General features: G+C 40.1%; 1 protein-coding gene, 1 long non-coding RNA gene, 2 pseudogenes and 32 gene segments (V, D, J or C); 2 read left to right on the top strand and 34 right to left on the bottom strand.

Annotated features, from left to right (window-relative positions):
- Window positions 1-3,071: 3,071 nt before the first annotated feature.
- Window positions 3,072-3,664, bottom strand: LOC115575188 (immunoglobulin heavy variable 3-30-3-like). The segment is given in 3 exon segments: window positions 3,072-3,077; window positions 3,231-3,526; window positions 3,616-3,664. Coding segments are annotated over 3 exon segments (351 nt in total).
- A 4,464-nt stretch (window positions 3,665-8,128) lies between these two features.
- On the bottom strand, window positions 8,129-9,892 carry LOC115576145 (Ig heavy chain V region 5A-like; the record flags this gene model as incomplete). The annotated part of the segment is given in 3 exon segments: window positions 8,129-8,249; window positions 9,563-9,731; window positions 9,822-9,892. Coding segments are annotated over 3 exon segments (333 nt in total), but the record flags the coding sequence as incomplete, so codon positions are not given.
- A 5,537-nt stretch (window positions 9,893-15,429) lies between these two features.
- Window positions 15,430-15,866, bottom strand: LOC115575187 (immunoglobulin heavy variable 1-24-like). The segment is given in 2 exon segments: window positions 15,430-15,722; window positions 15,818-15,866. Coding segments are annotated over 2 exon segments (336 nt in total).
- A 3,518-nt stretch (window positions 15,867-19,384) lies between these two features.
- LOC115576131 (immunoglobulin heavy variable 3-30-3-like) lies at window positions 19,385-19,820 on the bottom strand (the record flags this gene model as incomplete). The annotated part of the segment is given in 2 exon segments: window positions 19,385-19,683; window positions 19,772-19,820. Coding segments are annotated over 2 exon segments (348 nt in total), but the record flags the coding sequence as incomplete, so codon positions are not given.
- Window positions 19,821-20,615: 795 nt separating this feature from the next.
- On the bottom strand, window positions 20,616-21,080 carry LOC115576121 (immunoglobulin heavy variable 3-23-like; the record flags this gene model as incomplete). The annotated part of the segment is given in 2 exon segments: window positions 20,616-20,908; window positions 21,010-21,080. Coding segments are annotated over 2 exon segments (336 nt in total), but the record flags the coding sequence as incomplete, so codon positions are not given.
- Window positions 21,081-21,189: 109 nt separating this feature from the next.
- LOC115575186 (Ig heavy chain V region 6.96-like) lies at window positions 21,190-22,201 on the bottom strand. The segment is given in 3 exon segments: window positions 21,190-21,198; window positions 21,765-22,060; window positions 22,153-22,201. Coding segments are annotated over 3 exon segments (354 nt in total).
- Window positions 22,202-36,475: 14,274 nt separating this feature from the next.
- On the bottom strand, window positions 36,476-37,051 carry LOC115575185 (immunoglobulin heavy variable 3-30-3-like). The segment is given in 3 exon segments: window positions 36,476-36,481; window positions 36,618-36,913; window positions 37,003-37,051. Coding segments are annotated over 3 exon segments (351 nt in total).
- A 30,394-nt stretch (window positions 37,052-67,445) lies between these two features.
- On the bottom strand, window positions 67,446-68,050 carry LOC115575184 (immunoglobulin heavy variable 1-3-like). The segment is given in 2 exon segments: window positions 67,446-67,846; window positions 67,941-68,050. Coding segments are annotated over 2 exon segments (450 nt in total).
- Window positions 68,051-80,482: 12,432 nt separating this feature from the next.
- LOC115576120 (immunoglobulin heavy variable 3-23-like) lies at window positions 80,483-80,946 on the bottom strand (the record flags this gene model as incomplete). The annotated part of the segment is given in 2 exon segments: window positions 80,483-80,775; window positions 80,877-80,946. Coding segments are annotated over 2 exon segments (336 nt in total), but the record flags the coding sequence as incomplete, so codon positions are not given.
- A 4,070-nt stretch (window positions 80,947-85,016) lies between these two features.
- On the bottom strand, window positions 85,017-85,453 carry LOC115576123 (Ig heavy chain V region 914-like; the record flags this gene model as incomplete). The annotated part of the segment is given in 2 exon segments: window positions 85,017-85,318; window positions 85,405-85,453. Coding segments are annotated over 2 exon segments (351 nt in total), but the record flags the coding sequence as incomplete, so codon positions are not given.
- Window positions 85,454-86,194: 741 nt separating this feature from the next.
- On the bottom strand, window positions 86,195-86,640 carry LOC115575183 (immunoglobulin heavy variable 1-69-2-like). The segment is given in 2 exon segments: window positions 86,195-86,499; window positions 86,592-86,640. Coding segments are annotated over 2 exon segments (348 nt in total).
- Window positions 86,641-87,771: 1,131 nt separating this feature from the next.
- On the bottom strand, window positions 87,772-88,199 carry LOC115576135 (Ig heavy chain V region 914-like; the record flags this gene model as incomplete). The annotated part of the segment is given in 2 exon segments: window positions 87,772-88,067; window positions 88,151-88,199. Coding segments are annotated over 2 exon segments (345 nt in total), but the record flags the coding sequence as incomplete, so codon positions are not given.
- Window positions 88,200-98,996: 10,797 nt separating this feature from the next.
- LOC115576150 (Ig heavy chain V region 5A-like) lies at window positions 98,997-99,418 on the bottom strand (the record flags this gene model as incomplete). The annotated part of the segment is given in 2 exon segments: window positions 98,997-99,274; window positions 99,376-99,418. Coding segments are annotated over 2 exon segments (321 nt in total), but the record flags the coding sequence as incomplete, so codon positions are not given.
- Window positions 99,419-99,932: 514 nt separating this feature from the next.
- Window positions 99,933-100,383, bottom strand: LOC115575182 (immunoglobulin heavy variable 3-30-3-like). The segment is given in 2 exon segments: window positions 99,933-100,246; window positions 100,335-100,383. Coding segments are annotated over 2 exon segments (363 nt in total).
- Window positions 100,384-115,983: 15,600 nt separating this feature from the next.
- On the top strand, window positions 115,984-117,843 carry LOC115575181 (coiled-coil domain-containing protein 106-like). The gene is made up of 5 exons (XM_030407030.1): window positions 115,984-116,047; window positions 116,464-116,673; window positions 116,819-116,941; window positions 117,329-117,445; window positions 117,533-117,843. The coding sequence occupies exons 1-5, from the start codon at window positions 115,984-115,986 to the stop codon at window positions 117,841-117,843; spliced, it is 825 nt and encodes a 274-aa protein (XP_030262890.1).
- A 3,508-nt stretch (window positions 117,844-121,351) lies between these two features.
- Window positions 121,352-123,426, bottom strand: LOC115575176 (Ig heavy chain V region 5A-like). The segment is given in 3 exon segments: window positions 121,352-121,357; window positions 122,992-123,296; window positions 123,387-123,426. Coding segments are annotated over 3 exon segments (351 nt in total).
- A 1,241-nt stretch (window positions 123,427-124,667) lies between these two features.
- On the bottom strand, window positions 124,668-125,101 carry LOC115576124 (immunoglobulin heavy variable 3-23-like; the record flags this gene model as incomplete). The annotated part of the segment is given in 2 exon segments: window positions 124,668-124,969; window positions 125,053-125,101. Coding segments are annotated over 2 exon segments (351 nt in total), but the record flags the coding sequence as incomplete, so codon positions are not given.
- Window positions 125,102-128,962: 3,861 nt separating this feature from the next.
- Window positions 128,963-129,529, bottom strand: LOC115575174 (Ig heavy chain V region MC101-like). The segment is given in 2 exon segments: window positions 128,963-129,363; window positions 129,460-129,529. Coding segments are annotated over 2 exon segments (444 nt in total).
- Window positions 129,530-130,160: 631 nt separating this feature from the next.
- On the bottom strand, window positions 130,161-130,591 carry LOC115576151 (immunoglobulin heavy variable 3-23-like; annotated as a pseudogene).
- Window positions 130,592-131,338: 747 nt separating this feature from the next.
- On the bottom strand, window positions 131,339-133,952 carry LOC115575173 (Ig heavy chain V region 5A-like). The segment is given in 4 exon segments: window positions 131,339-131,412; window positions 132,522-132,537; window positions 133,517-133,821; window positions 133,913-133,952. Coding segments are annotated over 4 exon segments (435 nt in total).
- A 1,539-nt stretch (window positions 133,953-135,491) lies between these two features.
- LOC115576132 (immunoglobulin heavy variable 3-33-like) lies at window positions 135,492-135,922 on the bottom strand (the record flags this gene model as incomplete). The annotated part of the segment is given in 2 exon segments: window positions 135,492-135,790; window positions 135,874-135,922. Coding segments are annotated over 2 exon segments (348 nt in total), but the record flags the coding sequence as incomplete, so codon positions are not given.
- Window positions 135,923-136,506: 584 nt separating this feature from the next.
- Window positions 136,507-143,186, bottom strand: LOC115575172 (immunoglobulin heavy variable 3-30-3-like). The segment is given in 3 exon segments: window positions 136,507-136,644; window positions 142,754-143,043; window positions 143,138-143,186. Coding segments are annotated over 3 exon segments (477 nt in total).
- A 10,431-nt stretch (window positions 143,187-153,617) lies between these two features.
- LOC115576139 (Ig heavy chain V region 5A-like) lies at window positions 153,618-154,055 on the bottom strand. The segment is given in 2 exon segments: window positions 153,618-153,922; window positions 154,016-154,055. Coding segments are annotated over 2 exon segments (345 nt in total).
- A 1,620-nt stretch (window positions 154,056-155,675) lies between these two features.
- LOC115575171 (immunoglobulin heavy variable 3-21-like) lies at window positions 155,676-158,127 on the bottom strand. The segment is given in 3 exon segments: window positions 155,676-155,744; window positions 157,700-157,995; window positions 158,079-158,127. Coding segments are annotated over 3 exon segments (414 nt in total).
- Window positions 158,128-160,484: 2,357 nt separating this feature from the next.
- On the bottom strand, window positions 160,485-160,904 carry LOC115576147 (immunoglobulin heavy variable 4-38-2-like; the record flags this gene model as incomplete). The annotated part of the segment is given in 2 exon segments: window positions 160,485-160,774; window positions 160,865-160,904. Coding segments are annotated over 2 exon segments (330 nt in total), but the record flags the coding sequence as incomplete, so codon positions are not given.
- An 8,244-nt stretch (window positions 160,905-169,148) lies between these two features.
- On the bottom strand, window positions 169,149-169,717 carry LOC115576113 (immunoglobulin heavy variable 3-74-like). The segment is given in 2 exon segments: window positions 169,149-169,556; window positions 169,652-169,717. Coding segments are annotated over 2 exon segments (348 nt in total).
- A 997-nt stretch (window positions 169,718-170,714) lies between these two features.
- LOC115576141 (Ig heavy chain V region 6.96-like) lies at window positions 170,715-171,138 on the bottom strand (the record flags this gene model as incomplete). The annotated part of the segment is given in 2 exon segments: window positions 170,715-171,004; window positions 171,090-171,138. Coding segments are annotated over 2 exon segments (339 nt in total), but the record flags the coding sequence as incomplete, so codon positions are not given.
- A 6,522-nt stretch (window positions 171,139-177,660) lies between these two features.
- Window positions 177,661-181,510, bottom strand: LOC115575170 (Ig heavy chain V region 3-like). The segment is given in 3 exon segments: window positions 177,661-177,687; window positions 181,028-181,329; window positions 181,465-181,510. Coding segments are annotated over 3 exon segments (375 nt in total).
- An 845-nt stretch (window positions 181,511-182,355) lies between these two features.
- LOC115576117 (immunoglobulin heavy variable 3-7-like) lies at window positions 182,356-182,822 on the bottom strand (the record flags this gene model as incomplete). The annotated part of the segment is given in 2 exon segments: window positions 182,356-182,648; window positions 182,738-182,822. Coding segments are annotated over 2 exon segments (342 nt in total), but the record flags the coding sequence as incomplete, so codon positions are not given.
- A 1,643-nt stretch (window positions 182,823-184,465) lies between these two features.
- On the bottom strand, window positions 184,466-184,890 carry LOC115576118 (Ig heavy chain V region 914-like; the record flags this gene model as incomplete). The annotated part of the segment is given in 2 exon segments: window positions 184,466-184,755; window positions 184,842-184,890. Coding segments are annotated over 2 exon segments (339 nt in total), but the record flags the coding sequence as incomplete, so codon positions are not given.
- A 3,618-nt stretch (window positions 184,891-188,508) lies between these two features.
- LOC115575169 (immunoglobulin heavy variable 3-30-3-like) lies at window positions 188,509-189,517 on the bottom strand. The segment is given in 3 exon segments: window positions 188,509-188,670; window positions 189,051-189,385; window positions 189,469-189,517. Coding segments are annotated over 3 exon segments (546 nt in total).
- Window positions 189,518-192,537: 3,020 nt separating this feature from the next.
- On the bottom strand, window positions 192,538-193,014 carry LOC115576112 (immunoglobulin heavy variable 3-23-like). The segment is given in 2 exon segments: window positions 192,538-192,842; window positions 192,944-193,014. Coding segments are annotated over 2 exon segments (348 nt in total).
- Window positions 193,015-196,419: 3,405 nt separating this feature from the next.
- On the bottom strand, window positions 196,420-196,842 carry LOC115576146 (immunoglobulin heavy variable 4-38-2-like; the record flags this gene model as incomplete). The annotated part of the segment is given in 2 exon segments: window positions 196,420-196,712; window positions 196,803-196,842. Coding segments are annotated over 2 exon segments (333 nt in total), but the record flags the coding sequence as incomplete, so codon positions are not given.
- A 5,718-nt stretch (window positions 196,843-202,560) lies between these two features.
- LOC115576158 (uncharacterized) lies at window positions 202,561-205,561 on the top strand. 5 transcript variants are annotated; one of them, XR_003982779.1, is made up of 5 exons: window positions 202,586-202,632; window positions 202,905-202,963; window positions 203,834-203,965; window positions 204,061-204,152; window positions 205,292-205,561. It is a non-coding gene; the product is annotated as an uncharacterized LOC115576158 (long non-coding RNA). The 5 variants fall into 5 exon arrangements; XR_003982778.1 differs by lacking the exon at window positions 202,905-202,963 and having other exon boundaries at window positions 202,561-202,632; XR_003982781.1 differs by lacking the exons at window positions 202,586-202,632; window positions 202,905-202,963 and adding an exon at window positions 203,148-203,321.
- Window positions 205,562-215,798: 10,237 nt separating this feature from the next.
- Window positions 215,799-222,746, bottom strand: LOC115575168 (immunoglobulin heavy variable 3-23-like). The segment is given in 4 exon segments: window positions 215,799-215,960; window positions 217,162-217,261; window positions 219,837-220,128; window positions 222,679-222,746. Coding segments are annotated over 4 exon segments (603 nt in total).
- Window positions 222,747-224,554: 1,808 nt separating this feature from the next.
- On the bottom strand, window positions 224,555-225,086 carry LOC115575167 (Ig heavy chain V region 914-like; annotated as a pseudogene).
- Window positions 225,087-231,967: the final 6,881 nt, after the last annotated feature.

Raw genomic sequence — 231,967 nt, 5'->3', positions numbered from 1 at the left:
CTGCTTCCCCAACAAACCACAGCAAAGAAAAGTACACTGGCCACCACAGACTGATAAAAGATCTCCAACATCTTGCTGCACACGTTGAAGGATCTCAGCTTCCTCAGGAAGTAAAGTCTGCTCATCCCCTTCTTGTAAACAGCTTCAGTGTTAGATCTCCAGTCCAGTCTGTGGTTGATGGTAACACCCAGGTACTTGTAATCCTCGACCACCTCCACATCCTTTCCCAGAATGCACAGAGGTTGGAAAGCCGTCTTCCTCTTCTTCCTGAAATCTATCACCATCTCTCTGGTCTTGCTGATGTTCAGCCGCAGGTGATTCTGTCCAGTCCACTCCACAAAGTTGTCTACCAGTGTCCTGTACTCCTCCTCCTGTCCCTCACTTATACACCCAACAACAGCCGAGTCGTCAGAAAACTTTTGCAGGTGACACGACCCGGTGTTGTACTGAAAGTCAGTGGTGTATAAGGTGAACAGGAAAGGAGACAGTACAGTCCCCTGTGGAGCTCCTGTATCACTAACCACCGCATCAGACAGAACACTGCCCATACGGACAAACTGTGGCCTGCCTGTCAGGTAGTCAGTAATCCAGGAGATCATTGTGTCGTCTACACCCATCACCTGCAATGGTGTTAAAAGCACTAGAGAAATCAAAGAATGTGATTCTCACAGTGCCTCCTCCACCATCCAGGTGCGAATGGGCTCGTTGCAGCAGGTAGATGACAGCGTCATCAACTCCCAAGTGCTGGTATATCGATTATATCGATTTTTATCACTTGTTTCTTTCTTCAGTTTTTATTTGGTATGATATTTTTGACTTAAAATCTTGAATACATACATACAGTTTCTGTGTGAGTGTATGAACATTGATTGTGAAATTGAGTGTGATGCAAGGGGACCCCGGCTAACATCTTGCCTAGGGCACCAAATTACTCAGGGCTGGCATTGCGGGCGGAGCTGCCAGCTCAGGTGAAGCATCACAGGTAAAGTCAATAACATATATTTATTTCATAAAATTGTACTATTTCAAATAATATACAATTCATGGACTTACAGACTTACCGCTTTAGCTTGCAAGCTAAATTGACACATAATTGTGTCAGTCGGTGTATAAATCTGTCCATTGTATAAGTTCGGTTTGTTTTCCTCTTTGCTAACCCTCCTCTCGGTCATGTGCATTTGTCTACAAGGAGGTCGGTGGGAAATCAATCAGTGGCTCGATGGATTATCATACACACATTATGACGTGTCTGCACGGGCGGTGGAGGACACGCGCCCGCACACACAGCTCACAGTCGACTGGCTCTGTGGAACTGGCTCCAGACCGGTTTCTTCAGCCGAAGCCGGAACAACGCCACTTGTGCCTGGCTATGAATGATCTGAAACATCATTTAAATAAAGAAATAAACTCTGACTGCAACCATCTAATTATTTAAACTATGAACATGGTTCAATACAAACACTTTCCAAGGTGCATTTGCAAGTTTTTCCAGCAACATGCGGCTGTGATTAATTTAAATACAGGCTAAACAGCCAAAAAGCTTGGCTATGGCATTCTTCTGACTTCCTTTGATGCCACTTTTCAGGCTGCCAAATAAAACTAATTTGTTTGATTATACATGCAATGTTATGGTCTCAATTTCAAGGTCGGAGAAGTTCCTCTTCTTGGACGTATTACGCATCTCCATGTCGTAAACTCTAGGGGTGAAGCCTCTAAACTGAGAATATTTAAGGGCGTGATATTTAAATGACGCTTGTTTTCAGCCGCCACATTTAACAACCTCATATCATTCGTACGCTGTGATCGACGAGATATGAACGCTTCTAAATCACACATGAACCCTGTCGTAGAGGATTTCTGAGCTCGGATCTGCACTGGTTTCTACGTTAGATTGGTAAATGAGGGCCAAGGTGTCTTCAAAAGGAAGTGAGCCAGATCCAAACAAAGTGAAAGCTATCCTACAGATGCCTGAGCCTACATGTATGGAGGACGTCAGGCGCCTTATAGGCATGGCAAACTACCTGTCAAAGCTTGTACCTCAGGTGGCAAAAGTGGCTCACTCAGATGAGTCACCATACGGAATAGGTGCCGTTCTCACACAGAAGCAGGCAGGCCCTGGCAAAAGGTCGGAATGGACCTGTTTGAGTGGGTTAAACAAGACCTACCTGCTCATCATTGACTACTTCTCGCGATACATAGAGGTGGCTGAGCTCAAGGTCACATCATCTGAGACTACTGTTCGTGCTGTGAAGGAGGCTTTTGCACATCACGGATATCCGGAGACTGTTGTATCCGGTAATGGGCCTCAGAGACAATCAGAACATTTGCAGAAGAGAGCTGCTTCGCACATGTCACAAGCAACCCTCGCTACTGAGAGCTACTGGGAACTCCTTTGAAGCCCCCACCAAGTCAGGCAGAGTTTTCAAGGCTCCTGAGAGACTTGACTTACAAATGTTACAAATGTTACAAATGTGATAAGAATTTGATGAGTTGATGTCATAAAAGCGTTGACAATGATTTGATAAAAGAAAAGGTTTGAAATGAGTTTAATGTTCTGATAAAAGAATACAGATGTATTCTGAAAAAAAAGATGTTGCTTAGCTAAGAGAAGAAGGTGTATCGGTAGACTACACTTCCCATAAGGCTATGCATTGGTGCATGCATTGGGTTTCGTTTTCACTAAGTAAACGAGTTGACGTGAGATGACTTCAGCGTTCAGTCTCATCATTATACATTATGTGAGTGATTGATCATTACAGTAAGATATTTCATTATTAGTTTAAATGCTTATTGTCGTTGGTTTACGGTTCACTTTGTAATTTTGGTAAATACATTTTAATGTGAAAGATCTTTTGATGAAAAATCATTGAGTACTGACCCCGCCACCTTTCTAGTTTCAAACGGTGTTCTGGGGACCTTATTTTCCTCTGAGAACAACTTGTTTATTCACTTATGGAAAAGATAAATATCTCTGAGTTTGTATTATTACCTCATTGACATTGTAAATATTACAATTCTGAGTTAAAATTTCTTCTCCTAAACTACCCAGTGTCCCTTCAATGACTCATTCATTAATACTGTTCGTGATTGTACAAAGAATGAAAGAATGAATAAAACTGTATTTTTAAAAGTATTAAAAGTATTTTTCAGGATCTATCAGCCCAGTAAAATTGAGCACTGTAGGTTTTTGTACAGCTGCTCAACAACTCCAGTCACTGTGAGTCTCGAGCACAATAATAAACAGCAGAATCTTCAGTCTTCAGACTGTTCATCTGCAGATACACCTGCTGTCTGCTGTTGTCTCTGGAGCCAGTAAACCGGCCTTTGACTGACTCAGAGTAGAATTTCCTGTCATTATCATTTTCAACCCAGGCAATCCACTCCAGTCCTTTTCCAGGAGCCTGTCTGACCCAGTTCATGTGGTGGCTGCTGAGTGTGAATCCAGAGGCTGTACAGGTCAATCTGTGAGATTCTCCAGGCCTTTTAACCACTGGTTCAGATTCTGTCAGAGTCTGACCATCAACACCTGTCAAGGCACAAAAGATACACATTTAATGAGTTATGTTCCCAACAACAATGAAAATATTTGAAATAAAAATCAGTGTAGATGTTCACCTGCCCAGCAGACAGTTAACAGCAGCAGTCCTGTCCTATAGTCCATCATGTTAAACTGTGTGTCCACTGTTCTCTGTCATCCTCTCTGCAGACAGATAAGTAGAGGAGGAAGACATCTGAGTTTTGCATTGTCTCCTCCTCACAGGGAGGAACTGGATTTGACATATATATTAGTTACTGTTTGGTCAAACTGTACAATGGATGTCTGTTGAAGTTCAAACCAGGTTCAGTATCTGGATGTCTCACTCTTTTTGGACGTCTGTGAAGGTGCAAGAAAAGCTTCCAGCCAGAACACCTTTTGGAAGTCTACAGACATCTGACTCAGGTTCAACATCTGAATTGCCATCACTGCAAAACAAACAGTCATGTAAAATACCTGTTGATAGAGAAAAATATTTAAATCATAGTGTAAATTGAAGTTATGACAAATAGCTACATCATGTAAAGTAATTTGAAAATGATATTCATGATAAGGGGTGGACTTTTGAGAAAATGTCCAGAAATGTTCCAAGGTTGGGTTGTTGTATAAAAAGAAAGTGATCGTTTGTCTCAATAATTAACAAGCAAGCACATGGCTTCATTATGGACAGTTTCATTGAATACAATGTTTTGGTTCTCTAAGTTTTGAACAGTAGTCAAACTGATGGAGGTTTGATGATCAAAACATGGTAGCCTGTGAGGTGGTCACATGGACATCAGTGAAGATCAATAAATATAATTTAGATATCAGGGGACAGAAAACTCCAGAGTAAAAAAAACATCTTTGTTTGATGGTTTATTTTATTGTAACATGAAAAACTTTTAAAAACATAGTTATGAGCTGAAAAAAATTAAATTAATGCATTCATTAATTGTGAGTCAGACAGAGAAGACACTTTTTAGATAATGTCTGCTACATTTAATAATATTGTTGTTGTGCATTCTAATGAAATGTGTTGTATTCATTTTTCTTCATCATTATTGAATTGATGTGTCTGTTTCTCTTTACTGTAACAGTGAACAGATGTTGAAATCTGGTGGCTTCATGTTACAAGTGTTCAGACACTGAGGGGTTTTTGTTCAGGTCTACTGATCAATGTTGGTCTGACTGGAGCCAATAGAAGAGTCTGTTGACTGTTATTATATCTGCAGAGTAAAAACTTGCCTGGAAATCACCTCTGCTTTACACATGATATTTTCATTTCATTACACACTCAACTGTAACATTTTGAAAATGTCCCTGTTTGTACAGAAATGAAACAACTGTAAGTGATTGTCACAACTATTCTTACTGTGAATATTACATGAACCATAGATAATGGAAAACATATTCTTTAAAATCAGCATTACAATATTAATGATGATGTGTCATGGAAACAAAAGGAGAAAACATCAAGAATGTTGCTTTCTATAAGCCATGTTTACAGTGTGTTCAGCATGTTTTCAAATCATTAAAACACTTTAAATATGATGTGAGCTGTTTTCCTGAGAGAATGTATTTACTGTCAGCACCTCCTACATCACATTTAAGATTAACTTCAAATGTAAGAACAGCTTGTTGTTATTGCAGCATTTGATCACTTAGTGTTCTTCCTGTATTTGCTGCAAAGTCTCAGCAGACAGCATCATGTAAACAGTATGAAAACTTCTGTCTGATGCTGCTGGTTGGCATGAAAGGTTTTTAATCATTTCAGTGTCAGCAGATGTTTGAAGACATACAGAGAAACTTGGAGCCTCGAGAGGAAAACAGCTGCTCAGGAACTGAAACCTGTGAGACAAGATGCAAAAACTACATCTGAGTGTTGAGAGTCAGTCAGTTAATATTAATGAGAACACAGAGTCTCCTTTAAGTAACAGAAGAGAGAAAAAATTGTGACTGACTGCCCTCTAGTGATTTAGTGAGAAACTGTAACATTATTTTTCATCTTTCATTTAGATTCCACAAAATGTAGAGACATTATCGTCTCTAAATGTTCTCTGTCATCCTCTCTGCAGTCAGATAAGTAGAGGAGGAGGACATCTGAGTTTTGCATTGACTCCTCCTCACAGGGAGGAACTGGATTTGACTTGGATCTCACTGTTTGGTGAAACTGGTGAATGATTGTTTACTGTGCATGATTAATTCCTTCAAGGGAATCTGTTTTTATATCCACATTGGCTGGTGCAACAATATGACAGTGATCAGCATTCTTCTTCTGTTCTGGAATCATTTTTCATCAGCTGAAAACCCAGAGACTGTAACGTCATACATCAGCTTCTGTGAGGACTGCATTGTACCATCACGCACCAGGGTGAGCTATAACAGTGGCTGAAGTTATAACAATAAAGGCTGAAGAAGCATTTAGGAGTGGGGACAGGGACAGTTTTAAAGAGTCAAAGTACAAGTTTAGCAAGGTGGTGAGAATAGCTAAATGACAGTACTCTGAGAAACTCCAACATCAGTTCTCAGCCAATTACTCTGCTGCTACTGTCTGGTGTAGACTCAGGAAGATCACAAACTATAAACCACCACCATCCCTGTGACACCCTTCACAGGAGCCTCGGCAGGAGCACCTTCTTTTCCACTATGGCCCACCTCTGCACCCTCTCCCCCCACCACAATGACAACTCTCTCCATCCTGAAGAGGGATGTCAACAGACTCTTTAAGAAACAGAACCCCCACAAAGAAGCCAGTCCTGATTGTGTCTCTCTATCTACTTCTGACCTCTGTGGTAATGAAGTCCTTTGAGCGCCGTGTTCTGTCTCACCTCAAAACCATCACCGACCCACTACTGGAGTCCCTACAATTCACCTACAGAGCAAAAAGGTCTGAAGACGATGCTGTGAACACAGCGCTCCACTACATCCTCCAGCATCACAACTCTCTTGTCAGATAATATTAATGAGAACACAGAGTCTCCTTTAAGTAACAGAGGAGAGACAAACTTGTCACTGACTGCCCTCTAGTGATTTTATGAAAGAGACTGTAACAATATGTGTCACCTTCATATTATAAGTCATTTAGATTCCACAAAATTCAGAGACATTATTGTCTCTTAAATTGCAGAAATGTTTAATTTTGTAGTGACCACATTGTTGTGCTGTTTTTGGGCCTTTTATCAACACATAATCTGTATTGTGTTTTGTTTCATTTCATGTTTGCTATCAATATTTCTCTGGAACAGATTTAAAATTATAATATAATTGTGGATGATATAAAATACTTAATGCTTTGGCTCTTTCAGTCCAGTAAAGATGAGTTCTGTAGGTTTTTGTACAGCTGCTCAACCAACTCCAGTCACTGTGTCTCTCGAGCACAATAATAAACAGCAGAATCTTCAGTCTTCAGACTGTTCATCTGCAGATACACCTGCTGTCTGCTGTTGTCTCTGGAGATGGTAAACCGGCCTTTGACTGACTCAGAGTAGTACTGGGTGCCACCACTGCCACTGCTGACATAAGCAATCCACTACAGGCCTTTTCCAGGAGCCTGTCTGATCCAGTCCATATAGTAGCTACTGAATGTGAATCCAGAGGCTGTACAGGTCAATCTGTGAGGTTCTCCAGGCCTTTTAACCACTGGTTCAGATTCTGTCAGAGTCTGACCACCGACACCTGACAACACACAAATGAATAAACAGTTATTGGTTTTTTAAGCTGTAACCTTTTTCAGGTAACTTTATATTAAGGTCACTGTTAATCTTCACCTGCCCAGCAGACAGTTAACAGCAGCAGTCCTGTCCTATAGTCCATCATGTTAAACTGTGTGTCCACTGTTCTCTGTCATCCTCTCTGCAGTCAGATAAGTAGAGGAGGAAGACATCTGAGTTTTGCATTGACTCCTCCTCACAGGGAGGAACTGGATTTGACTTGGATCTCAGTTACTGTTTGGTGAAACTGGAGGATGAATATTTAATGAACATGTTTTATTCATTCAACAGAAAGTCGTTCATGTTTAGCAGTTTTTGTGCAACTATTTGACAAACTCATCATTTAAATTTCTTGCCCCTCATTATAAAGAATTGTGCATCATGTCGAGAATTTGACAAGCTGATCAATTTTACAATACCACTAAATTTTTGTATTTGTAATAATATTTTAATCAGATCATCAAGAAATGACAACAGATGCTGTTCTTTGTGTTGCAATGTTGATTTTCCGTTGAAGTTTTATGAGGAATTCCTGTTAAAGGACATCAGGGAAAATTAAACTGCAGTAGCGAATACTGAACTTATTTAAGTTTCATGTTTGTTTAGATAAAGCACTTTTGAAATGCAGTTGTGAGCTGAAATAATATTGAATTATTTCACTCACATATTCTGAGTCAAAATGTCTCCATTCAATTGTATCATTATTGAATATTTTCAAAAAACAGTTCATGTTTCTTTTACTTTGTTTAATGTGTCTCTTCCTCTCTTTACTGTAACAGTGAACTGGTGTTGAAATCATTAGTGGTCTGAGGGCTCCTCCTCTGGTGGCTTCATGTTACAAGTGTTCAGGCACTGAGGGGTTTTTGTTCAGGTCTACTGATGGTTTGTGTTATTGTGGCTCTCTGGCACAGTAATACACAGCAGTGTCTTCAGACTGCACATTCTGTCCATTTAGAGTCACTGTGTTGCTGGAAGAGTCTAAATCAATACTGAACTTGTTCTTTAGTGAATCTTTGTAGTATGAGCAGGCTTGGGGAGTAACGGACTACATGTAACGGCGTTACGTAATTAGGATACAAAAAAGCAGTAACTGTATTCCGTTACAGTTACAGAAAAAAAAGACGTAATCAGATTACAGGTACATCTGGAAAAAAATGGGATTATTAGTTGGATTACAATTAAAATATATGATGATGAATGATTAATAAATGTGAATGAATTAATCTAACACTTGCCAATGCGGCAATGCCATATGCACGCGCGCACACATTACTACAGTTCACTACAAGTCAGTCACAACGACGCTCTGCTCTCAAGTGAAGCCAGGCGGCTCATTATGGACTCGAGCGCTAGAGAAAACTGCGAACGTTAGCTAGCTACACAGAAATTCTGTTAGCTAAAGTTAACATTAGTTAGCCTGCTAACCAGACTCGGGCTGTCATTGTTTCAACTACTGCTGCTGCTGCTGCTGCTGCTACTAGGTACTACTACTGGGTCTGTGGGTGGTGCTGGTGACCAGGATGGTACGTGTTTAGGTTTTTTGGTAGTTTTGAAGGCTCGTTTTGGTTCACTCCCGTTTGCCCTGTTAAAATAAAGACATTACATTGTTAATACAAACTCAACACTTCCTGTGTCCGTCCCAAATTAAAAGTCCTCTAGCATAAATAGCTCAGTAGGCTTTTATTGTGAAACATTTGCACGGACTTCATCGTGGAAAACTCGTTGACTTGCGAGGGCCCCATAGGCACTTGAGATGTAGCTACTGCCACCTTGAGAGGCTTGTACGTTATAAAATTGCCTGAAAAACCTGCAGTGACTGAAATTGGTCACTAACACTTAGATCACAACGAGGTATTTAAATAGCATGATTATATTAGGAAATTGTATGGGTAATTTTGGGGGACAAATAAGTGACACACATCCTATATGTGGGGGTGTTTTACTACTGCTATTACTAGAAATAGGCCTAGTAGTCACAATAACACTAATAATAATTACTACCATTATTATTGTTATTATTATTATTATTATTATTATTATTGTAATATGTGATGTAATTCTTGAATACCGCTGAATAGTAAGTAGGCAAGGAATAAAACTGAATAAATCTAACATACCTTACAATTAATTAAATTTTTAATTTGCTTTATGTGTTCCTCAGAGGAAGTCTTTATTTGCATGTGTATTGAGGTAATCCAAAAGTAACTTAAAGTAATCAAGTTACATTACTTTAATATTGTGGTACTTGGATTACGTTACTGACTACATTTTTTAACAGGTAATTAGTAACTGTATCGGACTACATTTTTAAAGTAACCCTCCCAACCCTGAGTATGAGGCTCCCGTGAATCTGCTTCCAATCCACTCCAGTCCTTTCCCTGCAGGCTGTCTGATCCAAGCTGTGTAGTAGCCACTAACAGAATAAGAGACCTGACAGGTGATGGTCAGACGTTGACCTGGCTGCACAGTCACAGAGGCTGGCTGTGTCAACTGTTCACACTTCACACCTGTGGAGGAAAACATGTTGAGTGTAATAAAAGTGAACAGTCAGTGTGCTGTGATCATACTGTCAGTGTCTCTGCCTCAGTGAGACTCACAGGATCCAGCAGCCAGCAGCAGCAGCAGAGCTACAGAGAACATGGTTGGTATTGAAGGTGATCTGATGGGAGCTTCTCTTCTGCTGCTGCAGCTGACAGCATGATATCAAGTCTTTAAAGTACGTCGCAAACTGTGTTCTCATTGCTGACAGGTGCTCAGACGCTGATCGAAATAGAGAGGAGAAATCGTGTGACGTGCCTGCATCAGTGATGAAGTCTGCAAGGCAGGGGAACATGTTGCAGTTCCCTCGACTTATGCGGCCATGCCAGAGGTCAAGTTTTTGAGTGAAGGCGTCCACTTTGTCTGCCAGGAGCAAAATATGAGTTTCACGGCCTTGCAAAGACAGATTGAGGCCATTCAAGCGGTCAAATATATCGACCAAATAGGACAGAGAAGCAAGCCACATAGTGTCATCCAGATGCTTCGCCAGATCTGATCTGATTTCCGTCAAAAACAACTTCACCTCCTCTCGCAGCTCATACAACCGCTGTAACACCCGCCCCCTGGAGAGCCAGCGAACTTCAGTGTGCAGAAGCAGCTGTTCGTGCCCTGACCCCATCTCCTGGCAGAGGAGTCCAAACAAGCGAGAGTTTAGCGGCCGTGATTTGATGAGATTTATGATTTTCACGGATTGGTTCAGCACGGAGTCAAAGAGAACCGGCATGTTTTTAGCAGCTAGTGCTTCGCGATGGACCATGCAATGTGTCCATTTCACAAGTGGAGCTACTTGCTGAACGCGAGCAGCTAGGCCACGCTCACGGCCCGTCATTGCCCGCGCACCATCCGTGCGACGCATCGGTCCCAAGACAAACCATTTTCACGAAGAAAAATTTCAAGGACATTGAAGATGGCTTCTCCTGTAGTGTGCGACTGAAGAGGCCGGCAAAAGAGGACATCCTCCTCAATCGCCTTGTCCCGCAGATACCTGACATACACGAGGAGCTGTGCCTGCCCAGCAATATCAGTGGATTCGTCCAGCTGCAGCGTGTAGTAAGGACTTTTTTTTATGAACTCTATCAGTTGCTCTCTGATATCACTAGACATGTCTGAAATTCTCTTAGCGACTGTGTCATTGGACAGCGGTACTGCACAGAGTTTGGCTGCTGCACTATCTCCTATCATTATTCTGCACGTCTTGCGCGGCCGGCAAAATGAGAGTCTCGGCAATTGTATGCGGTTTACCCAGCTGACCTATTCTTTTGGCCACTACATACGACGCCTCCAAACACTGTTTAGACACAGTGCTGTGCACTGACATGGTTGCCTGTTGCTGATGGAGGCCATCAAGCTTTCTTTTAAAATATTTAGCCGGTTTATCCTTAATGCCAGCATGCTTTGTTTCGAGGTGCCTTTTTAGTTTGCAGGGCTTCATGCTGTCGTTTGCCAGCACCTCTGCACACACGACACACTGAGGTCTCAGATCAGCCGTGACTGTATACCCAAACTGCAGGTATGATTCATCGTACCTTCGAAGCTTTTTTGCAGCTGGTGGTGTGTCGGTTGCTTTGTTGGTCCTCACTAGAAATCTCTCCATTTCTGTTTGGTTTTGAAATAATTTGAATGTGGATTAGTTGTGTTTCCAATAAAGTTATGCTATGATGTAACGATGTGTGCGTGTTTGTGTGTGGCTATGTTGAGAGTCTAGTATCGGGGTAATCAGTCTGGACTTAGGCACGATCTTTAATAAAACAAACAAAATAACAGGCAGGCAATGCAGATTTTATTTTAAGACTTAATGACTGTAGTCCTTTGTCAGTGTGTGTGTGTGTGTGTGTGTGTGTCTTAGTCGCGTGGGTGTTGCAACACGGTGAAAAAGGCAGAGGGGTGGTTAGCGAAATGCACTGCCTAGCGAGCAGTTAAAAAATTACTAGCTAGGGCTGAGATGGGAATAATCTTTAAAAAGACTGTGGGATTAGTCTTTAAAAAGACTGTTTGGGTGTTTAAGTATAGACCTAAGTAAATTGATATCGAGATTGATAACAGATAGACTAGCGAGAGCTGGCACAAGCGAACTTGGCAAGAGACTGGACTAGAGTGAATTGAGCTGTGTGAGTCAAATGCAGTGATTTATTTTTGTGTGAGAGTGAGTGAAGAAACTTTTTAATTTACACCCCACTCTGTAAGCCACGGCGGGAACGGCGGCGGCCAAACGCATGCGCGATTAATTTGCAGCCTGGACGCGGAGTGTGTGTGTCTCCTCTCTGCTCTGACTGCAGGCTGGACTGCTGTGCGAGGTACTGAGAGACTGACCGCCTGTGAGTGCTTTTGGACGGGGGAGGGACTCATGGCAGCACCCGCTGCTCGTTGAGCACAGTAACTGCAGAGTGATACGTGCTTTCAAGTCAGAGTATCCAAACACCACAAAAGTCTCCAATAACACCAGTAAAAGTCGCTAGATTTGTCGGTAGTCGCTTTTGACAAAACATTTCAAAATGGGGGGGGGGCGGATTTTCGTGATTTTATTTATTTATTTATTTTTTTTTTCAGATTTATTTATTTTTTCCTCCCATCCTGTTGCCTACTCGCACCCCCCCGGGGGAGTGTCCGTGCCCCACCGGTTAAGAACCACTGGTCTAAGTCGTAGCACTACAAATACACCTGATGTGAGCTCAGCTCCTTTTTACCAACTTTGGAAACGTGGAGGTTGAAAGAGGAAGAGGGAGAGTAAGAGCAGCAGCAGGACGAGGGAGAGGATGAAGAAGGAGAGCAGGCAACAGTGACACTGCATCACCTCTCCATCCTCGGGCCTACAACACAGCCCTCATTATTCGCTTTCTGGACACACTTCATGACACAGTAGTCCAGGACGGGCCAGAGCAGCCCCAGTTTGTTGTCATCTGGCATAATGTCAGTTTCCATCGGGCTGCTCTGGTCCGGGACTGGTTCAGCAACCATAATAGATTTATTGCACTCAACTTGCCACAATACAGCCCATTTTTGAATCCAATTGAGGAGTTCTTTTCAGCATGGCGCTGGAAGGTTTATGACCATCAGCAGCATGCCCGCTAGCCTCTTCAGATGAGGTCCATACAGGGTTGGATACAGCATGCATGGCGATATTTCCCCCGTTGCTTGGCAAGGGAGGACATTGCCTATGATGTTGATTCCAACAGGGAAAATTGCATCCTATTGGTGTATTTGTGAATAAATATAGCTGCTGTTTAATTTGTAGTTAAGGTACAAGATAAATTAATTAAATGTGTCACATGTATATTGTATTGAACAAAACTTAAGTTTCTCTCTTCTCTTTTGTATTGATGTCCACTGCAGGGGAAGTCAGCTTGGATCTACTATTAAACTCTGAATTCTTCTTCTGTCTGCCCGTCAGAGAAAAATCACCTTAATTATTCAGTGAATTATATAAAGATTAATTTTGTATCAACTCATCAGACAGCAATGTCTCTATTAATGTTTGCATTTAACAACATGTACGCGCTTGAGTGACATGGTCTCTGGGTATTTGTGCAGGTCTGTTGGTGGTTTGTATCACTGTGGGCTGACATACACAGTAATAAACAGCTGTGTCCTCAGGCTGCAGATTCTGTCCTGTTAGAATCACAGAGCTGGTAGAAGTGTGTGTGTGGTAAAGGAACTTGTTCTTCAGAGCATTGTTTTGGTAAAAGGCACCTCCACCATAACGACTCACTATCCAGTCCATTGGTTTTCCTTCACACTGTCTGATCCAACCTGTTGCATAGCTGTTATCAGTCAAAGTTATCAGTCACAACCTTTGAGTCTGGCTGGATGAGATCAATACTGTTCACACCTGTGGAAACACAAATCAACATTATCTCCATCATCCATCTGACTATTCAGTGTTTCTAATGTGTTTATTAGTGTGAATCCACTGAAAGCTCCTCACAGGATCCAGCAGCCAGCAGCAGCAGCAGAGCTACAGAGAACATGGTTGGTATTGAAGGTGATCTGATGGGAGCTTCTCTTCTTCTGCTGCAGCTGACAGCATGATATCAAGTCTTTATAGCAGACTGTGAGGAAGTTCACTTTGCATGGAGAAGGACACTGACAGGATATAAAAGGAGCATCAACTGTCCTGTTACAAGGAGTCACAGCTTGGAGTTGTGTTGTGGCATTAATTTTGACACACATGTAAAACAATGTTCATATGATTCTAATGATTTTTATAATTCAGTTTTTTTTATTCTTTACAAGACTTTAACAAGTCAGATGGAAACACACTGACATGAATAGAATATTAGTAGTAGAATATCTATCTGAATCAAGCAATTTTATTGAGATGATGATTCTCTGATTGTGTTGATTTTCTTGAACTGAAATTTACTTCTATAATTGTGAAAAGCAGACAGTAAAGTTTTGACTTGTTTTGACATGTTGAGTTTTTGTACAGCTGCTCAACCAACAACAGATACACCTGCTGTCTGCTGTTGTCTCTGGAGATGGTAAAGCGGCCTTTGACTGACTCAGAGTAGTAGATGTCACTACTGCCATCACTGCTGATATAGACATAAGCGACCCACTCCAGTCCTTTTCCAGGAGCCTGTCTGATCCAGCTCATCCCATAGTCGCTGAATGTGAATCCAGAGGCTGTACAGGTCAATCTGTGAGATTCTCCAGGCCTTTTAACCACTGGTTCAGATTCTGTCAGAGTCTGACCATCAACACCTGTTGAGACAAAAAAAAACATGTGTGTCATTGGCTTGGCAGCACAAATAAAAGTTATTCAAAATTAAGATCACTGAAGATGTTCACCAGCCCAGCAGACAGTTAACAGCAGCAGTCCTGTCCTATAGTCCATCATGTTAAACTGTGTGTCCACTGTTCTCTGTCATCCTCTCTGCAGTCAGATAAGTAGAGGAGGAAGACATCTGAGTTTTGCATTGACTCCTCCTCACAGGGAGGAAACAGCTGGACTGGAGATATTTATAAAAACTTGGGAATTAATGTCCAAGAGTCTAACATGTTTTAGTTTCTGTGAAATGTCAGTCAGTATTAACAACATAACCACATTTATTCCATAAACAAAGAAATGTTATTCTTTGTTCAGACATCTGACACATTAACATACAGGATTTAATAAAGCTAATGAAAAACTGATTCATCTTGTCATCAATATTTTGTTTCTTATCAGTCACGTTCAGAACAGTTGGCAGCACATTAGAATATTTACAACGATAAAAGTAATTTACAGTTTAATTCTGATCAGCAGAATGACTTTTATGAATATTGCTTCATTGTCGTCTTATACCATCGCACAATTAACAGGTGTTTTATAGATTTTACTTAATGTTTTGATCAAGACACGCTGATCAAATAATTTTCAGACTGTTTTTCTCTTTTCAAACTAAATTCAAATAATTTATGGTTGATAGATTGACATACGGTGAGTGATGCAACATCACTTGCATCTCCGTGCATAATTTGTCCAAATCAGAAAATGAAAACATGATTCTTCATTTCATTACTTGTGTTCAGCAGACAGACCAGATGAAATGTTTCATTGTTAATTGGCCTCATTCAAACGAACATTATTTGTTTTCAAAGTCCTGACATGCTTCAGTGCTTCTCATACAGAGATCAGTGTAGTTCAGTTTTTGTACAGCTCTGTAGTCTGCTGTGTCACTGTGGCTCTCATGCACAATAATAAACTGCAGAGTCTTCTTGTTTTAGACTCTTCACCTCTAAGGACACAACATTTCTGGACGTGTCTTTGGTGATGGTAAACTGGCCTTGGACACTTTGGGCAAATATTGTGCCAGTTCCACTATCAATGCGTCCGATCCATTCCAGTCCTCTCCCTGGTTTCTGACGAATCCAGTGCAGCCAAGCCAGAGCAAGTCCTTCCACTTTACAGGACAGAGTGACTGGTTGTCCAGCTCTGCTGACCACTGGCTCTGAGGAGGTGAGGGACTGACCCTGAGCAGCTGAAAGAGACAGAGTTTAGATGACGAGGAGCCAGCAGACATCCAGAGCTCTTGTTCTCCTCCTCTGCTGACACACTGACACTGACTTCACTCACCTGAAATGAGAGCCAAGAAGAAGAAACTCAGTACAGCTGTCATGGTGGAAACTTGCCTGAGTCTGCAACTGCAAAGGCTTTTATGAAGGATATATACTGTGCAGGCAGAGTGGGCGGGGACTGTTCATCAGTGTGTGAATTTGTATTTTATCAGTCAGAAATTTTGGAGAAACAGTTTCTAAACATAAACACTAAATATGAGAAAAGGAGGAGCATTGTTGAGAGTTAGAACGTGTGGTGTGAAGTTAAGAAGAGCATTAATACAGTACAAGCTGAACTATCAGCCTCATGCTTTCATTATAAAACTGATGGGTCACCTCAGTGAGGAAGAATACTACAAAGACAGGAAACATAGGGAAAGGTTCAGTCAGAGTTTGAGTTTCATTCAGTTAAGATCACTGAGATCAGCAGATATGAGAGTCTCCTCATAGTGACAGAGAGAGAGAAACTTGAAACTGACTGACATCTAGTGGTGGTGGAGCCCTCATGTTGTGACCGACTTTAGATACCAAGTCATACAAACATTATTGTGGATTCATTTATTTTATTCATACCTGGACAATGATTTCCGCATATCGTATTGCTTTCATTGCCTGTTATGTGAGTGATTGATCATTACAGTAAGATATTCAATGATTTGTTTTAATGCTTATTGTTGTTGGTTAAAGGTGCACTTTGTAATTGTGGGGAAGAAATTTTAATTAGAAGTGAAAGATCATTGACAACTGACCCTGCCACCTTTCTAGTTTCAAACGGTGTTCTGGGGACCTTATTTTCCTCTGAGAACAACTTGTTCACTTATGGAAAAGATAAATATCTCTGAGTTTGTATTATTACCTCATTGATATTGTAAGTATTACAATTCTGAGTTTAAATTTCTTCTTTCTTCTTCTTCTTCTAAATAGTGCAACTTTAATGACTTATTCATCAAAAGTGTTCATGATTTTATTATAAACAAAGTTAGAATAAATAAAACTGTAAGTATTTTTCAGGCTCCTTCAGTCCAGTAAAGTTGAGTTCTGTAGGTTTTTGTACAGCTGCTCAACAACTCCAGTCACTGTGGCTGTCGAGCACAATAATAAACAGCAGAATCTTCAGTCTTCAGACTGTTCATCTGCAGATACAACTGCTGTCTGCTGTCGTCTCTGGAGATGGTAAACCGGCCTTTGACTGACTCAGAGTAGAATTTCCTGTCATTATCATATTCAATCCAGGCAATCCACTCCAGTCCTTTTCCATGAGCCTGTCTGACCCAGTTCATATGATAGTCACTGAATGTGAATCCAGAGGCTGTACAGGTCAATCTGTGAGATTCTCCAGGCCTTTTAACCACTGGTTCAGATTCTGTCAGAGTCTGACCATCAGCACCTGTCAAGGCAAACAAGATCCACATTTAGTTACGTTCCCTACAACAATGAAAATATGTGAAAAAAAAGTCAGCGTAGATGTTCACCTGCCCAGCAGACAGTTAACAGCAGCAGTCCTGTCCTATAGTCCATCATGTTAAACTGTGTGTCCACTGTTCTCTGTCATCCTCTCTGCAGTCAGATAAGTAGAGGAGGAAGACATCTGAGTTTTGCATTGTCTCCTCCTCACAGAGAGGAACTGGATTTGACATATATATTAGTTACTGTTTGGTCAAACTGTACAATGGATGTCTGTTGAAGTTCAAACCAGGTTCAGTGTCTGGATGTCTGACTCTTTTTGGACGTCTGTGAAGGTGCAAGAAAAGCTTCCAGCCAGAACATCTTTTGGAAGTCTACAGACATCTGACTCAGGTTCAACATCTGAATTGCCATCATTGTAAAACAAACAGTCATGTAAAATACCTGAAAATGATATTCATAATAAGGGGTGGACTTTTGTGAAAATGTCCAGAAATGTTCCAAGGTTGGGTTGTTGTATAAAAAGAAAGTGCTCGTTTGTCTCAATAATTAACAAGCAAGCACATGGCTTCATTATGGACAGTTTAATTGAATACAATGTTTTGGTTCTCTAAGTTTTGAACAGTAGTCAAACTGATGGAGGTTTGATGATCAAAACATGGTAGCCTGTGAGGTGGTCACCTGGACATCAGTTAAGATTGATAAATATAATTTAGATATCAGGGGACAGAAAACTCCAGAGGACAAAAAACATATTTGTTGATGGTTTATTTTATTGTAACATGAAAAACTTTTTAAAACATAGTTATGAGCTGAAAAATATTAAATTAATGCATTCATTAATTGTGAGTCAGACAGAGAAGAAACTTTTTAGATATTATCTCTGCTACATTTAATAATATTGTTATTGTGCATTCTGATGAAATGTGTTGTATTCATTTTTCTTCATCATTATTGAATTGATGTGTCTGTTTCTCTTTACAGTAACAGTGAACTGGTGTTGAAATCATTAGTGGTCTGAGGGCTCCTCCTCTGGTGGCTTCATGTTACAAGTGTTCAGACACTGAGGGGTTTTTGTTCAGGTCTACTGATCAATGTTGGTCTGACTGGAGCCAATAGAAGAGTCTGTTGACTGTTATTATATCTGCAGAGTGAAAACATGCCTGGAAATCACCTCTGCTTTACACATGATATTTTCATTTCATTACACACTCAACTGGAACATTTTGAAAATGTCCCTGTTTTTACATAAATGAAACAACTGTAAATGATTATCACAACTATTCTTACTGTGAATATTACATGAACCATATATAATGGAAAACATAATGTTTCAAATCAGCATCATAATATTAATGATGATGTGTCATGGAAACAAAAGGAGACACCATCAAGAATGTTGCTTTCTATAAGCCATGTTTACAGTGTGTTCAGCATGTTTTCAAAGCATTAAAACACTTTAAATATGATGTGAGCTGTTTTCCTGAGAGAATGTATTTACTGTCAGCACCTCCTACATCACATTTAAGATTGACTTCAAATGTAAGAACAGCTTGTTGTTATTGCAGCATTTGATCACTTAGTGTTCTTCCTTTATTTGCAGCAAAGTGACAGCAGACAGCATCATGTAAACAGGATGAAAACTTCTGGCTGATGCTGCTGGTTGGAATGAAAGGTTTTTAATCATTTCAGTGTCAGCAGATGTTTGAAGACATACAGAGAAACTTGGAGTGTCGAGAGGAAAACAGCTGCTCAGGAACTGAAACCTGTGAGACAAAATGCAAAAACTACATCTGAGTGTTGAGAGTCAGTCAGTTAATATTAATGAGAACACAGAGTCTCCTTTAAGTAACAGACAATTTTGAGAAATTGTTGCCTCTTAATTTGTAGAATTTTGCAGTGGTTTTATTTCAGTGACCACATTGTTGTGCTGCCGTTGGGTCTTTTATCAACAAGTAACCTTTATTCTATTTGGTTAGAATTTCCCTGAGGGGATGAACAAAGTATCTATCTATCTATTTTCATTTAATGATATCTATCAATATTTCTCAGGAACAGATTTCAAATTATACCATAATTGTGCATGATTTAAAAGACTTCATGCTTGGGCTTTTCCAGCCCAGTAAAGATGAGTTCTGTAGGTTTTTGTACAGCTGCTCAACAACTCCAGTCACTGTGTCTCTCGAGCACAGTAATAAACAGCAGAATCTTCAGTTTTCAGACTGTTCATCTGCAGATACACCTGCTGTCTGCTGTTGTCTCTGGAGATGGTAAACCGGCCTTTGACTGACTCAGAGTAGTAGATGTTGCTACTGTCATAAATAGCAGCAAGCCACTCCAGTCCTTTTCCAGGGGCCTGTCTGATCCAGTGCATCCAGTAGCTGCTGAATGTGAATCCAGAGGCTGTACAGGTCAATCTGTGAGATTCTCCAGGCCTTTTAACCACTGGTTCAGATTCTGTCAGAGTCTGACCATCAACACCTGTTGAGACAAAAAAAACATGTGTGTGTCATTGGCTTGGCAGCACAAATAAAAGTTATTTAAAATGAAGATCAGTGTAGATGTTCACCTGCCCAGCAGACAGTTAACAGCAGCAGTCCTGTCCTACAGTCCATCATGTTAAACTGTGTGTCCACTGTTCTCTGTCATCCTCTCTGCATTCAGATAAGTAGAGGAGGAAGACATCTGAGTTTTGCATTGACTCCTCCTCACAGGGAGTAACTGGATTTGACTTGAATCTCAGTTACTGTTTGGTGAAAATGGTGAATTAATATGTTAACTGAACATGATTCATTCCCTCAAGAGAAACTATTGCATGTTTAGTAGTTTGTGTGCAACTATTTGACAAACACATCATCTATGTTGGTTGACCCTCATTATAAAGAACTGTGCATCATGTCAAAAACTTGACAAGCTATACCACTAAATTGAGTATTTTTAATTACATTTTAATCTGAACAACAAGAAATGACAACAGATGTTCTTCCTTGTGTTGTAATGTTGATTTTCTGATGAACTTTTTATGAGGCATACCTTTTAAAGGACATCAGGGGAAATTTAACTGCAGTAGTGAATACCTAAACTTATGTTACTTAAGTGTTATGTTTGTTTAGATGAAGAGCTTTTTAAAATGCATTTGTGAGCTAAAATCATTTTGTCATTATTTCACTTACATGATGGTAGTCATAATGTCTCCATTCAATATCATCATGGTTGAATACTTTCATAAACCAGCTCATGTTTCTTTTATTTTGATTAATGTGTCTGTTTCTCTCTCTGATGTAACAGTGAACTGGTGTTGAAATCATTAGTGGTCTGAGGGCTCCTCCTCTGGTGGCTTCATGTTACAAGTGTTCAGGCACTGAGGGGTTTTTGTTCAGGTCTACTGATGGTTTGTGTTATTGTGGCTCTCTGGCACAGTAATACACAGCAGTGTCTTCAGACTGCACATTCTGTCCATTTAGAGTCACTGTGTTGCTGGAAGAGTCTGAGTTGATACTGAATTTGTTCTTCAGTGAATCCTTGATGTATGTGCTATATCCAACACCTCCTCTTATAATCCACTCCAGTCCTTTCCCTGCAGGCTGTCTGATCCAAGCTGTAGCATAGCTGCTAACAGAATAAGAGACCTGACAGGTGATGGTCAGATGTTGACCTGGCTGCACAGTCACAGAGGCTGGCTGTGTCAACTGTTCACACTTCACACCTGTGGAGGAAAACATGTTGAATATTGAATGAGTGTAATAAGAGTGAACAGTCAGTGTGCTGTGATCATACTGTCAGTGTCTCTGCCTCAGTGAGACTCACAGGATCCAGCAGCCAGCAGCAGCAGCAGAGCTACAGAGAACATGGTTGGTATTGAAGGTGATCTGATGGGAGCTTCTCTTCTTCTGCTGCAGCTGACAGCATGATATCAAGTCTTTATAGCAGACTGTGAGGAAGTTCACTTTGCATAGAGAAGGACACTGACAGGATATGAAAGGAGCATCATCTGTCCTGTTACAGGGAGTCAGAGCTTGGAGTTGTGAACATTTATTTTAAGAATATGAAAGAAAATGTGTTTATTAATTTAAGAATAGCTCAATTATAAAGTCTGTTTTTTCCACAAATCTTCTAACAAAAGACATACAAATGAAACATTCACATTCAGATCAACAAAACATTAACTGTTCCATCTCTGAACTGAATATAATATAAAAAAAATTAAAAAAGCATCAGTATTTTATTTTGTATGTGTTATTTTTTTATGTTTTCATTCTGTGAAATGCAGAATTTCGATGCGAGTGTTTCTTTGATTAGAACTGAACAATGATTTAAGCAAATAGACTGTTGTGCTGTTCTTGACTGTTTTGTAAGAGAGTGATTGTTACCGTAAAACATTTGTTTTCTTGTGTTTTTAATGGTTATTGTAGTTTGTAAATGATTGTTCTCCTTAATTGTTCACGCTTTTAATAAAAAATGACGACAAAACAGAAATTCTGTCTCATCCCAGTCCAGTAAAGATGAGAACTGCAGGTTTGTGTACAGCTGCTCAACAACTCCAGTCACTGTGTCTCTCGAGCACAATAATAAACAGCAGAATCTTCAGTTTTCAGACTGTTCATCTGCAGATACACCTGTTGTCTGCTGTTGTCTCTGGAGATGGTAAACCGGCCCTTGACTGACTCAGAGTAGTAGATGTAGCTACTGCCACCACTGATAGCAGCAAGCCACTCCAGTCCTTTTCCAGGAGCCTGTCTGATCCAGTTCATATAGTAGCTGCTGAATGTGAATCCAGAGGCTGTACAGGTCAATCTGTGAGATTCTCCAGGCCTTTTAACCACTGGTTCAGATTCTGTCAGAGTCTGACCACCGACACCTGACAACACACAAATGAATAAACAGTTATTGGTTTTTTAAGCTGTAACCTTTTTCAGGTAACTTTATATTAAGGTCACTGTTAATCTTCACCTGCCCAGCAGACAGTTAACAGCAGCAGCCCTGTCCTATAGTCCATCATGTTAAACTGTGTGTCCACTGTTCTCTGTCATCCTCTCTGCAGTCAGATAAGTAGAGGAGGAAGACATCTGAGTTTTGCATTGACTCCTCCTCACAGGGAGAAAACAGCTGAATTTGACTTAGTTCTGATATGTTTTTAGACTGAGAATCTAAGAGATTTTTTCCAAATATATAAAAGAAATGACTTCCAAAATGTCTCGCTTTCAAAAGGAACATGTTTTATGGACACTGCACTTTTAGTTCTAAGCTGATGGGTCATCTCAGTGAGGTTGGTTACTGCTAAGAGAGAAAACTTAAAGGGAGACAGTGTTATTCCTTCAGGAGCACAGGAAATGAAGGTGTATCTTATTGCAGAATCGCTGATTCATTTAGCTTTCATCAGATCCATAAGAAGCAGCTCCTTCAGTCTTCCAGCTGTTTGTCCTGGAATCTGTTTGAGATATTAAACTACATCTGAATGAACTTCAGCTGCAGTCATTGCTTGGCCATTTTCACCTCATGTAGATGCTTTTGATGGTCATCCACACGCTTCTCGTAGTCCTCTGGCTGAATTTTTAATCACTCCTCTTGACAGAATCAGTGAAGTTCAACTACATTTGTTGGCTTCCTGGCACAGACTTGTTTCTTCAGCACAGTCCACATGTTCTTAGTGGGGTTCAAGTCAGGATTTTGGGAAGGTCATTCTAAAACCTCGGGTGTAGCCTGATTTAGCAGTTCCTTTTCCACTTTTGATGTGTGTTTGGGATTACTGTCCTATTGGAACACCCAACTGCAGCCAAGACCCAATCTCCTGGCTGATGATTTGAGGTTTTCCTCAAGAATTTGGAGACAATTTGGAGACAATCCCTGTGATCACTGAACCTCACCACTGACAGTATTTTGTACAATGATGAATTTAGTTGTGTTTCAGTGAGCATGAAGAAAGTTTTAGTCCCTGTGTCACCTCTCAGGTGTGTTGTGGAGACCAGGATCCTGCAGGACACGAGTCACAGCCCACAGGAAACATGTCACTAGGACATCTATTTGTCTGTGTGTAGGGAAACCACATTCTGGACTGACATTAGAAAAATAAAAAGTCACATTTGTAATCCAGGAAGGAGGATCATTTTCTTGATGCAGTAGTGATGACTTGGCAAACAATTTGGTTGTGTAAGATAGAATATATCCTAGAAAAACGTTTAATGAAACCCTCATGAAAATATATTGAATTTGTGGTTGTGGAGTATTTACTCAAATGTTTCAAAAGTGTTATTTTTCAGTATCAATGACTTTATACAAAAAGGTTTCAACATACAAGAAAACAGTGACAAAAAATAAATACAGTATCAAATTAGGGCTGGGACTCGATTAAAAAAATTAATCGAATTAATCAGAAGCTTTGTAATTAATTAATTGAAATTAATCGCATTTGAATCGCATATAAATATTTGACCTGAGAACAGTGAGAAGCAATTTTTTTCACATGGATTTTAGTATACCATTGAATAATGACTGAATACAGAAGCTTAAGCAACAAAACATTGTTTGGGTTTTCTTTTTAAAGACCAACAGACCAGTGCAATTTTTGCCATAAAGTGTAGCAATAGCTTATTTAGGAATACATTTCAGAGATTCAGGTAGCCTATAGGTAGGTAGACCTTCTGTAAACTATAACACTTTGTTTTTTAAGTAAAACACAATACTTTCAAGTACATTCAGAACATTGGAAACCCTGACTATTAGAAAGCATCTATCTTCAGAGGCCACAACAGACTTTACCAACAGTTGATCCAAACAAATCAATTTCAGTCCAACTCTCTGTAAATAACCTTGGCCAAAACAATAAACAGTTCAACATAAAGTGCCAGTTGCAACAACAACATAATAAATAGTTGCTTAGCATTTTGGTGATATCTGAGGCTTGATATGCTGCGGTGATACGCAAACTCCTTCTTGCATAATTTGCACACAACCGTGCTCTTATCTACGCTGCCATCCGTCCATCCGTCCGGGCCAACCAGAGCGGCTCATCTGCTTCTTCGTTCATTGTTGTTGTCTGAAGTCATGAACGCAGTGTTGGGCAAGCTACTCGAAAAAAGTAGTGAGCTAAGCTACAAGTTACTCTACATTAAATGAAGCTTCACTACACCAAAGCTACTCCCCAGAGAAATGTAGCAAGCTAAGCTACAGCAAAATGGCAAAAGTAGCTTAACTACATCAAAGCTAATTTTTTCTATATTGGAACAACTTCATTCCAAGTCAAAGCTATCTCAGTGATCAATAAAATTATCAATCAGACAGATAAGCAGGCAAAAATGTTACGTTCAATTGTTTATTAAACAATAATTTGTGCTTTCACTATTTTGTATATTTTATTATTCAACTATCAATGCACACTTAATTCTAACATCCATGGACAGACATTCACCTTGCTACCACAGCAATATCCACCTGACTTACACTGATGGACAGTGTCCTACACTGTAGCATATTAACATAATTAAACAGCAAATAGTATATTATAGTTGTAGTTTTCGTTAAGGTTCTCTTGTCTTCTAGTTTCAGCTTTATAATTTATATTTGATATTTGAGTTAGTCTATTTAGTTATTGTATATAATTCAGCCTTTAATTGTATTTGTTTCTTTTACCTACCTCATTGTTTTTTGATTTTGATTTATGTCAAGTGGCTGTAACACTTTAATTTCCCTTTGAGATTAATAAAGTACTCTATCCATCAACCAGTGTCTCATATAACTGGCAGTTTCAAAAGTGGTATTTTTATTAGGCCCACTGTGTAGTAGTAGCTATATCTACATACATTTTAAGCTAATCATTTTGACTAGTGTGTATTACTGTGTGTGTGTGGTAAAGGAACTTGTTCTTCAGAGCATTACTTTGATAAAAGTCTCCTCCACCCAACCGGTGCCAAATCCAGTCCATTGGTTTTCCTTCACACTGTCTGATCCAACCTGTTGCATAGCTGTTATCAGTCAATGAATAACCAGAGGCCTGACAGGTGATGGTCAAAGACTGTCCAGGCTGCACAACCTTTGAGTCTGGCTGGATGAGATCAATACTGTTCACACCTGTGGAAACACAAATCAACATTATCTCCATCATCCATCTGACTATTCAGTGTTTCTAATGTGTTTATTAGTGTGAATCCACTGAAAGCTCCTCACAGGATCCAGCAGCAGCAGCAGAGCTACAGAGAACATGGTTGATGTTGAAGCTGAACTGATGTGAGCTCTTCTGTCCTCTCACTGAGACAAATTTCACGTCCTTAGGAGGCGAAACACACAAGGTGGCTAATTTACATACTGATGACAGTAAATCAGCTGACTAAAGTCTATTAAAATGAATCAAAATTAAAACTAAATATTCAGGGGTTTCTCTTCATCTCACTCAAAGAGAGGATGAAACTTAATTCACTGACAAATACACTTTGGATTGTTATGAACGCACCATGTTTTGTAGTTTGTAGACTCCATGAAGTTGGCTGAAGAGTCCTGATTAACTGATGAAAGCAATTATGACTCAGATAATGATAATTGTTTAATAAAATCTCATTGAAAATATCCTAACTTTCAGCTTTTTCAATATGTACACTGAATTCATTTCATTACTTGACTTTATCATGTATAAAATTTATAAAACTGTAATTTGTTTAACAAAAGTGTATCACTCTTCATGAAGTTCAAGTATTTAAGTTGTTACTGTCAAATTGAATTAAGATCCTTTCTCTAAAATCTGCAGAATGTTTCTCCCTTTACTGTAACAGTGAACTGGTGTTGAAATCATTAGTGGTCTGAGGGCTCCTCCTCTGGTGGCTTCATGTTACAAGTGTTCAGGCACTGAGGGGTTTTTGTTCAGGTCTACTGATGGTTTGTGTTATTGTGGCTCTCTGACACAGTAATACACAGCAGTGTCTTCAGACTGCACATTCTGTCCATTTAGAGTCACTGTGTTGCTGGAAGAGTCTGAGCTGATACTGAACTTGTTCTTTAGGGAATCTTTGTAGTATGTTGTTGATCCAACTCTCATCCTAATCCACTCCAGTCCTTTCCCTGCAGGCTGTCTGATCCAAGCTGTCCAGTAGCCACTAACAGAATAAGAGACCTGACAGGTGATGGTCAGACGTTGACCTGGCTGCACAGTCACAGAGGCTGGCTGTGTCAACTGTTCACACTTCACACCTGTTAAAAAAACCAAAATGTTTTGTAACACATGATCAAGTTAAACTGCAAAAGAAGAACTGTTGACTTTGACAAATCCAGAGAGACTCACATCCAGCTGCCAACAGCAGCAGCAGAGCTACAGAAAACATGGTTGATGTTGAAAGTGACGTGCTGTGAACTCAACTGACAGCCTGATGGGAAGTTTTTATAGCTGAGTAACAAGGAAGCTCACTGAGTTTGCATACAATCAAACATATGAAGCATCAATGCTGGTCTGACTGGAGCCAATAGAAGAGTCTGTTGACTGTTATTATATCTGCAGAGTGAAAACATGCCTGGAAATCACCTCTGCTTTACACATGATATTTTCTTTCATTACGCACTTAACTGGAACATTTTGAAAATGTTCCTGTTTTTACAGAAATGAAACAACTGAAAATGATTATCTCAATTATTCTTACTGTGAATATTACATGAACCATAGATAATGGAAAACATATTCTTTAAAATCAGCATTACAATATTAATGATGATGTGTCATGGAAACAAAAAGAGAAACCACCAAGAATGTTGCTTTCTATAAGCCATGTTTACAGTGTGTTCAGCATGTTTTCAAATCATTAAAACACTTTAAATATGATGTGAGCTGTTTTCCTGAGCAGATGTTTGAAGACATACAGAGAAACTTAGAGCCTCGAGAGGAAAACAGCTGCTCAGGAACTGAAACCTGTGAGACAAAATGCAAAAACTACATCTGAGCGTTGAGAGTCAGTCAGTTAATATTAATGAGAACACAGAGTCTCCTTTTAGTAACAGAGGAGAGACAAACTTGTCACTGACTGCCCTCTAGTGATTTTATGACAGTAACAAACATTATTTTTCACATTTATGTGGCCTAGGGAAATTAGAATAACAGAGGACACAAACTATTTATGGGATCTTTATTTCTCCGAATAATCTTTTAAAGGGAGAGATTAAAATCTTATCCTTCAAAACTCAAATGACTTCACTTATCCTGGTTCATAATATCCCTGACTGAAATGCATTAACCTTTTGAATAAAGTGACCAAAATCCTCAGCTGACAAAAGCTGTATCTAATGCAGTAATTCAGCTTAGTGTATTAATGAGAATATATCTAATTAAAGAATACATGAACCCTAAATTACTTGACTGAAAGTGGCTACATTTATATCAATGACTTCAATTTAGTGACTGTTACGAGCAGGGCCTAGGGGAAACCCTGGCGCAACAGGAAAATGAGACTCCCCTCTTCCTGTTCCCCAAACACCACAAGCAGTGAGCATTTTAACAAAGTTTTATTAGCAAACATTTTTTGTCCACAATCACACAAATGCTGGTCAGCAGAGGAGGAGAGCCTGCAGGAACTGGGCGGAGCCAGCCTTTAAACTTGTGGTTCCAAGGCAGCAGCCAATCAGCTCCCTGGGGCAACCTGCAACCACTCAAACACACCTGCAACCAGTCACACACACATGCACACACAGGCTGTGTCCAAATTCAGGGGCAGCATCCTTGTGCATATATTTGAAGTGCAATTACGTCACTAATAATAATAATAATAATGATAATAATAATACATTTTATTTATACAGCGCTTTTACAGCTCTCAAAGACGCTTTACATTAAACCAAAAACAGAGGAAAAATACATAAAGAAATAAATGAAAAGTACATATAAGGACAAACAAACAATGTGCAAATAACTGTGTGTGTGTTTGCGATTACAAAAACTGATGGGGGGCACAAGAAAGATAGCTATTATTGCAGGTTAAAAGCAGATTTAAAAAGATGAGTCTTGAGTAATGATTTGAAGGTGGATGGGTTAGAACAGTCACGGATGTGTTTGGGGAGGGCGTTCCAGAGGGAGGGGGCGGCTATGGAAAAGGCTCTGTCGCCCCAGGTGCGGTGCTTGGTCCTGAGCGGGTGTGAGAGGAGGTTAGCGTCGGATGATCGGAGGTTGCAGGATGGAGTGTGGTGGTGGAGCAAGTCTGTGAGGTAGGAAGGGGCCTGGTTATGTAGGGCTTTGTGGGTGAGGAGGAGGAGCTTGAAGTTGATTCGATATGGGACAGGGAGCCAGTGTAAGTTTTGGACAACAGGGGTGATGTGTTTGTGGGAGCGGGTGTGTGTAAGGAGGCGGGCAGCTGAGTTTTGAATGTACTGAAGTTTGTTGAGAACCTTGGATGATGAGCCATAGAGGATGCTATTGCAGTAGTCGAGTCGTGAGGTGATGAATGCATGGATGAGAGTTTCGGCGGCAGAGAAGGAGAGTGAAGCCGTGTGAAGCCTGTCCAAATTCAAAGTGTGCTCCAAATGCTCCCCACAAATGCCTCCTTCTTTTGCCTGTTTCTGGAGGACACACAGCTACTATCCTTCGTGGCTACAAATTGCCCAAGATTCATTGCGCGCCTAAAGAGAAGAAATAGATAAATAAATAATGGCAACCTCAAGTGGCGCAGATCTCTCATTTAAATGTAAGTATTGGGTCTATACTCAGTTTTTACTAATTTGAGCGTCAAACGCCAGATATGTTAAACTTCAAGGGACCTTAAAATCTCAAAATATCAGTTAAAATACGTTGGTAATGCTCAACTTAATGCCTTTTACTTTCAACCAATAGACGTTTACGTTCATGAACAGATTTAGATCAGGCTGTGATCCGTGTAAAGTCTAGTTGGAATAAAGAGCTAAGTTTATGATTATTATCCTTATGATGATTATATTTTTTTGCTGTATTAGAACTCTTTTGTGTGTTTCACACTTCGTCGTGTTTTAGGGAGCAAACAGAGAGCTTCATCACTGTCCGAGGTCAGAACATAAGTTCACAGGGCGAAACATTCCGCTGGCTGGATGGGAGTAAGGCAATAATATATAATATATAATTATAAATAGCCGATTTGTCAGTACTGATGTCACTTTTTGTAAATCTTTACATCCCTGTTTTAATGTGATCTTATGTTTACCTGTTATTTAGTTAATTTATGAGTTATTTTGAAATTATTTGTTCATAATTGTTCATTTTATTGTTACACGTTGTCTATTCCATTCAGTATTTACAGCTTAAGTACAGTTTATAACAGCAAACAGCATCAAGTGCTACTTTTCAGGGACAACAAGGGATTGAATGTTTTCTTTTATTATTAAGGTCTTAACATTTACAACTATTTACAAAATTACAGCATAAATAACTATTTACAGATTATTATTAACTATTAAAAAAAACAATTATTATTAAAAACAATATTAAAACAGTAACAGATGATGGACAGTGACAGGCTGAGCAGGAGTCCCTGTGCTGCTGGGCTGGATGGTGTCAGTGGGACATCATCTGGGTCGGTACTCAGGGTGTTTGGGGGTCCAGTCTCCTCTGTCCACCACATCCTCCATCAACTGGGTCTGCAGTTCTGACTCGATCCACGGCTGCCATGTCATTAAGAATGTTTTAAGAAAGAGGCAAGAATTATAATTTCATACTCTAATTATAATAATAATAATCATAATAAATTACAGCAAACAAAACTATCTACCAAACATTTTAAATACAATGCCTTTAAAATAATAAAATCATAAGTGGCGATCAGCAGTTTACATGTCAGCATTAACGTAATGTATTGGTATGTTAATGAGCCCAAACTGTTAGCTAGCTAATAATGATAATAACATTATGTGGGTTCAATAACAGGTTTACCTCTCCACGGTCCTCTCAGCCGGAGATAAACCAGAGCCGCTTCTCCTCTTCCTCCACAAGCAGGAGGATAAAAAAGGAAATCAGGAATTCCTGAAGCTCAAACAGATCTGACAGTCAAACTTTACTCTTCTTGTCACTTTCACGGACCTTACCTCACCAGAAATAGTGAGGTGCGGGTAGGGGCGGGAACATCTGGTGATGCAACCAGGAAATGCTGCGAAGGGTAGACCGTCCAATTTCACAACAGGCTGACGCTGCCTGCAGGTCTCTCTAAAGGACCCTGCCTTTGCTGGTGGTGAAGGATGGGTCCTTGAAAGATGCTGCCCCTGAATTTGGACACAGCCACTCACTCAGGTAAAAGAGGGACATTAAAACAGACAAACATTTATGACCTTTAGGGTCGTAACAGCGACATTATTGCCTCTTAATTTGTAGTTAAGTTTTATTTCAGTGAGCCCATTGTTGTGCTGTCTTTGGGCCAAATAATCTTTATTTTCTTTTGTTTCATTTAATTTAATCAATTTTTCTCAGGAAAAGATTTAAAATTATAATATATGAAATGTATGATATAAAATACTTCATGTTTGGCTCCTTCAGCCCAGTAAAGTTGAGTTCTGTAGGTTTTTGTACAGCTGCTCAACCAACTCCAGTCACTGTGGCTCTCGAGCACAATAATAAACAGCAGAATCTTCAGTCCTCAGACTGTTCATCTGCAGATACACCTGCTGTCTGCTGTTGTCTCTGGAGATGGTAAACCGGCCTTTGACTGACTCAGAGTAGTCAGTGCTGCCACCACCACTGCTGATAGTAGAAACCCACCCCAGTCCTTTTCCAGGAGCCTGTCTGATCCAAGCAGCATGAATATTGCCACTGAAGCCTGAATATGTGCAGGTCAGTCTGTGGGATTCTCCAGGCCTTTTCACTGCTGGTTCAGACTCAGTCAGTGTTTGACCCTCAGTACCTACAGACAGTTAAACAGCTCATTAGTTACTGTAATTCAGCCATGTTGTCTTTGTAGCAGGAGGTTTGTCAGAAAAACAATCATTGTTCTTACCTGCCCAGTTAATAGACAGGATGAGAAAAACAACCAAATAATCAGGTGTGATCATTGTAAAAGCCAGTTGTCTCTGTCCAGTCTACAGTGTGTCTGTCAGTGATTCAGTCTCTGTCCTTCACTCTGCAACACATATGTAGAGATGAAGAGATCAGAGTTTTGCATCGACTCCTCCTCACAGAGAAACACACCACATCTCACACACTTCTGGACAAAACAACAATGACATCATCATATCATGTTATACATTTTAAGATTTTCATTGTGATGTTTTTAATAATAAAAAGTGTCCGATGTGATTTGATAATTATGTTTATTCACACACCAGTCAGATGTATTTATTTAGTGGTCCACATACTGGATATATCATGTAAATGTTCAAATATATTCTCATCACCTGCTGTTAAACATTAATAATGGGAACATTATAAACCATCATTGTTGTAGAAAAACACATATTAGATGTAACACTGAGAAACAGGAAGTCACAAACCACAACATCAGCTGTTGTTTTTGTATGATGCATGTATGTATGTGTGAGTGTTTAGAGTCACTGTCATACTTTCCTTAGTTAGTGTCATCTGACTTCATATGTTCTGCTGCCACCTGTAGGTCTTTGGAAACAAATGTTCTGTGGAGTTTTTGTAAAGCTTCTCTGCTTCCTTTAACCAGTGCAGTGGTGGTCCTAGCTTTCATGATGCCCTGGGTGAACCTCACCTCCAACGTCGTTTCTAGGGAATACAAAGTTATGGAGTAAGATAGCTATCAAAAAGATGTCTGCATGATTGTAACCATTTGTATTCGTAATGCTAAACATTTGTATGTAAATAAAATTGTTGTACACACAATTCTACTATCATATACGAGTCTGAGAAATTGTTTGGGTTAGGATTATTTTTATGTGAGTATGAATCTAAAAGTTGTGAGTGCAACTCTAATTTCTACGACTACAAACACTGTTAACACGAATTCAAGTTTGTGGGTACGAGTAGAAAAGTGTTGAAATGACATCATGTAGGTTACAGGCAGATCACAGGGGAAAATAATCGAACCCTGATTTCTCCAAACGTTGCACTGCACCTGTCCTCTGTGAGGGGGGCGGGTCGAGAGACGAGCTGCCTGAATCTGACCGCACAGAGAACCCAAGACCAAGAGAGAGACTTACTGATACTGTAGCAGAATTACAATGTCCCAAAGACTGAAACCATCCGGTGCCCAGTGAAGGAATAGAAGGAAAGAAGAGGAAGATAAACATGAAGAAGATACAGGTACAGTAAGGTCAATGTGATGAAGTGAAAGGAAATTAATAGTTTAATGCTTCGTAGTTACCGTTGTTGGAGCAGAGTGTTACCTTGCTAGCTTACTTCGGATTGCAGCAGCGTTTAATAATCAATAAATATCTGAGTCGAAGTGTGTTAATGTTACTCCACCTTAAATTCATCAGGGACGTTTGGAAAGTTAAGGTTAGGCCTGTTCAGGTGTTATTACAGGTGTCTTTCCTGCTTGTATGTCAGTTAAAATGCTATTAGTTTTCCATCCCCTTTGTAATAGGGTCTGTAAGCCTTTGGTTTATTGTGTCACAGTTTATGTTTGTTAAAGTGTACATCAGTGTTAAAGTGCAGTTAAAGCGTATTACTGTCAATACTCTAAACCTTAGCTTTCCCATATCATTCATAATCGAAATATATATATACACTGCACTTTACGGCTTTTTGCGCTCTGGTTAGACTGAATTGCATTGCAAGGACAATAAAGTTGAATTAATCTCATCACATGTTCATTATTAATCTATAGCCCTTTTTAGATAGAAAAGGCGGCACATTTGCTCAAAGGTAAGGACGCAATGTGCCAGCCTGTCTTTCTAAAACCGAGGCGTACTATTCCTCCTTTTCTAAAAGCCGCCTCTGAGGTAGGCATAAACATGTGACGTGATGTGAAGCTCGAAGTTCGGCTGTGAACAGTTGACAATGAATTTGTCTTCAAAATAAGAGCTTTACATTGCACCCCATTGGAGTTTAGAACTGGGATCTTAGCGGAGGGCTTTTAATTTGAAAGTAGCAACCGTCCTTAGCTTGCCGACACAACAACAAGCTAACACGACCAAAGAGACCGAGGAGAGCAAGCATCTCCTGGATCTCAGCGGTTGTCCAGTTGCTCTTCTTAAAGTCCGCGGATTAAATGATGGACTGGCTGCTGTGATCAGCTGTTTCTTGGTTTTAAAACTCCCCAGCTGTGGGTCGCACAACAGTGCAGGTCATTGACACCTCCGCCCACCTTACGCAGAGGCCGGCATATTGCTACCTCGTTTTTAGATAGCAGGCGAGGCGGAAATTAGTGTACCCTCCAAGGCGAAAAATCGGCGTACCAAAACAGACCCCCAATTTGCCGGCCTCTGTCTAAAACCGCGAACCGAGCCGCCAAAAGGACGGGCAAATTGTCTTATCTTATCTTATCTTATGTATAGCACACATCAAGCGTCTGTTTTTTTAATTAAAATCTAACATGCAGTGGTCACATATACTTCTCTTCTCTCTTCAGATGCACTTTAAACATATTTCAGCACCAGCCAGTGACACAGCATCAGGTGCTCCTGTCCCTCTACCTCAGCACAGCAGAGTGACACAGCATCAGAACTAAAGGCTGACTGGACATCTCTTCTAACTGACAAAGTGAGATGAGAGTTAGTTCACAGAGGCCCAATGCAAATAAAAAAGCAGTTACACATTTCCCAAAAACAAAGATGGGAGAGTGTCAACATGACTTTTGTAACAGATCCGTAGTCAATGAGGAAAAAATCAAAAGATGGCTGATGCACTCAAACAGAAATGATAGCTTGCACTGCTTCTGCTGCTCAATGTTTTCTCCAAAAGAATACAGACTTAATAAGGAGGGACTAAAGGACTGGAAAAATGCAAGCCACTTGCTGAAGGTTCATGAGGATAGCCAGGAGCACAATACCCACATGGCAACATGGAAGGAGTTGGAGGTCGTTTTGCAAAGCGGCTGACAAGCAAGAGGTGGCACTTGCTGAGGCTGAGTGATAATATGTTTGCACAATGCCTTATTTATATCGATTTTTATCACTTGTTTCTTTCTTCAGTTTTTATTTGGTGTGATATTTTTTACTTAAAATCTTGAATACATACATACACTTTATGTGTGAGTGTATGAACATTGATTGTAAAATTGACTGCGATGCAAGGGGACGCTGGCTAAAATCTTGCTTAGGGCACCAAATTACTCAGGGCTGGCATTGCTGGTGGAGCTGCCAGCTCAGGTGAAGCATCACAGGTAAAGTCAATAACGTATATTTATTTCATAAAATTGTACTATTTAAAATAATATACAGTTCATGGACTTACAAACTTACTGCTTTAGCTTGCAAGCTAAATTGACACATAAATTGTGTCAATCGGTGTATAAATATAAGTTCAGTTTGTTTTCCTCTTTGCTAACCCTCCTCTCGGTCATGTGGATTTGTCTACAAGGAGGTCGGTGGGAAATCAATCAGTGGCTTGATGGATTCAAATACACATTATGACGTGTCTGCACGGGCGGTGGAGGACACGCGCCTGCACACACAGCTCACAGTCGACTGGCTCTGTGGAACTGGCTCCAGACTGGTTTCTTCAGCCGAAGCCGGAACAACGCCACTTGTGCCTGGCTATGAATTATCTGAGACATCATTTAAATAAAGAAATAAACTCTGACTGCAACCGTCTAATTATTTAAACTACGAACATGGTTCAATACAAACACTTTCCAAGGTGCATTTGCAAGTTTTTCCAGCACCATGCGGCTGTGATTAATTTAAATACAGGCTAAACAGCCAAAATGCTTGGCTATGGCATTCTTCTGACTTCCTTTGATGCCACTTTCAGGCTGCCAAATAAAACTAATTTGTTTAATTGTACTTGCGATGTTATGGTCTCAATTTCAAGGTCGGAGAAGTTCCTCTTAATGGACGTATTACGCATCTCCATGTCGTAAACTCTAGGGGCAAAGCCTCTAAATTGATAATATTTAAGGGCGTGATATTTAAATGACGATTGTTTTCAGCCGCCACGTTTAACAACCTCATATCATTCTTACGCTGTGATCGATGAGATACGAACGCTTCTAAATCACACATGAACCCTGTCGTAGAGGATTTCTGAGCTCGGATCTGCACTGGTTTCTACGTTAGATTGGTAAATGAGGGCCAAGGTGTCTTCAAAAGGAAGTGAGCCAGATCCAAACAAGGTGAAAGCTATCCTACAGATGCCTGAGCCTACATGTATGGAGGACGTCAGGCGCCTTATAGGCATGGCAAACTACCTGTCAAAGCTTGTACCTCAGGTGGCAAAAGTGGCTCACTCAGATGAATCACCACACGGAATAGGTGCCGTTCTCACACAGAAGCAGGCATGCCCTGGCAAAAGGTTGGAATGGACCTGTTCGAGTGGGTTAAACAAGACCTACCTGCTCATCATTGACTACTTCTCGCGATACATGGAGGTGGCTGAGCTCAGGGTCACATCATCTGAGGCTACTGTTCGTGCTGTGAAGGAGGCTTTTGCACATCACGGATATCCAGAGACTGTTGTATCCGGCAATGGGCCTCAGAGACATTCAGAACATTTGCAGAAGAGAGCTGCTTCGCACATGTCACAAGCAACCCTCGCTACTGAGAGCTACTGGGAACTCCTTTGAAGCCACCACCAAGTCAGGCAGAGTTTCCAAGGCTCCTGAGAGACTTGACGTACAAATGTTACAAATGTGATAAGAATTTGATGAGTTAATGTCATAAAAGCGTTGACAATGATTTGATAAAAGAAAAGGTTTGAAATGAGTTTAATGTTCTGATAAAAGAATACAGATGTATTCTGAAAAAAAAGATGTTGCTTAGCTAAGAGAGGAAGGTGTATCGGTAGACTGCACTACCCATAAGGCTATGCATTGGTGCATGCATTGGGTTTCGTTTTCACTAAGTAAACAAGTTGATGTGAGATGACTTCGGCGTTCAGTCTCATCATTATACATTATGTGAGTGATTGATCATTACAGTAAGATTCATTTCATTATAAGTTTAAATGCTTATTGTCGTTGGTTTACGGTTCACTTTGTAATTTTGGGAAATACATTTTAATGTGATAGATCTTTTGATGAAAGATCATTGACTACTGACCCTGCCACCTCTCTAGTTTCAAACGGTGTTCTGGGGACCTTATTTTCCTCTGAGAACAACTTGTTTATTCACTTATGGAAAAGATAAATATCTCTGAGTTTGTATTATTACCTCATTGACATTGTAAATATTACAATTCTGAGTTAAAATGTATTCTCCTAAACTACCCAGTGTCCCTTCAATGACTCATTCGTTAATACTGTTCATGATTGTACAAAGAATGAAGGAATGAATAAAACTGTAAGTATTTTTCAGGATCTATCAGCCCAGTAAAATTGAGCACTGTAGGTTTTTGTACAGCTGCTCAACAACTCCAGTCACTGTGAGCCTCGAGCACAATAATAAACAGCAGAATCTTCAGTCTTCAGACTGTTCATCTGCAGATACACCTGCTGTCTGCTGTTGTCTCTGGAGCCAGTAAACCGGCCTTTGACTGACTCAGAGTAGAATTTCCTGTCATTATCATTTTCAACCCAGGCAATCCACTCCAGTCCTTTTCCAGGAGCCTGTCTGACCCAGTTCATGTGGTGGCTGCTGAATGTGAATCCAGAGGCTGTACAGGTCAATCTGTGAGATTCTCCAGGCCTTTTAACCACTGGTTCAGATTCTGTCAGAGTCTGACCATCAACACCTGTCAAGGCAAACAAGATACACATTTAATGAGTTACGTTCCCAACAACAATGAAAATATTTGAAATAAAAATCAGTGTAGATGTTCACCTGCCCAGCAGACAGTTAACAGCAGCAGTCCTGTCCTATAGTCCATCATGTTAAACTGTGTGTCCACTGTTCTCTGTCATCCTCTCTGCAGTCAGATAAGTAGAGGAGGAAGACATCTGAGTTTTGCATTGACTCCTCCTCACAGGGAGGAAACACTTCCCACATTTCTATGAATTAAACTTCACATTTACAAATGACATTTATTCAAATCAGTTCAAGTGTAATTTGTCTCAGCATCATGTTTTCTCATTACTCCGCACAAGCATATTGGACAGATGAGGTCAATGATCTGCTGTTCAGTATCTTTCAGTAATCAGAGAATATCCATGAGCATTTTTGAAAATGTTTTATTGTCATCTCATCATGTTAAACCATCCATCAATGATTTGAATGAACTTTTTGATCAACAGCTTTCATTGTTTGTACTTAAACACAATGACATGGGCAGTTTAATATGAAATAATGTTTTGCCAATTGAGGAGACTATTTTTGTGAGTAATCTAGTGAAATAGTGTAGCTCGTCATGCTATAACCAGATATGATACATGACATCTTCACTGTCTCTGCAGGTGTTTTCACCTCAGAGGGAGACTGGTCCAGTTTGATCTCACTCCAAACTCCTGGAAGCAAAGAAAATGTGATCATCATCCAACAAACTTGTAAATCACAGGTTTGACATTTACAAAAGAAGTAAAGCAGAATGAATTTTCTCACCATGAATACTAACTACAAATAATAAACTCCAGATGATTGTATTTTCCATTCTGTGATAAACACTGTAGTTCAGAGCTCTCTGATCTCAGTGTTTCAAATATATCTCAGTCTGTCACAGGTTTCTGTCACAAGTTACTGATGGTGTGTTTATAAGAGGAGAGTTTGCATAGACCTCCTCTACAGGTTTAAAGAGGGAACATGTGACACACACACATTTTCATAAGCAGAGTAACAGCAGACAATGTAGAAAAATGTCCTGGAAACTAATTTCTGGACTGAATGTGTCATGAAAAATAATCATCAGTGACAATCTTTAAATTACAAAATGGAAGCGTGCATCCTATTTGTGAATAGATACAGCTACTGTTTAAGTTGTAGTTGAATCACAAAATGTTTTGTCATTTTTTAAGGCATTACAATACATACGGATTATGTAGATTAATAAAACAAGTCACATGCATCTTGGATTGAGGAACATTTAAGTCTCTCTCAGTCTCTTCTGTGTTGATGTTGACTGCAGGGGAAGTCAACTTAGATCTACCATTAAAATTCTCAACTCTACTTCTGTCTGCCGGAAACACATAATTACCTAACAATTTACATAACGATTAATTAATATAAACTCCTCAGACATCCCTGTATACATTAATGTTTGCATTTAACAACATGTGTGTGCTGGAGTCCCATGGTTTCTGGCTATTTGTGACTCAGACTCATATTAAGACAGAAAGGGAATAAAAGTAGCATTTTAGAGTAAATTGTTTGTTGCATTTACTCAGACCATGTCCACTTACTTTGTGTACTGATGTATTGCTATTGTTTGTTAATCAGAGACGAAGGAAAAGTGATGGTTAGACAGCTAAGTGTTCCCAGTGCTAAATAGAGGAAGTAGTTTTTGTATGACTCTCCTGTTATTGTCTCTCACTGTGTCTCTCTGGCACAGTAATACACTGCTGTGTCCTCAGTCTTCAGACTGTTCATCTGTAGGTAGACTTTACTGCTGGAGTCATCTCTGGAGATGGTGAATCTTCCCTTGACTGTCTGGGAGTAATAGATAGGAGTACTAGCTGTGCTTATATAGGCGATCCACTCCAGTCCTTTTCCAGGGGCCTGTCTGATCCAGGCCATAGGATAGCTGCTGAATGTGAATCCAGAGGCTGTACAGGTCAGTCTGTGAGATTCTCCAGGCCTTTTAACCACTGGTTCAGATTCTGTCAGAGTCTGACCATCAACACCTGCTGAGACACAAATAAATATACAGTGGTCAGTTGCTTTAAGCTGGAACCATTTTTAAGACAAATACAACTTTAGATCAGTGTAGATGTTCAACTGCCCAGCAGACAGTTAACAGCAGCAGTCCTGTCCTAAAGTCCATCATGTTAAACTGTGTGTCCACTGATCTCTGTCATCCTCTCTGCAGTCAGATAAGTAGAGGAGGAAGACATCTGAGTTTTGCATTGACTCCTCCTCACAGTGTAGAATTGGATTTGACTTGGATCTCAGTCACTGTTTGGTGAAACTGGATGATTAATATTTACTGAACATGATTTATTCCTTAAACAGAAACTATTGCATGTTTAGTTGTTTTTGTGCAACTGTTTGACAAACACATCATTTAAGTTTGTTGCCCCTAAATATGAAGCACTGTGCATCATGTCAAGAATACAAGCTGGTCAATTTTACAATACCACTAAATTGAATATTTGAATTTATAATTTACAAGAAGAAATGATGACAAATGTTATTCCTTGTGTTGTAATATCGTTTTTTCTGATGACGTTTTGTTTAGAGAAAGAGCTTTTTAAAATGCAGTTTTGAGCTGAAATAATGTTGTCAGTATTTAAGTTACATATTGTATGTCAGAAAAACAATGTCTCCATTCAGTATAATCATTTTGGAATATGTTCAGACACCAGCTCATGTTTCTTTTATTTTGTTTAATGTGTCTCTTCCTCTTTTCACAGTAACAGTGAACTGGTGTTGAAATCATTATTGGTCTGAGGGCTCCTCCTCTGGTGGCTTCATGTTACAAGTGTTCAGGCACTGAGGGGTTTTTGTTCAGGTCTACTGATGGTTTGTGTTATTGTGGCTCTTCTGGCACAGTAATACACAGCAGTGTCTTCAGACTGCACATTCTGTCCATTTAGAGTCACTGGCCCTCATTTATCAATCTTGCGTGAAAACGGGCGCAGATCTGAGCGCAGAATTGGTCGTACGACAGGACACACGTGTGATTTATAAAACATTCGTATCTGACCAATCTCAGCGTACGAATGAGCGGGTCTTGATAAATGCGGCGGCTGAATTCGATCGTCATTAACATGTTCCGTTCCGTTTTCTTTTCCGCTTATCCGTGAGGGTCGCGGGATGTTGCCTAAGGGGTTGCGGGGCTTACTGGGGCCAAATCCAGTTTCACTCTATGGAGTCGCTGCCTTCACACAAGGTGCCAACTGCACATCAGGAGCAACTTTGGGGTTCAGTATCTTGCTCAAGGATACTTCGACATGCAGCTCAGTCCCGCCCTGGGGAGCCGGGATTTGAACCAGCGATCTTCTGATCACCAGTCAACCAGCTCTACCCACTGAGCTACAGCCGCCCCACGTCATTAACATGTTACGCCCTTAAATATTCCTGGTTCGGAGGCCTCGCCCACTGAGGTCAAACATGGAGAGAAGAAACACTGGCAAGAAAATAAACTTTTTCGAGATGGAGCTCGGCATCCTGACATCCGAGGTGGAGCAAAACAAAGATTTGCGTTTTGGCAGTCTGAAAAATGGAATTAAAGGAGGTCATAAAAACGCTGTATGGAAGAGAATAACGGAGGCAGTCAACAGCGTTGTCAGAGGAACGGACTCCGGCTGAGGTGACGCAGACGCAGTCGCGTCAGAGCCAGAGCAGAATGGTAACTAACAACCCCCTTTTGCTTGCATTGTAAAATCTATCAAACTCTGACTGTTCACATTTCCTACACATAATTAGGCTTACACATGTTACATGGGTATACATTTTTATTGTATTTTTAAATGCTTCACAGCCAGGCACCAGCATCATGTCGGCCAGGTCTCCTTCCCAGAGCGCGTGCCCTCTGGCCCCGGTGCTGCTCCCAGACCAAACATCATCACGGCAGAGGTCCTGGACAGACAAATAGAAATATGCAGTTTATTGGCCTCAGTTGTCGGCGCACATGAGGCAACAAATAACACATTAAAAGAAATTAATGAAACTCTAAAAAAGCCTTAATAAAGTCTAAAAATGACTAAATGTTGTCCATTTTCTGTGTTTATTATGCCTTTAGCCAATTCCACCAATAATTCACATTACTGATTAAATACTGCAGAGCATTTGCAAGAGTTTAAGGTATACTTTACGTTTTAAAGGTGATGAATGAGGTCCTGTCTCCTCCGTATAGCCCCCAGTGGAGGTTGTGCTGGCCACGATTCCATGGGCATTGGCTCATCTGGCTGCGCCGGCACATCCAAGGCACTCACTCCATTCACTAATACAATGTTGTGCAAAACTTGACAGGCCAAAATGATATCGCACACTTTCTCAGCGTTCCCCCTGCTGGTCCGAGACAGAGCCACCTGCCCTTCAGCAACCCGAAGCAGCTCCACTGTGACCCGTGTGCGTGTGTGCGCACTGTGTCTGCGTTCCTGCTCTGTAGCAGGGTTATTAGGTATTCCATTAATTAGTTGTCACGTAGCCTATCATATTTTATATTACAAAAAAGTGGTAGCCTTTCAGTAAGAATGCGGGCTTTTAAAAAAATGTTTTTTGTTTTATTCGTTTTAAGAACCCGTTTTGATCTGATCTAAATATGTGACTGCTTATGCTTAATGACAGCTGAGGTTTGTTATTTTCAGACTCAGCCAGATTTTGCTGTGCTGCACCGCAAATCCACAGACTCAAATTTGCGTACACGATCTCAGACCTGACGTGAGATTTGATCGTAGCTCCCGCTCACGTTCAGATTGATAAATGCCGAAGTTTGCGTGGAAATGGTCGTACGCACATTTTTCTGCCGTACGTTCGTTTGATAAATGAGGGCCACTGTGTTGCTGGAAGAGTCTGAGCTGATACTGAACTTGTTCTTTAGTGAATCTTTGTAATATGTGGTGGATCCAGCTATCCTTCCAATATACTCCAGTCCTTTCCCCGCAGGCTGTCTGATCCAAGCTGTCCAGTAGTCACTAACAGAATAAGAGACCTGACAGGTGATGGTTAGACGTTGACCTGGCTGCACAGTCACAGAGGCTGTCTGTGTCAACTGGTCGCACTTCACACCTGTTAAAAAAACAAAATGTTTTGTAACAAATGATCAAGTTAAACTGCAAAAGAAGAACTGTTGACTTTGACAAATCCAGAGAGACTCACATCCAGCTGCCTACAGCAGCAGCAGAGCTACAGAAAACATGGTTGATGTTGAAAGTGACGTGCTGTGAACTCCACTGACAGCCTGATGGGAAGTTTTTATAGCTGAGTAACAAGGAAGCTCACTGAGTTTGCATAGAATCAAACATAAGCATCAATGTTGGTCTGACTGGAGCCAATAGAAGAGTCTGTTGACTGTTATTATATCTGCAGAGTGAAAACATGCCTGGAAATCACCTCTGCTTTACACATGATATTGTAACTTTTTGAAAATGTCCCTGTTTTTACAGAAATGAAACAACTATAAATGATTATCACAACTATTTTACTGTGAATATTACATGAACCGTAGATAATGGAAAACATATTGTTTCAAATCAGCATCACAATATTAATGATGATGTGTCATGGAAACAAAAGGAGAAACCACCAAGAATGTTGCTTTCTATATGCCATGTTTACAGTGTGTTCAGCATGTTTTCAAATCATTAAAACACTTTAAATATGATGTGAGCTGTTTTCCTGAGAGAATGTATTTACTGTCAGCACCTCCTACATCACATTTAAGATTAACTTCAAATGTAAGAACAGCTTGTTGTTATTGCAGCATTTGATCACTTAGTGTTCTTCCTGTATTTGCAGCAAAGTGACAGCAGACAGCATCATGTAAACAGTATGAATACTTCTGTCTGATGCTACTGGTTGGCATGAAAGGTTTTTAATCATTTCAGTGTCAGCAGATGTTTGAAGACATACAGAGAAACTTGGAGCCTCAAGAGGAAAACAGCTGCTCAGGAACTGAAACCTGTGAGACAAAATGCAAAAACTACATCTGAGTGTTGAGAGTCAGTCAGTTAATATTAATGAGAACACAGAGTCTCCTTTAAGTAACAGAGGAGAGACAAACTTGTCAGTGACTGCCTTCTTGTGATTTTATGAAAGAAACTGTAACATTATTTTTCATCTTTATGATGATCCATTTAGATTGCACAAAGTTTAGAGACATTATTGTCTCTAAATTTTGTAGTAGTGTTATTTCAGTGACTACATTGTTGTGCTGTTCTGCAGGCTTTTTATCAACAAATATTCTTATTGTGTTTTATTTCATTTAACATTCACTATAAATGTTTCTCAGGAACAGATTTAAAATTATAATTATGTATGATATAAAATACTTCATGCTTTGGCTCCATCAGTCCAGTAAACATGAGTTCTGCAGGTTTTTGTACAGCTGCTCAACAACTCCAGTCACTGTGGCTGTCGAGCACAATAATAAACAGCAGAATCTTCATTCTTCAGACTGTTCATCTGCAGATACACCTGCTGTCTGCTGTCGTCTCTGGAGATGGTAAACCGGCCTTTGACTGACTCAGAGTAGTAAGTGCCGCCACTAGCAGTATAGATCTCAGCAAGCCATTCCAGTCCTTTTCCAGGAGCCTGTCTGATCCAGTTCATGTATTGGCTGCTGAATGTGAATCCAGAGGCTGTACAGGTCAATCTGTGAGATTCTCCAGGCCTTTTAACCACTGGTTCAGATTCTGTCAGAGTCTGACCATCAACACCTGCTGAGACAAAAAATATGTGTGTCATTGGATTGGCAGCACAAATTAAAAAGTTATCTGAAATTAAGATCAGCTGAGATGTTCACCTGCCCAGCAGACAGTTAACAGCAGCAGTCCTGTCCTATAGTCCATCATGGTAAACTGTGTGTCCACTGTTCTCTGTCATCCTCTCTGCAGTCAGATAAGTAGAGGAGGAAGACATCTGAGTTTTGCATTGACTCCTCCTCACATTGTAGAAATGGATTTGACTTGGATCTCAGTTACTGTTTGGTGAAACTGGAGAACTGAAAGTTTATTCTTCATGAGTTCCTCCAATTTGTGCAACAGGTTGACAAGCACATGTTTAAAATTGGTTAACCTTCATTATGAAGCCACAAATGAAGAATTTCACAACATTTGATCAATTTCACAGTGCCACTAAAGGGGATATTCTTAATTATATTTCAGAGGGGGAAACAAAAAATAGCAACAAATGCTATTTCTTTTGTTGTTATGTTGATTTTCTGAAACTTCTTTTGAAGTGCTCATGAGGCATACCTTTCTGAAACATTAGGGGAAAGAAAATGTAGTCCAAAATATTTGTTCTTATTCAATTCTTTATTTAGATGACTTTTAAAACACATTTGTCCCCAGTATACATTCAGTGTTATTGTAACTGAACATTTGAATGAAGTTCCAAATGAAAAAAAAGAAGATTTGAAAAAACTATGAATGAATTGAAATTAAATTAATTATATTCCTTCTATTTTTTCATTGCTGAATGTGTCTTTATCTCCCTTTATCAGTGCAAAAACTACATCTGAGTGTTGAGAGTCAGTCAGTTAATATTAATGAGAACACAGAGTCTCCTTTAAGTAACAGAGGAGAGACAAACTTGTCACTGACTGCCCTCTCGTGACTTTTTGAAAGAAACTTTAACATTATTTGCCATCTTTATATGACTACAAATTAGGATTCTGCAAAATTTAAAGACACCATTGCTTATAAATGTGTAGAAAAGTTTAATTTTGTAGTAGTAGTTTTTTCAGTGACCACATTATTGTGTTGTCTTTTGGCCTTTATTGTGTTTTGGTTCATTTAATGTTTACTATCAACATTTCTCAGGAAAATATTTAAAATTATGATATAATTATGTATGATATAAAATACTTTATGCTTGGGCTCCTTCAACTCATTAAAGATGAGTTCTGTAGGTTTTTGTACAGCTGCTCAACAACTCCAGTCACTGTGTCTCTCGAGCACAATAATAAACAGCAGAATCTTCAGTCTTCAGACTGTTCATCTGCAGATACACCTGCTGTCTGCTGTTGTCTCTGGAGATGGTAAACCGGCCTTTGACTGACTCAGAGTAGAATTGTCTGCTGTCATCAGTATAAGTCAAGGCGATCCACTCCAGTCCTTTTCCAGGAGCCTGTCTGATCCAGCTCATAGCATAGCTGCTGAATGTGAATCCAGAGGCTGTACAGGTCAATCTGTGAGATTCTCCAGGCCTTTTAACCACTGGTTCAGATTCTGTCAGAGTCTGACCATCAACACCTGTCAGGAGAATAAAAGAAAACATTGAGTGAAACTAGCTGATGACACAGTTATAAGCTATGTTAGATCAAGATCTGTGATAATCTTCACCTGCCCAGCAGACAGTTAACAGCAGCAGTCCTGTCCTATAGTCCATCATGTTAAACTGTGTGTCCACTGATCTCTGTCATCCTCTCTACAGTCAGATAAGTAGAGGAGGAAGACATCTGAGTTTTGCATTGACTCCTCCTCACAGGGAGGGGAGGGAACTGGATTTAACTTTGATCTCATTTACTGTTTGGTAAAACTGATGAATGAATATTTACTGAACAAAATTCATTCCTTCAGGAGAAACTGTTGCATGACTAGTAGTTTTTGTTCAGCTATGACGAACACATAATTTTAGCTGATTGCACCTCATTATGAAACCCCACTGTTGCACTGTGCATCATCTCAATTTCATCAACATCATCTTCAAATTTTTGCAATACCACTGAAGTGAGTATTTTGTATTATATTTTAATAGGAAAAACAAAAATGTATGACAAATGTTGTTGTTTGTATAGTTGTGTTGATTTGCTAAAAAGTGTTGATGAGACATGCCTTTTTAAGGATGTCAACTAGACAAGCAACACAAATATTTATTAAGTTTCATGTTTGTTCAGATAAAGAGATTTTTCAAAATGCAGTTGTGAGCTAGAATACATTTGTCAGTATTTAACTTATATATTGTGAGTCAGACAGACAAAATACACTTTTTGGAAAATGTTTCCATTCAATATTATAATTTTTTAAATATTTTCATACTCCAGCATGTTTCTTGTACTTTGTTTAATGTGTCTCTTCCTCTCTGTAACATTAATAATAGGAACATTATAAACCATCATTGTTGGAGAAAAACACATGTTAGATGTAACACTGAGAAACAGGAAGTCACAAACCACAACATCAGCTGTTGTTTTCACATGATGCATGTATGTATGTGTGAGTGTTTAGAGTCACTGTCATACTCTCCTTAGTTAGTGTCATCTGACTTCATATGTTCTGCTGCCACCTGTAGGTCTTTGGAAACAAATGTTCTGTGGAGTTTTTGGAAAGCTTCTCTGCTTCCTTTAACCAGTGTGTGTGTTTGGCACAGTAATACACAGCAGAGTCCTCTGGCTTTAAGTTGGACAGTCTCAGATACACCATGCTGCTACTGTTGTCTTTGCGGATTTCTGCACGTCCTCGCACACTGCTGGCATATGTGTTTTTACTGGCATCAGTCCAGCCTTCCCCGATCCATTCCAGTCCTTTTCCTGCAGGTTGTCTGATCCAGTGCATACTGCAGCAGCTGAATGTGAAGCCAGATCCCCTGCAGGACAGACTTAGAGTCTCCCCAGGCTTTTTCACTACTGAATTGGAAGGAATGGACTCCATACTCTGACCTGTACAACCTGAGGAGATGAAAGAAGAGAGGAGCCACAGAAGAAAGTGAGACAGCCATCTGGGAAGTTTTCTGCTATCACTGACTGACCATCAGTCCATGTTGTGTGATAAAAGATAAAACAGCAAGAAGCAGGAGAACTTACAGGGCAGAGAGAGAGCAACCAACAGAAGAGTGAGTCTGTTCATCATCCTGAGGCTGGAGATGTGACCTCTGATGCTCCACACAAATTACAAGAGCAGTCAGCAGGACAGAAGTACACTGCACAGACTGAAGATTTGCATCAGGACATCATGAGGACGGAGTGGCTCATCTACAGATATTTTTAATTCATAATTTTTTTCAAATTAATGATGCTTTCAATATTGGATACAAAAACATATCCGGAGACTGAAGCACCCATTTATTAATCCATATCTATTCATTGTTTTTCGATGTCTGTGTTTTTTTTTTTGTTTCTTTAGTTTTTTTGTTCTTGTCACTGCCAACAGGAGTCGAGTGAAAACAAGATAATCTAAATTAATTATTGAGTTTGCTGTGCTGGTTGAAGTCCATGATTTTTATTTATTGATGTTCTTTAACCTAACAAATGACACAACTACTGTTTATTTAAAAAACAACTGTTTTTCTTCTGAGGAATTGTGTTAAATAAGCTTTGTTTTGCAAAATCAAGATATGCATATTTAATTTTATGATTGCTACATTTATATTTTTCAGAAATATTCTCTAAATAAAAATTAGACGTTTTCACAAAGTATTTACTGTAAATGTTTTGTAACATGTTCTTGGTAGTGATGGGAACGGCAGTTCTTTACTGTACTGAATCTCTAGAATCCGTTCATTAAAATGATTCGTTCAAAAGATTCATTCACCAAATTGTTCAGTGCTCTCCAACTCCCTGAACTGATGAGCAGCCAAACGATCCGTCATTCAGTTCATTAATCAGCCCTGAGGTTCACGTTCACTTACTGAGGGACGGTGCGTTCATGGACTATAGCACACAATCATTCGCGGGAGACGCAGCGCGGCTTTCAGTGGCATACATGCACTAAAATTATTACACAGTGAAAGTGTCCTCTGTGCACAGTAAAATCAATCAACATGATGCTACACGGATGTTAGCAACACAGCGCTAGTTTTAGCAGTACGGTTAATGAACATGAATCAACTCCTCTGCCCTGTGTGAGTGACTGACTGACACAGCGCCACTTTCGGCACAGTACGTGAACGAGAATCACTTCCTCAGCGATGCGAATCATGAGTGAGTGACGGCGCGAACGTGATTCAGGTTGATCCTCAGCAGGTCGTTACGAACTACCTGCTGAGGACATGGCGTTACCTGCTGAGAATCACATTCGCGAACGTGAGTGAATTTTACTGTGCAGTAAAATCACTTAACATGATGCTACACGGATGTTAGCAACACAGCGCTCATTTTAGCAGTACTGTTACTAGACGTGAATCAGCTCCTCTGCCCTGAGTGAGTGGGTGAGTGACACAGCGCCACTTTCAGCACAGTACGTGAACGAGAATCACGTCCTCAGCGACAGTTCTCTGTATGCAGTAGGTTCGCGAATCATGAATGAATCACAGCGCGAACGTGAATTACGTCCTCACAGTTCTCTGTGTGAGTCGCGCCAGTTCTCAACTGAACTGAGAAAGGAACAAATCAGTTCTTGAAGTGATTTCGTTCATTTCGTTCACTCAAAAGATTTGTTCGTTCGAACGACACGTTCGTGACCGACACAACACAAGTTCTTGGAGACTGCTTGAAGTGAGAACAGTATTCATGTGAGATAATTGTGGTAAAGATGAGTACTGCAGGTTTTGGTACAGCAAGGTATGCAGGTTTGTTTATCTTATATGCATTACAGACGGAAAAGCCCATACAATTTGATTCATTGAACTATCACTATATTTGTGATCTAATTTGGACAGTAAATAACAGGTTAGACAAGTAATAAGACATTCGATAAGAACTGTAAAATGGGGCAGAAATGTTTTGATAATAATACAAAGGAAAGTACGGTGGCCCTGAGAGCTCAAAGCACTGCAACTTGCAAAAAGACAAAACACAAGCAAATTAAGAAAACATCTTCATCAATTTGAAAACACATGCGCAGCATTTAGAAAACAAGCTGCAAAGACCACAATACAACGGAAGTGTTCACAGAGGACACTTAAAGGTTATGCACATGTCCGGACACGCTTGTTGTTGATGCAGATTTAATATAATATAATGTGATTTTAGCCTATTGCAGTGATCTCCTGTTAATTAGCCTTTCTCCAATTACAAGCAAAAGGCTAACGATAGTTTGCCAGCAGATCACTGCAATAGGCTTATATCTGAATCATGCGATCACAATGTTAAAATGAATCAATAACACGTACTTTTTATCCCATTTTCTAACACCACTGACTAGGGGTGTAATGGTATTTGTATTCGTCCCGTGCCGTCATGGTTCGGTGCACTCAGTCACACGACGAATACGTCTGAGTGAGTTTAAAAAAAAGTCGAGTCCTCACTTGGCGGCAGGTGGCAGTAATGAGCCTAAAAGCTGCCAGAAACAGTCATTGCAGAAGAAGAAAAAGCAGGATGAGTGATGTGAAAGTGAAAGTGATGGACAGTGTGGAGTTGGAGGAGCCGCCGGCTTCATTTAAATCAGCTGTATGGGAGCACTTTGGCTTCCAAATACAATATAGTTGTGATGGCATGAGAGTGGAGGACCGGACAAAGACTGTCTGCTGGCGATGTTTCACGGAGGTGCGTATGTGGCTGGCAACACCTCAAACATGCTTATGCACATAAGATGGCATCACCATCTCATATCTGTCACTGGTGCGAGGAGAAAAAAGTCTTTGGTGCAACAACTTATTCCCGTTGCTTTTAAGCCACCTCTCGACATTTACGCTGACAGGGCCAAAAACATCACAGACGCAATTGGCATATACATAGCAACATCTGTGCGCCCATATGCCGTAGTAGAGGAGCCCAGCTTCAAGTATTTATTAAAGGTGCTTGAGCCACGTATGCTACAGTGTCTTATCCCGTGCGCACATCAGCCAGTCTGTGGTCCCCGCCATTTACAAGCGTGCACGAGCAGTGGTGGAGCATGAGCTGTCTACTGCACAAGCTTTTGCACTCACAACAGATGGGTGGACATCCCGTTCCACTGAAAGCTACCTCACGGTAGCTGCCCACCTCATCACCCCTGAGTGGGAAATTAAAAATCCAGTTTTATTAACGCGCCCAGTGAATGAACAACACACCAGCACTCAGTTAGCTGAGAAGCTACAAGAGGCAGTAACAGAGTGGAATATTGAAAAGCCCAGAACCATTGCAGTAACCACAGACAATGCAAGAAACATTGGTAATGCAGTTAATGAAGCAGGACTGGGTCCACAAATTGCATGCTTTGCTCACACTTTAAACTCGGCATCACAGAAAGCTATGGCAGTCAACCAGGTATCTCGACTCCTGGCAAAAATCCAAAGAGCTGTTTCTTATTTCCATCGGAGCATAGTAGCTGCATATATTTTGGAGCAGAAGCAGGAGATGCTGCATTTGCCAAAACATTGTCTCATCAATGATGTTCCCACACACTGGAACTCCAGCTATGAGACGGTTGAGAGGTATCTTGAACAGCAAACAGCTGTTTACTCAGCACTAACGGAGAGGTCCCTCAAGAACAAGGAAATAGCCAATCTGACTGATCAGGAGGTGAGGGTCGCAGAGTGTGTGGTTGAGATCATGAAGCCTCTGAAGACAATCACCACAATATTAAGCACTGAAACAGCACCATCAGTTTATATGATCTTACCACTGAAAACAATGATCTTGAAATCTATCGAACAAAATGATGAGGACATTCCTACTGTCAGGGAAATCAAGTAGGCGATCAGAGAAAAACTGCAAAACCGATACTCTGACCCTGGGCTTCAGGACTTCCTTCACAAGTGCACTGCTTTGGATCCAAGGTTCAAGACACTTCCCCACCTGGAGCCTGCCTGCCAACAAAAAATCTGTGAGGATCTCGTCACAGAAGTCCTTAGCAGAGCTGAACAGGTATGTATTGATTTTACACTACTGAGGATGTTTTCATATTTTTACAACAACTTTTCTCATGTCTTAACTTGAACTGTTGAAGTCGCCACTCACTTATTATTACTTTTTTTTTTTTTCTTATCATTTTGTACTGCAGGATGAGACCAGAGAGACTACAGAAGCCAGTCCATCAACTTCATCACAGGCGACTTCATTTCCAGTGGCGGCACAGTTTGAGGCAGCATCTTCCCCTCCACCAAAGAAGTCAGCCATGGCAGAACTTTTTAGCCCACTCTTTAGAACAGAGCAGAGTAACCAGCCTGATTGGAAGTAGCAGTCAAAGGATGAAGTGTATGCCTACATTGCAAAGGACTGCATTTCAACTGATTCTAACCCGCTTGCCTGGTGGAAGGCTCATGAATCTCTTTATCCTAACCTAGCCATGTTGGTAAAGCACTACCTGGCTGTATCTGTCACACCGCGGTGAGGGATGTCCTGTTTTGGGGTTTCGTCTGGCAAACTTCCTGTTTTATGTTGAAAATCTAATCCTCCTCTCGTTTCAGGCCACTTGCCCTTCCTCCTGTGTCACCGGTCTGATGTCTCCCTTGATTCCCTGATTGTGTCCACCTGTGTCACCCTCCCTCATGTGTATATAGTCCTTGTCTTCCCCTGTCTTGTTGCCAGAGTATATCGTCTCGCCGTGTACCTCCAGCCGTCTTCCACAGCCATTGTCAAGCCATTGTTGAGTATTGCCCTGCTTGGTTTTCTGTTTTCTTTGTACCCTCTGTAGAAGAGTGATTTTGTTTTCTAAAAGTTTTGGTCAGCTCGTTCCTTTTGAGACGCTAGTTTAATTTCATAGTGCTTTGCTTTTTCTCCTCTTGGAGCGTTTTCAGTTGTAGTTTTTCTAGCTCTGTGCAGCATAGTTTCCGTTCATAGCCTTTTGTCCTCTCCTCCTCGTGAGTGATTTTCCTTTGTAAAGTTTCATAATTATTGTTATTGAGATCAGTGTAGATTTGGCCTTTTGCCCCTTCCTCCCTCGGGAGCGATCTTCTGTTTATTGTTTTGTGCCCTGTGCATCTTTTGTTAGTTACCTGTTACTCGTCTGTTTAGACGAGTCTAGAATTTATACCTGTTGTGTTATCACTCCGTCTGAAGAGAGCACAAAGAAATTAAGAAATAAAGCTTGCATTAATCGTTCTCAATCTGCGTCTGAGTCCTCATCCTTGCCAAGTCATAACAGTATACTCTGGCCAGTATGGACCCAGCAGAGGCAGAACGACTGACGGAGATCCTGCGCGCCCAGGAATCACGTCTAGCCCGACAGGAGGAGTTTCAGACGGCGATGGCAGCGAACATGAGCCACCTCTCATCTCAGCTGCAAGACCTGCTTGGGCAGTTTGCTCGACCGGTCGCGGTGGCCCAGCCTCCCACGACAACCGCCGCCCCCGCTCTGCCTTCATCTCCCCCCGGAACCGGATGCAAGCTGGCGCCTCCGGCTCCATACGCTGGAGCTCCCGGTTTGTGCAAAACATTTTTAATAGACTGTTCTATTCACTATGAACTGATGCCCCATGCATTTCCCACGGACCGATCGAAGATCGCATTCATGATTTCGCATCTTACTGATAGAGCCAAGGCGTGGGCATCCGCTGAATGGGGGCGGGGCTCGCCGCTCTGCAACTCATTCACAGATTTTCAAGCTGCCCTAACTAAGACTTTTGACCCGGTGTCCTCCAGCAGAGAAAAGGCACAAGAGCTAAGCGGTTTGAAGCAGGGCAGCGGCTCCGTGTGCGACTACGCCATCCGCTTCCGCACTCTAGCAGCGGAAAGCTGGTGGGACGACATGGCGCTCTATGACGTTTTTCTGAAGGGTCTTACAGCTCCCATACAGGACCTCCTCGTCCCCCTGGACCTACCCAACCACCTAGATGACCTCATCGCACTCGCCATCAGGACAGACAACCGACTGGCTCAGCTGAAGCGACAGCGAGGTGGAGGATCGGCTGCTGCAGGGAGACCCACCCGCCCTTCCGCACCTAGCTGGGCGACCACCCAGCGTTCACCAACAGAGCCGCTACCTCACCTCCGCACGGATCGTGAGGAGGAGCCCATGCAGCTGGGGAGAGCCCGACTGACCCCAGAGGAGCGACGAAAGCGTCTGATAGAGGGGAGATGTTTTTACTGTGGGGAGGGCGGCCATCTTGTCTCTTCGTGTCCGGCCAAGGGATCCCAGGCGGTGAGTTACGTTCCGGCTGTTAGTCAGATGCCACGCACTCTCACCAAGATCACTTTAACTCATCACACGGCAACAGATCTAGAGGCGCTAATTGACTCAGGGGCGGACGAGAGTCTGATGGACTGGGGTTTAGCTAGGAAACTAGGACTTAAATCTGAACCACTAGCTAAACCCATTAGGGCCAGGTCACTGAATGGCAAAGAGCTTTTCACCATCACACACATCAGTGAACCTGTACAAATGAACATTGACTACCACCAGGAACACATTCGCCCATACTTTATCACTTCACCCTCTCACCCTCTGATCTTGGGACACCCATGGCTGTGCCAGCATAACCCCCGTGTGGACTGGAGAACAGGGAAGATCAGAGAGTGGGGAAAGGAATGTACCCAGAGCTGTGCTTTTTCTACTAACCGGGGGGGAAATGTCAAGGAGATTAATCTTTTTTCTGCCAATCCTGCCACAGACTCAGAGTTTCCGGACCTGAATACTGTTCCCTCCTGTTATCACCACCTTCGACAAGTCTTCAGCAAAACAAGGGCCCTGTCACTTCCTCCTCACCGATCCTACGACTGTGCCATAGACCTGCTCCCCGGTTCCACTATTCCCAAGGGGCGCCTGTACTCCGTCTCTGGTCCAGAAAAGGCCGCCATGACCGATTACATCTCGGCGTCGCTAGAAGCAGGCTTGATTCGACAATCATCATCCCCAGCAGGGGCGGGGTTCTTCTTTGTCAAGAAGAAAGACGGGTCTTTAAGACCCTGCATTGATTACAGCCCATTGAACGATATTACAATAAAGAACCGTTACCCTCTCCCCCTCATGTCCTCTGTGTTTGATAAACTCCAACAGGCTAAAATATTCACTAAACTGGACCTACGCAACGCATACCACCTGGTCCGAATAAGAGAGGGTGACGAGTGGAAGACCGGATTCAATACACCCAGCGGCCACTACGAATACAGGGTCATGCCTTTTGGGCTCACAAATGCCCCTGCCGTGTTTCAAGCCATGATAAATGACGTCCTAAGGGACTTCCTTGACCATTTCGTGTACGTTTACCTTGACGACATATTGATTTACTCGCCCGACAGTGACACTCACAAAGACCACGTACATCAGGTTTTAAAAAGACTCTTAGACAATGACCTGTATGTGAAGGCTGAAAAAAGTGTGTTTCATGCCGACACCGTCTCCTTCCTGGGCTTCATTGTAGCCCCTGGAAGAGTGCAGATGGACCCGGCTAAAGTTAGCGCTGTGGCATATTGGCCTACTCCTGACAGCCGCAAGAAGGTTCAGCAATTCTTGGGATTTGCTAACTTTTACAGGCGGTTTGTCAGAGGCTTCAGCGCAACAGCTGCTCCCCTCCACGCTCTTACATCCACCCAGGTGCGGTTCCACTGGTCCCCAGAGGCAGAGAAGGCCTTCCAGACGCTCAAGCACCGCTTCACCTCAGCTCCTATCCTCACCATTCCGGACCCACAGCGGCAGTTCGTGGTGGAGGTAGACGCCTCTAATGAAGGAGTAGGAGCAGTCCTGTCCCAACGCTCTCAACAGGATGGAAAGATGCATCCCTGTGCCTTTCTGTCGCGGCGGCTGTCCAAAGCCGAAAGAAACTATGATGTCGGAAATCGGGAGTTGTTGGCGGTGAAGCTCGCCTTGGAGGAATGGAGGCATTGGCTCGAGGGGGCCGAACACCCATTCATTGTTTGGACTGACCATAAAAATTTAGAGTACATTAAGAAGGCTAAGAGGCTCAACTCTCGCCAGGCCAGGTGGGCGCTTTTCTTTAACCACTTTTCCTTTTCTCTCTCCTACAGGCCGGGGTCCCGCAACGTCAAGCCAGACGCTCTGTCACGACTATTTGACCCTGAGCCTGAGGCCAAGCAACCTGAGACCATCCTTCCACTGAACTGTGTGGTAGGAGCGGTAACTTGGCCCATAGAAACAGAGGTAAAGCAAGCTAACGGTGTGGCCCCGCCACCTAGGGGGTGCCCCGATAATCGGTTGTTCGTCCCCATTGAGCTGCGTCCCCAGGTGATTCATTGGGCTCACACCTCGCTGCTTTCATGTCATCCGGGAGTTAAAAGAACGATGTTCGTGATCTCCCGGCGGTTCTGGTGGCCATCCATGGAGACGGAGGTCCGGGAGTACGTAGAGGCGTGTTCGGTCTGTGCCCGGAATAAGACGTCTTCCAGGTCCCGCATGGGCCTTCTCCAGCCGCTCCCCATCCCCTCCAGACCGTGGTCAGACATCTCTGTGGACTTCGTCACGGGGCTCCCGGTCTCACAAGGTAACACCACCGTCTTAACTGTTGTTGACAGATTCTCTAAGATGGTCAGGTTCATCGCCATGCCGAAACTACCATCCGCCAAGGAGACGGCGGAAAGCATGATGACTAATGTGTTCCGAGTTCATGGGTTCCCCAGGGACATTGTTTCAGACCGGGGACCCCAGTTCGTATCACTGTTCTGGAGGGAGTTCTGCCGACTCATAGGGGCCAAGGCCAGCCTGACATCGGGGTATCACCCGGAAGCCAACGGCCAGACCGAACGCCTTAACCAGCAGCTGGAAACCGGCCTCCGGTGCGTGGTCTGCCAGAACCCCTCCACATGGAGCAAGCACCTGGTCTGGGTAGAGTATGCGCACAACTCACTGCCTACATCGGCCACCGGCCTCTCTCCCTTTCATTGTGCCTTAGGGTACCAGCCCCCACTCTTTCCGGAGAATGAGTTGGAAGTGTCGGTTCCCTCCGCCCATGCCATGGTCCAACGTTGTCGCCGTATTTGGGCAGCCGCCCGTCAGGTATTGAGTAGACAGGGAGACCGTATGAAGAGAACGGCAGACCGCAAGAGACGACCCGCGCCCGCCTACCAGCCCGGCCAGAGAGTCTGGCTCTCAGCTAAGGACCTACGTCTCAAGGTGCCCTCTAAGAAACTGGCACCACGGTTTGTAGGTCCGTTCCCAATCACCAGGCTCGTCGGACCTGCAGCGGTTCGACTTCGTCTGCCCCGGTCCCTCCGCGTTCACCCCACCTTCCACGTGAGTCAGGTCAAACCCGCCAAGGAAAGCACCATGGTCCCGGCCACCACGTCCCCACCACCACCCGAGGTGATCGAAGGCGGTCCAGTCTACAAGGTGAAGCGCCTGCTGGCAGTACGCAACCGGGGCTGGGGCAGACAATTCCTGGTGGATTGGGAAGGATACGGACCCGAAGAGAGACAGTGGGTTCCGTCGCGCCATATCGTCGACCCCACCCTCATCGAGGATTTCTACAGAGACCACCCTGAACAGCCTGGGCCGTCGGGAGTCGGCCCTAGAGGGGGGGGGTACTGTCACACCGCGGTGAGGGATGTCCTGTTTTCGGGTTTCGTCTGGCAAACTTCCTGTTTTATGTTGAAAATCTAATCCTCCTCTCGTTTCAGGTCACTTGCCCTTGCTCCTGTGTCACCGGTCTGATGTCTCCCTTGATTCCCTGATTGTGTCCACCTGTGTCACCCTCCCTCATGTGTATATAGTCCTTGTCTTCCCCTGTCTTGTTGCCAGAGTATATCGTCTCGCCGTGTACCTCCAGCCGTCTTCCACAGCCATTGTCAAGCCATTGTTGAGTATTGCCCTGCTTGGTTTTCTGTTTTCTTTGTACCCTCTGTAGAAGAGTGATTTTGTTTTCTAAAAGTTTTGGTCAGCTCGTTCCTTTTGAGACGCTAGTTTAATTTCATAGTGCTTTGCTTTTTCTCCTCTTGGAGCGTTTTCATTTGTAGTTTTTCTAGCTCTGTGCAGCATAGTTTCCGTTCATAGCCTTTTGCCCTCTCCTCCTCGTGAGTGATTTTCCTTTGTAAAGTTTCATAATTATTGTTATTGAGATCAGTGTAGATTTGGCCTTTTGCCCCTTCCTCCCTCGGGAGCGATCTTCTGTTTATTGTTTTGTGCCCTGTGCATCTTTTGTTAGTTTACCTGTTACTCGTCTGTTTAGACGAGTCTAGAATTTATACCTGTTGTGTTATCACTCCGTCTGAAGAGAGCACAAAGAAATTAAGAAATAAAGCTTGCATTAATCGTTCTCAATCTGCGTCTGAGTCCTCATCCTTGCCAAGTCATAACAGTATCTGCCACCTCAGTCCCCAGCGAGAGGGTTTTCTCGACTGCAGGGGATATAGTTACTGCCAGCAGATCTGCCCTCACTACAGACAATGTAGATGAACTCATTTAAAAAAACAAAAACAAAAAAAACCTCAAAATTGAATGACAATGTAGTACCTTCTCAAGAGGTGCATAGTTAACCTAACAGACTCAGTTAATCACACATGTGATGCATTGCACCTAAAGGCACAGGTTTTTTTTGTGTGTGTATTTATTTTGTATTTTTAACATCAGAAGATGCTATTCAGTTCTGTTTGTAAATGTTTTGTTTGACTTGTGCCAGTATAGTTTACATTTAGCTTTGTGATAAACATTGAAAATGTTTCTTATAATGTTACCAAAGTGCTACCTGGCTACCTCAGTCTATCTTTTGAGAATGATAACACTCCTAATGCATTTGTTTTATGTTTTATTCTATTTATTTTTTATAAAAGGAGATGTTTTTTATTTTGAACTCAATTGCTGTCTGTTCAAAATAAATGAAATAAGATAGTCTTTTACATGTGATTTTTTATTTATTTTTTCTCCGTTGTACTGAACCCGTACCGAATCGTGACCCCCATACCGGGGTACGCACTGAACCGTGACTTGTGTGTACCGTTACACCCCTACCACTGACAGAAAGAGAACCTTAATGGTGCTGTGACTCAAAATTCGCTTCAACAACAAGCGTGTCCGGACGTGTGCATCACTTTTAAGTGTCCTCTGGACACCGTTCCGTTGTGTTGCAGTGCATTTGCATCGCTTTTTTCTAATGTGTTGTGTTGTCTTTGCAGCACTTTCTCTAAATGCTGCGCATGAGTCGTCAAATTGATAAGGATGTTTTCTTAACTTGCTGGTGTTTTGTCTTTTTGCATGTGTTTTCTTAAGTTGCAGTGCTGTGAGCTCTCAGGGCCACGGTAGGAAAGCTCCTTAACAGGACTTTTACTCTTCTAACATGCAGTATATATTTTGACCTGGGCGGCAGAGGCTGACTCTGGGGACGTGGAATGTCACATCTCTTGGGGGGAAGGAGCCGGAGCTGGTGCGGGAGGTTGAGCGTTACCGGTTGGATCTGGTGGGGCTTGCCTCCACGCACAGCATCGGCTCTGGATCCAAACTCCTGGAAAGGGGCTGGACACTATTCTTCTCCGGAGTTGCCAAAGGTGTGAGGCGTCGGGCGGGTGTGGGGATACTCACAAGTCCCCGGCTGAGCGCCGCCGTGTTGGAGTTTACCCCGGTGGACGAGAGGGTTGCCTCCCTTCGCCTAAGGGTTGGGGGGAAAACTCTGACTGTTGTCTGTGCGTATGCACCGAACAGCAGTTCGGAGTATGCAGCCTTCTTGTCAGTGGGGGACTCCGTAGTCTTACTGGGGGACTTCAACGCGCACGTCGGCAATGACAGAGATATCTGGAGGGGCGTGATTGGGAGGAACGGCCTCCCCGATCTGAACCCGAGTGGTGTTCTATTATTAGACTTCTGTGCTAGTCACAGTCTGTCTATAAAGAACACCATGTTCGAACACAAGGATGCTCATAAGTGTACGTGGTACCAGAGCACCCTAGGTCGAAGGTCAATGATCGATTTTGTGATCGTATCATCTGATCTTCGACCGTGTGTTTTGGACACTCGGGTGAAGAGAGGGGCAGAGCTGTCAACTGATCACCACCTGGTGGTGAGCTGGTTTCGGTGGCAGGGGAAATCCCTGGACAGACCTGGTAAGCCCAAACGAGTAGTGCGGGTAAGCTGGGAACGTCTGGGGGAGGCCCCTGTCCGAGAAGCCTTCAATTCCCACCTCTGAAGGAGCTTCTCTAGCATCCCTGTGGAGGCTGGGGATATCGAACCTGAATGGACGATGTTCAAAGCTTCCATTGTTGAAGCTGCAGCTGTGTCCTGTGGCCATAGGGTCTTAGGTGCCTCAAGGGGTGGCAACCCTAGGACACCGTGGTGGACACCGGTGGTCAGGGAAGCCGTCCGACTGAAGAAGGAGTCCTTCAGGGACATGTTGTCCCGGGGGACTCCTGAGGCAGTCTTGGGGTACCGACGGGCCCGAAGGGCAGCAGCCGCAGCTGTTGCAGAGGCAAAGCAGCAGGTGTGGGCGAGGCCATGGAGAAGGACTTTCGGGCGGCGCCAAAGCGCTTTTGGAAAACTGTCCGTCACCTCAGGAGGGGGAAACGGGGAACCATCCAAGCTGTGTACAGCAAGGATGGGACCTTGTTGACTTCGACTGAGGAGGTCATAGGACGGTGGAAGGAGTACTTTGGTGACCTCCTAAATCCCACCCAGCCACCCTCTGTAATGGAGACAGAGCTGGAGGATGATGGGGTATCATCGCCGATTTCCCTGGGTGAAGTCACTGTGGTAGTCAAACAACTCCACAGTGGCAAAGCCCCAGGGATCGATGAGATACCACCAGAAATGCTGAAGGCTCTGGGTGTTGAGGGGCTGTCTTGGTTGACACGCCTCTTCAACATTGCGTGGGGGTCGGGGTTGGTGCCGAAGGAGTGGCAAACAGGTGTGGTGGTCCCTCTCTTTAAGAAAGGGGACCAGAGGGTGTGTGCCAATTACAGAGGTATCACACTAATCAGCCTGCCTGGGAAAGTCTACTCCAAGGTGCTGGAAAGGAGGGTCCGGCCGATTGTCGAACCTCAGATTGAAGAGGAACAATGCGGATTCCGTCCTTGTCATGGAACAATGGACCAGCTCTTTACTCTGGCAGGGGTCTTGGAGGGGGCCTGGGAGTACAATCTCCCAGTCCACATGTGTTTTGTGGATCTGGAGAAGGCGTACGACCGGGTCCCCCGGGATGTTCTGTGGGAGGTGCTGCGGGAGTATGGGGTGAGGGGGTCCCTTCTCAGGGCCATCCAATCCCTATATTCTCAAAGCGAGAGCTGCGTGTGTATACTCGGAAGTAAGTCGGACTTGTTCCAAGCGGGTGTTGGCCTCCGCCAGGGCTGTGCCTTGTCCCCAATCCTGTTTGTGATATACATGGACAGGATTTCGAGGCGCAGTCGTGGTATGGAGAGGTTACAGGTCGGTGACCTTAAGATCGCATCACTGCTTTTTGCAGATGATGTGGTCTTGATGGCATCATCAGCTGTAGATCTACAACGCTCACTGGATCAGTTCGCAGCTGAGTGTGAAGCGGCAGGGATGAGGATCAGCACCTCTAAATCTGAGGCCATGGTTCTCAGTAGGAAACCGGTGGATTGCCTACTCCAGGTGGGGAATGTGTCCTTGCCCCAAGTGAAGGAGTTCAAGTACCTCGGGGTTTTGTTCACGAGTGAGGGGATGATGGGGCGTGAGATTGACAGGAGTGTCGGAGCAGCGGGTGCGGTGTTGCATGCGCTTCACCGCACGGTTGTGATGAAAAGGGAGCTGAGTCGAAAGGCAAAGCTCTCGATCTACCGGTCAATCTTCGTCCCTACCCTCACCTATGGTCATGAGCGATGGGTCATGACCGAAAGAATGAGATCGCGGGTACAAGCGGCCGAAATGGGTTTTCTTCGCAGGGTGGCTGGGGTCTCCCTTAGAGATAGGGTAAGAAGCTCAGCCATCCGGGAGGGACTCGGAGTAGAGCCGCTGCTCCTCTGCGTGGAAAGGAGCCAGTTGAGGTGGTTCGGGCATCTGATGAGGATGCCACCAGGGCGCCTTCCTAGGGAGGTGTTCCTGGCACGTCCAACTGGGAGGAGACCTAGGGGTAGACCCAGGACCAGGTGGAGGGATTATATCTCTTCTCTGACCTGGGAGCGCCTGGGGATTCCCCAGTCAGAGTTAGCCGATGTGGCCGGGGAAAGGGATGTCTGGGGCTCGCTACTGAAGCTGCTGCCCCCGCGACCCGACTTTGGATAAGCGGTTGACAATGGATGATGGATGGATGGTGTTCTTCCTGTATTTGCAGCAAAGTGACAGCAGACAGCATCATATAAACAGTATGAAAACTTCTGTCTGATGCTGCTGGTTGGCATGAAAGATTTTTATGTCAGCAGATGTTTGAAGACATACAGAGAAACTTGGAGCCTCGAGAGGAAAACAGCTGCTCAGGAACTGAAACCTGTGAGACAAAATGCAAAAACTACATCTGAGTGTTGAGAGTCAGTCAGTTAATATTAATGAGAACACAGAGTCTCCTTTAAGTAACAGAGGAGAGACAAACTTGTCACTGACTGCCCTCTAGTGATTTCATGAAAGAAATTGTAACATTATTTTTCACCTCCATATTGTGACTCATTTAGATCCCACAAAATTCAGAAACATTATTGTCTCTAAATCTGTAGAAATGTTTAATTAGGGCCCGAGCAGGTCTTGACTCGCGAGGTCCCCAAATTCACTATATGCCGCAAACCTTCTTGTTCGATCTCCCGGGCGATTTCACCGATTTGCACGAAACTTTGCACACAGCATCTGTTGACTCTCCTGACAAAAGCCTTTCAAAAGAATTTTGATATTCTAAACAATACTCAAGTTATTAAGTAACAACTTCCTGTACATTTTGCTCAAAACACAAAGTGTTGCACATCACATTGGTCTCTCCGAATGACAGAAACACAGGTGACTACTTCCCCATGAGCCACTAAGGCTCTGTGAAAAAATTATAAACTTGTTTTATTGAACTCCTCCTAGGCCATTTGATCTGCGAGGGCCTGTTCATCGCTGCTTGCAGCTTTAATTTTGTAGTAGTTTTATTTCAGTTACAACATTGTTTCGCTTTCATCGGGCCTTTTGTCAAGAAATAATTATTATGTTCTTCTGTTTCATTTCAGGTTCCCTGAAATGTATTTTTCAGGAACAGATATCAAATTATTATACAATTATGTATGATATAAAATACTTCATGCTTTGTCTCCTTCAGCACAGTAAAGATGAGCTCTGTAGGTTTTTTTACAGCTGCTCAACAACTCCAGTCACTGGTCTGCAAATTGTAGTCAAGCTATGTAGTTCAACTAAATGTACGTCTCCCCAACACTGTAGACAGCACAGTAAAATACCTGCTGGTTAATCCGTCAAATGTGGATATGCAAGTGATCTTTACGTCACAATTAAATCTTAATGAAAACAATTTGAAAACATATTTATCTACACAGATACTGTGTATTTTTCAGCAAGTTGTTTTAATGTAGCTTTTATGATGAACATTTTTTGTGAATAAAGATATGTCTGTTTATTATTAAGATTCATATCTCAGATTAGAACTATTTGCTAATTAAAACTTACAGTTCACTGTAACCAGGCATGGACTGGCCATCTAGCGTACCGGGCAATGCCCAGTGGGCCGACGCACATTTTTGGGCCGGGCTGTCATAATTTAATCAAAAAAGTATATTATAAATAAATTTTATCGACCGCAATGGCCCATTGGTTGATTTTCTTGAAGGACATTGGGCTACTCCAATGAAATCTCTCAGTCCCCCCTCTTTTTTCTAAATGCACAATTTAGAGGGGTGGCCCATTGGTCCATCTTCAATATAGACAGTGGACTGAGCCAATCAGGATATAGTACGACAGCGGCCCCACCCCTACCTGCGCTGTCTCCTGTAACTTCTGTTAGTTTCAAAGTTTTCAGCGCGAGGACTGACAACATGGAGCAACCAAAGAGAAAGAAATTGGGTGCGGAGAAGTTGCGTGCTAAGAGAAGAATCTCACTGTAGATGCTGCAAAATGTGTAAAGATCACAGACATGTTCGCTGGAGGGGCTGCTGTAGCCTCGACGTCCTCTGAGACAGCAATGATCCAGCAACAGCAGGTCGAAGGTGAAGACAGCAGCAAGCAGGAGAGGAGCAGCAGAGATGCAGACTGACTGATAGGGACAGTGTACAGCCGGTAAGCAGGTAGTAATGTTAGGATAATACAGGGACTGTGAGGTGATGGAGGTAACGTTAGCTCTATTACATGTAGAGTTATAAACGGGTCGGGTCGGCCCGACAATCCCGACCGGACGTCACGTGGGGGGGCGGCAGACAATTCATGCGGGTGGGTCGGGCTGCGTCGGGTTCGGGCTTAAAAACCCGCAGGCCGGGTATCAATATTAATTGGTATTGCATACTTCCCAAAATCTGGCAGCCACGGCACCTTATTCTGATAAAATAGCAAATGGTCAAGACTGACAAGTGTTGGATGAGCAGCAAGTGTCCATTTTAGGCTCCATCATTGCATTTTAGATATTTAGGTTAAAGGTGTGTTGAAAGGCTGCATAGTAGTTTGCATGTGTAGAAACCCCTATGCTGTGGTTAAACATGTTTTAAAAAACTGATTTTAAAATTGCTAAATGATAGTAAAAGCTTTGCAATTTAAGCATTACTAAATTAAGTGTAAAAAAAGTATTAAAATATTATTAGCAAAAGGTGCTTTTAAGACATAGTTGCTTTGCATGAGTTCATAAAGCAGCCCTGTCTTTAGCCTGATATAACAATGTTATAGCTTTAGAGCACCTTTTAACCTGAAGAATTAGAATTGAGCTGGTATATCAGGGAAATTCAGAAAATACATATCAGTGATGATTTCAGTAAAAAGGATGAAAGACTACACAGAGCAGACAAAAGTGGTGGAGTTAACAAAAGATGTTTAACTTCTGATATTTAGGATGCTGATGATACATCATGCTTGAAATAGAATATACCTAAGGAGGTAAAACTATGTGTTGAGTAAATTTACTTATTTGCTTTCCACAATGGTTATTTGATAGACTTCTAAAGAAATGACAAACTGTAAATTTCTCCTTTTTTTTTTTTTTTTTTCGGTTGTGCTCCGCTAATTATGAGGGGCCGGCCTAAGCCAAAATGCCAGGGCCGATTTTTTGTCCCAGTCCACCCATGACTGTAACTGTTTTGTATAATTTACTCTTACTGCTTTAAGTAGGACATGTCAGACAGCAAAGATGAGTTCTGTAGGTTTTTGTACAGCTGCTCAACCAACTCCAGTCACTGTGGCTGTCGAGCACAATAATAAACAGCAGAATCTTCAGTCTTCAGACTGTTCATCTGCAGATACACCTGCTGTCTGCTGTTGTCTCTGGAGATGGTAAACCGGCCTTTGACTGACTCAGAGTAGTACTTGCTGCCACCACTACTGCTATAAATCCAGGCAACCCACTCCAGTCCTTTTCCAGGAGCCTGTCTGATCCAGGCCATATAGTAGCTGCTGAATGTGAATCCAGAGGCTGTACATGTCAGTCTGTGAGATTCTCCAGGCCTTTTAACCACTGGTTCAGATTCTGTCAGAGTCTGACCATCAACACTTGTCAACCAAAAGAGATACACAATGAGTTACGTTCCCTACAAAAATGAAAATACGCTAAATAAACATCAGTGTAGATGTTCACCTGCCCAGCAGACAGTTAACAGCAGCAGTCCTGTCCTATAGTCCATCATGTTAAACTGTGTGTCCACTGTTCTCTGTCATCCTCTCTGCAGTCAGATAAGTAGAGGAGGACGACATCTGAGTTTTGCATTGACTCCTCCTCATATGGAGGAAACAGCTGGACTGGAGGTGTTTATCAAAACTTGGGAATTAGTGTCCAAGAGTCTAAAATGTTTCAGTTTCTGTAAAATGTCAGTCAGATTAACAACACAACCACATGTGTTCCATAAACACAGAAATCGTATTCTCAGTTCAGACATCTGACACATTAACATACAGGTTTTATTAGAGTTAATGAAATAATAATTAATCTTGTCATCAATATTGTGTTTCTTATCAGTCTCTTTGAGAACAGTTGGCAGCACATTAGAATGTTTACAACAATAAAAGTAATCTACAGTTTAATTCTGACCAGCAGTATCACTTTTATGAATATTGCTTGATCGTCATCTTATACGTCACACAGTTAACAGGTGTTTTGAGTATATTTTAGTTTATGTTTTGATCAAGACAAGGTGAGTGGTGATTTGTTCATTTGATGTTCAACTGAGAGTTCAAAATCAGAAATGAAAACATTATTCTTTATTTCATCACTTGTGTTCAGCAGACAGACCAGATGAAATGTGTTTCATTGTTAACTGGCCTCATTCAAAGGAACATTATTTGTTTTCAAAGTCCTGACATGCTTCAGTGCTTCTCATACAGAGATCAGTGTAGTTCAGTTTTTGTACAGCTCTGTAGTCTGCTGTGTCACTGTGGCTCTCGTGCACAATAATAAACTGCAGAGTCTTCCTGTTTTAGACTCTTCACCTCTAAGGACACAACATTTCTGGACGTGTCTTTGGTGATGCTGAACTGGCCTTGGACACTTCGGGCAAATATTGTGCCAGTTCCACCATCAATGCGTCCGATCCATTCCAGTCCTCTCCCTGGTTTCTGATGAATCCAGTGCAGCCAAGCCGGAGCAAGTCCTTCCACTTTACAGGACAGAGTGACTGGTTGTCCAGCTCTGCTGACCACTGGCTCTGAGGAGGTGAGGGACTGACCCTGAGCAGCTGAAAGAGACAGAGTTTAGATGACGAGGAGCCAGCAGACATCCAGAGCTCTTGTTCTCCTCTGCTGACACACTGACACTGACTTCACTCACCTGAAATGAGAGCCAAGAAGAAGAAACTCAGTACAGCTGTCATGGTGGAAACTTGCCTGAGTCAACTGCAAAGGCTTTCATGAAGGATATATACTGTGCAGGCACAGTGGGCGGGGACTGTTCATCAGTGTGTGAATTTGCATTTTATCAGTCAGAGATTATGGAAACACTAAATCTGAGAAAAGGAGGAGCGTTGTTGGGAGGTGGAATATGTGGTGTGAAGTTAAGAAGAATATTAATCCAGTACAAGCTGAACTGTCAGCCTCATGCTTTTATTATAAAACTGATGGTCACTTCAGTGAGAAGGAAAACTTTTAAGAGAGGAAACAAAGTATCATTCAGTAACATCAATGACATCAGCAGATATGAGTCTCTTCATAGTGACAGAGAGAGAGAAAGTTGACACTGACTGACATCTTGTGGTTTTGAAAATGGAACTGCAACATTATTTTTCGCCTTCATGTTGTGACCGACTTTAGATACAAAGTCATACAAACATTATTATGGATTCATTTATTTTATTCATATCTGGACAATGATTTCCGCATATTGTTTTGCTTTCATTGCCTGTTATGTGAGTGATTTATTATAAAAGTAAGATATTTAATGATTTGTTTTAATGCTTATTGTTGGTTAAAGGTGCACTTTGTAATTTTTTAGGAAGAAATTTTTAATTGGAAGTGAAAGTGACTACTGAACCCTCCACCAACGGTGTTCTGGAGACCTTATTTTTCTCTCAGAAGAACTTGTTATGGAAAAGATGAATATCTCTGAGTTTGTATCATTACCTCAATGATATTGTAAATATTACAATTAAATGTATTCTCCTAAACTAAATAGTTTAACTTTAATGACTTATTCATTAACAGTGTTCATGATTGTAGTACAAACAAGGTAAGAATGAATAAAACTGTAAGTATTTTTCACTCTCCTTCAGTCCAAAGTTGAGCACTGTAGGTTTTTGTACAGCTGCTCAACCAACTGTCTCGCTGTGTGGCTGTAGAGCACAATAATAAACAGCAGAATCTTCAGTCTTCAGACTGTTCATCTGCAGATACACCTGCTGTCTGCTGTCGTCTCTGGAGATGGTAAACCGGCCTTTGACTGACTCAGAGTAGAATTTCCTGTCATTATCATATTCAATCCAGGCAATCCACTCCAGTCCTTTTCCAGGAGCCTGTCTGACCCAGTTCATATTGTAGTCACTGAATGTGAATCCAGAGGCTGTACAGGTCAATCTGTGAGATTCTCCAGGCCTTTTAACCACTGGTTCAGATTCTGTCAGAGTCTGACCATCAACACCTGCTGTGACAAAAAAAAAAATGCATGTCATTGGCTTGGCAGCACAAATAGAAGTAATCTAAAATTAAGACCTTTGTATACATTCACCTGCCCAGCAGACAGTTAACAGCAGCAGTCCTGTCCTATAGTCCATCATGTTAAACTGTGTGTCCACTGTTCTCTGTCATCCTCTCTGCAGTCAGATAAGTAGAGGAGGAAGACATCTGAGTTTTGCATTGACTCCTCCTCACAGGGAGGAAACATTTCCCTAATTTATTTTAATGACTCAACATTATTTCAGGAATGTGTCAAGTCCAAACAGTAAACATTCAAACAAGTTCACATATAATTTGTCTCATTGTCATGGTTTCTCATTACTTCCTTTCGACAGCATATGTGCTAAATACTAATCTGCAGTATTCTTACGATCACCAATATCGATGAGTAATTTTTAAATTCATTGAGTTTTCATTTTATCATGTTAAACCATCTACCAATAATCAGAATGTGTTTTGGGGGATTTATGAAATTAAGAGTTTGTACTTATATAGATGTCATTAGAAATATAATTCAATGTTTTGACAACTGAATAAACTCTAATATTGTGAGTGATGTCACACAGGTAAAAGAATATTTAATCATGAGTTTACAGTAAACTCTACGGGAATCTAATGTGGATATAAAGTGCTTTTGTTTTTAGGAGATGAAGCCCACTGGGGAGGTTTTTGTGCAGCTGCTCCACTGTCTTCAGTCACTGTGTCTCTACGAGCACAGAAGTAAACAGCAGAATCTTCTGCTGTCAGGCTCCTGATCTCGAGGTACTGAGTGCTGCTGGACACGTCTTCAGTCATGAGGAAACCACTTTGAAAGGAGCTGGCATAGATAGCAGAGTTTGAACCTGTGCTCATCCACCCTATCCACTCCAGAGCTTTCCCTGACTTCTGTCGTATCCAGTGAATATTGTAGTCTGTCATGTCAAACCCAGATTTGATACATGACATCTTCACTGTCTCTCCAGGTGTTTTCACCTCAGAGGGAGACTGGTCCAGTTTGATCTCACTCCAAACTCCTGGAAGCAAAGAAAATGTGATCATTATCCAACAAACTTGTAAATCACAGGTTTGACATTTACAAAAGAAGTAAAGCCGAATGAATTTTCTCACCATGAATACTAACTACAAATAATAAACTCCAGATGATTGTATTTTCCATTCTGTGATAAACACTGTAGTTCAGAGCTCTCTGATCTCAGTGTTTCAAATATATCTCAGTCTGTCACAGGTTTCTGTCACAAGTTACTGATGGTGTGTTTATAAGAGGAGAGTTTGCATAGACCTTCTCTACAGGTTTAAAGAGGGAACATGTGACACACACACATTTTCATAAGCAAAGTCACAGCAGTTTCACTCATCTTTATATTATGACTCATTTAGATTCTACAAAGTTTAGAGATGTTATTCCCTCATAATCTGTAGAAATGTTTTATACTAGTGATGACATTGTTGTGCTGTCTTCGCGCCTTTTATCAACAAGTAACCTGTATTGTGTTTTGTTACATTTAATGTTTACTATCAATATTTCTCAGGAACAGATTTAAAATTACAGCATGATGATGTATGATATAAAATACGTAATATTTGTCTCCTTCAGTACAGTAAAGATGAGTATTGTAGGTTTTTGTACAGCTGCTCAACAACTCCAGTCACTGTGTCTCTCGAGCACAATAATAAACAGCAGAATCTTCAGTCTTCAGACTGTTCATCTGCAGATACAGCTGCTGTCTGCTGTTGTCTCTGGAGATGGTAAACCGGCCTTTGACTGACTCAGAGTAGTAGATGCAGAGCCGGCCCAAGCCTCCATGGGGCCCTAAGCAAAATTTGATTTTGGGGCCCTCTATTACTACCAATAATAATGATTATTGTCATTATTATCATTACGAATACACTTGTAAAACTAAATGTGAGAACTTTTTGCTGTAGTAAGATTGTAATCCACAGCGATTAATGCCATAGAAGCAGACACCAGATTTGCAAATTTACAGAAAAATCTTTCAATTAATATTTGGCAAAGTCAGCAACTCCCCCTACTGGCGACACAGTAGAGTAGTCAATACATAAAACCTTAAAGAGCAGCCCGACATGTTTTACCCATCTATGGTTTTTAATCTGAAATGGTAGCAAATTCAGCTACAAGAGCAGTCTGGGGTTGATAGTGATATAGTACTAAGTGGGATACCAAATGTCATCTAGGCCAATTAAAAGTAACAAAATAAACTAATCATTTACTGCAAACACAATCTGCTTTATTATTATTTTTTTAAATAAACTGCAACACCAAATGTACGAAAACAGACAGTATTAAATACAATACATTTTAAAGAATCAGACAAATACTAGGTACAAGGTAACACAAATGGTTTATAAATAAAATATTAAGATGAATTAGTTCTGAAAACTATGTAAAAATGTGCAAAATCTTTGGTAAAATGGGGGGGGAGGCTTCGGCCATCGTGTCTTTTTGGGAATATGAATGTGTCCTCTATAGGCCGTGGCCCTCTTAATACCTGTTCAGTCCTTTCTGAGTCTGACAGGAAAGAGGAACACTCAGCTGGGTCAACTGGCGGAGCTGCTGATCCCTGCTCCAAACTGGATGCTGATGACGACAAATCAATCTCGATGACCAAAGATGAAGGACCTATAGGGAAATTAAAATAATATTTTTGGACAAAATTATTCATCTCAGAATATTCTGCAGTACACTGAGCAATTATAAAGGCTGTTTTGTTGTTAACTTACAAGGTACAGCTGAGGTTGCAGAAGACACAAAGGGACAGTGGGCACAGAGGATAGAGATGGACCTAAGATGAAAAACAAGCTAGCCATGTTATAGTCATATTACACTTGAAAATGATGTAGCTTATTTTCTAAATAAAAAAGTACAGCTATAGCTTGTAATAAGAAAACAAACTGTTGAACAACTGAAAATTGTTTGAGAAGTTTTGAAATAATATGGATTTGTGTAAAATCATGTCCCTTGTCATATGATTATATCTTATATTAACAAAAATATTCATCTCAGAATGTTCTGCAGTGCACTGAGCAATTAAAGGCTGTTTTAGAGATGGACCTGAGATAAAAAACATATCCCTTGTCATATGATTATATCTTATATTAGTATATCTTAATGAGATAATTTGACTAGAACTTAAATAAATATGGTGACAGTTTTTGATCACCTGATTCATCAGCCTTGGCTGCTCCTGAGGAGGTGGATTGCCGCTGGGCTGAGTCAGTGCCTCCAAAATATTTTAACATTGCTTCTAGGGAAGTTTCATATAACGTATGAGCATATTAGGGAGAGATGTAAAAGGAATATGTTTATTTACTCACATAATTTACTGTGCTCTGCAACAAACAACTGCAAATTACATACCTCAAACTAGTTAGTTAACTAAATTAATTAATTAATGCAAAACCATATTGCTAGCAAATGTCACCGCGTTTGTAATTAACTTTAGTTATTAAACATTTGCTATCAAACACTGTTATCAAAAACGTTGTTTTGATGCCAAAGAGCGACCCAGAATAATGTATATACACTGAAAATCAACTTATTCAAAGTATTACACAAACACAAAACCGTTAGCTTGAATAGTAAGCTATCTAACCTAGTCAGATGTTTTGAACTAATGTTAGCTAGCAAATTTGCTATTATAGGCTAACGTATTTGGAACAAAATATCAACAAATGTTACATTACTAAGACATACCTTTATCTTGTAGTTTTTATATTTTTTCTTTTTTCTGCCCCTGAAGGGTAAGTCCTTTTTTGCGACATCTTTCACCTCCTCCAAGCTCCTGGATGCTCAGTGCGCAGACAGTGCACTGCATGGTTGGCTGCACTGCAAACGTCACTAGTGGAGCTCTGACATTTGGAGCAGAGGAAACTACACTCTTTGGTGTTGTTGTTTTTTTTGTTTGTTTGTTTGTTTTTTTGTACAAGTATGTACATATGATAATATATAAATCATCATTGCTCACTCATGGAAAAAATATATATTTTTTTCTCTTTTTTAAGTTAATTGCTCTTGGGGGCCCTCTAGTGGTCACGGGGCCCTAAGCAGCTGCTTAGTTCGCTTATGCCTTGGGCCGGCTCTGCATTTAAATTGTCTATAAGTGTGAGTGTAACCCTATCATTAAAACACTTTAAATATGATGTGAGCTGTTTTCCTGAGAGAATGTATTTACTGTCAGCACCTCCTACATCACATTTAAGATTAACTTCAAATGTAAGAACAGCTTGTTGTTATTGCAGCATTTGATCACTTAGTGATCAAAGTGACAGCAGACAGCATCATGTAAACAGTATGAAAACTTCTGTCTGATGCTGCTGGTTGGCATGAAAGGTTTTTAATCATTTCAGTGTCAGCAGATGTTTGAAGACATACAGAGAAACTTGGAGCCTCGAGAGGAAAACAGCTGCTCAGGAACTGAAACCTGTGAGACAAGATGCAAAAACTACATCTGAGTGTTGAGAGTCAGTCAGTTAATATTAATGAGAACACAGAGTCTCCTTTAAGTAACAGAGGAGAGACAAACTTGTCACTGACTGCCCTCTAGTGATTTTATGAAAGAAACTGTAACATTATTTTTCATCTTTCATTTAGATTCCACAAAATGTAGAGACATTATCGTCTCTAAATGTTCTCTGTCATCCTCTCTGCAGTAAGATAAGTAGAGGAGGAAGACATCTGAGTTTTGCATTGACTCCTCCTCACAGGGAGGAACTGGATTTGACTTGGATCTCACTGTTTGGTGAAACTGGTGAATGATTGTTTACTGTGCATGATTAATTCCTTCAAGGGAATCTGTTTTTATATCCACATTGGCTGGTGCAACAATATGACAGTGATCAGCATTCTTCTTCTGTTCTGGAATCATTTTTCATCAGCTGAAAACCCAGAGACTGTAACGTCATACATCAGCTTCTGTGAGGACTGCATTGTACCATCACGCACCAGGGTGAGCTATAACAGTGGCTGAAGTTATAACAATAAAGGCTGAAGAAGTATTTAGGAGTGGGGACAGGGACAGTTTTAAAGAGTCAAATACAAGTTTAGCAAGGTGGTGAGAATAGCTAAATGACAGTACTCTGAGAAACTCCAACATCCGTTCTCAGCCAATGACTCTGCTGCTACTGTCTGGAGTAGACTCAGGAAGATCACAAACTATAAACCACCACCATCCCTGTGACACCCTTCATGAGCTCCAGCCCAGGATCTCCCCCTCCCTGACCTCGGCAGGAGCACCTTCTTTTCCACTATGGCCCACCTCTGCACCCTCTCCCCCCCACCACAATGACAACTCTCTCCATCCTGAAGAGGGATGTCAACAGACTCTTTAAAAAACAGAACCCCTACAAAGAAACCAGTCCTGATTGTGTCTCTCTATCTACTTCTGACCTCTGTGGTAATGAAGTCCTTTGAGCGCCTTGTTCTGTCTCACCTCAAAACCATCACCGACCCACTACTGGAGTCCCTACAATTCACCTACAGAGCAAAAAGGTCTGAAGACAATGCTGTGAACACAGCGCTCCACTACATCCTCCAGCATCACAACTCTCTTGTCAGATAATATTAATGAGAACACAGAGTCTCCTTTAAGTAACAGAGGAGAGACAAACTTGTCACTGACTGCCCTCTAGTGATTTTATGAAAGAGACTGTAACAATATTTGTCACCTTCATATTATAAGTCATTTAGATTCCACAAAATTCAGAGACATTATTGTCTCTTAAATTGCAGAAATGTTTAATTTTTTAGTGACCACATTGTTGTGCTGTTTTTGGGCCTTTTATCAACAAATAATCTGTATATGTTTTGTTTCATTTCATGTTTGCTATCAATATTTCTCTGGAACAGATTTAAAATTATAATATAATTGTGGACGATATAAAATACTTAATGCTTTGGCTCTTCCAGCCCAGTAATGATGACTGCTGTAGGTTTTTGTACAGCTGCTCAACCAACTCCAGTCACTGTGGCTGTCGAGCACAATAATAAACAGCAGAATCTTCAGTCTTCAGACTGTTCATCTGCAGATACACCTGCTGTCTGCTGTTGTCTCTGGAGATGGTAAACCGGCCTTTGACTGACTCAGAGTAGTAGATGTTGCTACTGTCATAAATAGCAGCAAGCCACTCCAGTCCTTTTCCAGGAGCCTGTCTGATCCAGGCCATATAGTAGCTGCTGAATGTAAATCCAGAGGCTGTACAGGTCAATCTGTGAGATTCTCCAGGCCTTTCAACCACTGGTTCAGATTATGTCAGAGACTGACCATCAACACCTGTTGAGACAAAAAGTATGCGTTTCATTGGCTTGGCAGCACAATTAAAAGTTATCTAAAAGTTAATATCAGTGTAGATGTTGACCTGCCCAGCAGACAGTTAACAGCAGCAGTCCTGTCCTATAGTCCATCATGTTAAACTGTGTGTCCACTGTTCTCTGTCATCCTCTCTGCAGTCAGATAAGTAGAGGAGGAAGACATCTGAGTTTTGCATTGACTCCTCCTCACAGGGAGGAACTGGATTTGACTTGGATCTCAGTTACTGTTTGGTGAAACTGGAGAATGAATATTTAATGAAAATGTTTTATTCATTCAACAGAAAGTCGTTCATGTTTAGCAGTTTTTGTGCAACTATTTGACAAACTCATCATTTAAATTTCTTGCCCCTCATTATAAAGAATTGTGCATCATGTCGAGAATTTGACAAGCTGATCAATTTTACAATACCACTAAATTTTTGTATTTGTAATAATATTTTACTCAGATCATCAAGAAATGACAACAGATGTTGTTCTTTGTGTTGCAATGTTGATTTTCCGTTGAAGTTTTATGAGGGATTCCTGTTAAAGGACATCAGGGAAAATTTAACTGCAGTAGCGAATACTGAACTTATTTAAGTTTCATGTTTGTTTAGATAAAGCACTTTTGAAATGCAGTTGTGAGCTGAAATAATATTGAATAATTTCACTCACATATTCTGAGTCAAAATGTCTCCATTTAATTGTATCATTATTGAATATTTTCAAAAAACAGTTCATGTTTCTTTTACTTTGTTTAATATGTCTCTTCCTCTCTTTACTGTAACAGTTAACTGTTGTTGAACTCATTAGTGGTCTGAGGGCTCCTCCTCTGGTGGCTTCATGTTACAAGTGTTCAGGCACTGAGGGGTTTTTGTTCAGGTCTACTGATGGTTTGTGTTATTGTGGCTCTCTGGCACAGTAATACACAGCAGTGTCTTCAGACTGCACATTCTGTCCATTTAGAGTCACTGTGTTGCTGGAAGAGTCTGAGCTGATACTGAATTTGTTCTTCAGGGGATCTTTGTAGGATGTGCTGTATCCAACATGTGCACTTCCAATCCACTCCAGTCCTTTGTTCTGCTGTTCTCCCTCTACTGAACACATCACTCCTGCAGGAGTGATGTGTTCAGTAGAGGGAGTTCTGGTGATGATACGAGCAGCTGCATTCCGGACCAGTTGGAGTTTATGGAGTGATTTCCACGGAAGACCATGGAGGAGAGAATTACAGTAGTCCAGACGAGATGTGACCAGAGTGTTTACGAGAATGGCCGTGCAGGTTGGTGTGAGTGAGGGACGGAGACGGTTGATGTTGAGTAGATGGAAGTAAGCTGATTGGGTATCATTATTGATGTGGGCGTCGAAAGTTAAGGTGCTGTCCAGGATGACACCCAGTCTCTTTACCTGAGATGCTGGTGGGACAGTGGAATTGTCGATGGACATGGAGAAGGGGTTGTGTTTTGCTAGGGTGGATCTGGAACAAATGAGGAGGACCTCGGTTTTGTCACTCTTCATTTAAGGAAGTTGAGTGAGAACCATGATTTAATTTCCAGTATGCAGTTTGATATAGCTGTGGGTGGCAGATTGGAAGTAGGCATTGTGGAAATATAGAGCTGGGTGTCATCAGCATAACAGTAGAATTGAATATGAAATTTCCTGAGAATGTGTCCAAGGGGCAGAAGGTAAACAAGAGGGGGCCAAGGACAGAGCCCTGGGGAACACCGTTGGAGACTGGAGAGGAGGAAGATCTTATGTTCTAGAGTTGAACAAATTGTGTGCGGCCAGTGAGGTAGGATTTCAGCCAAGTGAGAGGGATGTCAGTGATTCCAATGGAGGCCAGCCTGTCCAGAAGTATGTCTTGAGAGACGGTGTCAAAGGCTGCCCAAAGATCGAGGAGAACCAGGATGGAGAGTAAACCAGAGTCAGATGCCATTAGGAGGTCATTTGTGATTTTCACCAGGGCTGTCTCAGTGCTGTGAAGGGGACTGAAATTGTTCAAAGAGGTTATAGTGGGAAAGATGGGTGTTTAGCTGAGCTGCAACAGCTGTTTCAAGTATTATGATTCATTTAGATTCCACAAAATTTAGAGACGTTATTATTGGGCTCATTCAGTCCAGTAAAGATGAGTTCTGTAGGTTTTTGTACAGCTGCTCAACCAACTCCAGTCACTGTGTCTCTCGAGCACAATAATAAACAGCAGAATCTTCAGTCTTCAGACTGTTCATCTGCAGATACACCTGCTGTCTGCTGTTGTCTCTGGAGATGGTAAACCGGCCTTTGACTGACTGAGTGTAGTAGATCTCACCACTGTCATATCTGATAGTAGTTACCCACTCCAGTCCTTTTCCAGGAGCCTGTCGGATCCAGCTCATCCAGTAGCTGCTGAATGTGAATCCAGAGGCTGTACAGGTCAATCTGTGAGATTCTCCAGGCCTTTTAACCACTGGTTCAGATTCTGTCAGAGTCTGACCATCAACACCTGTTGACACAAAAAAACAGTCATTTACTATAAGTTTGTTGCTCTAAATCAAAATAAATCTAAATCAGTGTAGATGTTCACCTGCCCAGCAGACAGTTAACAGCAGCAGTCCTGTCCTATAGTCCATCATGTTAAACTGTGTGTCCACTGTTCTCTGTCATCCTCTCTGCAGTCAGATAAGTAGAGGAGGAAGACATCTGAGTTTTGCATCAACTCCTCCTGTGGGAGTGAGTGTCTTTTTTTCAGTGGACAGGCAGGAACTTTTTCTTAGTGTTGTTCAGTCATATTTTACTATACATGGTCCTATTTGTTAGTCTGTTCTAACTTCATTTAGTCTGGTCTGTCAAGGCCATGAATGCATCCACATGAAACAGACTTCATGTAAATGACCATGATTTACTGTCTCTCAAACACCACTAAAGGCCCTCCCTTCCTTCCTAAATATAAAGTTAGAAACCATTTCTATTTGAATTGTGCTTCTCCACATAGATTGAGGGATTTAATCTCTGATGTTTGCTGTAACTAAAGAATTAATGTTCACTCTACAGGAGTCACTCCTCTATAGAGCACGTTGCTATTTGTTGTTTTTTTTTTTACTTTCTCTGTGTAGAATAATGTTTTGTTATCGTTGTCTGTCGACTGCCAGAAAAACACAATGAATTTCTGATGTGTCAAAAGAAAAATGAACTAAAGAAATCTTTTTTCTCATATAGATTGTTGAACTCTTGATGTTGTTCTAGTTAATGAAGTATTAGTTTAACTGATATCAAGACTGTGATTTTTAATTCCTGTATGCAGCAGCAGCAGATTAAAGCACAGTGAATGATCAAATGTTCCGGTTCCATGAAAATCTGCCTCAGAAGGTCAACCCTGCTGTTTGTCATCAAACTGTTAAACTCATCACGTTATGGACATCAGTGGACTGGGAGGCTGCAGCCGTCGTAATGGACCTGTTAATTGAACGTTGTGATTTTCAATAACTTCTGGCATTGCAATGAATTTTTGTAAACTATGATTACATTCATCCATCTATCTTTTATTTCAATTAAAATTTAAGTTAAACACTGAAACAATGAAGTGGATCAGAATCATTTTATAAAATAGGAAATCAGTTACATCATCTGTTGTTTCAAAGGCAGAACACACAAAAATATACACATTTACTGAAAAAGAGATGAAAACTTAATAATAATTTCTGAAACTGTAATTAACATTCAGTCAAATGAGATGAAGTAAAAGCTTATTTTTCAGTCGCAACTCATGACTCACGTTTGAATTAATTTAAACTGAAACAAGTGAATGTTTCCAGTGCTGCTAGATAGAGGAAGTAGTTTTTGTATGACTCTCCTGTTATTGTCTCTCACTGTGGCTGTCTGGCACAGTAATACACTGCTGTGTCCTCAGTCTTCAGATTGTTCATCTGTAGGTAAAGTTTACTGCTGGAGTCATCTCTGGAGATGGTGAATCTACCCTTGACTGACTGGGAGTAATCAGTCGGAGAAATGTCAGTAAGTACAGAAGCTAAATCATCACTCAGAATGGAAGCAACCCATTCCAGTCTATTTCCAGGAGCCTGTCTGATCCAACTCATGGGGAAGTCACTGAATGTGAATCCAGAGGCTGTACAGGTCAATCTGTGAGATTCTCCAGGCCTTTTAACTACTGGTTCAGATTCTGTCAGAGTCTGACCATCAACACATGTCAACCAAAAGAGATACACAATGAGTTACATTCCCTACAAAAATGAAAATATACTAAATAAAAATCAGTGTAGACGTTCACCTGCCCAGCAGACAGTTAAAAGCAGCAGTCCTGTTCTATAGTCCATCATGTTAAACTGTGTGTCCACTGTTCTCTGTCATCCTCTCTGCAGTCAGATAAGTAGAGGAGGAAGACATCTGAGTTTTGCATTGACTCCTCCTCACAGGAAGTAGAGAACTGAATTGGACTTGTTTACATATTGCTGTTCTTTGAGAGTTTTTACTCAAGCCAAAAGAATTAGATTCATGCATCTGAGATATATTTATTCATTCATTTATGAATTTACCTTGTATACATATTTCATATACATATACATATATTTCAGACTCTTGGCATAATAAAATGCATAATTGTTGGGTGTCAGAATTTAAATGAGCCAGAAGGGAAACTGAGAGACAAGAAAAACTACAGGTAGAAGATTGAGGCCAAAATAGGACAGAGGTGTGAAGTGAGATCAATCTTATACTGTTTTATACTACAGATAGTAAATATGTAATACTGTCTTATTAAATGATATATGGTGTAGTATTTCTGTTATGTTTTAAAACAGACAAATAATTGTGTCATTAATAAATCATATGAGTCTGTTTTGTACTGTTTGCTGAGTCTGCTGTTATAAATCACACCACTGTCACTTTACCTCAAACACCGCCACCGCTCCCACCGCGTGCATCACACGCTGTGCGTAGAGCACCAGGTGCTACGGGGGCACCAAAAATATCATCATGAAAAATGATCATAGTCATAATAATTATAATGATGATATTATTTCAGTATATAAATATTAGGCACATTTTAGCTATGTTTATCACAAAAGAGGCAGAACAAGAGATATATTTAATTGCTCAAGAAAGTAACGATGGTGCCCCCCCAAAGAGAAACACACACACACACATACACACACACTCAAGTTCCCAAGCTCCCCGTGGGTGCCCCCACATGTTGAATCATTCTTAAATAAGGGAAATGCGCTGCTAATGTGATGGTCAGTCCAGCATACACCTCGAACTAGCTGACGTTATTGCTAATGTTAGCAAACTCAAATATTTTACAACTTAGGTGCAAGCTTCATTGAGATTTTACTGTTAAACATTATCTATGCATTTTACAAGTAACTGACCCCAGCTAGCTAGTCTTTAGCCAGGCATTTAGCAAAGTTTACCAAGCACAGTGTCATTTGAGAACGCATATTTTGGTAGTTTGCAATGCATAACAAACTCACAACCATCTTTAGGATTGTCACTCAGTAGAATTCAGCTGAATGTAGGCTACAGTCTCTCACACAAATTAGGTGAGGTGTCAGATGTGCAGTGGGACAGAAAATGGCTCTTGATAATGTTAAGTCTGAAGAACTCAGACTTTTAATTTTACTGCTACAGCTAGCTTAGTTAACTGACAGCTGAATGTGACAGAAGCTACATGACAAAATGAACTGGGGACTTAATTGCATTTATGTGAGGATGCAAAGGCATGGACGATATCTGCCAGTGAAATAGAAAAACGTTTTGTAGTAGACAAAATACTCTCGTAACCATATTTAAGTTGTATTCAATTAAATGGTAAAATAACGTTTAAGATTCAGAAATGTAGTCCTGTGTAAGGTGTATCATTTTGCTCTTATTCCTGTAAGTAAGATAAGGATATAAAATGTCATTATGAATGATATAAAGCAAACAGTATTGTTGGATTATGTGCAATATTGCAACTCATTCTATTATGCTTTTATATTAGATTAGATTAGATTTATCAAATAGTTGATAAATAAGTAATAAAGGAGGAGAGCTCCTTGGCTGCATGCTTTCAGTTTTAAATAAAATAAAATAAATTTAATATTTTTTTTCGGTATAATATTCTTTGATTGAATATTTTGTCTATTTCTATACTGATCCTTTTTCTTTGTATTCTTAGAAAGAAACTATGCTTAGGGCACCAAAATGGCTAGCAGCAGTACTGACTTCAAAACTCTCTCTTTACGTGCTGTTGTATAGTTATTGTAATAAAAAATTCTATAACACTGAGTATTATCTTATCATTTCTCTGATTCTCTGTACTTCTATCTGTCATTTTGCAGCTGGAACAACCATATTTACTCTTGATTTGTATCACAGAAATTTATTTAAAAACAAACAAACAAACTAATAGATTTTATTAATATGTTCATGAGGTCAGTCCTGCTGGTTGCCATCAAACTGTTTAACTCAGCACAGATTTATCACATCATGCACTTCGGTCGACTTCAAGGTTGTAGCAGTCTCAATGGAGCTATTAAAGAACTTTAATATTTAAGCATTAAGTTATTTCTTGTGTAAATGCATAACAATGATAAGGATCATAATTACTGTTATTAACATGAATATTAACACAAATCATGGGTAATAGAATTTAAAACCCTTTTTTCCTTTATATTCGGATAAAGATACATTTCTTCTCTGTTTGATTGAATATCAATCTGAGAAAGTTACATTTCTCTCTAAATGTAACTTTAAAGCAAGTCATACACCAATGACATAAATCTAATGACACAAACAGAAGCTATTTTAGATTGAGATCAGTGAAGATGTTCACTTGTGTGTGCGTGCGTGCGTGCGTGTGTGCATGCGTGCGTGTGTGCGTGCGTGCGTGCATGCAAGTGTGTGTGTGTGTGTGCGTGCATGCGTGTGTGTGTGTGTGTGTGTTCTGTTCTCACATACTGTTGATTTTCTTGAAAAAAAAAGTGTTCAATAGTCAAACCAATTTCTGGATTAAAATACTCATATAAACAAAAATAATGTTTCTTGGAAGATGAAGCACCTTGAATAATGTTGTTATGAGCTGAAATAATGCTGTCAATAATTTACATAAATATTGAGAGTCAGACAGAAAACTTTTGGAAAATCACTGCAATGTTCAATATTATGTTATTAGGTCTTGTAATGATTAATGTCATGTTAATTTCACTTTTCAGTACAACTTATGTCTGTTCCTCTCTTCACAGTTACAGGGAACTGGTGTTGAAATCATTAGTGGTCTGAGGGCTCCTCCTCTGGTGGCTTCATGTTACAAGTGTTCAGGCACTGAGGGGTTTTTGTTCAGGTCTACTGATGGTTTGTGTTATTGTGGCTCTCTGGCACAGTAATACACAGCAGTGTCTTCAGACTGCACATTCTGTCCATTTAGAGTCACTGTGTTGCTGGAAGAGTCTAAACCGATACTGAACTTGTTCTTTAGTGAATCTTTGTAATATGAGCCTCCAGTTCCTTTCACTCCAATCCATTCAAGTCCATTCCCTGCAGGCTGTCTGATCCAAGCTGTAGCATAGTCACTGCTAACAGAATAAGAGACCTGACAGGTGATGGTCAGACATTGACCTGGCTGCACAGTCACAGAGGCTGGCTGTGTCAACTGTTCACACTTCACACCTGTGGAGGAAAACATGTTGAATATTGAATGAGTGTAATAACAGTGAACAGTCAGTGTGCTGTGATCATACTGTCAGTGTCTCTGCCTCAGTGAGACTCACAGGATCCAGCAGCCAGCAGCAGCAGCAGAGCTACAGAGAACATGGTTGGTATTGAAGGTGATCTGATGGGAGCTTCTCTTCTTCTGCTGCAGCTGACAGCATGATATCAAGTCTTTTTAGCAGACTGTGAGGAAGTTCACTTTGCATAGAGAAGGACACTGACAGGATATAAAAGAAGGATCAACTGTCCTGTTACAAGGAGTCAAATACTCAGAGTTGTTACATTTATTATGAAAAGTGAAAGAAGAGAGAATGATTATGAAGAAGTTTTTTTACAGATGTGCTCCTTCCTGTGTCACTGTGGCTGTCGATCACAATAATAAACAATAATTAAACTGCTGTTAAACATTAATAATGGGAACATTATAAACCATCATTGTTGTAGAAAAACACGTTAGATGTAACTGACAAACAGGAAGTCACGAACCACAACATCAGCTGTTGTTTTCATATGATGCATTTATGTGTGTGTGAGTGTTTAGAGTCACTGTCATACTCTCCTTAGTTAGTGTCATCTGACTTCATATGTTCTGCTGCCACCTGTAGGTCTTTGGAAACAAATGTTCTGTGGAGTTTCTGTAAAGCTTCTCTGCTTCCTTTAACCAGTGTGTGTCTCTGGCACAGTAATACACAGCAGAGTCCTCTGGCTTTAAGTTGGACAGTCTCAGATACACCATGCTGTTGCTATCTTCTCTACTGATTTCTGCACGTCCTCGCACACTGCTGGCATAAGTGTTACTACTGGAGCTGGAGAAGCCAACCCCGATCCATTCCAGTCCTTTCCCTGCAGGTTGTCTGATCCAGCTCATAGTGCAGCAGCTGAATGTGAAGCCAGATCCTCTGCAGGACAGACTGAGAGTCTCCCCAGGCTTTTTCACTACTGAACTGGAAGGAATGGACTCCATACTCTGACCTGTACAACCTGATGAGATGAAAGAAGAGAGGAGCCACAGAAGAAAGTGAGACAGTCATCTGGGAAGTTTTCTGCTATCACTGACTGACCATCAGTCCATGTTGTGTGATAAAAGATAAAACAGCAAGAAGCAGGAGAACTCACAAGGCAGAGAGAGAGCAACCAGCAGAAGAGTGAGTGTGTTCATCATCCTGAGGCTGGAGATGTGACCTCTGATGCTCCACACAAAGTACAAGAGCAGTCAGCAGGACAGAAGTACACTGCACAGACTGAAGATTTGCATCAGGACAACATGAGGAGGGAGTGGCTCATCTACACACACTCTGTTAGTTTCATTAATTGTGAAATTATTTTTTATTTATCTTTATTAATGCTGCTTGTCATTTCATGTTGGATACAAAAACACATCCAGAGAATGAACCACCCATTTATGTATTTACCTACCTACTATTACATTTATGTATTTATTTGTGAAGCACGTCTCAATGATTTAATGTAAAATTCTTGCTTATAACAGCTACAGAGAACATGGTTGATGTTAAAGCTGTTGAAACTCTTCTGTCCTCTCACTGACACACATGTCAGTTCCTTTTAATTATCTTTTATTTGTATATATTTTGGGTGGAGAAAATGTTTTATTATAGGAAGATATTCATAAAAAAGAGCTCATGTGGTCTTGTAATGGGGGGTTAATGTTGGGGGGGAAAGGCGAGTTCTTTTTTATTGGGTGGAGAGCAATACTGAGGAGACCAAAGAGCCAAACTTCAAGAATAAAGAAATGTTTCAAATGTATGTTACCAGAATCAACACACTTTCCTCACTAGAATGATGTGGGCAGCCAAGAAAACACAATAGGGCCGAAACAGAGCAGAGTTTCTCGCTGGCAATCTAATCTGAGCTTCTCAGTGACAAATTCAGAATGCAAGTGAGAAAATAATAATTGTCTAATAATGATATGAGAGGGATTATGGAAAATCAGACCAAACCAAAGAAAGATAATAAGTAAGTCTTAAACAATAAGACTGCTACAAATGAAGTGAACTAAACAAACAAACCCCTTTTTCTTATATACATGCTTGAAGTTTTAATCTGGACTGAGTTTTGCTGATTATCTGACTGGAATCTGTCCAAAACAAACACAAAGTTGTTTTTCATGTTTATGAATTAATGGACAAACAGCAATGACAGAAATGGCTGACAATGTAATACCTGATATAATAAAATACAACAAGGTCACGAAACTTAATTCAATAAAAGACACTGCTGCATTACTCTCTCTTTAAATTAGTTCATCTTATAGGTACTAAAGACTTCAAAGCACATGCAATTTGATTTCTTAAACTATCACTATATTTGTGATCTAATTTAGACTGTAAATTACAGGTTAAACAAGTAATAAGATATTTGTATAAGTGCATAATTTTTGATGAAAAAAAAACAAAAAAAAACTTGAATGATCCTTAAACAGAACTTTTACTTTTCTGATAACTTTTTAAAAGTTGTAAAATGTCTTAACTTCAGAAGTATATTGGGAGATCTTGGACAGCCAAACAAGATTCTTTACATTACTTCTTGTGTGACAAATTTGCAATTAAATATAATATTTTACATTACAGTTTAGATAAAACAAGAATTCAATATTTAGTCACAACTAAAAAAATGTGATAATGAGACGAGTGAATGTTTCAGTTGGTGTTAAATAGAGGAAGTAGTTTTTGTATGACTCTCCTGTTATTGTCTCTCACTGTGGCTGTCTGGCACAGTAATACACAGCAGTGTCTTCAGACTGCGCATTCTGTCCATTTAGAGTCACTGTGTTGCTGGAAGAGTCTAAATCGATACTGAACTTGTTCTTTTGGAAAATGTTTCCATTCAATATTATAATTTTTAAAATATTTTCATACTCTCTTCCTCTCTTTACTGTAACAGTGAACTGGTGTCTAAATCATTAGTGGTCTGAGGGCTCCTCCTCTGGTGGCTTCATGTTACAAGTGTTCAGGCACTGAGGGGTTTTTGTTCAGGTCTACTGATGGTTTGTGTTTCTGTGGCTCTCTGGCACAGTAATACACAGCAGTGTCTTCAGACTGCACATTCTGTCCATTTAGAGTCACTGTATTGCTGGAAGAGTCTAAATTGACACTGAACTTGTTCTTTAGTGAATCCTTGACGTTTGTATCTGAACTAATCCACTCCAGTCCTTTCCCTGCAGGCTGTCTGATCCAGTGTGTGTAGTAGTCACTAACAGAATAAGAGACCTGACAGGTGATGGTCAGACGTTGACCTGGCTGCACAGTCACAGAGGCTGGCTGTGTCAACTGTTCACACTTCACACCTGTTTAAAAAAAAACAAAATGTTTTGTAAGAAATTATCAAGTTAACCTGCAAAAGAAGAACTGTTGACTTTGACAAATCCAGAGAGACTCACATCCAGCTGTCTACAGCAGCAGCAGAGCTACAGAAAACATGGTTGATGTTGAAAGTGACGTGCTGTGAACTCCACTGACAGCCTGATGGGAAGTTTTTATAGCTGAGTAACAAGGAAGCTCACTGAGTTTGCATAGAATCAAACATATGAAGCATCAATGTTGGTCTGACTGGAGCCAATAGAAGAGTCTGTTGACTGTTATTATATCTGCAGAGTGAAAACATGCCTGGAAATCACCTCTGCTTTACACATGATATTTTCATTTCATTACACACTCAACTGGAACATTTTGAAACTGTCCCTGTTTTTACAGAAATGAAACAACTGTAAATGATGATCACAACTATTCTCACTGTGAATATTACATGAACCGTAATTGATGGAAAACTTCTGTCTGATGCTGCTGGTTGGCATGAAAGAGTTTTAATCATTTCAAACTTGTCACTGACTGCCCTCTAGTGATTTTATGAAAGAAACTGTAACATTATTTTTTTCACCTTTTATATCATGACTCATTTAGATTCTACAAAATGTACATTGTCTCTTAATTTGTAGAAATGTTTAATTTTGTAGTTTCAGTCACCACATTGTTGTCCTGTCTTCGGGCATTTGATCAACAATTGACCTTTGTTGTGTTTGTTTCATTTGATGTTTTGTATCAATATTACTCGGGGACTGATTTCAAATTATGATATAATTGTGTATGACATGAAATACTTCATGCTTGGGCTCTTATAGTCCAGTAAAGATGAGTTTTTATTGATTTTGTACAGCTGCTCAACAACTCCAGTCACTGTGTCTCTCGAGCACAATAATAAACAGCAGAATCTTCAGTCTTCAGACTGTTCATCTGCAGATACACCTGCTGTCTGCTGTTGTCTCTGGAGATGGTAAACCGGCCTTTGACTGACTCAGAGTAGTAAGTGCTGCCACCACTAGGATAGATCTCAGCAAGCCATTCCAGTCCTTTTCCAGGAGCCTGTCTGATCCAGTTCATATAGTAGCTGCTGAATGTGAATCCAGAGGCTGTACAGGTCAATCTGTGAGATTCTCCAGGCCTTTTAACCACTGGTTCAGATTCTGTCAGAGTCTGACCATCAACACCTGATGAGACAAAAATGAGGCACATGTCATGCTTGAAAATGGTCGCAAAATTAAAATGACAAATCAAGCCCTGTAAAGACCTTCACCTGCCCAGCAGACAGTTAACAGCAGCAGTCCTGTCCTATAGTCCATCATGTTAAACTGTGTGTCCACTGTTCTCTGTCATCCTCTCTGCAGTCAGATAAGTAGAGGAGGAAGACATCTGAGTTTTGCATTGACTCCTCCTCACAGGGAGGAAACAGCTGGACTGGAGGTATTTATCAAAACTTGGGAATTAATGTCCAAGAGTCTAAAATGTTTCAGTTTCTGTAAAATGTCAGTCAGTATTAACAACACAACCACATTTGCTTCATAAACACAGAAATCTTATTCTCAGTTCAGACATCTGACACATAAACATACAGGTTGTATTAGAGTTAATGAAATAATAATTAATCTTGTTATCAAAGATTTGTTTCTTATCAGTCTCTTTGAGAACAGTTGGCAGCACATTAGAATGTTTACAACAATAAAAGTAATCTACAGTTTAATTCTGACCAGCAGTATCACTTTTATGAATATTGCTTGATCGTCATCTTATACGTCACACAGTTAACAGGTGTTTTGAGTATATTTTAGTTTATGTTTTGATCAAGACACGGTGAGTGATGATTTGTTCATTTGATGTTCAACTGAGAGTTCAAAATCAGGCAATGAAAACATTATTCTTTATTTTATTACTTGTGTACAGCAGACAGAGCCGATGAAATGTGTTGCATTGTTAACTGGCCTCATTCTAAGGGACATTATTTGTTTTCAAAGTCCTGACATGCTTCAGTGCTTCTCATACAGAGATCAGTGTAGTTCAGTGTTTGTACAGCTCTGTAGTCTGCTGTGTCACTGTGGATCTCGTGCACAATAATAAACTGCAGAGTCTTCTTGTTTTAGACTCTTCACCTCTAAGGACACAACATTTCTGGACGTGTCTTTGGTGATGGTAAACTGGCCTTGGACACTTTGGGCAAATATTGTGCCAGTTCCACCATCAATGCGTCCGATCCATTCCAGTCCTCTCCCTGGTTTCTGATGAATCCAGTGCAGCCAAGCCAGAGCAAGTCCTTCCACTTTACAGGACAGAGTGACTGGTTGTCCAGCTCTGCTGACCACTGGCTCTGAGGAGGTGAGGGACTGACCCTGAGCAGCTGAAAGAGACAGAGTTTAGATGACGAGGAGCCAGCAGACATCCAGAGCTCTTGTTCTCCTCTGCTGACACACTGACACTGACTTCACTCACCTGAAATGAGAGCCAAGAAGAAGAAACTCAGTACAGCTGTCATGGTGGAAACTTGGCTGAGTCTGCAACTGCAAAGGCTTTCATGAAGGATATATACTGTGCAGGCAGAGTGGGCGGGGACTGTTCATCAGTGTGTGAATTTGCATATCATCAGTCAATGATTGGAGATACAATTACACTAAATCTGAGAAAAGGGGGAGTCTTTTTGACATTAGGAATGTGTGATCTAAAGTTAAGAATAACATTAATACAGCACAAGCTGAACTATCAGTCTCATGCTTTCATTATAAAACTGATGGGTCACCTCAGTGAGGAAGAATACTGCAAAGACAGGAAACAAAGGGAAAGGTTCAGTCAGGGTTTGAGTATCGTTCATCTAAGATCAATGAGATCAGCAGATATGAGAGTCTCCTCATAGTGACAGAGAGAAACTTGACACTGACTGACATCTAGTGGTTTTGTACGGGGAACTGCAACATTATTTCTCGCTCTCAGATTGTGTCCAACTTTAGATACCAAATAATACAAGCGTTATTGATTATTCATACCTGGAAAATTATTTCAGCAGATACTTTTGCTGTCTTTGCCTATCATGTGAGTGATTGATCATTACAGTAAGATATTTAATGATCTGTTTAAATGCTTGTTGGTTCAAGATGCACTTTGTAATTTTGGGAAATACATTTTAATCAGAAGTTAAGGTCCATTGACTGATTTCTTTTATGCCTTAAGAAGAAGCTAGAAGCCGAAATAAATTAAATAAATAATAATAACAATAATAATAAACTCTCTTCATTTATTGGCTGAATAAACAGAAAACACAGTTTCATACTGTCCATTTTGTTCATATATGGCAGACCCCCCCACACCTTCCTAGTTCCAAACAGTGTTCTGGGGACCTTATTTTCCTCAGCTTGTTTATTTATTTATGGAAAAGATCAATATTTCTGAATTTGTATTATTACCTCATTGATATTGTAAATATTAAAAGCCTGACGTTAAATTTATTCTCCAAAACTACACAGTGCCCCTTTAATGACTTATTCATCAATAGTGTTCATGATTTTATGATAAACAAATTAAGAAAAAATAAAACTAATTATTTGTCAGGCTCTATCAGCCCAGTGAGTTCTGTAGGTTTTTGTACAGCTGCTCAACAACTCAGTCACTGTGTCTGTCGAGCACAATAATAAACAGCAGAATCTTCAGTCTTCAGACTGTTCATCTGCAGATACACCTGCTGTCTGCTGTTGTCTCTGGAGATGGTAAACCGGCTTTTGACTGACTCAGAGTAGTAAGTGCTGCTACTGTCATAAATAGCAGCATTCCACTCCAGTCCTTTTCCAGGAGCCTGTCTGATCCAGCTCATCCAGTAGCTGCTGAATGTGAATCCAGAGGCTGTACAGGTCAATCTGTGAGATTCTCCAGGCCTTTTAACCGCTGGTTCAGATTCTGTCAGAGTCTGACCATCAACACCTGTCAAGGCACAAAAGATTTAATGAGTTATGTTCCCAACAACAATGAAAATATTTGAAATAAAAATCAGTGTAAATCTTCACCTGCCCAGCAGACAGTTAACAGCAGCAGTCCTGTCCTATAGTCCATCATGTTAAACTGTGTGTCCACTGTTCTCTGTCATCCTCTCTGCAGTCAGATAAGTAGAGGAGGAAGACATCTGAGTTTTGCATTGACTCATCCTCACAGTGTGGAACTGGATTTGACTTGGATCTCATTTACTGTTTGGTAAAACTGATGAATGAATATTTACTAAACAAATTCATTCCTTCAAGAGAAACTGTTGCATGAATTGTAGTTTTTGTGCAGCTAAGACAAAAACATAATTTTGGCTGATTGCACCTCATTATAAAACCCCACTGCCGCACTGTGCATCATGTCAAGAATTTTTGCAATGCCACTGAAGAGAGCAATTTGTATTATATTTTAATAGGAAAAACAAAAATGTATATGTTGTTGTTTATATAGTTATGTTGATTTGCTAAAAAGTGTTTATGGAACATGCCTTTTTAAGGACGTCAGAGTGAAGACAACTAGACAAGCAACACACATCTTTATTTAGTTTCATGTTTGTTCAGATAAAGAGATTTTTGGAAAATGTTTCCATTCAATATTATAATTTTTAAAATATTTTCATACTCTCTTCCTCTCTTTACTGTAACAGTGAACTGGTGTCTAAATCATTAGTGGTCTGAGGGCTCCTCCTCTGGTGGCTTCATGTTACAAGTGTTCAGGCACTGAGGGGTTTTTGTTCAGGTCTACTGATGGTTTGTGTTATTGTGGCTCTCTGGCACAGTAATACACAGCAGTGTCTTCATGCTGCACATTCTGTCCATTTAGAGTCACTGTATTGCTGGAAGAGTCTAAATTGACACTGAACTTGTTCTTTAGTGAATCCTTGACGTTTGTATCTGAACTAATCCACTCCAGTCATTTCCCTGCAGGCTGTCTGATCCAAGCTGTGTAGTCGCTGCCAAGAGAATAAGAGACCTGACAGGTGATGGTCAGACGTTGACCTGGCTGCACAGTCACAGAGGCTGGCTGTGTCAACTGTTCACACTTCACACCTGTGGAGGAAACAAAATGTTTTGTCAGAAATGATCAAGTTAAACTACAAAAGAAGAACTGTTGACTTTGACAAATCCAGAGAGACTCACATCCAGCTGCCAACAGCAGCAGCAGAGCTACAGAAAACATGGTTGATGTTGAAAGTGACGTGCTGTGAACTCCACTGACAGCCTGATGGGAAGTTTTTATAGCTGAGTAACAAGGAAGCTCACTGAGTTTGCATAGAATCAAACATGAAGCATCAATGTTGGTCTGACTGGAGCCAATAGAAGAGTCTGTTGACTGTTATTATATCTGCAGAGTGAAAACATGCCTGGAAATCACCTCTGCTTTACACATGATATTTTCATTTCATTATACACTCAACTGGAACATTTTGAAAATGTCCCTGTTGTTACAGAAATGAAACAACTGTAAATGATTATCACAGCTATTCTCACTGTGAATATTACATGAACCATAAATGATGTAAAACTTGTGTCTGATGCTGCTGGTTGGCATGAAAGAGTTTTATTCATTTCAGTGTCAGCAGATGTTTGAAGACATACAGAGAAACTTGGAGCCTCGAGAGGAAAACAGCTGCTCAGGAACTGAAACCTGTGAGACAAAATGCAAAAACTACATCTGAGTGTTGAGAGTCAGTCAGTTAATATTAATGAGAACACAGAGTCTCCTTTAAGTAACAGAGGAGAGACAAACTTGTCACTGACTGCCCTCTAGTGATTTTATGAAAGGAACTGTAACATTATTTTTCATCTTTATGATGATCCTTTTAGATTGCACAAAGTTTAGAGACATTATTGTCTCTAAATTTTGTAGTAGTGTTATTTCAGTGACTACATTGTTGTGCTGTTCTGCAGGAATTTTATCAACAAATATTCTTGTTGTGTTTTATTTCATTTAACATTGACTATAAATGTTTCTCAGGAAAAGATTAAAGATTATAATATAATTGTGTATGATATAAATACTTCATGCTTTGTCTCCTTCAGCCCAGTAAAGATGAGTTCTGTAGGTTTTTGTAAAGCTGCTTAACCAACTCTAGTCACTGTGAGTCTCGAGCACAATAATAAACAGCAGAATCTTCAGTCTTCAGACTGTTCATCTGCAGATACACCTGCTGTCTGCTGTTGTCTCTGGAGATGGTAAACCGGCCTTTGGCTGACTCAGAGTAGTCAGTGCCGCCACTACCAGTATAGATCCGAGCGATCCACTCCAGTCCTTTTCCAGGAGCCTGTCTGACCCAGTGCATCCCATAGCTGCTGAATGTGAATCCAGAGGCTGTAAAGGTCAGTCTGTGAGATTCTCCAGGCCTTTTAACCACTGGTTCAGATTCTGTCAGCGTCTGACCATCAACACCTGTCAAGGCAAAACAGTTACACATATAATGAGTTACGTTCCCAATGAGAATGAAAATAGGTGAAATGAAAATCAGTGTAGATGTTCACCTGCCCAGCAGACAGTTAACAGCAGCAGTCCTGTCCTATAGTCCATCATGTTAAACTGTGTGTCCACTGTTCTCTGTCATCCTCTCTGCAGTCAGATAAGTAGAGGAGGAAGACATCTGAGTTTTGCATTGACTCCTCCTCACATGGAGGAACTGGATTTGACTTGGATCTCAGTTACTGTTTGTTGAAACTGGAGAATTTATATTTACTGAACATGTTTCATTCATTCAACAGAAACTTAGCAGTTTTTGTGCAACTATTTGATAAACTCATCATTTAGGTTTGTTGCCCCTCATTATAAAGAATTGTGCATCATGTCGAGAATTTGACAAACTGATCAATTTTACACTACCACTAAATTGAGTATTTATAATAATATTTTAATCAGATCATCAAGAGATGACAACAGATGTTGTTCTTTGTGTTGTAATGTTGATTTTCCGATGAAGTTTTCATGAGGCATACCTGTTAAAGGACATCGGGGGAAATTAAACTGCAGTAGCGAATACTGAACTTATTTAGGTTTCATGTTTGTTTAGATAAAGCGCTTTTGGAATGCAGTTGTGAGCTGAAATAATATTGTCATCATTTCACTCACATATTCTGTGTCAAAATGTCTCCATTCAATTGTATCATTATTGAATATTTAAAAAAACAGTTCATGTTTCTTTTATTTTGTTTGATGTGTCTCTTCCTCTTTTTACTGTAACAGTGAACTGGTGTTGAAATCATTAGTGGTCTGAGGGCTCCTCCTCTGGTGGCTTCATGTTACAAGTGTTCAGGCACTGAGGGGTTTTTGTTCAGGTCTACTGATGGTTTGTGTTATTGTGGCTCTCTGGCACAGTAATACACAGCAGTGTCTTCAGACTGCACATTCTGTCCATTTAGAGTCACTGTGTTGCTGGAAGAGTCTAATTCAAAACTGAACTTGTTCTTTAGTGAATCCTTGAGGTATGTGCTGTATCCCACACGTGTGCCTCCAGTCCACTCCAGTCCTTTCCCTGCAGGCTATCTGATCCAAGCTGTAGAATAGCTGCTAAGAGAATAAGAGACCTGACAGGTGATGGTCAGACGTTGACCTGGCTGCACAGTCACAGAGGCTGGCTGTGTCAGCTGTTCACACTTCACACCTGTGGAGGAAAACATGTTGAATATTGAATGAGTGTAATAAGAGTGAACAGTCAGTGTGCTGTGATCATACTGTCAGTGTCTCTGCCTCAGTGAGACTCACAGGATCCAGCAGCCAGCAGCAGCAGCAGAGCTACAGAGAACATGGTTGGTATTGAAGGTGATCTGATGGGAGCTTCTCTTCTTCTGCTGCAGCTGACAGCATGATATTAAGTCTTTATGGCAGACTGTGAGGAAGTTCACTTTGCATAGAGAAGAACACTGACAGGATATAAAAGAAGAATCAACTGTCCTTTTACAAGAAGTCACGGCTAGAAGTTGTGAAAATTCATTTTGACACGCATGTAAGACAATGTTCATATGATTTTAATGATTTTAGTTATTCATTTTTTTTTATTCTTTACAAAACTTTATCAAGTCAGATGGAAACACACTGACATAAAGACAATATTTAAAGCTGTAATCTGTAACTATATATGATATTTGAGACTCGACGTACTTCAATGGTAACTCATTTAATGTCGACAGTACGTGCAGATAACTTTTGTCCTATCGGCCGAACCATCTGGCCGTGTTTTGAAAGTGAATTTGCCGTTCATAAGTCCTTTCTCCATTTCCTTTCACTTTCACTTTTCAGTCCACCGTGTTTTTCCAGAACGCCAACCTTGCTTCTTCTTCTTCTGATTCCCTTTCTTATTCTCCTGCCACCCTCTGGATCAAGACTACAGGTGCCACCGACGGCCGTAAATCCAACAATGCGCGTTTCTTTTTCTTTTTTAATACTGAACGTTAATCGCGCGTTAAAAAAATTAACGGCTTTAAGAGGATGTTGCATTATTAACGCGTTATTAAGTTAACTTTGACAGCCCTAGTAAAAATCCATTGTCTGTGGCTCCAAATCATGTTATATTCTTTTTTTTTTTTTTTCATAGCTTTCATAGTGTCTTTCTCTCTCTTATCAGTGAACTGGTGTTGAAATCATTAGTGGTCTGAGGGCTCCTCCTCTGGTGGCTTCATGTTACAAGTGTTCAGGCACTGAGGGGTTTTTGTTCAGGTCTACTGATGGTTTGTGTTATTGTGGCTGTCTGGCACAGTAATACACAGCAGCACCAGTATAAGTCCCGCAGCCTCTGCTTAGTGTGGACAACACCTTGGTGGGTCTCTCATGGGCTCAACCAGGGATGCATAATTTTGCACAAACTTTACATACCATGCTGTGAGGCCCAGGAATGAGCGTAGAGTGGTGGCGTCTCTTGGCGCCGAAGCTTCTGTGATAGCTTCAAGGTGATCCTCATTTGGCAGCAAACCTTGAGCTGAAATGACATGCCCCAGGAACTGCAGGCTTCTCTGGTTGAAATGACACTTTTCAGTATTGAGCTGGAGGCCAGCTTTTTTTAAGTGCAGCTAGCACTGCCTGCAGGTTGCAGTCATGTTCTTGCTGGTCCTTGCCATAAACTATGAGGTCATCCAGGTAATTCTGGAGGTCCTTGAGGTCTTTCAGCATCAGGGACATGAGCCTGGAGAATGCACTTGGGGCTGAACACAGTCCACATGGTACTCTGTGGAACCTGAACAGTCCTTCATGCGTTATGAATGCAGTTATGTCACGGCTCTCCTCTGCCAGTAACACCTGATGATAAGCATTCGCCAAGTGATGTTGGAAAAAACGGTGGCTCCGCGCATTTCAGTGAAAATGTCATCCATATGGGGAAGTGGGTGACTGTCCATTACTACTGCCTTAATTGGCTCACGATAGTCCACTCACATTCTCACTTTACCATGGGGAAGCGGGTGACTGTCCATTACTACTGTCTTATTTGGCTCACGATAGTCCACACACATTCTCACTTTACCATTTTTCCTTAGTGTGACCACGATGGGTGATACCCACGGAGATGCATCAATCCTCTCAATTACATCCATTTCCAGCAGCCTCTCAATTTCGGCGGAGACAGCTTGTCTGACAGAGACTGGGAGCCTTTCGAAGCTTTTGTTGGACAGGCTGAACACCCTCCCTGATTTTGACTCTGTGAATGAAACCTTTTGCAAGACCCAGTTTCTCCCCAGTCATTGATTGGGCTATGATTTCTGCTACTGGAGCTACAGGTGAGGTGAATGCTGGTGAGGAGGTAGCAGGTGAGAGCACAGCTTTATGTTCAATAGAGAGTCTCAGTGCTCTGAATCCCAGCAAAGCCGTGACTGTCTTCACAACATATAATGTAGCTGGAACTGTCGTATCTGCATGCTGCACTGTAGTTGATAGGCAGCCTAGCACTGGGACTTTGGACTTAGTGTATGTCACTAACCTTGAAAGTGGCTCGGACAGTGGTACATCACTGAAGTGCTCTCTGTAGAGGTGCTCTGGAATGATACAGCAGAGCCTGTATCCACCACTAGCTCAGCAGGGCAGGAAGTTGATTTTGCACTTATAGTCACTGCACATAATCTTGTGATCTAAATGTACAGCACACCGCTTTACATCACTGTCAGACCACCCTTTCTTTTGACTACATTTTCTCAACCGTAGAACCTCCATATCCCTACGCAGACCCCACTTCAAAAAACACAAACTATCCCTTTAATTTCTTTTCTGCTCAACTTCTTCAGCACATACAGTCAGGGGCGGGCTGGGGTTGAAATTCAGCCCGGGAGCTTGATTTGGAGAGGCCTTTTATCCGATTGCATGACGGACCGTGGAACCGTCCGGAACCGTAATTTTAACATGAATAGTTTATTTGCACTATAATAACAGCAGGAGAGGATGGGCTTATTGTTTCTGTGTGACTGGAATTGGAACATCAACATGACATCTTAATATAATTCTATGCAGAGACCTGTTGCCAACCCAGTCCTGCACACTGCACCTGCACCTGGCACTGTTTTTCTGGTGGTTCCTGCTCCACTTTCCTCCTCCTCCTCTTCCATCTCCTTCTCCTCCTTCTCCTGTCCCTCCTCATCTGTCTCTTCCTCCTCCTCACTCCTATGACTGGCATCATCCTGTCCCTCTGCATCAACTCCATGACTGACACTGGCCTTGTCAGTTAATAATAACAATAACAGCATCAAAGATAAACGTTATGGCGCTTTTGCAAATAATTCACAGTGTTAGAACACAAATACAATATAAAAATCAACATAACAAAAGTGCCACACACACACACACACACACACACAAACTGTAAATAAATTCCTTACGTTAATGTATTTTTCTCGAGCTGGTAAACATTTCTATATATTAATGTAGAAACAGAACAGAAAAACAGGATGTATAGCCTATATATTAAAATATTATCTTTTTAACTTTGAACACAGACTCCCTCCTGAAATATGTTTTCTTTTGCAATAAGGAAATTTGTGCATTTTTCTGGTCAGCCAGTATGGATTTTATTTTTAATTGATAAAACAGATTAATGATTTATGCAGGTGTAACAGGTGTTCAACAGAAAACACATTTGAACCAATGACACGTGTTTGTTTTGCTTTGTTTGTTTGTTAAAAGCAAAATAAACACGTCTCATTGGTTTAGATGTGTGTTTTATGTTTTTGTGGCGTTTATGTTTTGAGCCCTGTCACTATGTGACGGACAATAAAGTTTTTTGAATCTTGAATCATTAGCTAGCAACATCATCACTAGCAAACACACATGTCGGTGCTGTGGAACTTCTTCGGCGTAAATGAGACAGATAAAACACAAGCCATCTACAATCTATGCAACGGGAGCATCTGCAAAAAGTTTCAACGCGTCAATGACGTCATTGATCAGATCGGTGAATTAAGACTTTACGCTGATCTCACAAATCACTCAAAATGCAAAATATCGTCCGATCCGATCGGCGGAGAGACTAGTTCTGTTTGCCCTGAACACATCCAAAAACACAAACTAGAGTTCTCAACGGGCCTGAAATTGTTCTTTTATTAAACAGGAACATAACGGTTTAATGACAGACTGAGCGGCTGAGCCAATCACATTTCAATAGAAACAAGGATCAGCTCAAGTTGGGAGGGGTCGCTCATATTCCCCCTTAATATGCAAAATATTAGATTGACCCAGGCTGGCGTTCCACTCTGTGCCACCTGCGGCCGTTTTATGGGGTAAAAAAAACGTTCCAATCTGATCCATGGAGGCCCCACCCCCCAACATACAGGACCCAGAGGACCCGGAGGATCCACTATAAAACGCCCTGGTGCCAGAGATCGCGGGACACCCTCAGAGGTCTTAAGTCCATGTCTTGATAGGTCAGAGCTGTTTCGGCTGCACAAGGGGAACCTTCACAATATTAGGCAGGTGGTCATAAGGTTATGCCTGATTGGTGTTTTTAAAAAACAGTTTTTAAACATAAACACTAAATCTGAGAAGAGGGGGAGTGTTGTTGAGAGTTAGAATTTTTGATGTGAAGTTAAAAAGGTGAACTGTCAGTCTCATGCTTCCATTATAAAACTGATGGGTCACTTCATCGTGACAGAGAGAGAGAGAGAAACTACTTGACACTGACTGACATCTAGTGGTTTTGTAAAAGGAACAGCAACATTATATAATGATTTCAGCAGATTGTTTTGCTGTCATTGCCTGTTATGTGAGTCATTGATCATTATATTAAATATTATATTTAATGAATTCTTTAAATGTTTATTGTTGTTGGTTTGAGGTGCACATTGTAATGTTGGGAATGTGAATGCCTAAACAAGAAGCCAGAAGCATAAACAAACTATACATGAACAAAAACTCTATTCATTTTATTTTCTGAATGAACTGAATGAACAGAAAATACGATTTCATACTGTCTATTTTGTTTATATGTTGCGGACCCCGCCACCTTGCTAGTTTCAAACACTGTTCTGAGGGCCTTATTTTCCTCTGAGAACAGCTTGTTTATTTATTTATGGCAAACTACACAGTGCCACTTTGTTGGCATATTCATCAATAGTGTAAATAAATAAAACTAAGTATTTTTCAGGCTCTTTCAGTCCAGTACAGATGAGTTCTGTTGGTTTTTGTACAGCTGCTCAGCAACTCCAGTCACTGTGGCTGTCGAGCACAATAATAAACAGCAGAATCTTCAGTCTTCAGACTGTTCATCTGCAGATACACCTGCTGTCTGCTGTTGTCTCTGGAGATGGTAAACCGGCCTTTGACTGACTCAGAATAGTAGATGTAGCTACTGTGATAGTTGATATATGCGACCCACTCCAGTCCTTTTACAAGAGACTGTCTGACCCAGTTCATCTCATAGCCACTGATTGAAAATCCAGAGGCTGTACAGGTCAATCTGTGAGATTCTCCAGGCCTTTTAACCACTGGTTCAGATTCTGTCAGAGTCTGACCATCAACACCTGTTGAGACACAAGTAAAATATACATGAATTACATCTTCACTGTCTCTCCAGGTGTTTTCACCTCAGAGGGAGACTGGTCCAGTTTGATCTCACTCCAAACTCCTGGAAGCAAAGAAAATGTGATCATTATCCAACAAACTTGTAAATCACAGGTTTGACATTTACAAAAGAAGTAAAGCAGAATGAATTTTCTCACCATGAATACTAACTACAAATAATAAACTCCAGATGATTGTATTTTCCATTCTGTGATAAACACTGTAGTTCAGAGCTCTCTGATCTCAGTGTTTCAAATATATCTCAGTCTGTCACAGGTTTCTGTCACAAGTTACTGATGGTGTGTTTAAATCATTCTTCTAAATGACAATCTTTCACTCAAGACATACAAGTTTAGAACCTTTTTCAGCTCGGCTAAACTCCGACAGGGAAAATTGCATTCTATTTGTGTATGTATGAAGAAATACAGCGACTGTTAAAATTGTAGTTAAATTATGAAACGGTTCCCATATTTTAGATGCAATGAATTCAATGAAAATAAATTAACTAAACGAGTCATTACATTCATCTTGAATTGAGGACATTCAAGTTGATCTTAGTCTCTTCTACACTGAGAACTTAGATCAACCATCAATATTTTCACCTCTTATTCTGTCTGCCAGAAAGAAAACAATGCCTTAATAATTCAGTGAATTAAATAAAGATTCACGTCCCCATCTATATTAATGTTTGCATTTAACAATATGTGTGTGGTCGAGTCACATGGTCTCTGGGTATTTGTGCAGGTCTGTTGGTGGTTTGTATCACTGTGGGCTGACGTACACAGTAATAAACAGCTGTGTCCTCAGGCTGCAGATTCTGTACTGTCAGAGTCACCGAGCTGGTAGAAGTGTGTGTGTGGTAAAGGAACTTGTTCTTCAGAGCATTATTTTGATAAAAGTCTCCTCCACCCCACCGGTGCAAAATCCAGTCCATTGGTTTTCCTTCACACTGTCTGATCCAACCTGTTGCATAGCTGTTATCAGTCAAAGAATAACCAGAGACCTGACAGGTGATGGGCAAAGACTGTCCAGGCTGCACAACCTTTGAGTCTGGCTGGATGAGATCAATACTGTTCACACCTGTGGAAACACAAATCAACATTATCTCCATCATCCATCTGACTATTCAGTGTTTCTAATGTGTTTATTAGTGTGAATCCACTGAAAGCTCCTCACAGGATCCAGCAGCCAGCAGCAGCAGTAGAGCTACAGAGAACATGGTTGATGTTGAAGCTGAACTGATGTGAGCTCTTCTGTCGTCTCACTGACACAAACTTCACGTCCTTATGAGGCAACACACAAGAAGGCTAATTTACATACTGATGACAGTAAATCAGCTGACTCAAGTATATTTAAATGAATCAAGATGAAAACTAAATATTCAGGATTTCCTTTTCATCTCATTGAAATAGAGGATGAAACTTAAATCACTGACAAACATACTTTGGTTTGTTATGAAAGCTCCATGTTTTATAGTTTGTAGACTCAATGATATTGGCTGAAGACTCCTGATTAACTGATGGAAGCAGCTTTTTTAAATGATATCTGATTTAATAAAACTAACTTCCAGAATGTATTTCATTACTTGACTTTATTATGTATAAAAATGTATAAAAGTGTTATTTGTTTTTAACTCCGTAAAATATTGTATCACACCTTATGAAGTCCAATTATTTAAGTTGTTGCTATCACATTGAATTAAGATCCTCTGTTGTAAATCTGTGGACTCTTTCTCTCTTTACTGTAACAGTGAACTGGTGTTGAAATCATTAGTGGTCTGAGGGCTCCTCCTCTGGTGGCTTCATGTTACAAGTGTTCAGGCACTGAGGGGTTTTTGTTCAGGTCTACTGATGGTTTGTGTTATTGTGGCTCTCTGGCACAGTAATACACAGCAGTGTCTTCAGACTGCACATTCTGTCCATTTAGAGTCACTGTGTTGCTGGAAGAGTCTAAATCGATACTGAACTTGTTCTTTAGTGAATTTTTGACTTGTGTGTCATCACCCATCCACTCCATTCCTTTCCCTGCAGGCTGTCTGATCCAGGCTGTGAAGTAGCTGCTAACAGAATAAGAGACCTGACAGGTGATGGTCAGACGTTGACCTGGCTGCACAGTCACAGAGGCTGGCTGTGTCAACTGTTCACACTTCACACCTGTGGAGGAAAACATGTTGAATATTGAATGAGTGTAATAACAGTGAACAGTCAGTGTGCTGTGATCATACTGTCAGTGTCTCTGCCTCAGTGAGACTCACAGGATCCAGCAGCCAGCAGCAGCAGCAGAGCTACAGAGAACATGGTTGATATTGAAGGTGATCTGATGGGAGCTTCTCTTCTTCTGCTGCAGCTGACAGCATGATATCAAGTCTTTATAGCAGACTGTGAGGAAGTTCACTTTGCATAGAGAAGGACACTGACAGGATATAAAAGGAGAATCAACTGTCCTGTTACAAAGCGTCAGAGCTTGAGTTGCATTTTGAAAATTCATTTTGACACACATGTACGATAATGTTCATATGATTTTAATGATTTTTACGATTCAGTTTTTTAAATCTTTACAAAACTTTAACAAGTCGGATGGAAACACACTGACATAAAGAGAATATTAGTGGTAGAATATAAGTACAGATCTAAAAACACCAGAGATATAATATTTTTTTCTGAATAAAGCAGTTTTACTGAGATGATGATTCTCTGATTGGGTTGATTTTCTTGAACTGAAGTTTATTTCGGTAATTGTCAAAAAGCAGAAAGTAAAGTTTTGACTTGTTTTGACATGTTGAGTTTTTGTACAGCATTGCTCCTTCCTGTGTCACTGTGGCTGTCGAGCACAATAATAAACAGCAGAATCTTCAGTCTTCAGACTGTTCATCTGCAGATACACCTGCTGTCTGCTGTTGTCTCTGGAGATGGTAAACCGGCCTTTGACTGACTCAGAGTAGAATTGGCCACTGTCATCAGTATAAGTGAAGGCGATCCACTCCAGTCCTTTTCCAGGAGCCTGTCTGACCCAGTTCATATGGTAGCTGCTGAATGTGAATCCAGAGGCTGTACAGGTCAATCTGTGAGATTCTCCAGGTCTTTTAACCACTGGTTCAGATTCTGTCAGAGTCTGACCATCAACACCTGTTGAGACAAAAAAATATATGTGTGTCATTGGCTTGGCAGCACGAATAAAAGTTATCTAAAAATTAAGATCAGTGTAGATGTTCACCTGCCCAGCAGACAGTTAACAGCAGCAGTCCTGTCCTATAGTCCATCATGTTAAACTGTGTGTCCACTGTTCTCTGTCATCCTCTCTGCAGTCAGATAAGTAGAGGAGGAAGACATCTGAGTTTTGCATCGACTCCTCCTCACAGGGAGGAAACAGATTTGACTCATATATCAGTTACTGTTTGGTGAAACTGTAGAATGGATGTCTATTGATGTCCGTAACAGGTTCAGTATCTGAACCTCTGACTCTTTTTGTTTGTCTGTGAACGTGCAAGAAAAGCTTCTTGCCAGAACAACTTTTGGAGGTCTACAGACATCTGACACAGGTTCAACATCTGAATTACCTTCATTGTAAAATAAGTTTTTCAACAAATTGTCATGTAAAATACTTGGAAACAGAGAACGAATGTGTAAACAGTAGTTTTGAATTATGGCTTTTTGATATAAAGTAAATTGAAAATTATATTCATAATAAGGGGCAGACTTTTGGGGAAAGTTCCAGAAATGTTCAAAGGTTGGGTCATTGTGTAAAACATCATCAAATAGAAAGCGATCATGTGGCTCAGTAAATCACAAGCAAGCATGCAGCATTCACTGTTATTCGTTTTATCGAATACAACATTTTGGTCTTCTAATCATTGAACAGTAGCCGAACTGGTGGAGGTTTGATGACCAAAACATGGAATTCCACAAAGCTAAAATTACACACAATTGTCCTCAGTTAAACATTGAGGACTTTTGAATTCAGTCATTACTATTAATGGATCATTGAATGCTGAGTGGCTCATAGCTCGTCCGTATACAGAGTCCCACCAGTTGTACCTTACCAGACAGCCATTTATTTTTGACTTTCTCGTTGTAGAAAAATGTTTTGTCCCATTTGTCTGGTGATTGCCAGAAGGACACAGTGAATTCTCTATTAACTAAACTAAAGAACCCATTTTCTTATATATATGCTTGAAATCTTTATCTGGACTGAAGTTTGCTGATTATCTGACTGGAATCTGTTCATGTTTATGAATGAAAGGACAAAGAACAATGACAGAAATGGCTGATATAAAACAATACAACAAAAACATAAAACTTGATTCAGTAAAAGATACTGCTGCTTTTACTCTCTTCTTTCATTATGAAATTAGTTTATCTTATATGCATTAAAAACTTAAGAGCACATATTTGGAATGTAAATTACAGGTTAGACAAGTTATAAGATATTTTTTATTATTATTTTATTATAACATCTGTAAAATGAGGCAGAACATTTTTATTTAAAAAACTTTCATGCTCCTTAAACAGGACTTTTACTCTTCTAACATGCAGTATGTATTTTGAAAGTTGTAAAAAGTTTTCATATCAGAAGTTTCTTGGGAGATCTTGGGTGGTTAAACACAACTTTTTTTCATAACTTTTTGTGTGACAAATTTGGGATTGAAGTGTAACGTTTCAGTTTAGATAAAATAAGAATTCAATATTGAGTCACAACTCTGAACTTTAATGACTGACAGTTACTCACAAAAAAAGTGATACTAAGAGAACTGAATGTTTCCAGTGGTGGTTTTTAGAGGAAGTAGTTTTTGTATGACTCTCCTGTTATTGTATCTCACTGTGTCTCTCCTGGCACAGTAATACACAGCAGTGTCCTCAGACTGCACATTCTGTCCATTTAGAGTCACTGTGTTACTGGAAGAGTCTAAATTGACACTGAATTTGTTCTTTAGTGAATCTTTGACGCTAGTGTCATAACTCATCCACTCCAGTCCTTTCCCTGCAGGCTGTCTGATCCAAGCTGTGTAGTAGCTGCAAACAGAATAAGAGACCTGACAGGTGATGGTCAGACGTTGACCTGGCTGCACAGTCACAGAGGCTGGCTGTGTCAACCGTTCACACTTCACACCTGTTAAAAAACAAAATGTTTTGTAATAAATGATCAAGTTAAAGTGCAAAAGAAGAACTGTTGACTTTGACAAATCCAGAGAGACTCACATCCAGCTGCCAACAGCAGCAGCAGAGCTACAGAAAACATGGTTGATGTTGAAAGTGACGTGCTGTGAACTCCACTGACAGCCTGATGGGAAGTTTTTATAGCTGAGTAACAAGGAAGCTCACTTAGTTTGCATAGAATCAAACATATGAAGCATCAATGTTGGTCTGACTGGAGCCAATAGAAGAGTCTGTTGACTGTTATTATATCTGCAGAGTGAAAACATGCCTGGAAATCACCTCTGCTTTACACATGATATTTTCATGTCATTATACACTGAACTTACAGAAATGAAATAACTGTAAATGATTTTCACAACTATTCTTACTGTGATTATTACATGAACCATAGATAATGGAAAACATATTCTTTAAAATCAGCATTACAATATTAATGATGATGTGTCATGGAAACAAAAGGAGAAACCACCAAGAATGTTGCTTTCTATAAGCCATGTTTACAGTGTGTTCAGCATGTTTTCAAATCATCAAAACACTTTAAATATGATGTGAGCTGTTTTCCTGAGCAGATGTTTGAAGACATACAGAGAAACTTGGAGCCTCGAGAGGAAAACAGCTGCTCAGGAACTGAAACCTGTGAGACAAAATGCAAAAACTACATCTGAGTGTTGAGAGTCAGTCAGTTAATATTAATGAGAACACAGAGTCTCCTTTAAGTAACAGAGGAGAGACAAACTTGTCACTGACTGCCCTCTAGTGATTTTATGACAGTAACAAACATTATTTTTCACATTTATGTAGCCTAGGGAAATTAGAATAACAGAGGACACAAAATATTTGATGGGATCTTTATTTCTCTGAATAATCTTTAAAAGGGAGAGATTAATATCTTATCCCTCAAGACTCAAATGACTTCACTTATCTTGGTTCATAAGATCTCTGACTGAAATGCATTAACCTTTTGAATAAAGTGACCAAAATCCTCAGCTGACAAAAGCTGTATCTAATGCAGTAATTCAGCTTAGTGTATTAATGAGAGTACATCTGAATAAAGAATACATGAACCCTAAATTACTTAACTGAAAGTGGCTACATTTATATTAATGACTTCAATTTAGCGACTGTTACGAGCAGGGCCTAGGGGAAACCCTGGAGCAACATGAAAATGAGACTCCCCTCTTCCTGTTCCCCAAACACCACAAGCAGCGAGCATTTTAACAAAGTTTTATTAGCAAACATTTTTTTTTTCCACAATCAAACAAATGCTGGTAGTCTTGGACAGCAGAGGAGGAGAGCCCCCAGGAACTGTGCGGAGCCAGCCTTTACACTTGTGGTTCCAAGGCAGCAGCCAATCAGCTCCCTGGGGCAACCTGCACAAACACACCTGAAACCAATCACACACACATGCACACACAGGCTTTGTCCCAATTCAGGGGCAGCATCCTTCCGAGTGCGTATATTTGAAGTGCAATTACGTCACTAAACCGCGTGAAGCCTGTCCAAATTCAAAGTGTGCTCCAAATGCTCCCCACAAATGCCTCCTTCTTTTGCCTGTTTCTGGAGGACACACCGCTACTATCCTTCGTGGCTACTAATTGCCCAAGATTCATTGCGCGCCTAAAGAGAAGAAATAGATAAATAAATAATGGCAACCTCAAGTGGCGCAGAGCTCTCATTTAAATGTAAGTATTGGGTCTATACTCAGTTTTTACTCATCTGAGCGTCAAACGCCAGATATGTTAAACTTCAAGGGACCTTAAAACCTCAAAATATCAGTAAAAATACGTTGGTAATGCTCAACTTAATGCTTTTTACTTTCAACCAATAGACGTTTACGTTCATGAACAGATTTAGATCAGGCTGTGATCCGTGTAAAGTCTAGTTGGAATAAAGAGCTAAGTTTATGATTATCACATTTTTTTGCTGTATTAGAACTCTTTTGTGTGTTTCACATGTCATCGTGTTTTAGGGAGCAAACAGAGAGCTTCATCACTGTCCGAGGTCAGAACATAAGTTCACAGGGCGAAACATTCCGCTGGCTGGATGGGAGTAAGGCAATAATATATAATATATAATTATAAATAGCCGATTTGTCAGTACTGATGTCACTTTTTGTAAATCTTTGCATCCCTGTTTTAATGTGATTTTACGTTTACCTGTTATTTAGTTAATTTTAAAGTTATTTTTAAATTATTTGTTCATAATTGTTAATCTTATTGTCACACGTTGTCTATTCCATTCAGTATTTACAGCTTAAGTACAGTTTATAACAGCAAACAGCATCAAGTGCTACTTTTCAGGGACAACAAGGGATTGAATGTTTTCTTTTATTATTAAGGTCTTAACATTTACAACTATTTACAAAATTACAGCATAAATAACTATTTACAGATTATTATTAACTATTAACAAAAACAATTATTATTAAAAACAATATAAAAACAGTTACAGATGATGTACAGTAACAGGCTGAGCAGGAGTCCCTGCAGTGCTGCTGGGCTGGATGCTGTCAGTTGGACATCATCTGGATCGGTACTCAGGGTGTTTGGGGGTCCAGTCTCCTCTGTCCACCACATCCTCCATCAACTGGGTCTGCAGTTCTGACTCCATCCACGGCTGCCATGTCATTAAGAATGTTTTAAGAAAGAGGCAAGAATTATAATTTCATACTCTAATTATAATAATAATAATCATAATAAATTACAGCAAACAAAACTATCTACCAAACATTTTAAATACAATGCCTTTAAAATAATAAAATCATAAGTGGCGATCAGCAGTTTACATGTCAGCATTAACGTAATGTATTGGTATGTTAATGAGCCCAAACTGTTAGCTAGCTAATAATGATAATATTGATAACATTATGTGGGTTCAATAGCAGGTTTACCTCTCCACGGTCCCCTCAGCCGGAGATAAACCAGAGCCGCTTCTCCTCTTCCTCCACAAGCAGGAGGATTAAAAAGGAAATCAGGAATTCCTGAAGCTCAAACAGATCTGACAGTCAAACTTTACTCTTCTTGTCACTTTCGCGGACCTTACCTCACCAGAAATAGTGAGGTGCGGGTAGGGGCGGGAACATCTGGTGATGCAACCAGGAAATGCTGCGAAGGGTAGACCGTCCAATTTCACAACAGGCTGATGCTGTCTGCAGGTCTCTCTAAAGGACCCTGCCTTTGCTGGCGGTGAAGGATGGGTCCTTGATAGATGCTGCCCCTGAATTTGGACACAGCCACTCACTCAGGTAAAAGAGGGACATTAAAACAGACAAACATTTATGACCTTTAGGGTCATAACAGCAACATTATTGCCTCTTAATTTGTAGTTACGTTTTATTTCAGTGAGCCCATTGTTGTGCTGTCTTTGGGCCAAATAATCTTTATTTTCTTTTGTTTCATTTAATGTTATTATCAATATTTCTCAGGAAAAGATTAAACATTTTAATATATGAAATGTATGATATAAAATACTTCATGTTTGGCTCATTCAGCCCAGTAAAGTTGAGTTCTGCAGGTTTTTGTACAGCTGCTCAACAACTCAAGTCACTGTGGCTGTCGAGCACAATAATAAACAGCAGAATCTTCAGTCTTCAGACTGTTCATCTGCAGATACACCTGCTGTCTGCTGTTGTCTCTGGAGATGGTAAACCGGCCTTTGACTGACTCAGAGTAGTAAGTGCTGCAACCACCACTGCTGATAGTAGCAATCCACTCCAGTCCTTTTCCAGCAGCCTGTCTGATCCAAGCAGCAGCATAATGGCTGCCGCCAAACCCTGAATATGTGCAGGTCAGTCTGTGGGATTCTCCAGGTCTTTTAACTGCTGGTTCAGACTTTGACCCTCAGTACCTACAGACAGTTAAACAGCTCATTAGTTACTGTAATGCAGCCATGTTGTCTTTGTAGCAGGAGGTTTGTCAGAAAAACAATCATTGTTCTTACCTGCCCAGTTAATAGACAGGATGAGAAAAACAACCAAATAATCAGGTGTGATCATTGTAAAAGCCAATTGTCTCTGTCCAGTCTACAGTGTGTCTGTCAGTGATTCAGCCTCTGTCCTTCACTCTGCAACACATATGTAGAGATGAAGAGATCAGAGTTTTGCATCGACTCCTCCTCACAGAGAAACACAACACATCTCACACACCTCTGGACAAAACAACAATGACATCATCATATTATGTTATACATTTTAAGATTTTCATTGTGATGTTTTTAATAATGAAGTTTTGTCTTAAGTCATTTCATGATGATGTTTATTCACCTACCAGTCAGATGTATTTTTTTGTTGGTCCAACCACATACTGGATATATCATGTAAATGTTCAAATACATTCTCATCACCTGCTGTTAAACATTATAAACCATCATTGTTGTAGAAAAACACTAATTAGATGTAACACTGAGGAACAGGAAGTCACAAACCACAACATCAGCTGTATGATATGATGCATGTATGTAGGTGTGTAGTGTTTAGAGTCACTGTCATACTCTCCTTAGTGTCATCTGACTTCATATGTTCTGCTGCCACCTGTAGGTCTTTGGAAACAAATGTTCTGTGGAGTTTTTGTAAAGCTTCTCTGCTTCCTTTAACCAGTGTGTGTGTTTGGCACAGTAATACACAGCAGAGTCCTCTGGCTTTAAGTTGGACAGTCTCAGATACACCATGCTGTTGCTATCTTCTCTACTGATTTCTGCACGTCCTCGCACACTGCTGGCATAAGTGTTTCTACTGGAGGTGGAGTAGACAACCCCGATCCATTCCAGTCATTTTCCTGCAGGTTGTCTGATCCAGTGCATAGTGCAGCAGCTGAATGTGAAGCCAGATCCCCTGCAGGACAGACTGAGAGTCTCCCCAGGCTTTTTCACAACTGAACTGGAAGGAATGGACTCCATACTCTGACCTGTACAACCTGATGAGATGAAAGAAGAGAGGAGCCACAGAAGAAAGTGAGACAGTCATCTGGGAAGTTTTCTGCTATCACTGACTGACCATCAGTCCATGTTGTGTGATAAAAGATAAAACAGCAAGAAGCAGGAGAACTCACAGGGCAGAGAGAGAGCAACCAGCAGAAGAGTGAGTGTGTTCATCATCCTGAGGCTGGAGATGTGACCTCTGATGCTCCACACAAAGTACAAGAGCAGTCAGCAGGACAGAAGTACACTGCACAGACTGAAGATTTGCATCAGGACATCATGAGGAGGGAGTGGCTCATCTACACACACACTGTTAGATTCATTTCATTTCGATGTTAATTTATTTTCTTTGATTAATGATGACAAACACATCCAGAGACAGAACCACTTACCTACCTACTGTTTTATTTATTTGTGAATCTTGTGAATTTTATTCAGTCATTTGTGAAGCACGGCTCAATGATTTAATGTAAAATTCTTGCTTAGCACAGCTACAGAGAACATGGTTGATGTTAAAGCTGTTGAAGCTCTACTGTCCTCTCACTGACACAATCATCACTTCCTTTTAATTAACATTCATTTGTATATATTTTAGGTGGAAAAATGTTTTTATCATAGGAACATAAACATCTTTTTTATCCTGTGGAGAGCAATACTGAGAAGACCAAAGTGCCAAACTTTGAGAATAAAAAAGTTTGAAGTTTGAAGTTTATTTACCAGAATAAACACACTTTCCTCACTAGAATGATGTGAGCAGCCAAGAAAACACAATAGGGCCTAAACAGAGCAGACTTTCTGGCTGGCAATCTAATCTGAGGTTCTCAGTGACAGATTCAGAATGTAAGCAAGAAATAATGAGATGCAGGGTGAGAGACACCTGGGTGTCATTCCCCACCTCTTTTAAGCCTTCACAAAAGTGCATTGTTACATCATGATTGGCTGGGATGGAAATGCCCCAAACTGCTTCCACTCCTCAATCAGGAGTCAGTCCCCCACCCTGCTCACAGGGGGTTAGAATTCTCTGCAATTAGTCCAGAGGGATTCTGGAAAATCAGGCAAAAACAGGAAAGATAGCAAATCTTAAACAATAAGACTGCTACAAATAAACTGAACTAAACCTACAAACCTATTTTTCTTATATAAATATTTGAAATTTTAATCTGGACTGAGTTTTGCTGGTTATCTGACTGGAATCTGTCCAAAACAAACAAAAGGTAAATGTTGTTCATGTTTATAAATCAATGGACAAACAGCAATGACAAAAATGGGTTATACTGTAAAACCTGATGTAAAACAATACAAGAACATAAAACTCGATTCAATAAAAGATCCTTTTCATGACTTTTAGTGTGACTAAATTTAACATCTTACATTTACGTTCATCTTGAATTGAGGAAATTCAAGTTTCTCTTTGTCTCTTCTACACTGAGATCTTAGATCAACCATTTTCACCTCTTCTCCTGTCTGCCAGAAAAAAAAAATTGCCTTGACAATTCAGTGAATTGAATGAAGATTCATGTATATAAACTCCTCACACACCCCCATCTGTATTAATGTTTGCATTTAACAATGTGTGTGTGCTTGAGTCACATGGTCTCTGGGTATTTGTGCAGGTCTGTTGGTGGTTTGTATCACTGTGGGCCGACGTACACAGTAATAAACAGCTGTGTCCTCAGGCTGCAGATTCTGTCCTGTTAGAGTCACTGTTCTACACTGTAAAAACTAACATATAGAATTTACCCAATAAATCTGAGGTAACAATTTGCATCTACTTTTTTTGGGTAGATTTAATTCCATATTTTGAGTATAAAATAACTGAAATAAAAAGCTATGGAATACTAAAATAAATTGGGTTATATTTATCTAACATTTCTGTATATATTTAACAACTTCTTACTCATTAAAATTGGGTAAAATTAACTCTTGATTGCTAAGTAGGTAATACCTGATAATTACTATTCAAAGTTAATCAATATAATTTAGTTACCATTACTTGTTCAGAGAAGGTAAGATTAACTCCCCCCCAAATAAAAAGGCTTTCAGATGGTGATCATAAATGTTTTTAATCCATGAAATATTGAATTTCTCAGTTTAATAACATAAACTAAAGTAACACAAACTTAGTAAGTTGGTCTATCAAGCTTCTGGAGGACAGACGAGAGGACCTGAAGAGAGGACAGAAGAGAGGGCAAACATCAGTGAGGGTCCACATACAAAGTGACTCTGTCTGCAACAGAAAGAACAAAAATACTAAGATATTACACAAGAGAAATGATGACATGTATCTGGGAAGACAAAGATAGTACTGAGGTTGTTATGGAGGAATAATAATTTCTCCATAACAACTGACTAACTATACATTATCCCGCTTATTTCACAGCTTACAAGTTAAATACTTAATTGGAAATATAATGTTTATCAAAACACGACTTATATCGATTTATGAATTGCATCATTTAGCGATACATGTTACGATGTGTGTATTTGTGTTGTCATATCCGTCAGAGGCTCTGATCATTTGGTTTTCAGCTGCAATGTGTAAGGAGCCTCCACTCTCCCTGTAACAAGTTACAAGGCATTTATCAAACATTACCATTAGTCTGAAGCTCACATATATTGGCGGGATACAGTGATACTTATGAGTTGAGATTCATCTCACAGCTTGTACACATGTTTGTCTTTACTCTGGTCCAATACAAACCAACTTCTCTCTCAAAACTCAGCACCACTGGATAAGTGTCATGTTTCCATGACGACTGACCGGAAAAGACGTGCGCTATGTTTACATGAGTCCCGATTGTAAAAAATGAAACTCTGAGAAGCAACGCTAAACTTTAACACACACGTGAGCAGTACACAAGGTTGCAGGTAATTAGTAGGGCTGATCATTTTGTTTATAAACAGACCTGCAGAGACCGACTAGCCATGCTAACGGAGCTAACAGGTGAAAAAATACACGTTAGGCATTTCAGATGTTGGCGACATGTTGGCGTGTGAAAGAGGTAGAGTGATGCAGCACGTCGCGGAGCCCGTTTGTGTTGAGGAGGAATGCCGGGGGGTAGCCTACTAGGGCTGTCACTTTTTATTCGAATTCAAAATGTACAGTATATAAGCGCAACAGACCGTTTGGAGTAGTTTGCCTTGTGATCCAACAGAGGGCGCTCTAAATCAGCTTGACCTATTGCACGCAGTATTAACGTTAACCCTTGACCTAGTGTCCTCTGGAAATGGAGGACACTAGCGAGCGACGCCATCCTGAGCGGACAATCACGACACCAAAGCATCTAAGAAGTAGCGTATGGAAGTATTTAGGGTTCTACACCGTAGATGGAAAAGTAACTAACAAAGCTGTTTGTCAGCTTTGTACAAAGCAGCTGTCTTACTCTACAACGACAACAAATCTGCGGCTCACCTGCTAGCTTACAACCTCGTAAGCTAACGTTAGCTTACAACCTCGTAAGCTACATTCATTCGAATAAATTGCGTGTCATTTCAAATTCGTTCGAATTTGATTTTTTGAAAAAGTGACAACCCTATGGCCTACTGAGTGAGTTAGTGACTCAGTGGTGTTTCTCCAGTGATGTGTCCAGACCATATAACTGTTAGTTAGACTGTATATAAAATAGGTCCAGACGATAAAACAGCCATGGTGCCGCCAGCGACAGGTTCAAACGTTCGGTTCAAGTAATGACACGTAACACAGATGCACGCCGAATACAAGTGAAGTGGAATGTCTCATCATTTCATAAAATATAATTTGCATTCGCGCTATTATACACATCAGTAGGCTTATGCAAATAGCTTACCTTCCTTTCCGAAGTTCGATGGTAGCTGGCACTGAGAGGAAGATGTCGGTGAGGAATTCCTGTGTCCCGCTCAGTCAAACACGCCGTCTGACGCATGCGCAAGTTGGAGCACAGGACTCAAAGCTTTTGGGTATATTTTACCCTATTTTTCTATACACAGTTGTTACTGTTAATAAATGGATAGTATGTGTATAATTTACCCATTACTTTAAAGTTCCTTGGCTGACCACAATTATCAAGTAATTTTTATACGATTTACATATATTATATTGGTAACACTTTCTATGAAGACCACATCTATAGTGCATTATAAGCACATTCATAGTGAATTATAATGCGCATTATAATCAATCATAATTCATTATGACTACACACATAACACTTTATGATGCACTATATCAACAGTTATGAATAACTATAAATCTAGCTTATAATGACTTATAAATCCAAGGGTCTTATGAGTGCTCTTGACTGGTTATAATGACTGTCTGACTGATGGGGCTTATAATACATTATGACTACTTATAACCCTCTATACGCACACCTCAACAATCACCTGTTATAAGGACTCATAGGATGTTATAATACTTAATGAATAATCATTAAGTTATCAATGTATGCTTTAGGTAAAGTGAAGTTTATATGGATGCATCTATAATGCAGCATACCTCATCATAATGTTTCATTGTTGGTGTTAAGTAAAGTGTAACACATTTGCATGCATTTAAAAGAATCTATGCTGCATCATAAGTCATTATTTCAGATACCAAACTATAGAGAATTACATTAAGTGTGTCTGCTTTAGGAATATAACATTTAAGCCCGGTTTCAACCTGTAGAGGGCACTCCACATGCATATTTTGAACAAAACTGTTTGCACTAAATTGTCACAGTTTGGACCTGAATCAATCAGCAACACTACTAAATACCTAACCATAACAGTTTTCAACTGAAAACAGTGGTTTTGGAGTTTAGTTACTATTTAAGGTATGAAACACTCAAAGGGAGAAAAAGACAAAACACATTTATTCAATGTCAAGACTTTATGCAGCCACTGTAAAAGTCTCTCTATTTACATTCATGAGTGTTAAATTTCCTTATGTCATGAAAGAGCCGTCTGAGAATACCATGTCTGTGAGATCGTCCAAGCCAGTACTCCCACTCAATAACCCTTAAATGTTCTTTTAAAAGCCCTGTAGTCCGATTTCCTCTATGACGCCAAACATCGCATTTAAAGGTTTGCCAGGCTCTCTCTAAATTCTGTGTGTGACATCTGGAACCAGGATCTACAAAATGTCTCTTGTGGCAGACAGTATGATGATCATATCCTTCCTCTGACAGAGCTCTCTTGTAAGCTCTCCAGTCATCAGTCACAATGCTTGATCCTCTCTTAACATGGCGCTTTATGATAGGCAGAAGCTGGTCCGTGGAACGCCTCCTCACAATCTTGAGAATGGGTCTCCTTGTGGTATGTGACACTTCCAATATACCAAAAACCCATTTTTTATTCCGTCTCCATGCTGGTCCCATCCTCCCACGGTTATACTGCCAAACATTGTTTGGGATACACATCGAATTAATACATGCACTTTGTAATTCAATTTACATGGGTGTTCAAAAAACATGAAGTATAACTTAATTGTACACAGATGGATTATTAATGATCAAGGAATAAATCATAAGGTCTATTGTCTATTATTTGTTTTCTTATTTCAGTTTAACAGCAATAACCAACAAAAAACAGCACAAGTACAAACAACTACGGTACTGTCAATTTCAAATGGCATGATTCAATTTGTCGTTTAAAAACTGGTTCTATCACAGAAAATTACATATAAGGAGCAAATGTATCTTACCTTTCTTTTGTGTGAGAACTTGCTTTCATCAAGCATAACAAAGCAATGACGGCCGCCAACTTTCATTTTACCGTGAATGCGAACTTTGTGATTGGCTCGTCTGCAGACCTGCATATAGGAAAACACAAAGCATAATGACATCACTAGCTGCTAAATACTAACGGGAAAGTCATGGTGGGTTTCTGACATGTAAAGAATAATGTATAGCCAACCATGTTCATTTGAGCAATGAAGAATCTCTAATTATCTTGATGGGGCTTATAAGACAGTTTACCAAAGGCATTTCTCATTTTACTAAAGGAAAAATGTGGTGTGATTTACTTTTCTCAAAGACGAAGCCATCTTTGTTAAGGTTCTGCTACTCGCTGCAACACCGTCTTCGATAAGGTCAACTTGCCTCATGCGCATCCCTTGGGAAAATCTACAAAGACATGAAAACAAGAACAGATCACTAGTTCAACGGATAAAAACTGAATATAAGAATTCACACTGAATTTCTTTTTTTTTTTTTTTTTTTTTAAATTGTATGAGCCAGATGCCTATTCTAGAGAGTGGAAATGAGAGGGGAGAAACTCTGGGTTTTCACTTTTATAGCCTACCACCAACTTGATTTATAGAGCACATTTTGAAACAACAAGGCTGATCAAAGTGCTGCACAGTAATGATGCGAAGCCTGCGGCGCTAGTTTGGGCAGACAACTGAAGCTGCGCCCATCTTGATCAGCTGATCATTCACATGCAAATACGGCGGGTTATTTAAACCCCCAGCTTACCTGCTCATTCCGAGCTATGCTGCTGCTGCTACTGCCTATGGGGTTTTGCAAACCCACCCCCTCCCCAGCATCCACCTGTGGGCTCTGTCTCTATGATCCCCTAGTCTGGGGCCGTTGACTCGCTGTTTTGGTAAGCAACCAGATCCCGGGCAAGGGAGACAGGCCTTTCCATCAAAATAAAAGCACCAAGCTAATAAAATGCGGTGAAACTCTTTAATTTAGGGAATATAATTTACAAGAAAGTCCCCGAGCCATTAAGTTAACCTTTTGCTTTTATTGTATTACAAGTTAATGTCTATTTCATAAGTTTTATGTTGGTGAACACTTTTATTTTGGTGAATGTGGTGATTTCCGTCTCCCCTACAGACGGGAACCAGAATGCAGACAAAATTCGGAGTTAACAGACACCAGGCTCTTCGCCTCTCTGAAGAGCCTGGTGACGCGAGGCTAATGATCCCCCGCAGGGGTCTGCTTCATTTCCTGTAATGTCTGGCAAACCAGATTATTCAGGGAAGGAATAACTGAAACAGCCTGACGCCAAACCTGATGCAGCCATGCTCAAGGATACTTATGCTGTGCTTCAGCTTGCGATGCTTACGCTCATTAAATGATTTGTTCTCAATCCAGAGTTGTCTGACTGAAATAACATAAATGCATTAGGGTAAAAGTTAACACTTTTATGTGTTGTCACTTTCAGAAGAAAAAAAACACCTGCATGTCTTTTTTACAAGCAATATCTTTTTTTTCTACTGTGCACACATGACAGCTTTATTTAGGCTCATTGGTCCTACTTTTCCAAAGCTTCATACAATCTCTTTTTCTTTTTTTTTCATTTCAACTTAGTCCCATCAGCAACAGACAAAGCAAACCCACCTGTAAATGAATTCCAGGTGGTTCTGGAGGGATCTGCGGGACTTGTAGAACATGGATCCTTGGCGAACTGAAACACTTCTTCCTCTGTGTCGCCTGCAAATCCTGTGAAAACAAGTCATTTGATCATGTATCCATTAAAAACACAGATAGCCTAAAGATGTAGGATATTTTATATCAAAAGTAAAAAAAAAAAAAAAAAAAAAAAAACTTGAACATATTTGCTGCTCCTTGGCTATATCTAAAACAAGACAACATATTCTTACTAACACAGGCAAACCATTTCCCCTAGTCTTGAAAGTTATTTTTACTTGTTGAAAGTGGCTATGACTGAAGAGTGTGCCATTGTTTCTGTGTTCACACCGAGATCCCGCCGCCCAGCTCGTTGTGGCGAGTTTACAATGAAAGTCAATACAACTCGCGCGCCCCGCCAGCCCAACGGCGCGGTAGTCCAAACCAGGCCGCCCGCGGAAGTTGAACATTTTCAACTTTTGCGGTGAATTCACGCGGCAGACCGGAGGCAGGTAGACGAGGTAGACGCGGCGCGAGCTGGGCAGCGCGATCTGGGCAGCGCGATCTAGGTGTAAATATAGCATTAGCTTTTCTTACCAGTGGAAGCCGTCCTGTCTGGACACCTGCACAGCAGTCATCGGAGTATCACATGATTTACACATCATTTGGCGCTTCAAAATTCCCTTCTTCTGCATCCATAACACGATCTTTCTTCTATTGACAAGAGTATTTCTTGCACGCAACAGTTCGGTTAATCCTTACCTTAAATTACCCATTTTGCACCTTCCTGTAGTTAAGATGGCCGACAGGGGATTTAGTCGGCAACAATAGGAACGTCATAAAGCATGTCATATCCGGTAAGCGCCGCCGGGGAAACAAAGAAGTCGAAGAAGCGGGAGATTCTCCTCGCGCATGCGCACAATCCAGAGCATCTCACTCGAGAGTTCCTGCTTCAAGACGGTGGTGGTGTGCGTTTGCAGACACTTTGGTGTTGCTGAAAAACGTGTAAGTGTCATACTTTTTTGTTTGCCACAAACTTTACTTTGTACAATAATCCTAAAAACCCGTTTGCTATCACGAAGGAACCAAGACAATTAACTTTCGTTTTGTTTTTTCTCATAGCACGAGTTAATTGGTGAAGTCGGGCGTCCTCCCACATCACGTTTCTACTTTTCCTGCACGTGTTGAACTTCGAAAAGGGGCCTTGACTGGTTGTATAGGTAAGAGAATGAAAAAAAACAGCAGCAAGACAAATATGTATGAAGAATTTTCATATAAGTGCATCCCTCACTTTTTTGTACATTTGACTGTTGCATGTATATGCAAATTATGCAATATTTTTTCCTGAAAACAGCAGTGATTCACATGTAATGTATCTGTAATTGATATCATAATACATAAATTATTGTAACAATAATAGCATTTTCCTGAAAGTCATAACACGTGCCTTGCTTTTTATCCATCTAGCCAGCTTCAACCATGAGTCGTCGCAAGGTGAATGCCAATCCCAAGGCTAATTCATCCCCACAGGACAGCATAAAAGGTCTGGTAATATTAATTTTTTTCTGGTAGAATTGTAACATAACTGTCGACATGTAGGTCATTGATGTTGTACAATATATTGTTTCAGCATCAACATCGCAATGTACACACGCAATAGTCATATCATATGACAGTTGATATAAGACAAATTAAAACATTCTTTGTAGCTTGACACAAAAGCAGAACTTGCAGGGCAGGCAGGTGATGGACTCTTCATGCACAGCAATTACAGTGAGTGTACAGTGACGCAATGACCAAGTGCAGCCCACAATTAGTTACATCTTAGAATCTTTGAGACCTTCGTGTCAGCACACATAGACACACAATCAGGGATTCTTATATATGTCTCCTGTCATTATTCTTATTGTAAGAGAATTTCTTATTTAACGGTTACTTCATTTGAAATTATTTCAACAGCCTCACCAAATGCAGTTCAGGAGGTTGAAAAACTTCAAAAACTTCTTGAGGCAGAGAAAGAGAAGGGGCGTATTCGTGAGGAAACCATCTCCCTCCTCAAAGATGACAAGACCTACCTGCAAGGACAGGTTGGGAAAAAGGATGAGCTCATCCATCAGCTACTCTCCAAGAAGGATGATGATAATTCTACAATCATGTCTGGCAAGTCAAGTGAGTAATTATCCATTCACATTCATAAGTATTCCTTTTTCACTCTGCAATAGGTTTTCTCCAGCACACAGAAAAGTGTGTTTTCATGTTCATTACTTTCTCACAACTAGATCACTAGTCAGAAAATTTGTTTTGTTATTTGCAGATGTCAAACGCAAGCATGGGAATGATAGAAAAGCCCCTTTGAAGAAAGCCAAGCAATTAAAGAGCATTGTTAATGACGAGGAAGAGGAAGACTCCAGTTCTGTTCTTTCTGATTCATCTGAAGGTAACAAAGGCACAATTTATTACATACAGTTGAATCAAATCCCACATTTCTTCTCATTGTCTGGAAATATTTTTAATGTTAACTTCACAAATGGTAACATTGATTTTGTCTCTTTGCACACCCTGTTAATTAATACATTATACAGTATACACTATTTCTCTATATTACTATTGGCCATGTTTATCACTCTTAACCTCCTGCCTGTTTCTTTTAATTGACACATTCAGATGCATGTCATCATGATGACACTTGTTTTATCATCTGTGAGCCTGTACTGCAAAAAACAGTCTCTAGCAGCTTGTTCCATGGGTGCTATGTATTTGTTTAATATTTTGAAAGTTAACACTATCATGATCTGTTTTGATCCTCCCTTGATTTCTATTCTAGATTCATCCGTGGATAGCTACAGAATGAAGAAATCGTCAAAATCGCCAACCTCTTCATCCTCTTCCCGCCATTTAGTTAAACCGTCTAACACTGATGACCTGTCTGGAAGAAGACGAGGTAATTGCTCATTACAGTTTTGACAAGTTTACACATCTTGACAGCAAGCTTTTTAAACAAAATCTGGTTTTAATGTGCCGTTTACAGCTAGAAACACCAGGGGAATCATTGCACGCTACAAGATGGCTTTGGATGCCTTCAATCGTGGCGGTTCCATGAAAGCAGCTTTCGACTGCATCAGTGCTGATAGAAATACTGTCTCCAGGACAGCGCCAATTGCTGAACTGAGCTTAGCTGCACCTGACATCTTCCAAAACGTCGGGCCCTGGAAAGAGCGCAAGGAAAAATTGTCATCCTTCATTGACAGGTGCCGTGCTGCCATGACCCCAGAGGTCAAGGAAAAGATCGCAAAAATGAAAGAAGATGGAGGTCTGCTTCCCATCGCCACTCATATCTAAACATGTCAAGTGTTCATTTGTTAGGTTAAAGTGTTAAAGGGATAGTTCAACATTTTGGCAAATTAGCCCATTGCCATAATCGCTATAGTCACAGCAGTAGGTCAGTTACCTTTATTTGTCGGTGCAAGCTATTTTTAGAACGGCCGAGCGCAGCGGCGAGCTGCTCAGAGCTACGCTACGAAGGCTCATAGGATTTCTTGGTTTCCCTCATCAAACTCATCAAATAATTGTCTCCAATCCACGCTTTCGTGGACAAGATGTGACCTGCACATTCACCACGCTATGAGATAATAACGGAACATTTCAAGATAGAGTTGTTTTAGAGGTAAATTCATGCAAAACCGCTGATGCGCGTTGCCTTCAGGGACAGTTTTTCAGCAAGCAGTCTCTGCATTTACCTCGAAAACAAATCTGTCTGGTAACGTTCTGTTATTATCTCATGGTGTGGTGAATGTGCAGGTCACAACTAGTCCACCAGAGTGTTTTGGAGTTGTTGGATTGTGTATTTGATGAGTTTGATGAGGGAAACCAAGAAATCCCATGAGCCTCCGTAGCATAGCTCTGAGCAGCTCGCGGCTGTGCTCGGCCGTACTACAAATAGTTTGCACCGACAAATAAAGGTAACGAACCTACTGCTATGACTATAGCGACTATGGCAATGGTTCAATTTGCCAAAATGTTGAACTATCCCTTTAGGGTTAAGTTTGCACTTGATGCAGATCAGTATGTATATTATTTTATGATGAGTAAGAGATGTATTTTTATCCTTACATTAGCAGTGGCTGAAAGTTTAAAAATGTTTGCCACCATGTTAACATCTTAAAATGAATGCCACATGGTTGCACTTAAATGTTAAGGTTTATATTAAGAGATGTATTTTTATACTTACATTAGCAGTGGCTGAAAGTTTAAAATTGTTTGCCACCATGTTAACATCTTAAAATGAATGCCACATGGTTGCACTTAAATGTTAAGGTTTATATTAAGAGATGTATTTTTATACTTACATTAGCAGTGGCTGAAAGTTTAGACATGTTTGCCACCATGTTAACATCTTAAAATGAATGCCACATGGTTGCACTTGAGTGTTAAGGTTTATATTTTGAAAATAAACTTTAGAAAATTGATTTTGTCTTGTTCTTACTTTGAGTGTATCATTCATGTTTTATACCTTAATGTTATATTCCTAAAGCAGACACACTTAATGTAATTCTCTATATTTTGGTATCTGATATAATGACTTATGATGCAGCATAGATTCTTTTAAATGCATGCAAATGTGTTACACTTTACTTAACACCAACAGTGAAACATTATGATGAGGTATGCTGCATTATAGATGCATCCATATAAACTTCACTTTACCTAAAGCATACATTGATAACTTAATGATTATTCATTAAGTATTATAACATCCTATGAGTCCTTATAACAGGTGATTGTTGAGGTGTGCGTATAGAGGGTTATAAGTAGTCATAATGTATTATAAGCCCCATCAGTCAGACAGTCATTATAACCAGTCAAGAGCACTCATAAGACCCTTGGATTTATAAGTCATTATAAGCTAGATTTATAGTTATTCATAACTGTTGATATAGTGCATCATAAAGTGTTATGTGTGTAGTCATAATGAATTATGATTGATTATAATGTGCATTATAATTCACTATGAATGTGCTCATAATGCACTATAGATGTGGTCTTCATAGAAAGTGTTACCATTATATTTACCTCTCTCCAAAATCACTTCTTTCAGTGTAGCAGAAGTGTCTCTGCTGTAGCTGAATTTGTTCTTCAGAGCATTATTTTGACGAAGGCCACTTGTTCCCCACTGATGAGAAATCCAGTCCATTGGTTTTCCTTCACACTGTCTGATCCAACCTGTTGCATAGCTGTCATCAGTCAAACAATAACCAGAGACCAGGGGCCGTATTTATCAAGCTTCTTAGAATTACTCCTAAGAACCCTGCTAAGAGCTGACTTATGAGTAAAAAAATTCTTCGCTGAAAGCTGCACTTAAAAGTTAGTTATCAAGCGTCTTACTCACACTTTCAGCGAAGTGTAGGACTGAATCTTAAGTGTCACTCTCAGAGCTGAATTACGACATTACTATGTGCCGTAAACGGAATTTTAGGTGACGTCACTTCTGTGTCCATAGAAATGACCAATCACGGAAGGGAATCCCTTGTCTAAGAATAAAGAAATATTTTAGAAATATTTAAGTGGACAATGGGAGTGTATATTTTGACAATAATCTACAAAATAATACAAAACATATTGGCAATTAATCAAAAATACATGTTTCCTTTTCTTTCGTTAATTAATTAGGCAACTAACTTGAAACTGGTGTGGGTGGCTCTATATATACTAGCCTACTGCAACCACATACAGAAATCAACATGGAATCAAAAAGAAAACGCAATTGGCGAGAGGAGGAGATACTGTTCTTAGTGGAGCTAGTTGAGGAAAGGAAGCTCATCATTAAAGGCAAGTTCAGCCCAACGCTTACCAGCCACGATAAAAAACAGGCATGGGAAGACATAGGGAATCAACTATACACTTCTCAAGCCTTCAGCCATCTGTCACCAGCTGACTGCGAGAAAAAGTGGTATAACGTTCTCTCGAAAAGCAGACCTGAAATCGCAGCTTTCAAGGCTGCTCCATGCGCACTGGTATGTAGTGCTTCTTTTTCATTTGCTTGCATGCCACCCTATTCGCTCATATCTAATTAATTCATTTTTATATTCTTATGCAGGTGGAGGACCACCTGGCAAAGACTTGAGCGCAGTTGCAGAAGTTGTGCAGCGCATACTTGGAGAAGATAACCCCAGCATCTCCGTGTTGGACGGCGGCCAGGATCCAGCTGCGATGAAGCTCGAGTTGCTTTCAAAAGGGTGAGTTCACAAATTATTCCTGTTACAACTCTAGGGATATTGCTCTGCTCCTAGGTGTGTTTTGATGAGAGAGATACGTGCGTAATTGTTGTTGGATAATTGCCAGGCCACTGTTCAGTAAATGTCTAAAATGTGTGTTTGTTCAAATTTTAACCATAACAACAATAGAAGCATTTCTGATATTTCAGCCATATTCTTTATGTTTCAGTTTGGATCGAGATGCATTAAGAGAGTCTCCTGTGTCCCCGGGCATCTCTGACGCGCACTCTCCCTGTGCTTTGACGCGGTGCAGCCAGGCGCAAGCACTTCGTGTGAGGCAACGGGCATCAATCTCGCCTCAGTGCCATCCCCTGCTGGCAACTCCTAACCACTTAGGACACCTCTGGAGGTCTCTTAAATATCTGGGAGAGTAGTAGTGATTCTTAGACTTAAGAAAGTTGATAAATAGCTTTTATTCTTAAGTTTGAGAGTAGGACTAAATTTCACAAATTCTCAGGACTTAAGTGTAAAATGGCACTCTAAGACGCTTGATAAATACGGCCCCTGACAGGTGATGGTCAAAGACTGTCCAGGCTGCACAACCTTTGAGTCTGGCTGGATGAGATCAATACTGTTCACACCTGTGGAAACACAAATCAGCATTATCTCCATCATCCATCTGACTATTCAGTGTTTCTAATGTGTTTAGTGTGTTACAGAGCTACAGAGAACATGGTTGGTATTGAAGGTGATCTGATGGGAGCTTCTCTTCTTCTGCTGCAGCTGACAGCATGATATTAAGTCTTTATAGCAGACTGTGAGGAAGTTCACTTTGCATAAATAAGGACAGGCTATAAAAGAAGATGTGACTATCCCGTCACTATTTATCAAGACTCTGATTTGTGTCACCATCTACATTATTCAGGGAATGAAGATGACATTTTATATACATATGAGAACAACACTGATCTTCTGGCTCTCAGCAAGAAAGGACATTTTTGAAAAATGTTACCAAGCAGATTTTGTGATTGTGTTTATGTGGGTGTTTTTGATTTTTGTCTGAGCCTACAAGTCAAACAGTTCTGGGATAGAGATTCTTTTATTTAGTAATTCAAGATGGGTGCTGCTCCATAATTCTTCTTTGACACTCATGTTTACCTGAGAGATTTTTATTCACACATGCCCTCATTTATTTTTTCAATGCACTATTTCTTTGATGGGGCGGCTGTAGCTCAGCAGGTAGAGCCGGTCAGCTAGTGATCGGAAGGTCGCTGGTTCAAATCCCAGCTCCCCCAGGCTGAGTAGAGCTGCGTGTCAACCCCAACTTGCTCCTGAGGGTCCTGCATTGAGCTGGCAAGTTGTCCATGGTGTACTCTGCCTTTGCCCAGAGACAGCTGGGATTGGCTCCAGCAACAAACCTCGTGACCCCTTAAAAAAGGGATACATTGGTTACATGACATGACTGTTTGGACCTCAGTCAGTTGTTAATATAATTATGTAAATCTGTGACTCTTTCACTTAATTGTGTTAAGATATTTTGCTTTTCTCTATAAACTGATCTTGTGGGAGTATGTAGAAGCCCGAAACAGAACACTCAAATGTGTAATAACTGAATGACACAAAGTCCTTCACAGTTTTATATATGGTAAAAGAATGTGATTATTAGTGGAAACAATTTATGAACATTCATGTTTTTGACACAGAAAGAAAGACAAACCCATTTAGACATCAAGAGCTTCAATAAATCTGAAACAAAAAAGGTAAATGTTGTTCATCTTTATGAATAAGTGAACAAACAGCAATGACAGAAATGGGTGCAACTGTAACATCTGATGTAAAACAATACAACTGAGATAAAACTTGATTCAGTAAAAGATACGGCTGCATTTACTCACCTTTTTCATCATGAAATTAGTTCATCCTATATGCATTAAAGACTTAGGAGAGAGAGAGAATGCTCCCTAAACATGACTTTTACTTTCCTAACATGCAGAATATATTTTCAAAGTTGTAAAATGTTTTAATTTCAGATGTTTCTTGGAAGATCTTGGACAACCAAACAAGATTCTTTTCATGACTTTTTGTGTGACAAATTTGCAATTCGATTTTAAATTTTATATTTCAGTTTAGATAAAATAAGAATTCAATACTGAGACACAACTCTGAACTTTCATGATTGACAGTTACTCACAAAAATGTGAGACAAGTGGATGTTTCCAGTGGTGGTAAATAGAGGAAGTAGTTTTTGTATGACTTTCCTATTATTGTCTCTCACTGTGGCTCTTCTGGCACAGTAATACACAGCAGTGTCTTCAGACTGCACATTCTGTCCATTTAGAGTCACTGTGTTACTGGAAGAGACTGAGCTGATACTGAACTTGTTCTTTAGTGAATCTTTGTAGTATGTTGTTGATCCAGTAGCTGCTATCCCAATCCACTCCAGTCCTTTCCCTGCAGGCTGTCTGATCCAAGCTGTGTAGTAGCCACTAACAGAATAAGAGACCTGACAGGTGATGGTCAGACGTTGACCTGGCTGCACAGTCACAGAGGCTGGCTGTGTCAACTGTTCACACTTCACACCTGTTAAAAAAACAAAACGTTTTGTAACAAATGATCAAGTTAAACTGCAAAAGAAGAACTGTTGACTTTGACAAATCCAGAGAGACTCACATCCAGCTGCCAACAGCAGCAGCAGAGCTACAGAAAACATAGTCGATGTTGAAATTGACGTGCTGTGAACTCCACTGACAGTCTGATGGGAAGTTTTTATAGCTGAGTAACAAGGAAGCTCACTGAGTTTGCATAGAATCAAACATATGAAGCATCAATGTTGGTCTGACTGGAGCCAATAGAAGAGTCTGTTGACTGTTATTATATCTGCAGAGTGAAAACATGCCTGGAAATCACCTCTGCTTTACACATGATATTGTAACTTTTTGAAAATGTCCCTGTTTTTACAGAAATTAAACAACTATAAATGATTATCACAACTATTTTACTGTGAATATTACATGAACCATAGATAATGGAAAACATATTGTTTCAAATCAGCATCACAATATTAATGATGATGTGTCATGGAAACAAAAGGAGAAACCACCAAGAATGTTGCTCTCTATAAGCCATGTTTACAGTGTGTTCAGCATGTTTTCAAATCATTAAAACACTTTAAATATGATGTGAGCTGTTTTCCTGAGAGAATGTATTTACTGTCAGCACCTCCTACATCACATTTAAGATTAACTTCAAATGTAAGAACAGGTTGTTGTTATTGCAGCATTTGATCACTTAGTGTTCTTCCTGTATTTGCAGCAAAGTGACAGCAGACAGCATCATGTAAACAGTATGAAAACTTCTGTCTGATGCTGCTGGTTGGCATGAAAGATGTTTAATCATTTCAGTGTCAGCAGATGTTTGAAGACATACAGAGAAACTTGGAGCATCGAGAGGAAAACAGCTGCTCAGGAACTGAAACCTGTGAGACAAAATGCAAAAACTACATCTGAGTGTTGAGAGTCAGTCAGTTAATATTAATGAGAACACAGAGTCTCCTTTAAGTAACAGAGGAGAGACAAACTTGTCACTGACTGCCCTCTAGTGATTTTATGAAAGAAACTGAAACATTATTCTTCACATTCATATTATGACTCATTTAGATTCCACAAAATTCATTTTTGCCTTGTAATTTGCAGAAAAGTCAAATTTTGTAGTAGTTTTATTCCAGTGACCTCATTGTTGTGCTGTCGTTGGGTCTTTTATCAACAAGTAACCTTTATTGTGTTTTGTTTCATATAATATTTACTATCAATATTTCTCAGGAATAGATTTAAAATTACAGCATAATAATGTGTGATATAAAATACTTCATATTTGGCTCCTTCAGTCCAGTAAAGATGAGTTCTGCAGGTTTTTGTACAGCTGCTCAACCAACTCCAGTCACTGTGGCTCTCGAGCACAATAATAAACAGCAGAATCTTCAGTCCTCAGACTGTTCATCTGCAGATACACCTGCTGTCTGCTGTTGTCTCTGGAGATGGTAAACCGGCCTTTGACTGACTCAGAGTAGTATTTGCTGCTACCACTACCGCTGTCAATCCAGGCAACCCACTCCAGTCCTTTTCCAGGAGCCTGTCTGATCCAGGCCATCCAGTAGTTGCTGAATGTGAATCCAGAGGCTGTACAGGTCAATCTGTGAGATTCTCCAGGCCTTTTAACCACTGGTTCAGATTCTGTCAGAGTCTGACCATCAACACCTGTTGAGAAACAAATGAATATACAGTAGTCAGTTAATGAAGCTGGAACCTTTTCAGGTAACATTAAATTAAGAGATGTTCACCTGCCCAGCAGACAGTTAACAGCAGCAGTCCTGTCCTATAGTCCATCATGTTAAACTGTGTGTCCACTGTTCTCTGTCATCCTCTCTGCAGTCAGATAAGTAGAGGAGGAAGACATCTGAGTTTTGCATTGACTCCTCCTCACAGGAAGGAAACTTTTCCCTGATTTATTATAATAACACACCAAAATGCAAACTTTAGTTCAGGAATCTGTCACATTTACAAACAGCATTCATTCAAACCAATTCACATATAAATTGTATCAGCATCATTTTTTCTCATTTCTTCCTGTAGACAGCACATATGTTGAAAAATAATCTGCAGTATTCTTATAATGGTTACCACCAATAACCCTTAGTATTTTTGAAGTTTGTTGAATTGTCATTTTATTATGTTAAACCATCCACCAATCACCTGAATGTTTTTGGGGCATTTATGACATCAAGAGTTTGTACTTATGTAGAAATCTAGTGTTATTTAATGTTTTGACAAGTGAAGAAACTCTGTTACTGTGAGTTATGTAACATAAAGAGAATAAATATTTAGTCATGAGTTTACAGTAAACCCTATGTGAATCTAATGTGGATAAGTGCTGTTGCAGGTGGAGATAAAACCTAGATGTCATGAAGATCACATGGCGGCTGTGGAGGAATTTTGGCCCACTCTTCATTGCAGAATTGTTTTCGTTCAGTCACATTGAAGGGTTTTCGAGCATGAACGGTCTGTTTGAGGTCATGCCACAGTATCTCAAATTTGCATTTAAATATTGAATACCAAGTCATTGCAAATTACTTTCAACAGTTTCCGATAGTTTAGTAATGTAACATCATTAAGATAATAAGAATGACACCATATGGTATCTGTAAGGTGTATTAAATCAAGGGACTTTTTAACAAGATCATGGTGAGAATGTCATTTAGATCACATGTTTGTTGTCTGTGGAGGTTTTTGTGCAGCTGCTCCACTGTCTTCAGTTACTGTGTCTCTACGAGCACAGAAGTAAACAGCAGAATCTTCTGCTGTCAGGCTCCTGATCTCGAGGTACTGAGTGCTGCTGGACACGTCTTCAGTCATGAGGAGCTAGCATAGCTAGCAGAGTTTGAACCTGTGTTCATCCTCCCAATCCACTCCAGAGCTTTCCCTGGCTTCTGTCGTATCCAGTGAATATTGCGGCTCGTCATGCTATAACCAGATATGATACATGACATCTTCACTATCTCTCCAGGTGTTTTCACCTCAGAGGGAGACTGGTCCAGTTTGATCTCACTCCAAACTCCTGGAAGCAAAGAAAATGTGATCATTATCCAACAAACTTGTAAATCACAGGTTTGACATTTACAAAAGAAGTAAAGCAGAATTAATTTTCTCACCATGAATACTAACTACAAATAATTAACTCCAGATGATTGTATTTTCCATTCTGTGATAAACACTGTAGTTCAGAGCTCTCTGATCTCAGTGTTTCAAATATATCTCAGTCTGTCACAGGTTTCTGTCACAAGTTACTGATAGTGTGTTTATAAGAGGAGAGTTTGCATAGACCTCCTCTACAGGTTTAAAGAGGGAACATGTGACACACACATTTTCATAAGCAGAGTCACAGCAGACACTGTAGAACAAAGTCCTGCCAACTGATGGTGTCTTGAAAAAAAAAACTATTGTTCCTAATTACATCTTTAACTGAAGATGTAAAAGTTTAGAGCTTTTTTCAGCTTTTTCAAATTACAACAGTGGAAGTTGCATCCTATTTGTGTATTTATGAAAAAAATACAGCTACTGTTCAACCCTTATGTTGTGTTCCGGTCAAATCTGTCCGATTTAAAAGTTTTATCTCTGAAAAATGTACTTAATTTGATCAGACTGACCTAAGAGTCCATGACTTTGTCCACAAAGAGGATTTCAACACACAAAATAAATAGTATTTATTTGCATACAATTTTGTGTATTTTATTCAACTTTTGTACACTCTTGGTGTTCCCGGTCAAAAATGACCAGTCATTAGAAAGGAATGGGGGAGACTACAATTAGTGTAAAAACTGATCTCAGGTACATCCTCATTTGTCATATGGACACACACACACACATGCACATGCACACACACACACACACACACACACACACACCTTGGTTCCCAGGCAACCACCACGGGAACCTTAGCCCAGTAGAGTCTCTCTCCCGCAGGAGCAACACTTGTTCTCAGAAAGTTGTTGGAACATTGTTTCAATAATATTTAACTTTTCTCGCAGCTTTGGTAGCCTATAAAAATGCTTTTGTGAGGCCTTGCTCACAGTTCATTGTGTGGCAGCACCATGGCACGTCGATATACCATAAGTGAGGCTATTGATTACATATGTGATCACCACACTGGTGAGGAGGAGAGAGGCCAGGAAACTGACAGTGAGGATGGATTAGAGGAGGAAGTGTCAGAATATGAAGACGACACAGAATATAATCCAGACCAAGAATTAACTGATGGGGAGGAATCCATTGATGAAGAGGATGGCCATGCTGAGGCTGCTGTCACATTCAGGTCAAAGAATGGGAACTTATCCTGTTATTCATCCCCACCTGAGACCCACCTAACCCTTTGACTGGGAACACGACTACTTTATGTGACTGTATAAAAAAATTAAATGGTTTCAAAACAAATGTCCTTGGTAACTTTGACCCTAAGTAGTCTGTGATAAACAATATACTATGTTTCATCTGATTATTTTTTATAGTCAAAATAACCCAGAAATGATGCTTTTTAAAACTCGAATTCAAGATGTATACGCTCAGATCAGTGAGGTAAACAGGCCATAAATAACAAATAGAAGTTCAAAACTTGTAATGTTCACAAGAACTGAAGTTGATAAAAAGATCTAACATAACAAGTAGTGATAATATATGTATTATACAGTATTTATGATGAGTTTAAAATGGAACGGTCATTTTTGACCGGGAACACAAGATTGTTTAACATGAAACGAACACAACATGAGGGTTAAACTGATGTTAAGTTACGAAACGTTTTTCCATCTTTTAAAGGCAATGAGTTACATGAAAACAAATGAATTAAACATTTCACATGCATCTTGTGTTGAGGGAAATTCAAGTTTCTCTAAGTCTTGTGTAGTATCTGAGCTCTCTTCCTCAAAGGTGTCAGCGTGTAGTTTGATGATAAAAGAATTCTGCGGAGGCAAGGCTGGGTGGAATGATAGAGCAGTCTTTGTTGAAACAGATCTCAGATCTCATACAGGCCAAAATGCTTCGCTCTCTGCCCTGTCAGGAAATCCTATCGAACCTTCGATCTTAGGATATCTACCAAGTACCACCCCCTATCTCTAATTGTGTGAGCCTTCTTATAGTCCCTTGGGCTGTACCTGCCTACTTCTGATTGGTCAGTGTGGTGGGTTGAGTGTCCATCTGTCCAATCAACTAGAAAAGGAGTGTGTCTATCTCCCTGCTCATCTCCCATAAATGACTAAATCAGGACTGTCACTCCTTAGGTCTTGTATGCCAAAATTACCTAAAGGATCCCTCTATCCTTTTCTGGAGATGCACACGTTTAGATATCTTCCTCCATCTGACATAGGAGTCAGGCTCCGTTTTAGTCCCTATAGTGGCCTTGTCTCCTGCTAACCTTTGACACACACACAGCTGAATGCTTGCTCCAAGGTCCCTTGGAGCTGTAAGCACTGTTCAATCTACATTCCTTAACTCACACAAGGAGGAGGAACAGGTTAAATTTAAACTGAATTGAATTAAAGTCCAGAATGTGTTGCCGTCCAGATACCTCACGTCTTGACTGAAAACTCAGATCAACCATTAAAATTATCAACTCTTCCATCTACCAGAAACAAAACATTGGAAGAATAATTCAGTGAATTGGATACGATTCATGTATATAAACTCCTCAGACAGCACTGTCTATAATGTTAGCATTTTACAACATGTGTGTGCTTGAGTCACATGGTCTCTGGGTATTTGTGCAGGTCTGTTGGTGGTTTGTATCACTGTGGGCTGACGTACACAGTAATAAACAGCTGTGTCCTCAGGCTGCAGATTCTGTCCTGTTAGAGTCACTGTTCTAGCAGAAGTGTCTCTGCTGTAGCTGAACTTGTTCTTCAGAGCATCATTTTGACGAAGGGTACCTCCACCCCACTGATGAGAAATCCAGTCCATTGGTTTTCCTTCACACTGTCTGATCCAACCTGTTGCATAGCTGCTATCAGTCAAAGAATAACCAGAGACCTGACAGGTGATGGTCAAAGACTGTCCAGGCTGCACAACCTTTGAGTCTGGCTGGATGAGATCAATACTGTTCACACCTGTGGAAACACAAATCAACATTATCTCCATCATCCATCTGACTATTCAGTGTTTCTAATGTGTTTATTAGTGTGAATCCACTGAAAGCTCCTCACAGGATCCAGCAGCCAGCAGCAGCAGCAGAGCTACAGAGAACATGGTTGATGTTGAAGCTGAACTGATGTGAGCTCTTCTGTCCTCTCACTGACAAAAACTTCACGTCCTTATGAGGCGAAACGCACAAGGAGACTAATTTACATACTGATGACAGTAAATCACCTGACAAAAGTATATTTAAATGAATCAAGATGAAAACTAAATATTCAGGCTTTTCTTTTCATCTCATTAAAATAGAGGATGAAACTTTAATCACTGACAAACACACTTTGGTTTGTTATGAAAGCTCCATGTTTTGTAGTTTGTAGACTCAATGACATTAGCTGAAGACTCCTGATTAACTGATGGAAGCAGCTTTTTTAAATGATATTTGATTTAATCAAACTAACTTCCAGAATGTATTTCATTACTTGACTTTATTATGTATAAAAATGTATAAAAGTGTTATTTGTTTTTAACTTTGTAAAATATTGTATCACACCTTATGAAGTCCAATTTTTTAAGTTGTCGCTATCACATTGAATTAAGATCCTCTCTTGTAAATCTGTGGACTCTTTCTCTCTTTACTGTAAAAGTGAACTGGTGTTGAAATCATTAGTGGTCTGAGGGCTCCTCCTTTGGTGGCTTCATGTTACAAGTGTTCAGGCACTGAGGGGTTTTTGTTCAGGTCTACTGATGGTTTGTGTTATTGTGGCTGTCTGGCACAGTAATACACAGCAGTGTCTTCAGACTGCACATTCTGTCCATTTAGAGTCACTGTGTTGCTGGAAGAGTCTGAGCTGATACTGAATTTGTTCTTTAGTGAATCTTTGACTTGTGTGTCATCACCCATCCACTCCAGTCCTTTCCCTGCAGGCTGTCCGATCCAAGCTGTAGCATAGCTGCTAACAGAATAAGAGACCTGACAGGTGATGGTCAGACGTTGACCTGGCTGCACACAGAGGCTGGCTGTGTCAGCTGTTCACACTTCACACCTGTGGAGGAAAACATGTTGAATACTGAATGAGTGTAATAAGAGTGAACAGTCAGTGTGCTGTGATCATACTGTCAGTGTCTCTGCCTCAGTGAGACTCACAGGATCCAGCAGCCAGCAGCAGCAGCAGAGCTACAGAGAACATGGTTGGTATTGAAGGTGATCTGATGGGAGCTTCTCTTCTTCTGCTGCAGCTGACAGCATGATATCAAGTCTTTATAGCAGACTGTGAGGAAGTTCACTTTGCATAGAGAAGGACACTGACAGGATATAAAAGGAGCATCAACTGTCCTGTTAAAAAGAGTCACAGCTTGAGTTGCATTGTGAAAATTCATTTTGACACACATGTAAGACAATGTTCATATGATTTTAATGATTTTTACGATTCCGTTTTTTTAATCTTTACAGAACTTTAACAAGTCCAATGGAAACACACTGACATAAAGAGAATATTAGTAGTAGAATATAAGCAGAGATCTAAAAAGACCAGAGATATAATATTTTTTTCTAAATCAAGCAGTTTTACTGAGATGATGGTTCTTTGATTGGGTTGATTTTCTTGAACTGAAGTTTATTTCAGTAATTGTCAAAAAGCAGAAAGTAAAGTTTTGAATTGTTTTGACATGTTAAGTTTTTGTACAGTGTTGCTCCTTCCTGTGTCACTGTGGCTGTCGAGCACAATAATAAACAGCAGAATCTTCAGTCTTCAGACTGTTCATCTGCAGCTACACCTACTGTCTGCTGTTGTCTCTGGAGATGGTGAAGCGATTCTGCGCTGTGGATGTGGAATAAAGTTTAGTGCTACCACTTGGAGCAGAAATGTGAGAAACCCACTCCAGTCCTTTTTCTTCAGCTTGTCTGATCCAACTGATATCAGAAATACCATCTGACATTCCTGCATATGTTCAGGTAACTCTGTGGGATTCTCCATGCTGCTTCACCACCTGTTCAGACTCGGTCAGAGTCTGAGTCCAAACACCTGGAGAGAAAAGCAGTTTGATCAGAATGGAGCCAAACAGAAACCTTGACATAGAAAGTAAAGAGGTCAGAAGCATGTATTCACCAGAGGCCAGTGATAGTATCAGAAATGCAGTTAAAGACATAGTGAAAACATGTTGCATGTTTTGCTGGTGGTTTGGTTTGTCTTCAGTTTGCAGAGGGATAAATAAAGATGGAAGAGTTCAAGATTTGCATTGACTCCTCCTAACAATGCTGGAAAAAAAAAGATGTTTATTGACTGAAGGGAGTCATCTTATTCAGAGAATATTATGGTTTTCTTATTTAAAGGTCCCATATTATACTGTTTTTTATCAATTTCACACAGCTGTCAGAGGTCCAACAACATTGTATTCGATATGCAGGAAGACAATGCCTCTTACGCTAGCGGTAGCATGCGCTAATGTTATGGTGGATGTATATATGTATCGCTATGGCTCATGGAGATGCTTTCGTTCAACCATACCAGTTTGACCCAGAATTGGACCCAGAAGGAGAGGCTCCTGAAGAAGTACAGAGTCTGCGGCTGCAGCAGGACATTTCAGAATGGTTAGTGTGTCTGAATAATGTTAGTTTGTTTGTACGTGTTGTTACAGTAACTACCATGTAGCTAATGTCTAACAGCTAGCAAAAGCTGTGTATGTCTCCAACACAGTTTCCAAACTCTTGGACACTGTTTGCATCGTCTCTGTCTCCAGTCTGCACATGTTTCCAGACTTTTTACTGTGACAACCAAGGGCCATCATGATATTATTAAAGGGATATTCCGATGTAAATTTAATCCATGGTCAAACACACCGTGACACCGAGTAAGACCCCCCCTCCCCCCCCCGAGAGATCAAGTTTGCAGATGCTAGCTTACGTAGTTTTAGCAGCCTCAGAAAAAGACCGCACGATAACAATACACTGCAGTATATGCCTCCAAGATGAAACCGCCATCAAAAAGCCACAAATAATGCTCAGAACAACACCAAACTTCAACAACAGTACAAATAGGGTCCCAGCACATAGTTTGAGGCATCAAACCTCTGCTAGCTTGCCAGACTGCTATTGTGAAGTGAACACAACTCACCACTCTCCTGCCGCAGCTACCTCTTGTGGGGAAGCCCTGAGAGTCAATTACCGAGTGCGGTTAGAAATACTCAGTTCCGTTCTTTTCCCTGTCCGCTCTCGATAATAACTGTTATAAACTGGAACACAAGACACATATGAACTTTGATTGCATTTCCATGGAGTAATAATCATACATTTTCACCCTTGAGCTGCGGAACTCTGCTGCACTCAGTACTCAGGCACATAAAACATTCTTTATGTAGACGATCATGATCTACAATTTCTCAGTTCCTTGAGAGACCCTTTCATCCTTTTTAAATATAACATATACATAATTATACAATTTCAAATGTGTTTATCCAATATAGTCCGACTCATGTTTATTTTTGATTTCTCATTATACTATAAGGTTTGTTTCAATTTTATGCCAATTGCCAGAGAGACACAATCAATTCTCAATAAACTAAACTAAAGCAACAAACCCCTTTTTCTTGATGATTGAATGATTGAAATTTTAATCTGGACTGAGTTTTGCTGATTATCTGAATGGAATCTGTCCAACAAAAAACAAAAGTTAAATGTTGTTCATGTTTATGAATGAATGGACAAACAGCAGTGTCGGAAATGGGAGATACTGTAATACCTGATATAAAACAATACAACTGATGAGATGAAGATTTTTTCTGAATAAGTAAGTGTTTATGTCATGTTTTTCTGCATACATACATGTGCATGACCTTTATGCATGCCGTTATGAAAGATATTGACACGGTTTCACTACACTTATTCTGAGGATATATTCAGGAAATTGTCTTATAAGATCTTCTGTAAACATTGTTTGGAATTTAAAAAAAAAAAAAAAAAGATGCATCACTAGAATTTTTTATATCTGTGTAGGGTGCAACCTTATTGATGAAATGACTGACATCACAATCAGTATTGCAAGAAGCATTGTACTGAGACAAGTGAATGTTTCCAGTGGTGGTAAATAGAGGAAGTAGTTTTTGTTTGACTCTCCTATTATTGTCTCTCACTGTGTCTCTTCTGGCACAGTAATACACAGCAGTGTCTTCAGACTGCACATTCTGTCCATTAAGAGTCACTATGTTGCTGGAAGTGTCTGAGCTGATACTGAACTTGTTCTTCAGGGAATCTTTGTAGTATGTGTTTTGTCCAACACGTTCACTCCCAATCCACTCCAGTCCTTTCCCTGCAGGCTGTCTGATCCAGTGTGTGTAGTAGCTGCCAACAGAATAAGAGACCTGACAGGTGATGGTCAGACGTTGACCTGGCTGCACAGTCACAGAGGCTGGCTGTGTCAACTGTTCACACTTCACACCTGTTAAAAAAACCAAAATGTTTTGGAACAAATGATCAAGTTAAACTGCAAAAGAAGAACTGTTGACTTTGACAAATCCAGAGAGACTCACATCCAGCTGCCAACAGCAGCAGCAGAGCTACAGAAAACATGGTTGATGTTGAAAGTGACGTGCTGTGAACTCCACTGACAGCCTGATGGGAAGTTTTTATAGCTGAGTAACAAGGAAGCTCACTGAGTTTGCATATAATCAAACATATGAAGCATCAATGTTGGTCTGACTGGAGCCAATAGAAGAGTCTGTTGACTGTTATTATATCTGCAGAGTGAAAACATGCCTGGAAATCACCTCTGCTTTACACATGATATTTTCATTTCATTACACACTCAACTGGAACATTTTGAAAATGTCCCTGTTTTTACAGAAATAAAACAACTGTAAATGATTATCACAACTATTCTTACTGTGAATATTACATGAACCATAGATAATGGAAAACATATTCTTTAAAATCAGCATTACAATATTAATGATGATGTGTCATGGAAACAAAAGGAGAAACCACCAAGAATGTTGCTTTCTATAAGCCATGTTTACAGTGTGTTCAGCATGTTTTCAAATCATTAAAACACTTTAAATATGATGTGAGCTGTTTTCTTGACATTCACATTTAAGATTAACTTCAAATGTAAGAACAGCTTGTTGTTATTGCATCATTTGATCACTTAGTGTTCTTCCTGTATTTGCAGCAAAGTGACAGCAGACAGCATCATGTAAACAGTATGAAAACTTCTGTCTGATGCTGCTGGTTGGCATGAAAGATCTTTAATCATTTCAGTGTCAGCAGACAATGGAAGACATACAGAGAAACTTGGAGCCTCGAGAGCAGGGGCGGTTCTAGGGGGGGAGGCAACAGGGGCCAGTGCCCCCGTAACTCCGAGTCTGGACCCCCCCTGTGCCCCCCCCCCCCCGACAGGGAGTCTGCATCAATAATACTATGACAGATTTCTTGCAATGATTTTGTTTTGAAGGGAAAGGCAGAAATAAAGTGTCTCAGCAGTTTACTACCCAATCAAAATTGCTGAAATTGTAAACACTGTTTTATCTGAATGAGGGATTTATCTTTTTTTCTGGGTTGTATGTGCCCCCTAACAAATAGCTGGCCCCATTCTGGCCCCCCTATTAAAACTGGTCTAGAACCCCCACTGCTCGAGAGGAAATCGGCTGCTCAGGAACTGAAACCTGTGAGACAAAATGCAAAAACTACATCTGAGTGTTGAGAGTCAGTCAGTTAATATTAATGAGAACACAGAGTCTCCTTTAAGTAACAGAGGAGAGACAAACTTGTCACTGACTGCCCTCTAGAGATTTTATGAAAGAAACTGTAACATTATTTTTCATCTTTACATCATGACTCATTTAGACTCCACAAAATTTAGAGACATTATTGTCTCTAAATTTTGTAGTAGTTTTATTTCAGTGACACATTGTTGTGCTGTTCTGCAGGTCTTTTATCAACAAATATTCTTATTGTGTTTTATTTCATTTAACATTTACTATAAATGTTTCTCAGGAACAGATTTAAAATCATGATATAAATACTTAATGCTTTGGCTCTTTCAACCTAGTAAAGATGACTTCTGTAGGTTTTTGTACAGCTGCTCAACAACTCCAGTCACTGTGAGTCTCGAGCACAATAATAAACAGCAGAATCTTCAGTCTTCAGACTGTTCATCTGCAGATACACCTGCTGTCTGCTGTTGTCTCTGGAGATGGTAAACCGGCCTTTGACTGACTCAGAGTAGAATTGGCCGCTGTCATCAGAATAAGTGAAGGCAATCCACTCCAGTCCTTTTCCAGGAGCCTGTCTGATCCAGTTCACATTGTAGCTGCTGAATGTGAATCCAGAGGCTGTACAGGTCAATCTGTGAGATTCTCCAGGCCTTTTAACCACTGGTTCAGATTCTGTCAGAGCCTGACCATCAACACCTGTTGAGACAGAAAGTCATTGTCATTGGCTTGGCAGCACAAATAAAAGTTGTCTAAAAATTCAGATCAGTGTAGACGTTCACCTGCCCAGCAGACAGTTAACAGCAGCAGTCCTGTCCTATAGTCCATCATGTTAAACTGTGTGTCCACTGTTCTCTGTCATCCTCTCTGCAGTCAGATAAGTAGAGGAGGAAGACATCTGAGTTTTGCATTGACTCATCCTCACAGGGAGTAACTGGATTTGACTTGGATCGCAGTTACTGTTTGGTGAAACTGGTGAATGATTGTTTATTGTACATGACTCTTTCCTTCAAGGGAATCTGTTTTTACATCCACATTGGCTGGTGCAACAATATGACAGTGATCTTACAGCATTGTTCTTTTGTTCTGGAATCATTTTTCATCAACTGAAAACCCAGTGACTGTACATTCATACATCAGCTTCTGTGAGGGCTGTGGTGTACCATCATGCACCAGGGTGAGCTATAACAGTGGCTGAAGTTATAACAATAAAGGCTGAAGACATATTTAGGAGTGGGGACAAAGACAGTTTTAAAGAGTCAAAGTACAAGTTTAGCAAGGTGGTGAGAGAAGCTAAATGACAGTACTCTGAGAAACTCCAACATCAGTTCTCAGCCAATGACTCTGCTGCCACTGTCTGGAGTAGACTCAGGAAGATCACAAACTATAAACCACCACCATCCCTGTGACACCCTTCATGAGCTCCAGCCCAGGATCTCCCCCTCCCCGACCTCGGCAGGAGCACCTGCTTTTCCACCATGGCCCACCTCTGCACCCTTTTCCCCCACCACAATGACAACTCTCTCCATCCTGAAGAGGGATGTCAACAGACTCTTTAAGAAACAGAACCCCCACAAAGAAACCAGTCCTGATTGTGTCTCTCCATCTACTTCTGACCTCTTTGGTAATGAAGTCCTTTGAGCGCCTTGTTCTGTCTCACCTCAAAACCATCACTGACCCCCTGATGGAGTCTCTATAGTTCGCCCACAGAGCAAGAAGGTCTGAAGACAATGCTGTGAACACAGAGCTCCACTACATCCTCCAGCATCGCAACTCTACTGTCAGTTAATATCAATGACAACACAGAGTCTCCTTTAAGTAACAGAGGAGAGACAAACTTGTCACTGACTGCCCTCTAGTGATTTTATGAAAGAGACTGTAAAAATATTTGTCACCTTTATATTATGACTCATTTAAATTCCACGAATTTTAGAGACATTATTGTCTCTGAAATTGTAGAAATGTTTTATTTTCTAGTGACCACTTTACTGTGCTGTCTTTGGACGTTTTATTAACAAATGATCTTTATTGTGTTTTGTTTCATTTAATGTTTGCTGTCAATATTTCGCAGGAACAGATAAAAAATTATGATGTAATTATGCATGATATAAAGTACTTCATCCTTGGGCTCTTTCAGTCCAGTAAAGATGAGTTCTGCAGGTTTTTGTACAGCTGCTCAACAACTCCAGTCACTGTGTCTCTCGAGCACAATGATAAACAGCAGAATCTTCAGTCTTCAGACTGTTCATCTGCAGATACACCTGCTGTCTGCTGTTGTCTCTGGAGATGGTAAACCGGCCTTTGACTGACTCAGAGTAGTAGATGCTACCACTGCTATCACTGATAGTAGAAACCCACTCCAGTCCTTTTCCAGCAGCCTGTCTGATCCAAGCGTTCCAGTAATTGCCTCCAAACCCTGAATATGTGCAGGTCAGTCTGTGGGATTCTTCAGGCCTTTTAACTGCTGGTTCAGACTCAGTCAGTGTTTGACCCTCAGTAGACAGTTAAACAGCTCATTAGTTACTGCAATGCAGCCATGTTGTCTTTGTTACCATGTTACCTGCCCAGTTAATAGACAGGATGAGAAAAACAACCAAATAATCAGGTGTGATCATTGTAAAAGCCAGTTGTCTCTGTCCAGTCTACAGTGTGTCTGTCAGTGATTCAGTCTCTGTCCTTCACTCTGCAACACATATGTAGAGATGAAGAGATCAGAGTTTTGCATCGACGACTCCTCCTCACAGAGAAACACACCACATCTCACACACCTCTGGACAAAACAAGAATGACATCATCATATTATGTTATACATTTGAAGATTTTTATTGCATGTTTTTAATAATGAAGAAGTTATTTAACAGTGATGTTTATTCACACACCAGTAAGATGTATTTATGTGTTGGTCCATCCATATATTGGATATATCATGTAAATGTTCAAATATATCCTCATCACCTGCTGTTAAACATTAATAATGAGAACATTATAAACCATCATTGTTGTAGAAAAAACACATGTTAGATGAAACACTGAGAAACAGGAAGTCACAAACCACAACATCAGCTGTTGTTTTCATATTATGCATGTGTGTAGGTGTGTAGTGTTTAGAGTCACTGTCATACTCTCCTTAGTTAGTGTCAACTGACTTCATATGTTCTGCTGCCACCTGTAGGTCTTTGGAAACAAATGTTCTGTGGAGTTTTTGTAAAGCTTCTCTGCTTCCTTTAACCAGTGCAGTGGTGGTCATGACGCCCTGGGTGAACCTCACCTCCAACGTTGTTTCTAGGGAATACAAAGTTATGGAGTAAGATAGCTATCAAAAAGATGTGTGCATGATTCTAACCATTCGTATTCGTAATGTTAAATATTTGTATGTCAATAAAATTGTTGTACACAAAATTCTACTGTCATATACGAGTCTGAGAAATTGTTTGGGTTAGGATTATTTTTATGTGAGTATGAATCTAAAAGTTGTGAGTGCAACTCTAATTTCTACGACTACGAACACTGTGAACACGAATTCAAGTTTGTGGGTACGAGTAGAAAAGTGTTGAAATGACGTCATGTAGGTTACAGGCAGATCACAGGGGAAAATAATCGAACCCTGATTTCTCCAAACGTTGTACTGCACCTGCCCTCTGTGAGGGGGGCGGGTCGAGAGACGAGCTGCCTGAATCTGACCGCACAGAGAGTTATTGATACTGTAGCGGAATTACAATGTCCAAAAGACTGAAATCATCCGGCACCCAGTGAAGGAATAGAAGGAAAGAAGAGGAAGAAAAACGTGAAGAAGATACGGGTACAGTAACGTCAATGTGATGAAGCGAAAGGAAATTAATAGTTTAATGCTTCGTAGTTACCGTTGTTGGAGCAGAGTGTTAGCTTGCTAGCTTACTTTGGATTGCAGCATCGTTAAATAATCAATAAATAGCTGAGTCGACGTGTGTTAATGTTACTCCACCTTAAATTCATCAGGGACGTTTAGAAAGTTAACGTTAGGCCTGTTCAGGTGTTATTTTACAGGTGTCTTTCCTGCTTGTATGTCAGTTAAAATGCTATTAGTTTTCCATCCCCTTTGTAATAGGGTCTGTAAGCCTTTGGTTTATTGTGTCACAGTTTATGTTTGTTAAAGTGTACATCAGTGTTAAAGTGCAGTTAAAGCGTATTACTGTCAATACTCTAAACCTTAGCTTTCCCATATCATTCATAGTCGAAATATATATATATATATATATATATATATATATATATATATATACACTTAACTTTACGGCTTTTTGCACTCTGGTTAGACTGAATTGCATTGCAAGGACAATAAAGTTGAATGAATCTCATCACATGTTCATTATTAGTCTATAGCCCTTTTTAGATAGAAAAGGCGGCACATTTGCTCCAAGGTAAGGATGGCAATGTGCCGGCCTGTCTTTCTAAAACTGAGGCGTAATATTCCTCCTTTTCTAAAAGCCGCCCCTGAGGTAGGCGTAAACATGTGACGTGACGTGAAGCTCGAAGTTCGGCTGTGAAGAGTTGACAATGAATTTGTCTTCAAAATAAGAGCTTTACATTGCACCCCATTGGAGTTTAGAACTGGGATCTTAGCGGGGGGCTTTTAATTTGAAAGTAGCGAGCTTAGCTTGCCGACACAACAACAAGCTAACACAACCAAAGAGACCGAGGAGAGCAAGCATCTCCTGGATCTCAGTGGCTGTCCAGTTGCTCATCTTAAAGTCTGCGGATTAATTGATGGACTGGCTGCTGTGATCAGCTCTGTCTTGGTTTTAAAACTCCCCGGCTGTGGGTCGCACAACAGTGCAGGTCATTGACACCTCCGCCCACCTCACGCAGAGGCCGGCACATTGCTGCCTCGTTTTTAGATAGCAGGCGAGGCGGAAATGAGTGTACCCTCCGAGGTGGAAAATCGGTGTACCAAAACAGACCCCCAATTTGCCGGCCTCTGTCTAAAACCGCGGACCGAGCCGCCAAAAGGACGGGCAAATTGGCACAGCATCAGGTGCTCCTGTCCCTCTACCTCAGCACAGCAGAGTGACACAGCATCAGAACTAAAGGCTGACTGGACATCTCTTCTAACTGACAAAGTGAGATGAGAGTTAGTTCACAGAGGCCCAATGCAAATAAAAAAGCAGTTACACATTTCCCAAAAACAAAGATGGGAGAGTGTCAACATGACTTTTGTAACAGATCCGTAGTCAATCAGGAAAAAATCAAAAGATGGCTGATGCACTCAAACAGAAATGGTAGCTTGCACTGCTTCTGCTGCTCAATGTTTTCTCCAAAAGAATACAGACTTAATAAGGAAGGACTAAAGGACTGGAAAAATGCGAGCCACTTGCTGAAGGTTCATGAGTATAGCCGGGAGCACAATACCCACATGGCAACATGGAAGGAGTTGGAGGTTGTTTTGCAAAGCGGCTGACAAGCAAGAGGTGGCACTTGCTGAGGCTGAGAGATAATATGTTTGCACAATGCCTTATTTATATCGATTTTTATCACTTGTTTCTTTCTTCAGTTTTTATTTGGTGTGATAATTTTGACTTAAAATCTTGAATACATACATATAGTTTCTGTGTGAGTGTATTGACATGATTAAACCCTGATTGTAAAATTGACTGCGCTGCAAGGGGACGCCGGCTAAAATCTTGCCTAGGGCACGAAATGACTCAGGGCCGGCATTGCGGGCGGAGCTGCCAGCTCAGGTGAAGCATCACAGGTAAAGTCAATAACGTACATTTATTTCATAAAATTGTACTATTTAAAATAATATACAGTTCATGGACTTACAGACTTACTGCTTTAGCTTGCAAGCTAAATTGACACATAAATTGTGTCAATCGGTGTATAAATCTGTCCATCGTATAAGTTCGGTTTGTTTTCCTCTTTGCTAACCCTCCTCTCGGTCATGTGCATTTGTCTACAAGGAAGTCGGTGGGAAATCAATCAGTGGCTCGATGGATTATCATACACACATTATGACGTGTCTGCACGGGCGGTGGAGGACACGCGCCCGCACACACAGCTCACAGTCGACTGGCTCTGTGGAACTGGCTCCAGACCGGTTTCTTCAGCCGAAGCCGGAACAACGCCACTTGTGCCTGGCTCTGAAACATCATTTAAATAAAGAAATAAACTCTGACTGCAACCGTCTAATTATTTAAACTATTAACATGGTTCAATACAAACACTTTCCAAGGTTGCAAGTTTTTCCAGCACCATGCGGCTGTGATTAATTTAAATACAGGCTAAACAGCCAAAATGCTTGACTATGGCATTCTTCTGACTTCCTTTGATGCCACTTTTCAGGCTGCCAAATAAAACTAATTTGTTTGATTGTACGTGCGATGTTATGGTCTCAATTTCAAGGTCGGAGAAGTTCCTCTTCTTGGACGTATTACGCATCTCCATGTCGTAAACTCTAGGGGCAAACCCTCTAAATTTAGAACATTTAAGGGCGTGATATTTAAATGACGCTTGTTTTCAGCCGCCACGTTTAACAACCTCATATCATTCTGACGCTGTGATCGATGAGATACGAACGCTTCTAAATCACACATGAACCCTGTCGTAGAGGATTTCTGAGCTCGGATCTGCACTGGTTTCTATGTTAGATTGGTAAATGAGGGCCAAGGTGTCTTCAAAAGGAAGTGAGCCAGATCCAAACAAAGTGAAAGCTATCCTACAGATGCCTGAACCTACATGTATGGAGGACGTCAGGCGCCTTATAGGCATGGCAAACTACCTGTCAAAGCTTGTACCTCAGGTGGCAAAAGTGGCTATACGGAATAGGTGCCGTTCTCACACAGAAGCAGGCAGGCCCTGGCAAAAGGTCGGAATGGACCTGTTTGAGTGGGTTAAACAAGACCTACTTGCTCATCATTGACTACTTCTCGCGATACATAGAGGTGGCTGAGCTCAAGGTCACATCATTTGAGGCTACTGTTCATGCTGTGAAGGAGGCTTTTGCACATCACGGATATCCAGAGACTGTTGTATCCGGCAATGGGCCTCAGAGACAATCAGACCATTTGCAGAAGAGAGCTGCTTCGCACATGTCACAAGCAACCCTCGCTACTGAGAGCTACTGGGAACTCCTTTGAAGCCACCACCAAGTCAGGCAGAGTTTCCAAGGCTCCTGAGAGACTTGACTTACAAATGTTACAAATGTTACAAATGTGATAAGAATCTGATGAGTTGATGTCATAAAAGCGTTGACAATGATTTGATAAAAGAAAAGGTTTGAAATGAGTTTAATGTTCTGATAAAAGAATACAGATGTATTCTGAAAAAAAAGATGTTGCTTAGCTAAGAGAAGAAGGTGTATCGGTAGACTACACTACCCATAAGGCTATGCATTGGTGCATGTATTAGGTTTCGTTTTCACTAAGTAAACGAGTTGACGTGAGATGACTTCGGCGTTCAGTCTCATCATTATACATTATGTGAGTGATTGATCATTACAGTAAGATATTCCATTATTAGTTTAAATGCTTATTGTCGTTGGTTTACGGTTCACTTTGTAATTTTGGGAAATACATTTTAATGTGAAAGATCTTTTGATGAAAGATCATTAGCCCAGTAAAATTGAGCACTGTATGTTTTTGTACAGCTGCTCAACAACTCCAGTCACTGTGAGCCTCGAGCACAATAATAAACAGCAGAATCTTCAGTCTTCAGACTGTTCATCTGCAGATACACCTGCTGTCTGCTGTTGTCTCTGGAGCCAGTAAACCGGCCTTTGACTGATTCAGAGTAGAATTTCCTGTCATTATCATTTTCAACCCAGGCAATCCACTCCAGTCCTTTTCCAGAAGCCTGTCTGACCCAGTTCATGTGGTGGCTGCTGAGTGTGAATCCAGAGGCTGTACAGGTCAATCTGTGAGATTCTCCAGGCCTTTTAACCACTGGTTCAGATTCTGTCAGAGTCTGACCATCAACACCTGTCAAGGCACAAAAGATACACATTTAATGAGTTATGTTCCACTGTTGTTCAACAACAATGAAAATATTTGAAATAAAAGTGTAGATGTTCACCTGCCCAGCAGACAGTTAACAGCAGCAGTCCTGTCCTATAGTCCATCATGTTAAACTGTGTGTCCACTGATCTCTGTCATCCTCTCTGCAGTCAGATAAGTAGAGGAGGAAGACATCTGAGTTTTGCATTGACTCCTCCTCACAGGGAGGAACTGGATTTGACTTGGATCTCAGTCACTGTTTGGTGAAATTGGCAAATGATTGTTTACTGGTCAGACGCTGACAGAATCTGAACCAGTGGCTAAAAGGCCTGGAGAATCTCACAGATGGAGTAGGTTGCTGCTATTTAGGACAGTTTGACAGTAGCTACATCTACTACTCTGAGTCAGTCAAAGGTGATGAAGAAATTGATACAATTGAATGGCCCTCACGATCACCTGACTTAAACCCGATAGAACATCTCTGGGACATTATGTTTCGGTCCATCAGGCGCCGCCAGGTTGCTCCTCAGACTTTACAGGAGCTCAGGGATGCCCTTACACAGATCTGGGAGGACATCCCACAAGACACCATCCGTTGTCTCATTAGGAGCATGCCACGACATTGTCAAGCATGCATACAAGCAAGTGGGGGCCACACAAGATATTGAGAAGCATTTTGAGTTGCAGAAATTAAATGTTGGCAAAATGGACTAGCCTGCCACATCATTATTTCGCTTAGATTTTCGGGGTGTAAGCTCTCTGTAGGCTGAAAACTTTTATTTCCATGTAAAGATGTGGCATCCTTTCGTTCCTAGTGCCAAAGGAAGCCTTGCAGAAGCAGCAGCACCACCATGTAACCACTGTCTGATATCCATTTATATTTTCAGCAAATGTTCGTTGGCCAAGTTAGCTCACTGTGAGCTTTGTGCGCCCTTATTTGGACGTCGTCAAGCTTTCAGGTCACAGGTCAACAGGTCAACACCTGACCAATGAGCACACTACTAACCCAAACATGGCTGTATGCAAATGATCAACATTGTTTTTCCGATTATTTTGTTTTTATTATTTTTTACATCTAATTTTCACTGTATAGTAACGTAAATAAATCGATTAATACACAGATTAAAAAAATATAAAGTTTGGAACCAAAAGGCTAGACTGCAGGCAGGTGAGGGCAGAGGAAAGGGGCACGACCATCTTCAGGATTGTCATTCAGTAGAATTCAGCAGAATGTAGGCTATAGTCTTTCACACAAATTAGGTGAGGTGTCAGATGTGCAGTGGGACAGAAAATGGCTCTTGATAATGAGAAGTCTGAAGAGCTCAGACTTTTAGTGTTATTGCTACAGCTAGCTTAGTGACAGTAGAATGTGACAGAAGCTACATGACAAAATGAACTGGGGATTTGATTGCTTTCGTGTCAGGATGCAACAGCATGGACGATATCTGCCAGTGAAATAGAAAAACGTTTTGTAATAGACAAAATGCTCTCGTAACCATTTGTAAGTTGTATTCAATTAAATGGTAAAATAATGTTTAAGATTCAGAAATGTAGTCTTGTGTAGGGTGTATCATTTTGCTCTTATTCCCGTAGGATATAGATATAAAATATCATCATTAAGGATATAAAGCAAACATTATTGTTGAATTGTGTGCAATATTGCAACTCATTCTATTGTGCTTTTTTATTACACGGCTCTTCTGAATGCTGTAGAAGGCTCTATTCACTTGAATGGGCCTCCCTAACGTTCGGCGGTCAATTATTTTCGTATAATTGACCGCTGCTAAGCATATTTGACCGTTGTCAAGGAAAGTGGCCTTTTTGCCTCTGATTCACTTATTTCGTAGACCTCCGCACTCTAAAATCTTTGCTCCGCAAGTAGTCCGATCACTTATCACCCCAGCGTCTTCGGTCGCTAAGCGACGTCAGCTGATCTGTAGTCTACTTCATATCGGAAAAATGTACTCCTAGGCCATGTTGTGACCAGAATTGTCACCCCGAATCCTCAGGACCTCAACTCTGTAAACACTGGAGGGAGAGAAGACTGAATGATCACACAGAGTCAAAATTAGTTTCCGCCTTTGCAAAGGGAGAACCCTCCAGCCCAAAACAGATCACGTGATCTGCTCCTGCAGCTGTCCTAAGAGAGTTCTGAATTCTCAGCTTTTTGCAGGCTCATTTTATTGCAATCTTAGGGGCGTTTACATTTCATAAAGCATAACCATATATAGATACATTTTACACTTTGCATCACACTTTGTTACTCTGGTTGGGGTGTCTTAAGCCATAAATGGATATAGTTACACTTTGCTTCCCATCCTGTTGTTCTAGTTGGGGGTATTTTTCCTGTTCAAGGACGCATATTTTTGTCTCTACTCCTCTGTCTTCACTTTTGCTTTTGTAACTTTCCACTCTCTCGTATACAGGGGTTACTCTCTGTGTGCATAGTAGACTGTCTGTCATCTGAATATCATAAAGCATATCATAAACCATAGCGAATAATCAAAAATCCACAGCCACTAGTATTGATGAGTTTCACACTAACTTTAATATTCTTGGAAAATACGGTGATATCAGCTCTTGGCAAAAGGCGGAGTTGTCGCCACCGGTCAAGAAAAGAAAAAGAGAGGAAAGCACTGAAGAGGGAGAAGCGAGACGGCGTCGGTTTGGCGAACTATATTTCTCTGCTGAAAAACACTATAAATGGTAACAAATAAATTATAAAAAGACACACTGTGTCAAGTTTTTTTTCATGTTGGCAAGTTTCCGTGTAATCAGCAGGATAATGCATAGAACGGCGGTCACTATCGGGAAATTAGTCCCTTCAGGACGAATCAGACCCCGACGTGAAGGTTCGTCCTGTCGACCTATTTTCCCGATAGTGACCGCCGTTCTCTTACATATTAGATTAGATTTATCAAATAGCTAATAAATTAGTAATAAAGGGGGAGAGCTCCTTCATAAAGGAATCATGCTTTGGGCACTAAATGTTTAGATGGATCTATTCTCCATTGCTATTCACTTTGGACTTTCTCATCGTAGAATAATATTTTGTTCCATTTGTGTCACGATTACCACAAGGACACAGTAAATTCTAAATAAACTAAACTAAAGAATCCATTTTCTTATATAAAAACTTGAAATCTTGATCTGGACGGAAGTTAGCTGATAATATGACTGGAATCCGTTCAGTGTTTAATGCAGAATCTGCTAAACTGTTTTATGTTATTTCAATAAAACATCATCTCAGAAACAAACAAAAAGGTAAGTGTTGTTCAAGTTTGTGAATGAATGGACAAACATCAATGATAGTAATGGGTGATACTGTAATATCTGAAATAAAACTATACAACTGAAGACATAAAACTTGATTCAGTGAGAGTGTCAGGTTTCATAAAATGGCAGGCAAGAACCCAGTAGCACGACACAGAAAACGGTTCAGAAGCGGAGGTCAAACCAGGTGGTCAATCAGCGTAGCAAACAAATCCAGTAGGAGCAGGCAAAAGGGAAAGTCTGAAGTCCAAGAAGGCAGGTCAACACTCGAACAGGCAGGACCGGGATCAGAATCAGAATCAGAATCAGAATGACAGAATGCTGGAGAGCTAAGTGAACATACTAGACAATCTGGCAAAGAACTGAGGGAAAAGGACCGGTACATACACTGAGGGGCTGATTAGCTGATGAGGAGCAGGTGAGTATGGGGGTGGGGCAGGCCAGGTGAATATAATCAGCAGGTAATGCAGAGCAGGAGGAAGTGGCAGAGTCTGACATGACATGAGAGTTAGTGTGGAAAAACAGGGAACAGACAAATGAAAAACTAAAGCACGGCTGAAGTTGTGACAGAAACATACTGCTGCATTTACTCTCTTTTTTCATCATGAAAAGAACCTTTATGCATCAAAGACTTATAAGCACATACAATTTGATGGCTTAAACTATCACTTCATTTGTGAGCTAATTTGGACTGTAAACTACAGTTTAGACAAGTAATAACATATTTTTATAAGAGCTGTAAAATGGTAAAATTTGCATTGACTCCTCCTCACAGGGAGGAAACAGCTGGACTGGAGATATTTAATGAAACTGGGGGATTAATGTTTTAACATTTGTCTATCATATTTAGTTTCTGTAAGATTTCCCTAGGTATTAAAAACACAAGGTTCTGTCACATAAGAAAGCATATTAGGCAGCAGATGAGAGCAAATAATAATATTATATATTCAGTTGACTGTTACTGGTACAGACAGACTATTCCAGCTTCCATAAATAGAGAGCCTGAAAAAAAGCTTTGTTCCTCAGGTCACGGCAGTGACTTCTGTATGTCCTCAGCCAGATCACATTTTCCTCTGTAAATCCTTTTCCCGTGAACACATCTATATTAAATCCTCTTTTTATTTCGTTTTTTGTTCATTTTTTATTTCACTACAACAGTTTTAGTTATTGTTTGAGCGGGAGTCCAAAATGTTTGGGAGTCCATCCTTTCTTACATTTTCTTTTGTATGTGTGGTTGAGTCACATGGTCTCTGGGTATTTGTGCAGGTCTGTTGGTGGTTTGTATCACTGTGGGCTGACGTACACAGTAATAAACAGCTGTGTCCTCAGGCTGCAGATTATGTCCTGTTAGAGTCACCGAGCTGGTAGAAGTGTGTGTGTGGTAAAGGAACTTGTTCTTCAGAGCATCATTTTGGTAAAAGACACCTCCACCGAAACGACTCACTATCCAGTCCATTGGTTTTCCGTCACACTGTCTGATCCAACCTGTTGCATAGCTGTTATCAGTCAAAGAATAACCAGAGACCTGACAGGTGATGGTCAAAGACTGTCCAGGCTGCACAACCTTTGAGTCTGGCTGGATGAGATCAATACTGTTCACGACTGCGGAAAAACAAATCAACATTATCTCCATCATCCATCTGACTATTCAGTGTTTCTAATGTGTTTATTAGTGTGAATCCACTGAAAGCTCCTCACAGGATCCAGCAGCCAGCAGCAGCAGCAGAGCTACAGAGAACATGGTTGATGTTGAAGCTGAACTGATGTGAGCTCTTCTGTCCTCTCACTGACACAAACTTCACGTCCTTATGAGGCGAAACACACAAGGAGGCTAATTTACATACTGATGACAGTAAATCAGCTGACTAAAGCATATTTAAATGAATCAAAACGAAAACTTAATGTTCAGGCTTTTCTCTTCATCTCACTCAATGAGAGGGTGAAACTTAAATCACTGACAAACACACTTTGGATTATTATGAACGCACCATGTTCTGTTGTTTGTGGACTCCATGAAGCTGAAGACTTCTGATTAACTGATTAAAGCAGCTTTTTTAAATAATGTGTTAATGAAAAGACACAAACAATTTGCATCTTCAAGATGTCAATGGAATTTATATCATTATGTGACTTTATCATGTATGAAAACATTTGAAAGTGTAATTTGTTTAACAGAAACGTATCACTCTTTATGAAGTCCAAGTTGTTGCGTTTCCATTTTCATTTGCCATATTAATGAAATACAATGTATAGATATATTTCTATGTGCTTATTAATTACTTCACAGCTCCGGGAAAATCATCAGTAGCCATGGCAAGTGCTCCATTACAACAACTGACAAGAAAACCCACAATGCCTTGCACACATACTAAAAATTTAAGGTCATGTTGTCCGTGTGGCTAAAAAACTAGGGGGATAATATAAACTGGTCGTAAATAATAATATGGGAGCATATTATTCTAACAAATGAGATAATACAACTTAAATTATAACATGAGAAAACATAATTTAATACAAGTATTTAAGTTGTTGTAAACAAATCAAATTAAGATCCTTTCACTAAAGTCTGCAGACTCTTCCTCTTGTTACTGTAACAGTGAACTGGTGTTGAAACCATTAGTGGTCTGAGGGCTCCTCCTCTGGTGGCTTCATGTTACAAGTGTTCAGGCACTGAGGGGTTTTTGTTCAGGTCTACTGATGGTTTGTGTTATTGTGGCTCTCTGGCACAGTAATACACAGCAGTGTCTTCAGACTGCACATTCTGTCCATTTAGAGTCACTGTGTTGCTGGAAGAGTCTAAATCGATACTGAACTTGTTCTTTAGTGAATCTTTGTAGTATGAACTTCCAGTTCCTTTCACTCCTATCCATTCCAGTCCTTTCCCTGCAGGCTGTCTGATCCAAGCTGTCCAGTAGCTAACAGAATAAGAGACCTGACAGGTGATGGTCAGACGTTGACCTGGCTGCACAGTCACAGAGGCTGGCTGTGTCAACTGTTCACACTTCACACCTGTTAAAAAAACAAAATGTTTTGTAACAAATGATCAAGTTAAACTGCAAAAGAAGAACTGCAGAGAGACTCACATCCAGCTGCCAACAGCAGCAGCAGAGCTACAGAAAACATGGTTGATGTTGAAAGTGACGTGCTGTGAACTCCACTGACAGCCTGATGGGAAGTTTTTATAGCTGAGTAACAAGGAAGCTCACTGAGTTTGCATAGAATCAAACATATGAAGCATCAATGTTGGTCTGACTGGAGCCAATAGAAGAGTCTGTTGACTGTTATTATATCTGCAGAGTGAAAATCACCTCTGCTTTACACATGATATTTTCATTTCAAAACATTTTAATTGAAACACTTTAAATATGATTTATTTACTGTCAGCACCTCCAACATCACATTTAAGATTAACTTCAAACATATGACCGCAGCTTTATTTAAACTGCATAATTTATTTATTACTTTCATTTTTTTGCGTACTTACTCACAGCATTTACGGCAATCAGGAAAACAGTGACAGCAGCCAAGATCATGTAAATATGAAAACATTTATCTGATGTTGGTTTGCATATAAGACTGTTAATGGTTTCAGTGTTTGTAGATATTTAAAGACATACAGAGAATTCTGGAGTCTGAAGTGAAAAGCAGCTGCTCAGGAACTGAAACATGTGACAAAAAAAAAAAAACAACAAGCAAAAAAATATATATTTCCAATTCTTGATTGTCAGTCAGTTAAGATCTATGGGAACATCTCAGAGTGTCCTTTCAGAGGAGAGAGTAACATCACACTGACTGCGCTCCCGTGATTTTAGAGAATAGACTATAAACTCATTTTTCTCCTTTATATTTTGGCTTTTCATATCTTTGACTCTTTTATCAATAAGTCATCTTTATTACGTTTTTATTTTTATTTTTGAACCAGTTACAATGATGAATTTAATATTTATCAGCAACAGTATTCAGGACTTTCTGTCATCTGTGATTAACATTGTGTGTATTGTAAGTTATAGAATATAAAACCATATTTCAAGCCATTAATATAAAGAATGAAATGTAGAATTAATCATGTCATAAAAATAGGGAGAAAAAATACTTCTGGACTCTACCAGGCTGAGATCCGTTCTGTTGGTTTTTAAACAGCTGCTCAACAACTCCAGTCACTGTGGCTGTCGAGCACAATAATAAACAGCAGAATCTTCAGTCTTCAGACTGTTCATCTGCAGATACACCTGCTGTCTGCTGTTGTCTCTGGAGATGGTAAACCGGCCTTTGACTGACTCAGAGTAGTAGATGTAGCTACTGCCATCACTGCTGATAGTAGAAACCCACTCCAGTCCTTTTCCAGCAGCCTGTCTGATCCAAGCGTTCCAGTAATTGCTACTGAAGCCTGAATATGTGCAGGTCAGTCTGTGGGATTCTCCAGGTCTTTTAACAGCTGGTTCAGACTCGGTCAGTGTTTGACCCTCAGTACCTACAGACAGTTAAACAGCTCATTAGTTACTGTAATGCAGCCATGTTGTCTTTGTAGCAGGAGGTTTGTCAGAAAAACAATCATTGTTCTTACCTGCACAGTTAATAGACAGCATGAGAAAAACAACCAAATAATCAGGTGTGATCATTGTAAAAGCCAGTCGTCTCTGTCCAGTCTACAGTGTGTCTGTCAGTGATTCAGTCTCTGTCCTTCACTCTGCAACACATATGTAGAGATGAAGAGATCAGAGTTTTGCATCGACTCCTCCTCCTCACAGAGAAACACACCACAACTCACACACCTCTGGACAAAACAACAATGACATCATCATATCATGTTATAGACTTTAAGTGTTTCATTGTAATGTTTTTGATAATGAAGAAGTTATCTAACAGTGATGTTTATTCACACACCAGTAAGGTGTATTTATTTGTTGGTCCATCCATACACTGGATATATCATGTAAATGTTCAAATATATTCTCATCACCTGTTGTTAAACATTAATAATGGGAACATTATAAACCATCATTGTTGTAGAAAAACACATGTTAGATGTAACACTGAGAAACAGGAAGTCACAAACCACAACATCAGCTGTTGTTTTCATATGATGCATGTATGTATGTGTGAGTGTTTAGAGTCACTGTCATACTCTCCTTAGTTAGTGTCATCTGACTTCATATGTTCTGCTGCCACCTGTAGGTCTTTGGAAACAAATGTTCTGTGGAGTTTTTGTAAAGCTTCTCTGCTTCCTTTAACCAGTGTGTGTCTCTGGCACAGTAATACACAGCAGAGTCCTCTGGCTTTAAGTTGGACAGTCTCAGATACACCATGCTGTTGCTATCTTCTCTACTGATTTCTGCGTGTCCTTGCACACTGCTGGCATAAGTGTTTCTACTGGAGCTGGAGAAGCCAACCCCGATCCATTCCAGTCCTTTTCCTGCAGGTTGTCTGATCCAGCTCATAGTGCAGCAGCTGAATGTGAAGCCAGATCCCCTGCAGGACAGACTGAGAGTCTCCCCAGGCTTTTTCACTACTGAACTGGAAGGAATGGACTCCATACTCTGACCTGTACAACCTGATGAGATGAAAGAAGAGAGGAGCCACAGCAGAAAGTGAGACAGTCATCTGGGAAGTTTTCTGCTATCACTGACTGACCATCAGTCCATGTTGTGTGATAAAAGATAAAACAGCAAGAAGCAGGAGAACTCACAGGGCAGAGAGAGAGCAACCAGCAGAAGAGTGAGTGTGTTCATCATCCTGAGGCTGGAGATGTGACCTCTGATGCTCCACACAAAGTACAAGAGCAGTCAGCAGGACAGAAGTACACTGCACAGACTGAAGATTTGCATCAGGACATCATGAGGAGGGAGTGGCTCATCTACACACACACTGTTAGTTTCATTAATTGTGACATTATTTTTATTTATCTTCATTAATGCTGCTTGTCATTTCATGTTGGATACAAAAACACATCCAGAGAATGAGCCACCCATTTATGTATTTACTTACCTACTATTACATTTATGTATTTATTTGTGAAGCACGTCTCAATGATTTAATGTAAAATTCTTGCTTATCACAGCTACAGAGAACATGGTTGATGTTAAAGCTGTTGAAACTCTTCTGTCCTTTCACTGACACAAAGGTCAATCCTTTTAATTATCATTTATTTGTATATATTTTGGCTGTGGAAAATGTTTTATTATAGGAAGATATTCATGAAAAAGAGCTCATGTGGTCTTGTAATGGGGGGTTAATGTTGGGGGGGAAAGGTGAGTTCTTTTTTATTGGGTGGAGAGCAATACTGAGGAGACCAAAGAGCCAAAATTCAAGAATAAAGAAATGTTTCAAATGTATTTTACCAGAATAAACACAGTTTCCTCACTAGAATGATGTGGGCAGTCAAGAAAACACAACAGGGCCGAAACAGAGCAGAGTTTCTGGCTGGAAATCTAATCTGAGGTTCTCAGTGACAGATTCAGAATGCAAGTGAGAAAATAATAATTGTCTAATAATGATATGAGAGGGATTATGGAAAATTGGACAAAACCAAAGAAAGATAGTAAGTCTTAAAAAATAAGACTGCTACAAATGAGGTGAACTAAACAAACAAACCCCTTGTTCTTATATACATGCTTGAAGTTTTAATCTGGACTGAGTTTTGCTGATTATCTGACTAGAATCTGTCCAAAACAAACAAAAAGTTGTTTTTCATGTTTATGAATTAATGGACAAACAGCAATGACATAAATGGCTGACAATGTAATACCTGATATAAGAAAATACAACAAGGACATGAAACTTAATTCAATAAAAGACACTGCTGCATTACTCTCTCTTTAAATTAGTTCATCTTATAGGTACTAAAGACTTCAAAGCACATGCAATTTGATTTCTTAAACTATCACTATATTTGTCATCTAATTTAGACTGTAAATTACAGGTTAAACAAGTAATAAGATATTTGTATAAGAGCTGTAAATGGTGCAGAAGTTTTAATGAAAAAAAAAACAAAAACTTGAATGATCCTTAAACAGAACTTTTACTCTTCTGATAACTTTTTAAAAATTGTAAAATGTCTTAACTTCAGAAGTTTATTGGGAGATCTTGGACAGCCAAACAAGATTCTTTTCATGACTTTTTGTGTGACAAATTTGCAATTGAATATAATATTTAACATTTCGGTTTAGATAAAACAAGAATTCAATATTTAGTCACAGCTAAAAAAATGTGATAATGAGACGAGTGAATGTTTCAGTTGGTGTTAAATAGAGGAAGTAGTTTTTGTATGACTCTCCTGTTATTGTCTCTCACTGTGGCTCTCTGGCACAGTAATACACAGCAGTGTCTTCAGACTGCACATTCTGTCCATTTAGAGTCACTGTGTTGCTGGAAGAGTCTAAATCGATAGTGAACTTGTTCTTCAGTGAATCTTTGTAGTATGTGGTGGATCCAGCTCTCATCCCGATCCACTCCAGTCCTTTCCCTGCAGGCTGTCTGATCCAGTGTGTGTAGTAGTCACTAACAGAATAAGAGACCTGACAGGTGATGGTCAGACGTTGACCTGGCTGCACAGTCACAGAGGCTGGCTGTGTCAACTGTTCACACTTCACACCTGTTTAAAAAAAAACAAAATGTTTTGTAAGAAATGATCAAGTTAAACTGCAAAAGAAGAACTGTTGACTTTGACAAATACAGAGAAACTCACATCCAGCTGCCAACAGCAGCAGCAGAACTACAGAAAGCATGGTTGATGTTGAAAGTGACGTGCTGTGAACTCCACTGACAGCCTGATGGGAAGTTTTTATAGCTGAGTAACAAGGAAGCTCACTGAGTTTGCATAGAATCAAACATATGACGTATCAATGTTGGTCTGACTGGAGCCAATAGAAGACTCTGTTGACTGTTATTATATCTGCAGAGTGAAAACATGCCTGGAAATCACCTCTGCTTTACACATGATATTTTCATTTCATTACACACTTAACTGGAACATTTTGCAAATGTCCCTGTTTTTACAGAAATGAAACAACTGTAAATGATTATCACAACTATTCTCACTGTGAATGTTACATGAACCACAGATAATAATAATAGCTGTTTTCCTGAGAGAATGTATTTACTGTCAGCAGCTCCTACATCACATTTAAGATTAACTTCAAATGTAAGAACAGCTTGTTGTTATTGCAGCATTTGACAACTTAGTGTTCTTCCTGTATTTGCAGCAAAGTGACAGCAGACAGCATCATGTAAACAGTATGAAAACTTCTGTCTGATGCTGCTGGTTGGCATGAAAGTGTCAGCAGATGTTTGAAGACATACAGAGAAACTTGGAGCCTCGAGAGGAAAACAGCTGCTCAGGAACTGAAACCTATGAGACAAAATGCAAAAACTACATCTGAGTGTTGAGAGTCAGTCAGTTAATATTAATGAGAACACAGAGTCTCCTTTAAGTAACAGAGGAGAGACAAACTTGTCACTGACTGCCCTCTAGTGATTTCATGAAAGAAATTTAACATTATTTTTCACCTCCATATTGTGAGTCATTTAGATCCCACAAAATTCAGAAACATTATTGTCTCTAAATCTGTAGAAATGTTTAATTAGGGCCCGTGCAGGTCTTGACTCGCGAGGTCCCCAAATTCACTATATGTCGCAAACGTTCTTGTTCGATCTCCTCCCGGGCGATTTCACCGATTTGCACGAAACTTTGCACACAGCATCTGTTGACTCTCCTGACAAAAGCCTTTTAAAATAATTTTGATATTCTAAACAATACTCAAGTTATTAAGTAACAACTTCCTGAACATTTTGTTTAAAACACAAAGTGTTGCACATCTCCACATTGGTCTCTCCAAATGACAGAAACACAGGTGACTACTTCCCCATGAACCACTAAGGCTCTGTGAAAAAATTATAAACTTGCTTTATCGAACTCCTCCTAGGCCATCTGATCTGCGAGGGCCTGTTCATCGCTGCTTGCAGCTTTATTTTTGTAGTAGTTTTATTTCAGTGACAACATTGTTTCGCTTTCTTCAGGCCTTTTGTCAAGAAATAATTATGTTCTTCTGTTTCATTTCAGGTTCCCTGAAATGTATTTTTCAGGAACAGATATCAAATTATTGTACAATTATGTATGATATAAAATACATCATGCTTGGCTCCTTCAGCCCAGTAAAGATGAGTTCTGTAGGTTTTTGTACAGCTGCTCAACCAACTCCAGTCACTGTGTCTCTCGAGCACAATAATAAACAGCAGAATCTTCAGTCTTCAGACTGTTCATCTGCAGATACACCTGCTGTCTGCTGTTGTCTCTGGAGATGGTAAATCGGCCTTTGACTGACTCAGAGTAGTAAGTGCTGCCACCACTACTGATAGCAGAAACCCACTCCAGTCCTTTTCCAGGAGCCTGTCTGACCCAGTGCATCATGTAGCCACTAAATGATAATCCAGAGGCTGTACAGGTCAATCAGGTGTTCAGTTTGATTTTTACCCCAGTGTTCACACTTAAAAAATAAATAAATAAATAAATAAATACAAATATATATATGTATATGTGTTTAATTGTTTTATATTTTAATTGTTCTTATGTTTGTACATATTCACTCAGGACTAACCCTATTTTTGTAGTACAGACCAAAGAGGTGTAATTTAATTTATTGTATTTTACCACTTTGTTTTTTTCAAACTTAATTGAGGGTTATACTGCCTGCAGTTAAGAATTAGTAGCCTAGTAACTAGTATTTCTCAACTGAATCCTGGAGATTGGATTGTGATTTATTATTTTTAACAGCATGCCACCTTCTGAAATGGGACTACATTTATGCATAGAAACTAGAAGCAGTACAGTATAAAAACAATGTCTAATATGAGTTCTAATTTGACGTTGAAATGACGTCCACAAAGACCACATTTGGACTAGAAATAGCTCCTGTACGGAGGTACTGTGGATGTCGTAAATGGACGCTAAGTGTACGTCGAAAAAAAGACGTCGTCTGGAGTAACAGTCTGCACCTTGAGGTGACCAAAATTAGACGTGCAAAAATGACTTGGAAAAGACGTCGTTTGGACGTCTCTCTGCGCAGTGGGAACAGTCAGTTTAGATGCACAAAACAGAACAGAACGGAACCGAACCGCCGGCAAAATCCCAGTCCAGCTCGCGCCGCTGCAGGTATCAATCCGCTTGTTTCTTCAGGTATGTCGTGGGCTTGAGCTCTGCAGTGATTGGCTCTGGTGCGCACGTGGCCACGGTGTGCAGTGATTGGCTCTGGTGCGCACGTGACTGTGGTGGCTCCGGTGGACAATGCTCGGCGGAATTGTAAAGCATTTATGAAATAATTTAGTCACGGTATCATTGCAGTCCAAGCAAATGCTTAGATGCACACCACTGAACCACGCAGCAGCCATGTTGAAAGTCTCGGGTCAGTGTGATTCTGATCCGCAGAGATATTTGACTAACAGAAACACACACACACACACACACACACACACAGACAGACTGAGATTCCGTGCTTTTATAGAGAGATGGACAGCACATGAGAATAATAATGTAATCTACAGTTTTATTCTGATCACCAGCATCTTCTAGCATTTATGAAAACTGTGTGATTGTCATCTCACCACATCATACCATGAACCAGTGTTTTGAATAAATAATTATATTTATGTGGACGGATCACTTTCTAATCATGTTCTAATAAAGCTGTCTGATCAAATGTTTTTCAGCTTCTTTCTCTTTTAAGCTAAATTCATGTATGTAATGGTCCGTAGTTATGAATATAAAGCACTTGTCTAGTAAATCATCAAATTTACAACACGTGTCACACTCAATCATTCATACACACATTCAAACGCTGACTGCAGACGCGGCCATGCAAGGTTCCAACATGCTCATCTGGAGCGATACAGCCCTTCTTATCCAAAGTTATCCACACACACACACCAATGAAAAAGCCATCAGGAGCAGTTTGTTCAGTATTTTGCCCAAGGATCAGTCGACATGCAGATGTGGTCCAGGGATGCAACCACTGATTACTACTGTGACAGATCTAAAAAATGCAGAACTTTTCATTTTTCAATGAATACAAGCTATAAATTAACTCTAGGAAATCATATTTTCTTCTCTGACTTCAATCTTCACATTTGTCAAGGGATCAGTTTGGAAATTAAAGTTCTGTTACACATTAAAAATGATGTTTTCTTTGTGATTTAGTGCATTGTAACTGAATTAGATATATACATATAACATTTGACTTTAACATTGTAAATCTCAAGCAGTATTAGAATTGATGTGATACTGAAAAAAGTGAGTGTTCTCATTTGTGGTGGTAAATAGAGGAAGTAGTTTTTGTATGACTCTCTTGTTATTGTCTCTCACTGTGTCTCTTCTGGCACAGTAATACACTGCTGTGTCCTCAGTCTTCAGACTGTTCATCTGTAGGTAGAGTTTACTGCTGGAGTCATCTCTGGAGATGGTGAATCTACCCTTGACTGACTGGGAGTAATAGATGTGAGAACTGCCTGTGTGTATAAAAGCGATCCACTCCAGTCCTTTTCCAGGAGCCTGTCTGATCCAGTTCATAGCATAGCTGCTGAATGTGAATCCAGAGGCTGTACAGGTCAATCTGTGAGATTCTCCAGGCCTTTTAACCACTGGTTCAGATTCTGTCAGAGTCTGACCATCAACACCTGTTGAGACAAAGAAATGCATGTCATTGGCTTGGCAACACAAATAGAAGTAATCTAAAATTAAGATCAGTGTAGATGTTCACCTGCCCAGCAGACAGTTAATAGCAGCAGTCCTGTCCTATAGTCCATCATGTTAAACTGTGTGTCCACTGTTCTCTGTCATCCTCTCTGCAGTCAGATAAGTAGAGGAGGAAGACATCTGAGTTTTGCATTGACTCCTCCTCACAGTGTGGAACTGGATTTGACTTGGATCTCAGTTACTGTTTGGTAAAACTGGAGAACTGAATGTTCATGAGTCATTCCTCCAACAGAACCTTTTCATGTTTCAGTACAATTTGTGCAACAGGTTGACAAGTACATAATTAAAATTGGTTGACCTTCATCATGAAGCACAGTGTGCCACAAATGAAGAGTTTCACAACATTTGATCAATTGCACAGTGAATATTCTTAATTATATTTTAGAGGGTGAAACAAAAATGACAACAAATGTTGTTTCTTGTGTTGTTATGTTGATTTTCTGAAACTTCTTCTGAAGTCTTTATGAGGCATACCTTTCAAACACATTAGGGGAAAGAAAACCTCATTTAGTCTGAAATAATTTTTCCTGTTCCTTTTTCTATTCTCTTCACGGGCAGAGAATCTAAACTCTAGGGGACTGACTGGAGGCTGAAGGTAAAGTAACAAACATTATTTTTCACATTTATGTAGCCTAGGGAAATTAGAATAACGGAGGACACAAAATATTTTATGGGACCTTATTTCTCTGATTATCTTTAAAAGGGAGAGATTAATATCTTATCCTTCAAAACTCAAATGATTTCATTTATCTTGGTTTATAATATCCCTGACTGAAATGCATTAACCTTTTGAATAAAGTGACCAAAATCCTCAGCTGACTAAAGCTGTATCTAATGCAGTAATTCAGCTTAGTGTATTAATGAGAATACATCTGAATAAAGAACACATGAACCCTAAATTACTTGGCAACATTTATTTTGATGACTTCAATTTGGCGACATTATTGCCTCTTAATTTGTCGTTAAGTTTTATTTCAGTGAGCCTATTGTTGTGCTGTCTTTGGGCCTTTTGTTAACAATTTTGTTTCATTTAATGTTCACTATCAACTTTTCTCAAGAAACAATATAAATTTATGATATATTTATGTATGATATAAAATACTTAATACATGGCTCTTTCAGCCCAGTAAAGATGAGTTCTGAAGGTTTTTGTACAGCTGCTCAACAACTCCAGTCACTGTGTCTCTCGAGCACAATAATAAACAGCAGAATCTTCAGTCTTCAGACTGTTCATCTGCAGATACACCTGCTGTCTGCTGTCGTCTCTGGAGATGGTAAACCGGCCTTTGAATGACTCAGAGTAGTGGATGTTGCTACTGTCATAAATAGCAGCAACCCACTCCAGTCCTTTTCCAGGAGCCTGTCTGATCCAGTGCATCCAATAGCTACTAATTGACAGTCCAGAGGCTGTACAGGTCAATCTGTGAGATTCTCCAGGCCTTTTAACCACTGGTTCAGATTCTGTCAGAGTCTGACCATCAACACCTATTGAGACACAAATAAATATACAGTAGTTAGTTGCTTTAAGCTGGAACCATTTTTAAGACAAATACAACTTTAGATCAGTGTAGATGTTCACCTGCCCAGCAGACAGTTAACAGCAGCAGTCCTGTCCTATAGTCCATCATGTTAAACTGTGTTACCACTGTTCTCTGTCATCCTCTCTGCAGTCAGATAAGTAGAGGAGGAAGACATCTGAGTTTTGCATTGACTCCTCCTCGCAGGGAGGAACTGGATTTGACTTGGATCTCACTGTTTGGTGAAACTGGTGAATGAATATTTACTGAACATAATTCATTCCTTCAAGAGAAACTGTTGCATGACTAGTTGATTTTTGTGCACCTGTTTGACAAACACATCATTTAAGTGTGTTGCCCCTCAATATAAAGCACTGTGCATCATGTCAAGAATACAAGCTGGTCAATTTTACAATACCACTAAATTGAGCATTTGTAATGAAATTTTAATCACATCATAAAGAAATGACAACAGATGTTGTTCTTTGTGTTGTAATGTTGATTTTCCGATGAAGTTTTATGAGGCATACCTTTTAAAGGATATCAGGGATAATTAGACGAATACTGAACTTATTTAAGTTTCATGTTTGTTTAGATAAAACGCTTTTGAAATGCAGTTGTGAGCTGAAATAATATTGTCATCATTTCACTCACATATTCTGAGTCAAAATGTCTCCATTCCATTGTATCATTATTGAAAATTCAAAAAAACTGTTCATGTTTCTTTTATTTTGTTTAATGTGTCTCTTCCTCTCTTTACTGTAACAGTGAACTGGTGTCTAAATCATTAGTGGTCTGAGGGCTCCTCCTCTGGTGGCTTCATGTTACAAGTGTTCAGGCACTGAGGGGTTTTTGTTCAGGTCTACTGATGGTTTGTGTTATTGTGGCTCTCTGGCACAGTAATACACAGCAGTGTCTTCAGACTGCACATTCTGTCCATTTAGAGTCACTGTTTTACTGGAAGTGTCTAAGTCGATACTGAACTTGTTCTTTAGTGAATCTTTGTAGTATGTTGTGTATCCAGTAGCTGCCATCCCAATCCACTCCAGTCCTTTCCCTGCAGGCTGTCTGATCCAAGCTGTGTAGTAGCCAAGAGAATAAGAGACCTGACAGGTGATGGTCAGACGTTGACCTGGCTGCACAGTCACAGAGGCTGGCTGTGTCAACTGTTCACACTTCACACCTGTTAAAAAAACAAAATGTTTTGTAACAAATGATCAAGTTAAACTGTAAAAGAAGTACTGTTGACTTTGACAAATCCAGAGAGACTCACATCCAGCTGCCAACAGTAGCAGCAGAGCTACAGAAAACATGGTTGATGTTGAAAGTGACGTGCTGTGAACTCCGCTGACAGCCTGATGGGAAGTTTTTATAGCTGAGTAACAAGGAAGCTCACTGAGTTTGCATAGAATCAAACATATGAAGCATCAATGTTGGTCTGACTGGAGCCAATAGAAGAGTCTGTTGACTGTTATTATATCTGCAGAGTGAAAACATGCCTGGAAATCACCTCTGCTTTACACATGATATTTTCATTTCATTACACACTCAACTGGAACATTTTCAAAATGTCCCTGTTTTTACAGAAATGAAACAACTGTAAATGATTATCACAACTATTCTTACTGTGAATATTACATGAACCATAGATAATGAAAAACATATTCTTTAAAATCAGCATTACAATATTAATGATGATGTGTCATGGAAACAAAAGGAGAAACCATCAAGAATGTTGCTTTCTATAAGCCATGTTTACAGTGTGTTCAGCATGTTTTCAAATCATTAAAACACTTTAAATATGATGTGAGCTGTTTTCCTGAGAGAATGTATTTACTGTCAGCACCTCCTACATCACATTTAAGATGAACTTCAAATGTAAGAACAGCTTGTTGTTATTGCAGCATTTGATCACTTGGTGTTCTTCCTGTATTTGTAGCAAAGTAACAGCAGACAGCATCATGTAAACAGTATGAAAACTTCTGTCTGATGCTGCTGGTTGGCATGAAAGAGTTTTAATTATTTCAGTGTCAGCAGACATTTGAAGACATAAAGAGACACTTGGAGCCTCGAGAGGAAATCAGCTGCTCAGGAACTGAAACCTGTGAGACAAAATGCAAAAACTACATCTGAGTGTTGAGAGTCAGTCAGTTAATATTAATGAGAACACAGAGTCTCCTTTAAGTAACAGAGGAGAGACAGACTTGTCACTGACTGCCCTCTAGTGATTTTATGAAAGAAACTGTAATGTATGTGTATTAATGACATACATCTGAATAAAGAATACATGATCCCTTAATTACTTGACTGAAAGTGGCTACATTTATATTAATGACATACATTTAGCAACATTATTGCCTCTTAATTTGTAGTTAAATTTTACTTCAGTGACCACATTGTTTTGCTGCCTTTCGGCCTATTATGAACAATTGACCGTTATTATGTTTTGTTTCATTTGATGTTTTCTATCAATAGTTCTCATGGACTGATTTAAAATTATGATATTATAATACTTCATGCTTTGGCTCCTTTGGCCCAGCAGAGATGAGTTGTGTAGGTTTTTGTACAGCTGCTCAACAACTCCAGTCACTGTGTCTCTCGAGCACAATAATAAACAGCAGAATCTTCAGTCTTCAGACTGTTCATCTGCAGATACACCTGCTGTCTGCTGTCGTCTCTGGAGATGGTAAACCGGCCTTTGACTGACTCAGAGTAGTACTTGCTGCTACCACTGCTATAAATCCAGGCAACCCACGCCAGTCCTTTTCCAGGAGCCTGTCTGATCCATGCCATATAGTAGCTGCTGAATGTGAATCCAGAGGCTGTACAGGTCAATCTGTGAGATTCTCCAGGCCTTTTAACCACTGGTTCAGATTCTGTCAGAGTCTGACCATCAACACCTGTCAAGAGAAAAAGGGATATGCTGTTGTTAGTTGCTTGAAGCTGGAAGCTTTTTGAAGTAAACTCTGAATCTAGATCAGTGTAGATGTTCACCTGCCCAGCAGACAGTTAACAGCAGCAGTCCTGTCCTATAATCCATCATGTTAAACTGTGCGTCCACTGTTCTCTGTCATCCTCTCTGCAGTCAGATAAGTAGAGGAGGAAGACATTTGAGTTTTGCATTGACTCCTCCTCACAGGGAGGAAACAGCTGGACTAGTGATATTTAATGAAACTGGAGGATCAACGTCCAAGAGTCTACTCTTCTAGTCCACTGCTTTGATATTCGTCTGACATGTGTTACATTTAAATTGTCTATGAGCGTGAACACTAGAACAACTCCAAACATGAGAAAATGTTCTGACAACCGAAACATTGACATCATGAAGATGTCTTCAAATGTTCAGAATTATCACTCCTACATCAAGGCGATGTCAGTATTTCCTTTATTGTACTATAATGGGCAGCACATGAGAATAATAATGTAGATAATCTACAGTTTTATTCTGATCACCAGCATCTTTTAGCATTTGTGAAAATCATGTTATTGTCATCTCACCACATCATACCATGAACCAGTGTTTAGAATATATATACTTATATTTTTGTGGACGGATCACTTTCTAATCATGTTCTAATAAAGCTGTCTGATCAAATGTTTTTCAGCGTCTTTCTCTTTTAAGCTAAATTCATGTATGTAATGATCTGTAGTTATGAATATAAAGCCCTTGTCTAGTAAATCATCAAATTTACAACACTTGTCACATTCACTCGTTCATACACATATTCAAACGCTGACTGCAGATGCGGCCATGCAAGGTTCCAACATGCTCATCTGGAGTGATACAGCCCTTCTTATCCAAAGTCATTCACACACACACACACACACACACACACACCGATGAAAAAGTCATCAGGAGCAGTTTGTTCAGTATTTTGCCCAAGGATAGATCGACATGCAGATGTGGTCCAGGGATCCAACCACTGATTATTACGGTCAGGGATCTAAAATTGTGTGGAAAATCAATATTTTTTTTCATAAGCTTAATTATTTACCAAAAAAGTATTTTGTGTTTTCAAGCAGACTTATTTCCTTTCAATGAATACAAACTATAACTTAACTCTAGGAAATCATATTTTCCACTCTGACCTACATCTACAGGTTTGTCAAGGGACAAAGCAGTATTACAATTGATGTGATACTGAAAAAAGTGAGTGCTTCCATTTGTGGTGCTAAATAGAGGAAGTAGTTTTTGTATGACTCTCCTGTTATTGTCTCTCACTGTGTCTCTCTGGCACAGTAATACACTGCTGTGTCCTCAGTCTTCAGACTGTTCATCTGTAGGTAGAGTTTACTGCTGGAGTCATCTCTGGAGATGGTGAATCTTCCCTTGACTGACTCAGAATAATAGATAGGAGTACTAGCTGTGCTTATATAAGCGATCCACTCCAGTCCTTTTCCAGGAGCCTGTCTGATCCAGTTCATGTATTGGCTGCTGAATGTGAATCCAGATGCTGTACAGGTCAATCTGTGAGATTCTCCAGGCTTTTTAACCACTGGTTCGGATTCTGTCAGAGTCTGACCATCAACACCTGTTGGGACAAAAAAATATGTGTGTGTCATTGCTTTGGCAGCACAAATAAAAGTTATCTAACATTAAGATCAGTGTAGATGTTCACCTGCCCAGCAGACAGTTAACAGCAGCAGTCCTGTCCTATAGTCCATCATGTTAAACTGTGTGTCCACTGTTCTCTGTCATCCTCTCTGCAGTCAGATAAGTAGAGGAGGAAGACATCTGAGTTTTGCATTGACTCCTCCTCACAGTGTGGAACTGGATTTGACTTGGATCTCACTGTTTGGTGAAACTGGTGAATGATTGTTTACTGTACATGATTCATTCTTTCACCAGAAACTGTTGCATGTTTATTAGTTTTTGTGCAACTGTTTGACAAACACCCCTATATTGCCCCTCAATATAAATCACTCTGCACAATTTCAAGAAATTGACCGGCTGATCAATTTTATAATACCACTAAATTGAGTATTTTCAACATTTTTTAATAGAAAAAACATACAATTAATGACAAATGTGGTTGTTTGTTTGTAATGTTGATTTTCTAACAAAGTGTTTATGAGGCATACTTTTTTAAGGACATAGATAAAGGTACTACACAAGTATAATAAATAATTATTGAAGTTTCATGTTTGTTTAGATTGAGATTGTTTTTCAAAATGCTTTGAGCTGAAATAATGTGTCAGTATTTAACTTACATACTGAGAGTCAAAGACACAAAATAAAGTTTTAGGAAAATGTGTCCATTCAATGTTATCATTTTTGAAGATTTTCATTTACCAGCTTGTGTTTCTTTTACTTTGTTTAAAGCCCCTGTACAGACTTTTCATTTAGTGTTGATTTTGGCGGCCCCGCTGGACGAAAGCGGTAGTGTTTTGCCGGAATGAAGACTGCATTTCCCATGAGCTCTAGTGCCCACTGTCGTGAAGACGTTTGTCTGGCCGGCGCGTGTAGATTTGTTTTGGAAACGTCAGAAAGACGATGGGACTTGCTTTGAAAACGTTTTTTTTTTTTTACAGCAGCTATCTGCAGTGTGCATATGGACGAGGTAATGTGTCTATTTGTATTTCTACTTAATATAATATGCTGCCGGTGAAACAAAGTAATGCTGCTGTTGCGGTGCAATTTCCCAGCTATATATATTACCCAGGGTGCTACAGAGCTAGCGTTACAGCAAAGTCACAGTGATTGTGATGGATGTTTTGTTCTAAGTAAGAAACTGAATCATTTGTAATGACAGAGGATATTACCGATGCATCGTTGCAGGTCGGCTGGGCTGAAGCATACACACAGCTGAAATGGATGCGTGATCTAAGATGTTGTCGTTTTCACGAGTGTAGTATCTAGAGCTAATCTAGTGGTAACGTTAGCCAGCTTTGTTGTAACAACATAAATTCATGTATTGCTGTAAACTAAGTCCCGCATTACATTTCATAAATGAAATAAAATTTACAAACCTGTCTAGGAGGAATCGGGTGAATTCTGGATCCGACCTGAATCCCTTCAAGCCCTGCAACTCTCTCCATCTCTGGAAGGAATCGCCAATGTTTATCCGTGTTTTAGCCCTAGCTCGATCGGATTCCCTCTTGGCCTTTTGTTGGTCTTCGGTTCGAATTCTTTTTCTTTTCTTTGTCTCATTATCAGCCATGACAAAAGTTTTAGCTCGGTTAGCACTGGCTAGCGTAGCAACAAAACAGCTATGCCGTATCCTGAATGTTGTCAGTTCCGGTCTGACTGCCGTAAATCGTTTCGTCAGTGGTCCGACCCGACCAAGGCCTTTCAGAGGTATAGAATTAGACTACTTAGAAAAAGCGTATCTTCACGCTGATGGGCTCATTTGCTGTTGTAGGTAACAGAGACACATCAGCAGAAACCAGAGACTTTTGCATATCCAGTTAAAAACTCCGTACAGGGGCTTTAATGTGTCTCTTCCTCTTTGCTGTAACAGTGAACTGGTGTTGAAACCATTAGTGGTCTGAGGGCTCCTCTGGTGGCTTCATGTTACAAGTGTTCAGGCACTGAGGGGTTTTTGTTCAGGTCTACTGATGGTTTGTGTTATTGTGGCTCTCTGGCACAGTAATACACAGCAGTGCCTTCAGACTGCACATTCTGTCCATTTAGAGTCACTGTGTTGCTGGAAGAGTCTAAATCGATACTGAACTTGTTCTTTAGTGAATCTTTGTAGTATGAACTTCCAGTTCCTTTCACTCCTATCCATTCCAGTCCTTTCCCTGCAGGCTGTCTGATCCAAGCTGTCCAGTAGCTAAGAGAATAAGAGACCTGACAGGTGATGGTCAGACGTTGACCTGGCTGCACAGTCACAGAGGCTGGCTGTGTCAACTGTTCACACTTCACACCTGTTAAAAAAACAAAATGTTTTGATCAAAATCATCAAGTTAAACTGCAAAAGAAGAAGTGTTGACTTTGACAAATCCAGAGAGACTCACATCCAGCTGCCAACAGCAGCAGCAGAGCTACAGAAAACATGGTTGATGTTGAAAGTGACGTGCTGTGAACTCCACTGACAGCCTGATGGGAAGTTTTTATAGCTGAGTAACAAGGAAGCTCACTGAGTTTGCATAGAATCAAACATATGAAGCATCAATGTTGGTCTTACTGGAGCCAATAGAAGAGTCTGTTGACTGTTATTATATCTGCAGAGTGAAAACTTGCCTGGAAATCACCTCTGCTTTACACATGATATTTTCATTTCATTACACACTCAACTAACATTTTGAAAATGTCCTTGTTTTTACAGAAATGAAACAACTGTAAATGATTATCACAACTATTCTTACTGTGAATATTACATGAACCATAGATAATGGAAGACATATTGTTTAAAATCAGCATTACAATATTAATGATGATGTGTCATGGAAACAAAAGGAGAAACCATCAAGAATGTTGCTTTCTATAAGCCATGTTTACAGTGTGTTCAGCATGTTTTAAATCATTAAAACACTTTAAATATGATGTGAGCTGGCGCGCAGGTAGTCCAGTGGTTAGAGCGATGCCACAAACGCAGTGGACCCTGGTTCAAATCTGGCCAGAGAACCTGTACTGCATGTCACACCCCCCATCTCTCTCCCCTTTCTGATCTGTCTACTGTCAAAGGTGGCTATGCCTAAAATAAATATGATGTGAGCTGTTTTCCTGAGAGAATGTATTTACTGTCAGCACCTCCTACATCACATTTAAGATTAACTCCGAATGTAAGAACAGCTTGTTATTGCAGCATTTGATCACTTAGTGTTCTTCCTGTATTTGCAGCAAAGTCTCAGCAGACAGCATCATGTAAACAGTATGAAAACTTCTGTCTGATGCTGCTGGTTGGCATGAAAGTTTTTGAATCATTTTTAGTGTCAGCAGATGTTTGAAGACATACAGAGAAACTTGGAGCCTCGAGAGGAAAACAGCTGCTCAGGAACTGAAACCTGTGAGACAAAATGCAAAAACTACATCTGAGCGTTGAGAGTCAGTCAGTTAATATTAATGAGAACACAGAGTCTCCTTTTAACCAATAGAGGAGAGACAAACTTGTCACTGACTGCCCTCTAGTGATTTATGAAGGACTCTATGACATTATTGTTCTCCTTTATATTATAAGTCATTTAGATTCCACAAAATTTAGAGACATTATTGCCTATAAAATGTAGAAATGTTCATTTCAGTGACCACATTATTGTGCTGTTTTTGGGCCTTTTATCAACAAGAAACCTTTATTGTTTTGTTTCATTTAATGCTTACTATCAATATTTCTTAGGAACAGATTTAAAAATATAATATAATCATGAATTATGTAAAATACTTCATGCTTTTCCAGCCTAGTAAATATGAGTTCTGTAGGTTTTTGTACAGCTGCTCAACCAACTCCAGTCACTGTGGCTGTCGAGCACAATAATAAACAGCAGAATCTTCAGTCTTCAGACTGTTCATCTGCAGATACACCTGCTGTCTGCTGTTGTCTCAGGAGATGGTAAACCGGCCTTTGACTGATTCAGAATAGTAAGTGGTGCCACCAGGATAGATCTCAGCAAGCCATTCCAGTCCTTTTCCAGGACCCTGTCTTATCCAGTTCATAGCATAGCTGCTGAATGTGAATCCAGAGGCTGTACAGGTCAATCTGTGAGATTCTCCAGGCCTTTTAACCACTAGTTCAGATTCTGTCAGAGTCTGACCATCAACACCTGTTGAGACATACATGAGACACATGTCATGCTTAAAAATGGTCGCAAAATTAAAATGACAAATCAAGCCCTGTAAAGATGTTCACCTGCCCAGCAGACAGTTAACAGCAGCAGTCCTGTCCTATAGTCCATCATGTTAAACTGTGTGTCCACTGATCTCTGTCATCCTCTCTGCAGTCAGATAAGTAGAGGAGGAAGACATCTGAATTTTGCATTGACTCCTCCTCAGAGGGAGGAAACAGCTGGACTGGAGATATTTATCAAAACTTGTGAATTAATGTCAGAGAGTCTAACACATGTTACTTTCTGGAAAATGTCAGTATGAACAACACAATCACATTTATTCTATTTAAATCTTATTCTTAGTTCAGACATCTGACACATTAACATACAGGTTTTATTCAAGCTAATTAGATAATAATTAATCTTGTTATCAGTGCTTTGTTTCTTATCAGCCAACAGTTGGCATCACATTAGAAGATTTACAACAATAAAAGTAATCTACAGTTTAAATCTGATCAGCAGTATCACTTTTATGAATATTGCTTCATTGTCACCTTATACCATCACACATTTAACAGGTATTTTAAATAGATTTGTGATTGTGTTTTAGCCAAGACATGCAGACAAAATCTTTTTCAACCTGTTTTTCTCTTTTCAAACTACATTTAAATACTTTATGGTTGAAACACTGACACATGGTGAGTGATGCAACATGATGCACATGCATCATTTGTTCATTTGATGTTCAATTGAGAGTCCAAAATCTGAAAATGAAAACATTATTCTTTATTTCATTACTTGGGTAGAGCAGACAGACCAGATGAAATGTGTTTCATAGTTAACTGGCCTCATTCAAACGAACATTATTTGTTTTCAAAGTCCTGACATGCTTCAGTGCTTCTCATACAGAGATCAGGGTAGTTCAGTTTTTGTACAGCTCTGTAGTCTGCTGTGTCACTGTGGCTCTCGTGCACAATAATAAACTGCAGAGTCTTCTTGTTTTAGACTCTTCACCTCTAAGGACACAACATTTCTGGACGTGTCTTTGGTGATGGTAAACTGGCCTTGGACACTTTGGGCAAATATTGTACCAGTTCCATCATCAATGCGTCCGATCCATTCCAGTCCTCTCCCTGGTTTCTGACGAATCCAGTGCAGCCAAGCCAGAGCAAGTCCTTCCACTTTACAGGACAGAGTGCCTGGTTGTCCAGCTCTGCTGACCACTGGCTCTGAGGAGGTGAGGGACTGACCCTGAGCAGCTGAAAGAGACAGAGTTTAGATGACGAGGAGCCAGCAGACATCCAGAGCTCTTGTTCTCCTCCTCTGCTGACACACTGACACTGACTTCACTCACCTGAAATGAGAGCCAAGAAGAAGAAACTCAGTACAGCTGTCATGGTGGAAACTTGCCTGAGTCTGCAACTGTCAAGACTTTTGTAAAGGATATATACTGTGCAGGCAGAGTGGGCGGAGACTGTTCATCAGTGTGTGAATTTGTATTTTATCAGTCAGAAATTTTGGAGAAACAGTTTCTAAACATAAACACTAAATCTGAGAAAAGGAGGAGCGTTGTTGAGTTAGAATGTGTGGTGTGAAGTTAAGAAGAGCATTAATACAGTACAAGCTGAACTATCAGCCTCATGTTTTCATTATAAACTGATGGGTCACTTCGGTGAGGAAGAATACTGCAAAGACAGGAAACAAAGGGAAAGGTTCAGTCAGTGTTTGAGTTTCATTAAGTTAAGATCACTGAGATCAGCAGATATGAGAGTCTCCTCATAGTGACAGAGAGAGAGAAACTTGACACTTACTGACATCTAGTGGGGGTGGAGCCCTCATGTTGTGACCAGCTTTAGATACCAAGTCATACAAACATTATTGTTGATTCATTTATTTTATTCATACCTGGACGATGATTTCCGCATATCGTATATATTTCATTGCCTGTTATGTGAGTGATTGATCATTACAGTAAGATATTTAATGATTTGTTTTAATGCTTATTGTTGTTGGTTAAAGGTGCACTTTGTAATTTTGGGGAAGAAATTTTAATTAGAAGTGAAAGATCATTGACAAATGACCCTGCCACCTTTCTAGTTTCAAACGGTGTTCTGGAGACCTTATTTTCCTCTGAGAACAGCTTGTTCACTTATGGAAAAGATAAATGAGTTTCTATTATTACCTCATTGATATTGTAAGTTTTACAATTCTGAGTTTAAATTTCTTCTCCTAAACTAAATAGTGCAACTTTAATGATTTATTCATCAATAGTGTTCATGATTTAATTATAAACAAAGAAAGAATAAATAAAACTGTAAGTATTTTTCAGGCTCTTTCAGTCCAGTACAGATGAGTTCTGTAGGTTTTTGTACAGCTGCTCAACCAACTGTGTCACTGTGTGGCTGTCGAGCACAATAATAAACAGCCGAATCTTCAGTCTTCAGACTGTTCATCTGCAGATACACCTGCTGTCTGCTGTCGTCTCTGGAGATGGTAAACCGGCCTTTGACTGACTCAGAGTAGAATTTCCTGTCATTATCACGTTCAATCCAGGCAATCCACTCCAGTTCTTTTCCAGGAGCCTGTCTGACCCAGTTCATATGATAGTCAGTGAATGTGAATCCAGAGGCTGTACAGGTCAATCTGTGAGATTCTCCAGGCCTTTTAACCACTGGTTCAGATTCTGTCAGAGTCTGACCATCAACACCTGTCAAGGCAAAAAAGATCCACATTTAGTTACGTTCCCAACAACAATGAAACTATTTGAAATACAAATCAACGTAGATGTTCACCTGCCCAGCAGACAGTTAACAGCAGCAGTCCTGTCCTATAGTCCATCATGTTAAACTGTGTGTCCACTGTTCTCTGTCATCCTCTCTGCAGTCAGATAAGTAGAGGAGGAAGACATCTGAGTTTTGCATTGTCTCCTCCTTACAGGGAGTAACTGGATTTGACATATATATTAGTTACTGTTTGGTCAAACTGTACAATGGATGTCTGTTGAAGTTCAAACCAGGTTCAGTATCTGGATGTCTCACTCTTTTTGGACGTCTGTGAAGGTGCAAGAAAATCTTCCAGCCAGAACACCTTTTGGAAGTCTACAGACATCTGACTCAGGTTCAACATCTGAATTGCCATCATTGTAAAACAAACAGTCATGTAAAATACCTGTTGATAGAGAAGAATATTTAAATCATAGTGTAAATTGAAGTTATGACAAATAGCTACATCATGTAAAGTAATTTGAAAATGATATTCATAATAAGGGGTGGACTTTTGTGAAAATGTCCAAAAATGTTCCAAGGTTGGGTTGTTGTATAAAAAGAAAGTGATCGTTTGTCTCAATAATTAACAAGCAAGCACATGGCTTCATTATGGACAGTTTCATTGAATACAATGTTTTGGTTCTCTAAGTTTTGAACTGTAGTCAAACTGATGGAGGTTTGATGATCAAAACATGGTAGCCTGTGACATGGTCACATGGACATCAGTGAAGATCAATAAATATAATTTAGATATCAGGGGACAGAAAACTCCAGAGGAAAAAAAACATATTTGTTTGATGGTTTATTTTATTGAAACATGAAAAACTTTTAACATAGTTATGAGCTGAAAAATAAATTAATGCATTCATTAATTGTGAGTCAGACAGAGAAGACACTTTTTAGATATTATCTCTGCTACATTCAATAATATTGTTATTGTGCATTCTAATGAAATGTGTTGTATTCATTTTTCTTCATCATTATTGAATTGATGTGTCTGTTTCTCTTTACTGTAACAGTGAACAGGTGTTGAAATCATTAGTGGTCTGAGGGCTCCTCCTCTGGTGGCTTCATGTTACAAGTGTTCAGACACTGAGGGGTTTTTGTTCAGGTCTACTGATCAATGTTGGTCTGACTGGAGCCAATAGAAGAGTCTGTTGACTGTTATTATATCTGCAGAGTGAAAACATGCCTGGAAATCACCTCTGCTTTACACATGATATTTTCATTTCATTACGCACTCAACTGGAACATTTTGAAAAATGTCCCTGTTTTCACAGAAATGAAACTGTAAATGATTATTACAACTATTCTTACTGTGAATATTACATGAACCATAGATAATGGAAAACATATTCTTTAAAATCAGCATTACAATATTAATGATGTGTCATGGAAACAAAAGGAGAAACCATCAAGAATGTTGCTTTCTATAAGCCATGTTTACAGTGTGTTCAGCATGTTTTTGTCAGGTCGGGGTTTTAGGGAAGACTATGGAAAGGGGAAGGTGGACCCAAATGCAGTAACACACGAGAGGCAAGGCGTGGGGAAACAAAAGGCGAGCTTTTATTTAACAAAAGCTGAATACCAAACAGACAAAACGGGGGCAAGAGGCAAAGTAGCAACTAAAAACAGTAATACAAAGTAACAACTAAAAGGCAGGACAAAGTACAAAGAAAAAATCAAAGTTCAAATCAAACATGGAACAATACAAAACTCAAATCCAAAAACACATACCGTGGGGGAACAAGGAACAGACTGGAGCATGGACAAAGACGGACGCTGACAAGAACAATGACCAGACAAGGAGTGAAGGGAAACACACAGACTAAGTACACAGACACTGATGACAAGACGAGGAACAGGTGAGGTGGACCAACAGGTGAGGTAACGAAGGGGAGGAGCACATGAGAACATGAAGGGACCAGGGCAATGGACAGAGGGAGCCAGAGGGAACATAGGAAAAAACACAGGAGAACTTAAAGGACACATGAGGGCATGGGAAAAACAAGACACAAGACAAGATACATAGACATGGAAATCAAATACAAGAAGCCACAAGACAAAACCAGACAAGAACACAACAGACAGATTTACAGACATGACAGTACCCCCCCCTCAAGGGACAGCTTCAAGATGTCCCTCAAAACATAAGTCCAAGTGAGCCTGGGAGGGTGGAGGGGGTCTGGAGGAGGGCCAAGGTCCAAACAAACAGGAGGATGGAGGCAAGGACTGGAACCCACTGGAGGCCGGGGACGTGGACTGGGACCCCCTAGAGGCCGGCGACGAAGGCGTAGGCGTTCTGGAGGCCGGCGACGAAGTCGAAGGCGAAGGCGCTCTGGAGGCCGGCGACGAAGTCGAAGGCGAAGGCGCTCTGGAGGCCGGCGACGAAGTCGAAGGCGAAGGCGCTCTGGAGGCCGGCGACGAAGTCGAAGGCGAAGGCGCTCTGGAGGCCGGCGACGAAGTCGAAGGCGAAGGCGCTCTGGAGGCCGGCGACGAAGTCGAAGGCGAAGGCGCTCTGGAGGCCGGCGACGAAGGCGAAGGCGCTCTGGAGGCCGGCGACGAAGGCGAAGGCGCTCTGGAGGCCGGCGACGAAGTCGAAGGCGAAGGCGCTCTGGAGGCCGGCGACGAAGTCGAAGGCGAAGGCGCTCTGGAGGCCGGCGACGAAGTCGAAGGCGAAGGCGCTCTGGAGGCCGGCGACGAAGTCGAAGGCGCTCTGGAGGCCGGCGATGAAGACGAAGGCGTAGGCGCTCTGGAGGCCGGCGATGAAGACGAAGGCGTAGGCGTTCTGGAGGCCGGCGACGAAGGCGAAGGCGCTCTGGAAGCCGGCGACGAAGGCGAAGGCGTGGGCTGGGACCCACTGGAGGCCGGCGGCGAAGACGTGGGCTGGGACCCACTGGAGGCCGGCGGCGAAGACGTGGGCTGGGACCCACTGGAGGCCGGCGGCGAAGACGTGGGCTGGGACCCACTGGAGGCCGGCGGCGAAGACGTGGGCTGGGACCCACTGGAGGCCGGCGGCGAAGACGTGGGCTGGGACCCACTGGAGGCCGGCGGCGAAGGCGAAGGCTGAAGCCCTCTTGAGGCCGGATCGCTGACTGGGAAACCCTCCTGGGCCTTGGCCGGACCACCAACAGAGGTTCGCAGGGAGCTGGTGGCCTGTGAGCCAATAAAGGGTCGCTGGTGGCAGACGACCTCGGCCTGGCCTCCGACCAAGGAGCTGGCACTGGACTTGGCATGGGCCTCGGCCGGTCCTCCGACCGAGGTGCAGGGACGGGCCTCGGCCGGGCCGCCGACCGAGGTGCCGGGACGGGCCTCGGCCGGGCCTCCGACCGAGGAGCAGGGACAGGCGCCATCAGGTCCGCCGACTGACGGCCACAGGCAGGAACAGGCGCCATCAGGTCCGCCGACTGACGGCCACAGGCAGGAACAGCAGACAGCTGTCTGCTGTCAAAGTGACAGCAGACAGCATCATGTAAACAGCATGAAAACTTCTGTCTGATGCTGCTGGTTGGCATGAAAGAGTTTTAATCATTTCAGTGTCAGCAGATGTTTGAAGACATACAGAGAAACTTGGAGCCTCGAGAGGAAAACAGCTGCTCAGGAACTGAAACCTGTGAGACAAAATGCAAAAACTACATCTGAGTGTTGAGAGTCAGTCAGTTAATATTAATGAGAACACAGAGTCTTCTTTAAGTAACAGGAGAGACAAACTTGTCACTGACTGCCCTCTAGTGATTTTATGAAAGAAACTGTAACATTATTTTTCATCTTTATGATGATCCATTTAGATTGCACAAAGTTTAGAGACATTATTGTCTCTACATTTTGTAGTAGTGTTATTTCAGTGACTACATTGTTGTGCTGTTAACAGCAGCAGTCCTGTCCTATAGTCCATCATGTTAAACTGTGTGTCCACTGTTCTCTGTCATCCTCTCTGCAGTCAGATAAGTAGAGGAGGAAGACATCTGAGTTTTGCATTGACTCCTCCTCACAGCGAGGAAACAGCTGGACTGGAGATATTTATCGAAACTTGGGAGTTAATGTCCAAGAGTCTAACATGTTTTAGTTTCTGTGAAATGTCAGTCAGTATTAACAACAAAACCACATTTGTTCCATAACACATAAATGTTACTCTTAGTTTAGACATCTGACACATTAACATACAAGTTAATGAAATAATAATTCATCTTGTTATCAATGCTTTTTTTCTTATCAGTCACGTTGAGAACAGTTGGCAGCACATTAGAATATTTACAACAATATAACAGTCTACAGTTTAATTCTGATCAGCAGAATGACTTATGAATATTGCTTGATTATCGTCTGATACCATCACACATTTAACAGGTGTTTTGAATAGATTTTTCTTCATGTTTTGATCAAGACACACTGATCAACCTGTTTTTCTCTTTTCAAACTAAATTAGAATAACTTATGGTTGATACACTGACATACAGTGAGTGATGCAACATGATGCACATGCATCATTTGATGTTCAATTGAGAGTCCAGATCAGAAAATGTGAACATTATTCTTTATTTCATTACTTGTGTTCAGCAGACAGACCAGATGAAATGTGTTTCATTGTTAACTGGCCTCATTCAAAGGAACATTATTTGTTTTCAAGTCCTGACATGCTTCAGTGCTCCTCGGTCCCTCCCACAACTTCCTGTTCCTCAACAACCAAACTTGCTGCTTGGACACTTTCGTGACAAAAGCCCGTTTTTACCATTTCTTCCTGCACCAGACACAAAGCAAACGTGACGACAATGTTCGCGAAAAAGCGTGGCGGACATTATTTACCCTAGGTTCGGTTTTGGACGTGCCGATGCGGCCGGTCCGTCGCCTCGGGAGGTGGGCCGTGTAGCTAGCGGCTAGCGGCTAGCAGCTAGCTAGCCGCTAGCTACACATGAACATCCACAGATTCCGATTCCACTTTGTTGTCTGCGCATCTCCGGATCTCCTCAGACCCGAACAGACTCGGTCCGGACTCGTTTAATCTCATTAATCCACAACAGTCAGTTTAGATGCACAGAACAGAACGGACCGAACCGCCGGCAAAATCCCGGTCCAGCTCGCGCCGCTGCAGGTATAAATTTGCTTGTTTCTTCAGGTATGTCGTGGGCTTGAGCTCTGCAGTAATTGGCTCTGGTGCACACGTGGCCATGGTGTGCAGTGATTGGCTCTTGTGCGCACGTGACTGTGGCGGCTCTGGTGGACAATGCTCGGCGGAATTTGTAAAGCATTTATGAAATAATGTATTCACGGTATCATTGCAGTCCAAACAAATGCTTAGATGCACACCACTGAACCACGCAGCAGCCATTTTGAAAGTCTCGGGTCAGTGTGATCCTTATCCGCAGAGATATTTGACCAACAGACACATACACACACACACACACACACACACACACACACACAGACAGACAGAGATTCCGTGCATTTATAGATAGATGAGATCAGCAGATATGAGAGTCTCCTCATAGTGACAGAGAGAGAAACTTGACACTGACTGACATCTAGTGGTTTTGTACGGGGAACTGCAACATCATTTCTCGCTCTCAGATTGTGTCCAACTTTAGATACCAAATAATACAAACGTTATTGATTATTCATACCTGGACAATTATTTCAGCAGATTGTTTTGCTGTCTTTGCCTATTATGTGAGTAATTGATCATTACAGTAAGATATTTAATGATCTTTTAAAATGTTTGTTATTTCAAGATGCACTTTGTCATTTTGGGTAATACATTTTAATCAGAAGTTAAAATCCATTGACTGATTTCTTTTATGCCTTAAGGAGAAGCTAGAAACCGAAATAAACTAAATAAAATACATTTTAAAAAAAAACCTCTCTTCATATGTTGGTTGAATAAACAGAAAACACAATTTCATATTGTCTATTTTGTTCATATATGGCAAACCCCCCAACCTTCCTAGTTCCAAACAGTGTTCTGGGGACCTTATTTTCCTCAACTTGTTTATTTATTTATGGAAAAGATCAATATTTCTGAATTTGTATCATTACCTCATTATTATTGTAAAGATTAAAAGTCTGACATTAAATTTCTTCTCCAAAACTATACAGTGCCCCTTTAATGACTTATTCATCAATGATTTCATCATGAACAAAATAAGAACAAATAAAGACTGTTCATCTGCAGATACACCTGCTGTCTGCTGTTGTCTCTGGAGATGGTAAACCGGCCTTCGACTGACTCAGAGTAGTAGAGGCTGCTACTGCCACCACTGATATAGGCGATCCACTCCAGTCCTTTTCCAGCAGCCTGTCTGATCCAAGCAGTATCAATATTGACACCAAACCCTGAATATGTGCAGGTCGGTCTGTGGGATTCTCCAGGCCTTTTCACTGCTGGTTCAGACTCAGTTAGTGTTTGACCCTCAGTACCTACAGACAGTTAAACAGCTCATTAGTTACTGTAATGCAGCCATGTTGTCTTTGTAGCAGGAGGTTTGTCAGAAAAACAATCATTGTTCTTACCTGCCCAGTTAATAGACAGGATGAGAAAAACAACCAAATAATCAGGTGTGATCATTGTAAAAGCCAGTTGTCTCTGTCCAGTTTACAGTGTCTGTCAGTGATTCAGTCTCTGTCCTTCACTCTGCAACACATATGTAGAAATAAAGAGATCAGAGTTTTTTAAAGTGGCTCTGCTGTAATCTGCATCGGTCAACCTACCCTCAAGAGATTCGCTCTGATTGGATCTCTTCTCCATTCGTCCCGCCCTAACATTTTCATCTCGTTTTTATTTGTTGACTAAAGTGTCAGTTATATTTCGTCACAGTCTTCGTCATCATATCTGACTTTTTATTTAGTTTTCATTTAGATTTCGTCCGTGAAAAAGGTTCGTTGACGAATATTTTTCGTCATAGTCTTCGTCAACGAAATTAACACCACAAGTCACACACCTCTGGACAGAACAACAATGACATCATCATATTATGTTATACACCTTAAGATTTTTATTGTAATGTTTTTAATAATGAAGAAGTAATTTAACAGTGATGTTTATTCACACACCAGTAAGATGTATTTATGTGTTGGTCCATCAATATACTGGATATATATCATGTAAATGTTCAAATATATATCACCTGCTGTTAAACATTAATAATGTAGTGGGGCAGCTTAGCTAGAAATTATATAAGGATTGTGCATTTTATGATAAAAGCGTCAAATTTGGTACACTTGTAGCCAAAGACATATAGAACAAAATTAGATGTGGAGGCATGACAAATTTTCAATATGGTAGCCATTTTCAAGGTGACCGCCTGTTTTGAGATTAAATTTCACATTAACAATGGATAACAGGTGTTAGAAACATGAAATTTGGTACAATTATAGCCAGAGAAATGGGGAACATGTAGAGGGATCAAGACTTTTCAATATGGTGGCCATTTTTCAAAATGACAACTGTTTTTAGATAAAATGTCATATTAACAATGGATAATAAGAGATAGAAGCAGCATAGTTATGCTCAAAGACACAAAGGAAAAACAATACAGATATGGACCCATCATACATTTTTAATATGGCGACCATTTTGCAAAATGGCTGCCAGTGACAACTCTTTTTAGATCAATTTTCATAATAATCATTTGAATTACTCCTTTTTCAATATGGTGGCAAAGATGGCAGCCAACTACCAAAAATGTTCAAGATGGCAGGCATGATTGGTCGCCGAGGAAAACAGTGCTTTCAATACAATTGCATTGATCTTATTTGGATATCAGTTAGGGTTAGAGTTAGGTTTAGAGTTAGGGTAGTCTGTGTAGATTTGTGTACATTCACATTTCCACGAAATACAATTGGCCTAAATAGAGTGGATGTCAAAGCACAACCAGGGCACACTGGTGACACCACTGCTGTGAAACTCAGCATGGGGTTCAGTGACAGCTAATACACTCTGCTTTATAAAGCTTCACTTATTTGTGGTAGTTTAGTGATAGTTTAGTGGTAGTGTAGTTTAGTTTCCTAAATGCTATCTAATGTTAGCCCCACAGTCTAGTTGTTGATGACATGATGTAGTTAGATAGCCGCACCTGAATAGACAGGAAGTGCCAGCATGGGAGAGCCGAATCAAGGGTAACGGGGCTTTAAATGACTTTCATTTAGTTACCCGGAAGGTGTACAGATCGCACAGGAATTAAATGTCACTGGATGAACAATCGGACTAGGTGTAGGGTAGTTATCACATCTGAACCTAGTTGTATCCCATATGTTAATGTGCTTTGATAAAATGTATCTTCTGCCCCAGATAACATACCACAAGATGTTATAGCTACAGTCGAGAGGTTTCTTATACTGCTATATGACCGAGCCAGCCAATGCACAAAAATAGACACTGCAAGGAGGAAGTTAATTGTGAAGAAACAGAATGTGCTGTCTATCCCAACGACAAAGGCTGCCCTAGAAGAACATGTCAAGAAAGCAGTTTATTAAGAAGGACATGTGTGGGGTCAGATGCTGGTACCTACACCAGAACTATCTTCACCATGTAAATGGGGCCGGTCAAACAAATCTGAGGCTTATTATGCACCCTTCTGGACATGCCTACGGGATGCAAGCTAGTCCAGCTATGAACTTGTCTCCTGTCAATGTAAGAAGGGTTGTGTTAGGCAGTGCAGGTGCAAAAAATCTGCCTTAGAATGCACAGCTCTCTGTTACTGTGAAGGCGAGTGCTAAATAGACTTTCCTGGCGCTGGACCTACTTAGACTATCACATATTTTGAGTCTTGAATTGCAGCTTCTGAGCAATTCTGATGCTCATTTACTTTACTTCAGATCCAGAAAAATATAACGACAAAAAGATCATCCAAATCAGAGAAATCTATGCAACTTTATTGCAACTACCATTTTTTGCTCGTTGGCTGCCATCTTGGTCACCATCTTGAAAAAAAGTATAATCGAAATGATAGTTCCCAAGAGCAATGCAGATAAATCCAACATATATCCTTGATATATAATAAACATCACGTTATATCCATCATTAATATGAAAATTGAACTAAAAGCAGTTGTCACTGGCAGCCAATTTGGAAAACGACCGCCATATTGATCATTCATGAGGGTCCATATCTGTAATTTTTTAGTGTATTTGGCCATAACAGTAATTTGCTTTGCTTATATTACATATTATCCATTGTTAATGTGAAATATATTATATATTATCTATCTATAAACAGTTGTCACTGGTGGCCATCTTGAAAAATCACTGCCATATTGAAAATTTGTTGTGCCTCCACATCTAATTTTTGTCATATTGAAAAGTCTTGATCCCTCCACATGTTCCCCTTGTCTTTGGCTATAACTGTAACAATTTGATGCTCCTATCACATATTATTATCTATTGTTAATGTGGAATTTCGTCTAAAAACAGTTGTCACTGGCGACCATTTTGAAAAATGGCCACCATATGGAAAAGTCTTGATCTCTCTACATGTTCCCCATGTCTTTGGCAATAACTGTACCAAAATGTATGTTTCTATCACCTATTATCCATTGTTAATGTGAAATGTAATCTAAAAACAGTCGTCACTGGCCATCTTGAAAAATGGCTGCCATATAGAAAATTTGTCGTGCCTCCACATCTAATTTTTTTCTATATGCCTTTGGCGACAAGCATACCAAATTTGACGCTTTTATCATAAAATGCACAATCCTTCTGGTTATCTGCCCCACTAATGGGAACATTATATACCATCATTGTTGTAGAAAAATCTAACACTGAGAAACAGGAAGTCACAAACCACAACATCAGCTGTTGTTTTCATATGATGCATGTATGTATGTGTGAGTGTTTAGAGTCACTGTCATACTCTCCTTCGTTAGTGTCATCTGACTTCACATGTTCTGCTGCCACCTGTAGGTCTTTGGAAACAAATGTTCTGTGGAGTTTTTGTAAAGCTTCTCTGCTTCCTTTAACCAGTGTGTGTGTTTGGCACAGTAATACACAGCAGAGTCCTCTGGCTTTAAGTTGGACAGTCTCAGATACACCATGCTGCTGGTGTCATCTCTTGTGACTTCTATTCGTCCTTCCACACTGTTCGCATAATCTGTTCTACTTGCATCGCTGTAGACACGCCCGTTCCATTCCAGTCCTTTTCCTGCAGGTTGTCTGATCCAGCTCATACTGCAGCAGCTGAATGTGAAGCCAGATCCCCTGCAGGACAGACTGAGAGTCTCCCCAGGCTTTTTCACTACTGAATTGGAAGGAATGGACTCCATACTCTGACCTGTACAACCTGATGAGATGAAAGAAGAGATGAGCCACAGAAGAAAGTGAGACAGTCATCTGGGAAGTTTTCTGCTATCACTGACTGACCATCAGTCCATGTTGTGTGATAAAAGATAAAACAGCAAGAAGCAGGAGAACTCACAGGGCAGAGAGAGAGCAACCAGCAGAAGAGTGAGTGTGTTCATCATCCTGAGGCTGGAGCTGTGGGTTTAATTGTATGATTTATTTCATGTTCATGTTTTAATATAGGTGACTGATGGATTCAAGATCAAAACCAAAACAGCGCTTCTTCATTTATTTTTCTTAAAATTATGTGATTTCAGAAAAAATAATGACAAATAATAAAAAAAGAAATGGTACACCTGACATACAACATATTAACTGACCTGATTCTAATTTGATTCACTGATTTCATTATTTATATGTTTGTGCTTATTTTCTCACTGCCAACAAGAGTTGGAGTTGAAACCAAGATTATCTAAATGAATAATTGAGTGTAATGCAACTGGTTGAAAGCCTGGATTTTTATTTTTATCTTTTTATTATTTTAGACTTTTAAAGGTTTCATCTAGTGGATGTTTGACACCACAGTCATACGGAGGAAATTGGAGCCTTTAGAAGAAAGTGAAAACCTTGTGATGATATGCAACAAACAGCTGATGGACAGCAATGTCAAATATCTGCTGTTTAATCCGTCAAATGTGGATATGCAAGTGATATTTACATCACAATTAAATCTTAATGAAAACAATTTGAAAACATATTTACCTACGTAGATACTGTGTATTTTTCATTAAGTTGTTTGATGTAGCTTTTATGATGAACATTCTAAATAAAGATATGCCTGTTTATTAAAATGATTTATACATTCGTATCTCAGATTAGAAGTATTTGCTAATTAAAACTTACAGTTCACTGTAACTGTTTTATATAATTTACTCTTACTGCTTTAAGTAGGACATGTCAGACAACAAAGATGAGTTCTCCAGGTTTTTGTACAGCTGCTCAACAACTCCAGTCACTGTGGCTGTCGAGCACAATAATAAACAGCAGAATCTTCAGTCTTCAGACTGTTCATCTGCAGATACACCTGCTGTCTGTTGTTGTCTCTGGAGATGGTAAACCGGCCTTTGACTGACTCAGAGTAGTAAGTGCTAGTGACATCAATAGTGGCAACCCACTCCAGTCCTTTTCCAGGAGCCTGTCTGATCCAGCTCATCCAGTAGCCACTAATTGACAATCCAGAGGCTGTACAGGTCAATCTGTGAGATTCTCCAGGCCTTTTAACCACTGGTTCAGATTCTGTCAGAGTCTGACCATCAGCACCTGTCAAGGCACAAAAGATACACATTTAAGGAGTTATGTTCCCAACAACAATGAAAATATTTGAAATAAAAATCAGTGTAGATGTTCACCTGCCCAGCAGACAGTTAACAGCAGCAGTCCTGTCCTATAGTCCATCATGTTAAACTGTGTGTCCACTGTTCTCCGTCATCCTCTCTGCAGTCAGATAAGTAAAGGGAGGAAGACATCTGAGTTTTGCATTGACTCCTCCTCACAGGGAGGAACTGGATTTGACTTGGATCTCATTTACTGTTTGGTAAAACTGATGAATGAATATTTACTGAACAAAATTCATTCCTTCAAGAGAAACTGTTGCATGACTAGTAGTTTTTGTGCAGCTATGACGAAAACTTAATTTTAGCTGATTGCACCTCATTATAAAACCCCACTGTTGCACTGTGCATCATGTCAAGAATTTTTGCAATACCACCGAAGTGAGTATTTTGTATTATATTCTAATAGGAAAAACAAAAATGTATGACAAATGTTGTTGTTTGTATAATTATGTTGATTTGCTAAAAAGTGTTTATGAGACATGCCTTTTTAAGGACGTCAGAGTAAAGACAACTAGACAAGCAACACAAATCTTTATTAAGTTTCATGTTTGTTCAGATAAAGAGATTTTTCAAAATGTAGTTGTGAGCTAGGATAAATTTGTCAGTCTTTAACTTATATTTTGTGAGTCAGACAGACAAAAAACACTTTTTGGAAAATGTTTGCATTCAATATTATATTTTTTAAAATATTTTCATACTCTCTTCCTCTCTTTACTGTAACAGTGAGCAGGTGTTGAAATCATTAGTGGTCTGAGGGCTCCTCCTCTGGTGGCTTCATGTTACAAGTGTTCAGGCACTGAGGGGTTTTTGTTCAGGTCTACTGATGGCTTGTGTTATTGTGGCTCTCTGGCACAGTAATACACAGCAGTGTCTTCAGACTGCACATTCTGTCCATTTAGAATCACTGTGTTGCTGGAAGAGTCTAACTTGATAATGAACTTGTTCTTTAGTGAATCTTTGTAGTATGTGGTGGATCCAGCAGCTGCACTTCCAATCCACTCCAGTCATTTCCCTGCAGGCTGTCTGATCCAAGCTGTCCAGTAGCTGCTAACAGAATAAGAGACCTGACAGGTGATGGTCAGACGTTGACCTGGCTGCACAGTCACAGAGGCTGGCTGTGTCAACTGTTCACACTTCACACCTGTTAAAAAAACAAAATTTGATTTGATCCGAGCAGCATCTGTGATTCAGTGCACAATCCCATACTGTAATAACAGCTGGTTGAGATGGTCAGTGCTCGGATTCCCTCTTCCTACCCTCTTATCTAATTATTGATATTTTCATGATATTGACAATTTGATTAATTTCAGGCTTTGAAACTAAAGTTATATCATTTGATTATTGATCCCTGATTTCAGGGTGGTGCCCTGTGTTCATTAATGACTCATAGTTACTTACGTTTCATTAATTAACTATTGTTTTTATATAATTTACTGTATTGATTAATAATAACATTTTAAATAATAATCAGTAATCAATATCAATTCCCAACAATTGTGTAGTAATTTTATTTCAGTGACCACATCTTTGTGCTGTCTTTGGTCATTTTATCAACAAATACTCTTTATTGTGTTTTGTTTCATTTAATTATTTCTATCAACAATTCTCAGGAACAGGTTTAAAATTATAATATAATTGTGTATGATATAAAATACTTCATGTTTGGCTCTTTCAGTCCAGTAAAGATGAGTTCTGCAGGTTTTTGTACAGCTGCTCAACCAACTCCAGTCACTGTGGCTGTCGAGCACAATAATAAACAGCAGAATCTTCAGTCTTCAAACTGTTCATCTGCAGATACACCTGCTGTCTGCTGTTGTCTCTGGAGATGGTAAACCGGCCTTTGACTGACTCAGAGTAGTATGCGCTACCAGTATGAGTGGCAACCCACTCCAGTCCTTTTCCAGGAGCCTGTCTGATCCAGGCCATATAGTAGCTGCTGACAGCGAATCCAGAGGCTGTACAGGTCAATCTGTGAGATTCTCCAGGTCTTTTAATCACTGGTTCAGATTCTGTTAGAGTCTGCCCATCAACACCTGCTGAGACAAAAATGAGACACATGTCATGCTTAAAAATGGTCGCAAAATTAAAATGACAAATCAAGCCCTGTAAAGGTGTTCACCTGCCCAGCAGACAGTTAACAGCAGCAGTCCTGTCCTATAGTTCATCATGTTAAACTGTGTGTCCACTGTTGTCTGTCATCCTCTCTGCATTCAGATAAGTAGAGGAGGAAGACATCTGAGTTTTGCATTGACTCCTCCTCATAAGAAGTATAGAGAACTGGATTTGACTTGTTAACCACTGCTGTTCAATGAGAGTTTTTACTCAAGCCAAATTAATTAGATTAATGCATCTGACATATGAATTTAGCTTGTATACAAATTGTTACATTTCAGACACTTTGCATAATAATATGCATAATTGTTGGGAATTGATGGGAAACTGAGAGGTCAAGAAAAACTGCAGGTTGAAGATTGAGGCAGAAATGGGACAGAACACTGCAGAGGAGGTGTGAAGTGAGATCAATCCCATACTTTATTATACTACAGTATGTAAATATGTTATACTGTCTTATTAAATGATATACGGTGTAGTATTTCTGCTATGTTTTAAAATAGACAAAGAATTGTGTCATTAATGAATCAGTGTGTTAATGAGTCTGTTTTATACTGTTTGCTGAGTCTGCTGTTCTTAATCACACCGCTGTCGCTCTCTCTTTAGGGAGGAAACAGTTCTCTGATTTATTTCAATAACACACAAATATGTGAATTTTAATTCAGGAATCTGCCAAGTTTCCAAACAGCAAACATTCAAAGAAGTTCACATATAATTTCTCTCATTGTCATGGTTTCTCATTACTTCCTGTAGACAGCATATGTGTTAAATACTAATCTGCAGCATTCTTACGATCACCAATATCGATGAGTAATTTGAAACGTGTCGAATTGTCATCGTATCATGTAAAACCATCCACCAATAATCAGAATGTGTTTTGGGGGAGTTTGTACTTAAAGCCCCTGTACGGAGTTTTTAACTGGATATGCAAAAGTCTCTGGTTTCTGCTGATGTGTCTCTGTTACCTACAACAGCAAATGAGCCCATCAGCGTGAAGATACGCTTTTTCTAAGTAGTCTAATTCTATACCTCTGAAAGGCCTTGGTCGGGTCGGACCACTGACGAAACGATTTACGGCAGTCAGACCGGAACTGACAACATTCAGGATACGGCATAGCTGTTTTGTTGCTACGCTAGCCAGTGCTAACCGAGCTAAAACTTTTGTCATGGCTGATAATGAGACAAAGAAAAGAAAAAGAATTCGAACCGAAGACCAACGAAAGGCCAAGAGGGAATCCGATCGAGCTAGGGCTAAAACACGGATAAACATTGGCGATTCCTTCCAGAGATGGAGAGAGTTGCAGGGCTTGAAGGGATTCAGGTCGGATCCAGAATTCGCCCGATTCCTCCTAGACAGGTTTGTAAATTTTATTTCATTTATGAAATGTAATGCGGGACGTAGTTTACAGCAATACATGAATTTATGTTGTTACAACAAAGCTGGCTAACGTTACCACTAGATTAGCTCTAGATACTACACTCGTGAAAACGACAACAAACGTCTTAGATCACGCATCCATTTCAGCTGTGTGTATGCTTCAGCCCAGCCGACCTGCAACGATGCATCGGTAATATCCTCTGTCATTACAAATGATTCAGTTTCTTACTTAGAACAAAACATCCATCACAATCACTGTGACTTTGCTGTAACGCTAGCTCTGTAGCACCCTGGGTAATATATATAGCTGGGAAATTGCAGCGCAACAGCAGCATTACTTTGTTTCACCGGCGGCATATTATATTAAGTAGAAATACAAATAGACACATTACCTCGTCCATATGCACGCTGCAGATAGCTGCTGTAAAAAAAAAAAACGTTTTCAAAGCAAGTCCCATCGTCTTTCCGACGTTTCCAAAACAAATCTACACGCGCCGGCCAGACAAACGTCTTCACGACAGTGGGCACTAGAGCTCATGGGAAATGCAGTCTTCATTCCAGCAAAACACTACCGCTTTCGTCCAGCGGGGCCGCCAAAATCAACACTAAATGAAAAGTCTGTACAGGGGCTTTAAGTAGATGTCGTTAGAAATATCGAATCATTTAATATTTTGGCAACTGAATAAACTCTACTATTGTGAGTGATGTCACACAAATGAAAGAATATTTAGTCATGAGTTTACAGTAAACTCTATGGAAATCTAATGTGGATATAAAGTGCTTTTGCAAGTGGAGATAAAACCCAGATGTCATGTAGATCACATGTTTGTTGTCTGTGGAGGTTTTTGTGCAGCTGCTCCACTGTCTTCAGTCACTGTGTCTCTCGAGCACAGAAGTAAACAGCAGAATCTTCTGCTGTCAGGCTCCTGATCTCGAGGTACTGAGTGCTGCTGGACACGTCTTCAGTCATGAGGAAACCACTTTGAAAGGAGCTGGCATAGCTAGCAGAGTTTGAACCTGTGTTCATCCACCCAATCCACTCCAGAGCTTTCCCTGGCTTCTGTCGTATCCAGTGAATATTGCGGCTCGTCATGCTATAACCAGATATGACACATGACATCTTCACTGTCTCTCCAGGTGTTTTCACCTCAGAGGGAGACTGGTCCAGTTTGATTTCACTCCAAACTCCTGGAAGCAAAGAAAATGTGATCATTATCCAACAAACTTGTAAATCACAGGTTTGACATTTACTAAAGAAGTAAAGCAGAATGAATTTTCTCACCATGAATACTAACTACAAATTATAAACTCCAGATGATTGTATTTTCCATTCTGTGATAAACACTGTAGTTCAGAGCTCTCTGATCTCAGTGTTTCAAATATATCTCAGTCTGTCACAGGTTTCTGTCACAAGTTATTGATGGTGTGTTTAAATCGTTCTTCTAAATGACAATCTTTCACTCAAGACATACAAGTTTAGAACCTTTTTCAGCTTGGCTAAACTCTGACAGGGAAAATTGCATTCTATTTGTGTATGTATGAAGAAATACAGCGACTGTTAAAATTGTAGTTAAATTATGAAACGGTTCCCATATTTTAGATGCAATGAATTCAATGAAAATAAATTAACTAAATGAGTTATTACATTCATCTTGAATTGAGGACATTCAAGTTGATCTTAGTCTCTTCTACACTGAGAACTTAGATCAACCATCAATATTTTCATCTCTTATTCTGTCTGCCAGAAAGAAAACAATGCCTTAATAATTCAGCGAATTAAATAAAGATTCACGTCCCCATCTATATTAATGTTTGCATTTAACAATATGTGTGTGGTTGAGTCACATGGTCTCTGGGTATTTGTGCAGGTCTGTTGGTGGTTTGTATCACTGTGGGCTGACGTACACAGTAATAAACAGCTGTGTCCTCAGGCTGCAGATTCTGTACTGTCAGAGTCACCGAGCTGGTAGAAGTGTGTGTTTGATAAAGGAACTTGTTCTTCAGAGCATTATTTTGGTAAAAGTCTCCTCCACCCCACCGGTGCCAAATCCAGTCCATTGGTTTTCCTTCACACTGTCTGATCCAACCTGTTGCATAGCTGTTATCAGTCAAAGAATAACCAGAGACCTTACAGGTGATGGGCAAAGACTGTCCAGGCTGCACAACCTTTGAGTCTGGCTGGATGAGATCAATACTGTTCACACCTGTGGAAACACAAATCAACATTATCTCCATCATCCATCTGACTATTCAGTGTTTCTAATGTGTTTATTAGTGTGAATCCACTGAAAGCTCCTCACAGGATCCAGCACCCAGCAGCAGCAGCAGAGCTACAGAGAACATGGTTGGTATTGAAGGTGATCTGATGGGAGCTTCTCTTCTTCTGCTGCAGCTGACAGCATGATATCAAGTCTTTATAGCAGACTGTGAGGAAGTTCACTTTGCATAGAGAAGGACACTGACAGGATATAAAAGGAGGATCAACTTTCCTGTTACAAGGAGTCACAGCTTGAGTTGCAATGTGAAAATTCATTTTGACACACATGTAAGACAATGTTCATATGATTTTAGTGATTTTTACGATTCAGTTTTTTTAATCTTTACAAAACTCTAACAGGTCAGATGGAAACACACTGACATAAAGAGAATATTATTAGTAGAATATAAGCACAGATCTAAAAACACCACAGATATAATATTTTTTCCTGAATCAAGCAGTTTTACTGAGATGATGATTCTCTGATTTGGTTGATTTTCTCGAACTGAAGTTTATTTCAGTAATTGTCAAAAAGCAGAAAGTAAAGTTTTGAATTGTTTTGACATGTTGAGTTTTTGTACAGTGTTGCTCTTTCCTGTGTCACTGTGTGGCTGTCGAGCACAATAATAAATAGCAGAGTCTTCAGTCTTCAGACTGTTCATCTGCAGATACACCTGCTGTCTGCTGTTGTCTCTGGAGATGGTAAACCGGCCTTTGACTGACTCAGAGTAGAATTGGCCGCTGTCATCAGTATAAGTGAAGGCGATCCACTCCAGTCCTTTTCCAGGAGCCTGTCTGACCCAGTTCATATGGTAGCTGCTGAATGTGAATCCAGAGGCTGTACAGGTTAATCTGTGAGATTCTCCAGGCCTTTTAACCACTGGTTCAGATTCTGTCAGAGTCTGACCATCAACACCTGTTGAGACAAAAAAATATATGTGTGTCGTTGTCTTGGTTATCTAAAGTTATCTAAAAATTAAGATCAGTGTAGATGTTCACCTTCCCAGCAGACAGTTAACAGCAGCAGTCCTGTCCTATAGTCCATCATGTTAAACTGTGTGTCCACTGTTCTCTGTCATCCTCTCTTCAGTCAGATAAGTAGAGGAGGAAGACATCTGAGTTTTGCATTGACTCCTCCTCACAGGGAGTAGAGAACTGAATTGGATTTGTTTACCTATTGCTCTTCATTGAGAGTTTTTACTCAAGCCAAATTGGTTAGATCCATTCATCTGACATATGAATTTACCTTGTATATAAATTGTTAAATTTCACACTATTGGCATAATTGCATAATTGTTGGATGTCAGAATTTCAATGAGCCAGAATTGAAACTGAGAGGTCAAGAAAAACTACAAGTTGAAGATTGAGGCCAAAATGGGACAGAACACTGCAGAGGAGGTGTGAAGTGAGATCAATCTCATACTTTATTATACTACAGTATGTGAGTATGTTATACTGTCTTATTATTAATTAAATGATATACAGTGTAGTATTTCTGCGATGTTTTAAAACTGACGAATAATTGTGTCATTAATGAATCATATGAGTCTGTTTTGTACTGTTTGCTAAGTCTGCTGTTCTTAATCACACCACTGTCACTTTACCTCCAAACTCTCTCTTTAGTTGCCGTAGTATAGTTATTTTCCTGAGAATTGATATAACTCTGAGTATTATCTTATCATTTCTCTGTTTCTCTGTACTTCTATCTGTCATTTTACAGCTGGAACAACCACATTTACTCTGATTTGTATCACAGCAATTTATTTAAAAACAAACAAACAAACTGATCAATCAATCAACTATCAATACGATATTTTGAGATGAAAACCCTGTTCATGAGGTTAGTCCTGCTGGTTGCCACAGTGAGGAATACACCTGCATCACAATCACATCATTTATTCAAATATTAATTATAGTGTTGAAATAAGTCACTCCTCTTTGTTGGTTTTTTGTTTCTTCTAGTGCAGATCATTATGCATGATGAGCTCAAGAAAAAAACTTGTTGAGTCTGAGAGTGCCCTCCACAGAAAGACAAAATGTAAAAATCCAGCTTGTGTCAAGCTGTCCGTGTGTGTGTGGACAATTGTTGCTTTGTGTTCTCCAGTCATATATTACTATTTATGATCATACTTTCAACATGACAAGCTTCATGTGAAAGACGATGACATAGATTTTTCTCATTTCTGTTTTCACATACTGTTGATTTTCTTTTTTTTTTTTAAGTGTTCAATAGTCAAACCAATTTCTGGATGAAAACACCAATATAAATAAAAATAATGTTTCTTGGAAGATGGAGAACTTTGAATAATGATGTTGTGAGCTGAAATAATGCTGTCAATAATTTACATAAATATTGAGAGTCAGACAGAGAACTTTTGGAAAATGTCTGCGATGTTCGATGTAATGTTGTTAGGTCTTATAATGAAGAATGTCATATTAATTTCAATTTTCAGTACAATTTATGTCTGTTCCTCTCTTTACTGTAACAGTGAACTGGTGTTGAAATCATTAGTGGTCTGAGGGCTCCTCCTGTGGTGGCTTCATGTTACAAGTGTTCAGGCACTGAGGGGTTTTTGTTCAGGTCTACTGATGGTTTGTGTTATTGTGGCTCTCTGGCACAGTAATACACAGCAGTGTCTTCAGACTGCACATTCTGTCCATTTAGAGTCACTGTGTTGCTGGAAGAGGCTGAGCTGATACTGAACTTGTTCTTTAGTCAATCCTTGATGTATGTGCTGTCAACTGTCCTAGGAGTCAGAGCCCGAGTTGCATTGTGAAAATTCATTTTGAGGTAAGACAATTTTCATATGATTTTAATGTTTTTTTTTTCATGATGATTCTCTGATTGTGTTGATTTTCTTGAACTGAAGTTTGTTTCTGTAATTGTCAAAAGCAGAAATTAAAGTTTAATTTATTTTGACTTGTTGAGTTTTTGTACAGCGTTGCTCCTTCCTGTATCACTGTGTCTCTCGAGCACAATAATAAACAGCAGAATCTTCAGTCTTCAGACTGTTCATCTGCAGATACACCTGCTGTCTGCTGTTGTCTCTGGAGATGGACTCCAGTCCTTTTCCAGGAGCCTGTCTGATCCAGTTCATCTCATAGCTGCTGAATGTGAATCCAGAGGCTGTACAGGTCAATCTGTGAGATTCTCCAGGCCTTTTAACCACTGGTTCAGATTCTGTCAGAGTCTGACCATCAACACCTGTTGAGACAAAAGTCATTGTCATTAGCTTGGCAGCACAAATAAAAGTTGTCTAAAAATTCAGATCAGTGTAAGTGTTCACCTGCCCAGCAGACAGTTAACAGCAGTAGTCCTGTCCTATAGTCCATCATGTTAAACTGTGTGTCCACTGTTCTCTGTCATCCTCTCTGCAGTCAGATAAGTAGAGGAGGAAGACATTTGAGTTTTGCATTGACTCCTCCTCACAGTGTGGAACTGGATTTGACTTGGATCTCAGTTGCTGTTTGGTGAAACTGGTGAATGAATATTTACTGAACATAATTCATTCCTTCAAGAGAAAATGTTGCAAAACTAGTTGTTTTTGTGCATCTGTTTGACAAACACATAATTTAAGGTTGTTGCAAGCTGGTCAATTTTACAATACCACTAAATTGAGTATTTGTAATAATATTTTAATCACATCATAAAGAAATGACAACAGATTTTGTTCTTTGTGTTGTGATGTTGATTTTCCGATGAAGTTTTATGAGGCATACCTTTTAAATGACATCAGGGGAAATTAAACGAATACTGAACTTATTTAAGTTTCATGTTTGTTTAGATTAAGTGCTTTTGAAATGCAGTTGTGGTCTGAAATAATATTGTCATTATTTCACTCACATATTCTGAGTCAAAATGTCTCCATTCAATTGTATCATTATTGAAAATTTAAAAAAACAGTTCATGTTTCTTTTATTTTGTTTGATGTGTCTCTTCCACTTTTTACTGTAACAGTGAATTGGTGTTGAAATCATTAGTGGTCTGAGGGCTCCTCCTCTGGTGGCTTCATGTTACAAGTGTTCAGGCACTGAGGGGTTTTTGTTCAGGTCTACTGATGGTTTGTGTTATTGTGGCTGTCTGGCACAGTAATACACAGCAGTGTCTTCAGACTGCAGATTCTGTCCATTTAGAGTCACTGTGTTGCTGGAAGAGTCTGAGTTGATGCTGAACTTGTTCTTGAGGGAATCTTTGTAGTATGTAGTGGATCCAGCTATCCTTCCAATCCACTCCAGTCCTTTCCCTGCAGGCTGTCTGATCCAAGCTGTCCAGTAGCTGCTAACAGAATAAGAGACCTGACAGGTGATGGTCAGACGTTGACCTGGCTGCACAGTCACAGAGGCTGGCTGTGTCAACTGTTCACACTTCACACCTGTGGAGGAAAACATGTTGAATATTGAATGAGTGTAATCACAGTGAACAGTCAGTGTGCTGTGATCATACTGTCAGTGTCTCTGCCTCAGTGAGACTCACAGGATCCAGCAGCCAGCAGCAGCAGCAGAGCTACAGAGAACATGGTTGGTATTGAAGGTGATCTGATGGGAGCTTCTCTTCTTCTGCTGCAGCTGACAGCATGATATCAAGTCTTTATAGCAGACTGTGAGGAAGTTCACTTTGCATAGAGAAGGACACTGACAGGATATAAAAGAAGGATCAACTGTCCTGTTACAAGGATTCAGAGCTTGAAGTTGTGAACATTTATTTTAAAAATATGAAAGAAAATGTGTTTATTATTTGAAGAATAGCTAGTTTTTTTTTTCACAAATCTTCTAACAAAAGACATACAAGTGAAACATTCACATTCAGATCAACAAAACATTAACTGTTCCATCTCTGAACTGAATATAATATAAAAAAAAATTTGAAAAAAGCATTTGTATTTTATTTTATTTGTATTATTTTTTTATGTTTTCATTCTGTGAAATGCAGAATTTTGACGCGAGTGTTTCTTTGATCAGACCTGGACAATGATTTCGGCAAACAGACTGTTGTGCTGTTCTTGACTGTTTTGTAAGAGGGTGATTGTTACTGTAAAACATTTGTTTTCTTGTGTTTTTAATGGTTATTGTAGTTTGTAAAGGATTGTTCTCCTTAATTGTTCACACTTTTAATAAATGACCACAAAACAGAAATTCTGTCTCATCACAGTCAGGTAATGATGAGTTCTGTAGGTTTTTGTACAGCTGCTCAACAACTCCAGTCACTGTGTCTCTCGAGCACAATAATAAACAGCAGAATCTTCAGTCTTCAGACTGTTCATCTGCAGATACACCTGCTGTCTGCTGTTGTCTCTGGAGATGGTAAACCGGCCTTTGACTGACTCAGAGTAGTAGATGTAGCTACTGCCATCACTGCTTATAGTAGAGACCCACTCCAGTCCTTTTCCAGGAGCCTGTCTGATCCAGTGCATCCAGTAGCTGCTGAATGTGAATCCAGAGGCTGTACAGGTCAATCTGTGAGATTCTCCAGGCCTTTTAACCACTGGTTCAGATTGTGTCAGAGTCTGACCATCAACACCTGTCAAGACAAAAAAATATGTGCTTCATTGCCTTGGCAGCACAAATAAAAGTTATCTAAAATCAAGATCAGTGTAGGTGTTCACCTGCCCAGCAGACAGTTAACAGCAGCAGTCCTGTCCTATAGTCCATCATGTTAAACTGTGTGTCCACTGTTCTCTGTCATCCTCTCTGCAGTCAGATAAGTAGAGGAGGAAGACATCTGAGTTTTGCATTGACTCCTCCTCACAGGAAGGAAACAGTTCCCTGATTTATTTTATTAACACACCAACATGTGAATTTTATGTCAGGAATCTGTCAAGTTTCCAAACAGCAAACATTCGAACAAGTTCACATATAATTTGTCTCATTGTCATGGTTCCTCATTACTTCCTGTAGACAGCCTATGTGCTAAATACTAATCTGCAGCATTCTTACGATCACCAATATCGATGAGTAATTTTGAAATTTGTTGAATTGTCATCGTATCATGTTAAACCATCCACCAATAATCAGAATGTGTTTTGGGGGGAGTTTGTACTTAAGTAGATGTCATTAGAAATATTGAATCATTTATTATTTCGACAACTGAATAAACTCTGTTATTGTGAGTGGTGTCACACAAATAAAAGAATATTTAGTCATGAGTTTACAGTAAACTCTATGTGAATCTAATGTGGATATAAAGTGCTTTTACAGGTGGAGATGAAACCCAGATGCCATGAAGATCACATATTTGTTGTCTGTGGAGGTTTTTGTGCAGCTGCTCCACTGTCTTCAGTCACTGTGTCTCTACGAGCACAGAAGTAAACAGCAGAATCTTCTGCTGTCAGGCTCCTGATCTCGAGGTACTGAGTGCTGCTGGACACGTCTTCAGTCATGAGGAAACCACTTTGAAAGGAGCTGGCATAGCTAGCAGAGTTTGTACCTGTGCCCATCCACCCAATCCACTCCAGAGCTTTCCCTGGTTTCTGTCGTATCCAGATCATATTAGCACTCGTCATGCTATAACCAGATATAACACATGACATCTTCACTGTCTCTGCAGGTCTTTTCACCTCAGAGGGAGACTGGTCCAGTTTGATCTCACTCCAAACTCCTGGAAGCAAAGAAAATGTGATCATTATCCAACAAACTTGTAAATCACAGGTTTGACATTTACTAAAGAAGTAAAGCAGAATGAATTTTCTCACCATGAATACTAACTACAAATAATAAACTCCAGATGATTGTATTTTCCATTCTGTGATAAACACTGTAGTTCAGAGCTCTCTGATCTCAGTGTTTCAAATATATCTCAGTCTGTCACAGGTTTCTGTCACAAGTTACTGATGGTGTGTTTATAAGAGGAGAGTTTGCATAGACCTCCTCTACAGGTTTAAAGAGGGAACATGTGACACACACATTTTCATAAGTACAGTAATAGCAGACAATGTTGAAAAATGTCCTGGCACCCAATTTCTGGACTGATGTTGTCATGAAATACAATAATCTTTTTTGCTAAATGGCATAACATATAAAAGTTTAGACCTTTTTTCAGTTTGGCCAAATTCCAACAGGGACATTAGCATCCTATTTGTGTATTTGTGAAAAAATATAGCTACTGTTAAAGTTGTAGTTACGTTATGAAAAGTTTTTTTCCCATGTTTTGAAGGCATTGCAATACATGTGCAATGTGTCCCGCAGTCTTGTATTGGGGGACATTTAAGCTTCTCTCAGTCTCCTCTGTTGTGTTTTGAACATTTATTTAGAAAGCATGAAAGAAAATGTGTTTATTATCTGAAATATAGTTTAATGTGAACTAATGTTTTTTTTTTACTAATCTTCAAACACAAGCCGAGTCAAACATTCACATTTATGAGAAGATCATCAAAATATTTACTGCTCCCACTTTGAAGCACTATTTAAAAAAAAAAAAGAAAAAAAAGTCTGAACAAGTTGTATTGTTTTTTATGTTCTTAATCTATGAATGTGAAATGCAGAGTTTTGACTTGTGTGTGTTTCTTTGATCAGACCTGGACAATGATTTAAGAAACGAGGCTGTTGTGCTGTTCTTGACTGTTTGTGAGGGAGTGATTGTTATTGAAAAGAACTTGAATTCTCCTTCAACAGGACTTTTACTCTCCTAACATTTAGTATATATTTTGAAAGTTGTAAAATGTTTTAATTTTAGATGAATTTTTTGAGACAAATTCTCAATTGGATTTAAAATTCAACATTTCAGTTTAGATAAAATAGGAATTCAATATTGAATCACAACTTCGAACTTTCAAGACCGACAGTTACTGACAAAAAAGTGAAACCAGGAGAACTGAATGATTCCAGTGGTGGTAAATAGAGGAAGTAGTTTTTGTATGACTCTCCTATTATTGTCTCTCACTGTGGCTGTTCGGCACAGTAATACACAGCAGTGTCTTCAGGCTGCACATTCTGTCCATTTAGAGTCACTGTGTCTCTTCTGGCACAGTAATACACAGCAGTGTCTTCAGACTGCACATTCTGTCCATTCAGAGTCACCGTTTTACTGGAAGAGTCTAAATCGATACTGAACTTGTTCTTCAGTGAATCTTTGTAGTATGAGCTTCCAGTATTTTTCACTCCAATCCACTCCAGTCCTTTCCCTGCAGGCTGTCTGATCCAAGCTGTGTAGTAGCCAAGAGAATAAGAGACCTGACAGGTGATGGTCAGACGTTGACCTGGCTGCACGGTCACAGAGGCTGGCTGTGTCAACCGTTCACACTTCATACCTGTTAAAAAAACAAAATGTTTCGTAACACATGATCAAGTTAAACTGCAAAAGAAGAAGTGTTGACTTTGACAAATCCAGAGAGACTCACATCCAGCTGCCAACAGCAGCAGCAGAGCTACAGAAAACATGGTTGATGTTGAAAGTGACGTGCTGTGAACTCCACTGACAGCCTGATGGGATGTTTTTATAGCTGAGTAACAAGGAAGCTCACTGAGTTTGCATAGAATCAAACATATGAAGCATCAATGTTGGTCTGACTGGAGCCGATAGAAGAGTCTGTTGACTGTTATTATATCTGCAGAGTGAAAACATGCCTGGAAATCACCTCTGCTTTACACATGATATTTTCATTTCATTACACACTCAACTGGAACATTTTGAAAATGTCCCTGTTTTTACAGAAATGAAACAACTATAAATGATTATCACAACTATTTTACTGTGAATATTACATGAACCATAGATAATGGAAAACATATTCTTTAAAATCAGCATTACAATATTAATGATAATGTGTCATGGAAACAAAAGGAGAAACCACCAAGAATGTTGCTTTCTATAAGCCATGTTTACAGTGTGTTCAGCATGTTTTCAAATCATTAAAACACTTTAAATATGATGTGAGCTGTTTTCCTGAGAGAATGTATTTACTGTCAGCACCTCCTACATCACATTTAAGATTAACTTCAAATGTAAGAACAGCTTGTTGTTATTGCAGCATTTAATCACTTAGTGTTCTTCCTGTATTTGCAGCAAAGTGACAGCAGACAGCATCATGTAAACAGTATGAAAACTTCTGTCTGATGCTGCTGGTTGGCATGAAAGATTTTTAATCATTTCAGTGTCAGCAGATGTTTGAAGACATACAGAGAAACTTGGAGCCTCGAGAGGAAAACAGCTGCTCAGGAACTGAAACCTGTGAGACAAAATGCAAAAACTACATCTGAGTGTTGAGAGTCAGTCAGTTAATATTAATGAGAACACAGAGTCTCCTTTAAGTAACAGAGGAGAGACAAACTTGTCACTGACTGACCTCTAGTGATTTCATGAAAGAAACTGTAACAAGTGACCACATTGTTGTGCTGGCTTTGGGCCATTTATCAACAAATCCCCTTTATTTTGTTTTGTTTCATTTAATGTTTACTTTAATTTTTCTCATGAACAGATTTAAAATTATGATATAATTGTGTATGATATAACATACTTCATGCTTGGGATCCTTCAGTCCAGTAAAGATGAGTTCTGTAGGTTTTTGTACAGCTGCTCAACAACTCCAGTCACTGTGACTCTCGAGCACAATAATAAACAGCAGAATCTTCAGTCTTCAGACTGTTCATCTGCAGATACACCTGCTGTCTGCTGTTGTCTCTGGAGATGGTAAACCGGCCTTTGACAGACTCAGAGTAGTAGATGCTGCTACTGTCATAGTTAATGATAGCCATCCACTCCAGTCCTTTTCCAGGAGCCTGTCTGATCCAGCTCATCCAGTAGTCACTGAATGTGAATCCAGAGGCTGTACAGGTCAATCTGTGAGATTCTCCAGGCCTTTTAACCACTGGTTTAGATTCTGTCAGTGTCTGACTATCAACACCTGTTGAGACACAACAGTGGGCTCAGTGGGTAGAGCGGATCGTCTAGTGATTGGAAGGTCATCAGTTCGAATCCCGGCTCCCCCTAGTTGCATGTCGAAGTGTCCTTGAGCAAGATACTGAACTCCAAATTGCTCCTGATGAGCAGTTGGCGCCTTGCATGGCAGCCTCCGTCATCAGTGTATGAATGTGTGTGTGAATGGGTGAATGTGGCATATGTTGTACAGCGCTTTGAGCTGTCGTTAGACTGGAAAAATGCAGACCATTTACCATTTAGTCAGTTGCTTGAAGCTGGAACCATTTTTAAGGCAAATACAACTTCAGATCAGTGTAGATGTTCACCTGCGACAAAAAGGGGTTGTGTTCCGACACTGTCAGTGTCTCTGCCTCAGTGAGACTCAGAGGATCCAGCAGCCAGCAGCAGCAGCAGAGCTACAGAGAACATGGTTGGTATTGAAGGTGATCTGATGGGAGCTTCTCTTCTTCTGCTGCAGCTGACAGCATGATATCAAGTCTTTATAGCACACTGTGAGGAAGTTCACTTTGCATAGAGAAGGACACTGACAGGATATGAAAGGAGCATCAACTGTCCTGTTACAAGGAGTCAGAGCTTGAAGTTGTGTTGTGAACATTCATTTTGACACTCATGTAGACAATGTTCATATGATTTAAATTATTTCCAGGATTTTAGTGATTTTTATGATTCCGTTTTTTTTTTTATTTTTTATAAACTTCAGATGGAAACACACTGATACAAAGAAAATATTTGAGTACATATTTGAAAACAACAGAGCTATAAATATGACGTGAGCTGTTTTCCTGACATAATTTATTTACTGTCAACACCTCCTACGTCACAATTAAGATTAACTTCAAATGTAAGAACAGCTTGTTGTTAATGCAGCATTTGATCACTTAGTGTTCTTCCTGTATTGCAGTAAAGTGACAGTAGACAGCATCATGTAAACAGTATGAAAACTTCTGTCTGATGCTGCTGGTTGGCATGAAAGAGTTTTAATCATTTCACTGTCAGCAGATGATTTTTTTTTTTTTTAATTTATGTATTTATTGATTTTTCAGCAAAACACACATACACAAGTCAGGACCAGACAAGAACAAAAGACAAAAGACACGCTGGGTATAACAACATAAAAAAAAAAGAAAAAGAAAAAAAAAAAGAAAAAAAACCCAAACAGAAAGATCAGTTCCAGGTAAATGCGACAGGTACATTATGCAGCACAGAGTGAAATCAAATACAGTGAGAGCCAAATACAAAAAAATTATTATCATTATTATTATTTTTTGTTTCCCTTTCCTTATTTTTTATACAAATGCTCTGGTCTTAATAGTAGAAAGATTTACATTAATATAGTCAAAAAATGAAAAATAACGAAAAAGATAATTTCTTGATATGCCATATTTTTCCATAACTCCACTGAAAGTCATGAGGGTAGGACCATCAAAAAGGTCCCCCAAGGAAGAAATTCCCTTGGCTGTCCAGCACTTGAAAGCCGTGTCCAAGGTCCCCAGGAGAAAGTCAGGGTTATCAGTAATCGGGGTGAAAACCGATGTGAGCCCTGATCTTCCTTCCATATGCTGTGTGATCCTCGATGCTCTAATAGTATTCATTGTATCAGGGTTGCTGCAAAGCTTTTTGATACATTTCAGTTTGTTAATAAAAAGTAGATCTTTTAGAGGACAGTTGGATAGGGACCAACCATTCAGTTTTTTCACTATTTCATGATTAAATAAGATCTGAATCATTTGTATTGGATAGAGCAAACGTGAAAGGATATTGATTTTCAGAAGTGAGATTCGGCCCAGCCATGATATGGGAAGATTCTTCCATCTCTCCATATCTTGTTTGATTTTATCTCATAGTGGGATAAAGTTTGCTTGAAACATCTGATTAAATTTAGGTGTAATATATATACCCAAATGTATGAAACGTGCAGGGGACCACTTGAACGGGAAAGGAATAGGGGTATCTGGTGGTTGTTGCAAATTACCCAGATGCATTGCGACCGATTTGGAGAAATTAACTTTGTATCCAGAAAAGGCAGCAAACCGGGCAATAATCTGAATAAGACGAGGGACTGCTACTGAGGGGTTTAAAATGAACAACAACACATCATCTGCATATAATTTAATTTTATGTGATTTTTCGCCCACATCCAATCCAGCTGTTACCCACACACTAAAAAGTGTTTGGTCAGTATAGGGTTAACTCCCCGCGAGTTGTTTGTTTTTAACCTGTCTGCACCTGTACTGACGTCATGGCCGATCCTCCACTCATTAAACTGATGGAAAAACCCGAGAAGGAAGCGCAAGGAGAGAGACCCCAGTAGCCTCTATGACAAAATGGTTATGCATACACTGAACTAATATATATTCATACGAATGACACAAGTCATACAATATTCTAATTTTAATCATTTCAATAACCCCCTTAGCCCCTTCTTAAAAAATGGTTTGGTCCACACCGCGGTTCGTTCTTCCCATGGTTCTTCCTCATCGGAATTAAGTGAGCGGTGAGAGTAAAACTACAGAGGGCGGCTGAAACAATTAGCCTACTTGTTCATTAATTTAATGTCTGTAACATTACCTGTGACAGGGCGCAGGCTGGAGCCTACGTTAGCTGTCATCTGGCCGCGCTACACCCCACATAGCAAGCGGGTCCGGGCCAGATCCGGCATCAAGCAGGCACCTCTGGCCTACATCTGGCATGGCAAATAGTATGTTAGCCAGATTTGGGCCAGGTCTGGCAGTGATGGCACCGTTTATGATATGGCATGCCAACTGTGGGCCAATCGTGGTTAGGTGTATGTGGCCCAGATCTGTAACAGACAGGTCTGGGCCAGATCTGGCATCAAGCTGGCACTTTTGGCCTATTTCTGACCTGGTAAATAGTATGTTAGCCAGATGTTGGCCAGGTCTGGCAATGATGGCACCGTTTATGTAATGGCATGCCAAATGTAGGCCAATTGTGGTTAGGTGTATGTGGCCCAGGTCTGTAACAGACAGGTCTGGGCCAGGTTTGGCAGTGATGGCACCATTTATGATATGGCATGCCAAATGTGGGCCAATCGTGGTTAGGTGTATGTGGCCCAGATCTGTAAAAGACAGGTCTGGGCCAGATCTGGCATCAAGCTGGCACTTTTGGCTTATTTCTGACCTGGTAAATAGTATGTTAGCCAGATGTGGGCCAGGTCTGGCAATGATGGCACCGTTTATGTAATGGCATGCCAAATGTGGGCCAATTGTGGTTAGGTGTATGTGGCCCAGGTCTATAACAGACAGGTCTGGGCCAGGTTTGGCAGTGATGGCACTGTTTATGAAATGGCATGCCAAATGTGGGCCAATTGTGGTCAGGTGTATGTGGCCCAGATTTGTAACAGACAGGTCTGGGCCAGATCTGGCATCAAGCCGGCACTTTTGGTCTATTTCTGACCTGGTAAATAGTATGTTAGCCAGATGTGGGCCAGGTCTGGCAATGATAGCAATGTTTATGTAATGGCATGCCAAATGTGGGCCAATTGTGGTTAGGTGTATGTGGCCCAGATCTGTAACAGACAGGTCTGGGCCAGATCTGGCATCAAGCCGGCACTTTTGGCCTATTTCTGACCTGGTAAATAGAATGTTAGCCAGATGTGGGCCAGGTCTGGCAATGATGGCACCGTTTATGTAATGGCATGCCAAATGTGGGCTATTTGTGGTTAGTTGTATGTGGCCCAGATATGTACCCTGCTGAAAAAAGTCAGACAAACCATTAGACATATTCTATTGGTTTCTAATGGTTCCTGGTGGTTTCTAATGGTTTCTAATGGCTACTTATGTTGTCCTAATGGTTTGGTTTGTTTTTCTAAGGTTCTAATATCTCCTACACAAATCTACAGGACTTCAACGGTCCCTACTAACGTTTCCTACGGGAGTCTAATGGTTCCTACAGGAGTCTTCTATAGGAGTCTTAATGGTTCCCACATAAGTCTTATTGGTTCCTACAGGCGTTTCTATACACTGAAACAAGTCAATCTAAGAATAAATAATTGTAACATAATTAATCCTGTTGTAATAACAATACAAAACAAAGTTTGTCTCTAGACATGAATATATCAAGTTGTGAATTATTCTACATTTGTTCAAAACACAAGTCATTTTGATTGTTTTCCCTAACAAGCTGTATGTAAGCGGATCAACAAATCTTCTACACTTTGTATTTACTCCGACTGCCCCCCCCCCCCCCCCCGTGGTGCATTCTGGGTATTCGCGCCAAACGCCTGAGCAAAGACAGAAGGAGAAATTTGAAAAATGGGAGACTGAACTGTTAAGGTAAGAATTTAGTTAATGTTATTGATATAGTTGGTTACTTACTACAATCTTTCAGGTTTTACATTGTTGTAGAAATAAGTAAAATAACTGGAGGCACTTGATGTAATTTGTAATTAACAACAGTGGCTTCAACAGACTTCTGTGTAACTTGAAACAAATGTTAGCAAGTTTTAAAATACTTGCTTCAAATGTAATTTGAACCTGACGTTTGCAAGTGACTATAATTTAAAGTAAGCATGGATGTGTTTTTTCTTTCCCATTACGTTAATCAGACAGCGCTGGGTGCCGGTTTATGGCTGCATGCAGAACCAGAGTGATAGAGTAAACTAACGTTAGTATGCATTTCTATCTATGGCACTGTGCAGAATCCCTCTCTATCGGCTAACACCGGGGGGTTAGCCGTTAGCCAGGGGTGTTCGCGACACACGGCGCCCCTCGGTAACTCCTCACTAACGGCTAACCGTTAATGGCTAACACCGTTAGCGAGGCAGTAGCCGTTAGCGTGGGGCGCCTGGTGCCGCGAACACCCCTCGCTAACGGCTAACACCCCGGTGTACGGGGCTACCCCTCGCTAACGGGGTTAGCCGTTAGCTAACCCCGTTAGCGAGGAGTGTTAGCTGTAAGTCGGCCGTGTGTGTTTGGGTTTGTGTGGCCGGTTTTTGGTTGCAGCGGTGGCTGCTAACTAGCAGGTAACTTAGCCTACATCTAGGTTGTTAAGTTAGGTCTGCTTGTTAGCCACGAACCGCAGCAGAGGGCAGAGCGAGCCACGCTGCAGGTGATACACCGCGCCGAGTTCTCAAATAGAGAGCCCACTGTACAGGGGGCAGAGTGAGATGCGTGCTGCATAGACGATCTCTTTAGTGGTCAGTTACTATGTCATTGTGTGCTTATCAGATGATTTATCGTGTCAAGCACACTGGTGAAGGTATGCAAAAACAATTGTTGTGGGGAAAGTGGACACATGTTAGATTATTTCAGTTTATGGACCAGACAAAAAGTAATTTTTGGGGGCAGAGATTCTGGTCTTTCACTGAAAAAAATGTCGTGACAGCCCAGTCTAAAATGCAGCACAAGTAAGCCTGATGAGGCTGTCAGAATACAATGCATGACTCTGTTCTGTTTTTGTTGCTCTGTGTCTCTGTTATTCTTTTTTTCTGTATCTCAAGATGTTTCTCCATCTCACTTCTGACCTCTTTTGCAGATCAAGGATGAATTATGGAGGATCACACTAAAGCCACTACAGTTCACATTACTGGGGAAGTTGGACCAATACACACCCAGGCTGTTGAGCCTCTAAGCTGTTGGGAAGAAACTTGATGAGACCTGTGACATGGTAAATGAGGCATGTACTTATTGCAGTTAAATAGTTAGTTATATATTAGCATTCTGATGTTTGTACTTAGCATGATCTCCTTTCTTTTTTTATAGCACAACAGCATTGAGTCCAGTAGAGAGGCTGTGATCAGAGGCCTCATTCTCTATCTTGGTGAAAAACAGAGGAGCTAATCAAGGCCTACAAGGTAAAGAAAACTGTTTCAAAGCCCAGCCTGTTTGAGATGAGGTTGTGCAATCCAGAATAGCTGATGGCTCGGTGGTATTTTAATTATTTTTTTCTTTTTTTTTTAAAGAGTGCCTATGTAGAAATGGATGGAATGTTATGATTTTAGCATCTAATTATTAATGATTTAGTAAAAGTTGGAAAATCATCAGATGTGGATGTTATCCTGCACAGAGAGCAGGCTGCTGCTAGCACTGCTAACGGTAGCCACACAGCATGTCAGTGGTCAGAGAAGATGACACATTTCATTAACATAGTTCAGTTCATTAATGTGTGCCACTAAGTGCCAACTATATCAGCATTTGGTTGTTGAACAGTGGGATCAATGGTATCTATCAAACAGCTCCTCATTTAAATAAAAACGGAGTTCAGTTGTGTTCAGTGATGATGGAGAAGCTGCTGCTGCCGAGCTAAATGCCATCCCAATGTCTGACAATGCATGGAACATGACGTATAGCAACAGCAAAAATATTAACAGTAATGATAGCAATAATAATTATTTGGGGGGGTGCAGCTGTTATTTTCTTCTCTGAGGGGGGGATGTTGTAGAAATTTGTTTGGCAAGATCTGCAAGCAGGCTGATGTGAATGTGTGTGTGATGTGGGTACTGAATGTGGTTATGCATTGCTCCGGTCGAGCACTTATACCGGTATGCCAGTTTACTCTGACACAGGCTACATCCTTATTTTCATTTTCTATGTCGAGATACTGCCAGACTCGCTGCCACCTTTTACACTAGATTACACTATTTCTGGTGACGACAAGCGATGTTTGAAACATTTACATGACCAGTCGTTTAATCAGGAACATCCCTAGTGCTTTATATGTGTATTCTAACAACTTAAATTGCAGCAATGTGATTGCATTCGTCATCACAAAATTTAAATAAAGTAAAAAAACTGTTAAATAGTTTAATGAATTTCTTTTCCATTCAATGCATGGGGGGGGGGGCATGTTAATGGCCAAACACACTGATGGCTGTTGGAATGTAGTGCCAATCATATTTATTGGCTAGTCATCAGATGTGTCACTTGTGAACTGTACTGTGATATTCATTAATTTGTGTGTTTGTATGTGTGTGTCTGACTTCTGATGCCACAGACCAAGAAATCGAGACCAGGATTACAAAATGGTTGCAGAAAGCACCTGATGGGAACAGCGGAGGAAGTGAGTAAATGAGAATGATGGACAGTGAGAGAAGCTCTCATGCGTAATGCATTTTAGACTTTTGATCTGAACTCTCTTCACCTTTTGTAAGGTGCTACTGCTGGTGGAACACATGGAGACGTGATGTTTCTATGCATGGTGTGAAAGTCTATGCCAAGTTGTTTTGTCTAAAATGTTCAGTGTTGGTTTTAAACTGAAGATATGGCAGTGAATGTTAAATTCGTAATAATGTTCCGTAGACTCTTGACATGTTGTGTTTGCTGACAGATATGTTGTAAGTATATGTTAAGGTATTATGCAACATTCCGCTGCATTGTATGTTTTTGAACAGTCTATGCTAGTGGCTCTCAACTGATGGGTCAGGACCCAAGTGGGTCGTACATGTGAATGGAAAAATCTCAGAGTTTTATTTTGAAGTCTATAATTTCTGATACTATGCTTTTATTATAAAGGATGTGTGTTTACCATGAATGCAGCATGGCTGCAGTCATATACTGCCAGCTATACAACTTTTCAGTGTTAAAATGTTGCCGCTTTTTGAATTGTGAAAAAAGTACTGAATGTTCCGATGCATATTGCACTTATCTGATAACACTTTGCATTGATTATTCAATATTGGAAATGTATTTTGGAAATTAGCTGTGAAAATAAAGTCATTTGTATAATTGTACCTCTGTTGTTTTTTAATCCGGGCCAGATGCAGCATGGATTAGACTGACGTCTGGCCCAGCTCTGGTCCACATGGGGCACTTGCACTTGGCTGACATACTGCAAAGAATGACGCCCCCCCAGTGGCCCAGATCTGGTTAGCCAGAGCTGGCTCACACATGGGCCAGCTCTGGGCCAGTTGAGGTACTTGCACTTGGGTGACATACCGCAAAGAATGACGGCCCCCCAGTGGCCCGGATCTGGTTTGCCAGAGCTGGCTTACACATGGGCCAGCTCTGGACAAACTGAGGCACTTGCATTCGGGTGACATACCGCAAAGAATGACGGCCCCCCAGTGGCCCAGATCTGGTTAGCCAGAGCTGGCTCACACATGGGCCAGCTCTGGACCAACTGAGGCACTTGCATTCGGGTGACATACCGCAAAGAATGATGGCCCCCCAGTGGCCCGGATCTGGTTTGCCAGAGCTGGCTTACACATGGGCCAGCTCTGGACCAACTGAGGCACTTGCATTCGGGTGACATACCGCAAAGAATGACGGCCCCCCAGTGGCCCGGATCTGGTTTGCCAGAGCTGGCTTACACATGGGCCAGTTCTGGACCAACTGTGTGTTTGCAGTTGGCCCAGAGCTGGCCCATGTGTGAGCCAGCTCTGGCAAACCATATCCGGGCCACTGGGGGGCCGTCATTCTTTGCGGTATGTCGGCCGAGTGCAAGTGCCTTATGTGGGCCAGAGCTGGGCCAGACCAATTTTGCTATGTGGGACTCTGGACAAGTCGCCAGTTCATTGTAGAGCAACGGTTCCTAGAGTAGCTATAACTGAGCGTGACTAATTTAGGGGCTACTACAGTGACTGTGTGTTTCACACATATCACTGTCGGACAGTGCTCCAGTATGCGCCCATTCAGAGGCTGCACTGAATTGTATTATGACGCATTCAAGTTCTACTCAGTAATTATGAGCATCTGACGAAGGTCAGTTACGTTATCATGATGTGTTCAATGTGGTCTTGTAAAATGTGTTATTAGTGGGACATTTGAATAGCCTAAATACAAAAAAGTTAAATGTTCAAAGATTTGTTTGTTTTCATAGCAGTACCATAATAGCTGACAACAACAAAGTAAACAAGACTATTTAGAATTCTGGACAGTTTACACCGACTTTTAAATGGTCTAAAAATATGTTTTGCCTGGTAAAGTGAAGCTGTCCACCTAGAGCTATGGTACTAAGAAGCCCATTTAGATTTTGTCCAAGAACAGGTTAGTTCTGCATCAGTTTTTCCATTAAAAATAACATATAATGTTTACAATATATATAATGGAACAATAAACCTTTATGTCCTGCTGCTCCAGAATCAGCAGTAGCTGCTTCATCTGAGTTTGACCCCACAGCAGACGCTCAGCCCAGCAGTCCAGTGATGCCTTTGATGGTGAGTGAGTGATGTACACACTGGTTGGCTGTTTTGGTTTATTAGTGACCCACTACCTATTTGTTGAGTGGTTAAATGAAAATGTATTTGCAATCAGAGGTGTAATAACGTGTTGCAAATCAGTGAAATGAGAATAAGGCAACTAATAATACATCATTTACATAATCATACTCTGACTTGTTAAGTCGTTAATTGTAAAAAAGGAAACAAATTGGGTGTATTACACCAGGCACCGTCAAGAATACTGAAAAACAAGAAAATTGAAGGTGGCAATGAATGGGGTAGAGGGGCCCACACCGATATTCTTTCAGGGGGCCCAGAATTCCTAGCAACTGCCCTGTACCTACCCGGGTAGTGTACAGTAGAAACATAAGACCAACAACACAAAGAACAGTACCAGTACTGTTAGGATTTATACATTTTCATTGCCTCTTTATGCCTCATCACCCATCCTATGACCCTATGACACCTGTCTACAAACTGGTGTGTGTCAGATTTACGAACCTGTACGAATCTGTTTTCCCAGGTTGAAACTGTTTACTACACTAGTGTCAGATTTACGAATCCGTTTTCAAGTCTGTGCCTAACACTGCCATGCACCAGCAGGGTCTGTAGGGTCTCCATGCTGCCCATTACTCCCCTTAATAAACACACTGCTCATGAACCTACACGCACATCGTTCATTGCTCAGTAAATTATGACGTCTGCCACACTGTGATGCTATGATATTACACAACACATATAGATTGTCTTTTCCCATCTTTTCCTATTATCTCACATTATTAAAAGAGTTGCACATATCCTGTTGACAAATGAGATGGTCAGAAGCGTTAGTCCCTTTTATGAGGGGCTAATACATGGAGAGCAAAGCCAGGGTATGAGAGAGAACGCATTCACCTTTCACCCATCCCTTTCACACATGAAGAGGCCTCGAAAGCCAGCGATATCACCTCCCAAATCCCTTGTGCGTGTGCGATAGTGAAGAAGCCATAAACAAAGGCAGATATGGAGGACAGGCAGATGAGGCCAGGGACATTTTGTTTTTCAACAGGGTTATGTCTCCCAGAATCAGGATTCGTGTGCCAAGAAACTGGAACCAGTTTGTGCACCACTGATGGGAGGGCTAAAGTCTAAACCACGGGTCCTCCCCACCTTTTTTACTTGATTGTCCAATAATAATATTCATCTTATCTATATGGTTGACCAGTGACAATTCAACACATACATTGTAACAGCAATATATAATGCATTGCACGCTGAAATTGTTCATCTTTTTCTGAGCGATTGGTTGCAGCTAACAGCGTTGCTGTTTAGGGCTCTGCTGCATGCGATTTTTCAAACAGAGAAAGTCCTTGATCAAGCTTTTTGCTTTTGCTTAATGATATAATTCTTCTTAATAAATAGTTAACAGTACGTCGTAGTCTGTCTTCTCTATTAGTCTGTCTACTTTCACCTCTCACACAAATGAACACGCCTGACAGTACAACAAGAACTGAACGAAAGAGACTGGATCCAGAAACAATTATTTCTTTTCCAGAGAATTTTATTCTTTTATTTTCCTTTAATTTTTTTTTTAAAAAGAGAGCTCTATTTTTGGGGGGATATTTTTGAGTCACTGTAGCTGTGATATTTTTGTGTTTTTGTACTGAAATAAAACCGTCAGTTGTATTTACCTTATCCATATTCTCTATTACTCCTAAGAACCTAGGTCTCAGTTAGCACAAATCTAATACCGGCGCTACACAGCCATTAAAGGTTCTTGTCTGCCACTGCAAACAAAAGTGGTGATAAAGGACAGCCCTGTCTGCTACCACTCTGGACCATAAAATTTGTGGACCTAAGACCATTGGTTATGACTGCAGCCATTGGCTGGGTATATAGGACCTTCACCCATTTAACAAAGCCATCACCTAAGCCAAACTGCTCAAGTGTAAAACATAAATAAGACCATTCAACACGGTCAAAGGCTTTTTCCACATCTAGGGAAATCACAAGCTCATTCATTGACTGCTGTTCAGATATTTGAATAATATCTAACAATCTGCTAATGTTGTTGTAGGAATTACGACCCTAAATGAAGCCAGTTTGATCCTCCTTCACTATAAATGTTAGAAGGTCTTCAAAGTGTTTTGCCAAAACTTTGGAAATAATTTTTAGATCTACATTTAGCAGCGACATCGGCCTGTACGAGGCGCAGTCCTCAGGGCATTTCCCTTTTTTAAGAATCAGAGAAATATTAGCTTCTCTTAATAATGGTGGGAGAGTGCCACATTCAAAGGAGTGGTTGAACATATTCATCATGGGCTCTAATAAAAGACTTTGAAATTCTTTATAGAACTCACTGCCAAGACCATCCCTGCCTGGTGCTTTGCCTGTTTGAAGGAGTTGAATTGCCTCACGCAGTTCGGCCGCTGAGACTGGGACATTTAATTTAGATTCCTGATCTTGTTTTTTTTTTTTTTTTGGCCTTTTATCGGCTTTATTCATAGAACAGCTGAAGATAGGACAGGAAACTGGATGAGAGAGAGGGGGAGTGACATGCGGCAAAGGGCACCCAGGCCGGGACTCAAACCCGGGGCCGCCGCAGCAAGGACAAAACCTCTGCACATGGGATGCCCACTCTACTCACTGAGCTAAACGGCGCCTCGATTTCTGATCTTGTGATATAGTTGGGAGATTGAGCCCGGAGGAAAAAGCTTCCATTAATGTTTTGGCATTGCAAGCTTGTTCAGACTGATATAATTTTGTATAAAAATTTCTAAAAGTGTCATTAATTTGTTTAGAATCAGAAGAGCAAGTCCCCGACCCGTTTAAAATTGGCTCAATAATTTGAGGAGCCCTTCGTTTTTTTTTAAATTGGGTAAATATCTAACTGTTTTATCCCCATGTTCAAATAACTTTTGTTTTGCATATCCTAATTTTTCCCCCACCTTCTTTGTTAACAAGGAGTCTAATGTAGAGCGAATAGCAGTTATTTCCTTCAATTTAGCTGATGTAGGTTTCTTGACATATTCCCTCTCTGACATACTTAACCTTTTTTCTAATAAAGCTTGTTGTTCTATATTTTTACGTCTTTTGGTAGCAGTATAGGAGATTATTAAGCCCCTGGCATAGGCCTTGGAGGTCTCCCAGAGCAGAGATGAATTATTAGCAGAGGGGGAGTTAATGGAGAGGAAATGCAGAAATTCTGTAGTGAAATATGATATGAATTTGTGATCTTTTAGAATTGAAGTGTTCATTCTCCAGCTTGTAGGTTTTTTGGAAAGTTTTTTAAGTGTAATGTTCATATACATTGCTGCATGGTCTGATATTATAATATTTCCAATTGAACAGGAGACAACAGATTGTCAGCTGATGTTTGAAGACATACAGAGAAACTTGGAGCGTCGAGAGGAAAACAGCTGCTCAGGAACTGAAACCTGTGATACAAAATGCAAAAACTACATCTGAGTGTTGAGAGTCAGTCAGTTGATGTTAATGAGAACACAGAGTCTCCTTTAAGTAACAGAGGAGAGACAAACTTGTCACTGACTACCCTCTAGTGATTTGATGACAGTAACAAACATTATTTTTCACATTTATGTAGCCTAGGGAAATTACAATAACAGAGGACACAAAATATTTTATGGGACCTTATTTCTCTGAATACTCTTTAAAAGGGAGAGATTAATATCTTATCCTTCAAGACTCAAATGATTTCATTTATCTTGGTTTATAATATCCCTGACTGAAATGCATTAACCTTTCGAATAAAGTGACCAAAATCCGCAGCTGACTAAAGCTGTATCTAATGCAGTAATTCAGCTTAGTGTATTAATGAGAATACATCTGAATAAAGAATACATGATCCCTAAATTACTTGACTGAAAGTGGCAACATTTATATTAATGACTTAAATTTAGCGACATTATTGCCTCTTAATTTGTAGTTAAGTTTTATTGCAGTGAGTCTATTGTTGTGCTGTCTTTGGGCCTTTCAACAAATAATCGTCTTTTTCTTTTGTTTCATTGAATGTTTACTATCAATTTTTCTCATGAAACAATTTAAAATTATGATATATTTATGTATGATATAAAATACTTCATACTTGGCTCCTTCAGTCCAGTAAAGATGAGTTCTGTAGGTTTTTGTACAGCTGCTCAACCAACTCCAGTCACTGTGGCTCTCGAGCACAATAATAAACAGCAGAATCTTCAGTCTTCAGACTGTTCATCTGCAGATACACCTGCTGTCTGCTGTTGTCTCTCGAGATGGTAAACCGGCCTTTGAATGACTCAGAGTAGTAGATGTTGCTACTGTCATAAATAGCAGCAACCCACTCCAGTCCTTTTCCAGGGGCCTGTCTGATCCAGTGCATCCAATAGCCACTAATTGACAGTCCAGAGGCTGTACAGGTCAATCTGTGAGATTCTCCAGGCCTTTTAACCACTGGTTCAGATTCTGTCAGAGTCTGACCATCAACACCTGTTGAGACACAAGTAAAATCTACATTAATTACTGTATATTTGAAACTCAACTCAACATTAGAGATTTAGCTAAATGTTCACCTGTCCAGCAGACAGTTAGAAAATACTTCATGCTTTGCCTTATTTGGTCCAGCAGAGATGAGTTCTGTAGGTTTTTGTACAGCTGCTCAACTAACTCCAGTCACTGTGTCTCTCGAGCACAATAATAAACAGCAGAATCTTCAGTCTTCAGACTGTTCATCTGCAGATACACCTGCTGTCTGCTGTTGTCTCTGGAGATGGTAAACCGACCTTTGACTGACTCAGAGTAGTATTTGCTGCTACCACTACCGCTGTCAATCCAGGCAACCCATTCCTTCCTCCAATCTGTGAGATTCTCCAGGCCTTTTAACCACTGGTTCAGATTCTGTCAGAGTCTGACCATCAACACCTGTCAACCAAAAGAAATACACAATGAGTTACGTTCCCTACAAAAATGAAAATATGCTAAATAAAAATCAGTGTAGACGTTCACCTGCCCAGCAGACAGTTAACAGCAGCAGTCCTGTCCTATAGTCCATCATGTTAAACTGTGTGTCCACTGTTCTCTGTCATCCTCTCTGCAGTCAGATAAGTAGAGGAGGAAGACATCTGAGTTTTGCATTGACTCCTCCTCACAGGGAGGAAACATTTCCCTGATTTATTTTAATAACACAACAGCATGTGAATTTTATTTCAGGAATGTGTCAAGTCCAACCAGCAAACATTCAAACAAGTTCACATATAATTTGTGTCATTATCATTGTTTTTCATTACTTCTTTTTGACAGCATATGTGCTAAATACTAATCTGCAGTATTCTTACGATCACCAATATCGATGAGTGATTCTTAAATTCATTGAGTTTTTATCTTATCATGTTAAACCATTCACCAACAATCAGAATGTGTTTTGGGGGATTTATGAAATTAAGAGTTTGTACTTATATAGATGTCATTAGAAATATCATTTAATGTTTTGACAACTGAATAAACTCTAATATTGTGAGTGATGTCACACAGGTAAAAGAATATTTAGCCATGAGTTTAGAGTAAACTCTACGGGAATCTAATGTGGATATAAAGTGCTTTTGTTTTTTGGAGATAAAACCCAGATGTCATGAAGATCACATGTTTGTTGTCTGTGGAGGTTTTTGTGCAGCTGCTCCACTGTCTTCAGTCACTGTGTCTCTATGAGCACAGAAGTAAACAGCAGAATCTTCTGCTGTCAGGCTCCTGATCTCGAGGTACTGAGTGCTGCTGGACACGTCTTCAGTCATGAGGAAACCACTTTGGAAGGAGCTGGCATAGATAGCAGAGTTTGAGCCTGTGTTCATCCACCCAATCCACTCCAGAGCTTTCCCTGGCTTCTGTCGTATCCAGTGAATATAGTAACTCGTCATGTCAAACCCAGATATGATACATGACATCTTCACTGTCTCTCCAGGTCTTTTCACCTCAGAGGCAGACTGGTCCAGTTTGATGACAAAATTTTGAAGTAAAGCAGAATGAATTTTCTTACCATGAATACTAACTACAAATAAAAAAACTCCAGATGATTGTATTTTCCATTCTGTGATAAACACTGTAGTTCAGAGCTCTCTGATCTCAGTGTTTCAAATATATCTCAGTCTGTCACAGGTTTCTGTCACAACTTACTGATGGTGTGTTTATAAGAGGAGAGTTTGTATAGACCTCCTCTACAGGTTTAAAGACGGAACATGTGACACACACATTTTCATAAGCAGAGTAACAGCAGACACTGTAAAAAAAAGTACACATTTCTGGACTGATGGTGTCATGAAAAAAAAATCATTGTTCCAAATGACAGTCTTTAACTGAAGATGTAAAAGATCAGAGCTTTCTTCAGCTTGGCCAAATTCCAACAGGGAAATTTGCATCCTAATTGTGTATTTATTATACATTGCAGTCAAGTTATGAAAGGTTTTCCCATCTTTTATAGGAAATGAATTACATGAAAATGAAATCATGTAAGATCTTAGATCAACCATCAACATTCTCAACTATTTTTCTGTCTACCAGAAACAAAACATTGCCTTAATAATTCAGTAAAATACATAAAAATTAATGTATATGAACTCCTCAGACATCCTTGTCTATATTACAGTTTTTCTCAATTGTTTACACACAAAAATTGGTACTTGAGACACAATGACCACAACATGTAAGTCATGCACCAACCCCCTGAACCAATTCTGCTAAACTACAAGCACAATTCCTGCTTTACACTCAAATTGCAGTTCTAAAACACTCTTTTTTCAAAACACCACACACAATTTTCTACATTTGGCACTATTTTAATAAAGAAAATCTCTTGTTTTCACAAGGAACACACTGTCATTCAAAATTCTATGTCAATTGCCCTGCTATGTGTACTGACTCATCACATGGGCAAACACCTGGACATCGTACACAACACACTCATTCCACTAGATCAGCTCAGGTATGTTGTCATTTGGGACAATGTAAGTTTCCACTGGGCTGCTCTGGTTCGTAACTGGTTCACTGCCCAACCACGCTTTATCTCCCTCCATATTCTCCATTCCTCAATCCTACTGAGAATTTTTTTTCTGCCTGGAGATGGAAAGTGTATGACCGAAATCCACAAATGCGTATGCCCCTTCTCCAAGCTATGGAAGACGCATGTAGATATATAGCAGTTGGTGCTCTTCATGGCTGGGTTCACCATGCTAGGTGATGTTTCTCTTGCTGCCTGGCCAGGGAAAACATTGCTTGTGATGTGGATGAGGTGCTGTGGGCAGACCGAAACAGAGGAGAGCATGCTGCACAGTTTTTTTTAGTTTTTTTTTTTTACTGTAACTGTGTACAGTAAATTCTTCTGTTGTTTTGTATGTAGACCGTATATTGTTGTATATGCACTTTGTGTTGGTTGGGATGTACACTGTGTACATTGTGTTTGTGAGAAAAGTAAAATATATCTGTTACCGTGTATTTGTGTGTTCTGAGCATAAAAACAATATTCTCAAATATTTTACAACACACTTATGTATGTACTGACTGTAGTAAGTGTAACTGAACAAAAAAGGCCTAAGTCAATATGTTGAATGAAGAAGAAGTGTTGTCCATTCATCATAGTGTTTTACATTGAGCACATCAGTGTTCAACTGGTTCTTATAAATGTCTATTCATTTGATGGTTTGTGTGTGTCATTTGAAAACAAAACACCATTTTGAGAAGAAATAATATTCTTTTGAATGTAAAGTTTCATTTTGCAGGAGAATTGAGGGGTTTTGCCCATTGTGTGTGTGATTTTTGATTTGTGTGTAGAGTTCTGAGAGCACGAGGTATGCTTTCAGAAAATGTGTGTAAACAATCGAGAAAAACTGTCATGCATTTGCTTTTTTAACTTCTGTGGTTGAGTCACATGGTCTCTGGGTATTTGTGCAGGTCTGTTGGTGGTTTGTATCACTGTGGGACCGACGTACACAGTAATAAACAGCTGTGTCCTCAGGCTGCAGATTCTGTCCTGTTAGAGTCACTGTTCTAGCAGAAGTGTCTCTGCTGTAGCTGAACTTGTTCTTCAGAGCATTATTTTGATAAAAGCTGCCACTACTTCCTCCCCACTGATGAGAAATCCAGTCCATTGGTTTTCCTTCACACTGTCTGATCCAACCTGTTGCATAGCTGCCATCAGTCAAAGAATAACCAGAGACCTGACAGGTGATGATCAAAGACTGTCCAGGCTGCACAACCTTTGAGTCTGGCTGGATGAGATCAATACTGTTCACACCTGTGGAAACACAAATCAACATTATCTCCATCATCCATCTGACTATTCAGTGTTTCTAATGTGTTTATTAGTGTGAATCCACTGAAAGCTCCTCACAGGATCCAGCAGCCAGCAGCAGCAGCAGAGCTACAGAGAACATGGTTGGTATTGAAGGTGATCTGATGGGAGCTTCTCTTCTTCTGCTGCAGCTGACAGCATGATGTCAAGTCTTTATAGTAGACTGTTGGGAAGTTCACTTTGCATAGAGAAGGACACTGACAGCATATAAAAGGAAGATTAACTGTTTTATCACAAGGAGTCAGAGCTTGAAGTTGTGTTGTGAACATTCCTTTTGACACACATGTAAGACAATGTTCATGTTATTTAAATGATGATTTTAATGATTTGTATGATTCAGTTTTTTTTTTATTCTTTATAAAACGTGTCAGATGGAAACACACTGATACAAAGAGAATATTTAACTACATACACTACCAGTCAAAAATGTTGGCACACCTTCTCATTTAATGACTTTTTTCATTTTCATGACTGTTTACATTGTAGAGTCTCACTGAAGGCATCAAAACTATGAATGAACACATATGGAATTGTGTAGTAAACAACAGTGTGAAATAACTCAAAACATGTTTTATATTTTAGATTCTTCAAAATAGCCACCCTTTGCTTTGATTACTGCTTTGCACACTCTTGGCATTCTCTCGATGAGCTTCATGAGGTTGTCACCTGAAATGGTTTTCCAACTGTCTTGAAGGAGTTCCCAGAGATGCTGAGCACTTGTCGGCCCTTTTGCCTTCACTCTGTGGTCCATCTCATCCCAAACCATCTTAATTGGGTTTAGGTCAGGTGGCGGTAGAGGCCAAGTCATCTGGCGCAGCACTCCATCACTCTCCTTCTTGGTCAAATAGCCTTTACACAGCCTGGTGTGTTTGGAGTCATTGTCCTGTTGGAAAATAAATGATGGTCCAACTAAACGCAAACCAGATGGGATGGCATGTCGCTGCAGGATGCTGTGGTAGCCATGTTGGTTTAGTGTGCCTTCAATTTAGAATGAATTCCCATCAGTGCCACCAGCAAAGCAGCCCCACACCATCACACCTCCTCCTCCATGCTTCACGGTTGGAACCCTGCATGTAGAGACCATCTGTTCACCTTTTCTGCGTCACACAAAGACACGATGGAAGCAAAGATCTCAAATTTGGACTCATCAGACAAAAGCACAGATTTCCACTGGTCTAATGTCCATTCCTTGAGTTTCTTGGCCCAAACAAATCTATTCTGCTTGTTGCTTTTCCTTTAGTAGTGTTTTTTAGCAGCTGTTTGACCATAAAGGCCTGATTCGTGCATTCTCTTCTGAACAGTTGATGTAGAGATGTGTCTGCTACTAGAACTCTGTGTGGCATTCATCTGGGCTCTAATCTGAGGTGCTGTTAACTTGTGATTTCTGAGGCTAGTGACTCTGATGAACTTATCCTCAGCAGCAGAGGTGACTCTTGGTCTTCCTTTCCTGGGGCGGTCCTCATTTGAGCCAGTTCGTAGCTCTTGATGGTTTTTGCGACTGCATTTGAGGACACATTCAAAGTTTTTGCAATTTTCTGGACTGACTGACCTTCAGTTCTTAAAGTAATGATGGACTGTCGTTTCTCTTAACTTAGCAAATAGGGCTGTCAGCTGTGTACCAACCTGACTTCTGCACAACACAACTGACTGTCCCAACCCCATTAAGAAGGCAAGAAATTCCACAAATGAACCCTGACGAGGCACACCTGTGAAGTGAAAACCATTTCAGGTGACTACCTCATGAAGCTCATCGAGAGAATTGCAAGAGTGTGCAAAGCAGTAATCAAAGCAAAGATTATTTTGAAGAATCTAAGATATAAAACATGTTTTGAGTTATTTCACACTGTTTTGTTTACTACATAATTCTACATGTGTTCATTCATTGTTTTGATGCCTTCAGTGAGAATCTACAATGTAAATAGTCATGAAAATAAAGAAAAACCATTAAATGAGAAGATGTGTCCAAACTTTTGACTGGTAGTGTATATATATATATATATATATATATATAAATATATATATATACAATATTTTGAGATGAGAAACCTTTTCATGAGTTCAGTCCTGCTGGCTGCTATCAAACTCTTTAACTCAGCACAGATTTATCACATTATGGACTTCGGTGGACTTCGAGGCTGCAGCAGTCTTAATGGAGCTATTAAAGAACTTTATTATTGAAGCATTAATTCATTTCTTGTGTAAATGCACAACAAAAGTAAAGATCATTATTACTGTTATTAACATGAATATTAACACAAATCATTGAAAAAAGAATGAAAAAACATACAAAAACAAAAACCATGTAACAAATAAAGCACAGGTCCAAGAGAGTTGCATTTCTCTCCCAATGTAACTTTAAAGCAAGTCACACATCGGTGGCACTTAAATATCTATGTGTTGTAACATTTTGAATTCCCTGACCTGAGGATTAATCATGTGAGCAAGCGCAGGGTCTATCAGCCCAGTGTGGATGAGAAAATGTTTCGCACTACAGGATATATGTTACTATTTATGATCATACTTTCAACATGACACAGGCTTCATGTGAAAGATGATGATATAGATTTTTCTTATTTCTGTTCTCACATACTGTTGATTTTCATTTTTTCTTTTTTTAACAATTTATGGATGGGTTATTTTTATTCACCAATGTGAATATAAATAATGCTTCCTGGAATAACAATGTTGTGAGCTGAAATGATGCTGTCAATAATTTACATAAATATTGAGTCAAACAGAGAACCTTTGGAAAATGTCATATTATGTTATTATCTCTTATTATTAGGTCTTATAATTAACAATCTTGTATTCATTTCACTTTTCAGTACAACTTATGTCTGTCCCTCTCTTTACTGTAACAGTGAACTGGTGCTGAAATCATTAGTGGTCTGAGGGCTCCTCCTCTGGAGGCTTCATGTTACAAGTGTTCAGGAGCCAATAGAAGAGTCTGTTGACGGTTATTATATCTGCAGAGTGAAAACATGCCTGGAAATCACCTCTGCTTTACACATGATATTTTCATTTCATTACACACTCAACTGTGACATTTTAAAAATGTCCCTGTTTTTACAGAAATGAAACAACTGTAAATGATCATCACAACTATTCTTACTGTGAATATTACATGAACCATAGATAATGGAAAACATGTTCTTTAAAATCAGCATTACAATATTAATGATGATGTGTCATGGAAACAAAAGGAGAAACCACCAAGAATGTTGCTTTCTATAAGCCATGTTTACAGTGTGTTCAGCATGTTTTCAAATCATTAAACACTTTAAATATGATGTGAGCTGTTTTCCTGAGAGAATGTATTTACTGTCTGCACCTCCTACATCACATTTAAGATTAACTTCAAATGTAAGAACTGCTTGTTGTTATTGCAGCATTTGATCACTTAGTGTTCTTCCTGTATTTGCAGCAAAGTGACAGCAGACAGCATCATGTAAACAGTATGAAAACTTCTGTCTGATGCTGCTGGTTGGCATGAAAGGTTTTTAATCATTTCAGTGTCAGCAGATGTTTGAAGACATACAGAGAAACTTGGAGCCTCGAGAGGAAAACAGCTGCTCAGGAACTGAAACCTGTGAGACAAAATGCAAAAACTACATCTGAGTGTTGAGAGTCAGTCAGTTAATATTAATGAGAACACAGAGTCTCCTTTAAGTAACAGAGGAGAGACAGACTTGTCACTGACTGCCCTCCAGTGATTTTATGAAAGAGACTGTGACAATTGTTTTCACCTTCATATTACAATTCATTAAGTTTCCACAAATTCAGACACATAATTGCATCTCATTATTAGAAATCTTAATTTTGAAGTAGTTTTATTTCAGTGACCACATTGTTGTGCTGTCTTTGGGCCTTTTGTTAACAAATAATCTTTATTGTGTTTTGTTTCATTTAGTATTCAATATCAATATTTCTTATGAACAGATTTAAAATATAATATCATCATGTATAATATAAAATACTTCATGCTTGGGCTCTTTCAGTCCAGTAAAGATGAGTTCTGTAGGTTTTTGTACAGCTGCTCAACCAACTCCAGTCACTGTGTCTCTCGAGCACAATAATAAACAGCAGAATCTTCAGTCTTCAGACTGTTCATCTGCAGATACACCTGCTGTCTGCTGTTGTCTCTGGAGATGGTAAACCGGCCTTTGACTGATTCAGAATAGTAAGTGCTGCCACTACCAGGATAGATGTCAGCAAGCCACTCCAGTCCTTTTCCAGGAGCCTGTCTGATCCAGTGAATCCAGTGGCTGCTGAATGTGAATCCAGAGGCTGTACAGGTCAATCTGTGAGATTCTCCAGGCCTTTTAACCACTGGTTCAGATTCTGTCAGAGTCTGACCATCAACACCTGTTGAGATAAATAAAAATAACCGAGTGAAATAATCTGATGACACAAATAAAAGCTATATCATATTAAGATCACTGTTAACCTTCACCTGCCCAGCAGACAGTTAACAGCAGCAGTCCTGTCCTATAGTCCATCATGTTAAACTGTGTGTCCACTGTTCTCTGTCATCCTCTCTGCAGTCAGATAAGTAGAGGAGGAAGACATCTGAGTTTTGCATTGACTCCTCCTCACAGGGGGGAAACAGCTGGACTGGAGATATTTATCAAAACTTGTGAATTAATGTGTAAGAGTCTGACATATTTTAGTTTCTGTGAAATGTCGTCAACACAACCTCATTTATTCTTCCATGAACACAGAAATGTAGCTCAGACATCTGACACATAAACATACAGGTTTTATTCAAGTTAATGAAACAATAATTAATCTTGTTGTCAATGCTTTGTTTCTTATCAGTCATTTTGAGAACAGTTGGCAGCACAATAAAATATTTACAACAATATAAGTTATCTACAGTTTAATTCGGATCAGCAGTATCACTTTTATGAATATTGCTTGATTGTTGTCTTATACCGTCAGACAATTAACAGGTGTTTTGAATAGATTTTCAAGTGTGTTTTAGTCAAGACATGCAGACAAAAAAATTTTAAACCAGTTTTTCTTTTTTCAAACTAAATTCCAATAATTTATGGTTAATACATTGACATACAGTGAGTGATGCAACATGATGCACATGCATAATTTATTCATTTGATGTTCAATTGAGAGCCCAAATCAGAAAATGAAAACATGATTCTTCATTTCATTACTTGTGTTCAGCAGACAGACCAGATGAAATGTGTTTCATTGTTAACTGGCCTCATTCAAAGGAACATTATTTGTTTTCAAAGTCCTGACATGCTTCAGTGCTTCTCATACAGAGATCAGTGTAGCTCAGTTTTTGTACAGCTCTGTAGTCTGCTGTGTCACTGTGGCTCTCGTGCACAATAATAAACTGCAGAGTCTTCTTGTCTTAGACTCTTCACCTCTAAGGACACAACATTTCTGGACGTGTCTTTGGTGATGGTAAACTGGCCTTGGACACTTTGGGCAAATATTGTGCCAGTTCCACTATCAATGCGTCCGATCCATTCCAGTCCTCTCCCTGGTTTCTGACAAATCAGGGCAGCCAAGCCAGAGCAAGTCCTTCCACTTTACAGGACAGAGTGACTGGTTGTCCAGCTCTGCTGACCACTGGCTCTGAGGAGGTGAGGGACTGACCCTGAGCAGCTGAAAGAGACAGAGTTTAGATGACGAGGAGCCAGCAGACATCCAGAGCTCTTGTTCTCCTCCTCTGCTGACACACTGACACTGACTTCACTCACCTGAAATGAGAGCCAAGAAGAAGAAACTCAGTACAGCTGTCATGGTGGAAACTTGGCTGAGTCTGCAACTGCAAAGGCTTTCATGAAGGATATATACTGTGCAGGCAGAGTGGGCTGGGACTGTTCATCAGTGTGTGAATTTGCATTTTATGTGTCAAAGATTTTGGAGAAACAGTTTTCAGAGACAGACAGACAGAGAGAGAAACTTGAAACTGACTGACATCTAGTGGTTTTATTGTAGAAAATGCAACATTATTTTTCACCCTCAGATTTTTACCAACTTTAATTTTCAAATAATGCAAATATTATTGATTATTCAAACCTGGACAAAGATTTCAGCATATTGTTTTTCTTTCATTGCCTGTTATGTGAGTCATTTATCATTACAGTAAGATATTTAATGATTTGTGTTGATACTTACTGTTGTTGGTTTAAGGTGCACTTTGTTTTGGGGAAGAAATTTTAATCAGAAGTATAAGATCAGTGACTACTGACCCTGCTACCTCTCTAGTTTCAACAGTGGTCTGGGGACCTTATTTTCCTCTGAGAACAACTTGCTTATTCACTTATGGAAAAGATAAATATCTCTGAGTTTGTCTTATTACCTCATTGATATTGTTTGAATTTCTTTTCCAAAACTAAAGTGCCCCTTTAATAACTCATTCATCAGTAGTGTTCATGTTTTTAGTACAAACAAAATAAGAATAAATAAAACTGTAATTATTTTTTAGGCTCTATCAGCCCATAAATGTTGAGTTCTGTAGGTTTTTGTACAGCTGCTCAACCAACTCCAGTCACTGTGGCTGTCGAGCACAATAATAAACAGCAGAATCTTCAGTCTTCAGACTGTTCATCTGCAGATACACCTGCAGTCTGCTGTCGTCTCTCGAGATGGTGAACCGGCCTATGAATGACTCAGAGTAGTAGATGTAGCTACTGTCATAAATAGAAGCAACCCACTCCAGTCCTTTTCCAGGGGCCTGTCTGATCCAGGCCAGATAGTAGCCACTAATTGTCAGTCCAGAGGCTGTACAGGTCAATCTGTGAGATTCTCCAGGCCTTTTAACCACTGGTTCAGATTCTGTCAGAGTCTGACCATCAACACCTGTTGAGATAAAAAACATGTGTGTCATTGGCTTGTCAGCACAAATAAAAGTTATCTAAAATTAAGATCAGTGTAGATGTTCACCTGCCCAGCAGACAGTTAACAGCAGCAGTCCTGTCCTATAGTCCATCATGTTAAACTGTGTGTCCACTGTTCTCTGTCATCCTCTCTGCAGTCAGATAAGTAGAGGAGGAAGATATCTGAGTTTTGCATTGACTCCTCCTCACAGAGAGGGAACAGTTCCCACATTTCTATAAATTAAACTTCACATTAAGAGACATTTGTAGACATTTATTCAAATAAGATCAAGTGTAATTTGTCTCAGCATCATGGTTTCTCATTACTCCCCACAAACATATTGGATAGATGAGGTCAATGATCTGCTGTTCAGTACCTCTCAGTAATCAGAGAATATCTATGAGCATTTTTGAAAATGCTTTATTGTCACATGTTATCCACCAATGATTTGAATCAACTTTTTGATCAACAACTTTCATTGTTTGTACTTGAACACAAGGACGTGGGCATTTCAAAAGGAATTAATGCTTTGCCAATTGAAGTGACTATTGTTGTGAGTGATGTAACGTCATGAAGACAATAAATATTTACTCATGAGTTCATAGTAAATTATAGAAACAATGTGCATATATCAAAGTGCTTTTGCATGTGTTGAGAAAACCCAGATGTCATGAAGATCACATGTTTGTTGTCTGTGGAGGTTTTTGTGCAGCTGCTCCACTGTCTTCAGTCACTGTGTCTCTCGAGCACAGAAGTAAACAGCAGAATCTTCTGCTGTCAGGCTCCTGATCTCGAGGTACTGAGTGCTGCTGGACACGTCTTCAGTCATGAGGAAACCACTTTGAAAGGAGCTGGCATAGATAGCAGAGTTTGAGCCTGTGTTCATCCACCCAATCCACTCCAGAGCTTTCCCTGGCTTCTGTCGTATCCAGTGAATATAGTAACTCGTCATGTCAAACCCAGATATGATACATGACATCTTCACTGTCTCTCCAGGTCTTTTCACCTCAGAGGGAGACTGGTCCAGTTTGATGACAAAATTTTGAAGTAAAGCAGAATGAATTTTCTTACCATGAATACTAACTACAAATAATAAACTCCAGATGATTGTATTTTCCATTCTGTGATAAACACTGTAGTTCAGAGCTCTCTGATCTCAGTGTTTCAAATATATCTCAGTCTGTCACAGGTTTCTGTCACAAGTTACTGATGGTGTGTTTATAAGAGGAGAGTTTGCATAGACCTCCTCTACAGGTTTAAAGAGGGAAGATGCAACACACACTTAAAACTGGAAACTGAGATTTGAGTGTCAGAGTTGCATGTCTAATGAATGATTGTTGTATGTGTTGTGTTTTTTCTTTTCTAACTTAATTGAACTGGGAGCTGTAAACTGAATTGCCCGTATGGGATGAATAAAGTTTTCTGAACTGAACTGAACTGAACACACACATTTCCATACGTTGAGTACAACAGACACTGTAGAAAAAAGTCCTGACAACTAATTTCTGGACTGATGGTGTCATGAAAAAAAAATCATTGTTCTAAAAGACAATCTTTCACTCAAGACATAAACGTTAGGGTTTTTTTTCTCTAGCTTGGCCGAATTCCAACAAGGATAATTGCAACCTATTGGTGTATTTATGAACAAATACAGCTTCTGTTAAAGTTGTAGTTTAATTATGAATCATTTTCCCATCTTTTAGAGGCAATGAATTACATGGAAATAAATTAACTAAACGTGTCACATCCATCTTGAATTCGGGGAAATTCAAGTTTCTCTTTGTCTCTTCTACACTGAGAGCTTAGATCAACTATTAAAATTCTCAACTCTTCTTCTGTCTACCAGAAACAAAAAAAAAATACCTTAATGATTCAGTGAATTACATAAAGATTCATTTCTTTTCAACTCATCAGACAGCACTGTCTATATTAATGTTTGCATTTATGACATGTGTGGTTGAGTCACATGGTCTCTGGGTATTTGTGCAGGTCTGTTGGTGGTTTGTATCACTGTGGGCTGACGTACACAGTAATAAACAGCTGTGTCCTCAGGCTTCAGATTTTGTCCTGTTAGAGTCACTGTTCTAGCAGAAGTGTCTCTGCTGTAGCTGAACTTCTGAGTTCTTCAGAGCATCATTTTGATAAAAGCTGCCACCACTTCCACCCCACTGATGAGAAATCCAGTCCATTGGTTTTCCTTCACACTGTCTGATCCAACCTGTTGCATAGCTGTTGTCAGTCAAAGAATAACCAGAGACCTGACAGGTGATGGTCAAAGACTGTCCAGGCTGCACAACCTTTGAGTCTGGCTGGATGAGATCAATACTGTTCACACCTGTGGAAACACAAATCAACATTATCTCCATCATCCATCTGACTATTCAGTGTTTCTAATGTGTTTATTAGTGTGAATCCACTGAAAGCTCCTCACAGGAACCAGCAGCCAGCAGCAGCAGCAGAGCTACAGAGAACATGGTTAATGTTGAAGCTGAACTGATGTGAGCTCTTCTGTCCTCTCACTGACACAAACTTCACGTCCTTATGAGGCGAAACACACAAGGAAGCTAATTTACATACTGATAACAGTAAATCAGCTGACTAAAGTATATTTAAATGAATCAAAATAAAAACTAAATATTCAGGCTTTTCTCTTCTTCTCACTCAAAGAGAGGATGAAACTTAAATCACTGACAAACACACTTTGGATTTTTATGAATGCAACATGTTTTGTAGTTTGTAGACTCCATGAAATTGCCTCGCCTGGGCGACCCAGCCGGGGTTGATCAGTCCCCGACTTGTGTCCAAGCGGCGCACTACACCATGTATCGCCCCTCTTGATCCACAGCCACCTTGAGGCTTTCTCTGCTGCCTCACTGATGTTTTTGGTGGCTTTCCTCTCCTGTAACCCCTTGATGCCAAGGAGCCTGAGTGTCTGGTGCAGGCTCTGCCCTGGAAATCCCCTGCAGCCAACCTTGATTGGCTCACAGCGGGCCCTTCAACCATTCAGCCTGCAGGCCTCTACCAGCTCAAGATTCTTTGCCTTCTTCCGCTCGTAAGCCACCTCAATCCGGTCTTCCCAGGGGACTGTTAGTTCCACCAGCACCACTTGCTTTGAACTCTCAGATGTTAAGACCATATCTGGCCTGAGTGTTGTGCTTGTGATGTGCTCTGGGAACTTCAACCTTCTCCCAAGGTCCACCTTCAACTGCCAGTCATGTGCTGATGATAACAGCCCAGTTGGGACCTTTCACTGTGACTGTGGTTTCTCTTCATCTCTGATGAATGCGATGTTAGGCCTTCCTGGGGGCTGGTATCTACTCTGCTGGTTTCCAGCGCAGATGACATCAGCTTTGCCTTCAACACCTGGTCATGGCACTATCTGTACCTCCTCCCAGGGCTTTTGAGCAGCAGCTTAAAAGCCGTTTCACACCAAGTGCGAATTTCCGTGTGGATTGTTCGCACGGAAATGTATAAAAACTATTTCATGGGTTATAATGGGAGCTTGCACACCAGGGCGGAACTTTCATGCGACAAAAAAAAATCCGGAACCACTTTGTCGTCTGCGGAATGCCGTCTGCGAAACTGCATGCTTGACCAATTAAATCGTATGCTTTGTAGACGGGAAGTGACATCATACAAAGCAAACAATTTATCTGATCAAATGAGCTAAAGTTTAATCATTCTAGCGTCATTCTACTTTATCTTGTTTTTTTACCACATTTACATAGTCATTGGGTCCTATTGTTCAGTCTCACGATGCTATTGGATAGTACATTTGTTTATAAGTCCGGCCTCATGGCCATGAACTCACACAACCTCTCATGGTTTCCTTCGGACAACATTGCTTTGTTTCATTGGACTAAATTCATCAGATTCAAGTAAGTAAAATGTCTTTTATATTTTTTTTTGTTGTTATTACAATGTCTAGAACATGTACATATGTAGTTTTTGTAGAACAGATTCATCAAATTTCATTTAGAGCTTGTTATATAATTGTTGTAATATTACAACGTTGGGTGAGTGTGGTAGTCAAAATAGCAGGCTTGTTGCAGTGGGAACAAACAGGTTGTATTCCCTCCACTACACCACTGCCTGAAACAGAGTGTTTTTTTATACATGGACAGTATACATACTACCCTTGTGTTGTGTTCTAGTCAAATTTGACTGATTTAAAAGTTTTATCTCTAAAAAATGTAGTTAATTTGATCATACTGACCTAAAATTCCACAACTTTGTTCACAAAGTGGATATCAACAGACAATTCAGTTCTAAGAAAGATGAACGTTTTCCTGAATGTGGATGTGTGGATGTAAGTGGGGGTATGCATGTTTTCCTTTTAGTATGATAATTAGAGGGCATTACAAGCAGTATTGTCATGTCAAGGCAGTATTGTGTGACTTAATGGCTGGTGATTGGGATGCACATTTCTTTTAGCATGATAAGTAGAGAGAATAGGCTAAGCCATTTACATTTACATTTAGGGCATTTAGCAGATGCTTTTGTCCAAAGCGACTTACAATAAGCAGACAGTATTATCTGCCTGGAAAACACTGGGGAATTCATTATGTGGGAACAGCCAGGCAGGTGCGCCTGCCCAACTGTGACCTTGAAGACGAGAAGAGCTTGAAGAAAAAGGGGAGAGGAAGCGATGATGTCAGAGTGGAGGGGAATCACAACATCTGTGCTGTCAAATGGTCTGACAACAGGGCCATCACACTTGTGTTATCCTTTGCTGGACCTGAACCTGTGCAGAAGATTCAACACTGGGACAAAGCCAGCCGAACCTACACTGAAATTGAGAGGCCTTACATTGTTGGTGTCAACAAGTACATGGGAGTTGTGGATTTGTTGGACTCATTTACAGCCAAATAGAGGTCACCCATCAAATCCCGTCGCTGGTACATGTACATCTTCTAGCACACCATCATCCTCTCTTAAGATGTTTAGCAAAGAGACAATGAACAGGAGACAGTTTCAGGCACAGCCAGCATCCTCTCTCATCCTGGTTAACATGGCGCTCCAAACTCCAAAGAGAGGACGACCATCTTCAGGCAAAGGGAGCCCAGCAACAGTGACATCAGGAAGCCCTCTGACTCCTCAGAACAGACCATCCAAGAGAAGTGCACACCTCCCATTGGATGTGCGCAAGGACCTAGTTGCGCATTTCCCAGTGAAGACAGGGAGAGGAAGCACTGCGCTAAAGGATACACTAACTTGCAATGCAGCAAGTGTGATGTTCACCTTTGCTTTTGAGAGGACAAGAACTGTTTTTGGGACTTTCACTATGAATGAAAGTCAGCCATGAAAAGAAAAAAAGGAATGAAGAAGTCACTAGAAAAAGCTATTTAATAAAAAAAGAAAATAATAATTCTTCATAAAAATATGAATGTGTGATTATCATTAATGTTATATACCTTTATGGGGCTAAGTAAGCAATCAACTCTGCAAATGAATCCTTAGTTGTTCTGAATTGTTGTTCAGAGAACATGAGTACACATACAGAAATTCTGCTCCCACCTAAGCCCAACGTTGCAATATTACAACATTTCTCTAAAAACGTACATAAACATTTTTTTTTTTAAAAACTCTTTCATTTCTGCATCAGAGGCCTCCTACAACAACATCTGAAGGGTCAAAACATTTTTTTTTTAGGTTTTTCTATATTTGGGTCTTACAGGGTTAAAATGGTTCCATACCTCCGACTTTCCTCCAAACTTGCTCAAAGTCAATTCTCCTGTTTTTATTTTTTTTTTTTACATCTTCAAGCTCCATGTTGCACTTAAGCTACACAATCAGTGATGCCAGTAACACGTTACTCTGATCTGACCACTTTTTGGCAGTAATGACTAATCTATCGCGTTAATATTTCCAAACCAGTACTCAGATTAAAGTTACTTGTTCAAGTCACTGTGCGTTACTATTATTTTTGTAATTTTCCTCAGTAAAAATATATGAATGAATGAATGAATGACTTTTATTATTGTGTCATGCATACAGTGTATGCCCAGCCCGCATGGGCTTATAGGACACCAAAAAAGAAAAGAAAGAACCAAACCAGATCCAGAGCACAACTGGATCAGCACAATATCATCAGCACATCAAAAATTAATTAAACAAATGTACCTGTCGTCTTTTCCAGGCTTGAGAGATAAAGCTAGCAGTTTTAAACACATTAAAATTAAACAACCACTCCAGCTTCTGCTCATCAGAGCACCAAAATATTTCAGGGTTTTGTCCATAGATTTCATGAAATAATACCTCTCTTAAGTCATCATACTTTGTACAGTATAAAAGGAAATGAGACTCACTCTCTACTTCATCTAGCTCACACATTTCACATATTCTATTCTCCTCTGGAATATTTTTAAATCGACCAACCTCAATGGCCAGAGGAAGAATACCAGATCTCAACTGTGCAACTAACGATCTTTGACTTCTCTGTAACTGTGATGTAACATATAATTCAGGTCCAAAATTAGATTTAATCTGCATATATGTCCTTAATTTTGGTTTTAATAGGACATTTTCAAACCATTTCTCTTCAAATTTCAATAGAAGCTTATCCTTGATGAAGTTAACACTACAGCACAAGTTATTCCTATAAATATAGACCATATCCACCTCCTCAAAAATAGAATACATTTCTTTTGACCAGGGGGAGCTATGTAATTTACTCCATATAAATACTTTTTTATTTATTCTATCCTCTGCCATTTTGTTTAGTCGATTCCACAATCGAATCATTTCACATTTTCGCTGTACACATCCTGGAATCCAGCCCATATCTCCTTCTATTGCTGGGACTGGCGCAAATTTATGGACACCCAAAAAATATCTTATAGCTCTATTCTGTATAGTATCTATAACTTTGGACTCTTTAAATCCCCATACACCTGCAGCATAATTCAGTATGGGAGAGACGCATGCATTATACAGTTGAGTATATGTAAAGTAACCCAAATCATTACAAACTTTCATTTTATTAATAACTGATCCCAATGCTCTCCCAGCTGAATCAGCAAGGCACCTAGAACCAGTTTCAAACGTCATAAAATCATCCAGAAGGAAACCTAAATATTTATATGAGCTAACATATTCCAAGGGAACTGAATCAAAATAGAATGTTTGTTTACTTCTTTCCATACCTTTATTTCTAAAATGCATTATCTGTGTTTTGCTCTTATTTATCACTAATCTCCATTTATGACACCAGGAGCTAACCAAATTTAGCATATTTTGTAAATCAGACTCAGATTCTGCCAGTAAAATAATATCATCCGCGTATAATAGAATACCTAAATAAGTGTCATCCAAACATACACCCAGATTATTTTTCTTAATCTGTAGAGCTAAATCATTCACAAACAATGCAAAAAGTGTTGGAGAAAGAATATCACCTTGTTTCACGCCAAAAGGGGTTTCAAACCAATCAGTATACATATCATTGATCTTAACACAAGCAACTGGGCTATCATACAGACTCTGAATAGCTTTGTAGAATCTACCATCCACCCCTACTTCCATCAGTTTAAAGGCAAGTAAATCTCTATTAATCCAATCAAATGCCTTTTGGAAATCAACAAAACATGAGAAAATGGGTTTACCTGTGGCGATTCAAGCTCTAATAATAGTTGACACTGAATGAATATGGTCAATACAGGCACGATATTTTCTAAACCCATTCTGCTCATCAACAAGACACGGTTTCATTTCCAAATATCGAGTAAGCCTATAATTTAGTATATTAGAATATACCTTATAAACAGTACTTAGGAGACTGATGCCTCTGTAATTAAGAGGTATTCTGGGATCATTCTTTACTGACTTTGGAATAGGTTTTATGATAGATTTATACCATGGTGATGGAATTATACCATACTCAAAACATGTCTGAAACAAGCAAAAGAGGACTTCAAGAAGATATGGAGATTTTAGGGCTTCATTTGGGATGCCTTCTATGCCAGGTGTTTTCTTCAATTTTACTTTGTCCAAAGCTTTTTTAACTTCTTCTATAGTAATATCCCGATTCAAAAATGTATTTACACTATAGCCTGGCATATCCATAGCCAACTCCATCATACAATTTGAATCACAAACATTACTTAAGAACAGGTCATCAAAACCAGGTGGAATAAGATGTCCAGAAAATGTATTTGCAAAATCTGTTTTCCATTTCTCAAGCACAAACTCTTTTTTATTTTCAGTGTCACCATTATCTAATAAGATCTCCATTGGGATTTTCTTTAGTTTCTTAGGACCTAATTCATTAATTTCTTTCCAAAATTGTTGTGGATTGTTACTTTGCAATTGGTCTAGCTGTAATGCTTGTCCTCTTCTAAACTGTCTTTTATAAAATCTGACTCTCTTATCAAAGTTAGACTGAGTCTGCTTGTAGTGATCTTTAAGTTGCTTTCTAATAGCTGGATCTTTACATTTCAAAAATTTCCTCTCAGCCTGTCTCTTTTCATTCAGAAGTTTTTTAAGTTCTGCATTCCAATATGGTTTATTCCTATCCACTTTGAAAGGTATTCCTCCCTGGCCAGATAAAGATTTTCTTGATAAATTCATATTCATTTCCCTATCCATTATATCACAAAATAACCCATACCAGTTATCAATATTACTTTGCGTTATCACCCGACCTTCTAGGTTACCCATAAGTTCCAGCAGAGCCATACGACACATATTAGATGAAAGAAAGTTGTCTGAAAATATTCTAGGTCGTCTTTTAAATAAATTAATCCCAGAATCATTTTCAGAAGGACAAAACTCAATAGCAGCATTAATTTTAAACTTAAACATTAACAGAGAATGGTCCGGTAACCTACTTTTTTCTCCGATAAGGTCAATACAAACAGGGTTGTTGCTCAAAATCTCAGATGGAGTTATCACTTTTAAATCAATACAAGTCTCCAAACAATCGTGAGGAGTTATTATATAGTCCACCACTGCTCTACCTCTTGATGATATAGATGTAAAATTGTCAGTATCAGGATTTATTCTGCCATTTAGGACACAGCATTTACAATCCCTGAGAAATTCAAGGAGTGATTCCCCGTGACTGTTCATGCTTAGGTCTATGGCCACTCGAGGTGGGACATTATCAATATCCCCAATACAGTCATCTTTATTTGAAATACGACTGTTAAAGTCTCCACATAAATAAATGGCATCAGCTTCCAAGGAATAAACCTGGGCCAGCAGATGAGTAAAAAAAGTAACTGAGTCCCGTCCTCTTGTAGATCCCTCTGGTGGTAGATAGCAGGAAAAGATAACTAGACTATACTGCAGCTCCCGATGCTCCAAACGTACTCCAATTATATCGTCCATAGACTTGTCCACTACTTGTATTCTA

The sequence above is a fragment of the Sparus aurata genome, chromosome 23 (assembly GCF_900880675.1).
Source record: "Sparus aurata chromosome 23, fSpaAur1.1, whole genome shotgun sequence".
Lineage (NCBI taxonomy): Eukaryota > Metazoa > Chordata > Actinopteri > Spariformes > Sparidae > Sparus > Sparus aurata.
This window is presented reverse-complemented; position numbering and strand designations above follow the sequence as displayed.

Coding starts and splice junctions, on each gene's coding strand:
- LOC115575181 (XM_030407030.1), top strand. CDS start 115,984: ATGAGTCGTCGCAAGGTGAATGCCAATCCCAAGGCTAATTCATCCCCA. Junction 116,942..117,328: donor TCTTTCTGATTCATCTGAAG/GTAACAAAGGCA, acceptor TTTCTATTCTAG/ATTCATCCGTGGATAGCTAC. Junction 117,446..117,532: donor CCTGTCTGGAAGAAGACGAG/GTAATTGCTCAT, acceptor TGCCGTTTACAG/CTAGAAACACCAGGGGAATC.